The following is a 243793-nucleotide window of genomic DNA, read 5'->3' as shown; positions in this document are numbered from 1 at the left end:
GCATGATGGATTTGCTGGATACATAAGTTGTTTTGTATCTACAAAAAAATGTCCCAAAAATTTAATTAAACAATCTTGAGACAACATTTGCCAAATTGTTTTTTATAAATTGGTATAAAAGCGATATCTGAAAGAATATTAACGCGTTTGGTAAGTTCGAAGCTTTGGACTTTATGACTAAAATCGGGGTGTTTTGCCACAGTGCAGTGGAAAATAAACGCAATCGTGTAATCTATTCAATATCTTCCTTGCGAAACCCTAATCCAATGAGTTTTTGCGTAGGTGCATCAAATTTTGATGAAACCTGGTCTCCCTAATATAATCTGAAAGCCAAGAAATTGGGATGAAACACGAAAGAAAACGGAACTAAAAACATACAAGTGTACGTTTTTGCATTCCAATTTTAAAAGATTTAGGCCGAGGGTCTACGAATTTGCACCATTCGTAACATTTGATCCTGCATCATGGCCAAAAACATTTCATATGTTTACGAATAGTATAAATAATAGTATAACTAAATATAATAACTACTCATTCCTTGTGATAGATGAGATGGAATCGCCAGTAAGCAGATTGAAAGATACTTTCCTTGTTTGAACTCAATTGCTACTAGAGAAGGCAAGTATCTCATACGGACATTGTACACTTTGAACCCATAAAGGCATCACCAATGCCAGAGAGCTGGAAGAAGAAACCAACAAAAGAGCTAATCACCGATGGCAAGAAGCCTCCAAGGCACACACGCTCTAGCTCCTACACACATACGAGTATACATATGTATGAATGTACATATGTACATGCGACTGTGTCAGTCCTTGTTTACCTACGTGTCGCCTACCGAACGCCCAGAGGCCAGAGCGGATGAATTGAGAAAAGAAGAAGTCGCTCCCTCACACACAATCCCACAATCCGACCCGACTACCGTGGCAAGCCAACATAGCGGTTGACCATGGAAACCCAACCCACATACAATGGAAGGGCCTCGCATGCATTCCAATTCCATTTCCAATTCTATTCCTAGTCCTATTGATCCGCTCTTTTGTCACTGACAGTCGTAGATATACGAGTATGTATGGGTTCTTGTATTGAGCGAGTTTCAAAGAAACAGGAAACATAATCCTACAATAACATTTTTACGCACTGAGCTCCTTTTAAGTAATCTTTACGTATGAATTTTGTTATCAATGGCACTCCATCTGAAGGGATTGTCCGTCGTCCGCATGTGGATGTGTTTTTTTAGGCAAAATTGAAATAACACAGACGAAGTACGAGTATTCAACAAATTCCCGATAATATCCCTAGATAAGGTCCAAAGGAAGGCGTAATTTACCAAGGATTTAGCGTTCTTTAAGGCATTGAAAATGAATGTGATTATCTACGGCATATACATATGTAAATTCCATAGATAAGTTTGAGGAAATACGCTTTGAAAGAAAATAGCTACAGCCAAAGAAATGATTCTGGGGAGCATATTCCAGGCATCTGAAAAAGATCGAAGATCAATCTGCAATATCCATTTCGCTGTTAGAATTAGAATAGAGCTTCCAAGTGCATACAGCAAAGTATAGATAGCCTTTTTTCGTTCTAAATGTGCGCGTATGCAAGTGTATGTAGATTCTTCTATGGGGTATGCTTTATGGGGTCTGAAATGCTTCCTTCTGGCTATTACAGCCGGAACGAAAACGATCAGGTAACTGATGAGGAGAATGCGACACATACATATTGTGCATATATTAAGCTAAAAAGGAGTTGCACAATCAATTTTTTCTTCATGAAGAAAGAATAAACTTAATGTTCCAACCCAGTGCCTTTTAAAGCCGTGGGGCTTTTAGGATCGCTTGAATATATTCCACAAATAAGTAAGAACGCGAATTCGTTAAACTTAAAAACTTGGTTTTATTCTTCGACAATTACGATAGCGACGAATTAAAGCCGTGTGTTCGTGGCGAAGGGTTATTGAACATATATATATATTTCGACTCTCCCGCTCTCAAGAGCAATGCAAATCACTCAGACCGCTCAACGCTATGCACTCGGGCTTTGCTCGGACCGCAGAGCATGATCTACGATTAGTGAGCGGGCGTGCACTAGATTTAAGAGCGACAGCTAGCGCAAAGAGCTTGTTGCCATCGGCTGCTCCGAACAGGAAACTTACTTACTTCGAAGAACGTAAATATCGATGTTAATAGAGAAATAAATATGAACATACCAATTTATAGATAGTACCTACTGCTCAATCATAGAGCAAACCGACAAAAAAAAAAAAAAGAACAAGGGAAGCAACAAATTGACACTTTGATAGGTATATATATGTATAGATACATGCAGCTATAGATCCGAAAGACAATACATTTTAAAATAAAAAGAACAACAGCCATCGAAGGCGGCATAGCTATACAGATAGTTACATACATACATACATATATATGGTTAAAAGAAAAGTCATGCAAAATACAAACAATAGGGCCAGAGAATCCCCACAAGGCGGTCGCATTGTTTTCCCCGCTTTTGAAAATATTTGTAAACACGTTTTTGGGAAATTGGCCGTGTTTGCCAGGGCTGTTCATTGTTGGGCCGTAGGAGGGTTCGAGGAAGGTTTGGCCAACATCACAGTGCCCAGTGAGACGTCATGGAGTTTCACGTGTTGTCACCAGCCACCAACCGCCAGGCTTATTAATAGCCCCGACAACGGAGCTGAATGCTCAGCCCCTGCAGTAGAAACTGTTGAAACGTGATCTGAGCTCGGATGGGACCCAGGCGGGGGTAATCCGCTGTCTCGACTCTGGGTAGGGCTCTGTGTCTATCGTCTGATCCCGAGACACACAAAGTGTGCCTTTTAACGAGCTCTAATTTGGTGCTGGACCATTTCGAATAGACACCGAGAGAGAGCGAGCAGCGAGCACAAAAAAAGGTTTCTATTCTTCACAACTTATTTCCAAAGAATAACAAGAAATAATGATCGGTTGTCTACTCGACCGAGTCCCAATCCAAATGCGAATCCAGGACTCAGCCACAGCCCAGAGCCATGTTTACACAATGCCAGTCAAACAACGTTCTATTTGTTCCATTTTGCGTGTCTCCTCTGCGACAGACAGATCCCTAACGTGATAATCTTTTAAATTGCTCACATTCTCCCTCTGACTCGACCTATTGCTCTCTCTCTACTTTATTATTTCGTATTTCGCTTTTGGGAAATTGGAAAATGAGATCTTGTCGCTTATGTTATTTGGTATTTTGACAAAACAAAGAGCAAATTTGAAGCATTTTATGTCTGATGTGTGTTTTGTGTGCTACCTCGAGTTTTTGGCCAGAAATGCGCGGCTTGGCAGGCCATGGCCTTTGTCCTCACACGTCTACATTTTTGTAATAGAAACGATTCTCCTTTACTCGCATCTTAAGAGAAAGACAGCGTTCAGCGTAATCTTTAGGCTGATTTCATGTTCATATGAGGTTAACAGAGGCTTTTGTTTAGTACAATAGGCATTTAGATGGGTGCTTGACAAGGATTTATTCCATATATCAATCCTGACATGAAACAATACAGAAGGCTTCCGACATTGAAGCTTTTACCCTCTGTACCAGTGATCCTTATTATCTGAGCTTTACCATGTACACATACATTACTCTTAGTAATAAAATATACTATTATATTATTACACAATTAAGGGAATATTAAAATTTGCAATAATATTTGTATAAATAAAAATAATCTCTTGATCATTTTGCGATCTATTTTCTGTACTTTTTTTATATAGCTACGAGTTCTAAAAACATATATCCTTTTAGATTATATTTTAATTAAAAAATTACTCACTAAATATAAAAATATCAAAAACATCTCGCAGAGGATATAGCTGAAGGCTCTCCAATGATCCGTTTGATATGGGTACATAGTAGAACTGTTAATAGCTTACCATTTTTAATATAACCATCGATAAGGAATCCAAACTATCAAGTTGGGTTCAACTACGGCAACTCTTCGACGTCCCCAAAGTCACTTCCCGAGTCACTTCCTATACATCGCCCGGCTCATTAGTAAATTGTTCGGCTAAGAGGCTTGCTGGGATAGATGCTGTTAGGTATACATACTCAACGCATCAAATGATGTTTTAGGACTCACTAGAAAACACTTTTTCAGTGGAACACAGGGAGAAGCATAGAAAGGAGTTTTGGCTCCGCCCTTCTATCCCTTAGTCGAATATAGGATCCAAGGGCCACCAAAGTCAGAGGAAAAACAGTGTTAACAATTTACACCAAAAAGTCTCCCATCAATCTTTTAACAATATCGGCTGTAGACGATTGTTGGGTTCCACTCCCAAAACGCCCCAGAAAAAATGCTCAGAATTGTCTTACTATCTTCGTATACTCGTAAACGCACAATGTACCAGAACGCCCCTGAAAAGTAAGGGGACCGAAGAGAAAAGATTGGAAATCCAAATTCAATAAAATGCAACGCCACAGGGGACACAAGCAAGTCGGGGAAGGTTAGGGAAAGGGGCTGTGGCAGGGCCAGCACAGAAAAGTAAAAAAGAAACAAGAAAATAAATTAAACAAAGGAGACCCTTGCACACGTGTTCACAAAGGAAATTGACCGCCAGAACGATCGATGGAAATTATGCCGAAAATGTACCACTGAAAGTCGGTTAAAAATTGTATCTCTCTTTTTTTAACGATGGGCCGCTGATTGGCCGCCATGGAGTGGCCTTAGAATGGTTACGATTTTTAAAAATAGGTGTTTAGGATATTTCACAAATTGTCGAGTCCCGATATGGAAATCCATTAGTCCCAATTGACTATAGATCGTAAATAATTATCTTCAGGGTTCCAGCACTTGAGACTCCACAAAGCGACTTTTAGGCGGCTCAGGATTCGAATTTCAACGAGGACCCACTGGCGTCCTGGCTCCGGCTTAGGGTCCTTGTCCGGAACGCTGTTATATTTGACGACACGAATTTCATCTGTTATTCCATAGCCTTGTATTTCTGTATGTGTGTGTGTGTTTAATTGTCAAGTGCAGTATCTGACACGACTCCTGAAATTTAATGCCTCGACATGCAAGACGATCTCGTGTTCGAAAATGCATTTCGCCCGACACTCCACTATCGTTGATGTGCCTCCCTTAAAGATCTGCTCCTTGCGAGTCGTTTCAAGTGCCGCATAGGGAGAGGAGGCGCAAGTGTTTACCATGCCACAATAATCTCTACTAATCAGCCATGAAAACTAGCCGAATGGAATATGTTGTCTGTCCCTGTAAAACGATATTTCTGCCTCGGTCCATGAGGATTGAACTGAGCTCAACCGAAACCAAACTAACCAAACAAATGTGTGCTAGTGCATTTTCTTCCATTTATTGGGGGGATGGGGTTGAGTGGTTCGTACTCCTCCTGCTCCATCAACTAAATGATAAATAACGATGCCTAAACTGTTGACTGAGACAAACCGAATTTTCGTCAACACTCTGCGATCTCCTTTGATTACCCTGTAACCTTGTATCTCTAGTAATTGAAGTGGTTCGCCATTTAAAATTAACAACAACTTAAATTGTCTTCCTAGGCGACATTTTCTTCGATCGGGTTTATAGGTACAGGTAACACTTTGGTTTTGGCTTGGAACAGGTAAGAATCTGCAAGACGTCTAAAGTCGTTAGGAGGACAATGAACGACAGGACGCCGGCGCCAGGAATATTATCCACTGTCTGGCTCTCTTTTTGTCATTTTCCCTGACATTCTTAGAACTAGCAGAACCTTTCCCGAATCTATATACATTTATCTTTGACTCATAGAGCGCGATTTTTCACACTTGACAGAAAGGAGAACAGCTAAGACAAAACAAAAGCTGATGTCAGCCATTTTTGGAATTAGCAAGTGACTGTACAGTCAAGCGCTAAAAACATTTCCTTAAAAAATCCATCCTGTGAATTTAAGCACACGCTTTTAGAATAAACAAATTAAAAAACTAAAGCATGTCAATCGGAATCATCCAAGTAGCGTATTCAAACAACAAAAATTAAGACTCGTTCCTATGCACATGTGGTTTTTTCTAACGAAGAACTTATGGGTGATTCATCTACTGAGTGCAGTCGAAATAAGAATTTTTATAATTTAACATCCAGATATCTTTTATACAATAATATACAAAAGTGCGTATAACGTTCGGGGGGAACGTTGCGAGCCGCGGCAAAATCCGTTTCTTTCCGTGCGTTACACACATCCACTTCGACCCCAAAATAATTATTTACATTTAAAATATCTTCTTCTATTTCGCAATCCTATTCTTAATAATTTTTCATCTCTAATTTAAAGAATAAAATTGTTTGAAAATTTTGATAGAACAAAAAACTTTGCATCTAATTTAAAATTAAATTTTAAACTTTAGATCTGATCGTTTTATTATGTTTTTGAAACATTTACATTTTTGGTTTCATTTCTTTTTGTGTAATTTGAAACCAAACTCTTAGCATTTGATATATCCCTTTTCTATCATATGTATGTATATCTAAGCCAAAATATAACCTTTTCTGATGTCAGGAAAAAAAAACGATGATGGACAATGGCATCTATAATCCCCTCTTTCCGGAAGGTCACAATTACGATGGATTGGAGTGGAATTCGACGTCCACAGTCACGACCATTGTGCATACCCTTCCTCCCCAGGATTGTATATTGTTGCATTTTTTGAAAAGGGCCCATCGCATTGCACACGTGCAAGGGTCAAACGCACACAGCATCGGCAGGTAAAAAGCAAAAGAAAGGAACACAATAAGAAACCCCAAACACATCAAAAACGAAAGATAAAAGAGGATTAAACGAGACGAACCCTAAACTGACCCAAAACTAATGCACCTCACGGAGTCCACGCAAACGGTCGTCGTCGGGTTGGGATCTTCCCGACCATCAACATCCATGAAAAAGCAATCATCATCATGGAGATGGTCTGATGATGTTTGCAGATAACGCAGTAGCAACACTGAGCTCCTTGGCAAATAAGAGACCTAATTTCTATAGAATGGATCGAGAGACCTAGAAATCTAACCAGTTGAACATGTCGAGACATGCTTGGTTTTTGGCAGACCCAAGACCTCTTGCACGTGTAAAAACACTAAGGCCTTGCTTTAACCTCCTTTTTGTTCGATTCTTTTTTTCTTAGCACTGAATATAATAAAACGTTTTCTTAATGCTGGAATTTGATCAATTTGGTCTGGATTAACCAAATGAATCTACATATGTACAATGTACATTTTCAGTACTTGCGTTTCTTTCTAAAATGAGGGAATTAAACAAGAATCATTTAGTTTAGTCGCAATAAGACAACGCATTAATTAGATTTTTTGTACATAGGATATACTCGTACATATGCACATCCATATGTACATATGTATGTATATGAAATCGTGAACCTCAGACAAGCAAATGTGGACTTCTTGTGCCATATTTTAATTTAAATACAACCCTCTTTTGAAATGGCTTAAAAATCTACATAACATAATCATTATTAGCAAGTACAAATATGTATGTGTGTAAATATGTTCTTACACACATAGTAAAGCGGAAATGCGATTGTTATTATTGTTATTAATTAACTGTGAAAATATATGTAATTATATATTAGCAATTACTATTAATATATCTCTTATCCATAGCCATCGGTCTTTTTAAAACAATATAATGTTTACCTGGTAGGAAAGCCAGCGACAGCCATATAAGTGCTTACTCCAGATTAGCCACCACTCCACTGCACACTAGCCGATATTGATATGATGGTATGTTATTATGATATTATTTTCAATCCAAAGCAAAAAAAATGTAACTTGCTTGTCAAGTCTATATATGTAGGAACCCGTATAGAAAGAAGCTCGGCTCTCCGCTAGTGGAAGAAAAATCTCCATTAAATGCACTCTTACTTGATGATCATCGGGTTATCCACATAAGGATTTGACCGTTACAGGAAACTAACAATTTTTAGCCGTTACAAAAATGAGAAAGTAACCTTCAGAGGGGGGAAGAAAAGGGCCAACTACAATTAGGAAGACGACTCATAGGGAGTGCCGACGAAATTCCAGTAAACCAAAACCGAACTCACAGTGCGATCCCAAGATACAAGATATGGCTCTACGTGCTTCTGGCGCGTCGTAAATTTTTCACGCATCAACAGAGCAGGTCCCTGAACCGGGAAAGAACAACAATGACAAACAAATACGATCGGAAGGAGCTGAAAAGGACCTGCTAAGATTTCCCAAAATGCGGCATTAATGCATATTGACTTACCTTGAGAGCGACCATCCACAGCAATGCCAAGTACCCGAAAAAAACGTTACTTTTCCAAAACGGACAGACGGACAGAAAGGGAGATTTCTGGGCTGCCTCAATGAAATAAAGGACAAGTCCCTTGTTTGCACGGGTATTTCCAGCAGAGAGATTGTATCTCGACTACGAAAACTATTGTTTGTCTATATCCTCCTCCGTCGTTGGGACAGTGTGTCGAATTTTAAAATCTCTCCCGGCTCACACATGTGGGGTTGGAATTTTTCCGACAAGTTGAGACTTGTCCGCTCTTGGAATTTTCGCTTGGGATTTGATATTTCTTTTTACTCTGATCCTCAGCAGGTAGTGATCAGATGAGCGAGAGAGAGAGCCTGTAAAAGAGAGAGAGAGAGAGATGAATAGACGATCCCATATTGATGGAAAAAACAACTCGAAATTGTGATACCCAGCAAATATATACATATGTATATAATATTTAAGGTTAGAAAATACAAGAGATACATTCAGAGATTTTATATAAGATATGTACAAATAAAACATAAATCATATATGTACATACATACATATAACGAACTTCTTTATTGTAAGTATTTTCCTCCCACACTCCCACACTAAACAGGGCTTCGAAATCCCATCCTTTGGTGTCCGATCTAGACATTTTTACATACCCTGACCAGACAATTTGGCGACAATTTATTTACAGGTTTAAATGCGAATCTCTTTAAATCTACAGACATTCATAAAACATTCTGATAAAACAGCAAAGATTAGAGTCCAACCAAAAGTTAAAATAATCGCAGGTCACGTCACCCCCGTATAGGCTTACGAGTATGATGCTGAAGTTGCACAACAGCCGAATATACCCTCCCAACCCAAGGGTCATCTTCTCTGGTGAGAGAGCGAGCGATTCTCTCTTGCTTGAGCAACCACCTGCCTGCAGGCAGTCATCCCATTGGCTGCCTGCACCACGGGATCGTGAAAGAGACAGAGAGCCGCGAGAGACGACCCAAACAGCCACGACCCCCGACTGAGAGGAGGCCGAGAGCGGAGCGTATAAAAGGAACAGCCCGAGAGCTGGGTTGGCATAACAGTCCCGACCTCCCAGCATAGTGCAACCAACTCAAGAACATTCTTACTTTCACAAATATTCAACACAATGTCGTTCATCACACGGGAATACAAGTTTGAGAGCAGCATGGTGCAGCAGAAATCAGATCAGCATACGATGGCCATGCGGAGTCTGAAAAAACTCGTCAAACCACTACTGCGGCTAGTGAGGAAAAAGCAACTACTGCGGAAGACTCTGGCCGAGATCCAGAACCAGAACGACATCAACGCCTCGCTGGAGGACATGCGCAAAGATCCCGCCGTCAGCTGCGACAACATGGCCAACGAGCAACTGGAGCAGCGCCTCTACAACGATCTGAAGCAGTGTCCCCAGCAACGTGGCAATGATCGTGCAGCAGGGCCAACAGCAGCACGTCGTCCCCGTCCAGCCCGAACAGACCTTCATCCCGGTCCACTTTGCACGCACCAGCAGCGGTACCTTCTTCTGGACCACTGCCGAAGGTGCACGACAGCACCAGGAGCAACAGTTGCGCCAGCAGTTCGATCGCTGGGTTCAGGCCTAGGAATCCCACTGGAATCCACATGAGTCCCCTTCCAATTGGGCGGCAGCTTTAAATGCAAGTGTCCCATTCCCTTCCATTGTACGGATGGGAAATGGCCCAGCTTTGCACGATCGTAATCTCAGGGTGATATTAGGTATAGATTGGATTCTTTGGTTCCGTTCCACCCCAAGGAAATGCAACTCTAATTGATATTCAATTATCACAATCAATCGTAACTATATAAATAATTGTGATTTCTTGTGTCTTATTAGAATTAGGTTTTAGTCTTAGAAAAATCATTGTCTTCCATGTTTGTTTGTTAGGGTCATAGTATAAGTACTCCTAGGCTAAAAATCATTGTCTTCCATGTAAAACCTAAGATACTTTAGATGATATAAGAACAAAATACAACATCCATAGAAAAACAATTTATAAGTTTTCTTACTTATTTCAAATGGGAAAAAAATTCTTGCCTCCTTAGGTGGTCTGTAACACGTTGTATGGCTTGGCTGGATGGGCAATAAGAGATTTCCTTTCCCGACTCGACTCATTCATTGAAATAAATTGATTTCAGAATCGCATTCTGCTGGTAGCCGAATTTCAGAGAATCAATCTCAAATTGAATACATTTACAGATTGCAATCATCGATCTTAATGCATTTAATTGGAAGCTCTGATTAGAATTTATTACATTTTAGTATTGGATTTATGTATATGTACGTATGTGTACCTAAATTTATTTTAAAACAGAGAGATCGATCCCTACCATTTATCTAGGAACTAATATCTTGTATGCACAAAAAAAATGTATACATGACAGTACTTTTAAGTATACTTTTGTCGTTCATAGGAAACAGCAAGAATCGAATCGTAAAGTAACATATTATATTATATTAAATAAATACTTGTCACCAAATGTAAAATTTTTTCGTGAAATATCCCGTTTCATTTTCTCCAGGACCCAAGAAGGCTGTACTTAATATACATAAATATATTAAAGTTTCATTCAGGTGATTGAGTTTCAAGGAAATTTGAAACTGACAACTGAACTTGAGACGAGACGAACACAACAATGCTTACAAACACATAGAATAATTCTTATGGAATAGTTAAACAAGTCAAAAATATTTGAAACCTCTTGCTGTGCACCCCCAGCTAGATCGAAAAGGATCTTCTATTTACCCTACCCAACGCCATAGCACTCTACCCGATTGGAATTTGAATGGTTTCACAAAAAATTAAAATTCTCGCACCAATTATTTCAACACGAAACGAAATCTGAATGCATTTTATGTGGAAAGAGACCCAAGCTGAGGAGCAAGTGTGCAATACAGTAAAGCCTCGTACAACAAACGGAGAATCAGGAGATTTACAAAATTTTTGAGGCGTCCGACACAGCAGAGGATGATGAGAGTTCACTGTATTGAGTGGGACCCTACCTGTCCGGATCAGCAAAGAAATGTTGACGTGTAAATATTGCTCGTTGCCGACAACATGTGTTTAACGAGGGTCTGTCACTTTTACCCTCCACTGTCTGTCTATTAACAATTAATAGCCAAAAACTAATCAAGGCATAAATTCGAAACGAACCGAGCCGTCCCGGTCCCTCGTCCACCGCACACAAACCACTCAAATTACCAATTCGGGGGTTGGGACCCATGAAAAGGGATAAAAATTCCCTGTTAATGTTGTTGTCGATCTTTCTGTATGCTTGCCGCATCCACCAATAAATATTCGACTGAAATAATACTCTCCCACGAAGAAGAAGCCAGGGAAGAGATTTATTTAGGACCAACCATTTGAGGCAATACTTCGCACACGTGCAAGGGTCTCGTATCGTATCGGAGCTACCTGCTTGTAGTTTTGGAATGCGTGACGCGGCCACTCGGCTCGGGAGGAACCGAGAAACACCTGCCCCAGGACGAGCACTGATTGGTTGAGGCTTAGGGGTTGGTTTCGCCAGGTCCTATAAATACGAAGAGCAGTTGCGAATCGGACATCAATTCTATTGCGAGCGTTGAACAGTCAGTATCAGAATCAGTCTACTCCAAACATGGCCTACGAAACTCTGCTCAACAGCACGTACAGTCCTGTGTGCGTTAAAAAGACCTACACCCCATCGAAGGCCGTTAAGAAGATCCTCAAAATGGCCTGTAAACTGCTAACGACATCGTCCACCACCTCCAAGGGGCACAGGGAGCTCAAGAACACGCCAACCCACACTCAGCAGCCTCAAATACTCGTGCTCAGCGAAGAAGAATTACAGAACTCCCAAAACGAAGAGTGGGAAGCAGCGGCGCCCGCGCCACTTTTGCAACTGTGATCGAGCGAGAGGATCGTCCTGAACATCTAGAAACAGCTTTAAGACTACGCCGGAATCGGTCTCTAAATATCCGAGCAGCTTTAACGCCCCACTCAACAAGTGGAAATTACTTAAATGCAGCCAACTAAGCTTTAATCATTGTCTTCCATCTATGTAAATTTAAGTGACTGAATAAATACATAATATTAATAGTAACCGACTTCTCTGCATTTCTGATTCCAACTTTCCCTTTGTTATTTTAATTTCCTCCAAGGTTTTCCATGAATTCCAAAAACAGTTCTTACCCCTTCCCAAAATCCCTTCCCTGAATAACAAGACACAGTAATAAACAACAAAAAAGTAAAATCCAAAAGAACCTTAAAAGAAACCTTCGGCTACCTTTACCTGTTTCCTTTGATCAAAACCTGTTGTCGATTCAAAAAACTCGAAACAACAAAAATGAGCTGAAACCGACTGAGAAACCTGTTACCCAAAGGCAGTTTCTGATTTTTGTTTTCTCCTTTTCGCTCCTTCTTAGGATTGAGGCTTGGACAAAATAAATCTCAAATTGCATTGAAACAGGTAGAGAAGAACCCGACAACACCAGTATCCCTAAGACGATAAACAAAAACAAAGCGAACCCAGACACAGCAGCAATAAGACTATCTTAAGAATAAGGGCGAAGGGCTACACGTCGCAGCTCAAACTTTGCTGCATCCAACAAATGAATTTAAGAAGCGTAAAGTTGTGCGTGTAATATGTAAATATATTACATTCAATATATACAGAGACTCTGATCATTTATTGAAGTCATACATAATAAAAAGGATCATAAATAGTGGAGGGAGAAGTATCGGTTAGAGTAAAATCTGTATATTAGTAGGTTATTTCCAGCAGTTGGATATCCGAAGAGAATTAGTGGTATAAATTGTATAGAAATTAAAAAATATAAAAGGAAAACGATATTGGGATAGTAAGGGTTAGAATAATTAGGTACAAGTACATATGACTATTCTCCAACTATAAACGAGTTACGTACATACTTATATTGTCAGTGCAAGTACTATTACCATTTGACTATGGGGTGACCAAGCGAATTATCACTTATCGTGACACTAAGCCCAGATACTCCAAAGCTCCCGTGAGGGAACCAAACCCCTGGCTGAGTACAGACAGAAAAAACCATCAAAGCCCGATGATCGTGCCTGTCAGAACAGAACCATGGCCACTTCCATCACTTATTCCATCAGAAATACAAACAAAAAGATGAAACAAAATTTTAATAAATTTTGCAAACAATAGAATCGGTTTTCGGTTACAGAACCAAAATAGTTCTGACGAAATGGCAAAACAAATCCAAATCCAAAAACAGTCACAGAGATCGGTATCGGGATCGTAGAAAAGGTCTGAAACTCTTGCTATTCCCACGCCAGGGATCCATTAAGGGATAATTGTCTTGGAAGAAAAACGTAGCACAAGATTCCCACGCTTCAGTAGGAGCATTCAGGTCCTGCAGGAGATACCTGCTGCCAATGCTGAACGTGTGAAATTTCAGATCCTTGCACCTGCCCTCGTCTCGGACTCTGTGATTGGCTGAGATGCTGCGCCTCTCTTTCGGACAGAAAATGTATAAATAGCGCCTCCAGTCTTAGAGAGAGCATCACACACCATTCGACCGTCTAATCGAGAACATCTCAACACGCACGCACAAAAATCTTAGAATGTCGGCCATCACCAAGCAGAAGAATTTCAACAACAATATGTATAAGTCGAAAGTATCACCCTCGCGCCGTCTCAAGAACCTCCTGAAGCCACTCCTGGGACACGTCTTTAATCTGAAGAAGGAGCAGCCCAAGCGCAGCTCCTACATCGCCTCTGCAGAGAAGGAGGCCGAGTTTGACTGGCTCAACAACGACATGGACAATATGGCCAACGAGCATCTGGAGAGCCGCCTCATCGAGGAGATCCGCCAGTGCGCCAAGGAGGATGCAATCATCGTCTACAACCAGAACGGCTCTGGGAAGCTGCAAGCCATGGACCAAGAGGAATACTATGTTCCAGTTCACTTTGCTCGCACCAATGCCGGCACCTTCTTCTGGACTTCGTTGCAGCCCAAGGCCAGCGAGCCCTATGCCATCGAATGGAACTTCCTCGATCGGTGGGCCCAGGCTTGAGGTATCAGCCAGGAGCTGGGACTACTTGAGCATCTCAAACCGGGGTTTTTCAACATTTTTTTGGGACAACTCTTCAACTAACTGGAGCTTGAACTTCAGCGGGATGGGCACATCAAAGTTTGGGCACTTCGACTTTGGTTCATCGATTTTGGGATTACTTGCCATGGGCACCACTTTTGGCAATTTTGACTGAAAATGCCGAAAAGCGGATGGGTATCCGATATTTTTGGGAAGGAGAATAGGAACAATTTTCTTCATTTTTGCTGTGCAAAAAAGAGAACAAATTGTTAAGACGAGGTTTTGAGTGAACGTTGCTTGTTAACAAAAATAAACATTTTTAAAAACACATTTTATTTTGTTGCTTTTTTTATGGAAGATCCAGCACATGGTTCTGCAATGAAGAGGGGACCGTGAGCGAGATCAAACCATATGAGTAGCCGTGCTTGCCTGCCGACCATGAGGATATCTGGGAAATTCCAATGCAACTGACATACCTGATACATGTGGGAGATGTGTGTAAATGGTTAACTAAAAAATGGTACTCTGTATATGTGGCAATAACAGCCTTAACAAATTCTATATTCGGCATTACAATATGGCGTTGTAGTGACGTGTCGGCCGTTACAATTATAGACAGATTTCAATTCATCTGGGAGGCTTACATATATGCAAAATGTGATTCTTGGATTGTCCGTAATAGATTGTTCTCTCTTTAATCGAGCAGCCCTTTGCTCGACTTATCACCCATATTCCTATCATCATATCCTCCCTTGTTTAATCTGTTTAATCCTATAAGAATAATATAAATGGTGGCTGCGAATAACTGACGCACCTAACTTTTCATGATAAATAAATAAAAAATCATTTTATTTGTATTTTAATCAATATTCTTTGGTTACAAATTTTTAATTTTCGATCTTTCCCCGTTAGCCATGCGTAACGTAATAGCTTTAGGCGCTTAAAAATATAGATGCAAGCGGCATGGCCCCTCTTATCGGGAATTTCTTACCCAATTTTTTTGCAATTGGCGGTTAAATTTCTACAACTCATGTTTTTTAGACTTTGGAATATTCCCACCATGAAACCCCATAGTTGAATTGATTCAGATCCGAAAAGGATATATGTACGTATGCCGGTTCATCAAACAGAAAAAGAGATGATTTTGAAAAATGTGTTTTTCATATAACGGATATGGCCCCAAAACCATAACAGATATCGTATTTTGATACCTCTCTATTTCTTTCCTATTAGTTGGACTATTTACCATGCTCTTCGGATACAACTTTTCATTTTCTGATCTGCGGTTTCTCTGCATCATAAGAAACTGCGTGTCTCTAATGTGTCAAATTCTTCCTGCCTGCTGCATTTTTTGTTGGTCCTCAATTAGACTTCGAATACGTTTTTTTTTTGTAAGTTTTCATCCTAAGCTAGTTTTGAATTACGTTTTTAAAAGTCATACCGCTCACATTTGGCTTCTTTAACAATTCTTCTTATTTTAAAATTGCAAAATGTCTTTATATTTGCTGCCTGATATCTTTACCCTCCCAGAATTTGAAACGGTGCATTTTTGACCTGCTATGTCAAATATTTTAACTCTTCTAGTTGCCTTGAACCGAGATACAGCGCATCACACAATCCTAAGATTAGCTCCGACATGTTTTAGGGAATTAAAAATTAAAACATATATTTATATATATATGTTTTTCAAATGTAAATTCTGAACAGAGGTTAGTTTTGCTTCTACAGCTCAAAAACTTTGAATATCAACTGGTCAAAATAATAACTACATACATATGTGAAATCAATAAAATAATAAAATTTAAGTTTTATTCAGTTTCCCCATGAAGAGTTGATTTATTTCATCATAAGAAAAACTAAATTTTATACAGACTAATTCTCTTATCTAGAATGGAAGACGTAAGCGATTATGTTGTCATCTACACCGTATTGGGCGGCGATATGTAAAACGCTAACGTATCAGTCTATAATTGTATACAAGCAATAACAATTCGTAATAAGTAAATACAACATAACAAATGCAAACAAAAGAGTTAGCTTAGATATTAATCGGAATAAACCATAATTGCAGCAATCACAGCGGCACGTTCCAGGAACGTATATAACAACAAATATACAATATTGCACATTAAATTGTGGGGATTCGACCTTGAGGGACGCCAAAAACTGCATCTGCATTGTGAGTGTGTGTGTGCGTGTGCGTGTGTGTGGGTGATCCCCTTCAAGGCCCCATTGCACTTTCCTCCAGCCCGGTCCTGTTGTCTCTCTGCAGGCCGCTCTGCTCCTCTGCTCCACTGATCCGACTGAGCACGCGGCCGAGAGCCAAACGGTGTTAAAGCTTCTGTACCAACCAAAGTAACGTAACGTAACGCAACGTAACGTGGCGTAGGGCGTCACGTAGGGGGGTTGCGCTTTGAGCGCGTTTAAAGCTGCAACCATCTTGACTTTCCGTCAGTGTCCTTTCTCTCCCTCCCCCCACAGGGTATTGGGTGGGTGAGAGCGACGAAGCAGAAGTAGATGATGCGTTTAACGGTTTTCTTTCGACTGACGACGGAGGCAGCGATCGTCTTGATTTTATACAAGAAGTCGCGGCCTGCGCTGACGTTGACGTCGCGCCGCGTAAATGGAGATAAGCAACATGCAACATGCACTCTCACACACGCACACACACAAACACGTACGATGGGTCTGTCTCTGGTTTGTTTGTGTATTTGTTATCATGTGGATGTATAATGCATTTATGCCGGAACGCGAGAAGGAGAAGGGGAAGGGGACAGGGCCCTGAGGCCCTTTTTTGTTATCTCCAGTCACTGGGCTACCCATTTTTATGTTTATCACCTTTTTTCCATCTCTCTCTCTCTCTCTCTCTGTGTGTCTCTATCGGTCTCTTGTTTTTTGTTTGCTTCAGGTCATTCGTATCTCTGCCGTGGCGGGTCAACAATGTTCAAAACTCTTCCCAATAGTGTTTATTTGTGTGTGAGATTTGTTTCCATTTAATCTTCTTCCACACGCACGTACTCGTACAGCGCAGCAGCAGCATCTCGAGGGTCCGCCGCACCTCTCACTCTCCCCCACTCCCACTATTGCCATCACACAGTGACTCGTTTTTAACGATCTCGCGGACCCCAAAACAAGAAACGACCCTCACAGCAGCACACAGCCGCACACAGGCGCATTCTCCATTCTTATGTGCATTCACCATGCATTTATATTTATATACATATGTACATATGTACATACATGCACGCATGCATATGCACATATGTATGTATGTATGTAGAAGACCACTTTACGCCCCTTTGGAACAGAAGTTTAATGACCGTTCGCTCATGACCAAGTCAATCAGATGCGGGACTATTTACGAATAGGACAAAATCAGTGGAAACGATTCAGAAACAAATATCGAGATACACTTCACTCCATCGATCGGGATGGGCTGGGATCGGGGGAACGGTTAGCAATGATAAAGGTTCTTATCAACAAGCAAACCCTACAATCACCCTCTGGAGCAGGTAAAAATTATACATAGATACATATAACCCCCGATCGCTTCCCCTAATCATTTCCTTCCTTGTAGCGAGAACATGCTCCATGCGTACGCTGTTCACGCGCAGGACACGCACGGAAGGAACCGTGAGAACCGAGCCCGAAACCTAAGGCCAACACGAGACGAAATAACAGTCGCACCCTAGAAGAGGGTAACAATAGAGCAGGTTCCGCTGGCACCCCAAGGTACCGGTATTTCCAATTGAATTATAAAAGGTTGGTTGAGTTGAGGGGCACCTACGAGTATCAATAGGCCAGAGAATGAAAGCAATCAGGTGCAAATCAAAAAGACAGGCCAGCAGTCACGTAATGGTAAATAGGCCCCAGCCCCAGAGCGCAACTAGACTTACTAAGAAACCACCCCTAGCAGGTTCAAAAATATTATTTGGTACTCCACTTGGTTTTGGTAGCTGGTAGTTACCAGCCCAGGGAAGCCCAAGCGGTTTCCAGTCAGGAAATCACAGCCAGAAGCTTGACCCAATCACAAAAATTTGAACAATGCGTCAAGATTGTTGCGATGTGCCGCCTTATCTGGGATTCGCCGCCCGAATACGGCGATTTTGAATACGAGGACAACGACGAGGAGTTAAACGAAGACCTCACTTTCCACGGACCGGACTATTTCTACGGTGGCATCAAGGTGGATTACAGAAAGGCCAAATGCATTCCTCCTGGCCTCAGTAAAAAAGAGCTAGAAAAGTTTTGGCTTGCTGTGGCCGAGTGGGAAACGGAGGTGAAAAACCTTTTCCTCGTCGAGAAATTCGTCCCCATCCTCAAGGAGTACGACAACGCCATTAAGATCGATCTGTGGGGGATGCTCCATCTCCGAAAGACAGTAACATGCTATCGAAGCATGAAATCTAAAATGACACCACAACCAACGACAACAACTACTACAGCAACAACGACATCTATAGAAATTGCATCGACAACGATTTCCCCGTCGACTGCAGGTTGCAATGCGAATACCGAAATCGGAATATGGATAAATCATCAGATCAATGGCACTTTAGGTCTGCATAAACTAATCAAGAAATTGTCGCCAATTGTGGATAAGCTCGAGCGCCACGAACGCGGAAGTTGCTGTCCCTATGAGCCCGTCCGAGATCGGGTGGAAGTAGTCCATGACGGCATCGATTTCATACTGGAATTTCACAGCATAGAGCCCTACAAGAGAGCGCAGTCCACGGGTTTTATGGGCTCCGACTTTGATAATCTAAAGAGGAGGTTGGAGTACCTAAGCTTAGAGCTAGCCAAGGGTGCAGGAAGGGGAAATCGTTCCGTAGGAAAGTGCTGCCCCGCCTGGTCCGAGCAGTTCAAGACTTTCCAAGTTGAGATGGCGAAACATGTTGAAAAACTTGGAGCGAACACCTCCATTTTAGATACGGCAGCCTTGACCAACAAGCAAAAGGATTTGGAGATGCTCAGTTCAGATCAAATGCAGATTATACAAAAACTAGAAGCTTTACATAGCACTCAAGCTGCTGAGATCACAGAAGATTGTTGTAAGAATAATGAAAAAATTGTGGAAAATATAGAAAAGCTCTTGGAAGGCTTGAAATCAAGTGACGCACTGGGTGAGTCAAAAAACGATATAGTTGGCTCTCTTCAGGAAAAGCTGACCAAAACAAATGGAACTCTAACAAGTACCGAAAGCTTCCTGATTGCTGAGGAAGCAAATATCCGAAAAATCACATCTTTGTGCGGAGACGTTTGCCCCAGTCAGAAGAAACAAAGACTCGGACAACAATCGACGAGTGTAAGCCTACTGGAGGAACAAGTGGACCAAATGAATAATAAAGTTCTAGAAATAGTTGATCTTTTAGAGTCACTAAATTGGGCAGCACATCTCAGATCTATAAGCCAGGTAAGGCAAAGACTCAACGATTTTACGGTCGAACAGAAACAGATAGATGTGAACTTGGCCGTAATTTCTGAAGAGCCATCGGATGAGTCGCTAAAAGAGTTGACCCTGAGAATGAACCAGCTGGAGGTGAAGCTGAATGGACTCCGCCCCAAGAACCAGACCTACGAACAGCTCCTTTTAGACCGACTCGGCGGACTGGAGCAGCATATGAGAGACCGTCTAGGTGAGCTGAACGCGAGGATCAAGAAGACCGAAGCGGATGCAAAAAAATGCAACACTGTCTGCGACTGGGGGGAGCTGCCAACCATGGCGGAACTCCAGAAGAGAGTCAAGGCAATGGCGGCATCGCCATAAAGAACTATCTTGCCTTACATTGAAATTGTTTTGTAGGAGGGTGGATGTTGGTCGTTCCCACAGTTCGGATTCCCAATAAATAAAAAGGCGGGGGCGTCAACTATAATTCTGGTGTATTTGGCGTGCACAAAGCTGAGGGCTGGTTGTAGATAGGCGCGTAGGTGTCGAGAGACTGTTCTCTCCCGCTCGGCCTACGGCTAGCGCCCGTGATGGAGCGCCGAGTGGATCGCGTCCACGCCGCGCGAGAGCGAAGGGCATGGGAGAGCGCGCGAGCTAACAGAGCGCTCCAAAAAAAATGTACTTTACGAATATTTCAAGAAATATTTAAAATATCCCGCGTCCTAGTCATGTTTTCCAGCACTGTTACCCACGTACGACCTACGTAAGTTAAAACGTTAACGTTATAATATTTCATCGGTTTATTTACGGTATATTTTGAAAATGCGAAAGTATATTTCGGTATATTTCTGAGGGTCGGACGGTTTATTTTTGTCGATACGTCCCGGTCACACTGTTCGCCAACCACGTGTTGTTTACATTTTTTAAATAAAAAATAAAACAATAAACAAACGATTCAGGCCGATTATGCGCGACAATACGCCACCGCATCGCCCGGACTTTGAAGACGGCGACGATGAGATACTGGAGGAGATAGAGCTGGACGCGAATGCCGCGCCGCCACTAGACGACGACGAGGATGAACTAGAGGAGGTGACACTGGAGCAGCTGGAGGCACGTCTGGGCATTCACGACGACGACGATGATGATGATATGGATGAAGAGTCCATCCGGGACCGGGAGCGCATTGCGAACATGAAGGACGATGCGGTGCTCACGTTCCGCAACCATACAGCGCCGGTCTTCGCCTGCAGTATGCATCCGCAGTATAGCTGGGCGGTCACGGGCAGCGAGGACGATCTGGCCTTTGTGTGGGACACGAGCAGCGGCGAGGTGCTCTACAAGATCACCGACCACAAGGACACCGTCACCGAGGCTCACTTTAGCCACGATGGCGCCTACCTGGTAACGGGAGATCTTGCCGGAGAGATCAATGTCTTCAAAGTGAGCGAGGTGCGCGAGGAGCGACCCATCCTGACCAAGGTCTGGGAGTACTCCATGTCCGACATGTCCTGGCTCTTCTGGCATCGCGGTGCCCATGTGCTCCTGGCGGGCAGCGACACCGGCGAGGTCTACGTATGGCGCATTCCCAGCGGTGATTGCAAAATCCTAGCTGGTCAGGGGGAGCGGTGCGAGTCCGGAGAACTGAGCGGCGACGGCAAGAAGCTGCTAACAGCCTACATGAATGGCGTCGTCAAGCTCTGGGACCTGAAGACCTGCCAGGTGCTCATGGAGGTGAACGAGCAGCACCCGATGGGCTTCGGAGAGGTCACCCACGCAGTGGTGGCCTGTGAACTCGACTCGCCCTTCTACATCTGCGCCGAGGGAGGAGGTGAGAAACCAGTGGAACAGCTGAATAGGTGGCTCTCTAATCCGACTCAATCACAATTTTAGGAAAGCTTCTATTCTGCACCAACAGTGGACCGGTCAGTGTTGTGCAGTCGGAGCACGGCATCGAGTGCATTGCCTTTGCTCCCGCTTCGTCGGACTTGAAGCTATTTGCCTGCGGCTCGCTGGACGGTCACATATCCATATGGGACTACTCAAAATATTCGCTGCGCACTGTCTGCGAGAATCCAGTGCCCAACGATGGCGTCCTTAGGTGACTTTCCTCCCCTGTTCTCGCGAGTTGCTAAATTTTGTTAACGTTTTACGTGGCTATTTCAGACTCAAATGGTTGAACGGCAACACTATCCTGGCGGCCACATCGAACGGCAATCTGAATGTATTCGATGCCCGCACTGGCAGCCTGAAGTTCACCCTCACTGGACACTATTATCACATCTACGAATTAGCCTACAAGCCTCTGGATAACCTGCTGTTGTCCGTATCTGAGGACACCACTGCTAAGATATTTAAGGTTCCGCCGCTGGGCGACTAATGTTGGTGCTAGAAACGATTACGTGCTGTTCGAGTATATGTACATAAATAGACAATGCATATGAATGTAAAGGATAAGTTCAATGTAAATGTATTAAGGGAGCACTGGCCTAAGCTGTTGCTCCTTAGGGGGTTCCTATATTTCAGGCGTTGCCTTGGCAAAGGTTATCCATCAGAACTAAGCTACTGTATTCTCTCTTTGGACTCTTGGGACTGTCCCCGCTCTTAAGGTGGGGGCATGCGTGCCATGATGGGGTGCCAGAGAGGCGTACACTTTGTTTGTCCGCTATCATTCACCTCACCCATACACACAGGGCCCCACACAAAGTGAAACAATTGTCCGACAAAAACAACACATTTTTGGATTTACATATTTGTCTTTATTTTGTTGTTTTATTATTTTATTCAAGCTTTTCGGCCGAGGGCATGATGCCCCGCCGATGCAAATCAGATTCAGTCTGATTCGGGTTTTGAGTGCGTCTGGTTCTCCATAGAGCGGGATACTCGCACAAGTAAATCTCTTGGGGCTCGCAAGCGATACGAAGCAGTACGAGTTTTCTAGATAGCCTAGATAGTGTTGTGTTCCACGAGAATTAAGAGGATCCCCCAAAAGGATATATTTAACAAAAATAAAGCCTTTATTAATATTAACCAGTAAATACATACATATGTACAAACATATATGTACATATGCCCAAGCGTCTTTTACACTGTAAAGCTTGATCATGAAAACACATGACTCGTGGCATAATGGAAGCAACACAAAAAATATTAACGAAAATTGCATATGGAAGTGATCCATCATATTTCTCCTTCCACATGAGCATATATTCTGTGGACTTCGATGTGTGAGTGGCGCGCAAAACTTGAAAAAATCAAATAAAATAAAATAAAGTAAACCCGACAACAATAAAAGTCACACGAAATCACAGTTAATCAACTGCAAACGGGGGCCCGAACCCGCTGTATATGTGCACATAAATGCGGTTATGGTTACGGACGCGGACGCGAACACTGGACAAAATCGCGCTCTGTGTGTGTCTCTCACAATTAGATTACCAGAGGAGCAGAGCAGAGCAGAGATACTATAACCTGCAGAGGCGCTACATTTATTTTGTTTATTAGTTGTGTTTTTTTTTATGACGAGAGAGCTCTGATCGAGGAGCTAGTCCAGATGATATTCGTCGGGGTACTAAAAGTACACAGCCCACAATTGAATTATCACAGTTTGAAATGTCAAATGCACGCGCCTAGCTATGGGTCCGTTCCTGTTGTTCCCCGTGCTCCTCTAATCCAACTTTATTCATGATAATCCGCTCAAGTGTTTAACAAAAGTCCCACAAATATTTTTACTATACGTACATATACATACAAGCACACACACACACAAATATGTACATATATTCACATATGTTGCGTGTAAAATACTACCGAATCTGTGGGGCTAATCAGTGAGAAGCATTTTCGGGAAAATGAGCAACGAAAGATGTTCGGTGAAACCCCCATCCGGTAGATCATTCGTATCGCATCGCCTACTCAGGCGAGCTAACTCAGAGACCTCATAAGTGAAAGCAATATACATATTGTATAAGGTTAACAATTGAAATTTGATTCATCGATAAGCCACAAGAGATTATGATTTCTTGTAGCCTACTTCCTACAACTAGCTCTATTATTCGAATCGTAAGAGTTGACAGTCTTTATCCTCCATTTTCCCACTCTATCTTCCTGCTAGTAATCCTAGATGGCTCTAGAATCCTGGGGAATAAAATGGATTCTTACCTCCTACTATGTGCTAATATAATATAAAGCTAATGTACATAAATATCGCGTAAAACGGCTCAAATCCGAATAATTATTGAGTGTTGGCCTAAGCAATTAGCAAGTTTTATAAACACTTTTTGTCCCATAAAACCATTCAACAAGCCCAATAGCAACTTTTTGTTTGATAGGTAAGATGCCAAAATCAACATTCCATTTATATCATATTAAAGGTCGTTGACTAACAGACTCTAACAGACTAAGAGCGATTCCGTTGTCTGAAGAGACAGCGAAGCATACAAAACTTCTCTTTGCCCGCCACACGTGCTGCGGCCTCAAGTATTTTTGGCAGTAAACTTTCCTGCCTGGGCCTGAGGTCTTGTCGCAAGTCTATTGAAATGGTTGCTGGTTCTTGCATCATGCGATAGAGAAGAGGCCGAAGCATATTCCTCTGCCAGGGCGATGCGCTGCCTGCTAGAAACTGTTTGCCATACACCATTCACACAGATAGGATAGGCATAATATGGAGCGACAGGTAAAGAGAGCACCTGGAGAGAGCCAAGCACCGCAACACCGCAGCCGAGTGCAAAGCCATAGTTAGCCATGCCATGCTCTGAGCACTGCAGAGAGCGCGACGCGGCAGCGGACCGGCAGCCAGACAGACGCAGACCCAGACCCGCTTCATAAAGGGGGCTAAAAATGAATTCCAAACTTACTTTGAACAGAGCGCGTGCATGGAGCGGTTGTCGTCCACCCGGCATGGCATTATCGAAGTTTATTTACAATATACACATGCACACATAGTTTATCGAGGCCTGCACTCGTTGTCTCTGTTATAGTTTATATCCATAGTGACTGCGGTAGCCCTCGAAGATGCCTCTTCAGCCAGCTCTGCCCCTTTGAAAGACACCACGTGTGTTTCCGATAAGCTACATTTCCATACACCATATGTACGTACATGTGCGAGAGTGGAGTGTCGTGTGTGTGCGCGAGTATAAAATAAAGCTGAAAACAGAAAAACTGAATAAAAGCATGTGGAAGAGCGCGAAATAAAAAGAACTGTGTTTGAATCGTCGGACGAGCTCCACGCTGGCACTGAGCACGCTGAAACCGTGCTGATAAAACAAGTAACGCAAAACCCCTCTGGAGACCGCATAGAGCAATGGTCTTGCAAAAGTTTAAATAAAAGTAAAAATCAAAACAAGGAACACCAATAACCATCGCTATAAGAAACAGGAAATCCTAGAGGGATTCAAGAACCCCTCGACAGCAACCCCTAACTCAAGTCTCTTTCTTGAGCAAAGCCCAAACCAAAGTTGTGTATAATGGCGCGTATTCAAGCGAGCGATTCTCTTATACCCCGACAAATATTTGAGATGCCTCCCGCCGAGCAGTCGAGCCGGGAGAACCAGTCCTCCGCGGACAGTGACAGCCAGGGTTCCGGGGTGAAGCTCAAGAAGCAGATCGGCCTGCTCGATGGCGTGGCCATCATCGTGGGTGTCATCGTGGGCTCCGGCATCTTCGTCAGCCCCAAAGGTGTGCTCAAGTTCTCCGGCTCAATTGGACAATCGCTCATCGTCTGGGTGCTATGTGGTGTTCTCAGCATGGTCGGCGCCCTGTGCTACGCGGAACTGGGTGAGTAATGGGACCGGACCGTCCATGTAAAGGCTTTTCTTTTTGTTGTTGTTGATAATACTCGTTTACTCGTAAGCCCACGCCCGGTCGGCGGTTCTGCGTTGCTGGCAGTTATTGGTTCCGGCTGATGACAGCACTTTATGGGTCAGCATATGGAAAGTGGAGTAGTCTGTGTAATAGAGGAGGGGGCTTGTTTACATAGGTGAAATGAGTGTAAGACAAGCGTGGTAGCACCTGAGGTGGGGCACGCATCACAACTGGATCAAGAACGAGCATTCATTAAAACGCTGAGGCCAACTAAATTCCGCTAATGAGGTTAGGGCTAAACAGACGTGTAACTATTCGGCAATAGGGTCTTTAATCCATATTATGGAATTCTTGTTACATCCAAATATTAATGTTAGCCCCTAGATACACTGTACATCATAAATGTACATACATACATATACACATATACATATGTACAATATACTTCCCCTTTTTGACGGAGCCTATGCCTCAAAGACCGAGAGTAAAGAATCTGTACAATGACACGATCAACGAGAGAGGGAACACTCACAGTAATATAGTTACTCTGAGCAATTTCTGGGGAGACTCGTTTTAAAAATGGAAATTAGTTCAGCTTCATCAAGATGACCTCTTCAATAGACACACCAAATCAGTTCCCCGAGAAACTGTTCGCTTGAATGAAATCGGAGGGGGGAGGAGCAGAAAAGTAGCCGAGTCAGACACAACATTGAATTAGCAGCAAATTAACGTGGGTCCCTTCTTGGTACAGTAAACACTCGCTCCAAAGGTTAGACCCTGAAATTTTGGCGATCCCCTAAAAGAGCTTAAAATGATCAGGGTATTGTATTGTCTGTATTTCTCATATTTCTCTTTATTTATTGTACCGCTTCGACTTAGAACCAGTTTTGTAAATTTTCTTAAAAGCTGGCACGCAATACAACAGACTTGCTCGCAACTGGAGTTACGGGGTCTAATAATATTGATTATAATATCAGTGATCCTTATCAATGGTACGTTAGATACCTCTTTGAATACCTTTGAGCAGACACTGCTCCTGTAGTTTTGTTCGTCCCACACAGGTCGGGACTCGCCAATGATTCAGCAACAGGACCTTTTAAATAGGTAGAATTTAACGTTTAGAGGAAATACTCAATTACAGTTTAAATAATAAGCATATGCCATATAAACTATGCACAATCCACCCTCTTCCTCGAACCTACTGTTTAAATCATTATCATTCGAACAACCCTCGCAGCAAGATAAGAAACGATGAGCAGGGCAGAGCTACGAGCATGTCAGAGCTCTCTTATACTATATATCGCTCCCATATATGTGTATTTCTCCCCACGATTTTACTACTATCTCTTCTCTCTTTTTAGGCACAATGATACCCAAATCCGGAGGAGATTACGCCTACATTGGCACAGCCTTTGGTCCGCTGCCTGCTTTCCTTTATCTGTGGGTCGCCCTGCTGATTCTGGTGCCCACGGGAAATGCTATCACGGCCCTGACCTTTGCCCAGTACCTTCTGAAGCCCTTCTGGCCCTCCTGCGAGGCGCCCGCCGAGGCCGTACAGCTGCTGGCGGCTGCCATGATATGTAAGTCTGTGAAGATAAGCGAAGAGAGGAATAATAATAATAATAATCCATCGAGCAGCTTACGTATACTAATTGTGATTGACATTTGTGGCCCTTAGGTGTGCTGACCGTGATCAACTGCTACAATGTCAAGTGGGTGACACGTGTGACGGACATATTCACGGGCACCAAGGTGGTGGCCCTTCTAGTTATTGTCGGCGCAGGCGTCTGGTACTTGGCCGATGGCAATACGGAGCACTGGGATAAGCCCTTCAGCGGGGGCAATCTTTCCCCGGGATACATTGCCCTAGCGTTCTACAGTGGCCTCTTCTCCTACTCCGGCTGGAATTACCTCAACTTTGTCACGGAGGAGCTGAAGGATCCCTATCGCAATCTCCCCAAAGCCATTTGCATCTCTATGCCCGTAGTGACGATCATCTACATGGTCACGAACGTTGCTTACTTTTCGGTGCTGTCCACCGACGAAATACTCTCATCGGATGCGGTGGCCGTCACCTTTGGGGACAAGATGCTTGACTATATGTCCTGGGTGATGCCCTTTGCCGTAGCCTGCTCGACTTTTGGCTCTCTCAATGGCGCCATCTTTGCATCGTCCAGACTGTTCTTCGTGGGGGCACGCAACGGACACCTGCCGGCGGCCATTTCCCTCATCAATGTCAACTGTCTTACCCCGGTGCCATCGCTGATATTCCTGGTGAGTCAAACTTGATCTGATCCTATGCCAATACAGAAACTGTTTCTTAACCTACTTTTGATCTCCTGCAGGGCGTTCTCACCCTCTTGCTGCTGTTCATCAAGGACACCTACGTGCTGATCAACTACGTCAGCTATGTGGAGGCCCTGTTCACGCTCATCTCGGTGTCGGGTCTGCTGTGGCTGCGCTATAAGCAGCCCAAGACAGAGCGGCCCATACGGGTCAACCTGGCCCTGCCGATCATCTATCTGATCGTTTGCCTCTTCCTGGTGATATCCTCGTTCTCGCAGTCGCCCTACGAAGTGGGCATTGGCACAATAATCATCCTGTCCGGCATTCCGGTCTACTATCTGACCATTCACCATCCGGTCAAGTGGCTGGCGGACACCTCGCAGTCCATCAATCTGTGGTGCTCCAAGTTCTTTATTTGCATGCCCAATCAGGAGAAGTTCGATTAGAGACTGGATCAGAGAGGAAAAGAAGGAAAGGTGCCTTCCGCGAATGCATCGATCGGGCCCAAGTCTCAAGCTATCGCTAAGTTAGATTAGAAATTTGGAGATTTTGAATTCAACGCACAACATTACAAAAGTGTTATTGTAAATAACTCAAAGGCATTCTGGCAGCAGAACTTTGCGCGAATTATTATAATTACCTATTCATAATTTTAATATTACTTGTCTCTCTCCCCCACCAAAAAAAACAACAACAAAAACAATTCCTCGGAAACACAAGCAAAAAAATACACGACACAATACCCACAATACCCAATATTTTACCTATTTTAACATAGTACATTTGCACCCGTACATATGTACGTCTCTGTAATTAAGAAATAATTTAGTAATTATTTTATTATGCCCGAAGTAATTTTTGCAAAATGTAAAAACCGAATTTCTTCTGTATAAGAATTAAATTAAAAATATATATAAACGCCAGAGAAATGTGAAAGAGCGCGAAGAGAGGCAGGAACGGTCGAGTCAAAAGAAAGCTTTACGAAAAGCTTCGCCAAAACCAACTGCTAAGCAAGTGGCTGGCGCGTGCGCAGAGCCATAGGGAGAGAGATAAAGAGAGAGAGAGATGGAGCAAGCGAGAAGCACGTTCCTTTCCGTCGTATAAAAGCGTTGCGTAGGCGATACCGTCATTCAAAAAAGACCGTTGAGCGGGATAGGCAGTCGTCGAAACGGAACGCACGCGTGAAATCCGTGAAATGACGATCACCCCCCAGTAGGGTTCGGTTCAGCTTTACGTTCAATAAAGTTTACCACATTTGTGTTCAGTTATTGAAATGGCCCCAAAACCCGTGCTAATTGTACGCCTCCTGTGCCTCGGGGCACTCCTGGGAGCGGCGCACAGCTCCCTGGAGTACAACCGCTACCTGGAGCAGATATTCAAAAAGTACGGTGATGGCGGGACCATCAACTTTGAGGTAACAACAGCAACAGCAACAGCAACAACAACAACAACTACCCATCGAACTAGCCTTGTAAACGCACACAAAGAGGGGAAATATGAGCCGAGGTAAACAGAGCCGGACACGGACACGGACTCTGCCGCTTTTTGGCTGATGTTATGGCAAACAATTAGTGAGTTTTTGTGGACCGGTCATCATGCACCAACGAGCAGCTAAACCAAAAACTGGTAGTCGGTAAAAGAAGGTGACACGGGACAGGGGAAACAATAAATTAGAGCAAGGCAAATATTTGCGTATTGTGAAAGTGAAACATTGCTGTGCTGTGGCTCTGTCTGAAGACAGAGCGGATTCTGTTCTTGCCAAACAAATCAACAAACAATAAACTCTCAACAGTTATAATCGCTTAGCTGCATGAAACCTGCAATCTTTATGGACCCCCAACACTATCACAATTACGGGGGGGGACTTGGATAGCAGTCACCTCCGTCGCCACTCTCTTATGGAACTCATGACAGAAACGTGGAGACTTTATTGCGGGCATTATCATAAATTTAATCAAAATCCAGACACAAGCACACATTGTGATATATGTGTGTACACACCGAGACTTGAGCATCCAGCATGGACGGCGCAGACCCTCGCAGACACGTAGAGCCTCTATCCAAAACAAGCTCAAAAGATTACTCCGATAAGAGCTATTCTCCTAATGAGGGTAGACAGCCTAACAGCTGACGAATTCGAAATCTAACGGGAGGCCCGTTGGCCCCAAGCCAAGCAGTAGCTCCATCATCCACATTCGCAATGCATTATGCTTATGGGGTCCATAGTTACAGAGAGGCTCCCTGGAAATTGGCATTACTCATGCGTAGCGCTACGCAATACGTTTTGTCCATTTTAATGGCAGGTTACTAAAATGTTTCTACGCACTCGGCATACTCAAAGAGGCGGGGGACGCGTGGCCCCCCACTCCGCCCCACCCATCTGTGTGGAGAGGACAGGAGAGGGTATTCTATTATCATTATAAAATCGCCAATTTCAATTGCATATTATGCCGAGTACTTGGCACACAAACAATTTTGCTGAATGAAAGTAAAAATAAGCTATAAGGCGTTGGATGAGGGACGGGTAGGGGAGCCTCGTAACTTCATGTGTTCCATAATAAACAGACAGGTTCATTTGTTTGGTCTTTTTGGCGGTTTTATTGTACCAGCGCGTGTTTGGATATTGTTTGTAGACACGATCCTCATCTTGGAAGAGGAATCTCTAGCTAACTGCTTACTAAGCGCCTGGTACAATCGACAGGGCACACGCCCACTCCCGGCGACAGACAGCTGTCAAGGCATTTAGATACTATAAATATTCCCCTCACAGCTCCACTTTCGAGACAGCAAAAATGCGGCAGCAAAACCAACAATAGTAACAATGAACCACTAATTAATTCACATGTAAATATAATTGCTTGGCACGGTGACAACTAAATCAAGTAATTATCTGTGGTATTAGATTTGCACCGAAACTCCCGACTCCCCCCTACCCATTACCACGCTATCAGGCTATGAAGTCCAGAGAATTTGAGAGTAATAATAGTTATAAATGGAAGATATAGTTAATTTTTATCTTGGGGAAAGTACACTAGGCTGCGATCTACATACATCTGTACGTAAATATATAGGGAAAATGCGAGATCTAGATCATTAATTAACTAAGATGGAAGAACAGCTGACAGCTGTTGTTTCCTGTTACTAAACTAAATGCATATTCGAAGCAAAGAGAGTTGCATTATTCACTAATTATTCTATTTTGTCAATACTATCCGTACAGGGTCTCGAGCATTTAATGTACAGCTTGAACCTGGGCCAGATCGAGTTCGACCCCTCGCACACCATCGATGAGCACCGAGCCCAGGGCTACTCCAATGAAACGAAAGCCAGCACTAATGGCACCTACTTTGACAAACAGATCACAGCTAATGCCACCGATGAGGATGTTCTGGATGTGCAGATATCAGCAAAGACCTCAAATAACTCAGCGTCGGGGTCTGCGGTTCCCGAGTTTCTAGAAATACACGACCCCAAGCATCGGCATCCGAGGGAGAGTAGCGGTGAGTAGTTCAGTCTTTATCTTTATGGATCTGGATTATCAGACACCTGAGTATTTGCACTCATCAGAGTGGCCTGATAATACCATAGATTCGAGTACACAAAGCTAAGACAGAAGAGCCATAAGCAGTAGGATAGGATGGAAGCTCAGACAATAATTATAGAATACCCAAGAGCCCTCAGTGATCATGACAGTATGTGCACTTGAATGACAATAATGAGCAAGTGACAACAACAAAGTATTACCTGAGAGACAGTTCCACTTAGGTCGTAGAGAAATTCTTAAGCCGCAATATACATCACACATATACATATATGAAGAAGGAACGGGGCCCGACTCTACTTGTACATATGTCTATGTACATATTTACCTCAATTGGCCAGTTTCCAAGTGCAAGTCAGGGCAGGGGCAGGGGCAGGGCCAGCGGCATCCACATGCACACATATGTACATATGTACTCGTAATAAATTCAATTATGCTATCCAACTCATTTGGATGAGAGGAAGTTCCGTCTGTAAGTGCGACCTTGCCGCATAAATTATCTGAAAACGTACGGCCATCGTGTCTCACTCTCCTTTTGGGCAGTGAGATGCGATGGCAAATCAACAGGTGGGAAAAATCCTTGTCCACAGGGCGATAAAACGATAAACGACCCCATTATGGACGCGGAAGTCGAAAACAAATTGTCGTATAAAATCATCCATTCAACAAAGTGGAACTAGAACAAGCCTTTACGGCTGTTGGTGTTTTCGTTGCTGGAACCGAGATTTACCGTTAATTGCAATGTACACAATCATTAAAACGACTCTCCATAAACAGTTAGCACTAAGCGGGACAAAGGCGGGACAATTCATTAAGTGTTCCCACATGCACATGCGAATCGGGTGTCAATTGACTGTGTGATTGAGTGAACAAAAGGAGCCGGGCACATCTACAGCTCTCGTGCGCTTCTAGCTACTCGTATTTGTATGCTGGGAAGGGGTTAACCCGCTAATGTCAATACGGGATATCATACCAGCTAGTGTAAATATTAATCAGCAAGAAACGTATGTAACAAATCGACATTCTCCACTCTATTTAATTTCTAGTCGATGGCAGACCCTGGCCTGCTGCCGCCTGCTTGTCACCGAAGCTTTTGCTTTCCCTGATTGTGGACCACAATGATCTGCACAGTAACAGCATTTACCGGAAGCTAATCAAGAAGGACTCCACCGTTCCGACGGAGACCACACACAACTCCGATGAGGAGTACAACAACTTTATCAACTCGGTACGGATCACCCCGAGAGCATTCATGAAGCTTTGTCCAGCTCTGCTGGCCCAAATCGACGGCGGAGTGTGTGCACAGCCTGCTCCACGCCTGCACATTCCTCAGGATAAGAACCAGAAGATTTGGGATGGTAGGTGAATAGGGCTGCCACGTGGCTGTCCCTCATGCGGATCCCTCATGCGGTCTAACCATTTAACCACTTTCAGCTTGGATCTATGCCAGTATTTCCATGTTTGTGCTCTCTGCATGCGGTCTGCTGGGCATTCTCCTGGTGCCTTTGATGAAAACGACAGCTTATCAGGAGATTCTCAAGTTTCTGGTATCCGTAGCTGTGGGCACACTGGCCGGAGATGCTCTGATGCACTTGCTTCCTCACGCTCTCTTCAAAGAGGAGAAGCACGAGCAGGCCCTAGACGCAGATGGCGCGACCGATTCCGCACACAAGCACAGCAATGAGGCGGCCTTGCTGTGTGGCTGTTCCTTCCTGGCCGCCCTGTTCATGTACATGCTGGAGAACGTAATTCCGCTGCTGAAGGGCGACAAGCAGAGCCACGGGCACAGCCATGGACATGGGCACAGTCATGGCCACTCACATGGCCAGCAGGTGGAGAAGCCAGCGTCAGAGCCACCGGCTCCACGTGAGCTGAATGTGATGCTGCAGGAGACGAAGCTGGACGAAAAATCACCAGAGCGACCACTCACTCCTGTGGCCTTCATGGTCATCATTGGCGACGGGCTGCACAATCTAACCGATGGCTTAGCCATTGGAGCCGCCTTTGCCAGTGATCCTGTGACAGGTCTGGCCACGGCATTCGCCGTCCTATGCCACGAGCTACCGCACGAGTTGGGCGACTTTGCTCTCCTTTTGCAGACGGGTGTCTCCATGAGGCGAGCCATTTACATGAACCTGGTTAGCTCGGTTCTGAGCTTTGTTGGCATGGCTGTGGGTCTATTCATTGCCGGTATTGGAGATGGGATGACGCAGTGGATTTATGCAGCCACCGCCGGCTCCTTCCTGTACATTGCCTTTGCCGATCTGGTGCCCACAATGAGTGTGGCCCACAATCCGGATATGGCGAACGATCCAAAGGGTATTCTAATCCAGATATTCGGAATATTCCTAGGCGGACTGATCATGTTGATCATTGCCCTGAACGAACACGACCTGGAGGGACTGTTCAAGAGCTTCTAGACATTCCTGAAGACAAGTTCAGAATCTCAAGCTGGCCACTGGAGGAAGTTCATCTGTTATTGTTGTAGATAATTTACTTTAAGCATCTTTGAAATCTCCACTTGAGTGGGAGTCGTCCTCTTCCCCAAGCATGTACAAGTTTAAGCCAATTACCAAATTGATGCGACTGTCGTAACAGCAAATAGGTTAAGGATATGTTAGGCTAGTTTAAGACGGAAAGTAAATGGGAATCGATATCCAAAGTTTCTGTTGGTCCGTTTTCATAACGAATTGGGCTGGCTGGGCGCTCTTTAATGAATTACCTGTTAAAACTTATTGAATAGCTTTATCTATTAAAAAACTGTTTAAGATAACTGCAATTGTTGTTGCTCCTCAAAGGGTTCATGGGGCAAGCGAGCGGGGTTCTGCAAAAATCAAACATGAGCAAGGGGACCGACGTTGTCAATTAGTGCCATTAAGTTCTTACCAGCTTCTGCGATCGCTCCTCCAAAAAGCCATACGCAACGTGATTCAACTTAAAGCCACAAGGCAGGGCCACGCCTTGGATGCGATAGAAGGCTCCTGCTGCCCCTTCATCGGCCACCTTGTGGGCTGCCGAGACGGTGCACTTGCCCAGGAAGTGAGTGGAGGCCACCATGGGTCCCCGCGAGATGTCGATGTGGTCCCCCAGTCGGTACAGACTCACTCGCCCATTACTCTGTTGCGCAATACTGGGCAACTGTTCGCTCTTGTATTTCGAGTCCTTAAACATCTCCTGGGCGAGTTCTTGCTGCACGTCCAAGCGTTCGATGCGCAATTCCTGGGCCGCCAGTCTGACCATTTCGGCCGAGATGGCACGCATTTCCGACTTCGATGGCTGCCAGCTTTGGGTCTCTAGCACAATATCGTGGACAAAGCTACCCGACTTGACTATGATAGAGATTTGTTAGAGCAGAGATTAACAGAATTTAAGCATTGGATTTACTGTTTGGCCCCGGAAAGCTGTGCAATTGGAGGTTCGCTTCCGTCTTAAATGCCCGAGTCAAAGCAGCGCCCAGCATGAAGCTGCATGTACGCCAGAAGGCCCTGCAAAATGGAACAGAGATGAGCAAAATTTGACTTAATTGCGCCATATCCTTACTTGTTGACCACATGCGGTTCGGAGACATTAAAGTTAAGCAGCTGCAAGGTGCAAGACTCCTGCAGCGGCCTGTGCATATCCCACGGAACACTGCCATCGATCAGAGCCAAAGCCGAGCGTCTGCAATGTCCCTCACCCAAGTGTTGAGCGCAGTTGAACGGCGTGGAGATGTGGTTGTTCATCACCAGAGTCACATCCTCGGGCAGGCCCAAATAACGAACCTCGATCTTGTCAATACGGCCAACGGCATCCCGTTGCCGGCGCTGCTCCTGTGTAAACAGCTCATTCCGAGAGGCAATAGACGCTGAACCGGCGGAAAAGTTTGCTGCAATAAATGTATGTCATATTAATAAAACCATGACATAAATCTGCCTTTTTTCGCCAGATTCTAGCCGAGCATGTCACCACTGAGCCTACAGCCGCCTCGTTAAACGTGAGCACACAACGGCATTTAGTGAAATACACTTGAATTGCTTTTAATCAATAAAAGTGCCAGTAATTAACCACGCTTACCTTTTGTTCTGTATTGCTGTAGCTGCCTTAGGGCACACCAGCTTGTTTTATGTAATTTTGTGGCCGCAGACATCTCGTAAAAATGTGAACAATTGTGATGGCACTTTCGCACTAGGGTTGTCGAACTACAAAAATATATCGGCGATATTTATGTGACCGCGCAAAGGTATTTCCTGAAAATACAAAATACCAGATGGTATATACTGGTATTTTTGAACAACTTGCTGGTATATAATGGTATTTTTCGGGCTAGGCCGCATAAAAATACCGAAAATACCAAACCAGCAGTTTTCTGTCAAAGAACGAATTCGCGAAGAAGAAGAGCGTGCGCGCGGATGTCACTGGCCGCGGAACCTTGTGCCGCATATCATCGGATACACGCTGGGCCGCAACGAATGGAGCGTCATCTTGTTATCGTCCTCGTCCAGGCCGTACTTGGAGAAGTGCTTCACACAAAACACCCAACTGCCGGTCTCTGGGCGATACTCGACGAAGCGCGTATCGTTTGCATAGCAGGCGCAACGCAGATGTCCCTCCCAATTCATTTCGATCAGACGCTGCGCATCCTTCACAACAGGCACAGGCTGGGTCTTGTCCACGGGCCATACCTGCTCGAGGGTGACTTGTGCCTCACGATTCAGGCCTTGGTTGATAGGCGGCCTCTTCTCATCGTCAGGATAAATGATGATCCCCTTGTTACGGAAGTAAACTGCAGAGAGAGAGCGAGAATAGTTCTTGGCGGATGATGCTTGTCTGGCCTGGCTCCTCCCCAATCACTTACCAATCTCATCCAGATTCAGTCCAGCCACGTCCATTTCCATGGCAAAGAACACAGTGCCATAGCCCTCGCGTCCAATGGTGAAATTGGGCACCACACAGGACCCATCCTCGGCCAGGTAGGACTTGAGATCATCCAGCGAGGGTATCGTGTAGTAGCCCACGCGTCGCAACACTATCCCTGTGGGATGTGGCGCATAGTCTGACGCCCCATAGCGCCTCGTTGCTGCCTCAATGGCCAGTCTGGAGCGATTCACTACAGTCTCCTGCGAGAGGGCCGCCTGCTGCTGCTGCTGCGATGCGAAGGTATCCCGCTTGGCAATGGCGCTGGTTTGCGACTTATCCGTATCCTGCCGATGTTGGTCTCTGCTGTCCCTGGAAGAGAAACCGCTGCTGCTGCTACTGCTCGCCGTCTCTGTGGGACTGTCGGACTTTTGGTGGGGACGTCCCAAAGCCGCTTGGAGCCTGTGGGGACCGTTGCTGTTCACCGAAGATTTGGAGTTTGGGATATCGGCGGCCTTGTCCTTTTTTTTCTCTCTTGTTTTCCTGTTTTTACTCATTATTACAGCTATTGGTGCGTCGCGTCCACACACACACACACGTATATGCTCAAAATGGGATGCTCCGGCTGTTGCTCCACTTAACTACAGGTAAGTTATTTACTGGTACTATATCGTTACTAACTTAGTTAACGTTACGTAGTTACTGCACGGTGCCTAGTTAGTTTAGGCGTTTAAGCGAGTTTAAGTAAAAGAGTTTGAGCCGATTTTGCGGGCGCCGCAGACGCACACACACACGTAACTATGCTCATATGTCGGGCTGTTGCTCCACTTAGCTACAGGTTAGGTATTTACTGGTACTATATCGCTACTAACTAAGTTAACGGTACGTAGATACTACATGGTGCGTAGTTAGTTTAGGCGTTTAAGCGAGTTTAAGTGAGAGAGTTTAAGCCGATTTGGCGGGCGTCCGCAGACGCACACACACACGTAACTATGCTCATATGTCGGGCTGTTGCTCCACTTAACTACAGGTTAGGTTACTACTGTTACTAGATAGTTACTAAGTTAACGTTACTTTACGTAGTTGCTGTACGTAGTTAGTTTCAGCATTTAAGCTAGCTTAAGCGCTTTGGCGCGCCGCGTCCACACTCACACAAACACACATATCATAACGGATCTTTCACTAGGGCTGGATCGTTGCCGAAACGATAGTATCGATATAAATTTATAAATTATATTTATATAAATTGCAATTGAGATGGATCTCATGAGATCTGAAAAACACGATGGCTATAACTATAGAATTCTTTCTATAACTATAGCCTCCTGCTAAGGATTGGTAAGGACATAAACTGGACCTAGACGTACAACAATCGATGGTATTGTGTTCGTATCGATAGCATAGCTAGGGCTGCAAAAACTGCAAAACCGACGCTACGCGACGCTACGAGACGCTACGAGACGCTACCCGGCTACCGGCTACTAGGACTAGCCACTGACAGGACTTTCCAGGACTACGCACTACACTGCACAGGACAAGATGGATACGAGCAAGGCTGGAGCCAGTGCCACTGCTGCGACCAGCAATGCGTCATCCCAGGACCAGCAACAATCTGTGGGCCCTTTGCGACCGGCAAAGCCTGGCCGGATGAAGAAACTAGCATATCCGAAGAAACCTGACCAGTACACAAACCGCCGACCCGTTTGTCCCATGTTTTACCTCTTCAAATCATTTAGTCTAGTGGAATTTAACGCCAACGATCTGAAGAACGCGATCCAGTACCTTAAAAGCCCCAGTCACATAGCAGATGTGAAAATCGGCAAGGTCAATTTGGTATCGTGCCTCACATATTTTCGAAATGAAAAGTTTGTAATAATATTAGACGAGTATCATCTTTCCCATATGGTATGTACCCATATATCCCTCAGTTTGGCTGATTTTAATTAATTAATGTATTGATATTTTATTTGCAGACTTTTCTACCCGTACCGAAATGGAAGGTACTTGTAATAGCTGCATTCAACTTGCAGGGCACTATGTTCCATTATTTATACGTTCGTGCGGTAAGTTACAATACAAGGAGCCTTTACAAGTATTATTTTCCGCGATTTAACAAAGGTTGCTCAACTTTTTAAATAGAGGGGTGTTAAGTGGGTTAAGTCTGGTTTTTTTATGGTATGGTATTTAAATGGTATTTCTCGAAGCTGAAATGGTATTTATTTTTTGGCCGGATGGTGTTTTTGATCGTTATTGGCGCACTGGTCACACTGATTACGATTTTGACTGTCATTCTGCTCAGCAAAAAACAAGAAAACTATTTTCTCAAGTAACTACGGAAATAATCAGATAGCAATACGCAATGGATTTGGATTTGGCACGCAACCTGCCACGCGCTGGCTTCAACTTTGACAACTGCAAGCGGTAAGCTCACGAATAGTCCTCCGGCGTCTCTTCCATGACAAGACTTCTTCTTCTGCAGCAATGCGACACTACTGAGTGGGGGCTTCAAGCCGCCGACCACAACCAAAACGGGTACCACCATTGTGGGCATCATTTACAAAGATGGTGTTGTCCTGGGAGCCGACACGCGCGCCACTGAGGGTCCCATTGTATCTGACAAGAACTGCGCCAAGATCCATTATCTGGCAAAGAATATATAGTAAGTGGATAGCTTGTTCTCAATTTAAGCGCCTTAACTAACGCCTGACTTGCAGCTGCTGTGGTGCCGGGACTGCGGCCGACACCGAAATGACCACCGATCTCATTTCGTCCCACTTGGAGCTGCACCGCCTCAGCACCGAGCGAGAGGTGCGCGTGGTGGCCGCCAACACCATGCTGAAGCAAATGCTTTTTCGCTACCAGGGTCACATCAGCGCTGCCTTGGTGCTGGGCGGCGTCGATAAAACTGGACCCCACATCTATTCCATTCATCCTCATGGCAGCTCCGACAAGCTGCCCTATGCCACCATGGGGTCCGGCAGCCTGGCCGCCATGTCTGTGTTCGAGAGCCGCTGGCAGCCCGACCTGTCCGAGGATCAGGCCAAGCATCTCGTACGCGATGCAATCCGTGCCGGTATTTTCAACGATTTGGGCTCGGGCTCGAACGTTGATTTGTGCGTGATACGTAAGGACAGCGTGGAATATCTGCGCAACTACGAGCTGGCCAACAAGAAAGGTACGCGCCAGTTGGACTATCGCTTTAATAGTGGCGACACATACGTTCTACACACCTCCACCAAGGACTTGGACATCACTGAACGTATCGAGGTGGTTCCCATGGAGACGTCCTAAGGGAGTTATTAGTTTTATTTACTTTTGCATTCATTTTATAAAACTGGAAAAGGATTTCCCTGTGGAGTGGTTCAATAAATGGAGCAATGCTTCAATTTGATTCGCTCGTTTATTGACGGGGTCTGGGAGGCCTATATGTGAGTATTTTATTGGACTAGCTGTGCTCATGGACAGACGCTGCTTTGGTCGATAACGAATACAAAGGAATTATATATGTATAACCTCTATCCAGAAATGATCAATGGGACCGGGACCGTGAGCTTTTGCTTAAAGATTAATTAATGAGGCTAATATCACATGATACAGAGGGTCAATTCCTAACAGTTGAAGGCACATTCCATCTGGTTGAACTAATTGATTAATTGGCACCAAGAATTCACTTGATTGTTCGCTCTTACACGCTCCTTCTAAAGCTAATATTCTATCCTACAACTAGACTACGACCTACAAAAAGGATCAGGGGCACTAACCATAGGGTTCTAGAACCATACAATTCCGCCCCATTTGGTGTGGGTTCCAGCAGATGCGATACAGTCAGACAGGATAGGGCCAGGTTGGTGGTGATCCTTGGGGACTGGGCATTTATCAGCGACGATATCTTCTCCGCCTCGCGCGCACAAGCCTCCAGTTGGAGCTGTGATGGTCGCTTGATGCTGCTGCTCGGCACCAGAGCCACAAATATGCCTACTTCCATGGTGAGGAATCCCGTCAGCTGACACTCGCTAACCTGCACCAGCCCATCGAGCTGCTGGAGCACCCCATGCAGGGTGAGCAACGTGCTGCTCTGAGCTCTCAGCCCATACATGGCGCGATCGAACTGCTTCCGGGAGTAGATAATCCGGAACGCTCCGCCCCCACAAAGTGGACAACACGCTCCGGGTGGCACAATCAATCGACAGTTTTTGGACACTGGAGCCGGGCACTGGACTGTCCGACATCGTCTTCCCATTTCGCTGGCCAGCAAGCCCACCTCCCGACAGCGACCCACGTAGTCGGCCAGCACGTATTCGGCCCTCGCTGCGTAAATGCTCCGATAGGTCACCCCATTGATGCCACAGACGGGCGAGGGCGACGGCGAGGAGCGATTCGACTGGCAGGCCGACCAATAGGCCACCTGGCCACTGGGATTATCTCGCAGCAGAGCGCAGGCATTGGGGTGAGTGCGTCCCTGCGTGTCACACACCTCATCCTGATGGTAGGAGGTGCAGTTCGAGGCGGTGGCATTCACTGCAAAGGCAGAAGGAGAAGCCTCGGTAAATATCGGATGTACACGCACAAACTGAAAGCGACGAGCTTACCACAGACGTACTGCTGACAGGGCCGCTGCATGCTGGCCAGGCACACCTTCCGCTTGTCCAGGCACTGGGTTCCCTGGGGACAACTGTTGGGAGGCGCCGCCTGGCAAGCATTTCGGGCATTGCACGCCCCGTACACATAGTTGCCCTCCGGCATGTGGCACTTGGCGACACAGGCCGAGGGATAGGTGTTCCCATTGGAGCCACACACAGGCACGTAATGAGCCGCACAGTTGCATGGGAGGCTCGTGTAGCTGGAGTCCGTGAATCCGGGCAGGCGACACTGCTTCTTGGTGCACGTGATCTCGCCGGCGAAGCAGCTGCAGAGATTGCACTCCAGGTAGAAGGATGCGCCATGGCGGAAACTTCGTCCTCCGGGAAGAGTGCAGTGGGCGTGGCTGTAGCTGGGCAGCGGCTGGCACTGCTCGAGGTGTCCCTGAAGGCCGCAGCTGCAGACAATGTGCTCGGCGGTCAGTGGCTGACCCACATCCGACTTGGTGTGGATGCTGCTCTTCCCGAGGCGGACATACGCCCCAAAGGGCACAATCAGGCTTGAGGCCTGGCCCAGGCTGCAGCCGGGAATGCAGGCGTAGCCTTGGATGCCTCTCCTCTGCAAAACACACACCTCACTGGCATTGCACGGCTTTTGCGAGCATGGCGAGGTCAGTCCGTAGTGACCAACAGAAACAGCGTCCCGGGGCTCTTTCCCCAGATACGATCGTAAGGAGATGCATGGGAGCGGGTCCTCATCCTCTTCCGCAGAGGGTTGGAGTCGCGAACAAATCGCCTGGGGTCGCTTCTGTTGCCGTGTCCAGTCCAAGCACTCCTCCAGCAGCTCGTTGCAGTCCTCGCTGCAGATACCGTTGTAGAGTCCCATCCTGGTGCAGGGTTGCAGTTGCAGCGCGCACACCAGGGCCTGCCATTTGTCCGGGGCACAGCGGGTGGTGTTCTTGATGAAAAGTTCCTGGCCGAGAACCCGAACAAAGCCGCGCTGCTGCAGCATCAGGAAATCTTCCCTGGCGGCCGCATCGTGGGCGGGAGTGCAGCTGCGGAAGAGCTCCGTGGGGCGATTATTAAAGTTCGTGCAGAAGCTGAGGCCATTGCAGCCCAGCTCGCACGGGGCATCCACGCTCTCTACGCAGCGACGCAGCTCCCTCTCGTCGGGCTGCTCCAGGCACTCGCTGTCGAAGCTTGCCCGTGTCTCCCACCAGTCGCTGGTGAAGATCTGCGTGCACAGGCGCCGACACCTGTGGCTGCTGGCCTGCTCGCAGCATTGCCGCTTGGCTGCATCCATGCCCAGGTGGTTTGGCTCTCCCACAGCCCCAGCTGCCTTGCCCCCCAGGCGTCGCTGCGATGGAAAGCCTCCTCCAGCTGGAACATACAGCTTTCTAGTCACCGTCAGAAAGCATTGCCAGAAGGGCAAATGTGGCAAGGGCGTGCCACAGCCAGCCGCCTCCAGACGCGTGAAAATCACCTCGCTGCGCTCTACTTGGGTCACATTCTGATGCAGCAGGTTCCGGCACGTGTGGCGACAGTGCTCATTGTTGCTGTACGCACAGCACGGCAGATCTGTGGGGGATTTTCGGGGGATGAGTTTCAGTGTCGTCGGGCTGCGATAGCCGGATTTCTTACATTGTTCGGCGTTGGCCAACGGCGCCATGTCCGTGTGGTTGTGTATGCACTGTACCACATCCAAGTTCCGATCCCCGCATGAGGAATCAATGTCCACATGATCCTGGCTGGCATTGGAGGGCTCAAAGACGGCACGGCAAGCCTGAAAAGAATAGCGAACAATTGTGATTATAAAATTATGGTACTTATAAATTTTAAGGCACGATGTTTCTAGTTGTTCTAGCAATAACGCAACTTCGGCAAGCGCAGGTACCGTAATCATTAAATCAAAAATATACATAAGGTTTAAGGATATTCTTCAGGGATAATCATTATTTTTTAGTTCATTTAGACTACCCGACACGATTTTTTCACAAGGAACTGGTTAAATTCGATTTTTTTGCACGGCATAACTTTTTTAAAGTATTAGAAAAAATGGTATAATGCTTTTTTCTGAGATAGTGCTAATAATATAGTGCTAATTTTTTCCACATAACTTAATTATCTTACATCTGGTTTAAATAAACTTGAATAACCATGAATTAATATCTTCCAGACCCATCCGAACAGGCGAACATGCGGGCCGAGCATGTTGTGCTCGACGGGAGTTCGACTGTGGATGGTCACCTTTATGGATGGTATATGCAGATATCATATTTCTAAATTTATCCGCATTCATTTTATATCCTGATGCTTGCAATAATGTTGCGCATCTATGAATCAAAATTTAATCAATTCCTGTGATTTCGAAACTTAATGCTACATTGGAATATAATTTCTTTGCGATATTTCCATGGTTGGACGATCCTCTACCTCCATCTCAGGGTTGGTATTATACCCCTGATCGCCTAGATCGCAGAGACTCTAAGAGTTAGAGCAACCAAATTTTGTTTCCAGACTCATGCGATATCACACTGCTGCAAGTGTATGTCACCCGCCCCTTTCCGCCCCCACAAAGGACGAAAATCTGTAGCAGCCACAATTTTAAAGATACGATAAAACTAAAAACAAACGCAGTATCGTAGAGAATGACCATATCTACCAGATTGCCGAATCTGAATCAGATCGATCGTAATTATAGCCAGAATGAAGAAATTATTTTGAATTGCTTCCCCTACCTCCTCCAGCAAGAGTCCAAGCTACCCATTCTCTTTCTCGCTCGCATACGCTGCCTCGTTCAGTGCGCGAGTGCCCGCTAGCGGAGAGGATATAGATAACAGATGTAGCAAGAAATTTAAAACGTAAAATTTTGTAAAATTCTATATAAGTCATAAGCTCAAAAATGTATATACTGACTGAGTACGGGTATAAAAGTAGAGTCGCGTCCCCTGATGCGACTCACACGTTCCTTCTCGTTACATTTAAATATTGCATCTTGGGCCTCTGACGGATGCAGTGGATGAACACCCTTAAATCTAAAAAAAATTTGATGTAATCGATTGGTAGATGTTGTTTTGGTCCCTGGCCTTAAGTATATTTAACCCCAAACTCTTTGAGTATCGGATACAATAAACTTTATCTTTGTAGGCATCATAGTATACAGTATAATAGATGGAAAGTAACATATTCATACAGAAAAACTGCATTCCAGATTTCGCAATGAAAGTGTCCTTTTAGTGACCAAAACCCGCCATCTCACCTGAAGACACTCGGAGGTGCGCGCCTGGCCACAGCACCGATCCGCCTCTTCCTGGCGCTCCAGACAGTCGTAGAGCATCTGTTCATCGCTCCGCCTGCAAGTGTGGACCGGGGCTTGGTTCTTCGCCGAGGCACAGGCATTGCGACAATGTTGCAGAACACCAAATTGGCAGCAACGCCTGCCCGACCAGTCGGCACCGCGGGTGACCGCTGCGGAGAGTGAGTCCAACAAATGAGAATTGATTGTCTAAGTGGGTTCCCTGTACATTCCCGCTTACCCTCGAATGTTTGGTTGATGCACGTCCAGAATTCCACCTGAGGCAGTTGACAATACTTCCGCAGCTCCTCACGACCATCGCCAGCGCCGCCCGTGGCAAACTCCACCAACGATAACTGGAAAAGTATACACACATGCATAAATTGAATTAGATAGCAGATAAAAATCCAATCTAAGGCCAATGGAATCAAAACCTAATCACCGGCTTAGCTGTTCACCGCTCGACCCGCAACCTGTTGGGTATATGCTTCAAGTGCTCGCTGTAGTCCCAGCGGGACCTTAATGAGGGGGATACATGCTCGTATCAGGGGTTGCCGATGGGTAGAGGGGGCACAAAACATGCAGGTTGCAGTTTTATTTTTTGGCGTATTATGTTACATTTCTGAATGCTGTTCTGTTCCTGACACCATCATAAATAACATTTTCTGCTTTACTCCTCCTTCTCGTTCTCCTTCTCCCTCTGCCCTTCCTCTCTATCGATAAAGACGAGGCCCAGGAAACTTCAATAGCACATTTGCAGGCTCAGGCTCAGGCTCGGCTTGAGGCTCGCGTATCTGCCACAGTAATCTGAGTAAAGCGATGTCTATTCAAGATACTCGTACTTGGTCTCTCTTGTCCTCAGAACTTGTCTGGAACTTCAGCGTGGTGGCATTCCCATAAATTCAAATTAACATACGCAGGAGCGTAGTTGAGGTTTAGTACTTTGGGGACTATCAATAATGCAAACATTTCTATGGGCATGGCCCCTTTGGACTACACCACTGCGGAATACTCATTTCTTGTACATACATACTTACTCGTACGAGTATGTATGTGCTCCCATCCAGATCTGTTGCAGTTTTGTTAATGAAGTGTCCATTGCCGTGTCACACACTCCCACACATGCACAAGCCCTGACAGAGACTCACTTGTTCCAGGATCCCCATCCCCTGCCATCTCCCGGCCTGCCCACCTTGGCAGTTCCATCAAGATAGACGCAGACGCAGACCTTCCTGACAATTATTGCCCTCGGGGCCACAAAAGACCATTTTGTCCATAATAAAATGGGCGTAAATTTACACTTATCGGGAGAGGAGATCTGATCTGATCTCCCATCGCGGCTCGACTTTTCACACGTTTTGCAATAATATCTTGTGTGTGGGGGGGTGGGCATTCGGATATCAATTGGGTATCCTATTTCCCGACGCCCACTGGAAAGATCTCGTCTCTCTTTAATCTCTTCCACAACAAAAGCAATTCAAAAGTAAATGGGAAATACACGCCTATGCCTATGCATAAGCCTATGGGAACCAGTTTGCTTCGTTTTACTTTAGCATTATCCTGTTTTGTGGTTGTCATTTTGTCAGTTTCAATTTGGGCAAAAGATTTAATGCCTTAATTTGCATTTCTAAGTGAAAATGGAAAACAAAAACGGAGAAACCTCAGGCCACCTTCAGTTGAGAAAACTAATTGGTTTTGGGGGAAAATTGTTATGATTACAAAGTTAAATGATGCCAGTGATTTGATTGCGGGCTTTTGTCGGGGCTAGGAGCAGGCTACCGAGACACACGCAGACCCAGACCCAGTCCCAGAGCCATGGGTGGGTATGCAGTATTGGCTCACATAGACAACAAATTGATTTTTGCCCGGGCTCAAGTTTTATGAATGACTTTGCGTGGCAAACTGGTTGGTCTGGCTCTGGCTCTGGCTCTAGCTCTTGTCTGGGCTTGGTCTTTGAGCTGCAATTACCTGTTTGCCAGTTTATGCTAATTAACAATGCAATTTGTGTGTGGATTTTGTCGAGCTCTGGGCTGTGATGAAAGCCTGAATTTTCCTTTTTGGCACAAGGCTCATACACACCGAGCAGCGAACACCGAACACCAAACCGCACGGCGGATATGGCATTCAAAGTTCTTTTGAACAGTCGTTAAACCTGTCATAATAATTCTCCTTGAGTGACTGCGCCACGCTTATGGAATTCTAAATTCATATTGTTTAGTATGCACCTCTCGCAGACGTAGCCAGAGAGAGGAGAGAGTGGGCACATAAAAATACCAGGAAATGTGCCAAGCAGTAGTTTTCCCGCTTATCGGATGGTTCAATCTGAATCTGAACGGCTGTCCACTGTGCTCCTAGATAGCAAGTTACCTGTATGGCGTTTAATATTTATGACAGGCATATCGTTTCCCTTTGAGGAGGTTTTTCAATGGGTTTGGTTTGACCAAGACTTTTGGCGCCGCAATGGAGCATACAGAAATGAATTTAATCTGATATGCATATTTACAGCTCGTATCTTTTATATTTACAATATATTTCTTGATCCATCAATATATATGTAAACATATACGCGAATTACGTCTGTACGTACATTGCATATCCCTTCCAGCAAAACCAGAAACAGCATTCATAAGTATTTATGATATATGTATGTATGTACGTATGAATAACTTCAACATCTCTTCCCGTCGCGATGCTTCCCATACTCACATTTTCACATGCTGTGCGACATGAGCCAAAGACCTGATTGCAACATGTGAAGATATCTGGAATCAGAAAAAAGAGATATTAAAAAAGGGGCAGGAAAACAAGCAGTTAAGTAAGCAAAGTGCAGCAAATCAAGGTTTAATGGCTTGGCTCACGCATTTTGACACCACTCAGTAAATTTAAATTTAAGTAAATGCCACAGAAAGGCAGCAAGAGATCTGCATAAAGATCATTATCTGATCTGATCTGCTTGATGTGCGATTCCCGATGGCCACATGTGAATCTGTTGCCCGCAGATGCTCATAATTCCTTTGGCGAATATCCCAGAACGGCTGCAAAGGAGGGGTCTCTGTCTCTGGTGTAGGATGACTCTGCTTTTCACTAATTAGGTGGATCGTATGCAGCTAATCTATGTACGGTGACTGATTACTTGTTAAGCACTTATTGCTTGTCTTCTGTCGGTCTGTTCCTCTTCTGCGGTTTATTTTGGGGATTGTTCATTGGCTGCTGAACTTTTCTTGGGAAAACAAAGGTGGCGAATGGGGAATGGGGGGCCTATGGATGGCACATATGGCAGCGTGACACGCACGCACTCATAAAAATATTACAGATAGTCGCAGATAAAAGCCTTTGATGCTAATAAATTTGATTCTATTTCAAGATTTCTGCAAATATTGGGAAGATGGAATTGCGATTCTATTCTGATAACCATTTACTATATTATTTCATCGTAAGACTATCGAATGCTTGGTGATTGAGCTGAGAAATGAATATCTGGTACGGTTTGCTACACATTCGCTTTTTTAGAAGGCAATCTTTTGCAAAATAAGCATTCTCTTTATCCAATAGATATATTCAACAAAAACGACAAAATCAACGTATTTTTTTGATTGTGATAACTTGGGATCAACTCGCACTCTCGTCCTGATCACGTCATTCCATTCCACCCATCCCATCCCTAGTTTTTACCGCTTCGCATGTGCGACACATGTCGTCGGAGCGAGACCTGCTTAAGGGCGGGTTCAAAGAGTTCTGTTGAGTGCGTGAAAAATTTCGTTTTTGTCACTTGGAGCAGGAACTGAACTGGTGAGGAGGGGGATACTGAACTTCACAGAAGATCAAAAGCAATGCTCATTAATTAAGTGTGCAATTGCGAAGGGAGCACGGGGCCGGCCAAGACGAGGTGGAGAAGGCGAGAAAATGTTAAGATTTCCTCATCTCTTGCCTGAGAACTCACCTATTTTTGGCCCAGTCATTTCTTTTCGGCCCAGCAAGACGGAATATTCTCTTTTGGGTTTTCTGTGACTAATTTTAGCGGAAATTTACTTTGATGTCTGCCGAAATAAATTTGGATGTGGGGGACCTATGAACATTGATTTGGGGAATCAAATGCAAATTTTCTGCTGGCCAACTGTGACAAATGTTTTGGAAAATGGCTTCTTGATTTGTCGGGCGTCTGCCGTCTATTTTTCTTCTCTTTTAATTTTTAGTTTTTGTGTTGTTCGTATTTTATATATTGTTTATTTATAAATCTGTTAATGTTTTCATTTATGTTTGGCTACTCTCTGAATAATGTGTCGTAGTGAGTGCTATTTATACGACTTTAGTTGCAAAGTTGCGCAGTCTTCAGCTTGTTTCGGTTGCGGCTCTTCTGGCTCCGACTCTGCCTCTGCCTCGAGTGTGGCCAATGATCTAAGTTGCCTGCCAAACCACTGCCAGGGGAAGAATGGGGTGTACACCAGAGGCTGTGTCTATAAATACAGAAGTCGTCTCAATAGCACTCGGTTTCCGAGAGTCTCCAAGTCAAATGTCACAGCTGATTTGTCGCAGAGTTCTTTGGCATTTTCTGGCAGTACCACTTTGATACGGCCTATCAAGGGAGTGACCACCCATCCGGGGCTGAGTACGTGTGTGCAGCATACGCGTACTCGTAATTTATAGTTTTATCTGCAGCTTTTTATGAGCGCATCGATCGAATCCAAATAAACCATCAAAGTGAATTGCCTTCATTACTTGATATTTGTATGCAAAGCATTTCAAATCCCACCGCACACTCATTTCGGATGCAAGGCGCACCGCACCACTCGCAGCAGAAGAATTTCCTTTTCGCAAACAGCGACAATCGGCTAGGCCCCAAGTAGCGACGTTCATTCATACATATGTACATATGTATGTATTAATGTTCATTTTAGCGGCCATTAAAATTCATTGGAAATCTAACACATTTATCATACACTGACACCCACACACCAGAGCTCTCCCTCCGCCCCTTAGAGATACAATAATTTCTTCCTCCATAATTCACTCCGGCTTGGAGTTAATGAAACAGGCAGGATGGGGAAGCTCCAGAATCTGAAGTATCTGTTTGGCTTGGACTTGGACAGTATGCTGGCGCCATCAGACTCGCAGCCTGGCAGCAATTTATACAAATTTTGAACACAGTTTCAATTTAGATATTCGCTCAAGCACGCTCCCATACCGATTCATACTCGAACGAAGCATACTCGCAACTACATACTTATGTATACAGATACTCGTATACAGATCCAGTAGTGCGAGTAGCATCATCATCACTTTCAATTAAAACATTTCGTTCGCGCTCAAAAGAAATTATTGCTGTTGATTAAGTGTCGGGCCTGTAGAGGATGTCGATGGAGTGTGGATGGCTGTGGAGTGCGTTTCCATTTGCATGCAAATCAAAGTGGGAGGGGCAGTGTGTGCATTAGCTAGCTGTGTGTATCTGACCATCCCCTTATTTACGCTGGTTTGCATGAGAGTATAACCTCCAATACGACAAAAATTATTTTTTGACCAGAAATTGTATTTTTTAAATGCCCCAAAGCTTTGGAAGCCATATATTTGTATATTTTACTCCCCAAACCCATTTGTCAGTTCATACATACATACATACTCGTATTGCAGGCTGATTATAAGCGGCTGCTTTTGATCTGCCTGAAAAGGTCACTGGGTTGTGACTCAGACCAGACTCAGAGCACGCCATGATAAGACTTACCATGTGCCTCTCCTTCTCCATGGGCTCTCCCTGATTGCACGGCCGCCGTCTCCGAGCTGTCGAGTACCTCGCTGGTTTCCGCATCCAGCCAGTCGTAGTCTTCCGAGTCCGCGCTAGCCAGAGCCTTCTTTTTTGTGCTTCCCGTGACCAGGAGTCTTTGCTGGTCAACGGAGGCGTTGCTCTTGTTGCGTCGCCGCACCTGGCGCTCTGTGGAGTGCGGGTGATCTTTCTTGATGCTCTGGTTCTCCTCCAGCAGGCGCACGGCGCCAGAGAGACTGAGAGACAGCAGGAGGAGCAGCGCCAGTAACTGCCAGCCACTGGGGCGCATCTTTATCGTTTTTTCTTCAGCTCACTGATTTATGTTGTTTTTTACAAGTATTTCTTATTGAGATTATGTGGAGTGCATTTTGTGCACTGGCACTACTGATAAGTCGATCAGTCGAAGGGAAATGAGTGTGTCCGTCCACGAATGTGTGATTCTCTTGGCCCATCTACATGTCCAACTGGAATCGCATCCGTTCGATAAGGAAATGCCTATGAACAGTACAGGAGAGAGCACTAGGACTTTAAATTTTGTTTTCTATATATGCGTTTTACTCATTTAAAATGTCTTAGTTTTTTAACCACCACTGTGCATACATACGGATGTACATACATACCCTGGACAGTGGGTATCAGTTCTGGAGATTGTGAATCAAATGCTCGTAAATACGAAAAATGAAAACCAAAACCAATTAAAGTTAATGTTTTTCCGCCACAAGGGACTCTATTGATTGGGAGTTCCAACTGCAGATCTGATGGAATATACATATGTACATATGTATGTATGTATGTATGCACATATAATCGTAGTACGTATGACTACTGGTGTCTGTGCAAGTATTTTGAGCACGCCTCTGCCACTTGTCCACACGCTGTCACACAGTAATTAAGCCAATTGACCTCGCCAGGCTGTCCGTCTGTCCGACAGTCCCTCCGTTTGGCCAAGTCTTTCAGCGGCAGCGACAACATTTTATTAAAAGTGAAAAATATAAATAAATAATATCAAAAGCAGTGGCAGTGGCGGCGGTTGACAAAGTGCCGCAAACGGAGGGGCACACTAATGATGGGACTCGGTCGGGGATACTTGAAGCCTCCCACCCCCGCCTCGCTGACACTCTTCTGTGTGCTTGTGTCAAAGCGCATAGCTAAGACAGGAAGGGAAGGGGCTGAGGCAGAGACAGTAAGGGCACAGCTGCGGAAAAAGTAATAGCCACCTCAAGCACATATTTTAGCCGTAAATTTTATTTTGAAGCCACAGAATATACATATACATATATGTATGTTGACCCAACCGTGCAGATTTAAACTTAGGCGAAATTCGGAATATTTTTTTTTTGCAAAGCAAGCAGCACATTTTGGTTTAAATACCACCCAATACCAGAGTTGCGCAAGGATAGTGTGATTTAAGGTGCTATTATTTTGGCCGCAACTGTAAGTAGTAGTCTGAGGGTGGTGGGCGGTCGGCTATCAGCGTTGAGCGGTAGCTCTGCTTTGATGTCTTTCTAATTGCATATTTTACAGAGCAAAGGAGTCGAGCGCACACACACACACACACAGATGCATAAGAGAAGAAGGGAGGCGATGCTCACAGAGCAGTTATCCTGCAAAAGGAAAGTGGAGCTATTTGATGTGATGTGGAGTCTCTCATTCAAGCCTCTCCCCGCACCCACCCTGACAGTGCCAGGCCGCAAAGACGTTGTCTTCTAAAGTGGACTAGGACCTAGGCACCAGCACCGTCACTCTCCCCGCCAACGCTCTGTCGTCGGGTGAAACACAAAAGCGGCATGTTCAAAAACTAGACAAATATTAACTCATATGCAGCTTGAGGTTGAGAGCCGCCTTTGTCTCTCCCAGCATGAGAGTGTATGTGATTCCGTTTTGATTGCAGTTGGAGCACAATCCACAATGAGAATGCAGAACACCACAAATGTCGCTACTTATGTTATCATCCAAAGCAATGCCAAGGAGACGCACAAGTGTAATACCACAAAATATTATTTATTCACTGAATTTTTGTTTACCGATATCACTTAGCCTTCGCGCTATTTATATCCACAGTAACTAGGCTGACCTGATTGTCATTATTTTTGAGAAACTCATTTGAAAAGATCCATCTTTAAATTATATTATTTAAAACATTGCGCGCCGCTTCAACGTTCTCGCATCCGCACGAGTCAACCGTTAACTGATTCTGATGACTCGAGTGAGTCCAAACCGGCCGTTATGTTATCATGCGTCTTTCTGCTTTCAATTGCGATTAGAGGTGTCAAACCATCGAGGGCCCTATCGATAGTATCGATATTTTACTGATGGCCTCTACTATCGACGGTTTTGAGACTATCATGATAGTATCGAGCTACAGTCGTTGCGCTTTTGATATGTTTGGATTGGCTGCTATAAAATACGAAGACAAAGTTGTAAAAAAATCGACAGGTGGCATCTAATTTTTACAATGGACAAGTTCCTAAAAGGTTTCAATGGTTTTTTAATAAATATTTCAGCCCGATACTATCACGATAGTATCGATTGTTTTTTCAAAACATTCGACGTTGATATTCCTCGATATTGATATTCCGTTTAATATTACCAGCTAGCTGGGACTCTCAGCCCTAAACAAATAATTTTATCCGATAGATACATAAATTTTTTAAGAGATTGGCAAGTTTTCAAAAGTCCTTTTTATTGGATTATTTACATATTAAGGTTCAATCAAAAACAGCATAAAACGAATTTGTCGTCGTTTTGTGGCGTTGCCAGACTCGTGCAATTCGTAGTTGCTGCGGGCTGCCATACCGTGATATTTTGTGATATGAAATTCGTCAATTTTGATATTCAGTTTAATTTTGTTCAGGATTGGTTAGTTTTTAGAACTCTTTTTCATTGCATTGTTTACATATTAAGGTTCAAACAAAAACGGCCAAAGCATAAAACGTAAATGTTGACTAAATGTGACGTCAGTGTTGCTGGTCAACCAAGTTTCTTCTATGCGTATGTACTTTTGTATACCATATTTCTTTTAAATAATGTTAAATGTTTTGTTCCAAGCTCCATTGAAACATTATTTATGATTTTATCCTAGATTGACATGTTTTTTACATATTAATGCACATGTTTGTGTGTTATATATACATTTATCCCGGTTCTGATACCTATTACACTACTCGACAAAATGGAACTTTTTTTTTCCTCAAGGATCCAAACCGACTTTTTCTGATAGATATGGGGCTTTAAAATTTTTTAAGAATTATGGTTTTTTTTCGGATTTTTTTGAGTTTTTGAGCTGGATTTTTTTTTAGCTTTTTTCAGGGTAGCGTGTTTTTTCACATAACTCTGTATCTTACGCTGGTTGTAGACTTTGCTATTTTGGGATATTAAACAGCTAGAGTTAAGCCCAAACACTTTGTGATTACAGTTACCGCTGGGAAATATAAGCATTGAATGCAATGAACAAACGAACAGGGTTGTACATTTGGTACCGTCGCGTCTTTGTTCCGAATTGGCAGTTGGGCCCGCCGCCTCAGGTATTTTTGTTCATTTTTTCCATTTTTAGGTTTGGTTACGATTTTAGCTCCAAGTCTCTCCATAGATTTTAATGAGCGTACCTTAACGACGCCAATTAACGCACCTATACACAATGGGCACAAGTATTTTTTTTCGACTTTTCTGTTTTTAATGTCAATTTCGTAAAATACCCCACAAATCATCATTTTTGCATTTCAATGTTTTATTTCCCAGACGGTAGCTGTATCACAAGGTTTGGGTTAACTTCTAGCTGTTTTAATTATCTTCCATAGCGTTCTTTACAACCAGACGTGTACTGGTTATGTGAACAAGCGCTACCTCTGGTATACCAGACTCAATCTTCAAAAGTTCTGCCATAGATATCAAACCATTTCTAAGCCCCAACTTTAGAAAAAGTTCGTTTTGTTCCTTGGAAATCGGTTGACTAGTGTTATTGGTAGTCGTGAGCTGCAAAACTTTGTTAAACTCTTTAGAACAGAGACTGAGTAGTTTTTGCATTAATTGGAGCCTGAAAATTCAAACAATATCTCAAGTCCATAATATCCATTTTCCCAAGGTATGCAGATTGTTGCTCATTCCGTGCCAAAGTTGCACAACAATGCTGCTACTTAATTTCCCATTGTTGACGCAACAATGAATCTTTATTCCATACGCGTAAGATACATTTGATTTTGTATGGGAAAAATTTCAGCAACATGCTGCCACACCACGAAAATGAAGGGAAAGTCTCCACAAAAATAATCTATTCTCCACGAATTGAGAGCAAATTTTGAAAACTCTCCACGAATTGAGAGCGAAAAATGTCAGTATTTTTGGTGCGCTAAATTGAGTTTGGCGGTCAATTTGAAATGTGTCTTAATATGTTATCACGCGTCTTTCGGCTTTCAATTGCGATGTGACCAGATTCCACCAGTTCCGTATTACCCCAGATTGTGTACAAAGTGCTGCCAAGAATTTTCAAAATGTTGCCAAGAATTTATAAAATGTTGCAAAGATGTGTTCTCAATGTTTATGAAATATAGATGGCTCTGCTACGATTTGTCTGGCGCCACTAGCTCCTTGGAGCGACAGCAAAAGTTTGGCGCAGAAAAAGTAGGTGGACAAAATTGCACTTCCGTTTGGCTTTCGTGCTTGTTTTCTTTTACTTTAGGGAGTGCAAACAAAAAAACAACTTAAGGAACTTGTAGTCCCTACAAAGGACTGAAAATTATTATTTTTATAAATATTTCTTGAAGCAAGGCTGAATTCTCGTTATTTCATAAATATGAACGCATTTATTTTTAAATTGATTTGCCGCTTGAATTATCTTTCAGCGGATCTCGTTTGTTTTGAGGGCAATATGAGGAAGCAGAAGCAAAGAAGTAGAGAGAGCGAGTGGCTGCAAGCAGCAATTGCAGATAATACAAATACTCGTATATGTACATATGTATGTATGTATAAGTCCCGATACTCTTAGAATACAATTTGGCAATCATACATTTTATTGTTCAATTCCCATTAAATGAACGCCAGAGAAATTCTCTGTAGTTATTTATTTACCGATTAATTTAAATTCACATTTATATAATTACATTTTCATAATTTTTGTATAGAATATACTCGTACTTAGGGTTATAATTTATAGTTTGATTAATTTCGTGTTTAGTATGTATACGAATATATGTAGCATATTTTACATATACATTAGTATAATAAGGACATATGTATATTCCCAACAACACCAAAAACACACGCATAGCTTTATTTGACTGAAATCAGTAGTCCGTTCCTCCTCCCAGCGCTCTTATAAATTAGATGGCACACCGAGTGGAGTGGTTGAAGTTCTCGTTGTAAGTACATATAAAATAGGATGGAGTGGTGGAGAAATGCCTTTGGACTACCCTTTTCTGGGGCGGCGTGCTTTGATAGACATACTCGCACTGGGTTGGAAGGAATATTTAAGTTAACAATTAGCATAGGTTGTGTGCCCTCTCTCTTACTCTGGGAGTAAGACGACATCATTGACGACAAACACACAGAGCACACACCCATTCAAGTACACCTAGGATCGCATTGCAAAAGGACAACAGCAGGATGGCAATTTGTCAACTGTCGCCAGCACAAAAGAGACTCCACTCTACTCCTTTGGATGGTTTGTCGTCTGAGCCAATTCGAGGGAGGTTTCCTTCCTGCATGATTGACGACCACTCACCTATACGACACGGAGAGTATGGCCCGCTCCTTATGCGGTATACTCGTATGAATGTGTATAGTATTCATAATTATTTAAGAAATGCACACTTGAATGGCTCTCAGCAAAAAAGAGAAAGAAGGCTCCGCTCCTCAAGTCCTCAAACTGTTGACGTCGATTGGGATATGTCAACGAGTCTGGTTGACATGTGTACGTAAGTGTTATGTGCGATTACCATTTCATTCATTTATTGTTTCTGTGCTTTTTGTAAAGATTTTACTCATAGCCGTTGCACAAAATGCACAACAGAAACGTTTTATGAGTTACCTTTTCTTCACTGAAAATCTGTCAGTTTTCTTTCCGGTGTAGGAACTTTTGATTTGAGCTTAATGGAGGGTATGTTCCCGCTTGGTTAAAGGTTATTAACGAGTATAGCCGACAATTATAGATTCAAATTTAATTTTCCAATGAAGGTTTATAATATTTAGTGGCTCAGCATAAGTGTTCCGCAAACTGTGCAGCTGGGCAGCTTACATATTTCAGATCAAATTGATTGGAATATTCAACGCGTGCACAGAGCCGCACACGGATACGGGTACGGGTACGGATACGGATACGATTACAGTTACAGACACAGATATACAGTTACGGATTTAGATACATTCACCGCCACAGACACAGACGATGCTGTTGCAATTACATATTGGAAAATCATAATTATTTAATGGGTCTCTCTCCCAGCATACTATTGTACGGCTAATGTTTGATTCCAGCGGATGCCTAGCCTAGCGGATGTAGTGCCACATGGCCGTGGGCTTGCGGGCATTGTTAATCATGTCGTGCCAGTGCTGGCAGCCGGTACCGCTCTCCTGGGGGCCAAGGCCGCAACAGCCAATTTCCGCTGCCTCGCTACCAGCCCCAACCACATAGATCTGCGGAGGGAGATGAGAGGTAGAGAGGAATTTTCAATTAAAACAGGCCGACATAAAATGGGGCGATTGGCTCGAATTAGCAGTAGGGCCGTTAAACAAGAAAAAAGAAGGCTTTCTTCAGTTCACTGCCTCACTGCCTCACTGCCGCCGAAAGGTCAAAGGTTACCTCAATGGCCGCACTGTGGAGATAATTTGATTGCAGATTAAACGTGAACGCCTCGTTCCAGATAGGATTGGTGGGATCGTCCGACTTGGTAATGCTGGTCTTCTTCTTCTTGATGCGCTTGCCATTTTGAATCAGATAAATCTGTAGAAAAAAAAAGAAGCCGATTAGAGCGGTCACCTTCCTCTACTATAGGTTATAGAAACCACCTTCACATACGGCTCCTGTACAGTGTCCAAATTTCGTGCCTTCATTATAACAATCGTCAGACGTTCCGCCTGGGGCAAATAGTTCAACGAGCAGAGCAACTCTGGTCGATCCTCTTTGGGCTTTTTAGTCCGCAGCAAATCTCCCCAGATCTAAGAGAGTATACGAGTGTAATCGTTTGATAGCAAGCACTCTACTCTGCCCCCGATTAGAGTGCCACTCACCTCCACTGACTTGGACAAATCCAAGCCATCAACAGAGAGGCGCACCTCCCCAATGATATCGTTATGTGAATAGCGATCGTAGTCGAGCACCTGGAGGATCAGCTCCTTGCCCTGCAGCTGATCTCGCGAAACCGGAAACTTGAAGTGCTGGTCGAAGTACGGATTCGATTCGCCGCGATGGATGTGCGTCTGTCGCTTCCGGCTGTCCACTTCTGGCTGGAGCATCAGGCGGACATAGGGATCGCGGAAGCCACCCTCCTCGATGGGGCTAAGATTGTGAGCTGGTCGGGCGGGTAGGGGGAGAAGTTCATTTAAAAGTTCAAGGCAATTCGCTCCATACAAACCTTCAATCAGATGCACTGTCAGATCAAACAGATGATAGTCGTATTTCACACGCAGGTGAAGCCGACCCACCGCGTGACTCGACTCCGGCGCTGTTAGGTAGACGGGTCCGTCCGGCAATCGATACAAATCCGGCTGGAGTGCCCCCAACGGAGACGCTGGGCCCATGGCGGGATCCATGCCGGGCTGCGATCTTGGCGGTATCAGCAGCGGCGAGAGGCAGCGACCCCCGGCCACGCCCACAACACGACTCGAGCCACTCACAACAGCAGTGGCTCCGGCCAGAGATGCGAGGCTGCTCTGCGAGGGACTGGGGGTGCGCATGTCCCCCGGGTCGGTTGCGTGGGCGGGACTGCCGCACCGGGCGTCCAGCGAGATGGTGCGCATCGGACTGGGGGATCGAGCCAGGTGGTGTGGGAAAGCTGGCTCACTCGGCAGCGAGCTACGTCCGTCCGGTCCGAAGGTCCGTATTTGTGGGGATGAACCGCGATGACCCTGCGTTTTGAACTTTCGATGAGCACGAAACGTCAGGTGTCAGGAGGGACATAAAGCAGGGACTGGAACTGGACACTCACCGAATGCCGGGACGGGGCACTATCCACGCTGCTCTGGCTGGATATGGACGGCGTGCGCTGGAGACGCGGCGGAAACGAGCGGCTCTGGTGATGCAAGTGCAAGGGACTGTGAAAGACTTCGACGGGGCCGCGCAAGATGTCCGTTCCGGAAGACGATCCTGATCCCATGTGATGATTGACACCCATGGCCAGGCCATGCATCTGACTAGGCGGCTGGATGGGTTGCGATTCCTTGGCTATGTTGACTTCCTGTGGGGATACACACACGCATACAGATATCGAAGGATTAGCCAATTTCCTGACGGTATTTCCCCTAATAATATAAGAACCTCCGAGTCCGTGGTCAAGTCACAGCTATCGCTGCCACTGCCGGCCGAAACGCTTCCTATCCCACTAGTGGTGGAGGTCACAGACGAGGCCGACGGCGGCGGTGTCATCGGCTGTGGCGGCGGTGTTGTCGCGGTTCCCGAGCTGGAGGTTGGAGCTGCCTCGCCAGTGGGTAGGGTCTGTATGGTGCTATTACTGCTCCCACTGGCGCTGCTCTCGTCCCCGGAGTTTCGATCGATGGTTACGCGTCGAACCGCACCCACACGCTCCTTGGCCATCCGGGACCAGGACTCAATTCGTTTGTGTGCCAGCCAACAGGCTGCCGGACCCAGGCCGCTCATCGCTTCTAATTAGCAAGGACTATGGCTATCTCAATATAAACTTGGTCCTTGGCTCTGTATTTGTCCTGTGAAATGAGAAGGTATTGTTGCTTGGCCACACTGGAACTGTTCTCGCTGTTTTCCAGTCGCAGCCAGCAAGCTGCTGCAATGCTCCACTCGGACAATGCTCCACTCTAACGGCAAAACTCATCAACCCCCTCTCACACTCAGAAACAAATAGCGGGATTTATTTCCATCTGCAAATCCGCTTAGGGAAATACACTCACACATCATTACACAAACACGGGACAGAGAGAGACTGCGGGTTTCGACCTCTCAACCTTGATTGACACCAGAGGGGAACCACAAAGTGTGGGAGGACGAGGATCACTAACCATGGAAACTAACGAACTACCGCACACCCGATGATGGTAAAGGTGGAGCAGTCGTACTTTATATTCTTTGCGAATTTTGCCTAATTATCCTATTAAAAATACAAGTTTTCTTATGCGAAACTGTATTTCTCTATGCAATGGTAACAATCCTAACAGTTCTGGAAATCGCGCACACTCGCAAAGCAAAGCATGCATCCCTTGCCCAAATAATTCCCAAGCGAGCGATTTGTCTTAGGGTCCAAATTTCGCTTTCGCTACTGCCTTTGCATTCCCTCTCATCCACTTTCCTCTCCTCTCCTCTCCACTCCTCTTCTCTACCGATTCCATTCCGTTACCCGTTACGCAGCGTGTCGAAAGGCGGAATTCGAATTCATTGGCAGTTGTACACGCCCAAGTGCCGCCGTTTAATCGAACATACAGAGAGTATGCAACGTATCAGTATCAGTATCAGTGGACAAGGAACGGGAGGGGTTCTACTCGTACAATACAAAAGTGAACAAAAACGTATTTTTCAAGTATTAAATAAATTAAATGAAATTAAGCACGTGTAGCGAATGACATCAAAACATGGCAACAACCCAGAGAAGAAAGAAAACTTCCAGAGAGAGCACCGCTCCCCTCGCTCTCCAGAAGGGAGTGGTGACATGGAGAACGGTAAATGAAACGAAGCGAAATCCAGGACCAACCCTCAAATTAGTTTGGATAATAAAACGGTGTTCGGTCGCACTCACACGCACTCATGGAGGATGATAGCTCCTAATGTGTGTGTGTGTGGTATGTCGCAGATCTGGTAAAAGGATTTTTATTTATTTCGCAGCATTTCATAGCCGTAACTCGGGTAATACATCACTTTCGATGCTTTGGCTGTCATCGCTTCAGCTGATGGTACTGAAAAGTGGATTTAAAACCGTACTGATTGAGCACACTGGTGAAAACCAGAGAATATGAAACTATAATCGGAAAAAGTGGAATGGGAAGTAAGTTTAACTTCAAAGCTTTGATGGACAAGAAGCAGCATGTAAAGTTGTGGCCCTTCCAAATCGCATGAGTATAGAAAGCCAAGAATTAGTTAATTATAAATTAGTAAATTAAACAAACTTTTTGGACTATACTATTGAAACATAAACTATGTTTGTGGTACGAGTATCATTCTCAGGGCTCTGAGGTGCAAACACTAATCCCCTCTCGATCCCTGCAACTGACAGCCAAGTGAGCATCAACAGAGGACCAGGACCGGGACCAGGACCATCGACCCACAGCAGAGGAGAGCACGAGAATTGCGAAAACATCAACGCTAATTCCATTAAGATTCAGCCAACCGCACCGTTGCTAATTGACACCTATGTAAACTGCATTCAAAGCGATAAACAGCCAAGCCCACAATTTTCACATTTTTCACCCCAAAATGATGAAAAAATCCCTGCAAAAATACCCCAAACAAAAGGAAATGTGAGTGAGCTAGCCGCACCCTGTGGAAAGCATGTGGAAAGGTGTTGCATGTGGCAACAACTGCAACCTATCATCATCAGCGCCGCACCGTCACTCGAGCTCGAGTGCCCAAATATCAAATTGAAATTTTCCACTTTGTTTGATATTGCTAGGAATTGGTAAATGGGATTTTCATGGTTCGAACAGTAATAATTTCCGATAATTTGTCAGGGTAGAGTAGAGTAGATGCGCTTCGGTTGCCAACTCTCAACTTGTATCGTTTTCTGTGTTTTTTCCGTTTGGCTTCAGTTCGATTTCCTCGCCCTTTGAGCTTGCCCACAGAGTGCTAAGCTATTGGCTGTAGGTGTATCTACATATGTATGTATTAACACGATAAAGCTCTCGGGTTGACTTTACGCTGGCACTTCCCTGATGTACTCGTACTTCAAACGTTTTCCCTTGCTGAGACGGACAGATAGATTTATGTGTGCAGCAGTCATGAGAAATGGTTGCAGCTCTGGCGCAACTTTTTCGATTAAAGTGCTGTGCATCCGGCAGATTGTAATTAGTTCCTCAAAGTCATTGCAAACTTGCGACTCAAGCTCCAGCTTGTGGAAACTTTTATGAAAGCGTTAGGCCATCTAGGAGAGCTAAGAGAACCTTCGTTCGATCTTTCACCCACAAGAGTCCAACTGAACTGAAAATTCCCTCAGTTGCATTAGCTTATAAAAACCTCTGCGGGACCTTCAAATAGTTAACTTGTAACTCCCCCGGATGCCACGGCATCCGGGTCCCATAGTTAATTTCCGCTTCAGGAAGAGACGACCTAATCCGTTGCAACACTTTGTATGCGACACGCAAATTGCATTTGCTGTGCGTATGGATAGCCTGCTTGTATCAGTATCTGTGGGTAGTCTCATTTGCGTGTGTCGACCGCAAAAAAAATATACGTGAGTTTGTTCAGTGGAAAATGGCCAGCATCTGTTGACACCTATATGAGCTGTCCGTCTCCGTCCGCGCCCTTCCTTTGTGGCTGTCAGTGGCAGACAGTCTTCCTCTCACTCCCGTTATGGCTGTCGTTGTGCTGCACACATTTTAATCCTATTAGCACAATAGTTACTGTTATTTCATATTGCAGTAATTTTTCTAGATTGCTCTCCCTGCCACAGACACGCCACAGCAGCAGCAACAACGACGACTGTCACTCCTGTCTGCGGTATCCTTGAGCTTGAGCTTCGCCAGCTCCACTTGCTCTCCCACCGACTCCTACTGGCTGCACTCTAGCTGAAGGCCAACGCCAAACCCCTCCACCCTCGACATTTCAGCTGAGAATGGAAATGGAATGGAAAATTGTCATCGCTGTTGTTTTTCCCCTTCGTGGGCGACCCCATAAATTATATGCACAAAAATAAGCAGACAGATCGATATATCCCATGTAATTCTGCCTGTTTTGCCAAGATCAGATCACGGTTGAAAAACAAGAGAAATAATTCAAACTAGAGCCGATGCAAGGATCTGCAAGGGTATCAACCGATTCGGCCCACGAAGTTTGCTTTTCTTTGTTTGCTTTTTATTGTACATATGTACATATGTACATACATACATAACATACATATGTATGTATAAATATTCTGTGGTATTCGTTGTTTGGATGTATGGTTGGTCAGGGCACTCTAGGTGTGGTTTTGCAGTCGTCGAATGGCTGAAAGCTTTTCTACGTGCTATGTCCAGGTACACGGGGCTTCAACGTCTTTAGAGAAAGAACTTTACGAGTATAATGGCAGGCAAATAGCAAAGTAGAGTTGGTCAAGGATTTGGATTTCATTTGAATTTTAAAGATAAGGAAAATAAAGGAAAATTTAGGAGAAGTGCATTACAACCATTTAAACTTTGGTTTAATTTTGGTTCGATAACTCTGCAGAATGAAACATTATTATTTGACAGCATTACAATTAAAGTAAAATCAATAGCAACATCGATTTTTTTAATTCCACAAGAAGTCATTTCAACTCAAAGAGTTTTCTTAATAACTTGGTTGGTACTATGAACTGCGTATTTTGCATAGACAGCTGATGCTTCGTGCGGAGAAACGAATGGCTATTTCGTTAGAAGCCTGAGCCCAACCTCTGCACCCACCTTAAGATAATCCAATCCACACAAAAAAAACAATTAGGAGTCAAATTAGTTGTGCAAAACTGTATTGTTCTTTTGACAAAGCCAAACAATTGGCCGGCTAACTTTTGACGCACGTCTTCTAAGCCGTAATGTGAGCCGGGCTAAAACGGAACAGGGAACAGAACGAGCAGAACGAGCAGAACAGGAACACGGCTCAAATGAACAGCGCACATACTCTCAGAATGAGATTTCCGCTGCATAAGTCCCTTGTAATCTCATTTAAATAATTGCGGCCGACAACGGAGAACGAAAGAGACGTCTATATGTATGTCTATATGCATGTACATATGGAAAATATGGAACAGAGAGAAGACAAAACCAAATCCGCAAATCTGTGCTGCTGTCCGGTGCCTCGTATTGGACGGACCATCGGACGGAACGGAACGGACAGTTATCTGAGCGTGGCCGGAAATTAAAATGTAAAAGAGCGGCAGCTCATTATACGCTTACCTACACACACACAAAAGCTGAGACAGAGTGGAAGAGATGAGCTCAGACGGGTGCCCTCCCTCTACTGCAAAAACGTAATTCATCTTGCACTTTTTTGTGGCCTATACGAATAGGAAATTGTGTTGCGTTGCCCGCTGGCTTTTTATGATCCAGCCACACAATTTCTCTGGCTGTTATTGCCTTACATTTATGGTGGGGCAGCCGGAACTAACATCCCAACTTTGTTGCACGTCAGCGGGAACTGCCAGTCCGCCCACTCTGATGCACTTTATTGGCTACAAAACTAGAGTTGATTGCGGCACCTAAACGGGGAAAACTTGGTTGCTCGGAAATAGTTTCCTCCATTTCAGCAGGGGAAAGCCTGAATGGTTCCAATTGACTTGGTTTATTGAGGATGTACCTGGGATATTAGATCCAGGTTCGTTGGTCTCAATATGACTGCTTCGCATTACTTCAACTTATTTGGCACGGCAATAACCCTTGAGATAGTTGTACACATTGTTGGTTCAGTGCTTTTCGACGAAACTCTTTTTAATCACATTAAGATTTGTTTATTTGTATAGCTATGTACCACATATTGTAAATGGGCTAATTGATTATAAGATTTGTTCGATGAGTTAAGGCAACCGAGTTGGGCAACCGAAATACTCAATGTCATAATCCGATGTGAAAACCTATATTCAATAATGTTGATAAATTGGAGAAAAGCTGTGGAAAATGGCGCAGTTGTTGTGTGGTGAGAAAACCCCGATCCAACACTTGTTTGGGCAGGGGAAACACTTCGCATTCAGCTCCAGCTGATAATCCGCTCATCAAACGTCAATACAGTTTGTATCGCGACTGCGGGAAGCAGGGGAAGAAGGGGAGGTCGGGACCCGGACCGGGACTGGGATCGAGTCCGGGCTCGGGTCCGGATGCCTGTCTGTCAACTTGTTTACAAAGGCGACGGTGGATGCGAGCGAGCTGCAGTTGTTGTGGGGATAACCTCAGACAGACAGGACATCATCATCTGTAGCCACCCGGAGGCTAGAAATTAATCACCAATACAATGGACATTGTGCGGCTGCAGTGCCTCGATTGCATTTGGCGGTGGCAGCTTTTCCTGGGTGCCTCTACATGGTTCTGCTTCTGCTTCCATTTCAATCTGGTAAATAGCCCGAGGGCCACACACATGGGGTTACAAAGGGTTTGAGGGAATGTGTTTAATGCTATTTGCTCCATTCTGCTAGAAGTTTTTGTCTGTATTTCTCTTTCGCCGCGAAGGGAGATCATTTCCACAAAATGTTTTCATATCTCTATAAGTTGTTTGAGGTCTGGGGAGAAATTGATCAACCACTTGTGGGATCGTTCTGTTTTTATTTTTGTTAAATTTGAATAATTTGTCTTAATCTTTTAAGCTATTCTAATTGCTTGGGAACATTTTTTTGCTTAGCGAATAAATGAGTGTCAGCAATTCGACATATAGCAAGTTAAAAAATATACAAAATGGGGTAAATATATTCAGTACCGCTACCCCTATTAGTAATGCTAGTAATTATACCACTCCAGTTACTTGTCAAAATCTGTTAGCAAATTCGCGCTACTGACAACTCTTTCTTGTTTTGTCTACCTCTCCGACAAAGGCTTCCTCCATTGTGGTTTTAATCGAAACAAAATCAAACTCAAACTCAATATGGCCATAAACAAATAGTACAATCCGAGAAATGTTTCGGGAACATTTTTTGCAAATCGCTGTGCGAAAGGAGTCCAAAAGGATCAAAGGGAGCGCGCAAGCGTTTCGGCAATTTGTCCATTTACCCCTTCGCAAATCAAAGGCCCATTGTCTGGGAGCCCGGCAGCAAAAATTTCACTGCAATGCATTGACATGATCCGATTTGGTTCCCTTTCATAGAGACTGGGCTGGGGATCGTCCATCGTGTATGTTGCGTGCATCCAGCCTTTCTGGGCCTGCCATCAATCTTGTTAGGAGTATGAGATGATTTCCACAAATGTATTCCGGCACTGAGATTTAGGACAAATAACTAAGAGCCCATAGCAACATCTCCCATTGGGTGAAAATTTCCAATTCCCCCAAGTACTGTGACGTCAATGTCCTCTGTCTCGGTTCAGCTGCTTATTTGTTAACTTTTCTCCAAAGAGTTTCAGTTAGGCGCAACATTTTCTGTATTCAAATTTTGAAATATAAATAGAGGTCACTGTACGCTTATATTTATTGGAGATCTCCCAACAAGGGGATACTTTGATTTGGCTGGACCAACCCATAATTTGTGGAACAGTTCAATTTTCACAAGGCCGTGCAAATTTTAAAAATAAACTTCACTTGGCTTTGAATAAAGACTAAACTATGGGCCGAAAAAATTAGAAAAAGTACAATCTAACGAAGAAAAGTAGATGGGCAGTTGGTTCATAAGCAACGGTTAATTAAATGGGAAACAAAATACATAATTAAACAAAACGGACACAATAAGTCTGACAAGAATGCCTTCCCAACCAATCTAAAATCACAATAATTAGATGTCAGTAAATTGTTTTCATCGGAACAAAATCAGTTTTCGATTGCCTTAGCACCTGAAGGACATTCCCATTGTCCGTTTTTGATGGACAAATTAATTATTGGCTGAAATTTGATTGTCGTTTTTACCCCGGCACCAGAGCTCCAACTTTTTCCCACCCGCTCTCACCATCCCATTTCCTTTTCCCGTGCACAGAGATTTTGACAAATCGATGAGTCGGGTTTGGTTTGGTTTGGGCTGATACGAGAATATGTATGTGGGTGGTGTCTCTACGCCTGGCAGCCTTATCAGGGCAACATTTTTGGCTTTCATCTCGATGTCGGGGCCTGCGCTTGTCCTCCTCCCACCTCACACCTCTTCGCCGCCCTTGTGCTGTCAACTGGCTATAAAAATAAGTATTTTGAAAACTTTCTGCTTGCATAAGGCTGAGTGCTTGAGTTATGTATGCGATTTTACGGATTCTCTTCCTCGAATGTCACTGAAATTGCATGCAAAAATCTATTGAAAATTGTACGTGATTTTTCAGCGACTGTACAGTGATAGAGAGACTGAACGAAAAGTGATTTAAAATCTGACGAACTTGAAAACAAATATTTTTGTGGAAAAAACATGAAAACAACTTGTCACTTTTTTTATATAATAAAGTTTGTCGATTTCATCTGATTCCAACGAATAGCATGAATGGGGATAACCACTAACTATTTAAGTATTTCTCTTGTAAAAATATTTCGATGTACCCAAAGAGCAGAGAGAAACAAAAGCTTACTGTACATACGAGCATGTATACTCATTTGATTCGAGACCCTCGATTGATTGGTATATTCTCTGCCTCACATCATAGCCCCTATCCTCCGATGACTTTACGTGATCCCATTCACAAATTAGTGCACGTAGGGCTGAGGCCGGTTCCACAGCATAAACTTCGCGCCACATGCTTCTTAATTGCATTTGCATATTGATATTGCACTGACTATAAACGCATTAAGCCCGGCCGGGACCAAGACAGGATCAGACCCGGCCCACACAGCCCATCATTCGCCTCGTCATGCACGTTGTTTAATGTTTATTTATTGCGGTTTTAATTAACTGCAGACTGTATGTATATGCATCAGTCTCCTCCCACTTTTACACCATTCTGTATATTTATGCACTGACCCGAGAAATTCTTTGAAGGACATTTAATTCAATCAGTTTTGTTGACCGACACAAGCAAGCATCAAATCATTTGTGGTGCAGGAAAAAAAACTGAAAAGCGGGTCTTTTTTTACATATAAAATTCTTTTAGAAAATTGTAACAATTTATTAATGCCAAATATCGGTGATTCGTTGTATTCACCGGAAAAACAACATTAAAAACCGTTAAAAAGACATCTCGTTAAAAATAAGTCAAAATTTGGTAAGGGGGTTTTATTTTCCATTTAAATTGTTGCTCTGTGTATGCGGATTTTTCAAGAGCCGCACTTAAGAGTAGCTTGTCCACACGTTAATTTACTATGCAAATATCCTGCCAGCCTGGATTTCCCATGCACATTTGCACCTCAATTATTCCAAATTTTTCCATATTTTTCAATCAATTCGCCTTCCGGCAATCGAGTCAAATTCGACTAACCAAATGTCCAGCGGAAATCAAGTAAACTAATTTAACTGTACACACACGCGCCCACGCGTACAACCAAACACTCACACACACACTACAATACACAGCAACATCATTCATTTGAATAAATCATATTACGAGCCCCACCGTCCCTACCATATGCCCACCCCAGCCCTTCGCTGGTTGCGGCCAGCTGAGCTTTTGGACGGAAATGCATTGGCTAACCAAGAGGGTGACGAGGGCGAAGCCTGGGGACAGGATAACGCAATCAAGTCATACATATGCAATTTGCATGCATGAGCACTCTTATCTATGGAGGGGTGTGTGTGGGTGTGGGTATGCACATATGTACTATCTAAGTAATTCCAGGGAGCTGACAGATGAAAATACAGTCAGAGCTCTCTAGAGCAGACAGCCATGGATCAATGGAGTAACAGATCCTCCAGTACTCATTCGATATCATTCGGTATAAACCAATATAAACCAAAAATAATAATAATAAACAAAAGAATTGCTTTCTAATTGGCCATTTTGTACCATTTCATTGCAGGATATTATAATTTAAGCCGGTTGGTTGTAACGCACTAAGGGAATCATCTCAACAGCAGAGTCGATCTTGCCATATTGCTGTAAAGGTTGGAGTGGGACCGGGTTTGATGCATTGAATATGCAACTCAATTCAATTGTTAAAGTTTTAATTTTTCGTGTCACATATTCGAAAATAGATTGGAAAAAAATGGGATGGAGAGCTTTGAAAAGATGATTACCTATTGCAAATGGCTTTAGTATAGTAAGTTTGAGTTGAGTTTAGATGCAGCTCGAGTGCAATTCTGTAGATTCTCTAGTTCTCTTGCTTTGTATACTCGTACACTCATAAACATAATTGAGATTTACGACTTGCATTCGAGCATTCATCCAGAAAGAGATAGAGAGTGGGAGAGGGAGAGGGAAAGAGAAAGGGAATAAGAGGGAAAACCAAATGCATCTGGTTCAAGAAGATCCCTCCACATCCCTGCATGAACTTCTTCTTTTCTTTCTCCTGTTCTCGGCGCGTGATGTTGCAGCCATTTTCTCAATTTCTTTAATTGTGACAAATTGTGTGGCACATGCAACATGCCTTATAGGTAAAGCCAGCGCGTGGCCTGCTCTCTCTACCATTCCCGCACACACACGCACTCGCCTCGCCCCTCTCTTTCTAGGACTGCCACTTATTGTTATCCACAAAATGCTGACATATTTTTCTATTATACGAGTATGCTCCCTCATAGATATAATTTATGGACTCGACTCCAGTCTAGGCAACCGTAGTACTTACATATGTACACATACCAGTCCCAGAAGCCTTTCGTGTGCCGTTTTAATAGGAGATAAAAGGGAATGGGGTCTGTACTCAAAGCTAGAGCACGCGAACAACAATGGCCCCTAATACGGGATGGGACCAAGAGATGACAGGCTAAACATATTCAGACTTGATTCCCGATTCGAGGGACGTGCGCCATCATTTCTGGTTAACAGGAGTCAGTATTCCCCTGCCACACCCTCAGACGCTCCATTAACACTCATTTTTGCTAGGGGGAGGCTGTCTGCCTGGTTCGTCGTGTTCCCTCCTCCTACTCCCCCTCAAACAAATTTGTTCACTCGCCTGATTCGTTATCTATAAATAATTATATTAACTTTGCTTTTTGGTCTGCGCCCCTGACTAGGCCTGAAACTGTAGGTTAAAGATGAGACTACGATGACAACACAGGGGCCTCATCAGCTGCAGTGGGGAATGGAACTGAATCTGAAGCTTGGGACTTTCCCCCATAGAATGCTATATCAAAGGACAAGGCTCATACAAATTTGTTGTGGCTAAGAGAGACAGGGACAGCCGCAGCGTCTTTTTTTTGGCTTTGGGTGCTAGCACAGAACTTTCAAGTTCCGTTTTTTCCGCTTTGACGTTTGGAATTTAATCGAAATTCCAAACATTTTCAAATTGCTATTTGGCCAAGATATACACATCCCAGCCCTCATCGTACTTTCCATATCGCAGATCTATGTACATACGTACATGTGTATATCTACGAGTATACCAATTGCAGACTAACTAACTACCTATTGCTTCGACCTCATGAATATTTATCTATATGGATGTATGTATGTAGTACTCGCATATAGAGTGAGTATTCATAGGTTGACATTGGAGATGTTTCTCATTAGGATAGGGCTGCTGACACATTTGATTTGCTATGAAAATGAACGAGTAAATAATAGATGAGCAGAGATAAGTTTTCCTTTTCAGCGGAAGGGAGGCGAAGCACAGAAGGCGCTACAGCCAGCTAAGCAACAGTTTCATCGGTACTTTTACCTACTTGGAGTTCTCTTTAAGTTACACACACACACACACACACACAGAAGACAGCAGGGGATTAAACTTCGTTAACATTTTTCAACAAAAAAACACTTGGCCATATTGCAAGAACACACTACCACAGGCAAAGGCACAGGCACTGGCACTGGCACAGGAACACACAAAAGCACACGAATACACGAATAACAGCAACAGCAACAGCGCAAAACTCAATTGAAAGTTTTCTCTTGGCTTCCATTAATTTGTGTTCAGCGATTTTTTTTGGTAGCCACAGCCATTCCAGAGAGATGTCCTGGGAGAGAGGCGAGACCGAGAGAGATGTGTTCCTCACATTGGAGCTGTACGCGGGGTACTGATTCTCGATTCGAGCAACAGACGACGAGCTCCGGAGCTACGGAGCCACGGAATACGGCAGCGTACAACAAGTTGCAAAAAAAAAACACAGTTGTTCGAATATTCGCTGGTTCTGTCGGCCTTGCCTTAAGCGTGCAACGAGGATACGGATACGACGACAGGCGAAGGAAATTCTTTCAATTCGAAGTTCGAAAGCTTTTTCGCAACTTGTTGCCTTGTTTGTGCGTTCGATGAAGTCAAACAGCTGTTGAACGCTCTCTCGCGTATCTTTCGGAGAGTGGAAGTCGTTTGTTTTTTCAAGGTTTTGAGCACCTGTCCGTCACCTTGGGCAGGTGTTTCCAATGTGTAATGGGTCTAGGACATTTTCTCATTCATTGAACCCAATACAGACACATCTGAAAACTCCAGGCTCTAATCAAATACTACGTATAGCAGAGTTCGAAAAAGAGAAAGCTTTCAAAAGTGAAAGCGACTTTCACCTTGAAAGCTCTCTGAAACATATAAGAATTGTGTGTATATATGTACATACTTACATATGTATATATGTATGTATGTACATATGTATATATGTATGTATGTACATATGTATGTACGAGTATGTCTTGCCTTAGCAAAGCCCGTGATTCAATTTATTGAATACTTTTTGGCGTTTTTCGTCATCTAATGACCGTCTATAACTGCGACTCGAGTTACCATAAACGACCTTATTGACGCCAGCTCTGCTCCTGCTGCCGTTGCATACCTACATATGTACATATGTGTGTATGTACATACCTATAGTTATACTTCTTGGCCTGTGTTTACCTGTTGTCATGTTTGCCCCTGAAAAAAACACACACACCAAGAGCAGCACAGCGAAGCTGACATTGAGCAAGCTGCAAAGCAAGTTTACTCATGACTCCTCCCCTCCATCTCACTTTCTTCTGTCTCACTCTTTCTTCGTTCTTCGGTTTGCACCAGGCAAACCCAACGAATAGTGTGGGGTGTTTGTATGTATATTTATGTAAGTCAGTGGTTTGTGGATACTTTTTGTGGAGAGGAAACTTTCCAGGCAGACTACTTGAAGTAGAACGCATCAGACAAAGCAAAGATACTCTTACTCGACACAGACATCCACAGGGGCAGAGGCCCACGGGTGGGAAAGGTTCGGTGAACGAGGGTGCATTAAGTAGATGTGTAATCAGTTATTTTGGGCGTAAATTAAAAGATTGGTATACTCCCGAACTGGTCTATGTTTCAAGCGACTGTCGAGACCTAGTTCTCTACCTCTCTCTATCTAGTGATTTTAATACTCGTACTTTCATTTGAAAAATTGCTATTCAATCCCCTTTATAGGGCCAGCACACCCCTGTCCATACACACGCATGTAGGCCAATGGCACTTGCAATAAGCACAGCACAGCCAGAAAGTTCCAGCTCCAGCCATTGACAGACAGACAGCTTAGCTGCACAATGCTCTCTCTGTCTCTGACTGTGTCTCTATCTCTCTCTCTCTCCCTTCCTGGATATTGTATCTTTATTTCCTTCGTTCTGTGTCAGTTTCTGTTTCAGCAACAAGTTGCTTCATCTTTAAGCCCCCAGCCAGGCCACCTGGGCCGACGACAAAGTTTAACGCACTTGTCCAAGGCGGAGGAGGAGTGCTTGGGTTGGAAGATTTGGTGAGAATTGGGCCTTTGGCATTGGCGAAAATTGTCAACGTTCTTGTCGTTGGCGTTTTGCCCTGAAGGTACTCGTATGCGTATGCTGGCTTATTTATTCTTTTGCTCCGCCAGTTCCTGTGTCCCCGTTCTCGACTTGATGTCATTTCATTTCATCTCTTCATTCTATCTTCTCTTTTTTTAATAACAGCTAAGCGGTTGCTTTTCTGTTCTTATTATCGCTTTATTTTTTCTGGTTGTTTGTCTGAATTTAGGCATTTTGTTGTATTTTTGCAGATGTTTTTTTTCCAAGGCTATCGCTTTAGTTTCCCCCCCTCGTGCCTAACTTTAATCTTAAAGATTAGCCAAGAAATATTTTTTCCTTGGAGCTATCGTGTGAGTCTTCGTCGTTTTCCATCTCATCCCATCGTATTCCATCACTTAATCAAGGAGTTCATTCACTCATAGGCCCGACTGCGTGTCTGTATAAACTTTTTCTTTGTTTACTTTTCATTCGGGGCCAGGAATATCTCTAATTTGCACTGCTTTAATGCAGATATATATAATATATATAATTATATAATTGAAATCCGGGCACGTGCCACTCAATGCGTATGATGTCAATGAATTCCGATTCCGTTTCATATGTTCATCTGCATACGATACACACACAAAAAAGGCATGCATATATATTATGCATACATATGTCCAGTCACATAGGGGGGGAGGGGCAGGAAACCACCACCACCTCAGTATGTGGCGCCACAGCACTTACTTCAGTCATAAATATATCGTCCTCAGTTGAAAAGATAGAAAATAAAGATACCTGAATTCGACTAACTCTCTTCTTTTATACGCGTAGTTCAGTCTGTCGCCAGCGACAAAACTCATTTTAAACAGGCGCCACTCGATGGCAGTGGGGCGCCACAAAAATGGCTCCATCATTCCGCATGGCTCCAGAACCAAGTCCCAGATTCCAGCCAAGTCAATGTGCGGATGAGCCAAGAACGGTTAACAAAAAGTTCATTAAATTCAATACCCAGAGTGGCCCAAGGACGATGACGTGCTGGCTTAACTTTCAAGGGAACGGAACCCATCAGATGAAGGTGAGAGTGTCAAGGCACTGACGAGTCGGTAGTGACAGCGGGATTCTTAGTAAATTGAAATCTTAGACAGACGGATAATTGCTGGAACAAAAAGTCTCATAGATATTTACTCATTTCCTCAAAAATTGTCGCAGTCAGCCCAGAAAGTTAGCTTTTAAGCTGCTTTGAAACAATTTCGACAAAAAATGAAAAAAGTTTTTGAAGGGCTCTTTAATGGGTCACTTAGGTGGGGTCTACCTCATATCCCTAATGGGCAGACCCTGATTGCGTGACCAAAGACATCTAGTGGGGTTTCCAGCCGAGATTGTAACAAAAGAATTCCATAAACACACACAGACATCCATCCATACACGTACATATGTACATATGAATGTGTATGTTATGGGTCAGACTAAGAATTAAACAAGCCCATTTCCTTGGAACTAATACAGTGAACAAATAAAAATCATATTATTGTTTCACTTCTTCAAACATATACAGTGGAAAACTCATTTTCCTGATGTTTACCTTGGCTTGACCAGCCACAAAAACCCGACTAAAATACATTTGAAGTTAATTTATTCATTTCAAAAGCTTAAAGGATTTGAAGATGTGTTCCCAGATTACCTACCTTATTCTGCGTTCCTTTCATTGCCCTACTCCCACAACCCATTGCAATCGAACAATTCAACCAACCCCGAAATCCTACAAGCATGACAAAAGAAATAGCTTTCAAGCTTTAAAAAATGTGCTTTCACGTGCTAAAAATGTGCTAAAAGCCACGGAGCTATTTTCCAAAGCTTACCAAAACTTAAATATTCCTATGCGCCAATTTAGAACCCTCCGCAGACGGAGGTAGTACACTTGATGCCACAACCGTTGCACCACAGGCGGCCAAGGGATTTCTTCTACGACGGCGACAGGCAGTCTAGACGAGCATCCAGAAGTGAGCACCTGAACAATTTCTCCATCCATTCCGTCCAATTTTCAACGGAATTTCCGTCTACCTAATGATCTTTTAACATAGCCAAAAGGTAGAAAGAAATTTCTCAGCCTTGACGAAGGAAATGCTGCGCATTCATTCATAAGGAGTGTCCGATACCGATGGGCGCATACACTTTAAACTGAAGAGTTTCTGCACTCGAGTCTCTATTCATTCATAAATTGTCTGTTAGCACAGCATGGCTTCCAAAAAACAGCGGGACTCAAGTACTCAAGAAATCTCTGAGACATCTGGCCAAAGGTGTTTCAAAGAGTGGGATGTAGGAGATGCACAATATGCAAATTCATTTGGATGTAGTTTCGAGGTAGAAATAGAAAACAGTGTTGACTTTAGGAGCTTTGAAAATTGTTTGAGTTATTTGATACAGTTATTAACATATTATTTTTCTTAAAGTTCTCTTCCAAAATATATTTAAATCCTTAAGACCTACTTGACACATGACACATATGTATATAGTATGTAGGTATTTATAATAATATCTGTATTATAATGTCTGATGATAGAAAATATTAAAAAGTAAGTGAGTCTATTTCAAATAGGTATTTCATGATCTCTGCTCAAATTAAGTACAGCTCTAAATATTGTCTCGAATTTCGGAACAATTAAATCAAATCCTCCCGATAAAGATCTGCAGCCTACATAACCAATTTTAGAAAAAAAACACACAATTTTGCAACAGAAACAGTTTGCAAACAAAAATGTTTAAGAGTGGAGTCAAGGAGTCCTCCTACCTGCTGTTGTAGTACTTGAGACTGAAGAGGTCGGGAAGCTGAGAGCCCTTCAGCTCAAGTGGAAGAGGCGCACACTTGAGGACACAAACTAAGAACTCCAGTAGATAACGATCCAGGCAAGGGATCAGGTACGAGCAGGAGAACAATTTTCAAGGAGTGCAAAGAGAAATAGTATTCCCAAATTCCTCCTAAAACCGCCGACTGGGCTATTTTTGTGCCATTCCCATTCTCTTTCCGAGCGATGACCCAGAGGGGCGTAGGTGCAATTGCGTTTATTAGCACCGCACCCGCACCCCTTGGGAGAGCACAATGAGAGTTAGTCCCAGTTCCAGGTCCTTGCAGTTGTTCCCATTCATTGAATAATTGTCTAGTGTTGAATGAATTCTGAATGAGAGTTCTTTGAGCAGGTTTCTGATGCGCTTGATTCGTTTTGGGTTTGTCACCACACTCGGCGCTGGATTGGTATTTGGTATTGCCTGCACTATCCGAAATGATAAGAATCGTCTGGAGAGCAAAGCTGAGTTGGCATCATTAATTTGTGCAATTTGAAGTGTCGTGGGAAATGCTTAGGACCAACTCTATTGGCGCATCCCACCCCGAATGATGCCCGTGATTAATTAAAAATTCCAATGATTTGGCAAAAAATGTCTTTGTTGTCAAAATTGCGGCTTAGAATCAGCAGACCACACAATCCGTTTGGAAATCTTTTATGTTCTGCGGAACGAATTTACAGAAGCAGTGTAAAATATGTACATATTATATAAAAAATAAAACTTAATAAATCAAAGGCCTGGTTATCGTTTTAAAAACAGATTACTTAACAATCCAAATCAATCGCAAAATTAATGCAAGTAACAGCATAGAAAAGAATATAATCCCCTTTTATAAACTACTCTAGCCCGCAACATGTTAAACATACAATAAATTCCTACACTCCTCTATTCCGGACATTTCTGTGGTCCGGGACTATTATTATAGCCAAAAAAAAGCAAAAAAAGCAATTTCCCATGACTGACTCAACTGCCTCGCGTTCTCAATCTCTCTCTGTGTGTGTGTCTGTTCCTGTCACAGAGAAGCTTAGCAGTATCATCCCCACTTCCTATCTCTCTCCCTTCGTACTATTAGCGTGCGTAAACTAATTTTGATTACAATAAATTAATGCATAGATAGAAGCAGAGTACCAGTTATCTTAGTGTCAAGAAAAGTATGCAAAGACACAAACGTTTCGACTGCCATCAGAGGACAGAATCAGAAAGTGCTATTTTATATTTTCAAAATCCAGAGGGTACTTAGCTTTTTGGCTGATAGTCACCAGTCACCAGTCGTTTGCGACTCAGTCAGGACAAACAGATGTACAGATAGTACAAAATTAAGTAAATGTCGACGAAAAACTATCCAAAGAACGACTTGATGAGCAGAATTAATGATCTGCAAACTGTTACTCGTCAATTTATTTCAAACGGTGCAGTGGATCCATCTTTCTTACCCTTCCAGTCCATACCCTTCAGTCAAATTCTCATACTCTAACAATCATCCTATAACACTTACTAAGCCCTGATAACAACCATCCTATGACAGATTTCCAAATGAGATTTGAGAACCGACTTGTCCAGCAATTTGTCAGGCTTGTCGACTTAAACAGCATGAAAGCAACTCAATTCTCGCACATTTTATTTGCAAAAAAAATACAACAGTTGAGATGTGTGCAAAATTAAATCCGACAAATTTCCGGTTCAGCATATATGTACATACATACACGTACGTATGTATATTTTGAACACTGTTTTCTGAATGAGTTGTTAAAGACAATTAAATAAAATAGTATGGCGAAAAATTTGTCAAAGCTATTGGCTATGGAACTGCAGAAACTCCAGCTCAATGTTGAAGTCGGGAATGCGATTGGTAGTCCGTAGATTCAGCTCATAGCCAATTTAATACTTGAGGGAGATGCTCCCACCATTATCTAATCGGTTCATCCTTTTGATTAGAGGCTTGAGGTCTCCAGAGAGGTCATGATACTATGTATGTATATCATACTATATATGTTCAAAAATTAAAATTGCTGGATTCAAATTTTTTGGAGCAACTACATAGGAATTTTATTGGGAATGGGAAAGCCGTTTTTGAGATTTAGGTCGAAACTTCAGCAGGAGAGTAACACTCCTACTAAAGGTATGTATTTTTCAACGAGTATCTTCAGTTTTCAGGTAATGTAATCTTTTCAAAATGTGCTTGGATTAGGTTGGATAATATTTGTATAGCTTCGTTTTCAATATCCCTTAGGATTAATTTATTCGATTTAAGATACTTAAGATACTAGGGGCTGCGCAACAAACTAAGATCTACTGTACATTCGGGAAGAGGATCTGGACTCACTCCCAATATTAAGCTTCTACCTTCAGCTCGCACACTTTGCCGAGGGGCGAGGTCTGGGGACTGCAACCAGAGTTGGTGGAAATATTGAATGTGGGACTCTCGGAGCCACCCTTCTTCTGCTTCACACGACGATTCTGGAACCAAATCTTAACCTGCTTCTCGGAGAGCCGCAGCCGATTGGCGATCTCGATGCGACGCAGCCGGGACAGATAGGCATTGTGAGAGAACTCCCTTTCCAGCTCCAATAGCTGCGTGCTGGTGAAGGCGGTGCGAATCCGTTTGCTCGAATCGGCATAGTCGCTGATGAGTGGGGTGATGTCCGATGGCACGGCCGATGACTTCAGTGGGGAACTGTTGGGGGAACAGGAGGACTCGTGCCTAAAGCGCTTCCCCTGTGGCTGATCATCAAAGTTGTTGGTGTAATCCACGGAAGCCGACGAGGACGCCGAGGGTGATGTGCAAAAGCTGCCTGGTTCGGGGAGGGGCAGAGGGCAGGCCGCTCCTGGAGCTGCTGCATATAACGAGTGAAGAGGCATCTGCTGCGAGCCGCTGCTTGGATTGGCCGAGAGCGGCGGCGATGGGTAGCAGCTCTCGTACTGACTGAACCCGCTTGACTTCCTCTTGGTGGCGAAGAGCTGGGCATACGGATGATAGAGCGAGCCGGACACGGTTCCGGCATGGGCATGGGGATGTTGCTGGAGTGCAGCTGCTGCTGCCATGGCTGCCTGCTGTTGTTGTTGCTGCTGCTGGATGCCCAGGGAGAAGAGGTAGCTGCTCACATAGCTGGCCGGATATGGCAGAATGGGGATGGTGGGCAACATGGCGGCTGCGGCCACCGCGGAGGCCGTTGCACTGGCTCCTTGACTAGCAGAGCTGGAAGGTTCCTTTTGCTTGCTTAAGGGCGGCATATCGCTGAGCAGGGAATCCATCAGGAAAGAGCGCGACATTTTCTTTATTGAGCTTGGCCTAGACTGAGGTAGTGAACACGATCGCTGACTGAACGAGACTGTCTGGCTGCTGGACCGCTATCCGTATCTTATATAGGTAGCGACCCTGTCTTGGGGGTTGTTTTCCACACTCGCTCACACTCACCCCTGATGGCCCATTCGAGGGTGGTTTGTGTGTTTCTTCAGCCATTAAGTCACCATTTAGCGGCAACTGTTGCCATTTACGCTCCGCCATTGGCTCAGATCATTCCCAATGGAAGGCATAGTTCTGGCGGGGACCTGGCTGGACCTGAATCGAATGAGTGCGTGGCACAATGCGTACCTTACCCCTGGGAGTGTGCGTTCCAGTTTGCCGTAAATCTGGCTGGAACGAATCTTCCTCAGCATTTTCGTATTATGACTCGAGTTTAATTGAAAGTTGAGACTGCTTAAGAGCTTTCTAAACGGCACTGAATTGGTTCAGGCGAAGATAGATCAAATTACGCTTAGTCGCAAAGTACGTAGAATCCAAATAATATTAAATTTTTAGTATCTCTGGCGTAGGTTTTATTTCCTGCATTTCATGGGAGGTGCTCTCACTTTAGATGAATTGGAAAATAGTTTCCGCTTTGTACATTGAACATTTTACCATTTATTTATTATTTCTGTTGATATGAGAACTTTTCAGAGCAGCGTCCAAGTTTCAACTCTTTCATAATACTTAATTTAGAGCAGGGTTCCAGGGTTTCTTTCTTGGCTTTTTAAACGCGTTTACTTCTGCTAGGGCTACCCAGCTGCCCTTTTCATCTTTAATTTGATATCTTTTATATTTGCGATAAAAAGTTCAGTCCTATCCTAATTAACACACAACTATTCTAATATTATTCCACATACAATTTTATGTTATATTTTAAGTATGTTGATTTCGATGTTATTTACGCGAAAATATCTGTCCACAATGAAATAATTTTATAGGTAAAATGTAGAATATAAAAACCCTATGAATGGCTTTTTTTTGCTGACCAGAGAAAGTTCTGTTCTATCAGGATACGATTTATACCACATGTACATACAAATAGTATGTATTACCAATCGATTAGTTTTGAATCCATGAAGAAAGACAAACCCTCGACCGTTTAATGCCAATTTCATGGCAACTTATGACCCAAGTGGCTACCACTGTCGAGTGCTATAGCATAACTCTGCTGCCACTGCTCTCAGTCCCCTCCTGCTCCTAACGCATTGTCAACCAACCCATCCCATATCTCCTTTGAGTCCTCGCCTTGGCGTAATTTTATTGATTCATTCTTCTGCTTGTGCAAGGTCGAACAATGCCAGGATCATGCATCAACCAGGTCCATTCAGTTCTGTTTCATTCATTGATGGTTCTGCAGCAAATCCGAGACTCGACGCACGTCGAGCCTTTGTCTGTGTAGCAGTGTGTTTGGGCCAGGTCAGACTGTGTACCAGACAGAGCGACGCCGCTGCCGACGGCATTTGAACTATAGAAGAATTCGAGTTGTTTTTGGGTTACATTACATAGAATTATGGCGGCAGTTTTATCATTTGTTAACTGACTTTAAGGATTTACCTATAATTGTCCTTTTCATTGCATTGTCTTGAAGGTGCTACATTGTCGTTGGCCTGGCAGCAGTTGATCGTATGTTAAGTGGCTATAAAACCGATCACAATTACTGACGTTAATTGTTGTCCAGCTTCTATGGACCCGGATCGAGATCCCGATGCCGATCCCTCCACGTAGGCGATCCGAATTTTCGCCTACTTTTTAACAGTTGTTGGCTTCTGCTTAATTGGCGGGCCGTGCAAAGAAGGGCCAGGATCAGCATCGGGCCTTATATCAGGAGCAGCAGCTGCTGTTGTGTTCATATTTTTGCAGAAAATCCTTAGACTGGACGCCTTTCTATTTTTTGTTTTTTGGCGTTGCGTTGGTCTCGTGCGCAGAAAAAGAACAAGGAGGCAGTAGTTTCTAACCGCCTTTTAACAATTGTTTGGGCCCTTGAGATTTTCTTTATTGACCACTTCCGTTTGTTGTCCATTTCACGCTTGATTGGGTCAGAAATTCTTTGTTCTTAAAATTAGATCGTGCTATAGCACGATTTCTGGATACACATACAAATTTTGTACGTATGTATGTATGTATGATCTATCAGATTATATCAATATATGTACATATGTAAAAGTTTGTGATCTACGCATATGTAGGATTTTCTTAATAATCGTATCTAAAAACTCGTATCAGAATCACTGGATTGAGGGAGAAATTTCATTTAAATTGTGAACAAAACTCGACTAAACGCTGAACAAATGAAAGCATAGCAAAATGTTTATCCCCCGAGGAAGAGGAATACTTTCAACCGGATTTCTCCATCAGAAGGGTGGTGTGTGGTGTGTCAGGGAGGCAGCGAAAACCACCACCGAGCCGGGTTGAAATGGCTAGAGATTGGGTTAATCATTTATTGACATTAATTGGTTGTGACATTTGCATTTTGACTGATTGTTGTAGTTGCCATTGTTGCTACTTATAGTGTGCAGTCGGGGGTTTGTTTATCCAAGCATTTTGTTGATATAACAAATATGACTTCATTATATTATAGCTCAAGTAGTTCCACATACATACTCGTATGCATGCAGTACATATTTAAATATGCGCGTACAAATACGAGCAAGAGTACATTCATATTTATCCATGAATAATGTACGAATGAGCTTTGAGGTTGTTTCTGGTTTGGAGTTTGCGTGTTGCTGAATAAATAGACCCCAGGGCCTGTTTTTTTTATGTTTCTATGTTCTGTTCTATCGGCATAGAATATATTGGTGCATAGAAAAACTATATCAAAGTACTTTACCGCAAAATGTTCAAAAAACGTAAACCAAAAACAAAAGAAACTTTTTGTTTCTTGTATTTTTTTGTAGAGTTTTATGTTCATGAATGAAAAGTCAGTGTTGCAGGACAAAGGACAAGGTATATCTAACAAAGGACCCACCAACGATCCGCACTTGCAGTGATATGCAGTTTCGTTGGTTTGTCCTCCGACGGAGAAACTCAGGTACTCCTCTTTCTGAGAGAGGAAAACATCCATGTAGTACGTACACACATACCGGCAAATGGATGTTTATAGGTTTCTTTCTTACAAATGGTCAAGGCCGCGCTGGACCCAGGTACAATGCTATTAATCAGGACACTCGAAGAGTTTTGTTTGTTGTGGTCAATATTGTGGCTAAGTTGAGGGGCCTGCTAGGGTGTGGATGTGGACCATAAACTGACGAGGGAGGGGAAGAGTCTAATGAGTGGAATATCAGAAACCACTCCTGCAAATCCAAAAAGAGAGAAACACTTAAACACTTAACGTCTAATCAAATTATACATATAATAAACAACAAACAAAACCAGAAACGCTTCGCACCCTTATGGCCGCCACTTACCCTAACCCCGTTGTCAACGACCAAACAGCCAGTTAATAAAAACAGAATTTACAATCATAAAACGCTTCAGTGACCCTCTCTCTCCTCGCCAGCACGCGTTGGGCTAGGTCTATGCCCACAAATTCAACCCCCAGCTGCATAATTATTCATAATGAAACCGATTTTGCTACGGCTTCAATGACTTGGATTGGCTGTTCGTTCAGTTATAACAGCTCGCAGCAGCATCATATGTAGATACATTTGTATCTTTTGTGGTTGTTTTGTTTTCTACGTATGTAATATACTTTCTACACACTGTTAAATTGTTAGTTCCAAAATTACACGCAGTGCTGTAAGGTCGACCTTGGAAAATGTATGTATGTATAGAAATGTATATGTATTAAGAAACGAAAAGACCACCCTTCTGATGGAGAAATCCGGTTGGAAGTATTCCTCTTCCTCGGGGGATAAACATTTTGCTATGCTTTCATTTGTTACAGTATACTGTAAGCATGTGAGTGTAAATTCGTGATATCTGTGACCACAGATAGAATTTTAAAAAATTCAAGATTACTATTTTTTGACAAAATGCTGGAATTTTTCAAAATGGATTCTAAGATCTATGCATTCATCCATATTTAAAAATCTAATCACACCTTTTCAATGCGGGAAATCACAACCTGAATAATACCTGCTTTCGGCTCCCGACATTAAAGCGTGTTCAAGCTCGATACTGCGCCCAAAACAAAATCGACATGAAATCATCGATCATCGTGTGTTTTTCAGAGATGCTTGCATAATCTGTAAAAGCCTCACAACTGACCTATCTGCTGTCCCGAGACAGACATATCATAATACATATTGTTAAACATTCTGCTTACCTTCATCTGCAGCTTCCGCATGATGCGCGTCTCTTCCCAACGATCCAGCTCCTCCCATTCCTTGCCGCGCCTCCGCAGCAAGTAATAGCGGTACATAACGATGGTTACGGCCAAGAGAAGAGCAAGGCCGGTACCGGCGGCAGCGCCTAGGACCGCAGAACTTACCATAACCATTTTGATGGTGTTTCCTTGTCACTGGAATTAGTTGAGATATAAATAAAAAAAATGCGATTTTAATTGTGAGCGGTAAAAACCTTCTGTGCATAAATTTCTTGTATACATTTTTCCAACCAATAAAAGTGCATTCAAATGGTAAAGTACCAAGTTTAGGGTTTTATTAGGATAAATTTTATTGAGTCCCAGCAAATATCTTTTTAAATGGCAAATCGAAAAGTTTTCCTTTTTGTCGGGTTTTCTTTGCGCTGCCTGCATCTGTAGTTCTCCAAGATGTCCACACTCCCACATGAGGCTGACTGAGAGGCGATGGTGACCCCGATGCACAACAGTAGGGTCACCAGAGTCAGCATAGCAATGGCGAGACGCATTTTTTATAGTCCAACGAAAACTACTCCGAGCGAGCTAAGGAACACTAATATGACCAAAAACAGAAAAAAACAGCTAAAAGCCGAAACCGCAGTCACTTAGTTCTGTTTTTACCATTGTTATTGTTATTGGCCACAGCTGTGTCAACTTAACTTTGGGAATTTCCCAACACGACCGAGTCTCTAATTCTGTTGCAAACACATCGTTATCATTTATTTTTTATTGATTGTGTATGTTAAAAGTCTAGGTTCACATGATTCACAAATCCATTTTTAAGGATGGCGAAGCGGGGATATGGCTTGAAGTCGGGTTCGTGTTCTGGGTATTTAAGAAAATTATAAGGTTCTTCGTCGATGGGCTTATCGACAGTTGCATCATCACTTTCATCGTCCTCCACTTCTATATAGTAAACTTTCCCTTCACCACCAGCTTCTTCGTCGCCACTTGCTTCTATGTCCTCATCTCGAGCATCCTCAGCAGTAGGTTCGATCGATACATAAGTTTCTTCTTCCTGAGGATTTGTTGTTCACATTATTAATTCCGAAACACTTAATGGTTTGATCACCTCCTGAACCTTTGTTTTTTTATCATCAGCCTCCTCCAAGGGTTTCGAAGAGATCAAGGCAATCCCCAAGCATCCGATTAACGTTAGAAAATACCACACACGCATTTCATTCGCGTTCTAGTGAAAACTGTTTCGGTTTAATGCAGAAACATGTGTTTTTAAACAAATTTTACTTTCAAAATTGGGGTTTTCTTTATTCAGAGAACTTCAAACATACGTTATGGACTGGACTGATCGGATAACATATTTTAAGCAATGGCGAGGAAGCGAGGCTTGGCGTGGATTAGAACTGGCCCATGACCTCCGAGTCTGGGCCAAAATGGAGGACTTTCATTCTTGGGCGCCGGAATTGCCTCTTCCTCTCCTGTCTCTTCATTGTTGTCTTGCGTTTCCCCATCTTCACTACTCTCCTCGTCATCGGTGGGCTCTTCAGCGTCGTCAGTAACAGCAATTTCCTCATTCTCAGCTGGACGGGCAGTCACAAAGCTTACAGCCAGGAAGGCCAACAGAGCTAAAACCATCAGAGCACGCATTTTGGACTTTGAAATAAGAATTTGTTGAAAACTGCTTCCAATTTCACTAGACCCGCGCTTTTTATAAGAAAAATATCGCTAATTTTGCCAGAATGGGGCGGGGAATATTACCAAAATCGGGTTTTACGCAATGTTTTATTTGAACAATTGTTAAACTGGAAAGTTTTACAAATGACTTTTTGAATGACGTGTTGTTTATTGTCTGTAGAGAGGATTAGGTTTCCAAGAATTTCTCGGTGGGATGTGGAGGAATTATAACTGGTCCGATGCCGCCCCATCTAGGCCATCGCCACGGCAAAATGTCCAACTGATTCTCTTGACCACCACTGCTATCACCACCATCGTCGTCCGCAGCGGGATGTGCTGTCACATATACCATAGCCAGAAGAGCCACCAAGCCGATAAATATCACAGACCGCATTTTTTCCTTGAACTGTCAGATAGAATGCTTCCGAATGCCACGGCAACTGCCCTTTTATAAGTAGTCACATTTGCTTACTGAGCACATTCTAAACTGCAAGCTTTGCAGCTTATTCCATATTGTCGTATATATTCATAAACGAGAGGGAAAGTTGTGAGTCGCTGCAGTTGCCGCGACTCTACACTCAGTCAGTATAAATGCGATTTAAAATTTAGGTCGAATTTAAAAATATTTTATCTGTTTCCAATTTTTTTGCTATATCTCTCATCTACATCTACACCAACACGCCATTCTCTAGGTTGTTCTCTTCTGTCAGAGGACTTCTAACAGTGTGAAATTTGAAAACGGAGTTTAGTCCATATTCTTACACAAATTTAAGCCTTTAGTACTGACATAATATTCATAAATAAGACAGATAGACTCTACGTAGACTGACTTGCCTATTTATGCTACTTATTTTTTGGTCGGAGCTGTCGTTTTTGTGCGTCCAAATTTCTGGCCAATTTTAGGATGCCCTTCAAGGGTTCACAAATAACTGGTAATCGAAATAAAAAATTAATTCTTCCCATTTAACCAGAATTTTATTTGTTTATTTTGAACAACAAAAACCTTATCTTGGCTTATTGTCGTGTCCATAGTGTATGTGTTTGTGTGTATGTGTGTGTGAGACTGTAGGTTTGTCTGCATCTGTGTAAACAGTTGTTCAAACTGTTAATGAATTATACATGTAGAAAGTTAAACAATTACATAATGTAGCGGTGTATTGTCTGTGTAGTTAGACTTGATCTGTTTCGTTTTGACTGACATCATCAACATCTTTTTCATCGTCTTGGTCAGCTGAATCATCCTGATCTTCCTGCTCTCGGGACTCCTCTTCTTCCTCATTTTGGGTATCATCCGCATCCGCATCGGCTTCGTCCAACTTCTCTGCATTCTGTTCTTCCTTGATGTCATCAATATCAATTGGCTGGGCCGAAACTGTGGCCAGCAGCACAAGTCCGAAGAGGGCAAGCAGCAAAATGGTACGCATGGTATGGTTTTCGTTAGTCTTTAACTAATTTTAAGTCCTCTATTGAATTGCCTTTTATAGCGAATCGCAAAATTTTCAAGAGCGTAGACTGGGACGTGAGTGGCGATGTTTGAACTGGAGCAGCTGTTGCCTTGGGTTGCAGCCAAAAAATTCAACAAATTATGTGTAAATATTTAGCTGCTAGAAATATAGCTCATTTCTAGATCAGATAATTACAGTGAAACTCTGTTAAATAGGATCATTTTGAAAGGCCAATTTACGATCCAATCGATGCTACATTTCCTCGATTTTTCCCCAAGAAACCAAACCAACTTTTTCTGAAAGATCTGGGGCTTAGAAATTGTTTCACGATATTTTTTGATTTCTATGGCACAACTTTTTTTTTAAGAATTAAAAAAAACTGGTATTTTTTCTGTAAGCTTTTTTCAGAGGTAGCGCCTCTTTTTGGGGTTACAAAAAAAAGCACTTCGTCGATGTGACGAATTTTTAATGTCTTTAATAGGTATTTGTTCATTATGAGCTTAAAAAATTTTCTTGACTGTGAAATAACATTTTCTCTCATTGAAATAAATCTTCTAAGAATACTTATTTATCCCAAGGTTATTCCAAAAATATTAAGCATACGACGAACAAAAATTCAAAATATTTCCAAATTCGATTAATAATATTCAGATAAAGAAGATTTTCGTTTTTGTAATTAAAAACATCAATAAAGCAACAATTGACAAACCAATTTCAAGTTTTGTGAACAAAATTGGACAAAATTGTGGCTTACACAGGATATTCAACGATAATTCAAAGTTAAAATTGTATGTTATTTTTATAAAAAAATCGATATCAGCATTTGGACTGATACTCTGTTTTATATTGCACTCATAATTTACTCCTGTACACAATTACTCATTTGGTTTTCACTCTCAAGTAAATTTTTAACCGAACCACTCGTTTCTCTCCGTGGGCCACGCATTGTATTTCATATGCACAACATATAGAACGGTAAGCCAAACTTCCAACAATTTTTAAGATGATTTATATATTTGTTTATAAAAATAGTTCGAATATTTTTAAAATTTTTATTTCAAAGTGGGTTTTAAGCTGCTTATAAAACACGATCTCTCACAACCAACATTTTTGGTCATATTTTTGTTTAAGAAATCAAGAATAATATGTATGAGCAAATTGTCTCTTTATTTTTAATTTTTAATATTAGAAAAACTACAAGAGCAGGTATATAAAAAGTTTGTTTCATATGAAAAATGTTTGACTTTGTCTGTTCAACGAATGTTCCCTTTTGAACGTGAAAATTCATGTTTCCCGTCTAAGGTTAAAAAGAAGAATGCCACATTTTACAGGTTTTTATTTTTATATTCTCTTCAAATTGTCGATGCCATAACATATCGAGATTTGAGGAAGTGGGAGTAGAAAAATATGTTTGATACAGGAGAATGAACACAAAATGCAGTCAAGACAAATGAACAGACGGACATGTCTACATATACTCCGATATTGATGCTGATCAATACATTTCCTCAAGGAGGTCGGCTTTTCACTGGCTTTTAATAAACTCCAAAGTTATGTAGACGAACTTAGGTAGAACTCTGTGTATCCAGCGTAAATACTTTTCACTGCATATGAATCATAAATATGGTTATTACATTAGGCTTGGTTCCATTGCTCGAATTTGGGTTGTATTTGTACAATTGATCTCACTAATGGGCTATGTGCCTTTGGGGGGTAAAAACAACTACATTTTTCGGCCTAAGCTCAACATATGCCAGACACCGTAGAACCTTGATGACTGTTTGCGTACTGTAATCATTTACCCAATCAATCGGACTACTTTTAACATTCATTAAAGGTATAAAACCCAAGCTAAACGACTTAGGAATTACAGTTTCTGTTGCACTCAGCCAATCGATCTTCAGAAATCATGCGCTCCCTAGCATTCGCAGTTGTAATCTTTGCCGGGATCCTGGCCTACAGCAGTGCAGCTCCTCAGATTACTCGCGGTGATCTGACCTGGCTGGAGAACATTCTAAGAGGCTTAGGATCCCAAAATTCCACCATCCGGTTCGGCAACAATACTCTGATCGTGTCGGGAGTCTCCACAGCTAGTGCCAACGTCAATCCGTCTCCAGTAGAGCCCCATCGTCCCCATTATCAAAATAATCCATGGGGTAACAACCCTGGCTACGGCTACGGTGGTTACTGGCGTATGGTTCCATCTGTGGATGGCGAAATCGTTGAAGAGCCAGAGAACAGCAACTCTTATGACTCAAATGATTTTGCCTTTGATCTGACTGAGGATGAAACTGTTGAGGACATCATCGAAGAGGACGAGTATAACGAGGATCAAACTAGCTCAGAGGCTGAGGATGAGCTCGATGGAGATGATTTTGGGCAGGAGGATATGAATGAATCTCAGGATGAAGAGGTCGATCCTGAAGAAGAGGCCGCTGACAAGGAATTAGATGATACCGAAAGCGAATTGCCCGCCGAGAAAGAAAACTAACTGCTGAGCCTGAGAATGAGAGTACATCAGCAAGCCAGACAATAGTTAATTCAATTACACCTACTCCCATTTTAGTGCAAAAAATTTTAATTTATCACTCCATATTTTTGGGATCACTGACAAATATAAATCTTATATGTATACTGTAAAGCCAAGACGTTTTTGTAAAGCATATTTATGGATGAAAATCGACCACGATTAATTTGAATGGTGTTCCATCTGGATGGTGTTCCATCTGGATGGTGTTCCTCTCTGGTACGGATGCTCGCACATCCTCAGTCATATTAAAAAGCGATTGCGAGTGCTACGCCCAAAAATTAGTTATTCTGCGAGGACAGCCAAAGGAAGAGAAAAGCCTCTGACAACTTGTGCGCAATTGTAAACAGTTAGTAGACGAAAATGAAATGCAAAGGAAAGTTAACCGCGGAAAATGTCAACAGTTTGAGGGACGACAGCAATCAGGTGCTTGTCGAACAAAGGCGATTGCCTTATAATGCGGCGCGTGTTGGTAATTTGTAATGCTGAAAATGAGATTGGTAGGTCTGACTGCTGTGGTCGGTTGGTGGGCCTAGGCTAAACGGCATCGCATCCACATGCGCTCAGCGCAATTGACGTCCCCATTTGCCTATGCCGCCCACAGCTCAATGCCAATCAATGTCACACACACTCGCCAGAGATATTCACGCACGCATTCCCCTGACAGGCGTCCGTAAGGACTTAATCATAATTTAATTCAACTTCGCCTCGTGCCAGTGAAGGAAGCAGCTGAAATTGTAGCACACAGCACGCTATAAATAAGTTGTCATTGAAGGCATTGAAGGCGCTTGGGAAATGTATGGCCAACCTGGAATAATTGCCTTTTTTTCTCCCACTATTTTGCCCAATTGTTAGTTTCTGCTCTCCAATGTCAGCCCTTGCTGAATGCACTGGATGATGAACCTCCCGCTCACTCAATTTGTAGACGAATCTAAAGAAGTACGAAAGCGAGTGTAATAGAGAATAATAAAATATAATAGAATTGCATTCATTTTGCTTAGACGCCGTTTAATTGAAATGGAATCCCACAATGGAAATTCCTAATAGAAGAAAAGGCCGGAAAAAGCAATGGAAAGCAGCCATTTCCGTCGTATACTTTGTCCCAAAGACAGTTGTTTCATTTCTACATATAAGGCAAACAGACCGACTGCCATTACATGTTCACGTCCATTACTTTTGACCCCACTTGACTATGACTTTTTTGCGGTCTGAAGCATTCGGGTTCATATCAATTTGACCGGCTGACTGTGATTGCTATCGATTTTAGCCCAGTTAATGTGTCATCCGCTCTACTGACCCCGATTGACCGTCCCTGTCCTTTTCCTAGTCTGGCTGGGTGATGGCAATTAAAATAATTCCCTCGGTGACCCCACAATTTAATGCAATTATCCAATGAGCCAATCGCAGCAGAATAACCACGGAATGAATATACTAATCAAGCCGCTTACAGCTGGAGTTCCTTAGATGTTCCCTAGCCCACAAGAAATTCGCTCTGGACAAAAGAGCGCAATTGCCATAATTCTTGTTGACAGAATCGACAGACATGTTTTGGTAGACTTGCCAGAGTCTAGTCTGGGACCCCCATGTCCGTTAATTTGCATACAACAAAACATTACAAAACTTTGTCCCGTTCCCTGGGGAGCTAGGCGACGATGCAAGAACCGTTAGGGCCCGGGCCCCCGGGCTTTAAATTAGTATTTGTTGATTTTGCGGGTTCTCCCCTCAAACAGAGGGGGGAACAGACAGAGTGTTCGCGGTCGGTCAGCGTCAGTGGCGTGGCTGAAAGGGAAATTTTGGTTTCACTTAGAAAAAATATGGGATATATCCCATCTCATAGCTTTCTTTACCCAAGTATTCTTGACTAAGCTGAATGATTTCTACTGTAGGTTAGGGATCTTTGATCCCAATATCCATGCCTGAAGTTTACTTGTTGGACCATTTCTGCGTATCCTGCGTACGTCACACACGCAGATAGATCTCCTTGGAACACTCCTCTGCGTATTCGATGTTGGCCGCTAATTTTTGTTTGCTTTCAGCCCACATTTCCCTATTGCTCTTTGGGGATAAACACGCACACAAATAAAACTTACGTCCTGTGGCTGCTCATTTGGAAACGGAAGTGCTTGCAATTGTTATGTCAATGATGATGATGAGCTGAGCTCTCATCAAGAGTCATGTGAGTGTCAAGACGTCGCCAAAAGATCACGCAGAAAAATAGATGGAGTGCAACGAATATAACGGTGCCTGAATCCTTACCTACCTAACAGTTTTTCTCAATGTGGATGTGCAAAGGAATTATTAGGGTTAACACGCTTTGAGCTACTTTATTTATTATATTCAGCTTATTAAACCCGCCATTTCGAACATAATAAACAAACAAGTACATAATAGGTATAAGTAATACAAATATTTCTGCTAGTTTTCTCATTCTCGAGTCAAATTGATGCAATTTTCCCAACGGCACAAGCTACGAGCTCGTATTTTCCTCTACATTTCCGGAAAACTTTCATCAACATTCATTTGCATAGACCAAAGCTTTCTGTGCGAAAGCGCGCATGTGGCGTGGGAATGGCATAGCAATGGGAGTGGACCGATGGCGCCAGATCCAGCTAGGCCAAAACCCTAAAAATAACCAAGCAGCAGAAAGCACGGCACCGCCACGAACCCTCCCTCCGAACCAGCCCAGCATAGATTGTCCCTCAATATGCTCAACTTATGTTTTACTCGTAAAACAAAATACACAAAAACTGGGGAGAAAATGCTCGTAAATAGTATCCTTTGCTGCTATCAGGTCTTATCAGACTGGTATTTAACGAATCAACAAGTGCTAAAAGGGTCTCTGTAAAAAATTTGCATAGATTTCCATTTAATTTTGCTGAAAATTGGACCTAAAGTGATTCGATTCACTAAAGCTTAGACGATCCATTTAAACAATGCCACTACCGTAAAGTGAACGAAAAAATGCTCCTCTACCCTCGAATTAACATTTTGATTGGATATTTCAATATTGCGCCATATGGACGATTGTTTGCTAGTCGCACTGGTTGGGTTCGGTTCGGTTTGGGTTGGTGATGGAGCTGGTGCTGGTCAGAGAGTATGCTGGCCGTTAATTTAGCACCTTAACGCCCGACTGAGCTCCGTGTTTGCACTCTACTCAATACCACAAATAGCATATTCAATACAAGCCCGATAAGATAGCAAATTGTTCGTTCTGCTTTGTGATTGTGGAACCATAAATGAAATTCTATATTGGAATTCTAAATTGATAATTACCCAAATCAGTATTTGAAAATATGATTTTCTTCTAAATTCCTGGAAATCTTTTTATGAACCATCTGACTAGCACTTCCCCCCAATCCTCATCCATAACAATTGCTTTATATAAAATTTATTTGAAATAAATTTAGCTGATCACCTGGGCAGACACTTCGGGATCAGCCAGCTCAGCATCAGTATCAGGAATAGCGGACTGCTCAGGAATGATAGCAATTTCGGGAATGGGAACGGGAACGGGAACTACGTCAGAGGCGATAGCATCATCGACGTCCACAGCGGCATTAGGATCAGATACAGGGATGCTGTTAGCCAGAGGCTTCACCAGTCTGCGCCTGGGCCAAGAAGGAGCCGAGCCGGGGTAGCCCATCCAAGAGCGAGGGCCATTCCAGTAGCGAGGACCCGAATTCCAGCGGTACCAGTTATCAGCAGGTGCACCGTAATCGGGCCAGTAGCGGGGATAGCCAGCATAGGGTATGATGCGACGCTTGCCAGCCGATGCTTTGGGAAGATAGTCTTTGGTGTCTGTTATGGGCAGAACTGCAGGAACAATACGGGGATTCTGTACAAACAGAGTAGGCTCAACTGCCAGCTGTTCCACCGCCAACTGTGGCTCTAACTCCAGAGGCTCCAACTCCAGGGGCTCCACCGCCAGTTTGATTTGAGCGGAACGTGCTGGTCGTCCCCTCACAGAGTCCTGGCCAGAAGCCGATGCCACCAAAACGGTACACAACAGGGTGACGAAAAAACGCATTTTGTCAATGAGTAACTTCTTTCAACTGGTAATTCACGGGTCCAGACTCCCGCTTTTATAGCTTTAATAGCGCTCTGCTTCCCTTGTGGCTTACAAATGGATCAGCTCAAATATTGAAGCAAATAAGTTAATTGAAGTTTTGTCTTTTCGGCAGGCCAGGCCTTGAGGATCCGTGCAAAAATGTTAGCCGCGTTTGCGTAGTTTCATTTTCATATTTGCGTAGTTGGATCGAAGGGAGAACACAGCGAAGGGGATTGGAAACAGATTTTTTTGAATGGTTGTCATTAGCGGGTATGTCTATTGTTTTTTGGTGTTCCCAACTGTTCTATTGTTTTACTTTTATTTAGGAATAGAAAATACATTTGGCATGAGTATTCCCAGGTTTGTTCGCTGAGAATTTAAAGAATAATTATATAATTGTATATGTATATATATATATTGTATATAATTATATACGAGATAATCTTGGACAATGTTTCTGCTAGAAAAACGTTTCGTCCTTAATTCAAGAGAACGGTCAAGCTCTTAAGCAACACATTAGAATTAGGATTGATTAACCATCACTAAATTTAGCCATACCCATATAAGTTCGCAGATTAAACATATTTTCGTTGTTTATGCTGACAATACCTCTCACAGCTTTTATCATCACCAATTGTTAATATCTAGATGGAAATACAATTTTACACTTTTTCTCTAATAAATCCACAGTAGATTAACTTTATTCCGGGTCTTTTTAGCCATAGTAATCCATTTCTGATGTATCCAAGGGGGCCTCGAAGTAATCAGATTCCCCTACAATTGAACTAGAGTCATTTCCAGTGGGAATGTTCATTGCGCGCAGCAATTCCTCAATATAGAAGTCCTCCGGCACACTTCTAACGGGAACCGAACCGAGGAAAACGAGCCCGAAAATTCCCAATATCAGCAGAAACTGCATTGCGAGAAAAGCAAACTAATATACAAAAGTGTCGCTGCACGCTTTTATAGAAAACTTGGAGGTGATTATGCCTGCTGAAGCTGCAGCTGTGATTTTAGAGGCTGGGAACAGCTGCTAGATCAGGCGTCAAAGTTAATAGTTAAGTTAATTAAATAGTTATGAATAAATAGGGCAAGGTGCTTTCCATGCGGATTGTTTGTGGGGAGTAGGCGAGAGTGGGAAAAGCATTTCCATATGCTGACTTGGAAGCGCAGCTCCAATTAAGCTAACAGAGTGTCGGGACACAGTGCAGACAGATGCAGACAAAGAAAAATGCGCAAAGTGTACTCGAGGAAAGCCGAGCGCTGAGGAAGAACAAGTTTTATATGAAGCAGAACCTAAGAGCACCTGTCAAAGGCGACCAAACAAATGCACCCCCAGCCAGACGCTTCCACGCCCACACCAGGCGCCAAGTCAATGAAAACCTTCCATTCCCAATCCCGCATACAACATGTATGCCAGCGATCCTAAAACGGATTAGGGAAAGGTTTACTTTGGCTTTGCCGCATGTAGCGCAATTAAAAAACTTAAAGTGCGAGCTCCAGCAAAGCAGCAGGAACCAGCAATAATAAACTTGTGGGGCAAAAGATGAAACTTTAGCCCCGGACATGCCCCTTCCCACGGACCATGACAGTGACAAGCTGTCTCGCCATCGACCTGGTCTTTGCACTCGGTCCTCCTCTAGCCCATGAGAGAAACCAACCAACCAGGCCAGCAAGCCACTCCCTACCATTCCCAGGCATCACTAAGACTTATTAGAAACTTATAAATTCGAAAATGATCAGACCAACTTGAGTCTGTCCATTATTGTTTTTTTTTTATCTTTAAATTGCTTAAATTTTTACACAAATAACGTCCATAATCGCATATTTGACGTCATTAGAGCGTAGCGGGCACCAGAGAGAAGGAAGGAGGCAACAATTAGGATTAGAACTCTTTGTAACGCCCACCAAAAATGTCCAATCTGCAGAGGCGTAACGAATATAGAGAGAATTAACGCTTGCTGGCCGCTGATAAGGTATAGCTATCTTATCAATATGCATAGATATAGCCGACCGCAATGGGTTAGAGACACAATTACAATCACAACCACACAGATGTTGAACAGCTAAGCAAACTTTCACTCTCAGGAAGTGCAGGCAGCTTGCTATGAGAACCAAAATCAAAGAGTTCTTGAACTACTTTGGCCTTTGACCTGGCCAAACAAACCAAGCCCCGCCCCAGAACCCACAGAATAACAGAGCCAGCCAACGAAAACCAACAAAAAAATATCCACTCAAATGGCAAACATTCAACAGGCATTCAGACTGGGGCTTTTCCCAGCCATAACAAATTCTGTCTTTATTTGGATCCATTAGTGTTTAAATGTCTGGGATTAGGTTGAAGCTTTGGACGGGGAAATCTCAAGCCAAAGGCTGATGCGATTACTTATCAAATTGGATTTCATCGGCCTCCTCTCCCTCGCGGCTGTGACTCCTGTTGAAGACTTTAAGTGGAAGAAAAATTTCAAATTTATTTGTACTCAATTCTGCAATTGCCTTTGTATCTTATCTGCTCTCTCTTAGATATCCCTCAAATAGTTCGTTGCTATAGATCCTTCGTTAAATAATTGCAGTCAAACAAGTCCCAAAAATCAGAATATTTCACTAAACCATTTCTGTTCTTACCTTTTGCTCACCGTCTATTCGGCAATTATTTTCACTTAATTTCTGGTTTGCTTTCAATTGATTCCAATTGGTTTTTATATATTTTTGTCCCTGTTATCGAACATTTCCTCACGCACAGCACAGGTAAACACAACCTTACATCGATATCGTTTGTGGATTTTCGATTCAAGATCCGATTTATATATCTCAAATGTGTATATATTTTTAAATGAATCTCTTTTGGGTTTGCTGCACAAGACACCGTTCCAGCGGAAAACAAAAACAGGGAATCAGAATCAGCGAACCGCTCGCCGTCGAAGTAGTGCAGATACAGAGCTTGCAAGCAAAACTGCTTGCCACAACGACAGGATAGCCAATGCTAGACGATGCGCCATTCAATGCTTCCATATGTTAGCAATTTCTGGCACGGGCACGGAAAGCTCCGCTATTTCGGATCCAGCCTTCGGGTTGAATCGGTTCGGTTCGGTTCGGTTCGGTTATGTCCTCTTATCAGTGGGTGGCGATGGCTGATAACGAGCTGGGCAGTAACTAGCAGGGTATGCCGAAGGATACATTAACTGTAACCACAGCTTTGTTTTCTTTCTTCTCATAGCTTAAAGGGGGGTTGAAGCTGGAAGGTACAAATCAAAGGGACTTCTGGGGAAAGTGTATCTCAGCTTATAATTGTGGCGAGGTGGGGACTCTAAAGCTTTTAAAGTTCATTTTGCCTCAAGCTGCCCTGGGGTGCAGAATATTCTTTGAGCCCCGGCATAAAAATCCCTCTGGCACTTGGTATTTGCGCCTCAACCTGTTCAACTGGTGGCTGCAGCTTAATCGGCATTAGGAAATGAGAACAGCTGCAGCCAATTTTGCCCCTTGACATATTGAAATGCCTTTGATTCTGTCCTGTCCTTGCATGTTTGTAGTTCGATAATTCCGATATTTTTAAGAACACGCAATGTTAACTTGTATTTTATTTTAGATTACGAATTAAATTCTGAGCTGTCCATTGACTTCACTCATATAAGGCACACTCCTCAGCATATACATACTTATGTCTGTGGAGAACATTCTCAATAAATCAACAGAAAAGCCTTCAAGTGCAAATAGGTCTTGGTTTAATAAACTTATAGGAGAGAACTTATAAAGTCAAACGCAGGACACAACTAAATATAAATGACTGGAGGTTTTGTCAGCCAATAAAAAATACTGGGACACGGATTAGGGCTACGCTTACGGCTACTGTTTTGGTACATCTACGAATAACATTTACAGACGTGATTACATTTCTAAGTAGGGGCGTGGAGCAAAGGGACATGGCATCCTTAAAGTAGGTTTCAACAGCTTAAAACTTAATTTCGGGAAATGGTACAGGCAATACAAACTATAATGGGTCTCCTTGCGATGATTGAATATTGAATGTCTTATGATATGGCTTCACTTAAAACCTAAGGCCTCCGGTTGAGCATGGTTGACAGGACTGGGCTCGAGTTGGCCCAGATCACAGAGCCTTTAATGATGCCGCGCATGCGCGCGCTTTGGCTTCTGCATGGTAGGCCAGTCCAGCCTGGCCAGCGATGGCAGACTGCTTTCGTTGGTGTGGTTCTTGGACAGTGAAGAGGCTGGCTCCTGGAGAGTGTAGTCCGGAGACAGCACTATTGGCTGCAGGGGAGAGATGGGCGCATAGCCGAGGCGTCCCGAAAGGTTGTTATTGGTGGGTAGATTCGAGTTGGGCACAGGCAGTGGAGATTGGGGAGGCAAGTTTCTGAAATGAAAGCTGCGATTAGTTGTCGTTCATTAGGAATATGTGAATCTTAAGGAGGGTGAGTTCGAGCCAATTGAAAGTGGGATTGAGTCTAACTACATTGGTGACGAGGTCAAGTTCTAGGTAAGAATTTCTCGTTTTAAGTATATGCAAGTGAGTCAGAGTAAAGTGCTTCGTTTAAGGAGCAGACCTTGTGGCAACCTATTTCTTGGCTGAATCGCCCTTGCTTAGCTTTACTTTCATATTGACCGTCACCAGGGGCATCTTAGAGCTTAGGGGAACGAGAGAATGTAATCAATGTTGATTATGATCAGGCTTTTTTATATACAGCGGATTAGTTTGGGTATTTACTAGCGGGTCTCACCTCTGCTGGGTTATGGTGAACACGGACTTGCTCACAATTCGCTTCCCAGTGTGCCAGATGCGTCCAATGTATTTGATGCGTTGTATGGCAATTATGGCTAGGGCCACAGTCCTGTTAAATGTGAATAATGTGCTCAAGTTAGAAAGGCATCGATAAATGAGTTAATGTTTGACATGACTTACTTGAACTTCTTTTTGGAATTTCGCTGCGGTGCGGCCCCGGCCATGGCCTGCAGGGCAAGCTGTTCACTGGCCTGGTATCCCTCTAGGGTGAGCTTCAGGTATCTTTTCTGATAGACCAACGCCTTACGATGCGACTCCACGCGGAGGTAGCGACCGAGCAGCTGACGGCAGCGCTCCTCAAGCTCTCCAACATTGCCACTGCCCGACCCTCCCAGCTCCTCGCACTTCTTCTGCAGGGCAATCCGCTCCCCCACCAGATACTGCACCGTCTCGGCCATCTGACGGTTCTCCTGGGTGTTCTCCGCCAGCAGTGTATTGATCTCCTTCATCTTTTGGAGGAACTGCGCCGGCACGGTGTCGTCCGTGCTGTGAGCGAGCCGATCGTTAGCTTGCGCCAGGGCCTCGGCCAGTTTGGCCTCTCGATGACCGGATCGACTCACGTCGAAGCGCAGGTGGGTGACCTTCTGGTCAAGGCAGTCCCGCTCGGCCTCCGCGGCCAACACTTTTGCCTTAAGCTCGTGAATTTCTGCGTGCAAATTGACGTTCTCCTGGTGCTGCCGTGTGCGTGTGTTGGCCCTGCGAGTCTCCGCCTCCTGCAGCGTCACCAGCCTCGCCTCGAGACTCTGAATCTCGCTAGCTTGTAGTGTAAGGCGCTCGTTGAAGTGCTCTAGCTCCACTTCGGCCGACTCCTTGTCGCGTGCCAGCTTCTCCATCTCTTGCTTTAGACGCTCGCAGTAGGCCACACGTTCCTGCAACTCTTTCTCGTAGCGCTGTCGCTCCCGCTCGCTGCTACGCTGTGCATCGGCCGATCGCTCCCGCTCCCGCTCGTTCTGAGCCGCCAATAGCTTGATCTCACTGCGCAGGCGCTCGCCCAGCTCCGATTCGAAGTCGGCACGTGGCGATTTGCGGGGCGAGTCGCCCGGCGACTTCAAGAGCAGAGAACTGTTGCGACGACTCTCGGCCCGTTGGAGGGAGGTCAGTTGCGTCTGGAGACGCTCACAGCGCTCGCGCTCCTGATCCAGCTGCTTGTGCAACTCGTCCTCGGCATCGAGAGCAGTCTCCAAACGCTTTCGCATGGCTTCGATGATGACGACGTCCTGCTCTTGAATGTCTTGCGAGTGCTGCTTCTCGCCCAGTAGCTCCTTGCTTAAGGCCTCACATTGGTCACGCTCCACAGCCAACTGGGCCTTGAAGGCCTCCAGCTGGTTCAGCAATTCCCGTTCGCCGGTGAAGTTCTCGTCGTCCGTTCCATTGCCAGTGCCTGGGGAGTGCTCCTCCTCCGTTTGAACCTCCTTTTGCTGCTGCTTCTTGTCCAGATTGTTCTCTTCCTCGCTCTCGATGGCCTTGAGGATGTTTGAGTCCAGCTGGGCCGAGTAGTTCAGCTCCTTCTCCACCTGCTGTGCAATCTCATCCACGGAGTATTGCTTGGAGCTATTTTCGCTATTCTTCAGACGCTCCAAGTCCCGTTCCAGCGTCTGAACTTGGAGCTCCAGTTCCGCACACCGCATGAGGGCAGCCTGCAGCTGCTCCGCCTTCTTCTTGACCTCGCTGTTGAGCGCCTCAAGCTCTCGCTTTCGAGCAGCCGCAGCATCCTCGCACTGATAGTGCGCCGCACTCACGCAGTTGAGCTCCATGCGGAGGTTCTGCCTCTCGGCAGCCTCCTGGGCAGCCGTCTCCAGAATCCTTGTCTCAAGGGACTCGATACGCAGTCGATACTTTTCCTCGCTCTCCTCATGACCTCGCAGAGTCTTCTCGTGCCGGCTCAACTGCTCCTTTTCCTGCTGGAGCTGCTTTCGTAGATCAGTCATCTTCTCTTCCAATTCGGCCTGCTGCTGCTCCTTCTGCCGCTCCAGTTCCGTTAGCTTCTTTCTCAACTGTTGGACATCCGCTGGGCTAATGGGCTTCGGCATTTCCGGGGTCTGCATCAGCAAACTGGGCGTCTTCAGCTTTGAGTCCTCTGTCAAATTGGAAAAGTTAATCTGTCTCGGCACCAGACCAGGTGTTAGACCATCGCTACTCTGGGCCGTGACGCCCATGGCCTGGAAGTAGTGAGGATGCTCGAACGTGTTGATCGGATAAGGTGCCGCAAAGCCACTGAGATCATCGGTGCGCTTGTACGTGAGATTGGCCACCGCCTCCTTGGAGGTTTCCTGCAAGAAAGCACGTGTTTTAATCAAATTTAAGTGGGTAAAATTTAAGGGTAAGGGTAAGAGTAAGGGTAAGGCACTCACCATTGTCTGATGCAGGAAGCCGCCCGCACCGTCGCTCAACTGCAGCGGAGCATTAAGACTGAGCATGGCTGCTCGACGCTCCACATCCGGCTCGGGGAACTCGGTAATCGATCCGATGTCGCTGAGAGTTCGTGCACTCAGCTTGGCACTGGCTTCCTGTTTTTCAGCCGGGCCCGCTGCTGGCGACGAAATCTGACTGGCATCCCCTTGAGCCACTCGCAATTCCTTTTCCTTGGCCTCCAGCTGGTCGCGCAGGAGATCGATCTCATCGTTCTTGTCCGCAAGCATGGTCTCCATCAGATCCGGCACCGCCAATCGATTGATCATCTCTGTGCGTATCTTCTCCTTCAGCTTGCTGATCTCCTCACCCTTCCTTTGCAGCTCGACCTGGAGACGTTCCACCATGGTGCGGTCTGGCTTGGTGCGCACCGTTAGCTCTGCCTCCAGGCGTGTTATCTCCTCCTTGCTGCGTTGTAGTTGCTGTCGCATGGTGGCCATCTGCTTGTCCCTGGCCGCCAGCTGCTCGTTGTGATTCTTCACCTCTCCCTGGAGCTCATGGACGCGTGTGCTGAGGTCAGAGGTGCCAGCGCGATGCAGTTGCTCGGCCCTTTGTCGCTGCTCCTCTAGTCGCGTGTGCAGTGTGGATATCTTTTGGGTCTGCTCATCGATGCGGCTCTGCAGGGAATCCCGCTCATGTTGGAGTTCCTATACATTTGGACAAAAGTCATCAATTAGTTAGATCTCGTTGCAGCTCTCTTTGGGTGGGTGTCGTGTCTGCAGCGGTCAATGACCGACCATTTGACCGTTCCCCCAATCTGCATTTAACCCTTTCAATCATGCATATGTATCTTTGCCATGCACAGTGGTTTGTATCTTGGCAAAAAAATTTTCAAGGAATATTTTGAATTTTATGAAAAAAACTTAAAAAGTTGAAACCGGTTATATATGTAATATACTAATACATACATACTTATGTAAGCATAATGATATCAAAATATCATCTTATTTGCATATAAATAATAGTTTTTAGTACTAGATATCGGACTATCGTCAGAATTATGTATAGCAGTTCGTATACAGTTCGGTCCACTGTGCTCAGTATCTGTATCTCTTGCCTTTGCACTTGTTGTATCTTGTGGCTGCTGATGCTGTTGTTTACTCGCTCTGCTGCACTGGCTCGTATTTTTATGCGGGTTCCTACGCAGCTTCCCAAACACAAACAACCATCCCGCCTATCTCGCTCTCTGTCTTTCTTTCTTGTTCTCTATCCAGCGGGATGCGTTCCGTTGCATAAATAAATTTATTCAATTGCGCTCACTTCGGTGCACTGCCCCTAGGGTAATGGAGATGTGGCAGGTGCAACTGGTGCCAAATGATTTGATTTACATTCGGCTTAGAAGAGGCGCTACTCATATCAGGGAATGGTCCGGAGAGGGGGAATATTATTGAGACGAACGGGAATGGCGTCTATTTTTGAAGTGGAACAGCCCGGGCATAAGCAAAGGAGCCAGGAGACGGCTATTTGTGACACAGCGTGTTCCAATTTGCGACCACATCTGCCATAAATCATAGAAAAATCAGAATTTAACTAGAATCTCGAATGAGCAAAATGAGCGAAACATTATAAGTTTGTCACACAACAAATAAAATTAGTTATTATTGTTTATTTGTTGTTATGGTTTGCAGCAGGAAACGTCATTGAACAATGAACCGTGTCAGAATTCATCAAATAAATAATGTACGAGTATACAAATATGTATAAACATTCTTGAAAACACATCAATTGTCGGGGCCACTTGTCGCAGACACACACACACAGTCACTGGGGGGACGGACTCTCAACAGCCCGAGGAACCTTGATGAGATATCAAGAGGCCACAAACTTTAAAAAACTCACTCGCAACGGACCAAAGATGGGAGGCGTTTTCGGGCCGTGAAACATTTCAGGAACCAGTCCAGCACACGATTTCTTGGATTAAATTAAATACTAGGTATTCTGGGACAAAACACTAAGCACGTTTTCCACATTTTTGTTTCATTTTCCCCTTCTTTATTTGTTGTAAATATTTTATATTTCCTTTCAATTATATTCGCGGACAAATTTCGTCAAAGCATACGGAACCAAAGATAAAGAAAAAACACGACCGATCCGTTTGAGTTTCGTTTTGCTTCAAAAAAGCTTGATGGTTGCGTTCAATCTCGATCGAGTCGACACTGTTAATGTTAAATGGGCTGTTAATGTAGATGTTAAGTACTGCTGCCAAATTTCTTCAGAAAAAAAGCTATATTTAAATTTTAAAAACGGAAAAATGTTCAGATAAAAGCCCAAATAACATAGTTAACGGTTCTTCCATTTTTTATAGTATGGTTATATTTAATATGTTTTTCAATATCTTACATATGGTTTTAACGAACTATGCAATTCTGGAAAGCTGATAAATGCAACTATATATTCGATATGAATACTTTGCAACACGTTGAAGGTAAGGAACACTTTGCAGCTAACCGTCTGCGTAATATTAAGTTTGAAATGCAAAATTAACCATTATATTGCATTATTATTTTTATATGTTCAAATTCTTTATGAGTTTTATTACCATTGAAGCTCAGTATTGGTATAGAGATAGGGGTTTGCACTAAACTAGTGGTGGTATTGGCAGGTATCGCTACAAAATAATGACGAACTTTTTCATACTTTCATAATCGGTGGCAATATTAAAAAAACGTGGAAACACGGTCAAGAAATTTACAAAAATATCTAGAATTCCCGCTTCCGTCAATACGCAAATTTTTCACAAAAAACGCCAGATCTGACGGGAAAAAAGCGAAATCGGCAGCCCTGATGTTAAATAAATAGTAAATTCTAACCCGAACGCTAGATGGCGTGGAAGTATGTAATTATTTTAACATTTTGTAACAAAAAATCGGTAGGTGGCGCGCCACATCATTCCTCCATGCCGTTAAATTTGGTTTTGATTGAGGTTACATTTTCAAAAATATTTAGCCCCAAATACAAATGGTTCGCTTAGATTATAAGAAATAATCGTATTCAAGGACAGGCTTCCAAGCCTTCACACAATGCACAATGCTTTATACAATGAAATCCATCAGATCAACGTTTACTCACCACACAGCCGGAACGCATCTGCTGCAATTGCATCTCCAGGTCGCGGATGCGCTTAATGGCGGCCTCTTCGACGCGCGTGTGTCTATCCAGCTTTTCGGTGACCCGCTGCACACCCTCAACGGTCAGAGAGGGATGCGAGGGCGAGCCCGCCGCGGTCTGTGGCCTACTCCCGCCGCCATGAACGGAGACGTCTTCGGTGACACTAAGGCTGGCCGAGTTGGAGGTGGTGTTTGAGTTGTGCAGCGATTCCAGGACCTTTGTCTTCTGCTCCAGTGTGGTTTCAATGTCCCGCAGCTTCTCAGCCACCTGCACGAGGACAAGGCTCTGTTCTGCAGACGGTCTGCCCTGCTGCAGCTTCTCTTCCAGCAGCTGAATCCGCGCCTGATAGCCCTCGCCGATATCCGTCTTGAGGCTGTGCACCTCCTGATGCAGGGCATCGTTGGCCCGCATCTGGAGGCTGACATAGTCCTCCAGCTGTTTGGTCTTCTCGTCCAGCACGTGCTCGTTGAGTGCCTTAGTCTGCACTTGGGTCTCCAGCTCCGAGATGATCTCGCGCAGCACAAAGATTTTGTCAATGGATGCCTTCAGCTCAACCTCGAACTTATCCCTCTTGGCGTTCGACTGGCTCAGCTGTAGGTTGACCGCCCGCAGTTGACCCTCCAATTGTGCGTACTGTGTGGAGGGTGTATGGGAAAGGAACCCCAGGATTAGTACAGATTCATAAAAACAACTCGTACTTTGTGTGGTGTGATATGGTGAAATAGGGCGAACTGTGATGAGGGTGTCCGGGTGCGTTTCCATATTAGTGACAACTTACATGCTTTTTCTTTCTGAACTTCAACTATTTATTGCGGGTGCGGAGTGGGTTAGTGGGGAAAGGGTGCACAATTAGTTTAAATAGGAATTAGGAGTGAAATTTGCTGATTACATGCATGCGAAACAATAATTAGATAGAGAATACACACAGAAACATTTAACAAAACTTCTATGACTTCCATACAAAATCGACTCGCACATGGAAATGGTAACATATTCCACTAAAGGTAACATCTGATTGAATGGATCCGACTCGCACACACTTGAATATACATACATATGGTTAGTGTACATTTAGTTACATACATATGTATGTATATACCTCCGGGGGTCTATAAATATGTCGGCAGATGCTTACGAAAATATCTCTTGTATATACGTTAGATGGTGCCCTTGATTTAATTTCAATGGCCCCAGAGGGACTCGCATACTCGGATTATGTAAAATATTTAATGGAATTTGGATGATTTTTGTTAATGTTTCTTTGCGTAATTGATTCAGTTAATAAAAATGTTCTTGGGGAAGGCATGCTAACAGAACTTAAACGTATTTCTATATCTAAACTTGTATCCAAAACTTAAACTAAATAATAATCCGAACATGAAAGAATAGAATGAAAAATAGAATACAGTCAGATAGATAAAGGCAGAGAAATGGACTGTGTGTAAACCAAGGCATATCAAACGAAAACTATAACGGAAAACAGACTTTATTTAAACCAAGCCCAAAATCAATCAATTGAGATCTTAGCGATCGTAGATAGTGGACAGGACTCACCTCCTCGGAGGCATTGGCATAGGAGCTACATTCCTTCTCCTTATCGCGCAATTGCGCCTTCAGTCGCTCGATTTCGCGCTGGAACTCGTCGCGTTCCTGTTCGCGCTCAGCGGCCTGATCCTCCAGGAATCGGCGCGTATCCTTCAGCTGCTTGTCAGCGGTATCGATCTGTTTGTGTGTCAGTGGAGGGGTTGTAACATGGGCTCTGATTGGGTAATAACCTGGCTTACAAACTAATCGACTGTTTCAAGTGTACTTTTCATGCGTTTAGCTCTCACAAAAACGGGATACATGGATGCGAAAACGATATCCATCTGCAGATCCTGACACGAAGACTCACCTGTGACTGGAGATCTTCTCGATCCTTCTTGCCGCACTCCACCACCTTGTCGCCCTCGCGGCAGAAGTCCTCGATCATGTGCAGGAGCATGACAGTGGCATTACCCGAGTCACGCGTCTGCTCCAGTTGCTGCTGTTGGCTGCAAGGTGACGAGGAGAGCAGGTGACGGGCCCGGTCCTGCAATGCCGTAAAGCTGGCCGACGACTGGTCCAGACCCTGCTCCTGTAGGCTCTTCATCGGCCCCAAGCCGTAGCCCTCGTTGTAGTCCGTGTGGTTCAGCGAGTTCAGCTGCGAAAGTTGATCCCGCAGCGCCTGAAGCTCATGTCCCAGCTCTGCATTGCGATCGATGGTGTTGCTCAACTGCTGCTGCAACTTCTGGCGATCAGTTTCCGACTTGATCAGGCGGTTCTTCAGCTCCACCAGTTGGAAGGACAGCTCGGAGGCGTTGCCCGCGTGCTGCTGCAGATCGGGCGGCAGGGAGGTGTGCGTCTTTCCACCCTCCGAGCTGCTGTTCTTCCGCCGATTGGCCACGCCCAGCTGCTGATCATTGAGGGAGTTGGTACGCACAAACTTGGAGAGCACAGCAGAAACTTGCTGCTGCACAGCAGCCGTTGTCTTAAGCCCGTCCTCCGCCTCGCAGCACAGCTCGTGCTCCTGCTTCTCCGGCTCGTCCAGGGAATCGTTGTGCTCCCGTTGCTTGTGCAGGTCCTCGGACAGATGCAGCAGATAGGTGGCCTCTGATTTCAGCCGCTCCAAACAGTCGGTCAGGTCGAAGTCCTCGCTGTTGTCTTCGTTGCTCTTGCTATTAATGAACTGCACCAGACTGGGATCCTCCACAACCTCCAGCAGACTGTGCACATCCGGGACCAGACGCAGGGGCCGCGTATTGTTCAGGGAGCTGCTCAGCGTCTGCTCCAACTCTTCGCCGGCGTCCTGACTGCGACTCTGACTGTGATTGTGACTGTGGAGCAGCAGACGTTGCACTTCCTCAGACAGCGTGGCATTTAGATCCTCCTCACAATTGGCCACGCACTTGGCCAGCCGGCAGAGCACGCTCCGGAAGCTCTTCGACAGCTCCCGGAGGCCATCACGCTCATTAATCACCTGCTCTAGGTCACGGCTCGAGTCGAAGGTCAAGTGGCGTTTATTCTTGCGATTCAGCTGTTTCTCGTACTCCAGTTTCAGGCGCGACATCTGCAGGGGATCCCCCAATCGGAAATGAATTAGTACGGAAGTCTTATAAGAGAGGAACTGCCTGCCGCATTCTCGACTTACCTCATCGGCATGTCTGATATTCAGCTGAGTGATCTCCAGTTGACTTTTAGCCGTAAATTTCTCCCGCAGCAAGATCAGCTCCTTGGGCCAATGCTGATCGTCCACAGCGTTCTCAGACAGCAGGTTCTGCAAGTGCAATGTGTGTATATGGAATGCATGAGATTTGTTTATTATTCGCTGGAGAAGTCTGTGTAAAGTCTGTTGCAACTTGCAACAGTCGGTTGCACATGGAACAGAGAAAAGAACAGGGTAGCTTTCAAGGAAACTCTGTCTGCCTTTCACCAAAGCATAAATATTTATGGGTTTCATCCAAAATATTTACACTTTATTTACATTTTCATTTTCCCTTTCCATTTCCCTTTCTGGACATCGACACATCAGAGAGTGTCGATTGAGGGTGGAGACAGAAACAGAGCCCAAAGCACCACAGCACCACAGACAGATACATAAATCTTAATAAAATCCTCCACATCCGACAGTCAGAGAAGCGGATGAGTGGAGAGGATGGCTTATTTTTAGATGGTGTTACTGTTACTCCCTCTGTGCCCCTTTCCATCCAATGAATCAGCCATTAAAAACCGCATTGAATACAATTAAATAGTGCTCAGAGATAACGATTCAAAAGCCCTCTCTCTCTCTCTCTCTCTCTCTCTCGCGGGGGTCGCGACCTCTGCAGATAACGAGTTTTCTTTGTTTTCAATATTTTCCAATATTTACAATTGTTTTGACCGTACAGTGCGCTTCACAATCACAATCCTATTTAAGTGAACCAAAACAAATAATACAAATAAGAGTTATCCTGCACTTTGAGATCAATATTTTTGGTATATATGTAAGTACATAGTACTACTCGTATATCTGAAACGCCCTGCCTGCTTGTTTCTCTAAAATTCATCCCAAAAGGAGGGTAAGCTAACGGGGGTCACAGTTTTTCCGCACTGGGAAATGCAATTTTCATTTTATTTTCGTCACTTGCATATCAGCGTTTCATGTGCTCGTGCACATACATACATATGTACACATGTATGCACAGTAGTGTACACTGTACATATGTATGTGTTTGGTGCAATGCTAAAATATATATTTTTAGATTTTCGCACAACTAGAATCGACGAAAAATCTCCAAACGAGCGGAGGGTAGAAGTCTCTTGGCTAATCCAAAACAGAAATGATTTGTTCAGGGAGAAGGAACCAACTCCTCTTCTAATTGTCCATATTGAGTAGCAAGGCCAGCAGACTATAGGCCTGATTGATGACCTGCAATGGAAAATCAAAGTATTGCATAAACCAAAGCTGTCCATGGACCCGATACCCTCCTAGAGCTCTATTTACTTTAGTGAACATCGGCAGCCCCACATTAAAGAAGCCGCCGGCCCGCAGGGACATGGGCCGATTCAGATAGATCATAAACATCAAGATCTGGCGACGCAGACGCGGTGAAACGTCTGGCCAGGCGGAACTGTAGAGGGCATCAGTCAACTTATCGGCGGAGTGGGTGACCTCGTTGCCATAGATGCTGGGCAAGAGGATTTGCATGACCATCGCGAACAAGTATTGAACCATGGCCGCAAACTTTCCCAGGTCCTGCATGACTGGAGTCTGAAAGGAGAGTGTCACTGGGGGACTAGATACTCCTATGCAGACCCTGGCGGACTCACCATCTGCATGCTGTAGATGGTGCAACAGATGATCAGGGAACTGACCAGTATCTGAAACAACGTGCTCTTCGAAATGCAACTCTCAATGTCGATCGCCTGCTGTTTGAGCCGATGATGGAGGCAGACCAGCTCCAAGAACTCGGCGCAGAGCTGCTCCTCTCCCTGCTGGAGGCCACTGGGATGCAGTGCAGCCAGCCGCTGACCCAGCATGCGCAGGCAGAGCGACAGATGCAGCATTAGATACCAGTTCACCAAATCCATGGTTATGTTGCACACGCATAAAAATGGAAGCGCCACCACCTGATATATATAGGCAAACCAGAACGACACGGGCTGCTGCCAGTCGAAGGGGGTCCACATCCAGAACGGCAGCCTGTTGGGTACAGCGAACAGACACGGGATGACGACCACAGGGACGACGCCCAGGCTACACATCATATAGAAGCACACAACGCGGCTGAAGCGCAGGTGTTCGATGCGCCACATGTCTACCTCTTGCAACGTCTTCAGCCGAAAGCGGTCCTCGCTGCTCCACTCGGTGAGGATGCGCTGCGCAATGTGAGCATAGCTCCAGTTATTCAGCACCTTTAGGGCCAGGGCCGTCATGGTCAGAGAGATGAGCAAAACATCCACCGTGTGCTCCATATCGGTGCTCAGTATAGCCTCCACCCACATCAGCACGGTCAAGAGTACGGTGAGGCCGCCATGCAGAAGATAACCCTGCCAGTTGGTCCAGCCACGCTGCGGCCTCGGTCCTCCAGTGGTGGGCCAGAGCCGAAACCTGCCGAGTATGCGGAGCAGAAACCGCACTGGACGAATTTGGTCGAGATCCATGGACAAGTTTAAACTTTGATTGATCCATTGAATGGCGAAACACCCCGTTATATATGCACGTGCTAATTGATTTGGTTAATTGCTTAATCGAAGGGGCGGTCCTGGATCCTTGACTTTTTCAATTAAAAGTCGCTTAGCAAATTCTCGACTAATATGAAAATCGATACTCGTATCAGATATTAAACGATGCTATCTGGTGCCTTTGGTCCTAAATATAAACCACAAAGATTCCGGAGGAAATCAAATTTGAGCCTTAAACAAAAATAAACTGCAAGGCAGGGAAGCGATTGCAGCTGGAATGGGACCACTTCTTCTTGGTTTTCTTTTCTTGTCGTAAGGGCAACGACTTCTCTGCTCTTTTGGGGAATATACAAATATGTACATATGTATATACTCGTACATACATACATACATATCTTTGACAACGTGCAGTCTAGTTGTTTTTGTTTAAACAGAATTTAATTTTGTACGAATCGGAATGATGTTTAGTCTGGGGAATCTCAATCACTTATGTATGCACTTTTCTCACTTTGTATCCTTACCTTGCTGACTTTTATGAACGATTTATATCGATTGCTTTAATTTTCTGCAATCTGCAAACCACCGTTAGTTTTTGAATTTTAAACAGTCACACAATTTTCCAAAGAATAATCACGATACAAACAACTTAATTAGGATGTTTGTGCAGCACATATATACATATGTACATATGTATGTTTTTAGCACTGATTTGCCTATTTTCATTCCGCAAAACCACTTGAAGATCTCTTTTATTTACGCCGTGAATGATATGATTCTTTCTCGCAATCTTTCGCTATATGTACATATATGTATGTAAATTCCAATGAATCAAGAACCGACAATAACGGACACGCACGCACGCGTTGAAATAACGGAATAAAATGAGCGGGCAAAAATGAGACCATCCATTTTTAAACAGAAAGAGAGAAGGCCAGAGAGAGGCGTTCTCCGATCGTTCTCTCCCTGGTGTATACATATGTATGCATAAGTGCATGTGTACATATTTGGGCGTGTATGGGTGTGTTGGTATGAGCATGTTGAAGTAAATTCAAATTTATGAGCGTTAATTTCAAACGGGGTTTAAGCATCCAAAATAACAACTGCATGCACTCTTCCTTTGAGGGGCGTGTGGTTTGCACCACTCTCTCCTCTCCCTTTTCAATTGCTGATCCAACAATTAATTAATGCCAAAGGGACACAATTTCCGTTCATGATATTAGCTCTGTTTCCAGCCCTGATTAAAGTAGTGTGAAATGGATGATGTGACAGGGAGCCAATCACATTTGGCGCGCTCTTCTTAAACTATATGTACATACATTCATATATATGAGTGTTGCGTTGTGTTGGTTGAAACTTTAAATAATTGTCAAAGAATGGCTGCGAAATTTTGTTGGCAAACAGACAAACAGAAAGATATGTAGCTGCCCCCATCTTTTGACAGCATAAGTGGGGCAGGAAATATTTTTGAACATAAGCGGTTCTGTATGGGAGGGGGTCTGGTATACTTGTACATTCGTACATTCATATCGTACATAGTATCCCTCTGCCTAAACAGTCTTTGACCTTCGTCTATGTTATTTTTTTCCAGAAAAAGAACAACAGCCAAAATGTCTGTGACAATCGCTGTCTATTGGAAGCTCTCTTTCTCTCTCTCATTAAGTAAGTCGACATGTGGCCGCCATATTTAGTGAGAACAAGAGACACAACATTCAGAGAGAAAGGGAGTGAATGATGGGGATCTGCTGGAAGGATTGCCCCGTACATGTCAACGTTCCCATTGGGATCATTGACTGACTGCTGACTTCTGACTGGGCCTTAAAATAGAACACATCCCAGGTATGAAAGTGCAGGCTGATTTAATGCTACATATAGTAATGATGCAAAGTGATGCCACAGGCACAAGTCCTAAGTTGAAATCCAAAGTTCTTTTGGCAACCGTTAGTCGCAGCATGATTTTCACGCTGCTCCGCCACGGAAAACGCGTTTCTTCTTCATTTCGCTTTGGTTCTTGTTTTGGCTGCTTGACAAGATTTCGCACGTTTTTCATTTAAGATCGCGCGCGCATTTGTTAAAAATAAAGCGATACATTTTGCATGGGGAACGTGAGATGTGAATCACACACACAGAGCCTTCAGTGAAGTGTCGGGGAAAATGCAAGCCGTGCCGAGTCATGCCATGCCATGCCGTGCCATGCCATGCACTCACCTGTATTTGCTGCTCCAGTTCGTTGGCTATATCCTGGCGGGCTAACGCCAGTTGCTCCTGCAATCGCCGTTCGTACTCCTCGATAATGCGCTGGATAACCTGAGACTCGTTGTTAAAGTTCAGCTCATCCTCGTCAATGATGATGAGCGAGATGTTGGGTACCGCTGTCGGCGAACCCTCCTCCTCTGCCGCTCCCTCATCAGGGCAGGTACGAGGCGGAGATTCGGGAGCAGGCTGCGCATCGGCGGGTTAGTTGTTGTTTTCAATATATCGTGTGGATGCAGGTAGTTACAATTGGAGTGGTTTAGTGGTTTATTTTATTGGATTATAAACGAAATAGAGAACAAGAATGGACATGCAGTTAGCAGAGTTAGAAAAATCAGGATTAGTGCGAATACTTTCTGAATGCGTCAGTCAGCGTGAAAATGGATCGTTACCTTATAGTCGTCGTCTCCCTGGCGGCGCTCGTAAAACTTAATGCGGTCACTCATCTTTCGCACCTGCTGCTCGTGGGCGCGTTTCATCTCCTGCATGTGCGTCTGATAGAATATCTTTAGCTCGGCTATGTCCTGAGATTGCTGGAATAGGAAGTTGGGGAAATCTTTTCAAGATGCTAGATAAACCGGTTAATACGGATAATTACGAGCATATGTTCCATTTTAGGATTATCCAATTAACATTAAATCAAGGACCTTGTCGATATTTGTGTATATTTTTGATATCGATCTTCAAAGAGCTGCTGTACGCCCTCAAAGTACACTATATACATAAGTATTAAGTTTTCACAAGCTAACAGAAATTGTCTAAATAAATTGATTTCGCTAAAGTTAAAGACACGTACAGTAAAATAAAATTAGTGTTTTGCTTGTTTAAGCAACTGAATACTAATTTCTTCATTCTGGCTATAATTATGATCCGATCTGATTCAGATTCGGCAATCTGGTAGATATGGCCATTCTTTACGATACTGCGTTTTAGTTTTATCGTATCTTCAAAATTGTGCCTGGCACAGATTTTCGTCCTTTGCGGGGCGGCAGTGTGATATCTCATGAGTCTGGAAACAAAATTTGGTTGCTCTAGCTCATATAGAGTCTGAGATCTTGACGCTCATCAAGACGGACAGACGGACGGACGAATAGACGGGCGGACAGACGGACATGGCTATATCGACTCAGCTATTGATGCTGATCAAGAATATTTATACTTTATGGGGACGGAAACGTTTCCTTCTCTGCGTTCTTTTACCACAAATACAATATACCCCTTAACTCTTTTTGAGTTCGGGTATAAAAACGTCATTTAAGAAACACTATTGAAAGACCATGCGAGCAAGTGTGCTGAACACCATCATCGGATTCATATTCTAGTAAATTGGAGACACCTACGAGTGGGAGCCATGCTGCATCCGCAAATTCATGATACACTAATGACGAACTAATATTCTCAACAAAACGGAGCACCGCAGCCGCTGGTTCGGAGTGGCCTCCTCAATTCTGCTCAGAATTATTGAGAGTTATGCAATCTTGAAATACCAAAGGTCTAGGTGTAGACTCTAGATGCATAAAGATGAATATTTATCTAAAATCCGCATTTAATCACGTCTATTTAATATTTTCTTTACTTGAGCGCTTAACTATAGAATATGGCAATAATCAATAACTATTACCGACCGGTTAGAATGGGCACACTTACCTCCCTGTTAGGCAGTCCTGGACTCCTGCACTCCCCCAGGGAATCCAGTCCGCAGGGAGTCATTTGCCTGTGACTGGGACTCAGCAAGAGCTCAGCCCGTTTGCGCTTGCGCGGCGATGTCTCCTTGGAAGAGGTAGCCACGGCCACGGCCCCGGCCTCCTCTGGCAGTTGATCCACCTCGGAGCACTCCGAAGAGCTGTCACCAGCCAGGTGTTGGGATTTGTGTGAGAAGACATCGTCGGAGAACTGTTTCTCGAGGTCGGCACACTTGTGTTCAAAGTACTTGCGCAGCTCCTCCACCTCCTTAGCGTGTGTGGCCTGCTGGGACTGCTGATTTCTCTGCTTCTCGCTCTCCCACTGATCGCGAGCAATCTTCAATTCCTGAGAACATTGCTCGCGGACTAGGCTCAACTGCTGGCCGAGGTAGTCGTCGAACTTGCGCTGGACCATTAGAAAGAGCCGCTGTTCGTGCGGCAGGAGGTAGGTCTGGAATTGTTCGATTTGCTTGGTGAACGCCGGCGTCCACTCAGGCTGAAGGGGTTGGATGCCAAGATCATCGAGGGGATGAAGTGAAACCTGTCGCTCCTTGGAGCTGCGCGATCCTCGCTCCTCGTTGTCGGTAAGAAAGTGACGATCCAGGTCATCGTCGCTCTCGCTGATCAGATCCATGGATATCTCCGAAATGCGCTGGCCGGCATTGCATTCCTGATCAGGCCACACGGCACTCGAGCGCTTAACTGCATCAATGGCTTCGTGAAGCTGTCTGCGCAGATTCTGCACCTCGCCTCCCAGCCGATCTGCGTCCGCCTGGAGCTCTCCGCGAACGTTCATCGAGTGCTGCAGTGATTCGGTCAGCTTGGCAATCATCTCGTCCCTGCGGGACACCTCCAGATACATGTCCAGCGTCTGTGGGAATTATGGGAGCACTTAATAGGTACAGGTCTATTAGCTTGAAAGGATCGCTTACCGGGCCACCGAACTCCTCCTGCAGGGTTCGGTACTCCGTGGAGTTGGTCATCAGGGAGCAGGAGTCTCGAGCAGAGGCTGGCCCCGCACTGTTTTCCCGGCGAACCGCCTCCATCTGCAGATTCAGCGAGGCCAGGCAGTTGTCCTTCGTCTCGAGCTGGGTGTGCAGCTCCTGCACCTTGGCCTCCAGCTGCTTGAGCATGTTCAAGCTCACCAAGTTGGAATGGCTGCCTTGTGCTGCCTTGGCCGCCTGCTGCAGCAGTGTTTTGGATTCATCGAGGGATAGGGATGATGGGTCCGGCTCCTGCTCCTGCTCCGGCTCATCCTCGATAGTGGTGCTGAGGGAGAGCAGCCGCTCGCTCTCCTCGGTGATGTCCTCAAGCACATCTTTGCTGAACTCCGACAGGGGCACACGCTCCATTTGCTTGAGCTCCGCATTGCTGCTAGAGCTGCTATTCATTTGTCCGTCCGCCTCTGTAGGTGAAAGTTTGACTCCATTGTCGTTGAGGAATTGCTGATTCATGGCCATCAGGCGCAGTTTCATCAGCTGCAGGGAACTTTCCTCATTATCGTCATCCCCATCGTCGCAGTCCACTTCCAGCATGGTCAATTCGAGTGGCTCTGGTTGGAGGTACAGTGTGGTCAAAGCTTTGGCTGCCTTGTTCTCCATAACACGAGGCTCCTGGAGCATTGGCAGTATGAGCGTTTCCACTTTGGCTGTGGGTCTGACCGCATCCTGTTCCGTCTCATTCTGCGTCTCTGACACTTCCTGCTCCTGCTCCTGCTCCTCATCTAAATCTGTTATCTGATCCAATTTCTGCGATGTGTTGGCCGTCTCCTCGGCTTCGTAGGTCACCTCGATGGACTCGTTGGTGGCCACGATTTCCTTCATAGAATGATCCTGCTCATCGGTTAGCTGAGGCTCCTCCCCCACCTGCGTCTCTGGTGCAGCACTTACACTCACACTGGCCTCGGTTCTCTCCTCGTCTCTAGCCTGTGCCGGCTCCTCGGCAAGTTCGGAGACATCATCGGTGGTGCTCTGATTGCTCAGGCTCTGGTCCACGACTTCTTGTTCTTCTTCATCTACGTCTTCATGGCGGGAGTGCGCTAGTTTCGGCTGCTCCAGCGGCAGACTTATGTCAAAATCATCATCATTCGAGGAGGAAAAACTAACCTCAACTTGGGAACCATCGGGATGTTCATTGTCGGCTTCGCTCTCATCGTCTAGCGTAAGAAAATGCTGAGCCAACATTCCACCCGAGAGCTGGGAATCATCTATGCGAAACTCTTCCCCATCCACATCTGCATCTGCATCCGCACCCGCATCCCCTTCCTCATCTCCATCCTGCTCGTCATCATTGTTGCTGCTCAAACTTTTGGCACTTGGTTTCTCCTTTCGTCTGCCGTATGCAGCCGCCTCTGACAGGGATTGGGATTCAACGTGGGAGCTCAGTTGCTCCTCCACCTCACTGATCTCGATGGCCTCTTCGATGTCCTCCTCAATGCTGCTGCTTGTAGTGGTCGTCGTCGTTGTTGTGGTGGTAGCTCCTGCCACCTCTGCAGTACTTGTTGCTGTGGCCGTGGCTGTCGTTGTAGTTGTTGTTGGCGTTGTCTGTTGCTCAGCCATCTCAATGGTCATGGAACTGGTGGGCGGCTCAATACTAAACGAGGACACGGTCTGGTCTTCCTCCGTGAGACTGAGATTGTTTTGCCGCCTCAACAGTTCCGCAGTGTCCGTTGATGTGACAGCGTACGGGGTGCTGCTGGAGCTGCTGGGGGTCGCTGTCAAGCTGCTCCTCGAGATTATGTAAGTGTGCGTGGAGTCGTTATCGTTGTCAGAGTCACATGCGTTCTCGGCCTCGTTATCAGCCTTGCTGGCAGCATGTTGCAATTGCTCTGTGGATTGCGACTGGGCCTCTTCGGCTGCTGGCCTATTCAGTTGCTTCTCGAAATGAAAATTTAGCGTTGGTATGAACTCAACTTCCACATTTGTGGCCGCTTCCCCTCGGTTTTGTAGCTTCTGCTTCTTTCCAGTCACGCGTGATGTTGCTCCAGATGTTGCTGGGGATGTTGATGTTGCTGGCAACTCTTCGGCTGCCTCGATTGCCTTGTAGCTGACGCTGCCGCTGTGCGTGCGCAGCAATGATGTGATCTGCAATGGAAATCATCGGGAATAATGAAAATTGATCAGCAAGGAACGCGCTTGCGCTTTTGGGGTCGAGTCTCGAAATACCCTGTCAGATCGATCGCTTCCACAAGAGCAATAACTAAGATACGGCTGGGAGTTCTCCATTTATAACTTAATAAGTGATCGGAAAAAAACGGACAAGTGCACAACCTTTAGAGTTTATAGAGCCAGAAGCTATTATTACTCGTCTTTTAATATCTTAGCTAATGAACAATAACAAATGGGCTTTGTGTTCGCATAGAGTGCCACAGGTTTGAGGCAAGCACGCTTCTGTTGCCATCCATTTCATGTTCATTTTTTCTAGATTTTAATTCCACCTAATGATGTCACCCAGTTGTCGACGTCCGAGACGCATTGTCGGGATTTTTTGGTTTCGGGGTCTGCCATCATGTCTGTGGCACACTAAACTTGGGTGAATGGCACTAGCAAACCGCATCTAATAATGTGAACAAATAATGGGATATAATATATACAGACGATACAACGATCTCAAGCCCCTGCCAATCTCCACTTGACCCGTATCTCAAGTGTGTATCAGCAGTGATGGAGGGGGAGGGGGAGCCTGCCCACGCTACTTTTGGTTTGATGGATTGCAGCTGTGCTTCGCTCTGCTCTGCTGCTGGCATCTCCCTTATTATATTATAATTAGAAAAATTGGAAACATTTGTATGCTTGCCAATAGAGCTGCAATAGAGAAGCTCCCAGCGAGAAGTTGCATATGGTTGATTTAGTTATATTTAGACCTGCCCGCAATACTTAATTAAAAAACAAGATTCTGTCCACTTGAGTGATCTATGGGGGCAGGGACACGGGCAGGGGCAGAGGCAGAGGCAGGGAAGGTGTTTGTTCGAAACGTGGGCCACACATGGGTAGGCATCCGTTCTCGAATGGTGTGTGGAAATATTGAGGCATTTTCCAATTACATTTTACAGCTGGAAATCTTGAGATCGTTTGTTTAAAATACTCGTATCTACACACAACATACATATGTACAAACATATGTACATATGTATATCAATGCATCAAGGCAATGCAAATGCATTATTTTTCACATTACGCATACGCTATGTGGGTCAGGGCGCAACGCTTGACAAACTCTTAGGACTTGAGTATTCTATGAAAATATGCTGCCAAAGACTGCCAACAGTCGGCTTACTAGCCCACAAAACAAACCAGTTTGAACGTCCTTGAACTTGTCGGAACAGAGACAACCCAAGCAGGAAGTTCCAGCCCTAAACTGCCATTCCATCATAACGCATATCAGGATAACAATTTACCCTTATAGTCATGGCAACGGGCTCGCCATGGGACAGGGAAAAACTCTCGTTTTCCTGCTTTCAAATTTCAATTTGTTGCTATAGTTTGGTCCTTCTTTTGGGCTGTTGTTTGGGTGTGACACACATTCCAGGTCCCAGGTGGAGCGTCTGAGGATTTTGCACTTTGCCAACTAATAACAACAATGCCACCACACCCTTTATCAAGGCGGATGAGGACCTAGCCCAACTTTCCCGCTAATGGTGCTTCTGGCTTTGATTTCTCTGTAAGATATTTTTTATGGACATTCTATATTGGCACGCATATTACGCAAATAATGATTAAATTAACGATTCGCGACGCGTTAAGGTGACAATGAAATATTGTTTCGATTTTGGGAAATGAGAAGAGGTATTAGCCATTTCCAAGTAAGAAATTATATAAATTCTGGAATATGAACTGCACAATATGTATTAAATGGGGGAAAATTGGCAACTAAAGGAAACAGCACGAATTCGGGTTTTTATTTATTTTTTACGATATGTATGTATTTCACACAATATTTCCACACTCCCCACTGTAGCTCACTAGCTGAGGGGTTTTCATTGGTTGCATTGCCACACGGAGGCGGCCCGCCCCGAGATGCTAAAGATCACTTATCCACAAACACTCACATGCAATTTTCCCATTTTGATGTTCGCCTCTCAGTCAATTCGATTCAATGATGAAGTTATCTCAATAAAATACAATTTAGAGTCACTTAAAAAAGTCCATCCACCATGGCAATGCTCTTATGTGTCACATTGTGCGAAAGTTCGCTTTGCAAATTTATTCAAACTCATTTTTACATATAGTATTTTTACAACTCTCCACTGGCACTGGTACTGGTACTGACACAGGCACCACACTTTTATCTTTTTCTCGGAGAAGCGACGGAAACGTCGCGACCGCCTGCAGTGCAAGTTCTTTTATAAATAAAGCGCCGTGCGCTCTGCCCAAAGAGGCATTCAATTGAAATTCGTCAGTCAATCCGTAAGAAATCAAAAGGAAAACACTGTAAAAGAGAGGCGAGGCCCCAGAGAGCAACCGAAACCGACAGAGAGAGAGAGAGAGCGAACAAATTTGCAACGTGGTTCCAAGCGGTTCCGTGCACCGTTTGCGCGCTCCCATTTTTTATTTATAAACAACATTTATATGTGGAGTATTGGCGCTGGCATTTGTCGTGTTTTTGGGTAACATTTGTTGCCATCGTGAGATAGGCGTCGAGTAGATAAGCCGAAGAATAGAATAACTATGCAATTGATAACGGATAAAACGAACCTCATCGGTAGTGGTGGATCGGCCTGTGCTGCCGTTAAATACCATAAGGATTGAGATTTTGAAATTCTTTAAGGTATGGCAAACGGTTTAATTGAATTAAATTTGAACTTTATTACTGATACACCAATAAGAATATAGATGACTATATTTTATATAGATATGGACGTATATATTTTTTTAAGCTGTGATTTCGTAAATATAACAAGGCACTATGTCGTTTAGCAAACTTACATTTTTTTGCGATCACCATATTAAAGACGATAAGTTAAAAGAAATTGCCCAAAAACTAAAAAAAAAACGAGAAAGAACGTGTGAGTCGCTTCTGGGGACGCGACTCTACTTATACCCGTACTCAGTCAGCATATACATTTTTAAGCATATAATTATTTAGAATTAAAAAAAAAAAAAATTTTACATTTTACATTTTTTTGCTACAACTGCTATCTACATCTACATATACAATGTCTATTCTACAACTAACATGTAGATTGTACATGATCCATTCATATTCTACATCTCCTCCGCTCGGGGTTGCTCGCGCACTGAACGCGGCAGAGTGTGCGAGCGAGAAGGAAAATGAGTTGAATTGTCGTGGGCGGGAGGGGGAGGGGAAGCAACTGAAAATTAATTTCTTCATTCTGGCTATAATTATGATCCGATCTGATTCAGATTCAGATCTGGTGGATATGGGCATTCTCTACGATACTGCGTTTTTAGTTTCATCGTATCTTTATAATTGTGCCTGCCACAGATTTTCGTCTTTTGTGGGGGGCGGAAGAGGGCGGAAGGAGGCGGAAGGAGGCGGAAGGAGGCGGAAGGAGGCGGAAGGAGGCGGAAGGAGGCGGGGCGAAATGTTGAAATACACTCGGCTATTGATGCTGATCAAGAATATATATACTTGATGGGGTCGGAAATGATTCCATCACTGCGTTGCACACATTCACTTTTACCACAAATCTAATATACCCCTTAACTCTTTTTGAGTGCGGGTATACAAAATTTAAACTTTTATTTAAATATTTAATTTATTTATTATCATTAAGCTAAACAGTTTTCGAAAATATAAATTTGTTGAAATCATTTTTTCAGCTAAATACAATTTTGCCCACTGTGCGGTTATTCGAAAGTTCAAAGGCGCATTCAATTTCGATTTATTCTGTAAACAGACAGACTAAGACGACTCCACGCTGTGCTTGCTTGTGGACTGTATGTAACGCATTGTGGAACCCACTCGGTAGCGCGAATGATGAATGCGTTTGGATCTTCATGGGGGTCATGCCCGTACCCAAAGGCTTTCCATACTTTTACAATGTGGACATGTGTGGTCTTACCCAGTCATATAGAGTATATAGATTCATAGCGATCTGCCTTGAGCCAAATATTTGACAGCCTATTCCTCGTATTCCCGTGCCCACATGGGCAAACTTGACCGCTTTTATTGGGTCTCGGTTGACACTTGCGACTGTCAGTTAGGCATATTTCGGTTCCCTCTAAGATGTGCGCCAAGTGGGATGCATTTTCTTGTTGATTGTTTCGTTGACTCTGCTTTCTTCTGAATAATTTCTGGTTGATTTACTTTTAAACACACTTATACGGGGGCACACGTACACTAAATATGTTGCAGGTTATGTTGTAAATTTTTTTTACGTAAAATTTCAAATTATTTCAGGTTTGATTTCTCTAAACTATAACACAACACACTTAGGGGAACTAGCTACGGTAGTTGGTTTAGTTAACTTAGACAAACATTTCCCGGTTATGAGTGAAGTTATTCACATATTCCAGAGACCGGAATTGAAAAGAGGACAGTGCACCCGATCAGAACAGTTGCACGTAATCGCTCGCGGGTCCAATGCAACTGACGAGTCGATCCCCCAAAAAAGACTCTTTTATTTTTGGGTCTCGGGGGAGAGAGCTCTTGGGCGCTGCAGCTCACTGAAGCGCAACATGAAATTGTTTAAAAATAATCAATCGTAAACAAAAACTGAACACTTTGCAGAGAACTATGGGTCGTTGCGATTCGAAAGAGAACTTCTACTAAAGAGAAAGTCACATGGAAAGAGAGGTAAGAAAGATAAAATGAGGCAAGTTCTATCGCCTGTTCTAAAAATAGGTTTTAAGCAGAGGTTTGGGATCCATGGAAACAGTGGATAAGGAAATGGGATTTTGAAGTGAGAGTGGATCTATGAGAATTGCATTGCTGAAGCAAGAAAGGATGACTAAAGATAATCCCTATCCCCCATGCGAAAGTAAACACATAACTACCTTTATTACAATGTATAAAAACCCAAGGATATTATCTCCAGATATTGTTACATATGGGCAAAACAAAAACTTTCCCAGCTTTTTTTTGCGTTTCAATAGCCATATGCTTAGTGCAAAATGATGGGGCTCACCGAATTTTAGTTTTAATAATAACGTACGAACGTACGAACAGCAGACCATTCGGCGGATATGCCCATATATGTACTGTAACATGTAAAGTTGCAACAACTGGAATGACGCACAATAATTAACGTTTTACTTGAGCAGACGTTTTACTAATTATAAACTACTTTTACTGTTCATCAGCTACTGTGTAAGGAGAATAGAGAAATGCATGTAAATATTCTATTAACAGTATACTCCCCAAGCTCAAAATACATGTACATGTGCACAATTACTCATGTAAGAGACAACTCAATTCTCATATAGTTTTAATATAAAATATTTATTTATATTTCTTAATTGTTTGTCATTAGTCGGATTAGTCTTAAACAAGTTCATCCATATAAATATATTTATATATTCATATAAAAATATCTTCAGATTAACAATGGCCAATCGGAATATTTCCTTTATTGTTAGGCTTTTGTAAATGCTTTGCTTTCAAGGCAATACAGCGTTAAGGCAAATGTATGTTCCCCTTGGGGATAATATTGTCCTGGTTGTTTTTAAATGTATAAATAAAAAGCTTTAGATATGTATGTCAATGGTAAATTTGGCAATTTTCAATGAGCATTAATTAATGTAATGTAAATTTTCAGCTAGTCCTAAATATTTCCATAAATATTATTTATTTTGAACTTGAAATTCAAAGCGGGTCCAACAAATCGGATTTTTGTTCAACTCCTGTGCGGTTTTTGCTTTGTAGTTTCGTCTACAAATTTTTTGTTTTATAAATCACATGAAAAGGGTCAAAATTGCGGCAATTCCATAGATCCTTATCCTTGTAGGTCATTCGGGTCTTCCGACCTCCTTCTGCTTGAATTTGGTGGAATACTTGTAGAAGTCGGACATCTCGAAGGGTTTTGTCACCTCCTTGTAGGGCTGAAAAGTGGCCTGCTGCACCACGGTCATGTTCTTTGGCGACTCTATACGTATTTCCGGCGATAGACTGGCCGTGGCAACGGCTAACGGGGGGGAAACCAGAGCTGTCTGTATAGCACTTCCAATTCCACTCCCACTTCCATTGTTGTGGCTCTGCTGAGCTGGCGGCGGCCTGGGAGGTGGTGTTGGCTGCATTTGATTGGGTTTGGGGGGTAACTGGCGGAATGGGGGTATCTCCAGGGGTTCCAGTGGATACGAAACCGATATGCCCATCGTCTGTTCCATGGCATTCAGATACGATGTGGACTGACTAAGCAGCGCCTTTGAGCTGGTGGTCACCGCATAGCTGGCACTCGGGTAGTTTTGCACTGGCCGCTGATTTGACATGGAATAGTGACGACCCACACCGGCTCCCGAGACCGACATGGACTGGGAGGAGAGCTTGGCCCGCGGTTTGGTGGCTGCCGCTGCCTGACTGCAGCTACCATTACTGCTGCTCCCGGCTGGACTGTGTGGCTGAGAATCTAGCTGGCGAATCACAGCTGGCCCATCCAGAGAGGACTCCAGCCACTGTTTTGACTTGGCCTTCTTTTCGATGGTGGTCGAGGAGGACGACAGCGAGATCTCATCGTGCGGCTGATAGCGACTGGGCAGAGGAGCTGCCAGCATGTCGCTGGAGTGCGACTTCACCTCAATGATGCCTAGCTGGGGAGGCGTCAAAGGAGCGATATGGGACTGGGAACGCCAACGATACTGCTGCTGCTGTTGAGCGTCCATGTCCACCGATGCATAACTGGGGGCCAGGGAGATGGCATCCAGCTGACGGTGCTGCGGATGCTTGTGCTGCGCATGCTGCTCGTAGCTGTGGTTGCTTGGCGACGCCAGCGGGGAGACGTACTTCTTGATGTTCTGACTGGACTTGATGAAGCCGCACTCGTTGTAGCTCTGATGCGTGGGCGACAAGTAGTACTTTTCGCACTGCACTATGATGGGCTGCTGCTGCGGCGACGCCTGCGGCGGCTGCCTCAGCGTGGCTACATTTGAGGAGTTGGCCGAGTACATGGATATGACATCCGGCTGGGATCTCTGATACGGCATCATCAGGTGATGCGACTGCTGCTGCCTCATGTACTGCATTTGGCTTGGCGTGGGCGTAGGTCGCTTCTTGAGGGCGCTCTTCACCATCGGATGCTGCTGCTGCGCCTGCTGTTGCGCCACGCCTATTACCAGCATGTCGCCCATGCCCCCAGCCGGCTGGTAATTGTCGTACTCGGAGCTGCGATTCGACATCGTCTCCGACTGGCGATTGTTGTTGATGTTATTGATGCTGTTGCTGCTGGTCTGCTGGCTCTCGCGACTCTCCCGACTGGTCGTGCTCTGCTTACGCCTCAGAATTGAGCTGCTCTCCTTGGTTAGGACCTGGAGCTGCTGCTCGTGCTTGTACTGCTGGGCGAGCTGGGAGAAGAACTCGTTGATGGTCATCTGCTCATAGTTGCCATTGATGATGGCTGACTCCTGCTTCTGGATCTGCTGAAGCAGCCAACTCTTCTCGCTGAGCCGCTGCTCCAGGGCCTGCTTACGCGCCTCAAGAGAATCCCGCTTCCCCTTCAGCTCATCCTCATTCTGATTCTGATTGTGGCTGTTGCTGGTGCTGTGGTTATTGTTTATGTTATTCGTGTTGTTGTTGTTGTTGCTGCTGCTTGTGGTTGCCGCCTGTTCCTCATCTTTAAGACTGGCCATGTTTCTTGACTTGGACGCTTTCAATTGCATCGCCAGGCCAGCGAGCGCTTCGTTTGATTGGTTTGCGTTGCGGTGCGGTGCTTTTTTTTGTGATCCTAAAAGGGACATAAGTCTTTGATCAGTCGCCTTTTGGCCTGGTTGTTATAATGTTTCTTATTTGTTGCTTATATTTGTTTTAGTTCAGAGTTAGCTTTTTGTATTACAGACGTGCACTAGTTTAGACATGTTTGATTTATGTACAGACTTAAGTTTCGTTTTCTCCTTTCCAGTTTTATCACGCACCACAACCACTGTAAACCATGAAGCGTTGCCTCGGGAGATTGCCGAAAATAAGACTATGATATTATGAGCCTCTCCCATCCCATAAGATCCCATCACCAGTCCCAGCCACATCACAAATGTATGTACATATGCACACAGGCAGTCGATTTTGTTGACGCACATTTAAGACACTATTCCGGCGACGACTTAATATCAAACGTGCGAAAGTCGAAAAAAATGCCAATACAGTGGCTGTTCGCCCAAACGGTTCACATTCAAAATGTTTCCCCTCTGTCATTTCATTCAGACGCCAGGCCCTGTGGGGGTTGGTTTCTAATTAGTGAGCCTCCACTGTTAAAACTGTAAATAGTGTAACAAAAGAGTGGGACACACACAAACACAAACGAACACACACACACACACACTATGGAAAGGGAACAACTACTCTTATGACTAACAAATGAAAGATTATGCATAATTTACATAGATCGATTAAAACAAAACCCACGCATGAAGCAATGAATAAGAAACAGGGTCAAGCAGAAATAAAAAACTTCAGACTCACTAAAAAAGGCCTTGCCTGATTGTAGTTTGTAGTTGTTTTTCGTCAGCGTTCGTTTGCAGGAAGGAAGGACTGCCTGTCGATGGGGGAATGGAAAGGAATTAGAATATCTGCATCGAAAGCACCACTGAAGCAGTTACCCTGCACACCTTTTGTATTTTCTTGCTGCAGCTGCTCCTCTTCCTTCTTAGTAATGCAGCATAGCGTCACTGTCACTGCAACGCGGCGTCCTCTCACTCACTTTATTTGAATGCTTTATCTCCTTGTTTGGTATCAGGTGCTATGTGTGCTTGCGTTACACCCTTCGGCGGAGCAATTTGAAGGCAGCACCGGAGTTTTGCTGAACTAAATTAAAAATTGAGCAAATTATACGTAAAAAACGCGTAAGAAAAACTAAACTGCAATGCTGCGCCTACATAATTAAAACAAAACCCACACACGCACACACACACTTAACGCGATAAGTGTTGCAAAGCGCACAAAGTGATGCAAAGTAGAGCTGAGTTGGAAAACCATCGATGTCTCCACCCTCGATATTTTTAACAGAATTTGTCAAATAAACGAAATTGCTTTTAAAATAAAATATGCCTCCCACACAAATCGTCAGCATGGATACTGTCGAAGTCGCCAGAATACATACAAAACTTTTGCATGTCGCTTCAGAGGATTTCAGATTCCACCCATACTTAACTTCTTCCGCTGCTGAACGATATTGCCATCGATTGTTTTGCCAGCGCTAATTTATAGCCAGTGTTGCACGCCGGCAGAGAATCAAAAAGTAAAAAATTACAGCCGCAAGTGAAGGTATTTCAACAGTCATTTGCAAGTTTATTATATAAATTCGCGTGCCATTGATGCAAAAGTAAATTCGTCTTTATGTCATTGCAGTTTTTAAAAGCGCTCATATATCAGCGCAGCGCCAGAGGCCTTATTTACCAGCTACGCAAAGCAACGTGGAGCGAGCACATTGCCAGCAGGGCACACACGAAATTATTCTTCTGCACAACCTCCTCCCACGCCGCCGCGTCTCCGACCCAGCCACAGACTTGGGGCTCCAAGAAGCAGAACCGCAGCGTGAAACTACGAGCGAAGGCAGCAGACTTCATCATGTCGAATCCGGAGATTGAAGCGCAACTGACGCCGCTTCGGGAGCGGGTGCAGGAGCAGGGAAACTTGGTAAGATCGCTCAAAGAGGCCGGTGCCGCCGAGCTGGACGTCAAGAAGGCAGTGGCGGAGCTGAAGGCGAGGAAGAAGGTGCTAGAGGAGAAGGAGCTGGCCCTGACCCCCAGCGTGGTTAGCTTCGACCGCGCCAAGATGGAGGATCTACTGAAGCGTCGCTTCTTCTACGACCAGAGCTTTGCCATCTACGGCGGCATCACCGGCCAGTACGACTTCGGACCCATGGGCTGTGCCCTAAAGTCGAATATTCTGTCTCTGTGGCGTCAGTACTTTGCTCTGGAGGAGCAGATGCTGGAGGTTGACTGCTCAATCCTCACGCCAGAGCCGGTGTTGAAGGCCTCCGGGCATGTGGAGCGCTTTGCTGATCTGATGGTGAAAGACCTGAAGACCGGAGAATGCTTCCGACTGGATCATCTCATCAAGCAAGCCCTGGAGAAGCTCTCTAAGGCCAAGGAGGCCACCCCAGCGTTGCAGGCAGAGTGTGAGGACATCATCATTAAGCTGGATGGTCTCAACAAGAAGGAGCTGGCCGATGTCCTGGCCAAGTACAGCATTAAGTCGCCACTGACCGGCAACGACCTGACCGAGCCCATCGAGTTCAACCTGATGTTTGCCACCCAGATCGGTCCCACTGGCCTGGTGAAGGGCTTCCTACGTCCCGAGACGGCCCAGGGTATTTTTGTGAACTTCAAGCGCCTTCTGGAATTCAACCAGGGCAAGCTACCCTTCGCCGTGGCCCAGATTGGCAACTCCTTCCGCAACGAAATCTCTCCCAGGTCGGGCCTGATACGTGTGCGCGAATTTACCATGGCGGAAATCGAGCACTTCTGTGATCCCACGCAGAAAGACCATCCCAAGTTTGGCAACGTGAAGGACGAGAAGTTGACTTTGTACTCGGCCTGCAACCAGATGGACGGCAAGTCGGCCACCCAGTTTACCATTGGCGAGGCCGTCTCTGCCAAGCTGGTGGCCAACGAGACGTTGGGCTACTACATGGCCCGCATCCAACAGTTCCTGCTGGCCATTGGCATCAAGCCGGAGTGCCTGCGCTTCCGGCAGCACATGAGCAACGAGATGGCCCACTATGCCTGCGACTGCTGGGACGCCGAGATCCTCACCTCATACGGCTGGGTGGAATGTGTGGGCTGTGCGGATAGAAGTGCATACGATCTAGGCCAGCATACAGCTGCCACCGGTGTCCGGCTGGTGGCCGAGAAGCGTCTGCCGGCGCCCAAGACGGTGGAGGTCAGTGAGATCGTCCCCAACAAGCAAGCGCTGGGCAAGACCTTTAAGAAGGAGGCGAAAACCATAACAGAGGCCCTTGCCAAGTTGTCCATGGAGGAGATCAGCAGGGCGGAGCAAGAGCTCAACGCTAACGGACAGTACAAGCTGATCCTGGCCGATGGTAGCGCTCACGAGCTGGCCAAGGACACCATAAGCGTGAAGCATTCGTCAAAGACGGTCCACGTGGAGGAGTTTATTCCGAGTGTGGTGGAGCCGTCTTTCGGTATCGGTCGGATTATGTATGCCCTTCTGGAGCACAGCTTCCAGTGCCGCGAAGGCGATGAGCAGCGCTGCTACTTCACCCTGCCTCCGCTGGTGGCCCCTCTCAAGTGCTCGATCCTGCCCCTGTCAAACAATGCCGAGTTCCAGCCTTACACACAGAAGCTATCATCGAGCCTCACCAAGGCCGAGCTGTCGCACAAGGTGGACGACTCGAGCGGCTCGATCGGTCGGCGATATGCCCGCACAGACGAGATTGCCATACCCTACGGCATCACCGTTGACTTTGACACGCTGAAGGAGCCGCACACGGTCACTCTGCGGGACCGGAACAGCATGAAGCAGGTGCGCGTAGGCCTGGAGCAGGTGGTCGGTGTGGTCAAGGACCTGGCCACGGAACGCACCAGCTGGGAGCAGGTGGTGACGCAGTACCCAGTCTTCGAGCAGCAGGAGGCCACCAAGTAAATCGGCGTCGCGAGATTTCAATGCTTGACATGCATTTACATCTACAGAATAATCCAATTTCTAATTTTCTAATTATTTTATACGTACGATTATCCTCCCCCCCCTTCCCAAAGTGGGATCCCAAACAATAATAAAATGCTTTGCACGCTACAGTGGGTATTTTTTACATTTATTCACCATTCGCCTCCCACCCTCGCTCGTATCGTGATTTGAACCTAACGGTCTGTAGGTCGTTAACCAACACATAAGTATACGCTGAGTCATGGGCATTTCGCGCCTATCAATGTGTGGTCATACCGCATTATCATTTTCCGTTCCGCAGAAACGTACAAAAATCCAATCCAACCTATTTAACGCGCCACGTGCAACAAAAACCAAACAAACAACGCAATTGTCGGACTTTGTGCGAGTGTGTGACTCCAAAGATTAGGAGGGATCAAATATCAGTTTACACATCGAATCTGAGACGTAAACGTGCGAAATATGAAATATATCCTGGTCACTGGCGGCGTTATTAGCGGTGTTGGCAAGGGCGTCATTGCTTCCTCGTTTGGCACTCTACTCAAGTCGTGCCAACTCGATGTGACATCCATTAAAATTGATCCGTACATCAATATAGATGCTGGAACGTTTTCCCCGTACGAGCATGGTGAGTCGATTAGGGCCCATATAATAGTGACTATGAAGATACATAAATACATACATACTCGTATGTATGCACGATGTTTTCAAGCATCAGGGAAATATCCATATGTATGTGCATACATTTTCTTTGGCAAATTTTCAATATATCTATCCTGCATGTATGCTGGCATCTGTGTGGGTGTGTCGGTACATGTGTGCAGAAGAAGAGTTTTCTTGCCGCATTGGCAAGAGGTGCCTCTGTTGTTGTTGTCGAAGGTCACGCGGCTTGTTGCAGCTTTGCCAGTGCCGCCGCCACATGGTGGGAGAGAATTCTCCCACCATACAACGAATTCTGGTTATATGGGAGTGAGAGTGAGATAACTAGCGTGGCCGCCTATCAGCTGTTTCCCCCGTTCGCGACTCCTACCCCACTGACGACAGTTCGCACGTGTCTTGCTGTAGTATTTTCGTTTGTATTTATCAAGATTTCATTGACTAAATGCAGCAATGTTGTTTGATGCTAAGCATTACATGTTGCAAAAAAAATGTAATAGATTATAAATATAATAAAAAACTGCGTCGCCGCTAAACAAATAGCGTGTAATATTTAGGCTTCGTCATGGCACTACTAGTGTACATATATGCACTTGCTGAAAGCTTTTTGCCAGCACTTGGAGAGGGGCAAAGTGAGATATGTATCTCACCCGCTTACTCTCTGTTTATGCCTCTCTTTCGAAAAACCGCCCTCAGCCGGCATCCGGTTGCTGGTCGTTGCTGTTGTTGCTCTCTTTTTCTTGTACTTGACATTGAAAATGAAAGTTTTTCCTTACTCTTTCCTTTCCCTGTTTTAACCTCTCTGCTTTGTTTGTTTGCTTATTTTCGTTTTGCTTGTATTTATTGTTGTCGCAGGTTGTGTGATTGAAGGAATATGTGGCCGTGTTGGCGGACGAAATATGCCTGTTGAGGCGTCGCTGTCTCGCTGGCATTCGGAGCGAAACAAGTTAGCCACACAGCAGGATATTTTTTAGAATAAATAACACAAAACATACGAAAAGCGGAAGTACATCAATTGAGCATGAAGAGCTCCTGGGAGACGGTGTTATGTGATAAATGTTTTGATCATTCTACTTTCTGCGATCGATTCTGGTGCACTCTGGGAAGAGCCACACACAACACTTCTACCATGCCCTTCTTTCAGAGATGGAAGTTCCTCCACTAAATGGCACGGAAAAGGGCACCACCGGCATGCGTGTGCGTGTGCTTGAGTGAGTGCACTTGGGGGGGCGGATATGTACATAGGTAACTCCGGAAAATTAAGGGCCCATCTACACGAGTCAACAACTCAACGTATACAAATTGATATGTGTTTGATGATGAATATGCCTAGAGGTTACTTGCTTGACCAGTGTAATTGGGTGCCACACACAAACTTTTGTTCGAAGAGAGGGACAGCCGGACTGGGGATCGATACTTTCGGCAAATTTTCGTTTTATTAAAATCAACAATTAAATGTATAGATTAGTTGGTAGAGCATGTCAAAGCTTATGAATTTTTCTTTCGAAATTCTATAAAAACTTAAGATAATTTTTAAACTTGTTAAATCGGATAGAAATACATTGTCTTGAAACTCCAACAGCATCAATAGCATTTGCATAACAGACAATTTTCAATATGAATTAAACTTTTAATTGAATGCTTTCAATATTTTAAAGTACTGATGGCTTCTTATGTCATTTGTTGAAGAATACGGAAGCTAACATGGGCGTGCCCTTAAAGTGCGGAAGCTAAACATACATAAATCTATCAAAAAGGTCAAACAACCAACAATCTATGCACATGTACATAATTATGTACCACATGTTCTGTTTTTTTGGCATACATATGTACATATACATAGTTAAATGTACATACTACTTAAATATTTATATGATATAGTACGTCCAATAACACGAAATAGTCTTAGAAGGAAAAAAATAGTTAACACAGAAAGAGCCGGACAAGAATGCAGTGGAACTATTTTCGAAGCTCGAGATGTAGCCTTGTGTACATTACAAACATCTGACCAATTTTAAAATATTCAATTTAAGGGTATAACAGGTAGATCAATTTTTACTAGTTCCTTTATTCATAGTATTAAGTTTTTTATTTATGTATATATTTTTGACCGAATTTTCTGTATATCGAGCCACAGTACTCTTCTCCACCTCGTCGCGACGCCACCACACCAGATTACTGTCTGCCGGCTGTCATTTGCATTTTTCGCCTGCTCTCTCCGTTTTTGGGGGTCGAATTGCATTCTCTGCAGCTCTGCTCATTTGTTTTATTGTTGTTGTAGCTGAACGGCGAAAGTATTGGTGCGGTTAGGTGTGTGTTGGGAGATTGGTGCAAAGGGCCAGAGGAAGTTTGAGAGCGGTGTCGGCGTAGGCGTAGGCGTCAACGCCAACTGCGGCACATGCGTGCGCGTGTGCTTCATTTGTTTTACGTTAATTTCTGCAGAGTGTGTTCTGTGCGTGTGTGTGTGTGCCTGTGTGGGTGTGATGAGAATGGAGATGGAAATGGCATCGGTTGCCATATCCATATTGGCCGCTGGCCCCCTGAGCTTCGCTCCGTCTGCCGTCCATCTTTATGAGCGACTCCACTCCACGAGGGTGCCTTCTACATGGCTTGTGTGTTTTTGTGCCTGGGCCATCATCTGTCGCTGTCGCTTCTTCCTCTCCTGCCTCTAATTCTTCCTCTTTGGCCTGCTCCTGCTGAGGCTTTTGCGTGTTTTGCGCTCTGTCATACCCATCTCCCCCGCAGCAGCATGTTCGCCATCACATTAGCGTTTTTAGCCATAAAAGAGGCAACGCAACCGAACCGTCTGCTGTTGCTGCTGGTGGTGCTGCTTCGTTCTTCCTTCTGTCCGTCTGACCGTCTGGTTTTGTGTGAATCTGTGAGTGTGTGTGTTTGTGTTTCGTTGGGCCGTCATCGGCGTCAACATCGTTAGCAGCTGTTGCTCTTTGCGCTCTGCCATTAACTGCCGCCCCTCACCTAGCCCCCTGCCACTGTCACTGTCCCTGTCGCTGTCCCCTCCCGCCGTTTTGGCCTGCATTTGCTTTGTTGCTGTCGCAGTTGTGCTGTTGCTCTTCTGCTTGCGCTTTCGTTACGCTCACGTTTCGCAACGACAATAAAGCTTCTGCCTGCGCCTGTTTCTGCTCCCACTCTACTTGACTCCTCTCCTCTCTCGGCGCTGCCTTGTGCGTGTGCTTCGCCTGTGTGTTTGTGCAAAAATTAAATGGAAAATACCATTTCGTTGCTCTTCAGGATGTGGCCCGTTGCTACGCGCTGGCTGGCGTCTGAGGTTGAGTGGCTCCTCCGGGTCCCTCCCACTTCCCTGTCACACGCACAACAGCTGTCAACACAGGCAGGCACAAGTACACTCCCCGTATTACTGATATGTTTCCATGTGTGCTGTGCGTGTGTCCTATGGCTTCACAAGCCTCAATCTTGCGTCTGTTTAGAAATGGTTCTCTTTCGCAAAATTTAAGCAAATCGTACATCTGTATAAATTTCTCTTTAAGCGATACAGTTAAGCCATCACTTCGTGTCCCGTTATTTGTGTTTGTGGTAATCTTCAGGAGGGAGGGAATTGTACAAATTTACATAAAAACATGCTTATGTAAACTAAATTAAAAAGTGGCATTACTATTAAATAAGGTTTGGGAATTTGTTCTACTGTATGCTTTGGCTTAAGCATCAAACTGTTATTTAATTACATAAGAAATGAAATTCGGATCACAGCCTGGACTTGGCCTCTTATATGCCATCCACCCTACAGTAATGTTACAACCTCCTACCCACCTCCCACCACCCCCCTCCCCACGTCGCACTTATCCATGTCTGGGCGTGTGGGGCGAGCAGGCGCCATCTACAGCCAAATTCACATCGATTCGCTTTAGCAGCGTTGCACCGCCCCGCCACCCGCACCGCACCTGCCACGGCCTAGCTGCTGGTTCTGCTTCTGCTTGGCCTCTGCCTCTCTGTCTGCCCCTGACTCCCCCGTCTCCTCCTCCTCCTGTCGCGTGATTTTAACGAGCCTCCCCACCTTCCTCCTGCCACCACTTCATGGTTTATGCTTCGCGCTCGCTTCCGCGCGTTGATTGTCGTCGGCGCAGTTGTTGCTGCTGGTTTTGTTGTTGCCGCTGCTGCTGCTGCTGCTCCACCGGCTCCAACTCACACAGACAGCTGGGCTCTCTCTGCCATAGTCTGTGTGTGCGTGCTGGATAGCCGGCAAACGTCGCCATCGCGCAATAATATGCCCAAAAGCAGCAGAAACAGCAGCAGCAGCAGCGAGCAGAGCAGAGCAAAGCAAGCTGGCTGGCAGTCAACGATGGCGGCGGCCGTTTTTAGCGTTTCTGACGGCCCCCTTTGGCCACCCAACCCCACACACATGTACAGCTACATTATATGTATGTATGTATGTATAGTACATTATATGTATATGAATGTGTGTGTGTGCCCGTGTCCGTGTCCGTGTGTCGCCGGCAAGAGCTTGTGGCGTGGCTTTGGCTCTCCTGGCCCCAGCATGGGCCTGGGCCTCGCTGGCGTTTTTGCGTTTGAGTGTGTTTTTTTTTATTTGTATTTTTTCGTTGTCGTCGTTTCAGCTGCCGCCGCTAGTTGGCACGTTTTGTTGGCTCTCGCTTGGCTTTTGGGGGGCTTGGACTTGGGCTGGCTGCAGCCTGTCGTGGCAGCAGTGGCGGTGGCAGAGGCAACAGCCGCGTCAACGGCAGCGGCGCTTCGCACTTTGCTCTGCTGAATTTTCAATTTCAGTTGTAAGCTGACTGCAATCAGCAGTGGTTCGTGGTTCGTTTTGGTTCGAATTGGGTCTCGGTGTCGGTGTCCAGGTCGGTTTCGGTTGGCGCCTGTCGTTTCTCGCTTTTATCGGCCGGCACACACACGCTCTCTGACAAACGGGATAACACCGTAAAGTAAACGGGCCAAACGGACAGTGGCCCGCGCGCATCAACCTTTTGATTATTATAAACTTTAACGGTAATCCACGCCCACCAATCTACAGGCGCCCAGTCGCCCAACCACCCACACCGCAACACATCACCGTTACTGCTTTCTGCTCCTCGCGCGCAAATTTGGCACATGTATGGACATACTTGTACATACATACATACATGTGTATGCATGTAGGTTCATATGTGTGCGTGTTTTATCGATTTTATAGAGCAACAAAAACAGCCGCAACTTTCCGAGCTGTAGTTTTCGCGGGGAAGGATGGGGAGGGGGTGGGGTAACTAGCTCCTTCCATCAGCCTGGCTCTGTCCGACGCCCTCTCTCGCCCTGGGCTAATTCCAGCGACAGTTGCCAGCGATTTAGCCGAATCCGAGAGGGTGGAAGCAGGAGCAGGGCACAGCAATTTCATGATGATTGTGCGAAAGCAAAGACCGAGCTATGTATGGGTCCAGTTGGGTTGGAAGGGGAAGTCAGTTGTAGAAGTTTAACGGATGTTGGCGCCTCTGCTAGATCAATACTTTGTGCACTTCAAGATCTGACCTATAAATGTTCGCGGATTATTGAGGATGTTCTTATCTCAGTGGCACCCTTTGAGAGGCTTCCGGCATGGTGCAGTGAACCTCCCTGAGGGTGGCCTGCTACAGTAGATCCCCTAAAAGAAGATCCAACAAATTATCCAATGCAAATGTTTCAGGGTGTGATCGCCATCTTAAGAGTTTCCACCGTTGTTTGCTCGATTCGATGCCAATTTTCCAGCAGCTCCACAGTTCGGTTGTGACCGTGTGGTGTGTGTGTGTAATGCTTCACAACTTTCCTCAGCGGCCACCAAACTTACGAAATTCTTGGCTACCAGCAGAAGAGCACAAGCTCAAGCAGCTGGGCCTGCTCTTAAGCCCCCTCTAGCCATATTCCCCCCACGCTTGGTCCCTGCCCGTGCCCTCACCCAACACACTGTCGCCGGCAGTTTTGCACATAAAAACAGCAACGGCAACGACGAAAACGAAAATTTAACGACTGCGCAACGTGACGCATTATTTGTCTGGCTTGGTCTGTACGGCCGGCCTGGCCTGGCCTCCGTCTGCAGCAAAAGCTAGCTGCCGCCAGAAATTGCTTTTGCTCGCTGGAATACATATAGCCAGCCAGGCCGCCTGGCCTGCCCTCCGCAACCACACTCTCTGCCACCTCACGGTCCCAGTCCCATTCCCGGTCTCAGTCTCCCCATCAACCTCTCTCTCTCCTCTCCCCTCTCCCCTCACCGCTCTACACTCTTCACTCCCTGCTGCTGCCGTTTTTAGTATTTCGCACTCTGTGCACGGCGACGGCTGCAAACATTTTTGCATGACTGACTGAAAGCCGCCTGCGCCTGAGTCACTTACACAAGCACACACAAATGCACAGGCCAGACGCTGACGCTGGCCGCACCGTGGAGTAATGGTGCCGGAGTGTGAGGGGGAGGAAGGGAGTGATGGTTGTAGAAGTGGATGTGGATGGCGTGGAGAAGGAGGAGGAGTAGAGTAACTGTTGGCTGGTCTTGGTCGTCGTCTCGGTCTCGGTCTCCGTCTGTCTCTGTCTCTGGTCTGGCGTGTTTATAATTTGATTTCGCTGCTTCTCTCCTTCGTTTGCTTGCTTGCTCTCTGCCAGGCTTTTGCGATGGATGGCAATGGAGAGCAGAGCAGCATTTCCTGTCGCTCAGCTCGAATTGGCTAGGCCTACGAAGGAATCTTAATGAAGTCATTGTGTTGTGTCCTCACACAACGTGTGCTCCCAGTATATACTATAGGCTCGCCGGGACCCGATTGTATTATACCGGTATCACTACAGTTCGCTTGAAAATCGTCCATTAACTGCCCTCACAGTATTCTATGCTAAGCGGCTGCCTAGAGGCAAAAATAGTTGTCAACCCCAAAGCAGGGGAAAGACTTGTCGCCAAAACTACTAAAACCTTTGAGTGTTAGGAAAATCTCTTAGGCATCGTGATAATGCCTACCGCAAGTTTAAATTCTCGTAAGCTGAATTCCAGTCGGTAGTCTCAGCGGCAGGGTGGAATACTTACTGGCAGCCCTTCTAAAAAGCAAACACTGCACCACCGTTGCAACTGCTGGAAAGTGTGTCCGATATCTACCATAAATATTTCGTCACTATGGGAGCTACATATGTACATAGTATGTACACAAATGTGTATATATGTACACATGAATTACGAACCATAGGAACCCGTGGCAGCTTTATGATATTGATATTGATATGTATGTAGATGCTAAATCCGACCGACTCCGACAAATGATTCGCTTTGATTCAAAATTTCATTGGGATAGTTTAGTTTAAAGCTCAGAAAATAAATATCAGATCATCTTTCAACTAATCCTACAATGTGCACAGTGCCAAGCTGATTCTGTCTAAAAAAAGCTCAGATCTAAATTTTGAAAGCTTTTTAGCTCCAGTTTCGCTTTCGGCTCATGAGAAGTGTGCGCGAGGCGGCCTAAGATAAGCGACTAGCAGATAATTAAGTGCCATGCTAAAAGACTAGGAGAGGGGAGAAGCTCAAATGGTGGGTCACCTCTTCTTTATTTAAGAGATGGGCCCATGAATAATAGAAAGCTTTATGCAGGAAACCGAATGGGAACATTTCTGACGATTCTTTAGGACAGAGACAGGGACAGTGACAATGACAAAGAGTTTTTAGCCGAAAGATCGATCGTTCCTACCCAAAAAGCCACGAGAGAAGCGTTGCTGCTGCTGTTGCCGTTGATTGTGGTTGTGTGTGTGTGTTATTGTAATAAACAAGCATTTACTATACGCCGTTAGCCGAGAGACAAGTGAAACAAAGAAAGAAACAAACAAAAAGTGCATTGAAAGAGAGAGTGGGAGACGGTGGACGGAGAACGCGCAAAGATGGCGCCAAAAAAATCAACAATTGTGCTTAATGTGGAACAATTCATTCACGACATCGAGGAGCGGCCGGCCATATGGAATCGCAATTTTCACTGCAACAAGGCGTTCCTCGAGCAGATGTGGGACGAGCTGAGCGGAGCGCACAAGCTGGCGAGTAAGTAACGCTTCGGAGGACCAGACCAGAGGGCACACCCCAACATCTCTGTCAACCTCTATTTGTCGCTCTCTATTTGCCAGAGATTGTGCTCAAGGCCAAGTGGAAGGGGCTGCGCGACAACTTCCGGGTGGAGTACAAGCGGATACCGCGTGCCGACAACGGCGACTTCCTGGTAGATCCCGCCACCTTCGAGTCCAAGTGGCTGCACTATTACGCCCTGCTCTTCCTAAGTGAGTCACCCATGCCCATGCCTATGCCCATGTCCATGTCCCTATTCATGCCGATGTCCCCCACTCCTCCCCAGCCGATCACATGCGTCATCGCCTGCCCAAGAACGAGCAGGATCAGTCCTTCTACTTCAACCAGCAGAGCGAGGACTGCGAGAAGACTGTGGTGGAGCCAGACCTAACAAACGGCCTGATACGACGACTGCAGGACAGCGACGAGGACTACGACGAGGATGATATGGAGGGCGTTGCGGACGGCGAGGACAGTGAGGGCACCCTAGAGGATGCCATGCCAACGCCTCCGGCCGCCCACCAGACAAACCAAGTGAGCACCACGCCGCTGGCCACGGGCGTCCTGAGGGCGCAGGAGGAGGCGCATCAACATGCCCTGCTCAAGGCAGGCCTGCTGCGCGCACAGTTGATGGAGCTGGAGAGGGAGGCGGAGGACCTGAGCAAGAAGCCGACCCCGCCCCCATCTCAGGCGCTGCTGGTGCAGACAATATTGGACCCACCGGCCGCCCACTGCTCCCCGCCGCCGATGGTGACCACAACCTCGTCCCAAGTGGCCCAGTGCGGATCAGACGCTGTACTGGCGCCGGCCACAACCACGTCCACGTCCGCCTCCTCGGTCTCCAGCAATGTGGGGCCACTGGGCGCCAAGCGCTCGGTATCCCCGCCGCCGCTGTACAACAAGGCCCACCATCCGCTGGCGACAATCGCTGCCGGGCATCACACGGCCAAAGAGCGCAGCGACGACTTTGCGACTGCCACCGCCGGCGGGGCGAGTGGCGAACACCTCAGCTTCACCCAGCACTCCTATGCCAATGGGCTGATACCTGCGTTAAAGTTGAAGCGACCACGGCTCTCCGAGGACAGCAACTTCAATGGCTCCTCGACGATGGATGCGCCCCTGGTGCCAGAGGACGACGACTACCACTACTTGCTCAGCCTGCATCCGTACATGAAGCAGCTGACGGCGGCCCAGAAGCTGCGCATACGCACCAAGATACAAAAGCTCATCTTCAAGGAGCTCTACAAGGAGGATCTCGAGGAGTCAAAGTAGTGCTTCTCCTAGGCTCCTCCCTAGATTCGCATAACTCCCTCCCGCCATAAGACTGTACATACACACACACCCCCACCCCACACGCTCCCCCGTAGTGTAGCCGTAAGCATTTAGTCTTAGACCGTACTTGTCCATGCCATGCTACTTGATTGACTTCTAGTTGAGCGCCACTCTCCGGGCCCGTCCTGGGGATGCGCCATTTACGCCTAAGCTCGTATACCTTGAAAATAAACCGTGAACATTAAAAACTGTAAACATTACAATGGCTCGAGATCGTTTGCTATGGGAGGAACGGAACTGAATGGATCACTGATCACTGATCACGGGTCAATGGATGCCATTTGCTAATTCTTGAATCACTTTTTCCCCCAGGTGAAGTCTACGTTTTAGAGGATGGCGCCGAGGTGGATCTGGATCTGGGCAACTATGAGCGCTTCCTGGACATCACACTGCATCGGGACAACAACATAACCACTGGAAAGATCTACAAGCTGGTCATCGAGAAGGAGCGCACTGGGGAATACCTTGGAAAAACTGTTCAGGGTGAGTGGGTGCCGCCTGAGTACATAAACCTGAAAAAGCTCATCCCCGTCCATCCCCTGCAGTTGTGCCCCACATCACGGATGCCATACAGGAGTGGGTGGAGCGCGTGGCACAGACGCCCGTGCAGGGCTCGTCCAAGCCGCAGGTTTGCATCATAGAGCTGGGCGGAACCATTGGAGACATCGAGGGCATGCCCTTCGTCGAGGCCTTCAGGCAGTTCCAGTTCCGCGTGAAGCGAGAGAACTTCTGTGTGGCCCATGTGTCGCTGGTGCCGCTGCCAAAGGCCACCGGGGAGCCCAAAACGAAGCCCACACAGAGTTCGGTGCGGGAGCTGCGCGGCTGCGGCCTCAGTCCGGACCTGATTGTCTGCCGATCGGAGAAGCCCATCGGACTGGAAGTCAAGGAGAAGATCAGCAACTTCTGTCACGTGGGGCCAGATCAGGTGATCTGCATCCATGATCTTAACTCCATATACCATGTCCCGCTCTTGATGGAGCAGAACGGAGTCATCGAGTATCTCAACGAGCGGCTCCAGCTGAACATCGACATGAGCAAGCGAACTAAGTGAGTGGCAGCCAGTGAGGCGGCAGAGAGCTCCACTGTCTGTGGATTCCATTCGGGTTCGAATTAAACCTCCATTCTATCGTTTTAGGTGTCTGCAGCAGTGGCGGGATCTGGCCCGACGCACGGAGACGGTGCGGCGGGAGGTGAGCATCGCCATCGTTGGCAAGTATACCAAGTTCACGGACTCGTACGCCTCCGTGGTGAAGGCCCTGCAGCACGCCGCACTGGCGGCCAATCGCAAGCTGGTGCTGGTGTTCATCGAGTCGTGCCAGCTGGAGCAGGAGACGTTGGTGAGCGAGCCGTCGAAGTACCACAAAGAATGGCAGAGGCTGTGCGATAGCGACGGCATCCTAGTGCCCGGTGGCTTCGGATCACGTGGCATGGAGGGCAAGATACGGGCCTGCAGGTGGGCGCGGGAGAACAACAAGCCAATGCTGGGCATCTGCCTGGGCCTGCAGGCAGCCGTGATTGAGTTCGCGCGCAACGAGCTTGGCCTGACGGATGCCAACACAACAGAGATCGACCCGCAGACGGGCAATGCCCTGGTCATCGACATGCCGGAGCATCACACCGGCCAGCTGGGCGGCACCATGCGCCTGGGAAAGCGGACGACAGTCTTTGCCGAGGGCTGTACCAGCATTATCCGGCAGTTGTATGGCAACCCGAAGTCCATTGAGGAGCGGCACCGGCATCGGTACGAGGTGAATCCCAAGTATGTGCCGCAGCTGGAGGAGCACGGGATGCGGTTTGTGGGCACGGACGTGGACAAGACACGCATGGAGATAATTGAGCTGCGCGATCATCCGTATTTCGTGGCCACCCAATACCATCCAGAGTATTTGTCGCGTCCCCTCAAGCCTTCGCCGCCCTTCCTGGGTCTGATCCTGGCCTCCGTGGGCAGGCTTCCGCAGTACATCCAGCGCGGCTGCCGCCTATCGCCCCGCCAGCTCTCAGACGCCTCGTCCGACGAGGAGGAGACTGTCGTTGGTCTGGCAGGAGCGACGAAATCGTTGAGTGTCCTCAAGTTACCTGGAACGATGATTCCCGCCTTGACCAATGGAATTTCGCGAAATGACTGCAGCAACAACAGTAGCAACAGTAGCACCACCAGCACCCTGCTGGACACTTCAGGCGCATGGGGGGGCGTTGGCGTTGGGCCGACCAATGGCCATGGAGGAGATATCGAAGAAGAGCAAAGTAAACCATAAGCCCTTATCCCTTCACCTCTCGGGACAATTTTTAGCCTCGCTTATGTAAACAACTAATACCCCTAGTTAGTGTCACTAATCTCGTCAGTTTGCAGATCAAGCTACAATTACTATTACCCTTATGGTACAGCATTGTGCCCCCAATAGTTAAGCGCATAGTGTGTCATTGTGTCTAACTTAAACAGTACGAACTATGAAAAGAATACGAAATTTAAGCCATTAAATTAAACATACAAATATTTTTAGACTTAACAATGAAGCAATTCCGATTTTATGCCTTTTTTCGCCTTCGATTGGGTTTGCTTCCCAGTTTCTGTGTTACGAATATCTGAGGCTACCTGAGTGATTCGGATAGCCGGAAACTCTTGGCGCCACATTTCATATGGAATAAAATTTGGATTAAATGAAATACCAAAGGGTAAAGGGTGATCTTCTGCATAAATATATACATATGATTAACAGTGATTATACGAGATACATCTATGCGATTACATGTACATACATATGTGTGCAGGTGGGCCACAATTTGGTTAGATTTGAGTGGATGCGAGTACACTTCCGGTCACTTGAATAGGAACACGGCTGCTTTTTGGTTATTAATTGGACAAAAGTTGTATAAACAACAGAGGACTAAGGTCAAATCTATGCATATAGGAAAAAAGGCAATTCAAGAGGCAACTACAGAAGCGAAGCTGACCGCAGAGCTGCCTACACATCCCACCAGTCGACATCAATAAGAAAGTCGGGCCATCCACAGAATCCTCCTCGCAAGCAACCTGCATGTACATATGTGGGGTGGGTAAAACATCAAATGGAATGAGTTCTTTCCTACCTTTTACGGGGTTGACAGTTGTGACCACAATCGTATGACCATAACACTAATCAAACGCCTGTTGGACATAACATATGCTAACCCATGCCGATGCCAATGCCGGCTGCTGCTGTCTGTACTCGATGCGGAGGCCCGTGCTCAACAAAAATAGCCAGGGCAGGGCGTACATTTGGGCTCACTTGCGGTGGATGGCTGCTGGCCAATTGAGTTCGGGCAGAGCGTACAGCAAACCAAGAACAATGCTCATTCTTCATTGTCGTTCAATTGAGTTACGTGCTCAAGCAGGCTAATTTAGAAACCAGCAAAACAGAAGAAAAACAGAAAACTAGAAAATTAGCCATGCAGCAGCAGGAAGGAGTGCAAAAGAAAAAGCCTAGGCACCGGAATCGTGCGAGGAACAAGTGCAATCAAGTGACTAGTGACCAGAAGGACATTGCAGAGGAAGACCCTTCTTTAGTGGCCACAGCCCAGAGGGCGGAACCAGACAACAATCCCATCAGGTTGATACAGGAGCTGTTGCGTAGGAAACTGCTGGCCAAGAGCACGGTGCCAGTGGCAGGCGCAGTACCTGCTTCCAGGGAACACGAGCCAGCGACAGCGAAGCCATCAAAGCAAGTCAAAGAGGATGAGAGAAAGCCAAAGACTCCAGCAGCTGCCTCTTCAAGTGCCAAGCAATCAAGGGATGTCAGCGGCTATGAAGTCAACGAGTTGCTGAAGAGCTTGGGCAGCAGATTGCAGATGGGTTAGAGACTTTTCTCCAAAATACGATTTCGTTTATGTACGTAACGTTTTACGTGTGTCCTATTTAGGAGATGGGGAATCGCCCACAGCGGCGATGTTCAGCAATCTGGGCAAGCTCTTTAGCCAGGCTCCTCCCAGCGATGTGGAGTCCTCCGACGATGAGGCCGAGTACATTGAATACATATACAAGCCGCGGAAATATTTCATGGCCTCACTGTGCAATGTGAGTGCGAGCATCAAGCACAACCAGAAAGACTGACATAATACACCTTTACCCCCGACTTTCCTGACTTGCAGCTCTGTACATCGGATCTCTGCGGACGGAGTTCCCTACCTTGTGCCCGCTGCGGATTGAGCTACTATTGCAGTACCAGCCATATGAGGGAGGATCAGGAGCACCGCCAGCTGTGCTATGCCCTGCGCCAGGCGGTGGACCACAACGGTGAGCGGTGCCACAAGGTGCCACAAGGTGCCACAGGGTGCCAGCTCAGTTCACGAACCATAAATCAAGCTAATTGCCAATTATCCGCCTGTTGCTCGAATCTATGTAGGTCACGAGATGTTCTACAAGTGCGGTGCCTTCAGTGCCGAGCAATTTCGTTCGTATCGGATTGTGTGCATACGGCAGGTGGAGAAGGAAATGAATCGTCCGCTCTCGCCCACGGAGCAAGAGGTGCTACTCTTTCCCCTCATCTGCGGTGACCACAAGTGCCGCGAGTATCGCTTCAAGCGTCTGCAACTCTGTGGCGGCTGTGGGGAGTTTGCTTCCTGCAGGGACAAGCCCGACCATCGGAGTCCGGAGCATGCCAAGTGGTGCGGGGCCTACAGACTGTTCAAGGCCTTTGTCATGTTCCAGGCCAAGTTTGGAAGGCTGGAGCCATCGCTGCCCAACAAGGTTCTCCGGGAGTTGCCCATGGCATGCTGCAATTCCAGGCAAATGATGAACAAACTCAGTTTTAGTGAGTATCCTTCAAGAATCAAAAACGAATGCGTGAACACCAACACGAACACCACCTCCCACTCCCACTGACAGATGTCGTTGATGAGTGTGAGTATGCTGCCCTTACCCAGGTCTCCACCGGCCCCCTGACGGCCTGGTTTGCTCTGAAGCTCTGCGATCGCTTGAGAAATTGTGAGCTGACGCTTCATCTAATAGGAGCTGAGATCGAATTTGAGGTGGATGTGCTGCAGAAATGGGAGCTCTTCCTTCTGCATATAATGCCAGCTCTGCAATGCCTAAATGTGGTCTTCGTGGGACCAGAACTGAACCCCAATAACATCTCCTTTGAGCAACTGAAGAAGATCAAGTGAGTGAAGGGTCTTCGGTTTCGACTACTTATGTAGATCCAACTGAGAGTCTAATTTTATTTTAGATGCTGTCGCTTGTGTCGCAAGGCTAAGAGAACAGTGAATTATCACTTTGAGAATAATCTCTACCACGACTACTGCCGAGAGCCGCAGTTCCTTCATCCAGATTTGGGTATAACCATGAGAAAGAACTCTCAATTAGACCGGATATTTTTATCAGTTTCTAATCAACAGTTTGCTTTTACAATTCGGGATTGTATCGGTCGACGGGATATGCTTTGGAGGACACCTGGCCTGACACCATACGGGCCTCTCTCAGTCTTAAATGCCCCATTGTGGTCACTTCCTATACCAAGTACGAAGCTCCTTTGGACATGGCACAGTTCGTCGGTCAATCGAATCGTCATTTGAATGTTGTGTTGCCGCCGACTACAAATCCATTCTCATCTGAGAAGCCAGAGCGTAATTTCATATCGGACAATGCAGCTCCATTTATGTTTAAGAACTTTTATTGCTTTGTTGTCGAGTGAGTTTTATTTCAATTCGAATTTAAATGTAATTTCCGTTGGCGCTAGTGGACTTGATATTGACTTTAATCCGTTTACCCACACTTGGTCCGGTTCAGTGCTCCAAAGTAAAATATTACCTTTCATTTAATAAGGGTGCTCACGCTGTTTACAAGTACATATTTTCTTGTAAAATGAATAGGTTGTTCCTAACTGATATGAACATATAAGAAGGCTAAGCATTAGGTTTTTTAATAAAAAAATACAGTTTGACAGCATTATTTGAAGCTTTTCCCTCAATTGTACAAAATTGTTAAAAATATTGTCTTAGTCTTTTAAAGTGTTATCCAAAAATATCACAATAAATATTTATTACCCGAAAGAGTGGTGGATTCCGAATGGCTGGAGGATATCGCTTTAATTGGTTTTTTTCAGCGTTGTCAGCGACTATCAGGATTGATTGCGTATTCTTGTCATATTCATTTAAATTTGGAATGTGTGCAAACTAGTCTCGAAAGCCATAATTTTCTTCGATAGCAGAAAAACATCGACAGTAGCCAACCAATTCCTACCCCCGATAGTATTATCGATGGGCTTGCATCTCCAGCGTACCTTTTTAACTCTTGGCGCATTAATTTAGTTTTATTATTATTTATTGCAAACATTGAATTGAGTGCACTCAATAGAAGGAAGGCTCAGCCATCAGTTATCCATGAATGGTTTTAACGATGGCGACTTCAAGGATCTGCGGTCCAAACTGGACGTCATGGGCTTCAATCAGACGCTGCCCGTCCTGGCCATTCCACTGGTGCAAGGAATTTTCGGTGACCTGGTCAAGACAACGGAATGTCTCAGGGACACAAAGAAGCAAGTTTCCGATCTGCTAGAGGTACCCAAATATAAATATGTTTTTAGTAGCTAAGCCTGCTAAGATTAACATTGGGAAAATGGGTCAAGCGGTTGCTAAGCGACGATTTGTTGTGTCTTTAAAGGAGAAAACCTGTTGGGAACTGGGCGTTGAACCCTACAAATGCGACAACTCCCGCCTGCTAGCTGAATGCAATGAGCTCCACTTGCAGTTTCTTAGGGACCGCGAGGACTACGAGCTGCGCCTGTGTGGTATGTAATCTTTAGCTTGATCTTTAAAGAACTTTCAAAAATGTTCACCCTCAGAGGCCGAACGACGAATGAGAAGTCTGGAGACGGACAAGGAACACTTGCAAAGCCACAACGTGGGGTTACAGAACCAGCTGGATGCCTTGCTATCCAAGCAACTAGTGTCCTCCACGACAGGCAAACGGACGCATGTAGCGACGACCCGCCAGAGTATGTGTATAGTTTCACCCACTGCTAACTGTTGTGTAATGCTGGAAATTCTTTATAGCCAAAAAACCTTTCATAACAACAGTACGCTCTGGAAACGTTCTGCCCTGCGTTCTTGGCACTGTACTGAAATGTACGAAATGCAATGCGGGAGTGTTTCAGAAGACCACGACAACCACCCAGGATGGGGTGACCGTCACACAGACCAGCGGCCAGGAAGAGCTGGACAAGCTGCAAAATGATTTAGCCACATCCAGCGAACAATTGGAGTTCTACAAGCGGAAAGTTGAGTCGCGCAATCGGGAGATTCGACGACTAAATGATATGCTGTCTGGGGGACGGCCGCCCGCTGCTTTGGCCAAGGACTGCTGCTACAAGGAAGTGGGTGCCTTATCGGAGGACATTGACCTGCTGCAGCGCGAGAAGAGTGAGCTGATGATGCAGGTGCGTGAGTACCAAGACAAAATGCACGATGCCATGCAGAGAGCCGTACGCTCAGACGAGGACAAGCGGAAGCTTCAAATGAACCTAGATGAGCTAAAGCAGGCAGCCCTCCAGGTGGAAGAGCAAGCCAATCTGGAAATCGATGCCCGGGAGCTGGAGGTGAAGCATCTCCAGGTCGAGCTGAAGCAGCTGCAGCAGCGAAACGAGCAGAAGTTCAAAGACGTGCGGCTGACAGGAGGGGCAGCTCCTTTTGCTGTTCCCTGTGATAATCGTAATCTAAACGAACGTCTTAATTTGCTGACCCGTCGCGAGGAGGAATTAAATACCATCATTGATAAGCAGAAAAAGAAGCTAAGCAAAATGCATGTCAAGATATCGGAGCTGCAAAAGGAGGCGAAGGACCACAGCCAACACAACTCCGTGACCCTGGACGAAGAGAAGATACGGCTGGCGTCGGAGCGGGACTTCTTCCAGAAAGAATATCTTCGGATGATGAGCAGATCCGGCTCAGAGTCAGAGCTAGCATTCCTGCGTGCCCAAATCAAGTCCAAGGACGAAGAGCTGCGGACACTGCGGAATGAACTGTGCTCCAACAAACTTCAATACTCACCCCAGAAGACCGCCCACTACGAGCCCCTGCCCCTGCCGCCATCTACCGCCAGTGGCTCTGAGACCAACAGCAATCGAAGCGACTGCGTCCAGGCTGCCATCGGGCGAGTCGAAAGGGAGCGCGATTGTGCCAGGTCGGAGCTGGAGCGATTTCGCTGCGAACGGGACATGCTAAGGGAGAAGCAGCTGTGCTCACTTCAATTGCATTCCGAGGAGCTGCTGGCCCTGCGGCAGCGCAACGAGGATCTCAATGCGCGCTTGCGGCAGCTGGAACGCGATAACAAGGACCTGAACTCAGCTCGCCTTCCAGCGGAAACGAATATAGCTCTGCTCAAGGAGGACATAGCCCAGATGAAGCAGCGCATAACCTCGCTGCAAGCCGAAATCGAGCAGCTAAAGACCGAGAACGGGCAGATAACGTGAGTCAGCCATTGATCAAGATGAGTGGAGATCATCATTCCTAATGGACATCTCTTTCTGACAGCATGCTCAATGAACAGAATGAACGAATTATAGCCGACTTTCAAAGTAAACTGATGATATCCGAGCGCCAGCGCCACTCAGCAGATGTGCGAGCCAGCACTCTGGACTCCAGTCGAGAATCCAACCGGAATGAGGTTACCCACCTGCGCAGCGAGATCGGGGCCCTGCGTCAGACCTACATTACCCTGGAGAATGAGAAGGACACTCTTCTGGTAAAAGACAAGAGCTCCGCTCCGCTCCTCTCTCCTTTCCTTTTATTTACTTTTTGTCTTCTGCGAATGCATTAGCATCAATTGGATAGCAAAACCGAGCGAGCATATAAACTGGAGTATGAGCTGAAGGATTGCAAGGAGAAGCGGAATTGTCTGGAACAAAGAGTCAAGGAACTGGAAGACCAAGTGCGGTGAGTACTTAGGGCTGGATTCTAACGTATCTGTCCGTAATTATTATTAATATTTGTAATTTAGTTCAACTATTTTTAATTTCCGCGAATATTACTCTAACATCTACACACATATATTTCCTTCATGAACGCGACTGGTACGATTATACGTATCGCGAGTCATGCCCCTCAATCGGTTGGCCGGGAGGTATACCGCGTTTCTGCCTGGAATCCACGCCTAACCGGCATCGGATTGGTGTGGCGCGGGCGACTTGATGGTGCGGCATATTCCGTCCGAAAGTAGTTAGAGCTGAACCTAATCTTTGAAGGTCTGTCCGCGTAAGCACAATAGGATTCTTGTTTAGTTTTCACATTGCTTTATTTTATTTTAATTGTCTTATCAAAAGTTATCTTAAATACAACTCGTTTATTAGTCGCTGTAATACATTGATGGCACAATCCTATCCCCCGTGGCTGCAACACCATCGAAAAGGTTACCCGAATATTTCTAAAAACCACCTAAAATAACAAGAACATAATGGTTAATGGAATAACAAATAACAAAACACTTGGCATGCATCACAAAAGATCAAAGAGAGGGATAAAGAGAGGAGACATGCGTGGACTCAAAACCAGACCCAGGGACTACAAAGGATAGTTTGTAAAGCTCGGATTAACGTTTAGGGAGGGAGAACCAGAGTGTAGATCATTGAGGAACTTTGAGTTGTAACGCTCGATCGTTAAATACCTCGCCAGGCTCACGCTCGGAGCACTGCAGTTGCTCAGGCCCCTCTGGTCCGCCTCCGTGGGCGTGTAGCCAGGACGGCAGGCGCACTTGGCTCGACTGGCGTAGGCCAGGATCGATGTATTCGTCTGGGAATTAGTCTTGAGTGGCTCTAGCCACTGGCCAGCCCCACAGGGCCCTCGGGTGTATAGCTTGTGACACTGGCCGTTGATCTCGACCATGCCAGGCGTGGACTCGCAGATGTTCTGCTCCTTGTCGGTGCCCGAGTCCCGAGCCGGAGCACTGTTGGTCCAAGTTGGTGAGCACTCCCGCACAGCCGCACATTCCATTGTAGGAGATGCCGTCGAGCGAAGGGCGTGCGGTGAAATCGAAGATCACCACCTGATGGAGTGCGCAGGGGCCCTGGGAGCCTATACGATAGCAAGAGTCCTCGGCCGGGAAGTACAGACGATTCTTGCCGCAAAAGTTGCGCACACAGGAGGTGGCATTCACCAAAAACTCGGTGGCACCGCAGGGTCCCCGTGTGTACAGACGATAGCAGATGCCATCGGTCCAGGGCACGTAGCCGTCCTTGCACAGGCACTCGGCCCGGGGCAATAGTTGCAAAGAGCCATCAGTCGTCACCTCAGCATTGTCGGGTATGCGAAATATGTGCCCAGGCGGACAGGGTCCCGGAGTATCTGAAACCAGGAGAGAACTACGAATAAGGAAGGGGACTACTGTACTGTCAAATCTAGTCCTACCGAGCTCGAAGCACATCTGCTGCGAGGCATGGTATTGTGGCAGATGCTGCTGGCAGTCGCACCGACCACCCGGCATGAAAATGTGACCCGGCGTGGAGCATGGTCCTTTGGTATAGTGCTCATAGCACGAGTCCTCCGCCGGAGAGTAGTACAAGGCCAGTTCGCCTGCATCCTCGCATCGGCACTCGGCCAGCCCGTCCTCGTTGCGCACCAACAACTTTCCCCGGCTGCAGGGTCCCCGGCTACGCCGGGCATAGCACTTGTTGTCTCTCGGCCAAAAGATCATTCCATCCGCGCACTGCAACGGACGCTTGCAGGTGCCCCACCGGTTTCCAGTCCTATGAGGAGGAATGAGTAGGAAATTGTGAATGGAATAATGATGAATGATCCAGATCCCTCCAGAGACTCACCTCTTGGCCTGATCTGGTAGGGGCTGGAAGTATTCTGTGCTCTGACACGGACCCCGCTCGTAAAGCTTGTGGCACACTGAGCTGGTCAGAGGACTGAGAGCAGTTCCCGGCGGACAGCGACATTCGGCCGCAGGAAGATCCTTCCGCTTGGCACTAACTGGCGTGGGACTCAGCTCCATTGTGTCCGGACAAGGATAGCCCAGAGTGAAGATCTTGAAGCACTTCTTTAGTGGCATCCAGTAGAGCAGCTGCCAGCCCCCGGACATGCTGGCACAGGGGTTCGTGGCCGGATCACTCCAGGGTGGCGGCACAATTCCAGCCGCCACCTGATTGCCGTGCTGTGAGGTGGTCAGCAGCAGCAGCAGGCAGGTAATCATGGTCGAGCCCGCCTGGAGGGCTGCCCAGCAGATGAGCAGCTTGCGACGTGTCATGGCGGACCTGGAAGAGCAAGGGCGATAGTTTGGCATCAGCTGGGACGGCGACTAATAGATTTCCGCCTTTGTTTGCAAGCGGAGGGCTATGCCAGAGGAGTGGAAGGAGGATCGCCTCTCATTATACCGGATGATTGATGATTTTTCTATTGCCGGGGCAGCGGCTTATAAATCAATTCACTTTTGCAGACGCTGTCGCTGACACAGGCCCCGAAGCGGGTCCAATTTGAATTAGCCAACCCTCTGGGGCATCTGATTATCGGTGTGCTTGGACTCGAACTAGCCAGAGCCAGAGCCAGAGCCGAAGCGAACCAAAAAGCACAACAGAAAACCAGTAAACGGCTCGTGCGCTGTTAACCATGACCCAAATACCCATTTATCTTGACTTCTTTTTGCCTTGCGTCTGCTTGGCCAGAAATCTTCTGCTGCTCATAATCGAAACGCCATTTTATGTAAGAGCAAATGACGAAACCTGCAACAGTGGCAAGCAACACATGGGCCTCAACAGCCACAGGCCGCAGCCGCAGAAGCCAGCCAAGCGGTGGACACGAGAGGTGCCACACTCTGCACCAGTTCCCCATATATCCAATCCATGCTGGTGGATAGTTGCGTGATTTCTGGCCAGTCTTAGGTTGCTTTGTTAGCTGCTGTAATAGCAACAGGTTTGGGGTTTGGTTTGGCTTTCGTTTGGCTTTGGTTTGGGGTTTGGTTTATATTCAATCAAAATATTCCCTCTCCTGTGATTCTTGCCTCGAGACACAACAGTGATTAGTGATTATTTATGTAGGCACCTTTTGAAACTTCGGGAATTTCCAAAAAAATAGTTTGAGTTAGCTCAATTGATTTTTATTTGGTTTTTAGCGTCCTACCCGCAATGAAACGATAACACAATAACACATTCAAAAAGCGATCATCCAAAAGATATTCAATTCCCTTAGGCAGAACCGACACGACCGACCCAACGAACCAGACCGACTGAGCCGTCCGTTCGCTCAGGCAGGTAACAAACATCTGAGCCCGGCCAACGCTCTGCTGGCCTGCTCGACTCGCTCTTAGCGTCCAGCCCGCTCTTTCGTGGAAACGACAAGCTGCAAACTACCCAGGCAGAGCAGCATAGTTTATGTCAAAGATTTAGTAGCCATGTGTTAACCACTTTGGTCGTAAAGCCAACAACAGCAAGCAGCGGGCGTCAAAATGTCAGTCATCGAACATACACATATCCATACATACATATATAGATATATATATATATATGTTGTATATATATATATCATTCTCTTTCGCTTAGCCTTTTGGGTTCTGCGTCAGCCCCCGACGGGTATTTGAACTTTGTTTAGCCTTAATGACTGACAGACAAAGACGTCGATGGCGATGGCGACTTTGACTGGTGCCTCATTGCTCTGTGAGCTGTGTGTTCTTGAGCTTCAAGCCGAATCGCGGATGTTTGGCTACGTGCCTGGCATTCACATCTACCTCTATATCTAGTCGCACACATACATATCTCTGTGTCTGTTGCTTATGGGACGACTGATGTGTCTCTTTGGGGCCGCCCGAGAGAGGGTCGGTCAGGCTCTTCTAGTCTTTGGCATTGGTGGAACTCTGCTGGCAGAAAGGGTCTGTCTCTATGAAAATTCAATATTCGACTTATCTAGTTGTTTTTGAGCGATTAAATGCACGATACTGGTTCCAAATGATTTAAAACAAACTGCTATATTTACTCGTACAATGTACAAGCAATAATTATAAATATATCTAGTGTCTCCAGGGTGCAGGAAAACAATTCTTAAGGAAGGATTCATTGTCAACATTGTAGAACAATGCTTTCTATGCATCTATGATTGATGATTGATTTCCTATACTCTCCCCAAACAGCAAACTGAGCAACAGAAATCGACAGTGCGACTCGGAGCTGAATGAGACTTCAACGGAAAGTAAAACGCTGCGGCAACAGATTGTGGCACTTAAAGCCAGCCGCGATGAGGCCATAGCAGAGAATGGGTGAGCAAAAAAGACATTACTGCAGCGATCATAGAACTGCTTCCGCGCTCAGGCAAAGTTTTTCCTGACCCAACGACTATTAGTATGTAGTTTTTATGGCACTAATCCAATGTACATGAATGTGTACACATTTTGTAATCGCCTAGCCGCCTGATGGACGTGTTGAGCGATGCCCAGGTGGAGGCCAGGACGCTGCAGACGAAGCTCAAGGAATCGGAGCTGAGGGTAGCGAACATGAAGCAACAGCTGCACAAGTACGTCCAGGAGGTGAAGAAGGCAGAGGACCTGCTCCTCCAAAAGGTCAGTTTAGTCTTTAAAGTATAAGGATAAGAGCCAAGTACTCGAGCCGCGTAGCTAATGCCGACAGGTGTGCTCTACTCGTACCTTAAAGGAAAGGGAGCGGGACGAACTCCTGGACAACTTCCACAGCCTCACCAACGAGCAGGTGGTGCTTGAGGGCAACAACCAAAGTCTGGAGTGTGAGGCAGCCGAGTCAAAGTAAGTAAACATTAAAAATTCAGATTTTCGTTTGCTATTGCGGCTATTGCTAGTGACTAATGTCAAATCTTTTCAGGCGCCAGATCTGCGAGCTGGAGTGCGAGATGCGCATCCTCAAGGATCATCTGCAGTGCTGCCAGTGCAAGCTGAAGGAGATGGAAGTACAATTGACCGCCGCCCGAGCCACGGCCCGCTGCCTGGAGCGGGAGCTGGAGAATGCCCGCGACGATCTGCGCATCCAGAAAGTCGATCTTGAGGCCCGCAGAGAGCTGTGCGAAAAGCTGGATGTGGAGAAGGAGAAGCTTAATGCGGAGTTGAATGAGGTCAATGAAATTAGAAAGAAGGTGAGCTTTAGCTCGGCCCCCAAAGCGTATCAGTATCCTTGCTAAGGCCTTAGTTCTCGTCGCATGCTAATCCAAGCTTACTAACTGCCAGAGTTAGTAAATTCTAATGCTAGTTAGTCCAACTAGCGGTTTAAGGCATCCCAATAACTAAAATCAACTTCGCAGCTGGAGAGGCAGTGCGAGAAGCTGCGCGACGAACTCCACCAGACGGCGGCCGTCAACCAAGTGGCCACAGAGACCACGGATCAGTTGCTGGAGAACCTGCACCAGGATCAGCAGCGTCAGGATGACGATGGCATCAGGACAACCAACGAGATGGATCGACTGCGACATCTATACCAACATACCATGGTAAGCAAACGGCAATCATCTCTGATAGACTACACTCTTAAGCCTTTACCTTGTCCCAATAAGGAAAAGCTGCAGGAGGAGCGTGCCCGCTGCACTCAGCAGGAGCTACTGGCCACCAAGTACGAGGAGCAGCTCCGTGAACTGCGCAAGAACCTCGACCAGGATCGTTTCTGTCGGGCCCGAACACGTGAAGTCAGTCCACGGGTGCCCTCGGAAACGTTGTAGCCTAGCCTGTTCGATCCCTTTATTCTTTCCTTTTGTTCGTTTGTTTCATTTCAACTCAAATTTAATTTTCTTAGAGGCTCTCGAAGATGTATAATAAAAATTGTAAAAACGTAATTCAAATTTGTGCTGACGCCTCGGCTCCTCCTTCATACTGAAAGGATGTGCTGTTGGTCGTGCAGATGGAGGCCAGGCTGACGTAGGTTCTGAGCATGCAGGGACAGTGATTAAATTGCGGAATACTGCCATAGTTTGGCTGCGATCTGGAGTCATGTTCGTAGTTGCTGGTGTCCTCGTGAAGATCATAGTTTGACTCTACGCAGGTCATCTCGGTGCCGGCAGAGCTGCTGGATCCTGGGAAAATACAATTAATGAGGTAGGGAAAGTTGAAAGAATATCTCTTTCGCTTACGGCAAGTGTAGGTGCAGTCGTCCTCGTCTGTGGAACTGTTTCCTCCAAAGGCAGCTTCCGACTGACTGGTGTTGTCACCATCCCGATCCCCATCCCGCTCGACTATACGATGCTTCAAGACCTGCTGCCAGTCAATGCTTCTTCGACAGTGCTCAACAATATTGCGCATCCTCCGCACTTTACCGCTCTTATCCTCGAAGGTGACAGAGCGTGTCCGCTTCTCGCAGACCATAATCGGCAGCCCATTCTTGCACTCATCATTGTTGTATGTGGCACAGGGGAAGCTGGCAGCGAACTGGCTCAGTCCTGGCAGTCTTGGAACTAGTGATTGCTTGGCCGGATTAATTTCTCTGCCATCTGAGTACTGATCATACTCAAGACGCCATGACGTTGGCTGTGGTTCCTGGTAGCTGTCATAGGAGAGATTACGTCCGGAGAGTTTACGCCCGGTGCAATCAGTGGCACAGGCTAATTGTGTCTGACTGTGGTCTAGAAAAATTGGGTGCTCAGGGCTGCGCTCCGTGGACGGTCCATTATCCTCGTCATAACTGGTGATGTCTACATCCCGTTGTCCATTTCCTGGATCCGCAGAGCGGCCGTAGCTTTGCTGATACGTCGACTCGTAGGGTTGATGCTGGTCGATATTGGCGGGGACTGTCTTTTGGGACTTCACGGGTGACGAAGCCATAGATCGGTCTGTATGCTCTGTAGAGCCAGAAGGGGTTGACTTATCGACATTTCGGTTAACGTCACAGTTACATCCCACTGGATGCGTATCACACTTATCCGCCGAAGTCAACGGAGCACAGAATGGCGAAGACTTTTCTAAGCGACCCGCTGCGCCAACTGGACTGTCTCCGTCGTCGATTAGACACTGTTCCTCCTTGTAGGCGTTCGGTCGTTGTCTGGGACCGGGGGACACTGGCTTACAGGGGCACTGGCCGACCCGATAGCGGGCACAATTGCTACTGCATTTTGTGTCCGCATCTGGTTTAGCTTCTTCTGTTAGGGATCCTCGACTAATAAATTTCTCATATTTTCGGGAAGAAGGGGACTGGGGACTATAACTTCTCCTTGATGAAATTGGTGGCGAATACTGACCTTGAATTTGCTTCTGGTCTGCTGAGGGATTCTCTTTCTGAGATGCAGTTTGGATATCATCTTCGAAATCATGTTTCGATTCTTTGACAGTCGCCCCCGATAGAGGCGACACAGCGGTGTTAATTTGATGGCTGAGTTCTGGCTCCGTTTGGGCGAGTCCTTTGTATTGACTCCCCTGGAGATCGGTTTGGGTAAGTCTCTCGTGGCGACTGCCGTCCATGTCGGTCTGGGTAGGTCTCTCGTGTAGACTCCCCTGAAAGTCAGTTTGGGTGGGTCTCTCCTCTTTCAACTGCAGATCCGTTTGAGTCAACCTCGCCTCTTTCTTGATTGATTCATCATCAGTTTGGGCTTCCCGGGCAACGCAAGCGCATTGGTGGCACACGGCCATGCTTTTCTCAACTCCTTTGTCAGGGCTGGAAATTGGATCCCTTTCACGATGGCCAGGACCGTAGCGATCGGCATACCTATCGTCCCCTTTCTCGTCATTTGCTGATTCCCCGGGTTTTCCATTTCCATCTGGACGGACTCCCTTTTGTCCAGATCTCGGGTCACTTTCATCAACCTGGGCCAAATCCTGTGCCTTGCGTTGGTCTGTGTATTCTTGATCAGTCTGGAATTCCCGTGCAGAGCAAGCGCATTTTTTGGTGAGGCACACTGCTCTGCCCTTGCCGACTCTTTTTTTAGTGGTGCAAATTGGATCCGTGTTGCAATAGTCAGGACCGCAATCATCGGCATACTCATCGTCCGCGGTTTTTTCAGTCCCTCCTAAGTGGACTACCGCTTCTCCAGATCCATCATCCTGGGCGTGATCCTGTGCCCGGCTTGCTGCTGCCACATCATTTTCAGCGTGGCCATTTTCCTTCTTGTACTTGTCCACGTAGTCGCGATGCATGCTATCCTCGCCCTCATCCGTTTGCTTGCCCTCTCCTGTTTTTGATTTTTCTTCTCCTGCCTGGGGCTTTGACCCCCGCTGTCGTGGGGACTTGATTTCGCGATGCATGCTATCCTCGCCCTCATCCGTTTGCTTGCCCTCTCCTGTTTTTGATTTTTCTTCTCCTGCCTGGGGCTTTGACCCCCGCTGTCGTGGGGACTTGATTTCCTTCTTCATGGTGACCTTAAGAAGCTTCTCGTGACTCTGGACCTTGTACTGGTCCAACGAGGCCGAGTCGATTTTGACTCCGCTCTTCTTCACCTTCCTGCGCATATTTTCATCTAGCAATTTGCTCGCTTTTGAGGAGCTACGGCTCTTCGACCCACTTCGCTCCTCCGGAGCACGGGGGCTCTTCTGTTTGCTTCTCAGGGTACTATCGGGCATGATGCAGGCACACCAATTGCGACAAAAGTCCTCAGTGTGAAGGTCGGTCGCCGTTCGCGGACATGAAGTGACACACGCCCAGCTTGGCTGATACTGACAGCACGGATCGGCCAATACGGGTATGGGAACACTTGGCCGCAGCGTGCAGCATACGCAGTTGTTATTATCTTGAAACTGTCGCTGTGCAACGGGAAAACAGGTGATGCATCTTGAGGGGTTTCCGTAATCACACTGATACACGGACTGTGTATACTGGTCGTAAGTCTTGTCCTTTTGCCGGGGAATGTAATTGCAGCCACCTTCAGCCCGCCTGTTGTTTTTTTTCAGGCCCACTGTGCGAAAGCTCATGAAATCTATGTCTTCTTGGGAAAATTCTGTGTCGCTTGGGTGTCGGTCATGAGTGACACTGGATTGGTTTTCAGCCGTCTGTCGCGCGGCGGCTTTATTATCGTGCAGCTCCATATTTGACTCTGAAGCTTCGGACTTGACGGGTTTTGGTAGAATATTATGGCGTAAGAGCTTCAGCTGGTCTATTTCACGATTGATCCGCTGGTTCAGCTCGCACACCTTCTGCCGGGCCCGCAATTCCTTGTTGCTGATGGCCGATGCACCCTCCGCTTCTAAATTACCCGCTGTGCGACGAAAGAGCTCACTCACCTCGGTTTTGGTGTTTTTAATAGAGATGCGCTGGCCCTTCTCTATCGAGATGCGTTCCTGGCGCTCGAAGAGAATGCGGCAGCCTGGGTGACTTGAGATATAGAAAGTACGTATATATGTATATTCAATGGTTAACCTACCCTTTTCGCGATTGCTCTTCATATGTACATATACTCTTCTAAAAGGAGCTTGAGATTTTCAGCGAAAGTTTGCAAAGGAAAACGAGAACGATTTTTACAAAAATATATGATTTTCGTTTTTTGTTTCGTTTTTTTAGGGCGACCCCCTACGTCTATTTTGGCATGCTGACACAACTAAAGTGTCAAGTCAAGTATGTGGCGTCGGCTATACTCGTAGTTGAATAAATATATTCTATTTAATTTCATTGCTTTAAATTGACAATATTTTGGTTCGTGTTCGTGTTTAGTTTAGGGGGAAATATTGCAAGGGAGATGTACAAAAATAATAATAAAAACTTTTAACAATTCGTAATTCGTAATTTTCTAGAAACTGCATTAAGATAATAGACCTAAACTGTACAACGGTTTTACAGGATGGATACTCTCTAAATATCAACAAAACACTAAAATACTATCCAGGCTAGGGAAAAGGAAAGGAAGAAGGCCTAATCCTTTCTCGATGGGACAAAGGTATCATTAGCAGCTGCTGGGTCTGTGGATCCGCTGCTACTGAATTGGCTGGATAGAGGGGTGCTCACATCGCGGCTCTCTCCGTTGAGCAGGTACACCGGCACATTGCTGGTCACCAATTCGATGTTGTGGGCAGGGGAGGCCACGGCGTTGCTGTCATCCGTCACCAGACCGTCTTCCGGAATTTCTAGTTCCATGCCAACCTCTGGAGGGGATTTTGGTTCCTTATAAGCTGCCGCTGGCATTGGCTCTGGATCTTTTGGATCTGGCTCGGTTACTGTTCCACGATCTGACTCTGGCGTTGCATTTGAAACCTCAACTGGCGCCGAGTCCGATGCTACGTCTGGTACAAACAACGAAGGCTTCTTTTTTTTCTTAATGTGATTCCAAACGCTGTGACCCCTTCGACGTCGTTGCTTCGCCTGACTCTGCTCCAGCTGCTGCTGTTTCTGTTTCTGCTGATTATCCTCACACGGCTCCTTATCAGATACACCGCTATTCACTGGGTCATTTGACGAGGTGGAAAATCGATGCGAATTTTCGACAGTTCCCGCCAAGACATTGAGATTACAACGTTTCAGTCTTACTATGGGCTTACCCCGCATGGCATAATTCTTAATGGCCGTCAGGTTCTTCTGCAGCTGCTCTGCCTCGCTTCGCCTACTGGCATTAAGAGCACGTAGCTGTTGGCACCGCTTCCTGGCCGTTTTCACAAGCTCCTCTTGTCTCGGATCCACAAGATTACTCTTGTTGGCGCGGTTGGCCAATCGCCGCTGCCGGAGATTCTTCCGCTGCACGCTCAACAGCTGGTTATAGAAGCTCACATGCTCGCTGGCTGCCTTGGAGAACAGGCGTCGATTGAAGTTGTAGACTCTAGAATTTACCTCGAGTTTATCCATGTCAATGGAGCTCAGGGTATCGGTGGACGCTCTGAGTATCTGATATGGACTGGCCGAGCTGTGCGTAGACGCTGGAGGTGTGGGCAATTCCCCTCGCCCTCGGGGTGTAGCTCTCATGCGTGTGGGCGTGCAGCTGGAGGCGTTGCTCGTAGTCGGCGTTAGGATTTGGGCCGCTCTAGGCGCACTTCTGACCGGCGAGGCCATGTTCCCCGGAAGCTCTGTAATCTCTTTGTAACCGCTGGATCTTCCTTTATCACAATTGTTACCATTTGCGTTCAGCTTGGCGAACATCTTGGCGCTGGCCTGAATGTGCTCTGCAAAAGACATCAGTCAGTGGGTCAAAGTCATAAGTTCACGGAAATATTGAAAGTAATCTCTTCTTACCTTTGAGAGCCATCCACTTGAGAGTGTCAATGCGGTCCGCCTTGGAGGCTGGCGTGTCTGGCTTCTTGCATGAGACTTTGCTCGCTCTCGAGGCAGTGACTCCCAGGTGCTGGGGACTAAAGGTAACCTGTTTCTTCTGCAGCGAACTTTCGCTGCAGTTGCTATTCTGACTAGATGGCTGGCGGCAGTGTTGTACGTGCTGGTGGATGTGGGTGCTGGCATCGCTGCTTCTTACGCTGCTGCTCCTGGGCAAATGACTGTGGGCGTTTCTATGGATTGAGTAGAGCAGGTCGGTGGTTCTCGTTTTGGTTGTGGCCGGTAGACGGTTGTCCAAGTAGAGGGGGCAAGTGGGCAGGGCATCCGCTTCCTGTGTTTGTTCCTCCAACTCTGCTTCATCCTCGGTCGTTTGCACCGACTGATCCACGAGATGCGGGGCTGTTGTGGACACCAGATGGAGGCTGTCCCTCCGACAGCTATAGCTATTGACTATACGAGGCACTATGTACGTGGTGGGTGGGACAGAGACGGAGACAGAGATGACAGCTGCACTTGGACCTCGTTCATATGTCCTCAGATTGGTAGGATATATCCGAGTGACGGGCACAGAGTCATCTTCCGCAAGGGACTGACTGGCCGAATCATTTGAGTTGGAATTCGAGTTCGAGTTGTTTCCGTCCACATTGGCTGGCACATTGAAATCCAGGGAGAACATTTCTACATCATCATCGGAGTCGCGAAGATCCACAATCTCAATGGCGTTATCGATGCCACTAAACAAAGCCGAGGCTCTTTTGCAGGGCTCCAGCTGGCGGGCATTTTTGCAGAGATTCTGGAGAAAGGCAGGGGGATGCTGGCTTGACGAAGGCGTTGGCGTCCTCGACCTAACGCTGCTCCACAGCGGGCAGCTGTCCTCATCATCCGAACTGATTACCTGCAGTATTCATAGAAATATTTGTATTAAAATTATGGATTTTAGAGAAATCTCTAGTGGGGGCTATTTTCGGTACTCAGCTGAGATTGTAGTCACTTTGGGACAGCCGAACGGAGCCAGCCTCCGCCTGTCACGCGACTAACTGCGTCGGCGGAGCCTTTTGCCCCATCTGCTTGTCCGAATCAGACCTTTTACTGGGACATCATTGTTAAACCGAAGAGAGAACGTAATGGCAAGCTAACTGAACACAACTAACCACTTCGCTGGAGTGGGGCGGCCGATTCTCAACTTTGATCGCCACATGGAGACTTGTGCAGCTATTCTGGCGCAGATGATTTAGTATAGAACGCGTGGCAGTGCCTCGGACACTGTATTTGGGCAAGTACTCTGCGTATTTGCTTCTCGTGGCCAATGTTTTGGAGGGCCGCATAAACTTTTCAGCGAACTCGACAATCCGCTCCTTGACGGCCTCATCCGGCTCGAGTCGTTGCCAGTAATAAAATATCAGAATATATTCGATGTAAAGTTTGTCCGGCAGCTCTGCTTGGATCATAATGTTAGGCATAGACCAATGAGGAAAGAGGCGGCTGCAGATAATAGAAAAACAAGTTTAAAAGGACGAACATTTGTAGCATACATATGTATATAAGAGCTCTATCTTGTAACCTGTACCTGTACAATACCGATAGAATGCTAGCCCGATTAAACAGCTTTGGTGCGGCAAGAAGAGTGCGAAGTACATGCTCCTTGTGGACGCCAGCGCCGCTATCGGCGTATCCCACATACAAATTGAGACAACTGCTTATTCGATTGATGATGAACTCTTCCTTTTCGACTGTCTCTTGGGCAGAGCACAGTTCACAAGATATGTAGTAGGCCACAATATTGCACATGCGTTGGCGATAGGCATTCTCCTGTCGCACCGACCTTCCTATGTTGTGAATGACATCAGTGAGTCCGGTGAGGATCCGGGCCAATTTCCGACATCTCTGCGGCGAGTACTGTGCAATTTCAAACTCCTCCCGAATGGCACTATCCAGTAAATAATCAGAATAAGCACCGACCTCTTTTACGTTCCCCATCTCCCATCACCCATATTCCATCCACACTCACCCTTCGTACTGCGGGAGCAGGCGAGCCATGCGTTTGTCGAAACTGTCTTCGTTTAGTGCTGCTATAGCATCATGAATCGCTCGCTTGGTTTCAGTCAAATGGGTAAATTCCGGCTCCGGCTGTGGTTCCGGTGTGGCCGGCGATATGTACTCATTGTCGTCGGCATGGGCAACGATGCTGGCCTTATCCAAGTCGTCCAACATGCTGCTACTGCTCTTTCTGTTCCTGCCGTTGCTCCTTGGCTCGCAGAGGCAGCTTTGTGTTAAGCTCATGATTCTGCCAATGCAAATTGTTCGAAAAGAAATCCCAGGTTAAACCCGTTATTGCAGTGAAAGTCCCCACAGCACAGTTGTCATTGGAACACATACCCAGATCTGAATAGGACCGAAGAACCGACGCACTTGCTAAGTACGCCTTATAGCGGAAATTTCGACACCCTAAGGCAAGACACTAATTCAGCACACATTGGATTGTGCTTAGGCATATTACTTTTGTAATATGCTCTACCTTTATATATATTTTCTATACTTTGGGCAAAAGCACTGCACCGATTAAGAGCTTCGTCGACCGAGTGTTGCGTTCATGCGGCATACCACACGCTTGTGATTGGGAAAACATCGCAAACTGCTTACTTTAGGTATCATATCATTCTAAATGGTTTTCAAACTGAAATCACGACAGCGCTCAACAAATAACGAGCGCTTTGATCTGCAATTCTTTTCTCCTTCTAATAAATAATGTTTTTAGTCAGATTAACATTACAACTCTTGTTTTTCATGAATTCACATGAATTCTCGTTTTTAAGATACCGTAGAAACCTAAGAAGTAGAGATGGCAGGATCTATCGATATAGATACATATATCGATGATGAGTGACAAAAATTGGATCTCGAATATAGCCTAGACTGCTCGCTAGCAAAACCAGGGCTGATACTAGTATGAACCGACAAGATTTCGTTCACAAACTGTTTGTTGGGGTTTGTGCGCTGCCTTAGTGCTCAGTTAAAAAAGTAAAGATTATTAATAGAACTGCAGCCGATATTATTTGATGGTATTCGTTGGTATTTTGCTAGGCGCTCGAAAAAGATATAAATGTTCCATATTCCGTTTCTGTTGATTGTATTATAATTCCACAGGATCGGATTTATACAATATTACGGTGTGTATTGTCGTTCTCCAGCTCCAAATTTTAACTGATTATATTTTTAAATAAATACAATACGATAAAGCATGAACTTTTCCAAACCTAGTTCACACTGGGTACCGACCGAAAAATATAGCACTTTTTGTAGCAAACAAATTTAGCTGATCTGAGTACTTAGCTTAAATAGCCCATTCCATTAGTAGGAAAATACTCAGCTCCAAAAAAATAAATACTGCTTAATATTGGAAAAGCAGCAGATTTTGCTGGGGTCGGCTTTTTCCCAGGCATATCCTGTGCTCCTCAATATGTTAGTTGCAAAGGAATGTGTCTGGCTATTCCCGTGCAACAATCGGCGACCGCCGTGAAGATAACATGTTTTGAAGAGCATAGACATGGACATAGACGAAAATAGCCTAAGAGGCAAACCAAAAACAAATGGAATCAATTTATATTACTTGGAATTAGCAGCTCTTGCTGTGGCAGAGGAAGTAAAATCAAAATTATTGTTTTATATATCATAAAAATTAATAGAAATAATAAATTTTAATTTCTATCTAATTGCCCTGAATAAAGCCTAGTACTCAGATCGAAAAACTGTTTGCCAGCAAACAAATGCCATATATTCTTCGAGCGGCCAGTGTGTGACCAGAGGTGTGCACTGCATTCCGAACGGTTACACTGCTCAGACCGCTGCTTGGTTTTGTTTAAAGTTAACAAAATGCACTTCTTCGGCTGGGGCCGCTCTTCCCCAGGCATATCCTGGGCTTCCCAACATTTTATTGGCAAGGTAATGTGTCTGACTATCAGCAGCAGCAGATGGCGACGCCTCCCGTGCCGACCACCGTGAAGACAAACTGTTTTGAAAGCAATATTTGTTTTATATTTATGAAAATTAATAAAAATATAATATTATAATATCCATAAAATTGTCCTTTATATAATGCTGCATTAATTAGATTCTATTTGTCTTCATTAGTAAAATATTTCAGTGGTTTTTTGTTTTCTAATTGCAATGTTTGCTTCGTGTTTGCTGGAAAAAGATATCAAACTGATATCTTTTTCGAGGTTGGTCGAAACATACCAAAAAACAATCAAATACTTCTGATACTTTTCCAGTATATACCGACCTTTTTGTTTTTCGATCTGAGTACTGCCTTCCGTACAGAGCCTAGAAAACAGTATTTGCCGTAAAAAATTTCTTATCGGTTTCATACGAATATCAACCCTGATTCTGTTCGCTAGGTGTTTTTTTTCGATCTGAGTACTAGGCTTAAAGATTTATTTATTTATTTAATTACTTAATTTTTTTGTGCTCTCCATGTTGCATTATTTACGTTCATTTCTATCTTTTTCGAGCGGCTAGCAATAAATATCAGAAAATACCATCGCACAGTGGTTTTTGTCGGTTTTTTATACCCGTACTCAAAAAAGAGTTAAGGGGTATATTAGATTTGTGGTAAAAGTGGATGTGTGCAACGCAGAGAAGGAAACGTTTCCGACCCCATAAAGTATTTATATTCTTGATCAGCATCAATAGCCGAGTCGACATTGACATGTGACATTGCACTGCTACAAGTGTATTTCAAAATTTCGCCCCGCCCCCTTCCGCCCACACAAAGGACGAAAATCTGTGGCAGGCTCATTTTTAAAGGTACGATAAAACTAAAAACGCAGTATCGTAGAGAATGACCATATCTACCAGACTGCCGAATCTGAATCAGATCGGATGATAATTATAGCCAAAATGATGAAATTCATTTTCAGTTGCTTCCTCCGCCTCCCCTGCCAGCGACTCATACTCTTTCTCGCTCGCACACTCTGCCACGTTCAGTGCGCGACAAGTTGTCGCCGACAACCCTTAGCGGAGGAGATGTAGAATATGAATGGTACATCTATAATCTACATGTTAGATGTAAAGTATACATTGTAGATGTAGATAACAGATGTAGCAAAAAAATGTAAAATGTAAAATTTTTTTTTTTAATTAAAATTCTAAAAAATTATAAGCTCAAATATGTATATACTGACTGAGTAGAGTCGCGTCCCCAGAAGCGACTCACACGTTCCTTCTCTTTTTTTTCTTCAACTGAGTACTGCCTTCCGTGCATACAGACCCTAGTTTGTGACCAAAAAAATTCGTATCGGTTTCATACGAAAACAAACCCTGATTTTCGGAGCTGAGTACTAGGCTTTTCACTATTTGTTGTTGCCCCGACCAATTTTTTCAGATCCAATTTTGAGGTTGGTTTAAATAAAAATTAATTCTAAAAAGGGCACAAGGTCAATTGCCCTGGTAATGGTGTCCAATTTATGTTAATGGATCAACAAGTCATCTATTTTTTCCTTTGCACTTAAGATTCGTTTTGTTTTACTAAGCCCTTTACTTTTTATTTCGTCGAGAAATATATTGCCATATTAAAAACGGAATAGTCTTGCGTTTAACAAATGCGGGAGCGCCTTACTTTTCGTTTTGAAACGTAAATCACACATTTTTTGTGAAAGTGAAACGTGAAATGGATTAAATTAATTTTTTTAAATGAAAAAAACAAATCAAATTAATTTAAATAAGTCACCACCCGAAAACTCAATTTAGATATCGAATAATTTGATGAAAGAAAGTGTTGGACATAGCGGTACTTTTGATTTTGAAGCGTTGAAGAAATCATTGCTCGGTCCAGAATAGGATACCTAAGAGTTAGACTAAAAACTTAACGCAGGAGGTATAATGGGATTGAAAACTAAGTTGTATGCACTCTCACTATTGTATTTAATTAATTAACTATAAGAAGTAGACTGAAAATCGATTTTGTATTTGAAAAACTTATTTTTTAGAGGATGGTCGGCAATGGTCGAAGGCAAGACAAAGCTATCAATATCCTCAAAAATTATGAAAAAAATTTTCAATCGCTCTGTCAGTGATGTGACAGTTCGTAGACGGTTGATTACCCATTTTTTGAATGCAAGAAGTCCCAGAAAGCTCCGCGTTTGTGTCTGAGAGTACATGGGTGCACGACTTCAGTTTGGAAAAACGCATGTGGAATGGCCTGTGTCACAGTGACAAAAATGCTTTTGACTGATGATGGTAAAGTTTTACTCTTTGGTAAGATAGACTCAAAAGATTATGTTTGGCATTCACAGAAATCCGATTACCACCTAAAATCATGAAAAAAATAGCATTGGGCATGCTAGGCTGAGCCTTATGGGGACCTGCTCATATGAGCTAGTACTTTCTAGCCTGGCGTTTGAGTAAGGTATGGTATTGAGAAAAACTGTGTATGTAGGCATACTTCAGAATACATTACACTCATATTACAGTTAAAAAATTCCTGTTAAAAGGATATTTTAACCGGATAATTACTTGAAACACCCAGAAAAGCTCGCTAGGAATTGATTTTTATCGGAAAAGATCGACATTTTGCCATGGCCAACTGTCCAACTGGATATTAATCTCAACGAAATCTTATGCTGGAATACCAAATACGTTGTTGCAACTGCAAATCCGTCAACCAGAGCAAAGTTTTAGCAAGTGGTTCAAGGATTATTGGTTCAAATCCTATTGAGGCGTTGGCAAGAGATTAATGACCCATGTTCGGCCGGTGTAAGTTCGCAATGAAACCAAATTGATTAAAAACTAAATATTAAAGCTCAAGAAACATGAAGAACATGAAATATATGTTTTTATTTGAGTTTCGTTGTTTTTTTCAATATTCTAAAAAAAACATTGCTATTTCATTGAACAGAAAATTTCATGGGTATGCGGCTAAAAATAGCCAACCACCTACTACGCAGAGCCCTAGAAGATGAAAAAAATCGAGCTCAAATATCCTATATGGAGCAACTCTCCCCAACTAGTAAACGATTCCCACTGTGGAAAGCAAAATCAGGCGTATGCCCACCAATCGAGAGTGAATCACCTTTGCGTACACAAACAGGAGATTGGGCTCGCAGCAACAAAGAGAAGGCAAATACATTTGCCGTCCATCTAGAAAACGTCTTCAAACCACACCCAGCAACAAATAGCTTTGTGCTCCCACCAACCAACAATCCCGAAGCTACTCCACCTATCATATTCCAATCAGGAGAAGTTACAAGGGTCATTAAAGACCAAATCTCAAAGCAAAAGAAAGCTCCGGGCCACGATTTCATCTCCCCTAAAATGATCTCTATGATCGAGCTGTGCAGTGTATTTCCTTACTTCCTTCAACAGCATGATAAAATGGGGCTATTATCGTCAAGAATGGAGGAAATCAGTCATTACAATGATCCATAAAGCCGGAAAAGACAAGTCCAAGCCATCATCATATAGACCTATCAGCCTACTGCCTTGCCTATCAAAGATATTTGAAAAGCTGCTCCTGAATCGTATCAAACAACACCTACACATTAACGGTGCCATCCCGACTCACCAATTTGAATTTCGCGAAAAACACGGAACCATTGAACAAGTAAACCGTATAACCTCTGAGATACGAAATGCATTTGAATCGCCCAGGCTTTCGACCGCGTTTGGTTAGATGGCTTAATCCACAAAATCAAAATATTACCTCCACAGAACATCCATGGAATATTGGAGTCATACCTACATACCTACATACCTGAAGCTGGTGTACCGCAAGGCAGCGTGCTTGGACCGACACTGTATATCATATTCACAGCAGATCTACCGACAAACAGCCTAACCACAACTTCGACATTTGCTGATGATACTGCCATATTAAGTCGCTCCAAGTGCCCAAGAAGGGCCACGGATCACCTATCATCTCATCTCGTGGCCTTAGAAAAATGGCTAGCAGACTGACTTACTTGGCGTAAACACATCGAAGCGAAGAGAAATCTACTTAAATTTAAAGCTAGTAATCTACATTGGCTAATAAACACTTGTTCACCACTAAAACTGGAGTACAAAGTACTTTTGTACAATGCAGTTCTCAAATCCATCTGGACATACGGCTCCGAGCTATGGGGAAATGCTTGCGTTAGTAATTTAGAAATAATCCAGAGAGCTCAATCGAAGATACTAAGAACTCTCACTGGGGCACCATGGTATATACGGAATGAAAATATCCATAAAGACTTAAATGTAGGATCAGTTAAAGATGAAATTGCCAAAGCGAAAGCAAAGTACCAGGCCAAGCTTCAAGCCCATCCTAATAGACTTGCGCAGTCTTTAACTTAGCACACTAGCCATACACGACTCCGGCGAAGAGACCTTCCCACCCAGCAATAATACTTAGCTAGGGACGTACTCTAAGTAATTAAATGTAATTAATTAAATAAATATATTAGGCTAAGATTTGTATACTTGTCGTAAGTCTCTAATAGGGAAGATTCGATAAATAAAATCACGTAATAATAAAAAAAACGAGAAGGAACGTGTGAGTCGCTTCTGGGGACGCGACTTTTTTGAGCTTATGATTTTTTAGAATTTAAAAATTAAAAAAAAAATTTTACATTTTACATTTTTTTGCTACATCTGTTATCTACATCTACATCTATAATGTATATTCCACATCTAACAAGTAGATTGTACATGTACCATTTATATTCTACATCTCCTCCGCTAGGGGTTGCTCGCGCACTGAACGCGGCAGAGTGTGCGAGCGAGAAAGAGAATCAGTAGCGTCAGCAGCGCTGGAGAAGGAGAGGGAACCAACAGAAAATTAATTTCTTCATTCTGGCTATAATTATGATCCGATCTAGTTCAGATTCGGCAATCTGGTAGATATGGGCATTCTCTACGATACTGCGTTTTTAGTTTTATCGTATCTTTAAAAATGTGCCTGCCACAGATTTTCGTCCTTTGTAGGGGCGGAAGGGGGCGGGGCGAAATTTTGAAATACACTTGTAGCAGTGTGATATCACATGAGTCTGGAAACCAAATTTGGTTTCTCTAGCTCTTATAGTCTCTCAGATCTAGGCGCTCATCAAGACGGACAGACGGACAGACGGACGGACGGACGGACAGACGGACATGGCTATATCGACTCGGCTATTGATGCTGATCAAGAATATATATACTTTATGGGGTCGGAAACGTTTCCTTCTCTGCGTTGCACACATCCACTTTTACCACAAATCTAATATACCCCTTAACTCATTTTTGAGTACGGGTATAAAAAAAATTCGGCTTATGTCATGTAAAACAAAAGGATGGAACTCAAATGTGTGGATATTTCTTCGGTTTTCTAATGTCTTTCCAGTCTATTTAAAAAGGTATCATTTGTTCAAGTTGGATAACTGGAAGTGTCTCAAAAAGAGTTTTGAAAGTGATGAGGTGCGGCACTGCTATTTCATTGAACACAGCTGTATATCTATTCCAGGCCAAATTGTTAAAAAATCCGATGACTATAAAAAAAGAGCAACGATCCATCTTAAAGTCTTTCTTTCTGGTTTTAATGTTGTTACCAACTTTATTTGTTAAGTTCTTAATCAGTTCTTTCAATGATTCTAAAAATTCCAAAATAGAAAACTTAAAGAATTACATATTAAAATTTATCGCTTTTGCTTCATTCTTCAATAAAACTGAATTTTAAGTTTACGCAATCCGCAGGCACATCCTAAGAGAGCGTTGAAAGTTGTGTTGCAAGTACAGATACAAACAACAAAATTGATAATGCGAAGATAAAATTTGAGTGGCAAAATGCTGGGATGGCGGAAGGGCGACCAGCTGACCCAACAGCCAAATGACAAAAACTCATTTGCTGGATTAGGAGATTCTGGCCGCGCACAGGCACAACCCATAAAAATAGAAATAAACTACAGAATGTACGTTGCTATTTGTTGGTGCTGTTGTTTGTTGTAGGGATGTTGCTGTTCATTGTTGTTGGATTTTCGTGTTTGCTTTTTTGTTGTTATTTGTTATTGTTGTTGGATTTACAACTCGTCCTTCTTGGGCGCCTCCTCCTCCTCTTCGGTCTCCTCTGCGGGCTCGGCGTCGGCCACCTCACCGTTGGCATCGAGGAACTTGACGAAATCGTCCAGAGTTCTATCCAAGTTGTAGTCGATGACTTTGTTGTCATCCTTGCGGAAGTACTTGATTGTGGGGAAGGATGAGATTTTAATGTTCTCCAGCTCGTTGGCAGTAGAGTCCATCTTGGCAATAACAATGTCAGTGTTGTCCTTGTACTTCTCGGCCAGCTGGTCATAGATGGGGGCGAGCTGTTTGCAGTGGCCGCACCATGGAGCATAGAACTCAACCAAGACGGACTTGCTCTTGTCGAGGGCGACGCTTTCGAAGTTGCTGGAAACAAGGACCTTGACGGGCTGCTTATCCCAATCCTCGGGCAGATCCTGGGACAGCAGGTGCTGCTTCAGTTTTCCGTCGAGGAACTTCTTCAGGAAGGCTTCAATGGTCTCGGCAGTCAGATCGTTCGACTCTGGCTTGTACTTGGCCATGTCCTCCTCCAGTTTGATCAGACGGATGGTTGGCACCTCCTCCTTGTTCATGCCAAAGAACTCAAAGATGCGGGTGTGGTCCTCCTCATCAGACGAGATCGTAACGAACAGAATATCATCGCGGTACTTCTTGGCAATTTCCTTCAGGGGATCGACATGGGCCTCAATGTGTCCGGCCTCCTTGGACACGAAGAACAACAGGTGGGATTTGATGGAGCCTCCGAAGATCTTGGAAGCCGACTCGTGGTTGAAGTCCACAATCAGGGGCAGTGACTGTACTTGAGCAAACTTCTTCAGGGTCTCCTCGGTGAGCTCGCCCTCGAAGACAGATTTCTTGTCATCGAATGGCTTGAATAGGATCACGTCATTGTCCTTGGCCTCGTACTTGGCAACCACATCGGCATTGCTGCTCACACCGAAGACAAAGGAGTCCAGGGCGTTGGCGGCCTTGGTGAAGATCTTTGCCTCCTCAGAGTCGGTGTCCTTGAAGAAACCAATGATGGCAATTTCGTTGTCCTTGAGGAACTGCTCAGCATCGGCCACGCTGGACAGATCCTTGGCAGGTGGTCCAGTCTTCTTGGTTACCCAGGAAATGATGTCAGCGGCCTGACGACCTCCGCTGTACTCCACTGGAGCACCGCTCCGGAAGAACTTGAGTGTGGGGTAACCACGCACCTGGTACTGCTCAGCTAGCTCACCCTCGACGGTGGCGTCGACCTTGGCCAGCTTGATTGGCGAGTCCTTTTCGGCCAGCTGCTGAGCAGCCTTGGCATACTCGGGAGCGAGGGCCTTACAGTGTCCGCACCAGGGAGCATCTGAAAGGATTAGCAAACAGGGCGAAGAGTGCAATTAGAAAATGGAATTCCCATACCTATAATTAAATCTTATCATGCAACTTTTCTTTATCTCAGTGGCAGAGTCATTATTTAATAACAGACATTTGCAGTTGGCATCCAAACGGAAAATTCTAATTTTAGACTGTCAATTGTAATCTTAGTCGCTACATTTGACACGGATTTGGAGCAGGGCCCCTTCTCATTGTGCTACGGCCAGCAGCTGTTTGTAATTATGCAAATTCCACGTGGTGGATTCCCATTGCCTGTCGTCCCAGCTGCAATTTAACACGCATCCACGCACACAGCCACAACGGAGAGATGACATAATACCGACTTGACAACGTCTCAAGAGGCCCTGCTTATCACCGGCTTGGCTTGGCTTGGCATCGGCTGACGTGGCCGGGCCATTCGCCTTGGCATTGCCATTGGCACAGGCACACACTCAGCAAGACATTATTCGAAGATAAGATTTCTGATGCGGATGACCCGCCGCACCAATAAGCAAGTTAGCTGACGTTGTCATTCCTACACAAAATCTTAACCAAACGTAAACGCTGGCATAAACAAACCATGCGCCGTCGCCATATTGGCGAAACCAGAACTAGAGATGCCGGCCGAACATATCTGGCTTTTTACGGTTGAAGAAATACAGGGTCGAGAATTTTTGTTGTATCACTGATTTTTGTTTATCTCTGAAGTGTGTTCATTTGCTGGAAGATAAGGATGGATTTTCGATTTCTTCGCTGTCGGATACAGCACTTTTGGGCCATCACATTTCCCTGGTCCAAGTAAAATTGAGCTCCATTAAGACTTTTAAGCTAAATCTGTTCCTCTACATGGGACAGCACTGGCAGCCACAGCGCCGTTAAGCATGCGCAATGAAAGAGTTGAATGAACTTTCCATTGCGTGGCCGCGCCGACGTAGAAAAGGGCACAGAACGGAAACCAAAACCAGAATAGAAAGCAAATAGCGAAATAAACGTACACAACGAATATCTTGCTTGTCTAACCTAGATTCAAAAGAAGAGTTGCCCGAATACTTTTATTTACTTTTGTTTCTTTCTAATTCGAGATTGATAGAGCGGATGCGTGGGCACAGATTTGGCCACGCCCAGGGCACTGGACAGCATTGAAATTGCTGATAAAAGTGAAACATACGGAACAAGAATTGCTATCTCTAAGTCAAAGGATTTGAAGCAGAGGGGAGCAGTTAGGAAAATGTGCTTTCTGAAGGTAATACTGCGCATAAGCAGTGTCTCGATTGGCATTTAACATTTAGAATTTATGGCACTTTCATAGGAACAACAGAAACAATAACAACACTGTATTTGCTTGCTCGCTTTCACACCCATCCCCCTCACACACACACACACGCATACACAGGTGCAAGATGTGCGCGTGGAAAAGAGATGACAGTTGCACCCAACCAAGAGAGAGAGGGGACAACTCTGAGAGAGCGTTACTCTCATTTCTCATTGATGTGAAAGATAAAAATGCTTAAAAAACGATAAAGAGCAGGAAAATTAACTAAAGTTGTTTCACTTGTTTAGGTAAAATCTAATTTCCGTCCTTGAATTTGCACAGTCTTCGGATACTAGCAATAAACAACAATTTCTTTTGGCTAACAACTGCCACGCAGACACATTTTGCGATGCTTCGTTCCACTTGCTCCCGGTCGAAAGACCACGTAGCCGCGAAATCGTATGAATCAGCTAGCGGGAAGCGTCAGCCGGCGCGTACATATATGTAAATAGTTAAGGTTTTAATGCGCTAATACTTACAGAATTCCACTAGCACAAATTCATTGTCGGCAACCAATTGCTTAAAGTTGTCCACTGTCGCAACGAGCACACCCTCCTCAACTTTGACTTCACCAGCGGCCACGTAGAAAGCCGCCGCGAATAGTGCACAGATTAGGAATTTCATCGCGGGCACTTTTATATGCTAAGTAATATGTTGGGGTATATCACACGCTTCTGCCGTTGTTGCAATTGGTGGTGCTGGGTTCGAGTGGCTTCGACTTTGTGACTACAAAAACAGTTTTTTTGGCTAAATTCAAGCCCACGTCACGTCACCAGTGTGACTGCGGATTTATCGACAAAATATAACGTTCCCTCAGAAATATACCGAAATATACCTTGTCATTATCAAAATATACTGACGGTCACGACAAAATGCGCTGATATTCCTTAATTTTTATATTCGGTTTAATATTACTAGCTAGTTTACCTTTTTTTAGCCCAAGCAAATAATTTTGTCCAATTTATTAATCACTTTTCTACAAGATTGGCTAGTTTTCAGAACTCTTTTTCGTTGGACTGTTAACATAATAGGGTTAAAAAAAACACGGCCAAATTAAGGTTCTTCTCTCCGTATGAACATTTGTATTTTCCTCCTCTATTTCCTTTCACGTTCACATTAGCCATAATCACAGTCGTCACTATCATTTAATTGGCGTTTTGGAAAAGCATTTCTCTTACCGATTGAAATTGTTCGCAACAAATACATATTGACCACCGACCCCAAAAATGCAATGCCTATAAAAACATTTCCATATCATTCTGTTGCGATATTCTAGTATAAATTTAATGAAAGATACTTATTTACCCAATTGACATATCATTTCATTAACTTTGATGTAGAAACCTATTCAAATAAGCAAAAGTTCCCTTTTTCGGTTTTTTTTTTTTTGGTTTTAGCTATGTTTTTTAATACTATTCTCTCTTATAAAAAAGATGATTCTTGAGAAAAGTTATTCCACAAAATCTTTCTAACACACTGAACTATCTAAAAAAATACGAGAAAAATGTTTCCATCCCGGCTAACGGTATATTTTTAACTATTATTAACCTAGGAATATTGTCCCGTGCGAATATGGTTTAAATTAAATTTCAAAAAAATTACGAATCATATTTGCGTAAAATAATATCCATTTTAAAGAGGCATCAATGCACAACATGTACAGAAATTTACATCTATATATTGCCCCAATATTCGCTGAAATCTGAGTTTGAATTGATCGTCGCGAAAACCACTTCCATATTTGTCCATTGCGAATAACTTGGTTTTTTTCAAAAATCTTTTAAACTAATAGTTGTCCAAAATCGACCAGTTATAGGGCTAGTAAAAAGGTGTGTCATAGTGGTAAATTAATTTTGAAAATCCGTCTTATTTTGACCTTTTTCCCACTTGCACTGCGTACGACTGCCCCGTTCGCCCATACATACATATGTACATTTAATGGAACAGTGGTAGCTGGCAGTCTGAGCATTATTTTAGCTAATGATGATACTATTATATTTCATCCTCAATTATGAATGTAAGTTTAGGAAAACCTGCGTCTTTAGACACTACACTGGTGCATAGATATAGAGTCTATATTATATGCTATGCATATAGCAAACTAAACGTCCCAAACGAGGGGTCGAAAAACGTCACAGAATAGAATATGAATGAATGTGTTAAGACCGGTTTTTACTCACAGTAAAAGATGAGATCCCCGTGATCAACACAGTCATTAAGCTATAAATGGTATAAATAATCTTAAGATAATTATCTTCCATTCGTTTTTTGTTGCCAAATATGGTCTCTGTTGTAGGTACTGTTGCCTATTTATGCATTTGATTCCCATACAGTTGAAATGTTGCCAACGGGATAAAACTTGGGTTCGGAATGAAACCCTTAACAGCCAATAATGAGTAGAGCACTTACATACATACAGCTGCGGTCAAAATAATAATAGTGCCAATATGACTTTTCATATATCCTCAAAAAAAAGGAATTACGAGCACTTCTCCATAATAATTTAAGTTTTTTTTTAGAGACTACCTTAATTTCAGATTGTAAGAAATTAAAATTTTGAAGTAACTGGAAAACGGGTTGGTCAAAATAATAGTAGTGCGACTTTTCATACAAGACTACGTTATAACAAAATTTTCTAAGAATTTTCTTTATATCCAATATAACAACTGCATATTCGAAGTTAGTTTTAAGATTTATTTGAGTAGCCTATGTTAGCTCTACCGTCTGCACGACGCTTTGACATGGAGCTAACTCAATTTTGCTATCGTCCTCCAGGACCTTTGTGATTTTGATTGTGTCATAAATGACAATGAATGAATTTACTCTATTTAAAGCGAACCACTCTTTTGCAACTTTGCGGCTGTCCTTCGGATCTTTGTCCTCCTGGGACGTCCAAATAAGTTGCATATCCTCAGATGCATAAGGTAGAATCATTTCGGTCGATATTTGAATGTATGAATGACGATCCAATATGTTTTTAACACATATAATGGTAAAATTCCGTAGTTGCAAAATCCCGAACAAAACATTGTTTACGGTGCCGCAGTTTTTACGGTTTTTAAAGTATATTTTGTGGAAAATTCAGTTCGTCCTAGATAGTAACGAGACCACAGGCTAAACAAATAAACAACTTTAAACTCGTTCGAATATAAAATATTCCCCCAGTTTTACAATGGTCAATAGTGAATTGTTGCCCGCAAAACCCACTTCTGTTTTTTCCCTGTGCAATTATTTTACCCAAAATAGATAATTTTAGGGGAAATTAAGATTCACAAGTTAAGAATATTGTCAAAGTATTTTATCCAAACCGTTGGTTTGTTTTGATATATTATTGTTTACGTATTGTAGTGGAAACATATGGAATTATTTTCGGCATTAATTGTACGCATATCGTTGAACTCTCTGCTTTGTAACATGATCCGAAAGAGACAAAAGTATTCAAAAAGAAAATAGTAAAAGTCGCCGTTCATGAATCCATACATATTGAGATTCTTATTCAATAACAATTTTATGAAATATAATTTAACTGGAATTTAATTGCTACATGCGGAAGCGGCCACTTGTTGCACGCATTGTTGAATGATTTTTAAAACAATATCCGCCGTTTGTTCGGTACTAAATGGTCTATTTATAGGTGGGACATGCACGAACAAACTTCGCTTGGAGTCCACGTCGAGAGATTTCAGATATATGTAGCCACAAAGAAAATCGCCCACATTTTTGGAAACCCTCGTAGCACCCAAAGGCTTGTCACTGTGGTGCGGCATTGTGGGGGCCACACACGCCTCGCATGTTGCATTTACAGCCTCTACGATCTTGTCCACGTCAAGGCCGCAGCGCAAAACATTTGCCTTGCCATTGTGGGGGAGGACACAACTGCCGTTGGACAAATACTGTCCGGAATTGTCTGCCCGTCGGAACTTGTGGTTATAGGCCAGCTTTTCCACATAAACGCATTTGGCTATACCTGACACTCCAACATGTATGACCATCTGTATTTGGATAAATGACGTCAGTATTGCAATTGTAGGTGGTCTAGGGTTTAAATAAATATATTTGCCTCTGGCTGACGGCTCCATATCTCTGTACACGCCTCATCGACTGCTTCGTACTCGACGGCGACCAGACGCTTCATCAGGTCATATTCAGTGCCATTTTGGGCGGTGAGCAGCTCTGGCAGCAGCTTTACAGCCTCCCAACTGGCATTGATCTCCTCATGTCCAATAAATGGTCCGAAACCAGAGACAACAATTAGTTTTCGTTCCGACGACGACATCGGTTCCACAGTAATATATTATCTTCTTCTTCTGTTGCAATATAAACAATAGAAATGACAACATGAATGAAGATAGTGTTTTGGAATTTTGTTCCCTCTCTAGGTCACACCCCTTGCCATTTACTTAGTTACTGAACAAATACTAAAAATGAAACGCGTAATGGACTCACCTCGTTGTGCTAATACACCGATGTTAATGTGTAGTTATCATGTAAAATTAGTGGAAATTTAAGTTGTCCTTTTTTTTTTTAAACTTTATTTTAGAGCCAATAAAAGAAGGACTTAAAATTAAGCAATCTTGTAGAAAATTGATTAAATTATTGGATAAAACTATATGTTCGGTCTTGAGGTTCCTTGCTAGCTTTTACCACTAAGCCGAATATGAAAAAAGAGGAATATCACCTTCTGCATGGTATGGTGAACAAAAAATAACGATTACATTTCGTTCGCTGGAGTGAATCGTTCATCAACACTATAAACTACAAACAAAGCAGCAAACACATCACTTCAACATCAACAAATATATTTACGTACATTCCAAATAAAAATCCGTGCTAATGCACCAACAACGAAACTCAGAATCGAATCAATAGAAAGCAGGCAAGAGCCAGCAACCAGGGCACAGCGATCTAGCAGAATTTTGTAAGTATTGTATTCCGGCTAATCTAATCTGTGCGGCTAACAACGGCACCACGGCAGCGCCGTCGGGCAGGGCTTAGCTAACTCACACAAATGAACTTTGTACATTAAACATTTATTAATTTTGAGCATGTATCTTTTGTACTGCAGCCGGCGGACAAGAAAGTGGCACGAGCAGTTGGCGCTTTTCACACGCACAAGCCAGGTCGGAGGAGACGCAATTGAACATTTAACAGGGCCCAATTCCAATCACAAACATGCTGTCACGCGTGCAGGACTTCTTGTCACGCCACCGTCGGAAGTTTATCGTGACCGGAGTGCTTGTGGGTGGCGCCTACTATGCGGCCCGGTACGCCCAACGCAAGCTGGTGGAGATGCACGAGAAGCAGGCTCGTGAGATGTTCGAGCGGACGCGGCGCACGCATCACTTCGAGTCGACGGAAAAGACTTGCAACCAAGTGATCCTGGGCATGGGCGAGGAGATGTGTGACGCTGTTCTGAGAGAGTGCAGCACAGACGAACTGCTCGAGCAGCTGCGTCAGAATCCGAAAAACAAAGTGGAACTGTGGGAAGAGATGAAGGTCGTGGCGTTCACCCGCCTGGCCACGTTTGTTTACGCCTCATCCATGCTGGTGATTGCCCTCAGAGTACAACTGAATCTCTTAGGAGGCTACATTTACCGTGATATCACGACGGAGCAGACACGAATCACCGATGAGCTTAAGCAGCAGTATCTCTCGCTCATCCGACACTTCATCACAGAGGACGGTATCAGAGATCTAACACGGTATATTCGGACTCAGGTAATCGCAGTGGTGAAGTCGTCGATGCCTCTCTCACGTCAGCTCTCCCTCAACGACCTGGAGCAGCTGTTTTGGTCTCTGCAAATGGCCATCAATGCGGACACTCGTCGAGATCCCAACTCCAAGATGACGAAGTACCTGCTGCCCTCCCAGAGTTCCAGCTTCTCGCCGTTGCTCCAGCAGATGTACAACGAGACGCTGGATCTCCTGGAGAGCGAGGATGCCATCGGCGTGTGTTCGCATAATGTGACTCGAGGCTTTGTTTTGGCCTGCGATGTCATTGCCGAGGCCCTTGGCGAAACTCTGCAGCATCTGCCCCCCGCAGAAGTGCAGAAGCAACCGGAGGCCCAGCAGCCCCTGAAGTTCAACCAGAGCGCCAGCAGCAGCCGCCTTTCCAGCAGCCAGACGGTCGATAATAACAACTTGCTCAACATCAACACGGTTCTGATGGCCATGGCCAAGCTGATACCAATCATCAGTGGGATCACGTCAAGGGGGTATGACAGTGCGGCCCGGACTACCAACTTGCCCACGCAGCTGCTCTCCTTTTACTTGGTGACTGAGAAGTCCAAGACGTTGGGTGCCAATGTGTACGAGACCTTCAGTTCTGCCTAAGCTACGACGACTCCTCATATTAACATACACACATGCACACACACATATGCATGTACATATGTATGGATCTTTTGTGAGCCTGGCTATGACATATTTGGAACTCTACATACATGCATACATAAATATGTATATACCTGTTTAATTGTAACATGAGAATTACTTTCAGAAGCCTGTTTGTAAAAGCATGCTGTCGTCCCGAATTCCTTATTAAGTCTAACTCTTAAGAATATTTAGTCCAGAACCGTGTGTGTAAGCTAGCAATAAGAAGTTCCCGAATTGTGGAATCCTTTGATCAAATTGACGTGCAAACGGGGACCTACAAAGCGAGCAACTGGAAGACCTTTTATAATAAACAGAAACTATAAAAGTGTATACAACAATAAAAAGGGGAAGTAGATCTGACAGGGATCTTTACATTTCAAATAAATGGAAAATTGTGAAAAAAAAAATAAGTGAGAGATAAAACTATTGCCGGCACGAAACAGACAGATAGGACATTTCTCATGCACCACGAAAGGGGGAGGGTGCTGAAAAAACCCGCCCTGGGAATGTTGATAAGAAGCGCGGTGCCCCGGACAGCTGTGAAACGGTAACGGAGCCTGCGCAGAGTAGCCAAACGAAAATACTTGTAAGCTTGGTAAAAGAATAAATTTTTAAAGCATCTTTTGGGCGCAGTTCCCAAGCAACACCTAATATAAATTAACAGAATAATATTTCGCACAACTAGAAGGTTAAACAGCTGCATGGGAACTGCATGACTCTCTCCCGCTCTGAATCTTTCTCTCGCTCCGTGTGCCAGCTGTCTAGTGAAAAGCAACGGTAGCGTAGCTCCGCCGATGGCGATGCCAGCGCCGCAGCTACACTTTGGGTGGGCAGCGCAGTTGCAAAAGTTACGTGAAAAGGCAAAGGACAGCCCTCTGCGCTCATAGATATTTACATATGTATGTATGCATGGGCATACAATATACTCGTATGTGTGGAAAAAAGATTTAACAAAATCCTGGAACAACCATTTAGGATCCGTCTGTAAAGTGCAAATATGACAAAGACTGAAAAATGTGTTCGAAATAGCAAAGACATCGGAAGAAGAAGATTTTAAGGCAGCAGCAGTGGCGATACTAGGAACAACCACTTCGATTCAATTGTGTAAGTGCACTCGCCAACTTCGTTCCAAAAAAGACACACGACACGCAGACCAGACGCACACATGCATGTACATTTGGAGAGCGGGACAGACATAACGCACTGGGCAGACAGACAGACTGGGTGCGTAAAGCGTGGCGTGGCCTGGCCAGGCCTGGTCTGACAGGGTGGAAACATGGACGGATGGGCCGGACAGGCAGGACTCCCCTGCCTTCCGCTACCGCTTCTGCTCCTGTTACTGTGTGGCAGTATAAATAAAAACAATTTTTTACTGGAGGCGAAAGCGAAGAAATAGTAAGGCTCGCCAGGAGCTCCTCCAATCTATAACCCCCTTCAAAAGGGACCGTCGCGACGGTTTAACCCAATCTGACCTCGACTAGGAGGTCTTGTTGGGGCAAAACGTGTGGAGTGAAGAGAACAAAGAAACATTTCCTGGGAAACGTCTACGAGCTATGATATCCATGGACAACAATGCATGCAAGTCAAGTGTTGGGCATGGCCTCCCCTCCCCCTATGTTCACAGCCTTTTCTTATAACAGGCGCTGTTTTTGTCCTCCTATTCATATATATAAAGGCATATTGACACACTAAAGTCATAGATCAAGTGCCTTGACAGCAGGCACGCCTCCCGCAACCCTACTAGATATAAGCATTTTAATTAGGAACAGAAGGGGAGAGAACTTCTGTGGAACCAAATTTGCGTTAAGAAAATTTAAGGTTTAGAAATGGTGGGATTGGCTGGGTTGCGCAATATCTTGAAAAGCCAACAAACATTATCTTAAACTTAACAATTTCGTGTAGAGAAAGGGCTTTCCGATTTTCTTTAATGCATTATTTTGTGGCTACGTGTCTTTCATCAAGTTTAAGCTTATCTGCTTGAAGTTGAGTTCCTAAACATTTATTCCTTGTCGACACTCATTCCCAGTTTTCTCTACTGATAGCGAAAACATACACCGTATCGTATTCACAAATGTTGCTGGAGAATTAGCCTGAATGCATTAAACAGACCACAGCCACTGGACAAACTGGTTAGTTTCGCCTGAACCTCGTACGATATACTTATCATAATATATAATAATAAATACTGTGGTCTCAAACTAATCTTACCGCACAAATATCTTATGCTAGAAAAATCAAGTTGTCCACGCTTCGTTAAGACTTCTGGTAAAGAATACCCAAGCCAGAGTCTATAGCAGTATATACGTATCTATATACGATAGCTTTGCCCGTGTCTCTGTGCTCTATTGGAGTCCTACTTTTTCAATAAAAATTACTGAGTGTAAGTACATTTTTCATTTTAACTGTGCTGCAACCTCTTCTCCGGCTTCTCCTTTTCCGTGCCACTACTCTCTTTGCCTGTCAAAAGCGTCAAAAAGTGCGATAGTGAAGACCCAAATGAAGTATGGGTTGGGGTTGGTGTGTGGGTGTGGGTGGGGCTAACCTGAGGAATGGGAAAGTGAACTTAAGTGCAGTGCCACCCCAATATCTCGCCCCTAGCTTATTTGCATAGCTACCAAAGTAGCGCACCGTCCAACCCGGAACCTCAATCCTTAAATGATGTTGCAACCGCAGGCAGAAGAACACACACCACACCACACAACCATTGAGAAAGAGGCACTAACACTCGCACATCATGAGAAAATAGTGGCATAAATGATATGTGATAGACGGATGGACACTTGGGGCTGCCTGGGATAAGACCCTGCTTGTGCCCACAAATGAAGCTGCATCTATCCCGGTCCTTCTTTTTGCCACAACCGTAATTAGGCGCCCCTTTCGACAAAACTCATAAAAGCTGCTGTAAGTAGCTTGCTTTGACTTCATTCATTGCCGTACTCTGCCTTCCGGCATCCCGGCATCCAACCATCCAACCAACACTGCTGGTTCCGCCTCTTTTTTCGTTTTGTATGACGTATACGCCCCGCTGCTCCATGTGGCACAGCTCTCGAGGCGAGACAACTCGAATGAGTGGAAAACAAACGATACACAGTCTCTCGAACCGCCAGCTAGCCAGATAGCCATCTGTTTTGATATTTAGGCAGGGAAAATATGAAGTACAGTACAGAATTCAGTTTAAAGAATTCAGAATTCCGAATAATTATTGATTGAGTGTGCCAGACTATCAGCGTTCCTCACTAAGAACCGAGATGCGACAGAGAGGGGAAGGCTATGCCACGCGAAATGGAACTAATGGCGGCAATCCAATGGATTCGATAGGCTTCGTTTTGGTGAAAGATCGTATCAGTAACAGCTAAACGGCTCTAACTATAAAATAAATCGACATCTCATGGAGAAATGTGTATGCATACGAGTATCAATATATAATAATAGATAGATTACACAGGCCAGTTTATGGACGCGTAAGTACTTGTACGATCGCTGGGTCGAAACAGTTTTTATTGTCGATGTCGAGAACAGTTTTCGGTGCGAGTCTAAGCAAGCAGCACGGACTCTGCGTAGAGAGTAATGGAGTAGAACCATAGCCAGAGCCAGAACTAGAGCAGAGTCGAACGAGTCCGAGATAATTAACATGAGTAATTAGTAGCACATTCTTGTTGTTTTTTTGTTGTGGTTAGGTGACGAATGCTGGATAAAGAATCGAATAGTGTTTAATTCAATATTTACTTTTCCTTTTCGCACAGCGAAATGACAAACGCCAGCTGAAGGCAGCTGAAGGTGGAAGACGCAACTGACGTCGGTTTATCGGCCTCTAATCTGCAGTCCGAGCCCATTCAAAGGAGTAGCGTAAACAATTCACAATGCGACGACCAAAAATATCGCTGAAAAAGTATTTTTATTTCACACTGATCTGCGCTCTGCTGCTCATATTTGGTTTCAATCTCAAGTGAGTTATGAATACGATACGAAACGATTTAGTCCTAGTCTAAACACAAATTAACACAATTTTTCCCGCAGGGAATATGAAATATGGAAGACCCGCAGTCCCCGATCAATCCTGACGACCACACAGCAACACCAGCAGAAGCTGCGACAATTTCCCTCGTCGGATGTGGACGGTTCCGAGGAGCTCAGTAAAAGGCCTGAGGCATCTAGCTCCACTCTAGCGCCGATAGTCGCCACTCAACCTTCACCAGCAGCAGAAGCTTCAGCATTGGAAGGTCAGCAGACGGAGGATGTCGATGTGGAGGAAATCGACGCCGAGCGAAATCTGGAGCCGGAGCTGGCCACTGCAAAGCTCTGGTTCTTTCACAATGGTGAATACTATCCCCGCCCGGCCAAGACCTACAGCAATCGGCGGGCGCGCAAGCGATACGCTCCCAAGCTGCTGCCGCATCAGGATTCGCACAACGACCGCATTGTCAACCAACTGATGTACGTGCCGCACAACTACGAGCGAATCAAGGCCAGCGGCAAGCTGAAAACCATCCTCCTCTACAACGGCCTGGGTCCGTGGAACGTGAAGAAGGGGCGCGACGTCTTCCTGAGATTAAAGTGTCCGGTGGATACATGCGAATTAACTGCCAATCGGGACTTGGCCAGCACGGCTGACATGATCCTCTACAAAGACCATTACATTCCCACGGCAATACGCCGTCCCAGCAATGCCAAGCAGGTCAGCATGCTCTACTATCTGGAGTGTCCCTATCACACTCAAAATGTTAAGGCACCCGACGCCATCAACTGGACGGCCACCTACAGGTGACTTTTCCCCAATGTGTCTGTTCAATCAGATACTTATACGCTTCCTTCGTTTTTCTTTAATGCGCAGACGCGACAGCACTATTGTTGCGCCCTACGAGAAGTGGCAGTACTACGACACCAAGGTCCAACAGCAGGAGCAGGATCACAACTATGCCGTGAACAAAACCAAGAAGGTGGCCTGGTTCGTGTCCAATTGTGGCGCCAGGAATGGGCGACTCCAGTATGCCCACGAACTGCAAAAACACATCGAGGTAGAGATGGGATTGGATTGGATCTCGTGAAGATACTTACTAACATATTTTTTGCACCTAACTGATGCATTCTCTTTGGCCTTTGTCCCAATAGGTTGACATATATGGTGCCTGCGGAAACTTCAAGTGCTCGCGTAGCACGGCAGACAAATGCTTCGACATACTTGACAACGATTACAAGTTTTACCTGGCCTTCGAAAACTCCAACTGCAAGGACTACATCACGGAGAAATTCTTTGTCAACGCCCTCAACCGGCGGGTGCTGCCAATTGTAATGGGTGCCCGGCCCGAGGACTACGAGGTGAGTGCCCCGCGTCGCTCTTACATACACGTGGATGAGTTTGCCTCGCCCAAGGAGTTGGCCGAATACCTGCGTATTCTCGACGGTGACGACGAACTCTACAACTCGTACTTCAAGTGGAAGGGCACGGGTGAGTTCATCAACACGTACTACTGGTGTCGGGTCTGCGCCACGCTCCACAACGAGGAGCAGCTGCGCAAGCCGCGCTGGTACAGCGACCTCAACGATTGGTGGCGTGGCGCGGGCGTTTGTACCAACGGCTCATGGAGGAACTTCAAGGCGCGCAAGGACGTGATCAGCGACGATTGAGTGCTTGAGTCGGTCCAGATAGTGGGCCTTGGCATTGGCATTGCGTAGATCCAACTTCTATTTAAATATCAGTGTGTAGCTTTGATTTGTTGTTCTTTTGTAGTTATCACTATCCACTATCACTATCCACTATACGTGTGTAAAGAATTGCTTACTTTTTGTCGGAGGTTTAAGTGAATGTTTTTTGTAGCTAGCCGTAAGTGAACGAGACCTCAAAACTAGCACTAGCGTTGCATGAGGAAATCAAAAAGCGGAGCAGCAGAGCAGTGTATTCAAACTAGCCCATAGACTAAAAGATCCCCCGGCAGATCGGTGTAACATATACAATACAAAAAAAATACATAAGAGAACCTAGAAACTAGACTAGTTATATGTGGATATACCACCAGTGCATACATAGGTTATATTAAATATTATATAGTTGTTTAAACTACCAGCAAGTCCAATATAGAGCATAACGAGATGAAAGACGAAAGACGAAATACAAAGGGATAAAAATACAAGCGAGTTAAATGAAATTTTAATCCGTAGAGCGACCTACATACATATATGTACATACATATGTATGTATTTACTAGCTTAACTGCAATGGGAATGAGCCATCAGCTATATAGCTTTGTAAGTGAATAAATCTTTTTGTAAGAATTTTTGCGAGCAAAAAACTGATGGAGGGATGGATAGCTCTAAAATATGTTGCGTGTGAAGTGAGCACTTCTTGAATTCATGTTTAATGAGTTTTCAGCTATTATTTTGTCTAGATATTATCTAGATTGGCTCTTGGTTGGACCGTTAGTCGTAGTGAAACTACTCGGCGAGGTTTCCCAGCCTGTTAGCAATTAACTATTTTAGGACCCATTCGCACAAGCAAGTCCTTGGCCAAAAGCCATATCTGAACTAATACAAATACAATCACCATTCCTATTTTTCACACAATATCAATTTACATATTGTACGCATATATGATTTCTGTTCGATATATGTACAAGCGAGGCGAGTTTTTTTTTACACTTTTAGCAATATTTATATTTATTGTATAACATTTAATTTATAAGTATGGAGTAATATCATCTGTCTGTGTGTATTTTGATTGTGAACTTATTTAATTTTTTAATTTTTACTGTGATACAAAAAGTACTAATAAACAAACCAAAAATAACGATTGTCAACTTTTTTTTAATTTAATTAAAAGAAAAATAAAATAGGTTCAATTCGGAATAAGGAATAGCATGGGACGGAGATAATAAAGAACTGATGGTGGGACAAATTATAAGTTTAATGTAATTTCCCACTCAAATGGAACACATTAATCTTAATTAACCTACATACAACTGCATACAAATTTCAAACGTTTCACATTTCTTATGGATTACAAAATACTGAAATTATAGATTGAAAAGCAACCAACATATACTTCAATGGCCTTTTGGGTAAAGGCCCAACCGACGTTGGGAAAATATTCGAAAAGTAATTGAAGCCAAATACAAAAAAGGGAAATTTTAACATTTTTAAACAAAATTGGTACAAACAAATTGAAGCAGTTCAGAATATTTCTGGTATGATCCTAGTGTTACTTAGACATGACACATTTTCAGCTGCTGTAACAAATCAATCAACGCATTTAGTTTCTGCTGCTTGAAGTCCTCTCCCGTGGAGGCTACGATCTTTGCCGTAATCTTTCGTTGCAGGGCAATGGCCTCCACTTTCTTAGAGAGCTGCGAATAAAAGGACACATTTTCAACAACATTTTCATTCGAGAACACAAACAGTACCCACCTCAAAGGCCCGCTTTATAATACCCTGGGGCATGCCAGCCAATTTGGCCGCATTGAAGCCGTACGACTTGGGACAAGCACCGGCCGTGTACTTGTAAAGAAACGTAACCGTTTCCTGAGTGGGATCTGTGGTATCCTCATTTTCCACCATGCAGGCCATGTGACCGAGGGTGATCCTCTGGTCGTGGTGGAAGTAATCGATTAGATTGTGGTAGTGGGTGGAGAAGAGGGTGCGACACTTCAGATTGGCTAGGAAATTGACCACAGAAGCGGCAATGGCTGTGCCATCGTATGTGGCCGTACCCCTGCCCAACTCATCGAGCAGCACCAGGGAATGGCATGTGGCATGCTTCAGTATGAGAGAAGTCTCATTCAGCTCGACTAGGAAGGTACTATGCCCGGCCAAAATATCATCTTGAGCGCCCAGCCGCGTGAAAATTCTATCCACCAAGGACAGACGACAGCGGGCTGCTGGTATGTGAGCTCCCTGAAATCACAATCAATTGGTATTCAATTTAGCTCCCATCCGAAAGATTAAGAGACACTCACAATCTGTGACATGATCACGAGCAGTCCCAGTTCCCGCATCAAGGTGCTCTTGCCTCCCATATTAGGTCCAGTCAGCAGGGATAGGGGGGCTTCCGTTCTGGTACCCAATTCCAGGCCATTGGGAATGTAGGTGGAGGCATTCACACAGGGATGATAGCCCTCCTCCAGTTCGATGAACGGCTGATCAACTCCAGAGACCAGCTCTGGTACACAGATGACCATCTGTTGCCTGGCATACTCCGCCAGGCAGCCCAACACATCCAGATTGGCGACACAGTCGATGCACTGCTTCCACAGCTCATAATGATTGGAGAACTTCTCGAAGAGCCGACGGGCCAGGTCCTGCAGCACGACGTTCTTGGCATCTTCCGCCTGCTGCATGTCCTTGAGCAGGACCTTGGTCTGTGCGGTGGTGTAGCGACGCGAGGGCTTTTTGCCCTTGGCCTGACCTTCCAGGGCATACGATTTGTTGGCCTTGTGGGCATGCGATTCGGGAACATCCAACTGGTACCGCTTCTTATCGGATCCAAAGTATGTAACACGGCAGCCAAAGTGACGCTCCTGCTCCACGAGGTATGTCTTCAGGCGTTTCTCAATCTCATCTATCCGATCCATGACCACATCATACTCTGCATCCATTCCGGGCTGAGGTGCGATAACTCCCGTCTTGGCAGCTGCATCATGGTCGAAGGCAGTGGAAAAGTACCTCAGCTCCTCGCGAAGGTCGGGAAAGGCTCCTCCTGAGGTAGTCAACTGAGTGATTCTCTGGAGCAGTGGAGCTTCACATTCGTGGAACATCAGAGGTAACTTGGTGACTGCATTGAATCCCTTGAGAACTGCCATAAAGCCCACTAGCTTCTGTTTGTTGTAAATTTTCTCCTCGAAGAGTATGGCCCTGGAGTCAGGGTGATCCCTCTGTTTGACCTGCTTGTTGCCGAACAGATGAATTTGCGCTAAATTACGCTCAAAGTCCGGCATGGGAGCCAGCAGTGCTCGCATCTCTTGAAGCTCACTGGGCAACCGCAACAGCTCTCCAATGGCTGCCTGTCGCTCCCTTATCACCTCTACATCGCAGCTGGGGGCACAGAGCCAGTGGTGCAGCAGCCGCTTTCCGAACTTCGTGCAGCAATGGTCCAGGGTGGACTGCAGTGTGTGTTCTTCACCGATAATCCTCAAGTTTGACAGTGTTGTTGCATCGAGAACCATGTGCGAGCGTCTCAAGGTGGAGGCCACTACTGGCTTCGCCTCTGCCAGCTGATCGGGCGGCACATACAACTGGTAGCGAGCCATGGGGAGGACTTTTGGCTCCAGCAAACACTTGTCGATGAAAAATATACACTGACCCAGAGCCTTCAATGCCAGCTTGTAGTTGTCGGAGGGCGTAAGACCCAAGTGATCCAAATCGGACTGCATAGTGCGCAGAACCAACGGCCAGTTGTCATCGGATCCGTTTCCGGTATAGTATCGCTCGGCCAGCAGCTTCAAAGTCTTTTCAGCGTTGCAGATATGAGCTCCATTGCTAGCCAGCTGCTCCCTCAGTACTCCTCCAAGCACGGTGCGTACGACCTGTTGAGTGCGCAAGCTGAGGGCGCATCTCTCATTGAGAAGCTAAAACGGTAGGAATGTAATTTCAGATGATGCACTGGCAAGATGATGGACGTCTGTACATGACTTACGAGCACAGGCATGTGATGCGAGAGCAGCGTAAGCAATCGAGAGCAATTCTTATCGTCTTCGAACTCGCCCAAGTGAAAGTCCCCGATGCTTGTGTCTATAAAGCAAATGCCAAACTTGCTGAAAGTCCCCTCGTCTTGCTCCACTAGGGCCAACATGTAGTTGGGCTGATGATTGGGACCGATTTTACACTGCGACCCGAACACCTGAGTTCCACGATTCGTGATCTGACAGATCTCACGGGCCACCACCTTGTTGAACTTGGTGGCCTTTACGCGCTTGCATCTTTCCGTTACCATGTCGGGCGTTTCCGTTTGCTCCACGCGAGCCACCTACGGAAGCCAGATGATTACTTAAAAGGTAATTTAATTCCAAGGATCACAAAGGATGCTTACCTTGTAGCCCCTGTCTACCAGGATGGTGGACATTTTGTCAAAGGATATCTCCGGGAAACCAGCGTGAGCAAACTCGCCGCGCATATAGGTAAATCCCAGCTCATTGACACCAACGTCGGCATCACCATGGTACAGCTCATAGAATTTTCCCACTTTGAAAAACAAGACGCAATCAAAGGAGTTTGACTTCAGAACCCACCACTGCCGCACGCCTGGCGACAGGTTATTGAGGAACTTTTCGGGCACATACAGAGTGCTCTTGTCGTAGTCCGGATGGTCTGGACGCCTGCCCTCCTTGTCCTTAATCTTATCCGGCTGCAAGAAATCGAGTTTCTGATGAGGCCACACCATAGGCTCATCAAGGTTGAATGGAGTGGTTGATATCTCATCGTAGGCCGCGTCCTGTTTCACATTGCTCTGAATGTTTTTTAGCTTCTCCTGGAATGTGGAGCCTTCAGCCAGTTTAACCTTTTGGCCCAGAGGCTCATTGTTGTTATTATTATGGTTTTTGTCCTTCTTGCGGCTTTTTCTGGGCGTAGGATCGTCTTCCGATTCTTCATTATCTGTAGCCACATCGACCTCATCGTCGCCACTCTCGCTTTCTTCACTGGCAGCATCCTCCTTTCCGTCCGGTTCATAGTCAGACTCATCGCCGGAAAAGTCATCTTCGGATTTGGTCTCCTCCATCTCATCTTCGCTCTCCGACTCGGGTTTAATGATTCGCTTTTTTTTGCGCCGATCACCCAGCTCCTCCTCATCCGACGAAACTGAAACTGGCAGCTTCCTCTTTGCCGAAGGCTTGGTCTCCTGCACTTCCAGGTTCTTGCCATTGTTTTGATTCTCCTTCTCAGAGCCCGTCCTGTCAGTGTGCGTGGGCTCCGCTTTCACGCTGGGAACAAGTCTTTTTTTGTCGACGGCTGGTGACTTCGAGAAATAGTTAAACAAAGTGTTTGTGGGCGTCCCGCCCACACTCGTATTCAACTTCTTAGACATGCTGCTGCTCCAGCTTCGAAATAATATTTTGGTAATACAGACACGCAGACGCCAAAAATACGCGCGAAATTGAGACGGTAATACCGAATATATCGATATATTTTATCCACTTTTTGATATTTTAAAAAAAAATAATATATCACCGATATGATATTTTTTAAATATTTGGCAACCCTAGACGGTATATTTCGGTATATTTTGAAATTGAGACAGTATATTTTGGTATTTATACATATATTTCCGTTTTCCAGCACTGTCGAGACGGTATGCAATAGAGCTGTCAAACGATTGATAGTTAACAACACAATTAGATGCCACCTGTCGATTTGCTTACAAATTTGTCTTCGTATTTTATAGCAGCCAATCCAAACATATCAAAAGCGCCACGACTGTAGCTCGATACTATCATGATAGTCTTAAATCCATAGGTAGTAGAGGCTAACAGCAAAATATCGATACTATCGATAGTGCCCTCTTTGGTTTGACACCTCTAGTATGCAAGGAAATAAAATAAATAATTTCACGAAATAAAGCAATTTATTAAGACAAGAAAATGTCGCTAGCTGACGAATTACTGGCTGACCTCGAGGAGGATAACGACAATGAGCTGGATGAGGATGATACTGAAATGGGGAATGCTGAGGATGAAAAAGTAAGTACTGCTAAAATGAAATGGACCAAAACAAAATTTTTTAAATTTATATATTCCCCAGGAATTGGCGGAGAAACTATTGAAGCCTGCTCCAAATTTGATGGACGTGGATGTCACAGTGCAGTCGGTGCGCGAGCTGTGCAAGTTACGCGACTCGAAGCGATTGCAGGATACGCTTCAGCAGATCGAACATTACGCCAGTCGCCAGCGGACCGCCGCCGAAATGTTGGGCAGCGTGGAGTCCGACCCCGAATACTGTCTGATTGTGGAGGCCAATGCTATTGCCGTGGACATCGACAATGAGATCTCCATTGTGCACAAGTTCACCAAGGATAAGTATCAGAAACGCTTCCCAGAACTAGACTCGCTGATAGTTGGGGAAATTGAGTATTTGCTTGCAGTCAAGGAGCTGGGCAATGACCTGGACCAGGTGAAAAGCAACGAGAAGCTACAGGCCATACTTACGCAGGCCACCATTATGATTGTCTCTGTCACAGCATCCACTACACAAGGGACCATGCTGACGCCCGCTGAAAAGGCCAAAATTGATGAGGCCTGTGAGATGGCCATCGAGCTAAATAACTTTAAGTCAAAAATTTATGAATATGTTGAGAGCCGCATGACCTTCATAGCCCCAAATCTTTCCATGATAATCGGTGCGTCCACGGCTGCGAAACTTTTAGGAATCGCTGGCGGTCTCACCAAGATCTCCAAGATGCCGGCCTGCAATGTTCAGGTCTTGGGCTCACAAAGGAAAACCCTCTCGGGCTTCTCACAGACACAGATGCTACCGCATACGGGTTATGTTTATTACTCGCAGATTGTCCAGGACACGGCTCCGGACTTACGACGCAAGGCGGCTAGATTGGTGGCTGCCAAAGCCGTTCTGGCCGCTCGTGTGGACGCTTGTCATGAGAGCGTCCATGGCGAGATTGGCTTGCGGTTCAAAGAGGACATTGAAAAGAAGCTGGACAAGCTGCAGGAGCCACCGCCGGTGAAGTTCATCAAGCCGCTGCCCAAGCCCATAGAGGGAAGCAAGAAGAAGCGTGGAGGAAAACGCGTGCGCAAGATGAAGGAGCGGTATGCCCTGACTGAGTTTCGAAAGCAGGCGAACCGCATGAATTTTGGTGATGTAGGTGTATTCCGTGAATCGTTTAAATTTTATGTAATCTTTATTCACCTATTCCAGATCGAAGAGGATGCGTACCAGGGCGACTTGGGCTACTCCCGTGGCACAATTGGAAAGACTGGAACTGGCCGTATCCGCCTGCCCCAGGTGGATGAGAAGACTAAGGTGCGCATCAGTAAGACCCTGCACAAAAACCTGCAGAAGCAACAGGTCTATGGCGGCAACACAACAGTCAAGCGCCAAATCTCTGGCACGGCCTCTAGTGTGGCCTTTACGCCGCTGCAGGGTCTTGAGATTGTGAACCCTCAGGCGGCGGAACGATCACAAACGGAAGCCAACGCGAAATACTTTTCAAATACCTCCGGATTTCTCTCGGTTGGAAATCGAACAACTTAAAAAGAATGGTCATGTTTGTCTTTTCTATCAAATTAAGCACTTTTAATTATAGATTTGTCTGGCTCAAAGTGAGATAGGCGTTGTAAAGCTGCAATAAAGCTGTAAAGGAGATTCTAGTTGTTGTTAGCTCAGTTTGCCCACGTCCAACTTGCGTTGTATTGCTTCCCAGGAGTTGTTCAGCAGCACAGCCAAAATGCCGGCCACAGTGAAGACGCCGCCAATAATGGAGCAGCAGTTTGTGGCAAAGTGGCCCAAGGAGCTGGTAATAGAAATTCGGCAAATTAATATTTATAGATCCATATGTATATAGATCAATTCTATGCTTTATGCTGTTAACTGACTTGTGTTTCGCTGCATATTTGACCATCAGCGGAGACAGTTCATAGCTGAAGAATATACCCGGCATTCCCCGTTCGCGATCTGTTAGATCTTTTCGATATCGCGTGACGGAGAATTGATTTGTGTAAATCGGTTGGCCATCGCCTTGGCGCATATATAGTGTAGGTACGATTTTCAAGTAATAATTGAACATTTCGCTTTTGGTTTCTGGAAGAGAAAAATATAAGATATAAAATATATATATATAAATATAAATATAATATAATATATAATTAATTATGAAAAAATTTAATTAATAGCCAGTTTACACTACGGTTGAGTTATGCTTTAGCCAATTGAATCATTAGAAGCGAGATTTTTGTAGACCTATTTGCCTTTACAGAATCTCCTAGACTTCTGGAAGGAAAAAAAATAATGGTTTTCGTGGTGTACGGAAGAACTCTCACATACATGAATGAAAATCATTAAAAATAAATCAATTTGAAAAATTAAACTTGTTATTCATTGAGAACTATTCATGAAATGTAGCCCCAATTGGGTGGTAATTTGGTGGATATATAAAATGTTTTAAAAACACGTAGAACGTGCCGTTGTCAGAACTCATAACTCAATAACTCGAGTTTGTGCCAGTGTAGACGCTAATTCTGAGTTATTGAGTTAACTCAACAATCGATAGGTAATTCATCTCAGTGTAAACAGGCTATAAGAAATTAAATATAGCTTGTACGATATTTCATTGGCATCACTACTAAACAGCGTGGCAACCCTTGCCCCTTTTGACAGCTCACACACATATATATATATTCACATTCACAGTCGGTTCGTCCACCAAGTGGAATAAATAAAAATATTACGAAAATATACTGATTGTTGAGAAATTCAACGAGCTTTTAAAACACGCATCGAAGAAGCGACACGCGTGGCTTTGGTTTCCTCGAAAAAAACACATATACGGACAATAAAAAGAGAACGGCATGCCATTGCCCTCAAGCTCCTTCTCCCAGCAGGGACCCACATGCTTTGATAAGATGAAGACTGGCTTTATCATTGGCTTCTGCGTCGGCATGGCCAGTGGAGCACTATTCGGGGGTTTCTCTGCCCTGAGGTGAGTTGACTTTAGAACAATACACCCTGGAAAATGACGCAAGCTCAGATACCTTTGTTATGTAATTATGCCGGCTAACTAACGACTGAAACTCGCTTTTGCAGATACGGACTGCGTGGACGCGAGCTTATCAACAATGTGGGCAAGGTGATGATACAGGGCGGCGGAACTTTTGGCACTTTCATGGCCATTGGTACAGGAATACGCTGTTGATCGCACTGCAGCCTCTTGGGATATCCTTCTGCTGGCATTTTTGGCAAACTTTTAGACTATACACACTTAAACTAATAATTATTCAAGCATTGTTTAAATTACGCTAAGTTATTGCAATAGAGATTTTAAATGGATTGAATCTTTTTCCATTCCTCTCCATAAGAAAAATAGCAAGTCTGACTATCAGCACTTCTTTCCTCTTCTGAAATCACTAATGCTAACATACCTTTCCCGTAACTAGTATTATTTTGTTTGCTGGTAGTTTTGCATGCATCTTATACCCTCTTAAACCCTCCCGATGCGCACTCACCTGAAACGTCCACACGCAGACCATCAAGAGGATGCGTTTTTGCAAACTCTATCTTTTCTCCGAAGGACATATGATTAATTGTGTGGGAGAGCTTAACATTGGAAAATTGGAAGTCATGTATGTGAAACTGCCGTATAGAGAAGCTTTTGCCGGGTGCAAAATGGAAGCTTCCAGCCATTCGATTCACCTCAAGATGTCCCTGTATACGACAGCCTTCTTTGAAGGCGTCCTCATCGGTGCGTTTGTACTTGCCCTTGCACTGCTCGATTTTGTCTACTTGGACGTTCCACTTGCGCAGGCGGTAGGCATCCAGAACTTCCTCGCATGTGTTGCAGCAGCTGGGAAAGTTTTGGTACAATCGTTTTAAGGTGGTTCCCCAGCGAGACTTTTTGATGATTTCTTTGCTTACTGCGTGGCGTTGTGCTCGGCTCCGTAGCAGCTTCCGCAGGTGACATTCTTGTTCGGCGGCGAGACGGCTACAATTTCCTTGATGGGCGTCTCCTTAAGCGGCTCACCCTTCAGGTCGAGCCTATGCTTGAATATATCGTGGTCCACCCGCAGGTGTGTGTCGCCAGACGAGTCCATCGCATCCAGTGATATATAGTTGCAGGCCAAGTTGTGCAGCGTGACATCCAAATTGATGCGCAGCTTGTGCCCTCTTGTGGTGTCCACAAACAGCTCCTCGTTCAGGGCGGGCTGCACGTAGCTTAGAAACTCGAGGAAGATCAGCAGGCTTATGATGCTGGTACTGATGATAGTCACTGAAGAAAACAATACCATACCGGTTGGTTGAATTGTATTTTTTTCTCTTTAAGCTGATGTTTTGAGAAAACTCACCAGCGGCGCCGCCCACTGTACGCACGCTGAAATCGTCCAAAGTGCGGGGGTACGCGTCTAGCCGATGCAAGACGTCAGAGAACTTCATTTTGTGCGCAAAAACGAATGGTAAAACGATTTAAAACGTAAACAAAGGGATTTACATGGTTTTTGTAGCGGCAAGTGACGTGGTTAGGGATGTCTTTAATATATAGAAATCTAATGACATATTGATATCATGCGATATATATCGCATACTTTCCCGTCCTGCCAGATCGTTGAAACCAGTTGGGTCCAGTCACTAGCCATACAGACATACGGACGACAGATCTGTCCGTTTTAAAAGTACTTCAGTTTATCTGTCTATTCTGTCTATTCATAAATGCATATGAAGAAAGAAAAAGCGGTCGAGCTTGATTATGTAACTAAAGATGCCCTAAGTGAGCTGAAACACTTTCAAAAGTGGATATATAAACAAACAAAAAATATGTCCTGTTTTTCTGTTTTTTTTAAGATGGATGTGTGCAACGCAGAGAAGGAAACGTTTCCGACAGCATAAAGTATATATATTCTTGATCAGCATCAATAGCCGAGTCGCCATTTCCGTCCGTCCGTCTGTCCCTCTTGATGACCGCTTAGATCTCAGAGACTATAAGAGCTAGCGCAACCAGCCCATTTCTACCAGATTGCCGAATCTTAATCAGATCGGATCATAATTATAGCCAGAATGAAGAAATTAATTTTCAGTTGGTTCCCTCGCCCCCTCCGGACAACGACCAAGCTACTCATTCTTTAGCCACTAACCATACAGTATACTGTATACGTATACAGTATACGTCGTATACTGTATGGTTAGTGACCTAGCGGAGGAGATGTAGAATATACATTGTAGATGTAGATAACAGATGTAGCAAAAAATTATAAAAATGTAAATTGTTTTAAAATTCTACAAAAATCATAAGCTCAAAAAATGTATATACTGACTGAGTACGGGTATAAGTAGAGTCGCGTCCCCAGAATCGACTCACACGTTCCTTCTCGTTTTTTTTGTCAGTTTGTCCTGTTTTTGTGAAAATAGTTGGTAACAATGGAATGCATAAAGGGAATGCATTGGGAAAGGGTTTTCACTTAATCTTTTTTGGTGACAAAAGAAGTAAGAAAGAACTATTATTTGTGGAATTGGTTCCGCAAAGTCTGCTAGGGAGGTAATTAATCCTTTTTGCAACCACTTGCTTGCTTGCTGTTATTCGGCTCGAATTTGAAAGAATTTCGTAGTGCGCGAAAGACTACAGAGCCGAAGACCTGTGAACATCCGCTGAAACTGTACATCTATAACATAGATTCTATATACTGTACTCAGGACGTCGTACAACGTCGTACCCAGGATTTCGCGAAGGGGCGGCCGAATCATATAAAATTACTAAAAAACACAAAAACAATATTTAATATACCTTAAATGTGGAATTTAATAAATTGATGATATTGATTAAATATAACATTATGTACTGATATACCGTTAAAATACCTTGAACTCCATTTCGACATCTAAATATACAGAAAACTATAGATACCCTAAACGGTCACCGTGGCGGTAAGTGACGGGGCTAGGGATGTTCTTTTATATTTATCGATATCTATGGCATTTCCAGTCCTGCCAGATCGTTGAAAATAGTTGGGCCCAGTGTGAATGGTTCTGTTGGTTTAAAACGTCCGTTTTTCTGAGAAATAGTGGAATTAAATGAATTATTTGCTAGAATTATACACTATTAATATTATATAGCTACTATTAAGAATGTGTTTCTACGAAAATTTGAATGACACGCTACTAAAAGCTGCTACTATTATACTACTGGTGGAGGTAAGTTTCTTAAGACTCAATATACAAACAAAATTTGTTAAAAAACATACGGACAATTTTCATGCATTGCTTTGTGTCTGGCTGTTTTCGTTTACTCTTTAAGGTTACGCTGTGGTGGCTCGGAAATAATCAAGAGAGCTAACGGCCTTCGTTTTGGCCACCCCCGTCGCACTACCAAGAACAATGTCATGTCTTGAGGCTGTGGTTTTGCATACATTAGGGCCAGCCCGTTCCCAAACCAATTTTCACTCCAATCCTTCTATTTCGGCTTCTGCTCCTGCTCCTGTGGTCCAAGAGAGCGCGTCTAATTTTATAATGCATGTTAAATAGATGAAAGGTTAATTGAAAGAAACCACAAGTTTCGACGGCCCACGCAGCTAATGCTTAGCTTTTAGGGGTTGTTCGCCGCAGCCTAACCTAAGCAACAAAAACAAAAATGAGAGTCCGATGGGATAGCCAAGGGGATTTTGGTTAGAGTTAAAAGTTTTCGCTTAAATATAAATCACCGAATGGCTTGCCGCTTGACTGACTGAAGAAGGCAAACCCAAGGTTTCTAGCACATAAACCCAAAAGATAGATGTAGAACATACCGCGAGGTTGTGTAATTACTAATTAACTTTGAGTCCATATAGCTGACTCGCCCACTCTTTCTTCCTATCGCTTTCTCTCACTCTCTCTCTGTCACTCTTTAACGTAAAAGCTCTTGCCTGAACAGGTAATCACAAATCCGGCACGGAAGCAGATGACAAAGATTAGCAGTGGTAATTTATTTTTTAACTTATCAGAATGGTTAGGTCGGGTAGGGTAGGCGTGTGCCGGTGTAGGTGGAAAAACCAGTCAAATAAGAGTATTCATAGGGAAACGAATCCTGCGCTGATGATGCTATCTTTCGTTACTTGGAACCTGATGTGTACTGATCCTTTCATATATTTCTTGTTTCTCTTTGTGAAAAGTTCATAACCTTACAGTAATTTTGAATGTGACTGTCTCATTGCATGGCCATAGGGCATTCGGGCTTTTGTCATTCCTATGTATGTACTACCATTTGATCCATTTTCCCATTGACTGTCCCTGCCTGCGCATTTTCTGCTGTCGTACTGCCCTCCACACTAATTTGCATTCCTAACCGTTTCGCTCTAACCAATTCGAGTCATTTCTTATTTGAAACAATGAACCCAGCAAAAACACGAGCAAACAATGGAGTGAACGAGGAAAGGAGTCAATGTGCCCTGGCTTTGCAGGCAATAAAAGACTTCACTGACAAAAGAGAGTGAATGGGAGGGAGAGACAGAGAGAGAGCGTGTCAAGAAACTTGGGCCAGAGAAAGAAAATCAGCAAAGAAGTTGGCGTAAAGCAGCTTAAACAATCAGGACTGCCTAATGGATATTGACACTTTAATGCCCTGGCCACCGACGACTCTGACTCCAAGCTGGGATTCTCCTGAGAGGCTGAGGCTGAGGAAGGCTCCTAGCAGGACCAATCCGTGCAGATGTCTTGCTCTAATTTGGTTCAGCATGGTCCAGTTCATTTTTCTTGTGCCGCATTCTTTGCCTTTAAGAAAATTGCAGTGCCGAAATTAATTATAGAGCCGGACCCAGGCCATATTTAATTAAACGTGGACATTTTAAACTTGTCCACCCAATGAACCACCATGCCTCAGCAGCAATGTACCACCAGGACCTCAGAAAGTGGAACCAAAAGGCGTAATTAATTAGTGGAGACGTGCCATATAATTGCGGCAGAAGTAACTTTTTCCCTTTTGGAGACTTTTTTATTATTTTTTTGGTCAAGGAATGTTTCAATTACGTGTATTGCCGATTGAGATGGGATGGGGGTGGAATTTTCCACTGGGCAGGTGGAAATTAATTAAATTAGCAGGCGTCACTTTGGAAAAAGTGTCGTGCCAGGACTTGAAATATTTTGTGCCCCCACACAGCTTTTTTCTCATCCGAAAATCGCCCAAAAATTCGCATAGATAACCCCACTTCCGTTCTCTACAACCGAAACGTCATTTCCGGCAAATTAGTCCAGTCAACTGTGCTATGACATTTTGTGTTAGCATGTGTGTGTGTGTGTGTGTAACAGGACGATTTTCAATCGCTGGCCACGTTTTAAGCATATTTCCTGGTTTTAGGATGCAAAGCAATTTTGTGCAGGTCCTCGGCCGACAAAAGTTTCGAATACGTTTTGATTGCAAGGATGCTGGCACTGTCAATAACCGGCTTACTATTTTTAGCATTGTTTCAACTTGTTGTCTTATGTCGACTGGATGGATTATAGTCTATGGACATTTATGGAATATACATGGAATTACTTTTCTTGCTGGTAACATTTAATTGTTTCGTCGACTAATTGCATTTGTAATGCGTTATAATGAGCGCGCACTATCGGCATGACCACTCCCATAATATTTGATTCGATTAAGGAGTTTAAATTTTAATGTGATTTTTCTTTTCTTATATTGTAGGGTCGTTTGAAAGTGTAGAATATGCGACAAGCGTTTGAAAACTTACCCGCAATGAATTCTGAACATATTTTCAGTAAATTTCGCGAAATCCATGCATGTTGCACTTAAGCTCTTTTGTTGGCTGGACAATGGCAATGAGCTCAGTAGGCTGAAAAGGTCTAGGGTGAGAAATAGATGGATGGGTGCAGGCGTTTACCCTTTGTGTGGGCGTCTTTTTCACTTATTTGCGTTTATAATCTGGTTTCTTTTTTCGTGTGTCCGGGTCACGTCAACAAAAGTGCACACTTTTGTTGTCGGTGGCTGCCTGCAGCCCAGCAACATGAAAAATTATTTACATAAATATCCGCGCTGTCAATTGTATGTTGTGGCATGTAAAGTGACAGTGGCAGAGCAGTGCAGAGCACAAAATGGCGTCGCCGCCGCTGTCCTTGTCAGCGTCGCCCCGTACGTGACTGCACATTTTTTTCGCCACTCGTCTCTTCAGCCCGAAAATGTTGGTGGGACTATCAAATGCAAATGCATTGTATATGCCACTGTGCGGGTGTGCAACTCCGTGCGGGGGCGTGTCAGGGGCGGTCAGACGTCAACGTTATGGCTGCCAAAGTTTTCAATTTTCCACTTAATTGCTTTCAATTAAGCAAAGAGTCCTCTTTAGTCCCCTACACGATGCCCCAAAACGAACTCGACTCTGGACTCGACTGAAGCATTGCCACCCACCCCTTACTTCACCATTGACCACCCTATGTGTATGTATTTATGTAGGTATGAGTATGTACATATGTATATGTCGTACGACTGTGTCCCGTTATGTCCGTTCAATTAAATTACACACTAGAGCAGCATCCGCAGGAGCCAGAAGATTCCTGCCAGTACGGTTCATCCGTAGCGTGTCGGCGCTGGGCAGCACTTCTCCGCACCGCATTGTTATCACTGTCAAGAAGCTAAAGCTGCCGCCCCACAGTGGCGGATAACCCTTTAAAAATACTTTCTGGGTGTTAACTCAAGGTTGGCAAACTGCCCATTTTGCAATCCCTTCAAAATTACATGTTTCAAATATTGAATACTCAATAGGCAACGAAATTAAACAGCTAAAATTTGTTTACACCTTTTTTTTTCAACCACTGTGCGCCCGCACTGTTCGGTGCTCTGTTTGTTTGCCTGCTGCTCTGTTGTGCGTGTTTTTGACCGAAGCAAAGGTGTGTGTGCGCCTTGATTGCTGCACTTGCCAGTCCTTGCCCGGCCAAAGGTCACACGAGAGTAAGCGGGCAACGAGGCAAGCAAATGAACAAATAAACAAACAATCCAACGCAAGCCTGGCCGAAAGCAGACGACGCGACGGCGACCACACACACAACTACACCAACTGCTTTGAACCATCCCTCTCTCATTGCACAATATGCTAAAGAGCGTGTAATGCGTCTGTCTGAGAGCTCCTCCCCCTAACTTATCTAATGCCAGGGAAAGTCACACTTGCAACCGACATCTACCAGCCCTCCCGCACAGGTTAAGCTTTCGGCAAAAGCAAGGGAATATTTTAATTACATTTACGCAAAATTGCAAAATTGAATAAAGCTTTGGTCAGGAGATGGGGTGCTTGACAGTGTGTTTGTGGTGGAGGGCAGTGAATGTGGGCTGAATCCTTTAAGCTGCAATGTAAACAAGTGAAAAGCATTACTAAGACAGGGAGGAAATCTGTTTAAGGCCATTAAGCAACCATGAACGCCCCCATTCATTTCATTTCCCCAATATAATTACATACAAATGAAGTTTCTTCAGTATATTGCTGCTCACTTACATGGCCATGTATGGGAGGGAGTAAGTACATATGTACATAGTATGTATGTGCCTATATAGAATGGCAAGTGTGGATCTGAAAATGAGAGGCCTCGCCTTGAAATCGTGGGGACTCTCAGGAATCTCCAGTCTGGGGTGACTATTTTATACTCCTTGAGAATAATATATTTCGAACTTTTGTATTGAGTACTTTTCAATCTCTATCTCACTATTTTATTAAAGAATGAAACTCATTGTCAAAATCAAGGAAACCGCAAATAACTTTGAACCTTAACGTAACCAAACATTTTCGTAACGAACCAAATAATAAAGCACACATAAATCCGTTGGCAAATTCAATTCCAGCCCATTCCATTTCCTCGCGTAGGTAGGACACATTTCAGCACTTACGCTGACCAGAGGGGGGTCCTGCAAGAGCCCACGTCATACCCACCTACTCGGGGCACAGCGGTTGGCCAAGTCCGCAAAACCAAACCCAGCGAAAACCCAACGGAACCGAACCGAAGCCTAATCGAACACGTTTCATATGACTGCGGCGCTAAAGATTACATTTTAATCTCTCTCTACTGCCATCCCGCTCGGCCATCCTTCTCCCTCCGCTGCGCTATCGATGTTTGTCCCCTCCGGTTTGGCTCTGGTTGGTCATGCAACTAATCAATGCCTCGTACTTGATTTTAACTTGCTTGTAATTGGGCAGCGATGAAGATTGGAGGAGCGACGACAGCCGTCGCGACGGTGGAGCCCTGGCGATAAATGTCCAAAAAATTCTAAACGCGTACGCGGCACAGTCTTCCCTCGCTTTCTCTCTCTCTTTCCCCCCATGTTTCCCTCGCTCTTTCATCTTGTTGTCTTATGGCTCGGCGGTGTGAAATTACCGTTTAATGAAAAAAGCTCCAGCAGCTTCCCCCAACCGAATAACATACACCCAAAAAGGTACAGACCCTCGTACAGCTAGACCTGTAGCCAGGTGCGTAGTCAGAAAACTTGCTCTGAGGGAAGATGCTGGGTTCCAGCAGTCGCTATCCCTGAACGATGCATCCATCTGCGACTATTCCGATAAAGTTAACCAGCATTCTGTAGCCCCTACGCCCCTGGCTATGGCTGTGGCCATGGATACAGCTGTAGTCACAGATACAGAGCGCGTAGGTAGTCAGATATATTTTGCTGATGTGCTAGATATTGCCATTGCTTCACACACACACACACAGCCAGAGCACGTGACAAGGTGAAATTAAATGAGAAGCTATCAGCGGACAGCAGCAGTTTGGAATTGCTGTAGATGCCTGAGGTTCAGTTCTAGCCATGGCCAATGCAGTTGCAGATACGGATAGCGCAGGAGAAGCTACATACATACTTACTATGTACATGACGATACAACATCTTATTAGTTTTTAGTGCGAGGATGGTGACTTGTAGATGGCCGTTACAGTAGCGTAGCAGTTAGAAAATTTGCATACCCGTACCAGACGGGGGGAAACACTTTTAGAGGGCTACTGTGTACATCTAATGGCATTCCACAGTATCAGTGCTATTGCAGTCGGGTTGGGGTTCTTTAAGGGTCCATTCTGTCATTACTGATCCTTAGGCTACTTATCCATTTCAATTTCATCAATTTCATATATTCATATCATTATATTTAGTCTACCCTTAACAATTATTTGTAATCCAGTTACGGATGACTGACAGCACCATCAAACAGTAGCCCTGTGTCTCAGAACTAGCAACACGGCACGTTTATTTAGAATGTATCCACCTGATGACTCCTCGCTGACTTACAACGTAACATTGATTGCTCACTTCCATTGCCCGGCTACTGCGGTCACCAATGACCGTTAGCCCATTGCAAATGCACTACCGACACCATCGGCCAAAAAACCCTATTAACCTTTCAAATTTCCAATGCTAACTAGAAACAGCGGGAGGTGCACACTTCCCAATATTAACAAGTGGCCACTTCGGTGCCTCTGCCTGACTGCCTTCCACCGAAGCTTCCGTCGCACTTTGAACAATTTACGTGCACATAAATTACCATTAATTAAATATTTCTACGCTAATGCGGTTCGAGCGTCGCTTCTCGGTAATCACTGCGACTTTTGAGCATCAGAGTCCCAGATCCTGGATACTGGGCTCTGCAGCACCGGGCAGCGCTAAACCGACAAGTGACAGAGACACCAGCCAGCACCAGCACCGGCACCAGCACCCGTCCGCTGTGCACCATCTTCCATCCACCACAGCCGAACACGTTCATTAAGCTTAATTTAGCGGAGCAAGCGTACAAAGAGGAGCGCTGGTCTAAGGGGCTCCCTGTCTGTCCCTTTTGCATATGACAAACGCGCAGGCGCGTGGCCTGAACAGGGGCTACCACTTCTGCGGCTACTGCTCGCTCTCCTCCTTGGGGCCTTTAAATTTATGGAATTATGAATAATATTTTAAGTCCCCGAGGGCGGCCACCGGGCAGAGTCGGGTCGTGTACACTCGTATTCTGAGTATGTACGTATCTGTTGGGTTAGTTCTGCTGGCTGATTGCTTCGGACGGTGACGAATCGATTGATGTCTGCTGTGAGTTATCACGTCGCTTGTCTTCAAAAACTTTTAACAAGGCCCATATCCCGTATAGATCCACCCATACATACATACATACATACATAAGTAGGCATACATATATACATATGCATATATGTACATATGTATGTATGTATATCTGTTCTTGTCGTGCGCTGCATTTTTGATGAAAATCACTTATAATCCCATCAACATTCCCCATCTCACTCCCCAATTGAAAGTTAATGTCTCGTCTGGGAGCCGTGGGAGGAATGGCGGGGAGATGGAGAAGAACGGCCCTCGCACCAAACTTTGATGGTTTTGGAGTGGAGGGCTTGTGTTTGTATTGGGCCTTCTTCAACTGCTTTTTATTGATGATGTCTTTGTTTATTTGTTGTTCCCATGTTGTCGCATGGTGTGTTCTTCTTATTGGACGCGCTTCAGTAATATGTTATTATATATATCAGAAAAGCAAATCCAACCGAGGCACATCAAACGCCCGAGCAGAAGCGAGAACTAAATAATTACCAAACAACATCCGGTGCTCCAGCACCAGGAGGACATCAAGCGGCATCAGCATCGGCATCAGCAATAGCTTCAGCAGAAGCAACAGCGTCGTCTCCCTCCGTACTGATTCACCCTCCCTGGTCGTTGAGAGTTGACAAAGTGTTTCACTTAATATCGCATGCGCGTCCCAGTGAAGACATTGGAAGGGAAAGCCTTGGGATGATTCTTCGCTGGGAATTAGAAAGACATACACACATACGATTATATCCGTGCAGAGAAGGGCAGAGAAATAGCTGAAGGGATTGGGGAAATGTTTAGTGGTACCATATGGGCGCGAAGAGTTTTGGTTTAATACATAAATCCGCCTAAATCCCTCCTTACCAACACTGTAACACTTTTATTGCTTGTTACCATCCAAGAGGTTTCGCTCGCTTCTATAAAATAAACGTACAAAATTGCACGCACCGAACATCATTGTTCTATCAAAACATATAAGTTAGCGTGTTAAATAATATATTATATTCATATACATTCTATTTTTTACCATCCTAGCGCTACAAGTTTGGTAACAATGTAACAATTATTCGTTAAAGATAATAATCAATTGATAAAAAAGGGAGGAAGCCAAAAATATTCTCATACACACTAGAATTAGTTTTCCTGGCCCCTAAAGTGAAAGGCTTATTTTAAAGTCTAACTGAAAAACTTTTCGATTTCCATACATACGTATATACGTAAATATGTACGTATGTATGTACGTGCACATATTGAGTATTTCTTTTAGGTTTCGTGTTGGGATGTTTTGCTTTTTGGTGACATTTCGCCATATGATTTCCATAAGCTGCCACAGCGGCTGCCATAGACAAGTATTGCCCACTGCTCCATCTCCATCTCCACCCCGCTCCCCCCTCACGCGCACATGCTGCTGCTTATTTTAGGATACGCTGTACAGCCAGCCAAACAAATCCCCAACACCGCAACGCACTTAGTTAACGACGGCGGCGGCGGCGGCGACTGCGACTACGACAGCACCAGCACCAGCGACGTCGTCACAGCCGCCAGCTTGCAGTGACAATTGTCAATGAAGTTTCCGTAATAAATTTTCGTCTTTTGGTTGTCTGATCGTCCCTCCTCCTGCTCTCCGGCCATCCTCCCTGTATCCACAGACACTCCCCTTTTGGAGCGAGCGAACTAACTTGACACGTTCGTTATGTGAGTGTGTGTCTGTGTGTGTGTATTGCATGCAACATGGAAAAACAGAGACCACGGGACCACGGCTCGTTTGCTACGCCACGAGGATTTGGTGTCGCGGCTTTTTATGAGGATCAGCTGCAGTTGTGGCCATATAAAATAAACAAGATGGGTGAAAATCCACCTCCGAACTCCATATACTCTCTAAGGCGCTAAGGGGAGATCTTGGATCTCGATCTTTCAGAGATTGACTTGTTTATGATGTTGTAAATAATGTGACAAACATCCTTCCATTGGGTAAAGCAAGTGAAAACTAGCTTTTTGCTCTATAGTTAAGAATTTCTTACTGACCCATCAAGGTATGCAAAATATACTCATCCTTATATAGTACTTTTAACTTTTCCTAATTAACTCCTCTATCGACGATTTTCATATGGTATTTCTTATTCTGATGGTGTTAATAGAGTATTTATCTGTGATTAGTTATTAGTGTGTTCGGTAAATATCTCAAGCTGGGTATATCTTTATTATGTTGTAATTTATGTATTCCAAATTATTTTGTGACCTCTTTACGGATCCCAAAGGTTTGATATATCGAGACCTTTTTGTACTTAGGGATTGCTAAGCAATTGTTCTTTGCAAGCCTTTCCACGTAGTGATCGTACCTCTACCCAAAGAGGACCCTCGCCACGCTTGGCGGCTGACTGATGGCAGAAGTTGGTCTTTAAATATGCGAAATTCACAGCATTAATTACACTTGCCGCGAGTCGTTCGCGTTGTCTTTGAAGCAGCTAACAACATGGCTGCGACACATCTCAGCAGCTCCTCCAGTCCTCCAGCCCTCCAGCACTCCAGCCCTCCACTCTTCCAACCGAAACTGAGAAAAGTCCAGCGAACATTTCCCACTCAATTACCTTGACGGTGCGCCCGCTGGTGGCATAAATCATTTACCATAAAAACGTCGCCTTGTCTACACTTTTCCTTTTCATGCGCCAAAAATAAGCAAACGCTTACGAAACACTCGAAACCCGATAGGAGGGAGCTCTACAATATTGAGAGGGGACCCATTCAATAATCGCCGGCACAGATACAGATACGGAGTGGCCCCTCCTCCGTTTGGGGAGGGGTGCCTGCGAAGCATGTTTTCGATGTCTATTTTTGGGCGTCGCACGTTTGTATTTCACTCTTTTTGGGATAAATGTCTGAGCCAGAGACTGCTTGGTGGCTCGCTCCTCGTCTCGGCTGTGGCATTCATAAATATTCCCAGGCGAGTGTTGAAAACTTGGAGCGAGCCGGGCCGCAACCAGAGTTGGCCACAAATTGTTTTCGATGTTGTCTCTGGCTCTGTATGTCCGTGTGTCGCCCCCGGCGGTGATTTTGCGCAACTCGGTGTACGCTCCATAATTCAATCAATTAGTATCATTATTATTATTGACTAACCATTATTTGTCTGGCCCTGGCTCTTGGGTAATTAATTATAATAATTAGAATTTAACAAGCCTTGTTTCAATTCCCCCACTCAGACCGACCGCTCCGACTGCACCAGCCACCTCTGGAACACAGCTGTTATCTATTTGTCTTCGTAGGGAATTCCTAGGTTAGCCATCTGATTTTTTAGTTAAGCATTTGTCTCAGCTGCTGCTCTGCTGCCACAAGGGTCACAAATTTGTTTATTGAGGCAGGCGTTCGATTTGTTTGTTTATTTTTATTTTTTGTGGATCCCTTTTGGGAGACTCTTTTTGGGGGGCGAAATCAAGCGTTGAGTAGTTGAACTACTGTTCTTGCTGACAATTTATTGTGGGAAATTTGTTGGACTGTTGTTTGTTCTCTGTTTGTATGTTCGGGGCTCTGAAGAGGAGATTGGAAAAATGTGTTTTTAATAATCCAGCTCATAGTAGAAAAAATCAACAAAAGAAGGGGATCGCATCGTATCATTTACATTGGAGGATAGCTTGGTGTTCTCTTTTGGAGCTATGTTCGTAATTATTTATTGGAAATTGAGCCTTATTAGAGGTTTCTAGACTCTAGAATCCAGAATCTAGAGTCCAAAGTTTACTTTGAACTGTTTTGTACTATCTCTTTGAATCTTTTTCTTTTAGAAATGAAATGCATTTACACAAATATCTAAAACCTTACAAATGAACGATTTCTGGTGTTTTGATGATTGATTCATTGATTTCGGGAAATAAACTTCAATTGTTTCATAGGCTACAAAAAAATTGTAAGGCTCCCACACTTTACAATCAGTGGAAAAACTTCATCTTATAAGGATCTTATTAAGATAAAGATCTTTCCGCAAAAAGCCATTAAACGGATTCAAAATAGTTTCGTAACCAGTTTATCCAGTGATCGATAAGAATTTTATGGGACTTGCCGGGTATGGTTAATGTGAAAGAGAAAGAGAGACTCAAGCTTCACTTTTACCCAATCGATCCCCAGGCTGCCCAGAAGCTATAAACTGTTTTGAGGAGGGAAAATTGGTCGAACAGATGGTATGCATTGCCCTAATGACTTGGGGATCCCTTTCGAAGAACCCGTTACGCACTATCACGATCCTTAATAGTAGTACAGTCTCTTTGGCCTGAAAAATATGTACATACATACATACATATGTACGCCCAAACGTTCAACTTGGGCGACACCTTCTAGACAAGGATGCGGCCTCGGCCCTGATGTTTGCTTTTGTGCTAACCCGCCCGCCCTGCCCCGCCCCGCACCTCTGCCATGCTTTCTTTCGGTTTCTTCTGGTGGTTCTTCTGGTAACAAAATTCAAGCCATATGTTCGGGTGAAAACGACAAGACTTCTCTCTCTCTCTCTTTCTTTTTCTCGTAAAAACTTAAAAAACAGGCCGCGCTAAAAGCAAAATTCGATTCTTTGCCATTTCCATTTCCACTGAGTAACAAACAACCGTTGCAAGATGGAACTGGGAATGGGAATGAGACCAGGGCCCAGACTGGGACTCCGACTCCGACTCAGACCCAGACCCAGGGACAGGGACAGATTCGAAAACCATGACCAAAGACCAAAGATCCAAATGGCCAGAGTCGTTGCATGTTTCTTACTTGATTTTCTGCTATAAATTAAAGGACTTTAATGACACTTTGGACGACTGTTTCGAGACGATCGCCAAGCGAATTGTTTCTCCTGGGTCTCGGACTGGGCCCCAGCCAGCAGGCAGCAGCCAGCAACCAGACAACGCGAGATGCGATGCAAAGTCATTCTCCATGGGTGCGAAAATGCCACGCAATGTCCAATAACAACAACAGCAGAAACATCCCGCCATTGTATGACCAATAGAATGTGGATTTTAGACTGAGGCGGAGGCTGAGGCTGAGATGGAGGACTGAAACCTTCCTCCATCCGAGTGCAGGAAATTCATTAAGTGTATTTATTGCTTCGATTAAGATGGACACTTCTCACCTGCGAAAGAGGCCCAACATGACTGTCGCTGTCCCGGGCCCCGTCCTGCTCAGCTCTGCTCTGATCTGGTCTGGTCCGAGAGTTCTGTCTCGAGACTGTATTGGACTCGTTCGGTTCGGCTTGGTTCGTTCTCCATTCGGTTCGCATTGTACATAAATTTTCGGTCTCTCACAATGTTTACACAATGTCGACGTCGTTTTTGTTAAGATTGGCATTGCGGTTCTCTTTTCCTCCTTGGTCGTCTTGCTACTTCTTGGGCTAAAAAATATGCAGATGAAATCAACCAAAAACATTATGCGTTGATAATTAAGCCAAAGAATCTCAATTCTTAGTGTCAGGCTTGTCTTGTCGCCTTTTAAGTATTTGAGACAGAGAAAATGATGCAAAAGAGACGGCAAGAGCAGGCATAGCTAAAGCAAAAGGCCAACGGCAGCTATAAGTACTCGTATTCCGACAGAGGATGGACCCTGGAGAATCCAATTCACTCATTTTAATTTTATTGTTATTCCTCCTATACTCTTTTATAGCCATGGTACAGTCTAAATCGGTTAAGGTGGAGGAATTTATTACGCGTACAATTACTGTTTACGAGATTAGCTGAGGAATCGAATTTCTGCTTGATACCGTCGCCGAAATACTGTGCCAAATTCATATATGTACATACATACATATGTACATATTAAGACACATGAATCTTTGTCAATAACTTTAAAGATTCGGGGAAATTTCCTTATAAGCAAATCCCCCTCGTAGTATGTTGATGGTGTTTAGCTTTGCGAATCGTTAAATGGAACAATATAGTAAGTAGTTTTCGAAATGTGCTCCGTGAGATTTTATCTCTCTCCCCCCTGCCTTCGCTGGCAGTCCTGTTCAGTCCTTGGACAGCCGGTCAACCACCCACCTCAGTGGTGCACAATTTAATGGTCATCTTGTTGGTTTTATGAGTCAGCAGAGCAGAGCCCCGGCTGAGGTTGCAGTAAATTTTAACTTGCAATTGTTTTAATTGCCCGGGCCCGTCGTGTTCGCATATTTATGGCATAACGGAAATGAGTTAATAACAAAGTACAAGCCAAACAAGCAAACAACAGAACGGCACCGAGACAGAGCGAGAGACAGAGATTTAATACCTGACAGGGATAAACGTTTGTGTCCAACTGCGATTCCATCTGCCTCTCCTTGGCCAAAAGTGGGCGGAGTGGAGTGGGTTCGGTTCAGGAAATGGGAGTTGGGGGGGGGGAGCGTGCGGAGTTGTCATTTAAATGAAATTACTGTCCGATTTTAGAGAAATAAAATTTCGAATTACCATTTTAAATTACAGTTTTATGTACTCTCCATTCCTGCACTCCTTTGTTCAGGTTCTAAGATGGTTATATGTACTCGTATACCAAAAAGACACAGACTCACAACTCTAACTCTAATTGATCGAAAACGATGACCTTTGAATTAAAAGAAAGGAAGGATTACATGAGATGGGCCTTTGCACTGGTGTCTCAGGGATTGTCGTCATGGGTTAGCCATTTTAGGGGAATAGAATGACTCCTGTAATAGCAAATCCCTGTAGTTGTTGAAGATGTAGTTCCCTATTATATTACTTATCTCTCTCAGAAACATTTTATATATTCTCTATTCTTGACACAAACAATTCCCAATCAAATTACTTCACTTTCGATGTTCTAGATCTTAAATTGTAAAATGGTTAACCATTTTTGTCAACATACATGCATGTATGTACAGTGTACAGTGTACATATGTATCTTCGCATACCTGGGATTTATTTACGATTATTTTATATCCATTCCCAACGGCTTCTCTGGCGGAACATCAAAGCGATGGCCCAAAAAGCCATCAGGTGCTTACCAGGATTACAACGATTGAATGCCTCCAACAGCAATCGATTCACGTTTCATATTGAGCAGTCCGATTCGGAGGCTTGTTTCCTCTCCCGGCTTTGTGCCGAGAAACATTAAACAAATGCATTGACCGGTAGCGGCAGAAGCAACAACAGAAACACACGCAAATCTTGATTGAATCAACTTAATTTAGATCAGAACACAGTGATTCGTGTGTGGTCGTAAAATGCGCGACATATTGGACCCTCGGACTTATCACACATCTCTGGGTGGGTGTCCTGTGTCCGTGTGCCTGTAAACTTTTATGACACGTGGTGTCCTTGCCGCAACAAATAACACCAGAACCACAAACACCAAACACCAACGGGAACACAGCGGGAACAACAAGAAATGTTTAATAATAATAAAAACAAATGAAAAAATCACGTAGTTTGTGGCAATACCACAGCACATCAGAGACACAAAGGTGGCTGGGGGTCAGAGGAGTGGTGCCGGCGTCTCTTCCATGTGATAGGAATGGCATTTTGCATGTAGTTTTGTGTGACAAAGCAGCAGCCAATTACCAAACACGGAAGAGGTATGAGTAGTCGACATTGCGGCTACCGAATACCCGCCATTGAGATGTGAACCCCTTCGCGATATGTTCAAACCACAATAGATAGTTTACAGAGAACGCTTACAATGTGTAAGGTACATCAGCTCTAGATTCGCTCTGATAACGGGAACGCTGGTCACATAAATATAAAGGAATACAACAAGCCCTTGTACACCACGAGTACCTGATGTTGAAATGACAACTTTCAGCAGAAAATGCAAAAGCACAAAAAATAAACACCATCCAGAAACAGGGGGAAAAAAGGGTACGAGTGGGTGGGTGCCACAGAAGGAAATCTGCAGCAGCAAACAGCAAACAGCAAGCAATCTTCCACTAACCGCAGCTCGAAACATTATCCTGTGCTGTGCCACCAATTTGATTTGATAGTTTGCACAGCCTTCTTCTGTTCTCCCCCCTGTTCTTTCCTCTTACCACATCGACACCTCTGCTCAGCCCCGCCAGCCCCTTGCACAATTGACACGTTAGCTTGGAGCTTGGAGCTTTGGCAGCAGCCGGCACAACAACTGAATATCCACTTTGGACAGTAGCAGCCCCACCTCCACTCTGCCTGGTCGGCCTTGTTCGTTGTGTTACGACCATGTTGCACCTACGGACTGAACCTGTGCCGGCTATCCTGGGCTAGGGGTGGAAACGTGAGCTGATCGTGCCTGTGTTGAGAAGTCCTCGATATCCCTCCAGTTACTGGTGCATGCCGCAGGAGTTTATTTATATTCTGATAAACGCATGGATATTGATTTGCAATTTCAGAGAGTCATTAATTCAGAGAGTCGTTAGAAATAAAGTTACAAAGTTAAATGGTGCCAAAGGTGATGTTAAATGGCCCATCAAAGGAGATGAACCATTGTGCAGTAAAGCCTTTATCCATTGCTGAAAGTGTTCCTCTGATTATAATAATAATTAGTCGAAAACCCCTTTCATGTCGCTAAACACTCACGAAGGACTCAGTTCTCATCACGCTCCCATCCCATGCATTCCCATAGAAATTTGTTCGGCCCAGCCAAAGTCGTTTGTACGTGATTTCATCAAACATAAAAAGAAAATATACCAAAATAAACAAGAGCCAAACAAACCAACAACGAAAATAGATAGGAAGCGACTCGAAACCGAAAAGAATTTTCAAATCGAATGCAAAAATGGTGCAAACTCTTGAATACAAAATGCTTTGGACCGACAGCAGTAGGAGACAAAACTACAACCGAAAAAAAATGTATTTGCTGCTCCCCGAGAGAAGTGGGGCCTTTATCAGTAGAAAGTCGAAATGAAATCACAGAGAGAATCCACAGAAGCCATCGAGATGGGATGGTCTGGTGATGGCAACTGGATGGGATGGGGGAGTCGTCTGGTTTCTGTTTCTGGTTCTGGTTTTTGGTCTGACGACCAATTTCTGGTCAGTGGCAAACTGAATTATATTTTGAGTGGTTGCCATTGCATCTCCTTTTCATCCCACTGCTGCGAGTGCATTCACTGCTACTCCAGCAGAAAGTCCTGTGTTTTTATGTGTTTTGATGTTGTCAAGCAATTAAAAATTTTGTGCCAATGCCTTTAATAGACATTTTTGTTTTGTATTTGCTAGTTTTTACTGGCGACATTTATGCGAATTTCATGTGCTCAGGGGGAGAAAAAACATAGACAGGGACAGACAGACATAGAATGGAAAACGGGGACTGAGATCTGAATGTGTGTGGCATTTATTAGTTTTTGTTCAGGCTGTTAACTGATGAATGCTTCCCAGGGAGGGGGCATGCATATTGTGAGTAAATAATTGAAAGAGCTGAAAAATGTGATTCCAATAAAAATAGAAAAATATAAAACCAAATAAATGTTTTGTCTAAGCTTATTTGAAGTGAGGAAATCCAACAAATGGATCGATCTTGTGTACTGTTTTGTTTTAAGGAATTTGTCCAGGCAAGAGAATCTTGGTGCTGGCTAAACACATCAATTCAGATCTCTGATGGTTCTCCCTTAATGAGTAAGGCGTTAATAGATATTGTATAAGTATCCAGATTGTAATTGTAATTTAAACAAATGCTGCAAACTGAACATGTTCAACGCCAGGGGAATTCCCTTTATATTAGCAATAAACCTGATCGTTAAAGAGGTTATTATGTTGAAAGAATGCCATTCGTTTTAATGTCTAGAAATCGTTTAGAGCCGCCACAGCAACATCAACAATAACCATATAAACGTGGAATTTCCTAAATAGACACACATAATTTCCAGTCAATCCAATATTTAGCAATCATTGCCGGCTACCTACAAGATCATTTATGTTCATGTGTACGTATGTACATTGTACGTACATATGTATGTATTTATCTATGTGTGTGCCCCCCATGGACATTGGTTGTTGGGGTCTCGGTGTTGATGCCGAATATGCGAAACCCAACAGTACGATGCCGCTCGCAGAGTCGTTACACTTTTAACGATTTCCCCTCTCTCTCTCACGAAGTATCGTAACCAAGCAAAATCGCATTAGTTAATCCGACAGATACATATGCAAAAGAGAGAGAGAGAGTGAGAGGGAGAGGAAGAGGAGCAGGGCCAGAGAAACTCTAAGTTGAGTGAATGAAAGAAGTTTCCCCATAAGCTCTTCATATGTACATATGTATGTATGTATGTATGTGCAAGTATGCAAGTATGATAATTTCATTGAATTGAATATAGGATACTAAATTCTTATAGGAAGCTTTGGCTTCGGCTTTGGCCTCACTCGCGCTGCTTATTTAACTATTACCACTTCCTTCACCTCCATAGTGGGGGTACGCTGATGGTTCTGGGTGATTTATTGTTTGTCATACGCTTTGAAATTGCGCTTTAAATTTTGCACCGCTTCCAACTTGCTACAATTACATGGCCATGGCCATGAGCCAGGCCACTTGCATTGTTATCTTTTTGCATGGTTAGAGTCGGGTCCCTGTCCTACCTAGCTGCTCTCCCAATCCCCAGCCCCCAGTCCCCAATCCCCAATCTCAACCAACACTATTGACTATTTTTTTCGCGCTTAAGTTGTCGTCGTCGTTATATTCCTTCCTGTCTGTGCCGCAGTCGTCAGCGTCGAATTCCTGAGCTGAGCCGGTCTCCGTCGTCGCTTGTCGTTCGTCGTTCTGTGATTTATAAAAGCACAGACGACGACTTTAGACTGAGGCAGAATGACGACGCTGGGCCCCAAAGAATTTGCAGCTCCACACACATATACATACGTATGTGCACTGAGCGAGCGAGAGGGATCGAAAGAGGGACTGCGGCGCAGGCACAGAAACCAAGAAAGCAAGAAACATGAAGAAGCTTTTAACGAACTCTTTTCATTTGTACTTCGGTGCATAGTGCGATGACAGAGTTCTTTTTTATTCGTTTTCTACTTCTTTGATACCCTGTTCGTCGAGCAGAACATTGAAAACTTGCATCAGTTATAAACGAAAGTTCTGAAACAAAACGTCCTTAGCTAATACAAGAACAATATCTATAAATCGTCCCCTGCATAGTCATACCAACTATTTGAGTAGGGTCCCAGGGTGAAGAGGGTTTTCTTTCTCTCTATATCATTATTTCAGTCCAGACATTTTCAATACATTTCTTACAAAGCAATATCGTATCGTAGTATCGTATCCCTCTCCTTGTTATTTGTGTGTATGTGTTATTTTGGTAGGGTCTGCCGGGGTCTCTGGATCTTCAAATGTCTCTTGCCCCTGCCATGTATTGTCTGCTAAGACCCACAACATCTGACGAGAGGTTCCTGAGTCTCTTCTCGCATCGACAGCAACATCGACTCTGCATCGGCATCGTCGGCATCAGCGTCGAGCTGGATGCATCGTTGAGTTGAAGAAGTGATGACAACACCGACGTATGAGCAACCGACGTTTGTGCCGCATTTAAATTTCAAATTGGTTCGTTAACATGAAGTTAACATATCTGCTAATTGCTGATTGCCAAAGACGCTTGCTGAGCAGAGCAGAGCACAGGAAGAGCCGAGCCGAACAGAGCAGAACAGAACAGAACAGAACGGAGCAGCCCAAAACCCCAGGAGTGTGGAAGCTAAGGAGGAGATGCTCAGATACTCGTATTCGGTTAGTGGCTACCAGTCTGGGGTCTGTATCTTGATGCCTCTGTGCAGGCAGGCAGCCAGCAGCCAGCAGTCAGCAGCGGAGCAAGGTAGGCAAGGTAGGCAACGGCAGCGGCAGCATCCACAACAGTAACAAGAACAGAAATAACTACAAGAAGAGTGTCAGGTATATTGCAGTTCGTTGCATCGTCGTTCTCTTTGCAATGAGCGTATCTAATAGATACTTGCACATGCAGCAACAGCAGCAGCCACTACTCGCACAACAGCATCCCCGGAAGCTTTTACTTTTGGCCTTTCATATGGAAATTTGATGTTGTTGGAAAGTTAAGTTCATTAAGTGTTAGTATTTGAACCTCTGGCAGACAGCCTTGCCATCGATACCAATCTCTGCAGCTCCTCATTCTCTGCCCCTCTCCGCCTTCTGTCCGCTGCTGTTGATGAACAAATTCAAGAGGTGGGCTTGCTTGCTCCGGCTTTGCCCGCTCCCGCTCCCCCTTCCCCATCCCCTTCCCCAGCACAACATCCCAGCTCGCATATGCAGCATTGGGGAACACACGCACGCATAGCAGACACCTTTGATAAGTAACCAATTGATGTACACACGCCCATGGGTGGGTTAGCACATGGAAAATTGTATTGGAAATTAACTGACAGAAGTGCCGCGGGGAGGAGAGATCAATATTTTCAGAGTCTTGTTGAGGTGTGTGGGTATTGTGGGAAATTGGAGTCTAGTTGACTTCTTCGGCTTTCTGTACCGCAAGATACTTTCTACAGTGGGGCTTACGGTCGGTCTGAAAATGATTGAAAGCGTAGCGTTTCATAGCGAAAGAAAGAAATAATATTCATAAATTGCATTTACACAAATTATTCATTTACCAATATTATTATTGTACTGCAAGCTGGTATTCCCCCAATCTACTATAGTTCCTGATATCCCAAGAGCTTATTTACATATGCGATTCTCCCCATCTGCCAGGCATCCGCCCAACACCATCTACAGCCTCTTTCCTTCCCACGGATACCCTTCCACCATCCCAAGGCCACAAATAAAAAACATCCGCGGAGCTTGGCAATATTAAATTCGCCCGCAAAATGAAATCGGAAAAAAATCAACAAACAAGCTAGCGAGCCACCAAGGACTGCGAAAAAATTATGAAATATGCAAAGCAATAAACAATGTTAAATCAAATAAAAAGACAACTTCATATGCACTCGGCTCCAAAAATCGAAATCGATTGCAGCTTAAACTTGGCTGCGACGATTGAAAAAAATAACAAAAAAAGAGGACAGACAAACAAAAATAAAAACGGAGAAAAAAAATATCAATATTTTATGCTTTAAGCATTTGTTTGCTTAGAACGAGCCCCGAAAAAACTGAAACGAAGCGAAAGGAAATCCACCAGACGATGTGGAACGGAGATCAGAGTTGGACGCGAGAGTCATAGTCGGAACACATGGCACTCTTGGAGCCAACTCCGCGCCAGCCATGCGGACTGGGCTCTCTCGGGCCACATCTCTCCCCTTTCCGAGGCCGTGCCTACTACTGTTGCGGCTGCCGGTTCGTTGTTGTCTAAATTTATGATTATTGCCCTGCCAAGCATCTTACGAGCAACGGCAGAAAAAAAATACAGCGGCGGACTCAATTCGCCTTGACTCAACCGAAAAAAGAAACGAGAAAGGAAGCCCAGTTTGGGCAGTCGCAGCTTTTAATACCCTTCCAGAGCGACCGTTGCCAAGGATTTGTAGTTTGATATGATTGTCTTTAGACATCATCCGATTTTAGTTCGGACCGATAAGACTACGACGATCCAAAAGGAAAAAAAGCTTACTTGAGGATTAACTACAATATACGAGTACTAACCAATAGTTTGTAAAACTCAAGCTACAAATGTTTCGTTCTGACAGACATGGCTATTTACGTAAACATAATAGGTATATTACGTACCGGGTCGGAATACTTATCCTTCGGCTGCCAGGAAATAAAATACCCTCTGCAAGGGTACAAAAAGTGCAACGAATATGTGGGGAGGCGGGTGGCCAGGACAAGCCAACACTGCGGTGAGCCGGAGCGGTAGCGGGTCCAAGTGAAGTGATTCTGCAGTTATAAAAATTGGATTTTGCGCGCAACTTAATCACATTTTCGCCTTCAACTCGAGAGACTCTCAAACTTGTGAGTGTCCTCTGCTTGTGCTCTCCCCTGCTCAGCCGCTGATTTCTGCTCTTGGCCTGAGTCTCCGTTGCCATTTCAGCTATTTTATTGCCGTCGACCCATTGTGACGATTTTTTTTCCGAGCGACTGTGTGTGTTTGAGCGGGGTCCGCTTAGAGGTTCCTCCTTGTGTGCTGGGCGAAAATTTACGATTATATCGAAATCTGATGGTTTATTCGCCAGACTCTCGGCGGCCAAAAAACATACTCCCATAGAGAAACTACTTTGTATGGCCAACTAGAGGCTGGAAGATTTACGGAAAAAATTAATTTACGATTCCAGTGAAAATCGAATTACGTAGTCGGAGACTCTTCTTGGCGAGGACCGACCCACCGCCAACAAAGTTTTATTCAAATTACAATTCCGTAATTAATTTCCTGGTTGTCTTATCGGTGTGTTGACTGAAAACTGGAGTGAGATGGGGCATGAATATCCACTACCAGTTGATTGGGGCGCATTGGATAGGAGCCGTTTAATTTTGTTTAACGTCCAGCGTTGATTAACCAATAACGATAATGGGTGAAACAGACTTCGACTCTATCCGGCACAACCACTTGCGTGATTCAAGGAAATCTGTTCACACATGCAATTGAATTTCATTTAGAAGTTAAGTAAATATATCTTCAAGTCAAGATCGACCATCGTCTCTGTATTAAAGTTCCACTAAGGAGAAACAAAAAGAGATCTACGTGTTTACATCTGGCGAATCTAATACACATAATATATGTGTACGGGTACAATAAATAACACATAAATCGACGGAAAACCTTTACTTTACCTTTGAAAGTCGATTAATTCTAATTTTGGCACAAATCAGAGGCAAAGCAAGACCCACACAAACGTAACCCTAATCACATGAGCCGATCGCAAAGCAAACTACCAATAGAGAAGCATCGTAAAGCGTAGCATAAATGAATAAAATAAAATATTAACAATCTAATCCAATAAAAAAGAGTTGTAAATGTGCCAAACGCATAGCACAATAATCCGAACAAGCCGCAAACGAGAACATTACAGTCATCTCATCCTTTCATGAGCTTAGCCTTAGAGGCTCCCTCTGCTCTGTTGTGTTCTGTTGTGCTCGATTTCACAATAAAACGTTGGCACTTGAAGGTTTTAACGTACATACTATACTCGTACCATATGTATACGTACTTACGAGTATGTGATAGTTATAGCCGCCATATATTTAGATGGTGGCGTCGGAATCGTGAGAATTGCTTGGATGAGTGGGGCTAACGGTTTATGCAAAGCATGGTCAGACTGCACTCCCTCCCCGCACTTCATCGAAGCAGCCAATTAGCATGCACTAAAAGTGCAAAATGCATTTGCCACAGAAGACATTGCATTACATATCGTTGAGCGACGGGGCACGCATTTTAAAACATGAAAGGGGAATCCAATAAGGGAACATGGAACGTAACGTACGAGTGCTCTTACTACACCTTCCCGAGCGAATGCTATCAAATCCCAATCTTGAGCCTGTGCAAACCGATGACTGGCTGACCATTCAAGTGAAGTAACGACTAGTAGACTTTTCGGGCCATGTAATTGAAATGTGCGACTCAACCGAACAGAGCCCAACCGAACCGAGTGAAACAATAAAATTAGTTTTCATGGCGTCAAGAACAGCGTTTGCCCAGCAATTTTCCAACTAAAAACAAGCCAAGAATTCAATTTAATGCATTTGAGTCTCCATCTTACTACAGTCGCAACTTCTTCTTTCGTTTTATGGTTGCCAGGCAAGCGCATAAAAAGGTTATCGGCATTTAAGAGGGCACCAATAAAAAGCCAGCCCAGGCTATTAAATAGCATTATTTACACTCAGGGAACCTCGTCCGACCACTGTCCGTTGCGGAGTCGGGGCGAAAGTGCGTGCTGTGTCCGCATAATTGGAACAATTCTTGAACAATGATAAGCATTACCCACAGAGACAAGTGCATCGCGCGCATCCCATTATCTATAAATGCAGGGAAATTCACATACTCTAACAGGGGGAGGGGGCTGGGATTAGAGCCATGGCGTGCCACGGAAGCCTTCGGGCTTCCATGATCAAAAATATACCATAAATACAGTCATATTTTCATAATTGGCCATACCTCTTCGGTGGGCAATTATCATAATTGCATAATTTTCGTTCTAAACAAGCCCCAAAAAAACATATACATATGTACATACATAAATACATACGAGTATGTACGTAAGTAAACAATACATGACAGACAGTCAATGAGAGAGTCTTGTTTACACTTGGAGAAGTCGGAAATCTTGATAGGAATGGTGGGCCATGGGTTTTTTTATTTGTGTGGTATTTCAGCATTATTAAGAAATTCGTGCGAGTCGTAACGAGCGAGTAGTTTTCATTCTCAAATCCGACCCGATCTCAACCAATTAGGGTCTCTTAGTCATATTGAACTTTTCTCTCTCTGCATGAAAGCTTAGCTAAATTTATATGTTTACTGTTGGATTTATGTCTTGCAAAAGCAGACGCCGGAGCAGCCACAGCTTCAGGTTCGGTTGGGCTTTGGGCTGGGCTCTGGCTTGTGGATCGGGTTACCGCGTGTCCAGGAAACAATTATCCACATGCTAGTTTAGCCGAGTGGGGGAGACCAGAGAGAGCAACGCTGGCCACGGAAGCGACGCTCGATGGCCACCGGTTTCTCGTGCTGTTGCAGTGGTGGGGAGGGGAAGACTGCTTTTCGTTTAGCCTCCGGGATCCGAACCGAGTCCCACTGTTAGTCCAGGTCCGATTCCGAGTCCGGTTCGTCAGCTGCGCATGCGCGTTTAATTTTCTGTGGCAGAGTTTGACGCTCGCCGTTCGCCTGTTTTCGGTTTCATTTTGGGACAGCGAAAATGAGCGAGAGGCGGTTGATTCAAATTAGCCACGTCTTCACAAAAAAAAAAAACAAAACAAAAAATACGAGTATCAGGCAACAAGACAATGGAATGAGCAGGCGGTGCCCGGAGGCGTGTACCTGGCCAAAGAGACTCAACCAGCTAAGCAGCCAACCAACCAAACGAGCCTCAACTCCAACTTGGACTCCTCCTGCCCGTTGTCCGTAGTCCGTTGTCTGATGTCCGTTAGCCCGTCCGTCGCTCTGTCTATATGTGCATATGCGTTTCACTCGTTGATTATAGGGTCGAAATTGCCGGGTTCAACAAGATTATTAATGTGCGCCAGCTTTTTGGTTTCCGTATACGTGCACGTGCATGCACTCGTATGGGTATCTCTGTTCTTGTATTTGTGTCTGCCCAAATGGGGAATGGTTGGGGCATGGCATGCAGTCCTAAAATAATTTACCTCTTAACGTTTGTTTGTTTAGCCCGAAAAGCAAAAAATTCGAATGATACAAAATGAAATGGACAATCCAACACCAATCCAATGGAAACAACAATGAAAACACCAACGAATCCACAACACCCACGCGGGAGAGTGCGAAAATAGTGGTATAAATACTTCTGATTTCCTACCATCCGATACAATGTACAAAACTCTTTTGCGTTGGCTGGTCAGTCCCGGTTCGGACTTATGTACAGGCAGACCAAAACACAACAAAGCCGAAAAAATGTTTTTTGTTGAGATACATATGTTCATATGCTGACATATCCGCAATGTGGCAGCATAATATAAATTGACATTGACAGTTGACATTTGTGGTACATAAATGTTAGCCCAGACCCGTTCATATATCATGATGACCATCAGCTTCAGTTTTAGTCCCAGCCCCAGCATCAGCAGCCAACAACAGCAGGCGGCGGCGTCTTACTTATTGAGTGACCGGGTTTTTTGTTGCTTTCTTTCTTTTTTTGTTATATTTTGTTTGTTTGTAAGTTTTCAAGTTAATTTGTTGTTGATAGGTTGACATTTTCAATTGGGGCAAACAAGACGTTCTCTGCATGTGGTGCAGGAATGCACCGCACAGATGAGATAAATTGGAATGGAATTGGGGATAGGTGACCGCGATTCGAGTAGAGTGAAAGAATTGTGTCCGAAATAATATACTTATAAGGAACGATCTCCAAACTATGAACTATGAAATGGTTAGCTTTGCATCTATATCGTTCTATTGATCGGGATGAACTCAATAGAGGAGCTAAAATTGATAACTCTGAGCTTTGCGTTGATGGTGGATGAGGATTATGTGTCTCATGTATGACTTAAGGCATCCAATTGAACTGATAAGATCTGATGGACATAAAATCATTAATGGAATATTTCTGAGATGACAGAAGAAACGTTAGAAGAAGAAGCGTTAATGTGGGCTTTATGGTGGCAGAGGATAGATTGATATAAGAGAAAATCATCGAGATACTTGTGAAAATAACTACCAAAATGGAAAGTCTACCTTGATAAGTTGCTAGCATTTGTTCCAGCATAGTGCGGCATTTCCCCCAAGGCCTGACCCTGAGTTTTGGGTTCCACCAAAAAATATATTTTGAGCACGTCAGACCATAAAGACTTTTACTTTATTGCTTCCCCTCAATTGAAATCAAAGCGGCTGAATGCGAACGATCTGATCCAAATATCGGATCAGTTCTTACATCTTCTCCTTCACTGAACTGATCTAATTAGTATGCCTGAACATACCTTCATATAGATACAAACACACATACATATGTACATGTATAGGGATTGCGTCCCGCACCCAATTGCCCATGGAGAATACAGTCAAGGAGTCTGCTCCTGGCGAGACATTCTGTCTAAGCCATGGAATATGTTAATTGTTTTTCTCTTAGTTGGCGATCGGATCCCATATCGCTGTTGTGGTCCACATGTTGTCTATTATTCAAATGTTGTTGTCTTGATCCTTTGACCCGCAGCTAAAGCCGCTCCCAAGTCTTTTATGTGCCGGTCTCCCAGAAGAGGAAAACGAAGCAATGCAAACTCAATTTGATTTGACTTTAGATAACAATCAATCGCTTCGTGATGGCACCACGAGTAAGCTGGAAAAAAAACAACTCGACTCGAAATATATTCAAATGAGGCATAGGCATAGGTTATGTTATGGTAGAGCAGTTCACAGTGCGCGACACCTTGCGGCATCCATACGGCTCAGAACAACACGCACATGGCATTCAACGCAACAACGCACACACAATACAACACAACACAACACAACACGTATCATCCGCAACAACAATGGAACATACTTATGCTATATGTAGTATAGCCCACTCCCGAACCCTTTCGACTCCCCGTCAAAGAGTTGCAGAGGTGTTCCACCTCCTGCTCTTCTTGAAACGCTGTTCCCGGGACTACCAGACCATGGTTATTGTTATTTTGGTGCTTCTTTTTGGTTATTGTATTCTTGTTTTTGTTATTTTTGTTGAACTTGTTTCGTATCGTAAATTCAATAATTTTGACATTTTATTGCATTTTTATTACGTTTTGTGACATCATTAAACGTTTTTATGAGTTTTCTTTGTCGCTATTTGCTGCCCTCGAACTTGTTTCTGTTTTTTTTGGATTGTTCATTTTGATTGTTGTTAGAGATGCTCTTCAGGCGACAGAACGAGTTGTGTGGGTTCAGTGTTAAAGTTTGTTTGGGTTGATGGACGCTGTTGTTCTTGATAGGATTTGATATAGATTAGGAGTCAAGCATCAATTTACTTTCCCCTGGAACTACTCGTAATTCATGGCTGAGTGATTTGTCTGTCAATGAAACTGGTGAAATGAATCATTGGAATTCATTATTGTGGGGGTTTTGGGTTAATTCCATTTCACCCTTTTATCGCTGGATTACATTTTTCAATTCTCCTCTAAACCTATATACACATTGTCCATCCATTACAATTCTCTCGAGTTTTTTTTAAATTTTAAGTGCATACAAATAAATATTAAATACTTTTACGATATTTATTTAGTAAAAATTCCATTTGTTTTTAGAATTTTAAATTTACTCCGCTTAATTCATTGACGAGTCAAAATATTTGAGTAAATATATATTTTTGGCTCAACTTGGATAGAGCATTTCCACTTCGATGTTATTTCCTGTGTGGCGCGGGATCACATTTCACTCCCGGGTCATTATTCTTCGATGTCAATAGTCTGTTCCTTAGATCGAGAGTTGGAGAAGGAACATGCATATTAAAAGTTTGTCTTCCGCGACCTTTTCGGACGTGGCCCTTTCGGCTAACAGCCATGAAATTAGACACACACACACATGGGACCTGTGAAAGGGTTCAGATGGAAGAGGTCAAACCTGATGGTCTGTTGGAAAAAAACTCGAAACTTAATTACCTTGGGCAGGTTCAAATTGAACTTCCCTAACAAACAGCTGACAGTTGGGCTACACCCGCGCAGTTAGATAAGTCCGAAATAAAGGAGGAGGGTTCCCAACTTAATGGCTGATGGTTTTCGATGCTCTTCGATTTTCTCATGTGTAAAATTGTTGTAAGACCCAGGCCCTCCACCCATGTCTGCTGCACTCTGTTGTTTTGTTAATTTGTTTAATTGTCTTGCATTTTTTGGGACTGACGAGTCATGTGAATGAACATCTTGTGCGGTTCGGTGAGGGGAGTTGAAAGCAATGAACCCTAAAAACGCTGCACATCCGTCCAACTGAACCAAAACTATTGTTACCATTGACTCGCGATGCGTTTTGTTTCGTTTAATTTCGAGTTATTCAAAATAGTTGTGTACCCATTCAACCTCCTGTGGGTTCCATTGTCCGACAGAGTCAGGGATGTACAGAGAAACGAAAGAGAAGAAAGACACATCAGGTGTACCTTAACAGTTTCAGAAAGCACTAATGAAACTCTTCAAAGAAAATCTTTCTTTTGGGAAATATTTCAACGATCTCGAATCGATCGTGGGTACGTCACGGCTGGAGACGGATCCATCTTTTGTGTGGAGCTGTGAAAAATACCAAACAACAAGCGGCTTAAATGGCGCTCTTTTGGGGGCCCCCAAATAATAATAGCAATACAAAGGGCTTCGTCCATTCCCCATCTATGAAATTATACAAAGCCGTGAATAAGTAACATGTGTATACACTTGTACAATGCTATCGCGATTTCGATATGGTAATTCATGACTTTCAATCGTTTTATTTTCTGTGTATCAAAGCCTTGAATGGGTATTTTATTCAAGGAGTAAACATCTCTGTGATCTCTCTGCAAACAGTTGGTGACTAAACTGGGAATATCATAGAACATAAGGTATGTTCGCTCAAAGCAGTTAAGTCGGTCATAGCTCTGCTTTTATTAGATTTATTAGATTTATTATTATATTTATTAGATTTGTGGTAAAAGTGGATGTGTGTAACGCAGAGAAGGAAACATATATATGACATATATACATATATATGATCAGCATCAATCAGCATCAGCCGAGTCGATAGAGCCATGTCTGTCTGTCCGTCTGACCGTCTGTACGTCTTGTTTTTTGTCTATACCTGGACCACCTACCCCTACCCCTACCCGTACTCAACACCCCTACACCACTATCCCTCCCGCACTGTCCTGCATTCTAATTAATACGACACCTTATTTCAGCAGATATTCTCATTAGTTTTCAAGCTTTTTATCATTTGTCAGTGGAATTGGACAAATTAATAAATTTTCATGGACTAATGTAGACAGTTGAGTGAAAAATTGGACAGTAAAGCAGGCTCCCGCCTCAAGTTCCACCCCTTGACTGTACCCCTATAACTATGCTAATTATGTGAGATATAGAAATGAAGTAGAGCAAGGGCATACTTTAATAAAAATGTTATAATAATTCACTTTTCGAAGGCATTTATTGGCCTACCCAACGTAGAGAGAGTGAGTGAGATAGGGATAGCTAGGAGCAAGATAGTCCGGTAACCTAAAAGGCTGCACATGCTCAATGGGCGACATGTGACGATGATAGTTATGCTGGGGTTGCTCTCGGTTCGGTTCGGGTCGGTTCAGGTTCAGGTTCAGTCTTGCTCTGTATACCCTCCACAGGCAAGACACGCAACCAAATGGAACTGACAGGGGGATGGGGATAGTGAGAGAGCCAGGAACAGCATAAATTTAATTTAGTCGGCCGGTCGGCTGTTTGCGCCTAACAATTAAAAGGCAAACTTCAACTAGAAACAATTTTCAAGATGAATACAAGAAGATAAGCGTGTGAGAGGGCGACCCGGAGAGACTAGAGACGAGGGTCGCGCTGCTTTTGGCATTTACATTTACGCATGGCATGCATTTGACGCCCAGCCCTGGGACGGGGTCCGGGTCGGACCGGGTAGTGCCTGATCGTTGCGCCGGCGTCTTTCTCTGCGCCACGATCGGTTCTCCCCCGCTCTGCGTTGCGGACACTAGCTCTGCTACAGTGACACAGCAAATGCGTGTCCCTACTCGAATACCTGACGCAAAAAAAAAGTTAATAAAAATCATTTAGACAAAAGAAACTGAACAGAAATAGCTGACGGACAATACGGACAGACGGCCAGAGGGACTGGGACTGGGACGGACAGTGGAATTGACTGGACCCGAGCAGTGTTGCAGTTCAAATTGTGTGTGAGACCGTTTCTCAGCTCGTTTCTTAAGCGCTTCAAATTTACGGAAAAAAGTAAAAAAGTGTAGAAAAATGTTGAAGCCATGGAATATTAATTTGGGGCAGGTAGAGATATGCAAATGAATTCGTTTGAACGTTAATGAGTTGAAAAACGCCTCCTGTCTTTGTTTTTCCCCTCTGCCACTTATCTTACTCTTACTGGAGCTGTCGGTTCGCTACTGAACTTCGGCTCGGTTTGGTTCACTTCAATATTAATTAAAGAAAAAGATTTTTCGTCTCGCTTTATTTTTCTGCTACTCATTCTCTTCTGGCCGCCGCTGCCGCTGCCGTCGTCGGCATTTTATTTCCTTTAATTAATCATATGCAATTTGGAGTCTGAGTCGCAGATCTCTAAAGGTACCCTGCCCTGCCCAGCCCAGCCCAGCAAAGACCGGGGTTTGGTCGGGCCGTTGATCCACTTAATTATTTAGCAATTTATTCTCACAATTGTTAACAATTTTTTGTGGTGATTCCCTCGCTTTGCACGTTTTGCGTAGTTTGGTAGTCCACTCCGTCGCCTCTTGCCTGACTGGCGTTGCTTTGTTGGTTTTTCCACAGTTTTGTGCCATTAAACTAATGAAATTAGGAGGGCGAGAGGAAAAAACTATATGCTGATAAGACAAAACTATTAAGGTTTTTTATTCTCTGTGGTCTTTTTTTCGGAGGGTAATTAAAGCGTAATTAATGGCCGGGGTCCCGATTCGATATGGTGAGCCACAGCCTGCTTGCCCGCCTCTTTGGGTGGTGTTTGTGTTGTGTGCGATTAATCAAGATCAATTAAAAAGAGTTCAAACTATTGAACTTACTCGTACAGTTAGAAAAAAGACGTTCCATGGGAAGCAAAATACTACAAAAGTTAAAGACTTTTCTGCCATTCATCATGGTTGTTTTAAGGCAAAGGCAGGCTGTCCGTGTGATTGGAATGGAATGCAGTGTGAAGTAGAGCGGAGGATATGCCTTGTTAAATATAATATGAAAACATTCATATAACATTACGTAACGTCATGGACGATTAGGGATCCACAGACACTGATCGTAAGGGATAAATAGAGGTCACGGTGTGGTTGAAGTCTAAATCAGCAGTAATTATCTCAACCCGATATATTAGTGATCGTTTAAGAGGAAATATTTCTTGTATTGGTGAGCTATGTATTTACTGTGTTTTTAGAGTATGTAATTTGTATATTTTCTTAAAAGTTATTCGAAGGAAACCTTGAAACATGCTTGTTATTCGGTTTTGGATATCCCCGCCTATTTAAACTAACCTGAAGTTAAGTTTAAGTTCCAAATAATGTATATCCATTAGGAGGACAATAATTTATCGCCATATATACGGATACATATGTAGGAATTTATGACTAAATATGCAGTCAATTTGCATATTCGAGATACGAAACTTTCAGTTTATTCTAACTTTAAAAAATCCATTTTATACTATGAAACTGAAAAATCGATCAATTTGTGCATTTTATTGTGCCATCATGTTGTTGTGTGCCGTTGACTGTTTGGCAATTCAATTGTCATTTTATTAATTAATCGACTTTAAAAGTCCTATTTAAAATGTTTATCACTTATTAAAAATCTATGTGAAAAAAACATAAAAGCAAAAGACAAAGTGCCGTGCGACAGGCGCATAAATTTTCCATCAGTCCGATTAAATAAATTTCTATAGATATTTGGCAAATAAATTTACTAAAACTTCAGTTTGCTCGTTCTCAGCTCAGCTCATCACGGCTCTGATCGGATTCGGATTCGGATTGAAGTTCCAGTTCCAGTTTCGATCGCTTGGCAGTGATAAGCTGGGGGCGCTGCTGATGGCGTTGGCCACACGCATTAATTTTGCTTTTGACTTTCATTAACAAAATACACCGAAACATGAAGACAAGCAAAAAAATAACACAAAACTTGGGCAGAAGAAAAAATGTTTGGTATGATTGCGTTGGTCGGGTCGGCTGGGAGGGAGCCTGCTAAAAACTCGGACACGCCACATTCGCATTCAAGATTCGGGCTTGGGATGGCAGCGTGAGTCAGTTGGGCTATCGTGTCACGTGACCTCAAATGGTTTACATAGTATTAGTAAGAACAATATTTAGATTCAGTGATACATGTACGTAGTGTACTGATGTACTGAAACAATTTAAACTATTTCTTTCCCCCCACATCTGTACTACTAGTGCATGTACTATATTCCTCACGATGCCATCTCTGAACATCTGGGACTGGGCTGGTTCGCCTGCTGTTACTGTTGGTTTGTCTTATGAGTTGTCTGACGCACGATGACGTTTAAATTTCAAATGATTGATTCCCCGCTGGCAAAAACTTTGATTAAAGCCGCGCCAGCAGCCACGAAACGAGAGACACGCCCAGTGAAGTAGAGTTTTCCCGCTGATCCCCCGAACCAGCATATCTTATATCTTATATGTATAGAGGCAAACTGGATAGCCTGCCCAAAGACAGATGTAGTGGCTGAGACAGTTTAACATGGCAGGCCTATTTGCGTGCTTAACTATTTTAATTAAAAAAAAGACCAGCCAGATTAGCGCTCAAAATATTTTGGTTGCTGTGTGTCAATCCCTCCTCCTCGTCTACCACATTTCTGCCTCTCCTTTGGAATATTTTAATTGCAGTTTACATGTCTATTAACAGGCAACCATCCATGTGGCTAGACTGGAAGTTTGTGGAAACTATTATTCTCCTTCAATTTCTTGTTTTTCCAACTTTTTAATTTCAACTGTCATCAGGTGGGTAGTTGTAATTGATACGCTGCTAAATCGCCGCAAAATATTTCAATACTAAAATGGACATTTATTTTCCATTGCAAAGGGGCGTGGAGGCGGGCAGCTGTCATGACGCCTTACATCAAAGCCAAACAGAATATTCTTCACCTCCGTCTCCATTATTTGATAGAGGCATTCCTCCAAAAATAAGCAACAATCAGCGGGTGATATATAAATAAATATAAACATACCAAAAATAATTCAAGAAAGGAGGAGTCGCAGAAAAAAGGTGTCTGAAAGGAATACGTATTATTTCCACACGAAAGACTTGCCGCCGTTTGTCACCAAGGTCTCGGTTAATGGATGTGGTTAATTTTTTTTCTTCTCATATATGTAGTACGCTTATATTGTTGTACCTAAATATGCACATACATATATGTGTATGTATGTATAAATGTTTTTTTGTTCTTTGAGAGCTACCGAAGAGTCGGAGTGTCTGCCTCTGCTGTGAGAAGAAGCGTCCACTGGCTGGCCATTCAAGGTGCGATCGAGATCGCTGCTGCAGTTCTCTCCTCTCTGCTTCCTTGACTTTTGTCGCCTGGTTAAGTCATTGGAGGCTGCTGGAGACCGTTGGACGGACTCTGGAACCCAGCCACCGACTGCGGCCTTCTCGCCAGCCACTTCACAACTTTGCGCGCTTATCTTAATTGTTGCTCGCATATTAATTTCGTACCTGCTGTGCTGACAACCAGACTGGGCTCCCCGTCCCCCTGACCACCAGTGGCCGTGTGCCTCTGTCTTCGACTCTCTTTTTAGTTGGTTTCTGTGGTCAAGACGCGTTGTTATCTGCCATGCCTCACTATTCCCATACAATATAACACACCAGTCCAGTCCAATCAGTGCTCCCATTCGATTCCCTCTGATGTCGCTTGTCTTACTTTATTGTTGACAAATTAATAGATTGTGTGGTCCATATTAACACGTTAACGTGTTGCGCTTCCTTCCGGCCACAAAACGGGGCATTAAAAATGCATGAGCATTTCGTATCAAACTCCGCACGGGGCCCGCTCTGATTAGTAATGAAATGTGTCCGGTGCGACTTCAGAGCATGAATTTAAATGGTCATCGACATTTCATTTAATTTCATTTCATTTGGGTGCATTTATAGCTGATTTTAATTAACGGCAAGGAAAGCCGCTCAGACCCTGAAAAGAGCCACTAGTGACGCTTGGCGCGCCCCGAGAGAGGCAGCAGTGCCCGGAAGCAGCTCACGGATCCGATAGCTGGAGCACATCAGATCCACACTCTGGTACATATTGGTTTATCTCTCGACGATGATTGATTACGATTGTGAGTCGAGTCCGATAAACGACTTGATTAGCAGCTGGACTAGGTATCAAGGCGTAGCCCCTCAGACGTGCTTCTCAGTCCAGACAGACTTATCGTCACGATAATTGCGGCAGTTGCCCATTGGCGCCTATGAACGCAGCAACGTGCTCTTTCCGATCAAAACTCCAGTGCAATAGGCCCCAAAGGGGGATGTGTGCCTCACGGCTTGATTTTATTACAGTTTCCAACAAGGTGCGTACATCGAATGAAAAATTGGGTTGGTGGGCGGCTAGACAAACTTCAGAATATTATACGAGTGTGGTAGTCGCCAATATACGAAATCTTCTTTGCTAGACTAGAATTTTCTTTAAAAGATTACAGAAATATTTTTGGAAAAATGTGCAGGAAAAATTGCATGAATTAATACAAATAATTAAAGCCCGTTAACTCGACAATTAAGCCTATTTTTTTATATGTTGATCAGCATCAACCTTGCCCATTTGTTATATGTATGTAGGCATATAAGCTGTACAGCTTTTAAGATACTTTAATGCAGTATTGAAGGCGCCGATAGTCCCAACAAATACGTTTGATTCGAGAAAACCAGGAAATAGCCTACCGGACCAACTCCCTTAAGTGGCATTCAGTTTTCATCAACCTCTTGCATAACTCTTTTCATGCTCAGGCATACTAATCATCGTGGAGAAGAATAAATAGGAGGGTGCCCTGCGAACAGCATTACAACACATCGAAAATCATCCTGCGATGATATGTGGATAATGGCTTTCTGTGCACCATCAACAACAGTTTATCTTGCCCTAACCTTCAACCTTTTATAGCGGCAATCAACGTGGATGTACAATGTGCATCCCTCTACCCTTCACTCAGCTGTTCAACACCTTGGCAAACGCAGCTGTAGCTGGAGTCGGATCTGAAGCTGAGTCTTGGGGCATTTGGCAAACTAGAGACGGGCCGCCAAGAGTGTAGACAACTTAAATCAAAGTGCTAATTTTAAAATAACAACCTTGTAGACAGCCTAAACACACAGGCCAGCTTCAGCAACAGTCAACGACTTGAGGAGAGACCTACCTCTACCTCTACCTACTTCTACCTCTGGGTACCCTTCTCTTCGGGTCTCATATCGGAAAAACGTTTACGCGAAACTGCTTAACTAGCTGCCAACAACAACAGCGAGAGACACAGCGCCGGAGAAACGGGGCCCAACAATTGGAGAGACAAGATGAACGGCACGAAACAGGATGTAGGAACGTGGGGCAGGCATTTGCAAAGATGAAACGGGTTAGGGGAAGGGTCTTGGGGAGCGATTCCTTCGCCGTCCATGATGCTGATGTTGAGTTATCGCGGGTATATTAATTTTAGCTGCCGTTGATGGTTCCAGGGCTTCCAAAACAAAAAAACAAAAAATAAATACAGAAGACAAAGAATATGCGCGTATAAAAGAACTCTTCGCACATTCACAGCTTCCTTTGGGCCACTCATTCTAATTGACGAAAATCAGAGAGAAATACAAACAGGCAGACGGCGGGTCAGAACAGGAGATCCAGAAAGGAAGATCTCGTTTTCGTCTTTGGCTGAAGCACGTAATTGTTTGCACATATTTCTGAAACACCAACTTGGAGCCAATCTGGAATCGCTTGGCTCCTTGGTATGCGCTTCGTCTTCGCCTCATACTTGGCCGTTCTTAGAAAATTGCCGTCTTCCAGTTGGGACAGCGAATTGAAATGAAATGATGATCACGGGCATGTGGACGGTCTTCAGTATGGTTCCAGCCTAAACAGGGGAGCCTTCACTTCACTTCACCACTCTCTTGATTTCCCACTCTCATCTCGGTTTTTTTGGTGTTTTTACATTGAAATATTTCTCATTGGGCCAGTGCGAAAAATGGCACAGAGCCACAGTGCGGAGGAGCAGGAAACGGAATATTTATACCAGTATATGTATCTGTATAAACAATAAAAGGAATATTTGTTTGCGTGGCTGGGGTCTGGGCGACTTGATTTATTATTGGGTAACAATTCATATGCCTTTATTGATATTTTTCAATTCCTGAACGTCCCAGCGCGTGTGAGACACAATAAATTTTGAAATAAATTGAATTTCTCATTTTTAATCAGCCCAAACAGCAAAAATAAATATCAAGCAAAGGGCAGGGCCCATTGCGCTCTGATGACTCCAGTCCGGGTCCAGACGCCACAAGTATAGCGCTGACAGTCGGCGATCGGAGATGGAGATCGTGTTGGTCGAGCTTGCAGAGGCAGAAAAAGCAGCTTCAGAAGTGAAGCTGCCGACTAGGTATGCTGGCGGCCACTTAAACGATGTGCAAAAATAACCCACGGGAGATGGGGCTTCTTTGTGGGAAGTCGAACTGAGGATGCCCTACCATTGTGGATAATCAAAGAATTCTTTTCAAATACAGCCATTCTACTTACCTGTTATAAAAATGCCGAGATAACTCGTATACCTTAATTAGTAATAAACATTTGTTGACTTCCGGGATAATACGGATGAAAGATTGAATTATCTCTTAGACGTTGTTACCAACTACCTGTCTGTTTAATTATACCCCTCTTATCCCATTTGCCATTGCTTATTAAAAGTGCGTTGCTTTGCGTCCTCGCCGTTGTCCGTCCTCAGTCCATGGCCGGACCGTGGGCTTTTTGGGTGCAAAAGCCGAGTGAAGAAGTGTAAAAATATGCTGCCAATGTTGCAATTTATTTATTTATTTTCCTATACCTTTTTGTTGCTGTACAAAAATGTACAGACAAGCCAGCACAAGGTGAGGTGCTTGGGGCTGGGGACTTAGAGGAGCAACGTGTGCACATTGTTTATTTCACACACTTATTCGGCCGCGGGCGCTACTGTGCAGCTCGCCTCTCCCTCTATGGGTTAGCTCCAGTTCTGTTAGCACTCCCATTGCCCCAGCTCGGATCGGCTCGCTTCACTGCTCTCCGAGCCCGAGTCTCGTCTCAGACAGATTCCCAGCCAGAGTCCGAAACAGGGCCAGGGCCAGGGCCAGGTCCAGGGCCCAGCAATTGGCTTGTCTTGTCGTACGTTTTCCTGCTAAGATTGGCGACGCCATGTAGTTAACGCGTTCGCACTTTCCTCCTGCCGATGCTGCTGGGATGGTGCTCACTGTTGTTGCTGGAGTCCACTCCAGCCCCCAGTTGCGGCAGTCCAGCAGACTCGTGTCCAGTCCATTGAGTTTTCATGCCACGCAACCGCAACTGCAGCGAAATTGGCTAAAAATGACACTCGTTTTCGTTCGGCCAGCGGTCAGCCAGAGGGGTATTCATTCTGTTAAGAGAAGTGCTGCTTATGCATATGGTATATGCTATATGGTATATATGTGCGATGTACGAGTAGAATGGGTAGAGGTGGGCTTGGGCATGATTTCTGATTGGCCATAAACACACAAAAGTATTGAGTTTTATCAGGCTTCGGGCTATATGGGAATGGTGGTGGCTCATCGGATCGCGGGACTTCCACTCGGAGTCGGACATAAACTTATTTCTCATACGATATAGTCACCAGTTTACAAAAAAACAGCAATTGGCCATTCTTTCGACAACCGGTGCTTGCTTGGGGTTTCGTGCTGAAAAGTTGATTTGCTTTTGCCCCTCTCCTTCGCTCAGAGGCTTCAGGGATTGACAAAGCAATTGATGCGTCTGCAACAGAGAGTGGACGTGGCAGAGAATGGTGGGGCCAAGGTGAATGGAGGCAGGGCTTAAATATGAATAGGCTAAAGTTTTATCGGCGCCATAAAAAAGTAAGCCCGATAATGTTTTCGTTAAATAATCTTGAAAGTCCTGGTAATCTTAATTGGTTTAAGATGATTGGATTTTATGATATCTTAATATTCATGGTCAACATGGAGGGAAATCGGTGGATATTACTAAGAAGTGTTTCTTTATTCACAAAAAACAGTCTCGCAATGCAAATTCTTAATCTAAAACTGGCTGGCTCTAGCTTATAATCGAAAACAAACGAAGATAAAAAGAGTGGAATCTCGGAATTACAAGCACCCTCCACCTTTCTACCTTTCTTCAACCATGCATTACTTCGTGAATATCTTGCTAGCGTATACCGACTTTTATATAGTCTTTACGATATCCCAGTCCGATGATATTTCATTCAAGCACAAGCCCTTCCCCGCCTTCCACCTTGACGAACAAGAAAAACATGACAGTTTTTCCCACTGGCCAAACGGAGTCGACTGACTCAGGTTGAAATACCCAAGGCATATCATGCCAACACCATCGATTTATGATGGTCTGCAGTCCCCTGTTCGCTTTGGTCTCGTCCCCGTTTCATTTTGAGGAACACGTATGGAGTATTTTAAGGTAGTTAGCCATTTTGGTGGCAGGGATTAAGATTAAACCAAACCCGGGTGCTGTGGTGTGCTGTGCTACATCAAATGGGTGTGAAAAACGCAAATTACAAAGAATTTCTTTTCTTGTTTGCTAGATGGTAGGGGGAGGACGGAGTACGAGGCCCTCTAGCTAGCAACAGGAAACTTGCCACATAGCTGCAGTCGAACTGGGCTGGAGATGGACAGACAGTCGACGACGGCGACTAACTAACTAAGGGCGTGTCAGGTAAAGTCGTTGCACTCCCCCTTTTCCGTCTGCAGCCTCATCCTCATCCGCATCCTCAGCGTCAGCTTCAGCGTCAGTCGTGTAACTCTGAAATATGTTGAGCGTGGTGCGATAACTGGCCAAGTAACTACTTGTAGCTTGCTTGGCTAACTTGACCAACTGGAAACTATCCAGCAGAAGTCTTTTGGCCGAGCGGGGAGGCAAATGCATATGCATATTTTTTGCCATTTAAGCGGCATTTATGCAGCTTCGCGTGTTGACAAAAATTGTTGGCTGCTCGTAACTCAATCTCAATATTTCAGCGCCCCAGCCGGCGCGACCGAGCCGAGCCGAGCCAAGCCGAGCCAAGCGTTACATTAAAACGTGACTTTGACAGTAGCAGTTGAGGCCTCTGACTACAGTAAAAGCAGCAGCAGTGGCAGCCACAAAAAACGCTGTACGTGCCCCAAACACCAGGAAGAGTCATCGTCATCGTCATTGTCGTCGTCGTCGTCGTCGCAGTTGCACTCCCATCGATGGCTGCTGTGTGACATTCGTTAACCAAAATATGTGTCATCTTATGCTAGCAGCTGGAACCGGGAATGGGTATGGGGGACATTGGTTGTCTGTGGGAGAGAAAATCATATTCGAATTTTCTACTATAATGAAACGGCATCGAAAAATAATTATTTGTTAAGATTTTCATGCGTCCATTGTCTACCGATCTTGTAGAAAATTCCAACTAATCGTAAAAGATGGACTATGTTTTTTGTAAAATTGACAATAATGTTGAAATGTTTGTTGAATAAAGGGTATCAAGGACGTGTGTACCTAATTTCTGAAAACGAAACTGGAATAGCCTGAGCCTGCCTGATCTATTGGTTTTTTTTTTTGCGTGGAAAACGTTTTACAAGCAGAACATATTTTCGTGGCCGATGTCGTCTACTCTACTGCTTGCCACGGCTGATTGCATGCATATTAGCCAAGAGCTTCAGTGGGACTGGAGCCAAAAAGTTGATCTGTGTTGTGTTCTGTGGCATCAAAAGCTATCGTTCCTCTGCTGCCCCTGGGTCTTGCATATTTTTGCTACTCTTTTGTTTCGTGGCAAAAGCGAAGCAGCCAACAAGACACGATTTTTAAAACGAAATCCATGTTCCTGCGCTGTACTAAGAGTGGATCGCACTTTATTCTTTTTTCCTTATCCTCCATGGAGGGAATCTCGGAGAGAAGGGCTAGCTGGGAGGGAAGCGTTATTTATAAAACATGTTTGAAATGCAAAGCATGCGACACGACGAAGCTTTCATGCCCTATACACAAGTGCCGCATACTTGGAATCTCTCGAAGATTATTCAGTTTTTCTTTTCAGCTGATGGTTGCCTCTTCATCGAGAACATCATACTGCATTGGGGGGAAAATCCTGTACGGGGAATCTTCTGATTCATCAACGGATCTTTGAGGCATTGTCTGTTTTATATTATATTTTATTTTAAGAATTTATTACACATGATTAATTTGTTTCCAAATATTAAAATCACTTTTCACATATCGGTCTGAAAAGCGATTCAAATTTGTTAGCACTTGCATTCTAATATTGTCATTTCTGATCTTAAACCATTCTTGATTGATTACTTTTAAGTTGCTAGTTATTAAAATGCCCAAGTAATTGCAGACTGGAAGATACAGTCGATCTGACGGATGAAAATGAAAAATACTCCAATTTTATTATTTGGTTGAGATTTCATGTTTTTTTGATCAATTAATAATAAAAAACAGAGAAGAACCCATTAAAAAAGACCCTTCTTACTAAATTATAATTAAGCGAAAAACATTTAAAAAATATAGCTTTATTTTTATCGAAGTTTCTAAATTACAGACTCCTAAAATACATACGGATCTAGTAATCCAGACATGCCGTACTCTTAATAAGTAGATTATCTTATTTAAGGTTATATTTAAGATCATCCTTCGGCCGAAAGGCCCTAAAGGGCAACTCTGACTAACCAGAGAACTAACTGCATCATTGAGCTAACCATTTTTGCATTTGGTGGCATTTTCAATGGTCTCATAACCCGGGGGCAGACAATGCTTGTTGTCTGCCGGCCCATTGGAGCGGAGGCTGTCTATGTGCGTAACAATTAAATCGTGTAGCTTCTTTTTCTGTCTGCACAATTTGGAAATGATCGGTCGGCTAGAACCCAGCCATGCTGAGGTGGGTGCTGGCTCACAGGATGCTTGGATTGGATTGGGATTGGGATTGCGTGGCCGATGCACCTAACTTCATCACGATCCGCGACATGGAAATAGTTGCACACACACTCCTCCCAAAGGCGGCTACGGCGGCGCTCTGAGCCTGTGCCAGGTCCAGGGCCTGGCCCGGGCCTTCCTGGAGTGGGAAGCGTCACATCACGAAGTCGACGCCAACGGCAACCAGAAAGCGGTAACTGCAACTGCCACCAGCCTGGTTGGCTGCCCCAGCCTCTTCTGGCAGCATTCGAGGCGAGTTCTTGTGCTTTGCATATTTAGCAAACACATTCCCAGTGCTCGTAACGAAAAACGGTTTCATTGTTGCCGACAACAACATAAAAGCTTGCGCTCCTTTTGGTGGCCAACACAGACAGGGAGGGAGACTCACACACAGACGGATAATAACAATCGACACAGGCCAGAACAGACCACAGAGCTGGCTGCGAAGGAGAAGGAGAGACCCGTTCAGGCCGGGCCAGGCCGCGCCAGGCCAGGCCAGGCCAGCCCAGACCAACCGACAAGAAAATAAGTTGAATAAAATTATTGTGAACACGTCTCGTTGATTTATTGTGAAATCGCGCATGAGTAATGATCGCATATTTGGGTATGTATGCTTGTTGTTTTATCCAAAGAGAAGGTCGCTTCTCGCTGGCTCCCCCACTCAGCTTCACTCGACTCCACACTTGGACATAGGTTCCAAACGTCTCGATTGGGGCTCAGTATAATTTTTTTTGGTTATTGCTCATTTTCGTATCGATACTCGTACGTACTCGTCCATATACCGGTGTTTCTCTTGTTTACATTTTACCACGGACTGTGCACTCTATTGTTGCTCTAAATGGCATCGAATGAGTTGAAAATTTGTGTGTTCTGTCTTTTCGTTGCTCCTCCAGAAACAGTACCAGATAGTGGTACAGCCGTGGTTGGATCCCCATTCAAAGTTGCAGAGGCAGACAATGAAACATTTTGATGGGCAACTCCATGGGCAGACGGGGCTTGTTTCAGTTTAATTAATCGGCTCTTATAATTGTTAGGTTACTATCAAGAAGACACCCACCCGAGACAGATTCAGACCAATCATTGCGCAACAATCAATGACGATGATGGGGCTCGAATGGTTCTTAGGCTCAATCCCCATTTGTGGGCTTAGGTTAGGTCTAGGCCTCGGCCCTAGGGGAAATTGATTCTGTCTATGACTGGTTCAACCTGAAACAGTTTACGAAGCAAGGATAGCTATTCTAGGGTAGCGTGACTCTCCGTCTGTTCTTTTTTACTGATTGCGAAGTCTCAGTTACTCGTAACTGAACTATGCGTAAAGGCTCTTTCGCCTCTTTGAATCGCGATGTGTGGAATAGACCAGGTATGTGCCTCATTGGCTACTCGGTATGGAAATCGGAAACAGATTTCTTATATCGCATATAAGGGAACGAATAAAATAAGTGTCCAGGAGCGGTTAACTCTTTCCCAGTGGTGCTTAGCTTACAAGGGTGGTTTTATGTCCGAAATGTTCCCGGAGAGAGCGCACCATCTGCAATGCATTTGGAAGTGCTGTAAAGTGTACGAGTTTTCACTCTTCCGATTGTTTATGTCATATATTTACTCAACATTCTTCTTCCAAGGCAGCTTACCAAAGAAGTAAAGAAGTAAAGAAGGAAAAGAGGGAAAAGAAGAAACTGAAGCAACTACATATCTTACTGTACGCATGGGGCTGTTACGGACCAAAATGATGATCGCGTGCCAAATGTGCATGTTTATAAACATATTTCTCGGTGCCCCGCATTGGCCCCTGTTCGAGCCCACTCTCCAATGGACTCCCCCCAATAACTCGGGGTTGGCTGTCCCATTTGGATGATCTTGCATTTGATCAGTCGCTTTGTTGATTGCTTGAAACTTGTGTCCATGCAATAAAACACTCAAAATGCCAACTTTATTTTGGGTCAAAGCCGGCCAAACACGCAACGTTGCCTGCCGGATCTGGGCTTGGGGCCAGGGGCCTGGGATGCGATAAACTTCTGGTTTGTGTTCGGTACCTTCTTCCCACTCCCTCGTAACTTAAAGTGTCTGCGGGCAGGCAAGGGGTTGTGTACGAATTTTGCGTTTGGGTCTGACCTTTCTGAAGAGATACAAATATAAAATAAAATATAAAATTAAAAAAATGTATAAAAACAACAAGCGCAAAAGGCAATGGGGAACGGAAACCTGTAGAGAAGGGGCTATGAATCCCGCAAACCCAACCGAACCGACTACCAACTGTGCATTTTGAGGAACTTTGCACCGCATGCGTCGCATATCTTTGACACAATCCGTGGCGCCCTCCCGTTGTGCTCTCGAGGGCAACCTTTTCTATTCTCGATCCCCCTCTTTTGATCTTCCACACCGATCTCAAATTAAATGAATTCATAATGAACAAAATTATTAGAGCCCAACCCGATGGAGAATATTTTTAGCCGTGTGTCAACAGAGCTGGCCTGCAATATTCGTCTGAACAGAACCAAGAACTATAACTACAAACAACCACAAGTAAAACTCTACAAGGGCATTGTGAATCAGTTCTGAAAAGACCCAGACCCAGAGCCGGACCAGACCAGACCCAAACTGAGACTGAAACCCATAGAGAACCCGCGATTAATAGCCGCGCTGACAGAGAAAATCCTGCGGTTGTAATTTTTATGACCCTTCCTTTTGGATCTCTGGCGAGTTGCTGTTCTGTTATTGTCTTGTGGCTCGGTTTCTGCCGCAATTACAGTTTTGTTCCACATGAAGCATTAGAAGGAAGGCTGTTCCTTACTTGGAAGATGGTCGTAAAAGAGTTTACAAGGAACTCTGCCCGCGGATCATTAGTAACCCAAGATTGGTGCATGGGTTATGGTTAGAAATGATTACTCGGTCGTAGAACATTGAGGGGATCATTGGACTGTTCTTGGTGCTTTCCCGCTGGCCCTGGCCTAATTAAGTCCGCAGACAATATGCAATGATCTCAACTTACTCATACTGCGAAGAGATTTATGAAAAACAGCCCGTTGGTGGCCGGTGGGCTAAAGTCAACAAATAGTTAAAACAAGGTCGCAGAAAAGGTCTGTATTTGTACCTGTGAAGGCACGTATTTCCGAAATCAGTATGATGTGATGTCTGGATTACCATATGGGTATCATAAAAGAAAAAGAGAAAAAACGAGAAGGAACGTGTGAGTCGCTTCTGGGGACGCGACTCTACTTATACCCGTACTCAGTCATTATATACATTTTTGAGCATGATTTTTTAGAATTTTAGAATTAAAAAAAAATTTTACATTTTACATTTTTTTGCTACATTTGTTATCTACATCTCATCTACAATGTCTATTCTACATCTAACATGTAGTTTGTACAAGTACCATTTAGATTCTACATCTCCTCCGCTAGGGGTTGCTCGCGCACTGAACGCGGCAGAGTGTGCGAGCGAGAAGGAAAATGAGTTGCGTTGTCTAGGTCGGGAGGGGGAGGGGAAGCAACTGAAAATTAATATCTTCATTCTGGCTATAATTATGACCCGATCTGATTCAGATTCGGCAATCTGGTAGATACGGGCGTTCTCTACGATACTGCGTTTTTAGTTTTATCGTATCTTTAAAACTGTGCCTGCCACAGATTTTCGTCCTTTGTGTGGGCGGAAGGGGGCGGGGCGAAATTTTGAAATACACTTGTAGCAGTGTGATATCACATGAGTCTGGAAACCAAATTTGGTTTCTCTAGCTCTTATAGTCTCTGAGATCCAGGCGCTCAGACGGACAGACGGACAGACGGACATGGCTATATAGACTCGGCTATTGATGCTGATCAAGAATATATATACTTTATGGGGTCGGAAACGTTTCCTTCTCTGCGTTGCACACATCCACTTTTACCACAAATCTAATATACCCCTTAACTCTTTTTTGAGTACGGGTATAAAAAAAACGAAAATTATTGCTCCATATTAGCCGGCGACCCAACCCAAGTTAAGAGCATATTTGGTTCGTGTTTGACGCTACATATAATTTGTTCTGTTGTAGCTTAGTAAGACTTATTATTTATCGAAACATTCTGGATTATTCTCATGGGCCCTAATCTATTAAGTACATGGAGGATCATTCAAATTCTTTAAAATTCTTGATTTTATTATATCGATTTATTAAACTGCCCGAAAGGTGGTTCCAAAACTTCCCTACTTCCTACAATATGTGTAGCAAAGGCCCCATCTCAAATGAATTTCTTAAATGTCTCACACACACATACATTTTCTAAGAAAATCATACGAGATTCATAATAGTTAGTTCTACATTAGTGTGTGTGTATGCATTGCCACAATATTTCTAGCTCAGAATCAAATATGATAAATTATTTTTTGAGGGTTCTGACAGCGAACAAAAATCTCTCTAAAAGTCATGCCCATTGCAATTGGGACTGGAACACGTGTTTGTTTGTTTGTTTGTTTTGGCTTTCTGGTCGTTCCTCTTCTTTTCCTTTCCGTTCACTAAATCACAGCTTTCACTCATGCGTGGAGCAGCCTGGTGGATGCATGGAGCATGGTGGATGGTGTGCATGAGGCACAGTTGAATCGAGTTGGGAAATGCGCATGCGCAGACGCAAATGTTGCATGGTCAGGGACTACGGCTAGATGTATGCATGGGCCTGTGCCTGTGCCTGAGTCTGCGACTGGGTCTGGGTCTGGGCTAGGGACCAGAACGACTCGGGAGCCTCGGCAATAGCAACAACTACATGACATAGTGCCTGTCGTCTCATTAGGATTAGACCCACGTTATTTAATTGCATGTTAGAGATTCCTGCTTATTTATAATGAGTTAGTTAAATACACACACGCACCCGGTAAAAGAAGGGAAGAACTGAAAGAGATAGAAATAGAGGAGCAAACGAGAGGGCTGTAGGGACACTAAGAAGATGATTAATGGCTCTCACTCGGTCTCCCGAGAGCTCACGTTAGGTGGGTCCACCAATTCCCTGGTTCGCTAACAGTTCTTGGTTTTCCACATGAATTTATTTACAAATAAAATTATAGCCTCAAAGTCAAGGCAACGACAACAACGAGGGAGAACATTGTAGGGCCATTTAAACACCCCATAAACAATTTGCCATAATTTTGTTGGACGACATCGGCAGCGTCGTTGCACTTTGAAGACGGAGACGGCGCTCCCTCATTACAAAATGACGGCAAATTGCAATTTTCAGTACCAGCATGCCGATCCGTCCCGTCCCGTCCCGTCGGTCCATCGGTCCCTCTGTCCAATTCCAGTAGCCAGTGAACGATGGAACGATGTGACAATCAACGCGCACGTCCACGGGCTGATGTGATGTGATCTGATGTGATGAGTGCGTCTATCATATCGTCAACGTGCGTCGTCGTCATCGTCATCGTCACTGTCAACCGACAACATCATCATGCAGGAGCCAAGGTTGGCCAGCCCAGCCCCTTGATCTTGATCAGCCTCTGGAAGCACCTCATCCACCAGCACAGTCTCAGCCTCTGCCTCAGCCTCAGCCTCGGCTCATCATCGTCATCGAAATTGTCATGTCACGAAAGTTAGCTCCCAGCTGCTGCTCCTACTGTAACTGCTACTGCTGTTGCTGCTAACTTCTGTGGTTGCCAGTGCGGGACTACGGGCGGCTTCAGCTTTATTGTGGTTCTCATTTTTTGTCAGTTGTTCGGCCCTTGCCCCACTGGGTATGGATTCTACTTGGTTGTGTTTGACTTTGACCCAATCAACTACATATATCTCTCAACTAGCATTAGCGATAGCGATAGAGAAAGATATACTGAAGGGTTATATAAGAACTTACTTATAATATACACACATTTTTTCTTCTTCTTAAATTATACTCTTTTTTAGAGAGTGTTCAACTGTTCGTTTTGATTAGCCGCTTCTTTGTGTGATTCCTCCTCTAAAGGATGTAATTGTTGCTGAAGTTGCTGACGGAGCCACCGCTACTGTTGCAGCAGATTTTGTCGCTTAAATGCCTTTTAAATGCAGCTCCCCACGGGAATATGCCGTCGCCAGTCTGACTGTCTTGCTGTTGTTGTTGTTGTGGATTCTGCTGCTGTTGACATTGTGATCAACGATAGCGGCCTGACAACTGATGGCAATCACTTGTCGCGCTTCAGATCATCCGCGATCTGCAGCAGAGCCAGTAGCAGCATCATGCTGTTGGCTGAATGTTGCCCCATGCCTTGACACAGATTTGTTGGCCAAAGTTGGCGACAACGTCGTCGCCTTTTTTGGTCCAGGCGTCTAAGCAAAGCCGTGCCAGCAGTGTTTTATAAAAGGATCCTCTGGCTCCTTCTGCATCGCTGCTGCCTGGTGCTGTTGTTGTTGCTGTTGTTAGCCAATTGACAATTGACGCAAACATCAAAACTGTCTAATTAAAAACATTGCCACAATGCGTAACAGAAATCAATGGAAATGGGAATGAGCATGGGAATGGGAAAGGGGAATGCTGCCGAAGATGATGATACCGACAAAAGCATTTTGACTTTATGACATTTGAAGTTGGATCTGAGAGAACTCCGAGAGATGGGGGAAAACAAGAGCGAAGCGATGCAGCAGTTGCTATTTATTGTGTAATTTTTCTACAGTTTTTTGTCGGATTTCTTTTGCGTGGTGCTGGCTGGCTCTTCTGGCTAAATTATGGACTCTACGTGGCGGACTATAAAACAACAATGATTCGTATAAATTGGAAACATTAAAAAAGCAATCAAAAATGTTTGGGCCAAGGCAACAACAGCAACAGTTTGCGGTCTTCTCGGGTCAGTTTAACCTGCGCTGGCTGGCGTGTTAACCTGTTGCCTCTCCATCGGAATGAAATCTCAGCTGGTGCAGCTTCACACGAAACGAATGTTGGGGAAACTCGATCTCGAGAAATGATGATGATGATGATGACGATTGAGCGGCGATCGAGATGTGTGCTACGGCGTCGATGGGGCAACCTCACTCAACATTTTAGCCTTAACGCCTTGACGGAGAAACAACAACAATACCCGTCGATTGTTAATCAGTTAGATATAAAACAAAATAAAGAAAGAGAATCTTCACCAAAGCCAACCCGAAGAAAGAACAACGAAATCTCATCTCGTATCTACGACATGTTAATGATGTTTCTCCCAACTCCACTCCATCCATCGAAACACACACAAAAAAGTTTGCTTTGTCGAGGCCCATAGTTCCTAGAAGTTCGGTGAAGTCGCCTGCGCTCTCGATTGATGTTATTTATGTGAAATGTCTGTGAAATTATTACCCTTTTCCCATTCCAGGCTGTGCCAGAGAATTTATTTTATTTCGTTTGAGTTTTACTCACTTTTAATTAGGAACCCACCATCAGAAAACCCGGAGGAGGAGAAAACACATGGTAATTTAATCTCCCAAAGATTCAAGGCTGATCTCAATCTCGACTCACTTTGACCACTCATCAAGTGGTCTTTGAGATCGACTTTAAAATGCGATTCGTGTTGATTGTCTCGGTATTTGGTATTTCGGCGATTGTTATCGGAACAGATTGGACGCTCCTATGTAGTTCGGTCTTTTTATTGCATTAAGTTGCAAATAGACGACTTATGTATAGTAAGTAAATGTTAAGAGCTGAATCCCTTGGTAAGTATAATACAACAGAAACCATAGTCTACCCAAGTAGTTGGACGATCCCTAGGACTGACGAGCCTGGAATTCGTTTGTGGTATGTTGGATTTGAGAAATGCTTTTAAATTTATAACGAGAAATTTCTGTTCAAATTTGTATGTATTTAAATGTTGTTAGATTATGTAAATTTACTTTGAATATTAAGAGCTGGGTGCGATTGATATCTATAAATTAAAAGACAATTTGGTCTACAGTTAAGATACGAGTAGTTTAGACTAAGAGGAGTATAGTGAAGAAATATCAGTAAGATAAATAATTGTTTATTCTGGATTTCGAAAGTCGTCCGGTCAAACTTACTTGACATAATTAATTTCCTCTTCTAAGAACCAAGATCCGTAGAGACAAAGACAAAGCAACCGAATGGGGAAAGCAGTTTGTTCAACGTCCAATACTAATTGCTGTGTACTTACGTACTTTAATTATGATCAAAAGAGAGAGAAATATTTAATTTGGGCTAATGATATTTTTGCTAACGTTTTACTAAGGTAATCTGGTGTTCATATAAAGAATGATTTTTCAATTTGCCCCTCGAGCAAAGGCTCGAGTTTGATTGAATCGGATCAGCTATAAATAGCTTGCCATCCGACTAATTCAAGTCTAGCGTCTAACAGAAGCTAAACAGATTTGCCATTGTTCTCTTCTGTGGGTTTCCACTTCCTTTCTTGTCGTTCTACACGAGTCGCAAACTGCAAAAACTTTATGAATGGAAATAATCGTAGAATAAATACAGCCAAAGAATTCTGTCTGGGCTGTGTGATTTGCCAGTAAAATGACCTGACTTATAGTAATTTGACTAATTCCAATGGATTGCATGAATCAACTATGGACTTCTTATGCTAATTTGAATATGGGTCCCAAGCAGGTCGAGGCAATTGTTATACTACGCCCCAGCAATGTGGTAGGCTCATTTTAACAGACAGAACTAGTTTCCTATTTATTATGAGATGGGCTGGGCAAACTTTGACTGGTGGCAGGGCTGGTCGTTATAGCTATGTAGTTTGCATATGTATGGTACCCACATACATACTTAGATAGAGAGGAGTAAGAGTAAGAGGCATGGATATTGTTGTATTCGATTCAAGGTTGTCTGGCTGTCTTTCCGTTGTCCGTTGTTTGTTCATCAAATTATATAGAGGGCCCGAACCCGAGCCCGAGCAGGATGGCTGGCTACCGACTACCTTCTTTGCATTGAGTATCCTTTCCATTCGCTTGCCCTCTGGCACAATTCAATTGGAACTGCAGTGTTCCTCTCCCGAGTGTTCTTTGGTTGTTGTTTGCCTGTGTCCATGCCTTCTGTCGTCTATGGACTTTTTGCTGTGCGTCCAGTCGGAACGCAACAGCCAATCTCCCTTCTGTACGAGTATTACCTCCTGTCTCGTGCTGCCAACTTTTTGGAGAGCGTTGTAGGCAAACACTCGCAAATAAAAATATCCATAAGCTCTTGAGCTTCTCGCCTGGCTCAGTACTCGGTGTCTCTGTGTTGTGTGTGTCGTGCAACAAGTCGGACAACCACTTTGACTGCGAAACTCGAACGAGCCTCGAACGCGGACACAGAGCTGGACTGCTGCGAAGGCAGCTGCAACGCATTTCGATTAGTTGCCACAACGCGGCGGCTGTCTGTCAGTCAGTTCACTCAAGACCTAACCCGTCTCGACTCCAGGTTTAGACTTGACAACAAGTAAGAAGGTTGGATGCGGTATTTATTCAGCGCCATACCCTGTACTTGCGTTGTACTATGCATGATGGAGAAAGAACAGCTCAAAGTAATATTAGGAAAATAGTTATTCCCAAAACATCCGTCTGTAATAATGCTAAGTTTAAAATATATTCGGTATGTAGTACGGAGATAAAATACATATGTATATATGTACATATGTACAAACGTATGTACTTACGTGTAGGTACATAAATCCAATGTGATTCCAAAATGTGGATAGCACAGCTCTCAAGGCATATAAATAATGTGTTTGCTTCTTGGGAAATGTGAGGGTTCCTGCTTGTCCGTTGCGAACATCCATAAATACACAATATACCCGAGTACTCTTATTGTGAATACAGGGTGTGAAAAGCGAAGCAAACGCTGACTGCGGACGGACTGCGGACGGACGTCTCTGCTGACGCTGTCTTGTTAATTTTTTGAGCTATTTATTTTGATGTTTTCGCTTTTACGCTCTCGTTAAGTCGCCCAGACGCAATGCCAAAGTTCTTTAGTGCCTGCAGAAAAGAGACAGCAAGTCAGAAGAAAGGGAGGAATGAGAGAAGCCAATATTCTGCTGACCGACGCGAATCTTCCTGGGTGAGTGGGAAGAGTGTAAGAGAGCGGGAGAGAGCGGTGGCGAGCGGCAGCGTTGCCGAGCTTCGTTTGTGTGTGCAGCGTTGCATCACGAGATAGTTACGAGAGATATGCATACGAAATTGGAAATGCTAATTAATATGTTTTGCACAGTAGATACGATGCGATATCCACGACATCCTCGGCCGCGGCTCCTCTGTTTACATAAGCGTTAACGTCGCACAACACCCACACTCACTCACAAACAACCTCTGGGAGATTATTAAATTAATTTTTATTAGGCGTCAAGCCATAAAGAACAGCACAGCTGAGCCGACGACACTGCCGATGACTCCTTAGATGGACGTCTCGATGGAATGGAATGAAGTGAAATGAATGAGGGAATGAATGAATGGCAAGCTCACATGACAACGCGCTATAATTAAGAACAATGGCAACTTATTCAACGCCGGACCAAGCGAGATGTGGCAGAGTTGATTTGTCAGCGGTGCTCGGTTCATTCTTTTGA

At 44.7% G+C, this 243793-nt stretch overlaps 36 protein-coding genes across 73 annotated transcripts; 18 read left to right on the top strand and 18 right to left on the bottom strand.

Moving 5' to 3' along the window:
• The first annotated feature begins 9357 nt into the window (after positions 1-9357).
• Positions 9358-10299, top strand: LOC111066767 (enhancer of split malpha protein). Its single transcript, XM_022355609.2, is given in 2 exon segments — positions 9358-9696; positions 9698-10299. Coding segments are annotated over 2 exon segments (474 nt in total). The 5' UTR covers positions 9358-9417; the 3' UTR covers positions 9893-10299.
• Positions 10300-11856: 1557 nt separating this feature from the next.
• On the top strand, positions 11857-12366 carry LOC111066789. Its single transcript, XM_022355643.2, has one exon. It carries the CDS (start codon positions 11925-11927, stop codon positions 12192-12194), a length of 270 nt encoding a protein of 89 aa, XP_022211335.1. The 5' UTR covers positions 11857-11924; the 3' UTR covers positions 12195-12366.
• A 1487-nt stretch (positions 12367-13853) lies between these two features.
• Positions 13854-14655, top strand: LOC111066786 (enhancer of split malpha protein). The gene has a single exon (XM_022355636.2). The coding sequence runs from the start codon at positions 13895-13897 to the stop codon at positions 14345-14347; it is 453 nt and encodes a 150-aa protein (XP_022211328.1). The 5' UTR covers positions 13854-13894; the 3' UTR covers positions 14348-14655.
• A 3494-nt stretch (positions 14656-18149) lies between these two features.
• LOC111066758 lies at positions 18150-20248 on the top strand. The gene is made up of 2 exons (XM_022355593.2): positions 18150-18223; positions 18282-20248. The coding sequence occupies exons 1-2, from the start codon at positions 18173-18175 to the stop codon at positions 20130-20132; spliced, it is 1902 nt and encodes a 633-aa protein (XP_022211285.2). The 5' UTR covers positions 18150-18172; the 3' UTR covers positions 20133-20248.
• Positions 20249-20625: 377 nt separating this feature from the next.
• On the top strand, positions 20626-22196 carry LOC111066807 (angio-associated migratory cell protein). Its single transcript, XM_022355690.2, has 3 exons — positions 20626-21582; positions 21645-21852; positions 21918-22196. Exons 1-3 carry the CDS (start codon positions 20718-20720, stop codon positions 22129-22131), a joined length of 1287 nt encoding a protein of 428 aa, XP_022211382.1. The 5' UTR covers positions 20626-20717; the 3' UTR covers positions 22132-22196.
• An 84-nt stretch (positions 22197-22280) lies between these two features.
• Positions 22281-28775, top strand: LOC111066806 (large neutral amino acids transporter small subunit 1). Of its 2 annotated transcripts, none has more exons than XM_022355689.2 (5): positions 22281-22642; positions 24731-25526; positions 26915-27133; positions 27232-27827; positions 27899-28775. In XM_022355689.2, exons 2-5 carry the CDS (start codon positions 25217-25219, stop codon positions 28283-28285), a joined length of 1512 nt encoding a protein of 503 aa, XP_022211381.1. In that variant the 5' UTR covers positions 22281-22642; positions 24731-25216; the 3' UTR covers positions 28286-28775. The 2 variants fall into 2 exon arrangements, with proteins under 2 accessions (XP_022211381.1, XP_022211380.1); XM_022355688.2 differs by having other exon boundaries at positions 22281-22677.
• Positions 28776-28965: 190 nt separating this feature from the next.
• LOC111066805 (zinc transporter foi) lies at positions 28966-34153 on the top strand. The gene is made up of 4 exons (XM_022355686.2): positions 28966-29253; positions 31060-31339; positions 32427-32738; positions 32815-34153. The coding sequence occupies exons 1-4, from the start codon at positions 29113-29115 to the stop codon at positions 33798-33800; spliced, it is 1719 nt and encodes a 572-aa protein (XP_022211378.2). The 5' UTR covers positions 28966-29112; the 3' UTR covers positions 33801-34153.
• LOC111066808 (39S ribosomal protein L39, mitochondrial) lies at positions 34035-35550 on the bottom strand. Its single transcript, XM_022355691.2, has 5 exons — positions 35434-35550; positions 34921-35245; positions 34765-34865; positions 34267-34709; positions 34035-34204 (listed from the first exon to the last, which is right to left on the bottom strand). The coding sequence occupies exons 1-5, from the start codon at positions 35504-35506 to the stop codon at positions 34145-34147; spliced, it is 1002 nt and encodes a 333-aa protein (XP_022211383.1). The 5' UTR covers positions 35507-35550; the 3' UTR covers positions 34035-34144.
• Positions 35523-37021, bottom strand: LOC111066809 (nuclear pore complex protein Nup98-Nup96-like). Of its 2 annotated transcripts, XM_022355694.2 has the most exons (3): positions 36215-37021; positions 36042-36142; positions 35523-35606 (listed from the first exon to the last, which is right to left on the bottom strand). In XM_022355694.2, exons 1-3 carry the CDS (start codon positions 36768-36770, stop codon positions 35559-35561), a joined length of 705 nt encoding a protein of 234 aa, XP_022211386.2. In that variant the 5' UTR covers positions 36771-37021; the 3' UTR covers positions 35523-35558. The 2 variants fall into 2 exon arrangements, with proteins under 2 accessions (XP_022211386.2, XP_022211384.2); XM_022355692.2 differs by lacking the exon at positions 35523-35606 and having other exon boundaries at positions 35757-36142; positions 36215-37019.
• Positions 35776-38368, top strand: LOC111066810. 2 transcript variants are annotated; one of them, XR_005967813.1, is made up of 4 exons: positions 35776-36329; positions 36779-36860; positions 37535-38118; positions 38187-38308. XR_005967813.1 is itself a non-coding variant. In XM_022355695.2 (4 exons), exons 2-4 carry the CDS (start codon positions 37753-37755, stop codon positions 38350-38352), a joined length of 477 nt encoding a protein of 158 aa, XP_022211387.2. In that variant the 5' UTR covers positions 35782-36860; positions 37535-37752; the 3' UTR covers positions 38353-38368. The 2 variants fall into 2 exon arrangements, 1 of the variants encoding a protein (XP_022211387.2); XM_022355695.2 differs by adding an exon at positions 38332-38368 and having other exon boundaries at positions 35782-36860; positions 38187-38276.
• A 92-nt stretch (positions 38369-38460) lies between these two features.
• On the top strand, positions 38461-39604 carry LOC111066812 (proteasome subunit beta type-7). The gene is made up of 3 exons (XM_022355698.2): positions 38461-38634; positions 38693-38872; positions 38928-39604. The coding sequence occupies exons 1-3, from the start codon at positions 38573-38575 to the stop codon at positions 39502-39504; spliced, it is 819 nt and encodes a 272-aa protein (XP_022211390.1). The 5' UTR covers positions 38461-38572; the 3' UTR covers positions 39505-39604.
• LOC111066811 (reversion-inducing cysteine-rich protein with Kazal motifs) lies at positions 39490-52067 on the bottom strand. 2 transcript variants are annotated; one of them, XM_022355696.2, is made up of 8 exons: positions 51865-52067; positions 49802-50335; positions 46792-46847; positions 44327-44441; positions 44050-44258; positions 42432-42573; positions 40803-42368; positions 39490-40731 (listed from the first exon to the last, which is right to left on the bottom strand). In XM_022355696.2, exons 2-8 carry the CDS (start codon positions 50127-50129, stop codon positions 39926-39928), a joined length of 3222 nt encoding a protein of 1073 aa, XP_022211388.2. In that variant the 5' UTR covers positions 50130-50335; positions 51865-52067; the 3' UTR covers positions 39490-39925. The 2 variants fall into 2 exon arrangements, with proteins under 2 accessions (XP_022211388.2, XP_022211389.2); XM_022355697.2 differs by lacking the exons at positions 49802-50335; positions 51865-52067 and adding an exon at positions 48026-48244.
• Positions 52068-54916: 2849 nt separating this feature from the next.
• On the bottom strand, positions 54917-94620 carry LOC111066760 (synaptotagmin-5). 6 transcript variants are annotated; one of them, XM_022355600.2, is made up of 8 exons: positions 94262-94620; positions 81949-82143; positions 57979-58227; positions 57406-57910; positions 57062-57342; positions 56840-56989; positions 56634-56774; positions 54917-56467 (listed from the first exon to the last, which is right to left on the bottom strand). In XM_022355600.2, exons 2-8 carry the CDS (start codon positions 82120-82122, stop codon positions 56321-56323), a joined length of 1647 nt encoding a protein of 548 aa, XP_022211292.1. In that variant the 5' UTR covers positions 82123-82143; positions 94262-94620; the 3' UTR covers positions 54917-56320. The 6 variants fall into 6 exon arrangements, with proteins under 6 accessions (XP_022211292.1, XP_022211293.1, XP_022211288.1 ...); XM_022355601.2 differs by having other exon boundaries at positions 57406-57898; positions 94262-94619; XM_022355596.2 differs by lacking the exons at positions 81949-82143; positions 94262-94620 and adding exons at positions 58308-58711; positions 69653-69865.
• LOC111066764 (GS homeobox 1) lies at positions 76727-77832 on the bottom strand. The gene has a single exon (XM_022355605.2). It carries the CDS (start codon positions 77663-77665, stop codon positions 76727-76729), a length of 939 nt encoding a protein of 312 aa, XP_022211297.1. The 5' UTR covers positions 77666-77832.
• LOC111066765 lies at positions 82684-83257 on the bottom strand. 2 transcript variants are annotated; one of them, XM_022355607.2, is made up of 2 exons: positions 83066-83257; positions 82684-83002 (listed from the first exon to the last, which is right to left on the bottom strand). In XM_022355607.2, exons 1-2 carry the CDS (start codon positions 83159-83161, stop codon positions 82727-82729), a joined length of 372 nt encoding a protein of 123 aa, XP_022211299.2. In that variant the 5' UTR covers positions 83162-83257; the 3' UTR covers positions 82684-82726. The 2 variants fall into 2 exon arrangements, with proteins under 2 accessions (XP_022211299.2, XP_022211298.2); XM_022355606.2 differs by having other exon boundaries at positions 83057-83249.
• Positions 83215-83630, bottom strand: LOC111066766. The gene has a single exon (XM_022355608.2). The coding sequence runs from the start codon at positions 83587-83589 to the stop codon at positions 83305-83307; it is 285 nt and encodes a 94-aa protein (XP_022211300.2). The 5' UTR covers positions 83590-83630; the 3' UTR covers positions 83215-83304.
• On the top strand, positions 86961-87667 carry LOC111066763. Its single transcript, XM_022355603.2, has one exon. It carries the CDS (start codon positions 86971-86973, stop codon positions 87550-87552), a length of 582 nt encoding a protein of 193 aa, XP_022211295.2. The 5' UTR covers positions 86961-86970; the 3' UTR covers positions 87553-87667.
• Positions 90961-91654, bottom strand: LOC111066762. Its single transcript, XM_022355602.2, has one exon. The coding sequence runs from the start codon at positions 91613-91615 to the stop codon at positions 90992-90994; it is 624 nt and encodes a 207-aa protein (XP_022211294.2). The 5' UTR covers positions 91616-91654; the 3' UTR covers positions 90961-90991.
• Positions 94621-95342: 722 nt separating the features above from the next.
• Positions 95343-119101, bottom strand: LOC111066792 (A-kinase anchor protein 9). 12 transcript variants are annotated; one of them, XM_022355646.2, is made up of 14 exons: positions 118587-119100; positions 112495-114645; positions 111528-112433; positions 110273-110413; positions 109836-110069; positions 105118-105243; positions 103843-105036; positions 103503-103670; positions 102727-102750; positions 101910-102581; positions 98783-99487; positions 96552-98701; positions 96370-96480; positions 95343-96005 (listed from the first exon to the last, which is right to left on the bottom strand). In XM_022355646.2, exons 1-14 carry the CDS (start codon positions 118611-118613, stop codon positions 95753-95755), a joined length of 8862 nt encoding a protein of 2953 aa, XP_022211338.2. In that variant the 5' UTR covers positions 118614-119100; the 3' UTR covers positions 95343-95752. The 12 variants fall into 12 exon arrangements, with proteins under 12 accessions (XP_022211338.2, XP_022211339.2, XP_022211340.2 ...); XM_022355647.2 differs by lacking the exon at positions 118587-119100 and adding an exon at positions 116610-116639; XM_022355652.2 differs by lacking the exon at positions 95343-96005 and adding an exon at positions 96039-96276 and having other exon boundaries at positions 118587-119101.
• LOC111066795 (putative odorant receptor 71a) lies at positions 105913-107951 on the bottom strand. Of its 2 annotated transcripts, XM_022355667.2 has the most exons (3): positions 106776-107951; positions 106450-106716; positions 105913-106374 (listed from the first exon to the last, which is right to left on the bottom strand). In XM_022355667.2, exons 1-3 carry the CDS (start codon positions 107607-107609, stop codon positions 106321-106323), a joined length of 1155 nt encoding a protein of 384 aa, XP_022211359.2. In that variant the 5' UTR covers positions 107610-107951; the 3' UTR covers positions 105913-106320. The 2 variants fall into 2 exon arrangements, with proteins under 2 accessions (XP_022211359.2, XP_022211358.2); XM_022355666.2 differs by having other exon boundaries at positions 105913-106716.
• Positions 119102-119985: 884 nt separating the features above from the next.
• Positions 119986-123578, bottom strand: LOC111066794 (bromodomain-containing protein DDB_G0280777). 5 transcript variants are annotated; one of them, XM_022355661.2, is made up of 3 exons: positions 123268-123578; positions 123131-123203; positions 119986-122882 (listed from the first exon to the last, which is right to left on the bottom strand). In XM_022355661.2, the coding sequence occupies exon 3, from the start codon at positions 122410-122412 to the stop codon at positions 120472-120474; it is 1941 nt and encodes a 646-aa protein (XP_022211353.1). In that variant the 5' UTR covers positions 122413-122882; positions 123131-123203; positions 123268-123578; the 3' UTR covers positions 119986-120471. The 5 variants fall into 5 exon arrangements, with proteins under 5 accessions (XP_022211353.1, XP_022211352.1, XP_022211354.1 ...); XM_022355660.2 differs by having other exon boundaries at positions 123277-123578; XM_022355662.2 differs by having other exon boundaries at positions 119986-122399; positions 123277-123578.
• Positions 123096-126424, top strand: LOC111066793 (glycine--tRNA ligase). Of its 2 annotated transcripts, none has more exons than XR_002607099.2 (2): positions 123096-123931; positions 124016-124108. XR_002607099.2 is itself a non-coding variant. In XM_022355659.2 (2 exons), the coding sequence occupies exon 2, from the start codon at positions 124004-124006 to the stop codon at positions 126272-126274; it is 2271 nt and encodes a 756-aa protein (XP_022211351.1). In that variant the 5' UTR covers positions 123859-123931; positions 123991-124003; the 3' UTR covers positions 126275-126424. The 2 variants fall into 2 exon arrangements, 1 of the variants encoding a protein (XP_022211351.1); XM_022355659.2 differs by having other exon boundaries at positions 123859-123931; positions 123991-126424.
• A 141-nt stretch (positions 126425-126565) lies between these two features.
• LOC111066799 (CTP synthase) lies at positions 126566-138954 on the top strand. 4 transcript variants are annotated; one of them, XM_022355675.2, is made up of 4 exons: positions 126566-126923; positions 136614-136784; positions 136847-137348; positions 137437-138954. In XM_022355675.2, exons 1-4 carry the CDS (start codon positions 126758-126760, stop codon positions 138554-138556), a joined length of 1959 nt encoding a protein of 652 aa, XP_022211367.2. In that variant the 5' UTR covers positions 126566-126757; the 3' UTR covers positions 138557-138954. The 4 variants fall into 4 exon arrangements, with proteins under 4 accessions (XP_022211367.2, XP_022211369.1, XP_022211368.1 ...); XM_022355677.2 differs by lacking the exons at positions 126566-126923; positions 136614-136784; positions 136847-137348; positions 137437-138954 and adding exons at positions 131700-131929; positions 134708-134948; positions 135032-135181; positions 135256-136524; XM_022355676.2 differs by lacking the exons at positions 126566-126923; positions 136614-136784; positions 136847-137348; positions 137437-138954 and adding exons at positions 132639-134450; positions 134511-134948; positions 135032-135181; positions 135256-136524.
• A 633-nt stretch (positions 138955-139587) lies between these two features.
• On the top strand, positions 139588-142016 carry LOC111066800. Its single transcript, XM_022355679.2, has 7 exons — positions 139588-140130; positions 140198-140352; positions 140427-140571; positions 140681-141088; positions 141163-141436; positions 141503-141609; positions 141672-142016. Exons 1-7 carry the CDS (start codon positions 139728-139730, stop codon positions 141965-141967), a joined length of 1788 nt encoding a protein of 595 aa, XP_022211371.2. The 5' UTR covers positions 139588-139727; the 3' UTR covers positions 141968-142016.
• Positions 142017-142184: 168 nt separating this feature from the next.
• Positions 142185-151043, top strand: LOC111066797 (centrosomal protein of 135 kDa). Of its 2 annotated transcripts, none has more exons than XM_022355672.2 (12): positions 142185-142832; positions 142936-143062; positions 143117-143269; positions 143328-144738; positions 144804-145014; positions 145090-145205; positions 149386-149511; positions 149658-149811; positions 149903-150009; positions 150086-150353; positions 150519-150704; positions 150768-151043. In XM_022355672.2, the coding sequence occupies exons 1-12, from the start codon at positions 142656-142658 to the stop codon at positions 150927-150929; spliced, it is 3198 nt and encodes a 1065-aa protein (XP_022211364.2). In that variant the 5' UTR covers positions 142185-142655; the 3' UTR covers positions 150930-151043. The 2 variants fall into 2 exon arrangements, with proteins under 2 accessions (XP_022211364.2, XP_022211363.2); XM_022355671.2 differs by having other exon boundaries at positions 149879-150009.
• LOC111066801 lies at positions 145550-148527 on the bottom strand. The gene is given in 6 exon segments (XM_022355683.2): positions 145550-145703; positions 145933-146201; positions 146203-146609; positions 146673-147010; positions 147083-147520; positions 148305-148527. Coding segments are annotated over 5 exon segments (1470 nt in total). The 5' UTR covers positions 147514-147520; positions 148305-148527; the 3' UTR covers positions 145550-145678.
• LOC111066796 lies at positions 150973-154713 on the bottom strand. Of its 3 annotated transcripts, none has more exons than XM_022355670.2 (4): positions 154551-154713; positions 153445-154493; positions 151338-153336; positions 150973-151280 (listed from the first exon to the last, which is right to left on the bottom strand). In XM_022355670.2, the coding sequence occupies exons 1-4, from the start codon at positions 154570-154572 to the stop codon at positions 151045-151047; spliced, it is 3306 nt and encodes a 1101-aa protein (XP_022211362.2). In that variant the 5' UTR covers positions 154573-154713; the 3' UTR covers positions 150973-151044. The 3 variants fall into 3 exon arrangements, with proteins under 3 accessions (XP_022211362.2, XP_022211361.2, XP_022211360.2); XM_022355669.2 differs by having other exon boundaries at positions 151338-153403; positions 153512-154493; XM_022355668.2 differs by having other exon boundaries at positions 151338-154493.
• Positions 154714-154862: 149 nt separating this feature from the next.
• On the bottom strand, positions 154863-159182 carry LOC111066798. The gene is made up of 6 exons (XM_022355674.2): positions 158756-159182; positions 158388-158663; positions 157947-158306; positions 157531-157861; positions 156344-157274; positions 154863-156273 (listed from the first exon to the last, which is right to left on the bottom strand). The coding sequence occupies exons 2-6, from the start codon at positions 158657-158659 to the stop codon at positions 155036-155038; spliced, it is 3132 nt and encodes a 1043-aa protein (XP_022211366.1). The 5' UTR covers positions 158660-158663; positions 158756-159182; the 3' UTR covers positions 154863-155035.
• A 6732-nt stretch (positions 159183-165914) lies between these two features.
• LOC111066743 (protein disulfide-isomerase) lies at positions 165915-169826 on the bottom strand. Its single transcript, XM_022355574.2, has 2 exons — positions 169544-169826; positions 165915-167741 (listed from the first exon to the last, which is right to left on the bottom strand). Exons 1-2 carry the CDS (start codon positions 169686-169688, stop codon positions 166405-166407), a joined length of 1482 nt encoding a protein of 493 aa, XP_022211266.1. The 5' UTR covers positions 169689-169826; the 3' UTR covers positions 165915-166404.
• Positions 169827-172360: 2534 nt separating this feature from the next.
• Positions 172361-173586, bottom strand: LOC111066717 (pyroglutamyl-peptidase 1). Of its 2 annotated transcripts, XM_022355537.2 has the most exons (3): positions 173511-173586; positions 173125-173371; positions 172361-173056 (listed from the first exon to the last, which is right to left on the bottom strand). In XM_022355537.2, the coding sequence occupies exons 2-3, from the start codon at positions 173338-173340 to the stop codon at positions 172598-172600; spliced, it is 675 nt and encodes a 224-aa protein (XP_022211229.1). In that variant the 5' UTR covers positions 173341-173371; positions 173511-173586; the 3' UTR covers positions 172361-172597. The 2 variants fall into 2 exon arrangements, with proteins under 2 accessions (XP_022211229.1, XP_022211230.1); XM_022355538.2 differs by lacking the exon at positions 173511-173586 and having other exon boundaries at positions 173125-173440.
• Positions 173587-173780: 194 nt separating this feature from the next.
• On the top strand, positions 173781-175524 carry LOC111066716 (peroxisomal biogenesis factor 3). Its single transcript, XM_022355536.2, has 2 exons — positions 173781-173982; positions 174130-175524. The coding sequence occupies exon 2, from the start codon at positions 174237-174239 to the stop codon at positions 175395-175397; it is 1161 nt and encodes a 386-aa protein (XP_022211228.1). The 5' UTR covers positions 173781-173982; positions 174130-174236; the 3' UTR covers positions 175398-175524.
• A 747-nt stretch (positions 175525-176271) lies between these two features.
• LOC111066715 (glycoprotein 3-alpha-L-fucosyltransferase A) lies at positions 176272-181562 on the top strand. 4 transcript variants are annotated; one of them, XM_022355531.2, is made up of 5 exons: positions 176272-176543; positions 179183-179385; positions 179457-180200; positions 180271-180454; positions 180549-181562. In XM_022355531.2, the coding sequence occupies exons 2-5, from the start codon at positions 179300-179302 to the stop codon at positions 181062-181064; spliced, it is 1530 nt and encodes a 509-aa protein (XP_022211223.1). In that variant the 5' UTR covers positions 176272-176543; positions 179183-179299; the 3' UTR covers positions 181065-181562. The 4 variants fall into 4 exon arrangements, with proteins under 4 accessions (XP_022211223.1, XP_022211227.1, XP_022211224.1 ...); XM_022355535.2 differs by lacking the exon at positions 176272-176543 and adding an exon at positions 177660-177819; XM_022355532.1 differs by lacking the exon at positions 176272-176543 and adding an exon at positions 178802-178900.
• Positions 181563-182138: 576 nt separating this feature from the next.
• LOC111066714 (probable DNA mismatch repair protein Msh6) lies at positions 182139-186524 on the bottom strand. The gene is made up of 5 exons (XM_022355530.2): positions 185455-186524; positions 185062-185391; positions 183386-184993; positions 182838-183323; positions 182139-182776 (listed from the first exon to the last, which is right to left on the bottom strand). Exons 1-5 carry the CDS (start codon positions 186445-186447, stop codon positions 182636-182638), a joined length of 3558 nt encoding a protein of 1185 aa, XP_022211222.2. The 5' UTR covers positions 186448-186524; the 3' UTR covers positions 182139-182635.
• A 387-nt stretch (positions 186525-186911) lies between these two features.
• On the top strand, positions 186912-188735 carry LOC111066752 (U4/U6 small nuclear ribonucleoprotein Prp31). Its single transcript, XM_022355586.2, has 3 exons — positions 186912-187099; positions 187161-188231; positions 188289-188735. The coding sequence occupies exons 1-3, from the start codon at positions 187001-187003 to the stop codon at positions 188622-188624; spliced, it is 1506 nt and encodes a 501-aa protein (XP_022211278.1). The 5' UTR covers positions 186912-187000; the 3' UTR covers positions 188625-188735.
• On the bottom strand, positions 188645-191621 carry LOC111066754 (endoplasmic reticulum-Golgi intermediate compartment protein 3). The gene is made up of 5 exons (XM_022355587.2): positions 191429-191621; positions 191001-191352; positions 190592-190929; positions 188966-189170; positions 188645-188883 (listed from the first exon to the last, which is right to left on the bottom strand). The coding sequence occupies exons 1-5, from the start codon at positions 191514-191516 to the stop codon at positions 188748-188750; spliced, it is 1119 nt and encodes a 372-aa protein (XP_022211279.1). The 5' UTR covers positions 191517-191621; the 3' UTR covers positions 188645-188747.
• Positions 189763-190415, top strand: LOC111066755 (reactive oxygen species modulator 1). The gene is made up of 2 exons (XM_022355588.2): positions 189763-190068; positions 190173-190415. The coding sequence occupies exons 1-2, from the start codon at positions 189938-189940 to the stop codon at positions 190279-190281; spliced, it is 240 nt and encodes a 79-aa protein (XP_022211280.1). The 5' UTR covers positions 189763-189937; the 3' UTR covers positions 190282-190415.
• Positions 191622-243793: the final 52172 nt, after the last annotated feature.

The sequence above is a fragment of the Drosophila obscura genome, unplaced genomic scaffold (genome assembly GCF_018151105.1).
Source record: "Drosophila obscura isolate BZ-5 IFL unplaced genomic scaffold, ASM1815110v1 contig_189, whole genome shotgun sequence".
In the NCBI taxonomy this organism is placed as follows: Eukaryota; Metazoa; Arthropoda; class Insecta; order Diptera; family Drosophilidae; genus Drosophila; species Drosophila obscura.
Note: the sequence above shows the minus strand (reverse complement) of the source record. Positions and strands in the feature narration are given on the sequence as shown.

What these genes read in the sequence shown, in the direction of transcription:
- LOC111066789 (XM_022355643.2), top strand. Translation starts at nt 11,925, where the DNA reads ATGGCCTACGAAACTCTGCTCAACAGCACGTACAGTCCTGTGTGCGTT.
- LOC111066786 (XM_022355636.2), top strand. Translation starts at nt 13,895, where the DNA reads ATGTCGGCCATCACCAAGCAGAAGAATTTCAACAACAATATGTATAAG.
- LOC111066758 (XM_022355593.2), top strand. Translation starts at nt 18,173, where the DNA reads ATGAAAGCAATCAGGTGCAAATCAAAAAGACAGGCCAGCAGTCACGTA. An exon ending in AGGCCAGCAGTCACGTAATG is followed by an intron (nt 18,224 to 18,281) that starts GTAAATAGGCCC and finishes CACCCCTAGCAG; the next exon opens with GTTCAAAAATATTATTTGGT.
- LOC111066807 (XM_022355690.2), top strand. Translation starts at nt 20,718, where the DNA reads ATGCGCGACAATACGCCACCGCATCGCCCGGACTTTGAAGACGGCGAC. An exon ending in CATCTGCGCCGAGGGAGGAG is followed by an intron (nt 21,583 to 21,644) that starts GTGAGAAACCAG and finishes TCACAATTTTAG; the next exon opens with GAAAGCTTCTATTCTGCACC. An exon ending in CCCAACGATGGCGTCCTTAG is followed by an intron (nt 21,853 to 21,917) that starts GTGACTTTCCTC and finishes TGGCTATTTCAG; the next exon opens with ACTCAAATGGTTGAACGGCA.
- LOC111066806 (XM_022355689.2), top strand. Translation starts at nt 25,217, where the DNA reads ATGGCGCGTATTCAAGCGAGCGATTCTCTTATACCCCGACAAATATTT. An exon ending in CCTGTGCTACGCGGAACTGG is followed by an intron (nt 25,527 to 26,914) that starts GTGAGTAATGGG and finishes CTCTCTTTTTAG; the next exon opens with GCACAATGATACCCAAATCC. An exon ending in TGCCATCGCTGATATTCCTG is followed by an intron (nt 27,828 to 27,898) that starts GTGAGTCAAACT and finishes GATCTCCTGCAG; the next exon opens with GGCGTTCTCACCCTCTTGCT.
- LOC111066805 (XM_022355686.2), top strand. Translation starts at nt 29,113, where the DNA reads ATGGCCCCAAAACCCGTGCTAATTGTACGCCTCCTGTGCCTCGGGGCA. An exon ending in GCGGGACCATCAACTTTGAG is followed by an intron (nt 29,254 to 31,059) that starts GTAACAACAGCA and finishes CTATCCGTACAG; the next exon opens with GGTCTCGAGCATTTAATGTA. An exon ending in GAACCAGAAGATTTGGGATG is followed by an intron (nt 32,739 to 32,814) that starts GTAGGTGAATAG and finishes AACCACTTTCAG; the next exon opens with CTTGGATCTATGCCAGTATT.
- LOC111066808 (XM_022355691.2), bottom strand. Translation starts at nt 35,506, where the DNA reads ATGTCTGCGGCCACAAAATTACATAAAACAAGCTGGTGTGCCCTAAGG. An exon ending in ACAGCAATACAGAACAAAAG is followed by an intron (nt 35,246 to 35,433) that starts GTAAGCGTGGTT and finishes CATTTATTGCAG; the next exon opens with CAAACTTTTCCGCCGGTTCA. An exon ending in CAGCTTTCCGGGGCCAAACA is followed by an intron (nt 34,710 to 34,764) that starts GTAAATCCAATG and finishes TCTCTATCATAG; the next exon opens with TCAAGTCGGGTAGCTTTGTC.
- LOC111066809 (XM_022355692.2), bottom strand. Translation starts at nt 36,770, where the DNA reads ATGAGTAAAAACAGGAAAACAAGAGAGAAAAAAAAGGACAAGGCCGCC. An exon ending in ACTGAATCTGGATGAGATTG is followed by an intron (nt 36,143 to 36,214) that starts GTAAGTGATTGG and finishes CTCTCTCTGCAG; the next exon opens with TTTACTTCCGTAACAAGGGG.
- LOC111066810 (XM_022355695.2), top strand. Translation starts at nt 37,753, where the DNA reads ATGGATACGAGCAAGGCTGGAGCCAGTGCCACTGCTGCGACCAGCAAT. An exon ending in AGTATCATCTTTCCCATATG is followed by an intron (nt 38,119 to 38,186) that starts GTATGTACCCAT and finishes TTTTATTTGCAG; the next exon opens with ACTTTTCTACCCGTACCGAA. An exon ending in ATTATTTATACGTTCGTGCG is followed by an intron (nt 38,277 to 38,331) that starts GTAAGTTACAAT and finishes GATTTAACAAAG; the next exon opens with GTTGCTCAACTTTTTAAATA.
- LOC111066812 (XM_022355698.2), top strand. Translation starts at nt 38,573, where the DNA reads ATGGATTTGGATTTGGCACGCAACCTGCCACGCGCTGGCTTCAACTTT. An exon ending in AACTTTGACAACTGCAAGCG is followed by an intron (nt 38,635 to 38,692) that starts GTAAGCTCACGA and finishes CTTCTTCTGCAG; the next exon opens with CAATGCGACACTACTGAGTG. An exon ending in TATCTGGCAAAGAATATATA is followed by an intron (nt 38,873 to 38,927) that starts GTAAGTGGATAG and finishes CCTGACTTGCAG; the next exon opens with CTGCTGTGGTGCCGGGACTG.
- LOC111066811 (XM_022355696.2), bottom strand. Translation starts at nt 50,129, where the DNA reads ATGCGCCCCAGTGGCTGGCAGTTACTGGCGCTGCTCCTCCTGCTGTCT. An exon ending in TGGAGAAGGAGAGGCACATG is followed by an intron (nt 46,848 to 49,801) that starts GTAAGTCTTATC and finishes TTCTGATTCCAG; the next exon opens with ATATCTTCACATGTTGCAAT. An exon ending in GCACCTCCGAGTGTCTTCAG is followed by an intron (nt 42,574 to 44,049) that starts GTGAGATGGCGG and finishes TATTCTTTTCAG; the next exon opens with GCTTGCCGTGCCGTCTTTGA.
- LOC111066760 (XM_022355596.2), bottom strand. Translation starts at nt 58,646, where the DNA reads ATGAGCGGCCTGGGTCCGGCAGCCTGTTGGCTGGCACACAAACGAATT. An exon ending in GTGCCCCGTCCCGGCATTCG is followed by an intron (nt 57,911 to 57,978) that starts GTGAGTGTCCAG and finishes GCTCATCGAAAG; the next exon opens with TTCAAAACGCAGGGTCATCG. An exon ending in ATTTGTCCAAGTCAGTGGAG is followed by an intron (nt 56,990 to 57,061) that starts GTGAGTGGCACT and finishes ATACTCTCTTAG; the next exon opens with ATCTGGGGAGATTTGCTGCG.
- LOC111066764 (XM_022355605.2), bottom strand. Translation starts at nt 77,665, where the DNA reads ATGTCGCGCTCTTTCCTGATGGATTCCCTGCTCAGCGATATGCCGCCC.
- LOC111066765 (XM_022355606.2), bottom strand. Translation starts at nt 83,161, where the DNA reads ATGCGTGTGTGGTATTTTCTAACGTTAATCGGATGCTTGGGGATTGCC. An exon ending in AAAAAACAAAGGTTCAGGAG is followed by an intron (nt 83,003 to 83,056) that starts GTGATCAAACCA and finishes ACAAATCCTCAG; the next exon opens with GAAGAAGAAACTTATGTATC.
- LOC111066766 (XM_022355608.2), bottom strand. Translation starts at nt 83,589, where the DNA reads ATGCGTGCTCTGATGGTTTTAGCTCTGTTGGCCTTCCTGGCTGTAAGC.
- LOC111066763 (XM_022355603.2), top strand. Translation starts at nt 86,971, where the DNA reads ATGCGCTCCCTAGCATTCGCAGTTGTAATCTTTGCCGGGATCCTGGCC.
- LOC111066762 (XM_022355602.2), bottom strand. Translation starts at nt 91,615, where the DNA reads ATGCGTTTTTTCGTCACCCTGTTGTGTACCGTTTTGGTGGCATCGGCT.
- LOC111066795 (XM_022355666.2), bottom strand. Translation starts at nt 107,609, where the DNA reads ATGGATCTCGACCAAATTCGTCCAGTGCGGTTTCTGCTCCGCATACTC. An exon ending in CCATCTACAGCATGCAGATG is followed by an intron (nt 106,717 to 106,775) that starts GTGAGTCCGCCA and finishes CTCTCCTTTCAG; the next exon opens with ACTCCAGTCATGCAGGACCT.
- LOC111066792 (XM_022355646.2), bottom strand. Translation starts at nt 118,613, where the DNA reads ATGAATCTATATACTCTATATGACTGG. An exon ending in ATATCAGACATGCCGATGAG is followed by an intron (nt 105,037 to 105,117) that starts GTAAGTCGAGAA and finishes GATCCCCTGCAG; the next exon opens with ATGTCGCGCCTGAAACTGGA. An exon ending in AATTCCAAAAAGAAGTTCAA is followed by an intron (nt 96,481 to 96,551) that starts GTAAGTCATGTC and finishes CACATTTAACAG; the next exon opens with GACTGTGGCCCTAGCCATAA.
- LOC111066794 (XM_022355661.2), bottom strand. Translation starts at nt 122,412, where the DNA reads ATGTCCCTTTTAGGATCACAAAAAAAAGCACCGCACCGCAACGCAAAC.
- LOC111066793 (XM_022355659.2), top strand. Translation starts at nt 124,004, where the DNA reads ATGTCATTGCAGTTTTTAAAAGCGCTCATATATCAGCGCAGCGCCAGA.
- LOC111066799 (XM_022355675.2), top strand. Translation starts at nt 126,758, where the DNA reads ATGAAATATATCCTGGTCACTGGCGGCGTTATTAGCGGTGTTGGCAAG. An exon ending in GTTTTCCCCGTACGAGCATG is followed by an intron (nt 126,924 to 136,613) that starts GTGAGTCGATTA and finishes TTTTTCCCCCAG; the next exon opens with GTGAAGTCTACGTTTTAGAG. An exon ending in CCTTGGAAAAACTGTTCAGG is followed by an intron (nt 136,785 to 136,846) that starts GTGAGTGGGTGC and finishes CATCCCCTGCAG; the next exon opens with TTGTGCCCCACATCACGGAT.
- LOC111066800 (XM_022355679.2), top strand. Translation starts at nt 139,728, where the DNA reads ATGCAGCAGCAGGAAGGAGTGCAAAAGAAAAAGCCTAGGCACCGGAAT. An exon ending in GGGCAGCAGATTGCAGATGG is followed by an intron (nt 140,131 to 140,197) that starts GTTAGAGACTTT and finishes TGTCCTATTTAG; the next exon opens with GAGATGGGGAATCGCCCACA. An exon ending in TCATGGCCTCACTGTGCAAT is followed by an intron (nt 140,353 to 140,426) that starts GTGAGTGCGAGC and finishes CCTGACTTGCAG; the next exon opens with CTCTGTACATCGGATCTCTG.
- LOC111066797 (XM_022355671.2), top strand. Translation starts at nt 142,656, where the DNA reads ATGAATGGTTTTAACGATGGCGACTTCAAGGATCTGCGGTCCAAACTG. An exon ending in CTACGAGCTGCGCCTGTGTG is followed by an intron (nt 143,063 to 143,116) that starts GTATGTAATCTT and finishes GTTCACCCTCAG; the next exon opens with AGGCCGAACGACGAATGAGA. An exon ending in ATGAGAAGGACACTCTTCTG is followed by an intron (nt 145,015 to 145,089) that starts GTAAAAGACAAG and finishes CGAATGCATTAG; the next exon opens with CATCAATTGGATAGCAAAAC.
- LOC111066796 (XM_022355668.2), bottom strand. Translation starts at nt 154,572, where the DNA reads ATGAAGAGCAATCGCGAAAAGG. An exon ending in GAAGAGCAATCGCGAAAAGG is followed by an intron (nt 154,494 to 154,550) that starts GTAGGTTAACCA and finishes CAAGTCACCCAG; the next exon opens with GCTGCCGCATTCTCTTCGAG. An exon ending in CGACTGCACCTACACTTGCC is followed by an intron (nt 151,281 to 151,337) that starts GTAAGCGAAAGA and finishes GTATTTTCCCAG; the next exon opens with GATCCAGCAGCTCTGCCGGC.
- LOC111066798 (XM_022355674.2), bottom strand. Translation starts at nt 158,659, where the DNA reads ATGAGCTTAACACAAAGCTGCCTCTGCGAGCCAAGGAGCAACGGCAGG. An exon ending in CTGCTCCCGCAGTACGAAGG is followed by an intron (nt 158,307 to 158,387) that starts GTGAGTGTGGAT and finishes TTTACTGGATAG; the next exon opens with TGCCATTCGGGAGGAGTTTG. An exon ending in ATTCTATCGGTATTGTACAG is followed by an intron (nt 157,862 to 157,946) that starts GTACAGGTTACA and finishes TATTATCTGCAG; the next exon opens with CCGCCTCTTTCCTCATTGGT.
- LOC111066743 (XM_022355574.2), bottom strand. Translation starts at nt 169,688, where the DNA reads ATGAAATTCCTAATCTGTGCACTATTCGCGGCGGCTTTCTACGTGGCC. An exon ending in ATTTGTGCTAGTGGAATTCT is followed by an intron (nt 167,742 to 169,543) that starts GTAAGTATTAGC and finishes TAATCCTTTCAG; the next exon opens with ATGCTCCCTGGTGCGGACAC.
- LOC111066717 (XM_022355537.2), bottom strand. Translation starts at nt 173,340, where the DNA reads ATGTCGTCGTCGGAACGAAAACTAATTGTTGTCTCTGGTTTCGGACCA. An exon ending in TATGGAGCCGTCAGCCAGAG is followed by an intron (nt 173,057 to 173,124) that starts GCAAATATATTT and finishes ATCCAAATACAG; the next exon opens with ATGGTCATACATGTTGGAGT.
- LOC111066716 (XM_022355536.2), top strand. Translation starts at nt 174,237, where the DNA reads ATGCTGTCACGCGTGCAGGACTTCTTGTCACGCCACCGTCGGAAGTTT.
- LOC111066715 (XM_022355531.2), top strand. Translation starts at nt 179,300, where the DNA reads ATGCGACGACCAAAAATATCGCTGAAAAAGTATTTTTATTTCACACTG. An exon ending in ATATTTGGTTTCAATCTCAA is followed by an intron (nt 179,386 to 179,456) that starts GTGAGTTATGAA and finishes TTTTTCCCGCAG; the next exon opens with GGAATATGAAATATGGAAGA. An exon ending in AACTGCAAAAACACATCGAG is followed by an intron (nt 180,455 to 180,548) that starts GTAGAGATGGGA and finishes TTGTCCCAATAG; the next exon opens with GTTGACATATATGGTGCCTG.
- LOC111066714 (XM_022355530.2), bottom strand. Translation starts at nt 186,447, where the DNA reads ATGTCTAAGAAGTTGAATACGAGTGTGGGCGGGACGCCCACAAACACT. An exon ending in CGCATCACATGCCTGTGCTC is followed by an intron (nt 184,994 to 185,061) that starts GTAAGTCATGTA and finishes CTACCGTTTTAG; the next exon opens with CTTCTCAATGAGAGATGCGC. An exon ending in TTATAAAGCGGGCCTTTGAG is followed by an intron (nt 182,777 to 182,837) that starts GTGGGTACTGTT and finishes TTTTATTCGCAG; the next exon opens with CTCTCTAAGAAAGTGGAGGC.
- LOC111066752 (XM_022355586.2), top strand. Translation starts at nt 187,001, where the DNA reads ATGTCGCTAGCTGACGAATTACTGGCTGACCTCGAGGAGGATAACGAC. An exon ending in GGAATGCTGAGGATGAAAAA is followed by an intron (nt 187,100 to 187,160) that starts GTAAGTACTGCT and finishes TATATTCCCCAG; the next exon opens with GAATTGGCGGAGAAACTATT. An exon ending in ACCGCATGAATTTTGGTGAT is followed by an intron (nt 188,232 to 188,288) that starts GTAGGTGTATTC and finishes CACCTATTCCAG; the next exon opens with ATCGAAGAGGATGCGTACCA.
- LOC111066755 (XM_022355588.2), top strand. Translation starts at nt 189,938, where the DNA reads ATGCCATTGCCCTCAAGCTCCTTCTCCCAGCAGGGACCCACATGCTTT. An exon ending in GGGGGTTTCTCTGCCCTGAG is followed by an intron (nt 190,069 to 190,172) that starts GTGAGTTGACTT and finishes TCGCTTTTGCAG; the next exon opens with ATACGGACTGCGTGGACGCG.
- LOC111066754 (XM_022355587.2), bottom strand. Translation starts at nt 191,516, where the DNA reads ATGAAGTTCTCTGACGTCTTGCATCGGCTAGACGCGTACCCCCGCACT. An exon ending in GCCGAGCACAACGCCACGCA is followed by an intron (nt 190,930 to 191,000) that starts GTAAGCAAAGAA and finishes AAACTTTCCCAG; the next exon opens with CTGCTGCAACACATGCGAGG. An exon ending in TCTGCGTGTGGACGTTTCAG is followed by an intron (nt 189,171 to 190,591) that starts GTGAGTGCGCAT and finishes TTTCTCTTCCAG; the next exon opens with AAACCAAAAGCGAAATGTTC.